The 288,358-nt window shown below is 41.3% G+C and overlaps 4 protein-coding genes across 6 annotated transcripts in view; 2 read left to right on the top strand and 2 right to left on the bottom strand.

Annotated features, from left to right (window-relative positions):
• The window catches only part of ADAM19 (ADAM metallopeptidase domain 19), a 145,517-nt gene extending 87,803 nt beyond the window's left edge, over nucleotides 1-57,714 (top strand). The window contains exons 7-23 of the mRNA XM_043980257.1: nucleotides 492-557; nucleotides 15,328-15,399; nucleotides 20,223-20,389; nucleotides 27,406-27,490; nucleotides 28,411-28,550; nucleotides 34,093-34,270; nucleotides 35,628-35,717; nucleotides 37,011-37,206; nucleotides 37,854-37,962; nucleotides 39,072-39,276; nucleotides 40,665-40,742; nucleotides 40,893-41,001; nucleotides 41,221-41,362; nucleotides 44,440-44,524; nucleotides 44,943-45,167; nucleotides 54,342-54,500; nucleotides 55,218-57,714. Coding sequence (XP_043836192.1) covers nucleotides 492-557; nucleotides 15,328-15,399; nucleotides 20,223-20,389; nucleotides 27,406-27,490; nucleotides 28,411-28,550; nucleotides 34,093-34,270; nucleotides 35,628-35,717; nucleotides 37,011-37,206; nucleotides 37,854-37,962; nucleotides 39,072-39,276; nucleotides 40,665-40,742; nucleotides 40,893-41,001; nucleotides 41,221-41,362; nucleotides 44,440-44,524; nucleotides 44,943-45,167; nucleotides 54,342-54,500; nucleotides 55,218-55,271 — 2,160 coding nt within the window. The 3' untranslated portion in view covers nucleotides 55,272-57,714. The remainder of the gene's footprint in view (nucleotides 1-491; nucleotides 558-15,327; nucleotides 15,400-20,222; nucleotides 20,390-27,405; nucleotides 27,491-28,410; nucleotides 28,551-34,092; nucleotides 34,271-35,627; nucleotides 35,718-37,010; nucleotides 37,207-37,853; nucleotides 37,963-39,071; nucleotides 39,277-40,664; nucleotides 40,743-40,892; nucleotides 41,002-41,220; nucleotides 41,363-44,439; nucleotides 44,525-44,942; nucleotides 45,168-54,341; nucleotides 54,501-55,217) is intronic.
• Nucleotides 57,715-61,914: 4,200 nt separating this feature from the next.
• NIPAL4 (NIPA like domain containing 4) lies at nucleotides 61,915-85,468 on the bottom strand. The gene is made up of 6 exons (XM_043980728.1): nucleotides 85,432-85,468; nucleotides 67,895-68,131; nucleotides 67,196-67,252; nucleotides 64,789-64,879; nucleotides 63,739-63,899; nucleotides 61,915-62,540 (listed from the first exon to the last, which is right to left on the bottom strand). The coding sequence occupies exons 1-6, from the start codon at nucleotides 85,466-85,468 to the stop codon at nucleotides 61,915-61,917; spliced, it is 1,209 nt and encodes a 402-aa protein (XP_043836663.1).
• Nucleotides 85,469-127,848: 42,380 nt separating this feature from the next.
• Nucleotides 127,849-272,940, bottom strand: CYFIP2 (cytoplasmic FMR1 interacting protein 2). 3 transcript variants are annotated; one of them, XM_043982125.1, is made up of 32 exons: nucleotides 272,496-272,680; nucleotides 263,697-264,109; nucleotides 246,388-246,527; nucleotides 244,324-244,413; nucleotides 242,323-242,400; nucleotides 240,623-240,724; nucleotides 235,986-236,167; nucleotides 235,540-235,636; nucleotides 234,292-234,420; nucleotides 230,713-230,817; nucleotides 229,054-229,145; nucleotides 226,820-226,937; nucleotides 224,379-224,498; nucleotides 224,155-224,280; nucleotides 217,388-217,554; nucleotides 217,135-217,282; nucleotides 213,372-213,525; nucleotides 211,524-211,680; nucleotides 209,557-209,653; nucleotides 206,007-206,083; nucleotides 204,588-204,696; nucleotides 200,498-200,617; nucleotides 195,900-196,099; nucleotides 193,396-193,483; nucleotides 171,997-172,140; nucleotides 169,934-170,024; nucleotides 168,214-168,344; nucleotides 140,117-140,189; nucleotides 139,631-139,725; nucleotides 133,722-133,960; nucleotides 132,088-132,235; nucleotides 127,849-131,659 (listed from the first exon to the last, which is right to left on the bottom strand). In XM_043982125.1, the coding sequence occupies exons 3-32, from the start codon at nucleotides 246,502-246,504 to the stop codon at nucleotides 131,492-131,494; spliced, it is 3,762 nt and encodes a 1,253-aa protein (XP_043838060.1). In that variant the 5' UTR covers nucleotides 246,505-246,527; nucleotides 263,697-264,109; nucleotides 272,496-272,680; the 3' UTR covers nucleotides 127,849-131,491. The 3 variants fall into 3 exon arrangements, with proteins under 3 accessions (XP_043838060.1, XP_043838059.1, XP_043838058.1); XM_043982124.1 differs by lacking the exons at nucleotides 263,697-264,109; nucleotides 272,496-272,680 and adding an exon at nucleotides 272,789-272,940; XM_043982123.1 differs by lacking the exon at nucleotides 263,697-264,109 and having other exon boundaries at nucleotides 272,496-272,679.
• Nucleotides 186,184-193,389, top strand: FNDC9 (fibronectin type III domain containing 9). Its single transcript, XM_043982126.1, has 2 exons — nucleotides 186,184-186,433; nucleotides 190,927-193,389. The coding sequence occupies exon 2, from the start codon at nucleotides 190,934-190,936 to the stop codon at nucleotides 191,585-191,587; it is 654 nt and encodes a 217-aa protein (XP_043838061.1). The 5' UTR covers nucleotides 186,184-186,433; nucleotides 190,927-190,933; the 3' UTR covers nucleotides 191,588-193,389.
• Nucleotides 272,941-288,358: the final 15,418 nt, after the last annotated feature.

The following is a 288,358-nucleotide window of genomic DNA, read 5'->3' as shown; positions in this document are numbered from 1 at the left end:
GAACACTGCCTTTCCAGTTAGTCAGTGTTCTGCTGCCCTGTGTAACTTCAGAGAAGACACTTAACCTCTCTGGACTTCCATGCCTTCATTTGTAAAATGAAGGGGGAGACTAGATGATCTCAAAGGCCCCTCCTAGCCCTAAATCTTATAGTATCATGTCTGTGTTAAAATCTCAATGTGTTCCCCACCAGTAATGAAGGGGAAGGAGGAGATGGTGAGATACCCAAGTACAATGAGTCTGAAGGTCTCAGGCTCTATTGCTGAACACTTTATTTTTTTTGTTTGCTTTGGGGTTTTTTTTGTGGGGCAATGAGAGTTAAGTCACTTTTCCAGAGTCACACAGCTAGTAAGTGTCAAGTATCTTTGGCCAGATTTGAACTCAGGTCCTCCTGAATCCAGGGCTGGTGCTTTATCTTTATCCCCTGAGCACTTCCTTTAGAATGATACTGAGTTCTACTAGGGCTAACCCATTTTATGTCCCCTTTTCTTAGGTCAGGAGGGAAGATTTACAGTCTATGAAGTATGTGGAGCTCTACCTGGTAGCAGATTATGCAGAGGTAAGGAAAGGGGCTCTGCTAATTATCATGCCCATTATTGCTAAGCAGAGAGGATTAAGCACGCTTTACTTTTCTTTCTTTCATTGAGCATTTCAAATCTTATTCTCAAAAGAACATGGTGGAAAACATGAGGAAAAGTCTGCTCTATAAATCTGTCTGTAGGTACACATAATAAAATCAATTATCTAGACATTTCAGGCAAAAGAACCTACTTTTATCTGAATTATCATAATAATTTCTTGTTTGATACAACGACACACTCTATGGTCAATTTCACATTGGAGTCAAATTGGATAAGAAGAATGTCTTGAGCCCTCATCTAAAGGAGTTTAATTGCTGAAGAACTCCAGAGACCTCATTACATGGTGGTCTCACCCATATTGATGGAAGTGGGCTCTGAGGTGGGAGTCCTCAGTCTCCTCAATTCTATTGACTTTTTCCATTCCTTTTAAGCCATAAAAGGCCATAGTCTCATCTTAGACCTCCCCATCTCATAAGTGCACCACCTCTGAGACCTGGAACTTTGAAATTACACCATGTGATCTAAGGCAAAGCTTCTTAAACTGTGGGTTGTGACCCCATATGGGGTCGCATAACTGAGTGTGGGGATTGTGAAAAAATTGGCAACAGTAAAAAGTTATGTATACTATTTTATATATTTATATACCTGGGGTTGCATAAAAATTTCTCCAGTAAAAAGGGGTTGTGAATGGAAAAAGTTTTAAGAAGCCCTGGACTAAGGCTCCTACCTTTCCCTTTCTGTTTTTTATGCTCATGAAGCTTATTCTTCAATTTAATTGTAACTTTTGTTCCTTTGAACTGTCCCTACTCTTTCAGTCCACTTCCCCTGCTCTGACTTCAGTTTCCTCCATTCCCAGCCTTGACCCCATGATCTGTTGCTTTTTAAAAATATATATTTTTAATATTCATTTTTTAAAATTGAGTTTCAAATTCTCTCTTTCCTTCTGGCTCCTCCACCACCCACTGAGAAGACAAGCAATATGGTATCAATTATATATGTGAAATCATGCAAAAGGTATTTCCATGTTGGCCATGGTACAAAAAAATAAAAGAAAAAGAAAGTGAGAAAATTATACTTCTATTTGCACTCAAGAGTCTATCAGCTCTCTCTTTGGAAGTAGATAGCGTTTTTCATCACGAATTCTTCAGAATTGTTTTGGATCATTGTATTGCTGAGAATTGCTAAGTCATTCACAGTTGGTCATCATACAATATTGCTGTTACTGTGTACAATGTTCTCCTGATTCTGCTCACTTCACTTTGCATCAGTTCATATAAGTCTTCCAAGGTTTTTCTGAAGCTGTCTTGCTTGCCATTTCTTATAGCAAAATAGTGCTATTTCATCACAATCATGTACCACAATTTATTCAACCTATCTGCTACTTTCATGTTTTACTAGCTACTATCCTAGAACCCATTGCTTTCCTGACTTTCTGCTGTTCTTTATTCCTGGATAACTTTCATCATACCATTTTCCTTCTGCTCCAGCGCTGAATCTCCCTGGAGACAGTCACAAAATTTAGCAGATCTCATGGCATACATACTTGGCCGGGACCCTGCTTCTGCTTACTGGCATTCTTTCCTCTCTATTCTTATCCATTCTCTATCTTATACTCTGTTGTGATTATTCCATATCATTCTCCACCCCCCCCCCATTATTTGTACTTAAAACACATTAACTATAGCCTCCTGCTTCACTCAGAAAGCTGAGACCATCCAAGGAGAGATGTCTTAGTTTCCTTCCAAGAGTCCTCAAGACTTCTCAGCATCATCACCTATTCTTTCACCTTCCCTGTAACCACAGAATATAAGACATCTATATTACTCTAGGACTAATATCTGAACCTGTGCCTTTGATCCTATTCCTTCCTGCCTCCTCCAAGACCTTTCTCTGGAAGGCAGTCAATCCCTCTCTCAAACATATTCAATCTTTCTCTTTACACTGGTTCCTTCTCTAACAATAAACATGGTCCCTGATCTTAAAAAATACTTCCTTTGACTCTTCTATCTACCTGCTGCCTCATTTCTCTCATTCTAGTCACTATTAAACTTCTTTAATAAATTTTCCTTTCCTTTTTACCCACTCTTTTCTCATCCCCTTGTAATCTGACGCATAGGGCTTTTTTCAAAAGTCATTAGTAACCTCCTAATCACGAAATCCAATTATCTTTTTGGGATCAGAATCATGTAGATTTAAAGCTGGATGGGACTATAAAAGTCTCTGAGTCCGATCCCATCATTTTACAGATGAGGAAACTGAGTCACAGAAAAGTTGAGAGACTTGTCCAAGGTCACATAGTACTAAGTGCCTGAAGAGGAATTTAAACCCAGATCTTCATGACTCCAAGCCCTGAACTTTATCTCCATTGCCGTTCTATCTTATTCTACTTGATCTCTCTCTAGCCTTTGACATACCACCCCTTCCTATTGGATCTTCTCTCTTCTGTTTCAGAGAAGCTGTTCCTTCCTGGTTCTTCTTCTATTTCATTAGAGATTTTCTGTTTCTATTGGCTCTTCATCTTCTTCCTGACCCATTAATATAGGGGTTTCTTAACTATTTGTCTTTGGCCTTTTTTCTCTACACTTTCTCTCTTGGCAGTTTAATTCATCCCTATCTGCTACTTCTGTACAAAGGGACCCCAAAGCTATACTCCAGGCCTGATTTCTCCAGATGGGCCTCTCCAAGTGTCCCCAGGACATTTCCACCTAGATGTCACAAGAGCACTTTAGACACAATAGTTTATTATATTTCTCCTCTTTCTAACTTTACTATTGATTTCTGTCTGTGGCTTTACCATTCAGTCATTTGACCATATTTGTTACCTTGGTATTTATTACTTTTGACTTTTTCTTCTCCCTGACCCTCCTATCCAATCAGTTACCAAGTTCTGTTGATGCTGTCTCCATAACCTTCCTTACATCTGTCCCCTCTTCTCTATTTCCATGATATGACTTTGGATTTAATTATCATCCATTTTGGCTACTGTAATGACCCCCTGACAGATTTTACTACCTCCACTCTCATACCTTCTTTCTTCATACTATGTCAGAATAATCTTTCTTGTCTGTAGATGTGATTATGTCGTCCTTTGGTCAAAAATCTTCAGTGGCTCCCAGTTAGCTCTAGCGTGAAGTTCATCCTCCTTAGCATGATAGTCATCCTATTTTTCCAACCTTATTTCATTGTATTGTTATTCATGCATTTTATCTGGCATCCTGAACAATCCTATTTTGCTTCCATGGACAAGCCCTACATGATCATGATTCTCTTTCTCTGTTCATACTTTCTCTATGACAGGACTCAGCTGTTAACTTTAGGAGAAATTGAATGGTGTGCAGCAGTAGTAAGTGCACTGGATTTAAAAAAAAGTTTCCTTTGCTTAGGGCAGTATGGTTAAATGGTTAGAGACTTAAAAAAAAGTTTTCTTTGCTTAGGGCAGTGAAGTGCACTGGATTTTGAGCCAGAGGACCCAGGTCTTAATGCTTTGTGATCTTAAAGTTACTTAACCTCTCTGGGTCTCAGCTTCCTCATTTGTAAAATGAAGAATAATATCAATCATTTATATAGATCTTAAAGGTTTGTGAAGCACTTTACAAATAGTTTCTTATTTTATCCTCATGACAAGCCTGGGAGGTAAATGTAATTATTAACCCTATTTTGCAAGTGAGGAAACTGAGGCAGACAGGTTAAGTGATTTGCCTTAGGTTACATAGCCAGTGAGTGTTTGAGGTTGTATTTGAACTCAGGTCTTTCAGACTGCAAGTCCAGCACTCTATCCAATATGCCACCTAACTACCTAAAAGGAAAGGGTTGGGTTCAATGAGCTCTAAGGTCCCTTCTAGTTTGAAATACTATGACTCGTTTAATCCTAGTCTTCCTTCCCCCTCTTACCTTGATCAATTTCTATGTCTTTTTTTTTATATACACCCAGAGGTACATATACATACACACATACACATATACATATTTCCATATTTTTCCACATCAACACAAATACAAGCTATGGACATATATGTATATATCTCCTTATATGTGTGTATAAATTTACACACATGTTCTATGTCTTTTAAAGACCACCTCAAATGCTATCCATTCCATAAAGTCTTCCCTGATTCCTTTTCTTCCCCACTGTTTCCCATTTCTCATGGGAGAACAACTTTCCTTCTAAATTCTCAAGTGACACTTTGTTTCACAATGCTCAGATGCCCTTATTAGATAATATTGTGCTGCTGTTTTGTCCCCTTACTAGATTCTAAGCTCCACAAAGGCAGAACCTTACATGTATCTCATATCAACTTTGTATTTTCCCTAGTTCCCCAACCACAATGCTTCATATATAGTATGTCTTTAATAAATATTTGTTGCATTGAATTGGATTGAATTATAATGAAGTAGCCCCATAGTACTAGAGACCAAACAAAGAATCCAGCCAGTAAGAAGACTACTGACATCTTTAAGCTCAGTCTTGCCAAGAGTCATGTTTTAGCAGCCCCTCTGTTTTCAATTTATATTGAAATTTGAAACAATTTGATATTGGATTTCTTCTCCCTCCTCCCCCACCTCTCTGTTTTTAAAAAAATGTTTTATTGATGCTGTTTTCTTTTTTATATCGTTGTCATTGCCCCACAGTTCCCCAGTAGAGCCCTCCCTTGTAACAAGTATCTTACCCACTGACCATGTCTGAAATTATATGTCTCGTTCTCTATTTATTGCCCACTGGCCTTTCTGCTGAGACACGTTTCATCATCAGTTGGTCACTGCTTTAGTCAGAGTTTTGAAGTCTTTCAGTATTATATTCTATTACATGATATAAATCATTCTCCTGGATTTACTTACTTTACTCTGAATTAATGCATACGAGACTTCCCAGGTTTTTCTGAATCCCTTATTTTGCAGTAGTATTCCATCGCATCTGTATACCACAATTTTCTCAGCAATTCGCCAGTCAACAGTCACACCTTTCAGGTCTTTGCTATTACAAAAAGTGCTTCTCTAAATATTTTTCTTTATGTGGGAGCTTTCTCCTTAGTTTTTGACCTCCTTGGGATATCTGCCTAGCACAGGGATTACTGGCTCAAAAGATTGGTAGGGGTTTCTCCAACTCCTAATTTTTCCTCTTATAATGCCATTGATTAGAATAAAACAACACTGGGGGTGGGGTGGGAAGGGAGGGAGGAAGAGAACTTGGAACACAAAGTTTTAAAAAATTGATGTCAAAATTTGTGTGTGTGTGTGTGTATGAAAATAACATTCTATTCAGAAAAAAGAAAAAGCAACACTATTATGCATTAAAAGACAAGAACTTCCCAAATACCAGAATATCATAGCCCTGCTTAAAGAGGAAGCTTGTAGATTAGCCTAGGTTTCCATGGACACTGGATTGTATGAATGACTTTTCATTTAACCTAGTAAATGGTTTCTCTGGGAGCAAAAATATCAGTTTGAAGAAATGTGACAGTTCCCCAGTCTTTGGGATTTTCTTTCTTTGCTGCTCTTGTTTAGTTTGTATCATGGGGACCTAGAAGGGGTGAGGGTGAGGGAGCCATTTTGATTTTATCACTAACCCAGGGGTAGGTCAAGAGCAATGGTAAAAGTGGGGCTATTTGGGTTTTGCTCTGGGCTGAGAAATTTATTAGGCACTGATAATACCATCTTGGGTCCTGCCTCCTTCCTTTTAAGGAGCTTAAACTCCTCATAGGGCAGCTTGGTAATACAGTGGATAGAGTGCCAGGCTTGGAGTCAAGAAGACTCATCTCCTGAGTTCAAATCTGGCTTCAGACACTTACTAGCTGTGTGAGCCTAGGAAAGTCACTTAGCCCTGTTTGCCTCAGTTTCCTCATCTGTAAAATGAACTGGAGAAGGAAATGTCAAACCACTCCAGGATCTTTGCCAAGAAAACCCCAAATGGGATCATGAAGAGTCTGACACAACAACACCAACTAGAATCCTCACAATATTCTGGGCCCAGTATCACTTTCTCAGCAGTGTCCAGTCCTTCAGCAGTAGAGAAACTTTCAAGAGTTTTGGGGTGTGCTTCCTCCTCGGCCACATTCCGGGAACACCTCCTTTGGTACCAATTTCTCTGTTGCAAAAATTGTTAGTTATGACTCTGCAATAGTTATGCCAGACATTAAATCAGCATTGGAAATAACAGCCCTAGGCTTTCTGTGACCAACTTCAGACCATGCAGCTCCATATCCCATTTAACTATCCCCAGAGGAGAACCCTCCAATACCAGCAATGACATCACTCTGAGAATCAAGCTGTCAGCATGGAAATGAATCAGTGCAGTAACATTTGATAGGAGGCTACTCGCATTTCTCTGGGCCCTGCTCAACTCCTTCATTCCCTTCTGCAGCTCTGAATGATTCATGGAAAGGGGAGTGTCAAAGGCTAAGCTTTTTTTTTCTTTTTAAACAGATTCGTGAGCTAGGTATCTCCAACCACATTTGATTCTTCTCATCTTCCCCCGGAAGAATTATATTACTGACTAATTAATTACTTAGCTGTGAGGAGTGGAGAAGGACAAGGGAAGGTCTGCCTCATTCATGATTTACAACCTGGTACTGAAATCAAACAGGGTGCTTAAGGTTGTGAGCTGAGTGTGATAAACTGCCTCATGAGAGATATAGATCCTTAGGGGAAATCTGGTGACTCATCCCTTCTCTCTTCCTTTGTCTCCTCAGTGAGGTGACTGAGGGTTTCCCATCCTTCCATTCTTCAAGTGATTCAAGGATGAAAAAGAGAGCGACACACACACACACACACACACACACACACAGAAAGACAGAGAGAGAGACAAGAGACAGACATTGTCAAGGGGGGCTGAGGTTGGAATTGACATAGATGGTCATCAAAGATTATCTGTTTGAAGATTTAGTAAACATCAATCAATAAACATTTAAAATACCTACTCTGTGCCAGATTCTATACTAGGTGCTGGGGAATTCAAAGAAAAATATGAAAGAATTCTTCCTCCCAAGAACTTACCTTCCATCAGGGGAAACTAAATAGATAGAGAAATAGAGGGAGATAGAGATCTACATATAGATATAGGTATATATGTAGATATATGTGTACATACATATGCACACATACATACAAATATGTACATACAGTCATACATGCAGAACAAATGCACAATAAATACAAAATACACACAAGGTATTGTGGCTGTGAAGGTAAGGAACTTGGAAGGTGATGAGGGACCTGTGGAGGTGGAGGTGAGAAGGAAATACATTGCATGGATAGGAGGGTGCCCAGTGCAAAGGCATGGAGCTCCAGCTAAACAAGGGTGGTAGGCAGAGTACAGTGGAAATATTCTGATGTGTCTTCCTCTAACACTGTCCCTGCTATAACTCTAAGTGCCAGGATTGTGAAGTGTAGGGTCAGCAAGATGGATGAGTAGGTACTGAGGATACAAGGACATAAAGAAACTGCCTGTGCCCTGAAGGAACTTGCAGTATTTTATGGATATAGAGATGAGATTATAATGATATCCTTTAGCAGTAAAACTATTTTGGAAGGGACTACTCTGGGACAGAGACCCCTTATACTAAGTTCTGTATTAGAGTTGTTGTTGTTGTTGTTATTCAGTTGTTTGCAGTCATGTTTGACTGTTCATGATCCCATTTAGGATTTTCTTGGCAAAGATCCTGGAGAGATCCCATTTCCTTCTCCAGAGCTCATTTTATAGATTTTATAGGAAACTGAGGCAAACAGGGCAAAGTGACTTGCCTAGGGTCATAGAGCTAGTAAGTATTCAAGGACAGATTTGAAATCAGGTCTTCCTGATTCCAGGCCTGGCACTCTCTCTACTGCACCACCTGGCCACACCATAGTAAGCAGTATTATTGTGAGATTCTGCTGTCATTGGGGAACGGGGGCAGCTAGATAACACAGTGAATAGAGTACCAGACCTAAAATCAAGAAGACTTGAATTCAAATCTGGCCTCAAATACTTAGTAGCTGTGTGACCCTGGCCAAGTCACTTAACCCTGCTTGCCTCAGTTTCCTCATCTGTCAAATGAGTTACAGAAGGAAATGGCAAACCACTCCAGAATCTCTGCCAAAAAACCATGAATGGGGTCATGAAGAGTCATACATAACCGGATGTCATTGGACCTGTAGTTTCATTGATCTGAGGAACTCTTTCTACCAATTCAGGTGGCACCTTCCCTGTGACTCCTACTCTACTTAGAGACTTGTCTGGGTCACTGAGATGTTAAGTGACTTGTCCAGGGTTACACAGCTGCAGAGCAAATAGAGAAGTGTCCTTGAAACCATAATGATCTAGGTATAAATCCCGTCTTGGACATGCATTGGCTCTGTGACCCTGAGCAGATCACTTAAAGTCTCAGTGCCCTAGGCAGTTGTAGAGAAAGCACTTTCTTGAATCAGCAGAGGGATTTTCCTTACCTAGGAGGCCCCCATGCCAATGAAATCACCAGTCTACTCTTTGTCCTTATTTCACAGTTATTGTTTATAGTATTAGTTATATTGTGCACAATGCCTGGCACGTAGTAGGCACTTAATGATTCTTGATTGGTTGATTGATTATTGAAGCCCTGGGATTCTTGTAGATCTTTGAGAGGTAAGCTAAAGTTGGATGCCCCCTTCTGGGTTATCATGTTACTAACCCTTTTGATGCTTTCTGCTAATATTGTTGAGCTCTTGGGATAGATATTTATTGGGGAAATGAAGAAGACAGAATGGGGAGAAGGGAGAATGTGTTTTGGGTTGGAACAATCTGTGCTGTCCCTCTCATGTAGAAATGAAGCTGGATTGTTGTTGCTATTCAGTCATATCCTAAGCACTGCTTACCAGGCTGTTCTCATTGCTTGAGAATATAAAGTTGAGTACGAGAAAATCCTCTCTTTCCCCCCCCCTCCCCCGCTAAGGCATAGAATGACACTAGCTTATTCTTCCCCTGAGATCTCACAATCCTTGTTGCCCATGTGTCTTGTCTGATACTATGTAGAGTCACAAGATTTTAAAGCTGGAAGGGATCAGAGAGCCCCCTTACTGAAAACCTTACCCAACTGAATATGTTGTTTGTACTTTGCCCAATCTGGCTTCAGCTTTTAAAGACCTCTCTTGGAGTTTGCACTCACTTTAGGGAGCTCCCAAGGCAGCTCATTTCATTTTGGGATAGCTCTCATTGTTAGAAAATGACTTCTTTCAAAAAGCTGTCATTATGTCCTCTCGTGCTGAGCAGAACAAGTCCCCCTTCCCTTCCCTTCAAATGCTTCGGTTCCGTTCAATAGGCAATTATTAAGACACCAACTACATTCAAGGCACCATGCTTAGTGTTGAAAACACAGGCAAAAAATGAAATACCATAGCTACCTTCAAGGGGATTACATTCTTCTGCAACCCAGCTGTCATTTTCCCCTCTGCTCCCTTGCCCCTTAGTCTTCTTTTGCCTAAATGTCCCCATTCTCTTAAACCAGATCTAACCAGAATTCCCATACATTCTGAAGACTGTAATGATCATTAAGGGAAGCCAAGAATTTATTAGATGTTCTGCTTTTGGGGGAGAGAGACAGAGAGAGATAGAGAGGGAGGGAGGGGGAGAGAGGGAGAGAGGGAGAGAGAGAGAGAGAGAGAGAGAGAGAGAGAGAGAGAGAGAGAGAGAGAGAGAAGGAGGGAGGGAGGGAAAGAGAGAGAATCAGCCATTGTCTTAATGATTGAAGTCCCCTGTCACTACTATATCACAACTCTGTGCCAAGATGTCCTAATGCATTTCCTCTTTTTGTCCAGGTCATCTGTGTTATATTCCACTGACAATATTGCTTCTATTCCTGCCTATATTGATCTTCACTCAAATGTTCTTTATCACATTTCCCCTTCTAGTGCTTGGATTTCTTCCCATAAGTATATCTTCTTTATTTAAATTTTGTTCTTTTTTATCATAAACTTAATTAGCATGAACATTTCAATATGCAAAAAAACCAGAAAAGAGAAACATATATGCATATATATTTTTACATATATGTGAAACCGTGAACTTTTATTAATAGAGCTTTCAAAGTGCCTATTGAATTTAACTCATTAGTATCCAGCTGCCCTGTTTATGTTCTCTTCTCAATTTTCTTCTGTTCTCTTATTTTTACTTTTTTTTTCTTTCAACAAACATTTATTTTATTTTCCATTTACATGTAAGGGTAGTTTTCAACATTCATTTTCATAAGATTTAGAGTTCTAAATTTTTCTCCCTCTCTCCCTCCCTTTCTTCCCCCCTTCACAAGATCGCAATCAGGTTATGTACAATCCACAAGTGTTCTTTTTATCAGTGCTTTCTATAGGGGTGCATAGTAAGCTTCCTCATTAGTTCCTTGGGATTGTCTTGGATCATTGCACTGCTGAGAGTAGGTATGTCATTCACAATTACTCATTGAACAATACTGCTGTCACTACGCAAAATGTCCTCTCACCTCTGCTCACTTCACTATACATCGATGTTCATTAGTCTTTCAAGGTTTTTGGGGGATCATCCTGTTTGTCATTTCCTGTAGCACAAGTCCATTCCACTACAATCATATAACACAGCTTTTTCCATCATTCCTCAACTGATGGACATTCCCTTGATTCTCAATTCTTAGCCTCCACCAAGAGTTGCTATAAATATTTTTTGTACAATTTCCCCCCCTTTTCTCTTTTTCATGATTACTATTGTTAACTGTTTCCCTTCCATCCTATTCCCTTCCCCATGATATTTATTCTATTATCCATCTTCTTTCATCCCATCACTCTTCAAAAGGGATTTGCTTCTGTCTGTCCCCTCCCCCACTCTACCCTTCCTTCTTTTGCCCCTCTCTCTTTATCCCTTTCCCCTCCAATTTTCCTGCAGGGTTAGAGAGATTACTCCACCCAATTGAGTGTGTACATCATTCCCTCCTTGACCAAATTCTAATGAGATTGAGGTCTTTGAGCCAATTTTGAAGAGTGTTAGGCTCATTTACTGCCCAGATTAAATAGATTACTCCACCCATTTGGGTGTGTCTATTAGTCCCTTCTTGAGGCAGCTCTGATCAGTTTAAGATCTTTGAGCCTTTTCTGATGAGTGTAAAATTCATCTACTGCCCTGCTCCTCTCCCATCTCTTCCCCCACTCCCCATAAGCCTTGTCCTGTTACTTTCATGTAGGATTTCGCTTCTGTCCTTCCCCCTCCACCGATGAATTCCCTTCACCCCTCAATTTAACCCTAAAGATGTTATCATCTAGCTAAGTGACACAGTGGACAAATCATCACCCCTGGACCCAGGGGGATCCCAGCCAAAACCTGGCCTCAGACACAAGACAGTCGCCCCTTTTACGACCCCAGGTATGTCCCCCAGCTCCAAAATATTTTATGGTTCTCTAGGGTCTTGTATTTGAAAGTCAAATTTGCCATTCAGTTCAGGTCTTTTCATCACAAATATCTGAAAGTCTCATTTTTTTCCGATGAAAGATAATGCTGAGTTTTGCTGGGTAGGTGATTCTTGGTTGTAATCCCATTTCCTTTGCCCTTTGGAATATCATATTCCATGCCCTCTGGTCCTTTAATGTAGAAGCTGCTAGATCTTGTGCTATCCTGACTGGGGCTCCACACTACTTGAATTCTTTCTTTTTGGCAGCTTGCAATATTTTCTCCTTGACCTGAGAGCTCTGCAATTTGGCTATAATATTTCTAGGAGTTTTCTTTTTGGGATCTCTTTCTGGAGGTGATCAGTGGATTCTTTCAATTTCTATTTTAGCTTCTTCTTCTAGAATTTCAGGGTAATTTTCCCTGAGAATATCTTGGAAGATGGTGTCTAAGCTCTTTCCTTGATCATGGTTTTCAGGTAGACCAATAATTTTCAAATGATCTCTCCTGGACCTATTTTCCAGGTCAGTAGTTTTTCCCAGAAAATATTTCACATTGCCCTCTATTTTTTTATTCATTTGGATTTGCTTTATTGTGTCTTGGTTTCTCATAAAGTCACTGGCTTCCATTTGTTTAATCCTAATTCTTAGGCAATTATTTTCATCAGAGAGCTTTTGTACCTCCTTTTTCATTTGACTTTTCAAGCTGTTGACTTTTTTCTCATGTCTTTCCTGCATCACCCTCATTTCTCTTTCCATTTTTTCCTCTACCTCTCTAATTTTATCTTCAAAGTCCTTTTTGAGCACCTCTATGGCCTGAGACCAATTTGTATTTTTCTTGGAAGCTTTAGATATAGGGGCCCTGATGTTGACATCTTCCTCTGACGGTGCACCTTGGTCTTCCTTGTTACTGAAGAAACTTTCTATGGTCCTCACCTTTCTCTGTCGGCTCATCTTGCCTTTCTTTTTACTTGACTTTTAGCTCCTTAAAGTGGGGCACTGTTTCCAGGCTGCAGTATCCCAAGCTTAAGAAGTCCCAGGTGGTATGATTTAAGGAGAATAAGGTTCTTCCCTCGACCAGCCTGTTTCCTGGTCCTAGATGACCGCAGACCAACTTGCCAATCAACCAGCTTTGTGTGTTGTGGTTGTTAGCTCCCACGAGCCTGTGCCCCTCCCCGACCTGGGCCACTTCTACTTGAGCCTACCACCTGGTTCTCAATAGGGGTGTAAAATCCAAGTTCTGCCTTAGCACCAGCATAGACCCCTGTAGTCTCTCCCCTGCCCAGGGCTCAGCCCACTCACCAGACTGTGAGCTTAGTTCCAGACGACACTGGTGCTTCAGCTGATTCAGAAGCTCTGGGGGGGTCTCCTTCTCTGGTGAGGACTTCCTGAGACTGGATATGTGTCAGGGTGACTGTGGGGTTGGGCCCGACTCCTGTATCAGCACAGCAACTCCCTCCTTCTGACCTTCCAAGCAGTTCTTGGTTAGAAGATGATTTCGGTACATTCTTCTGTGAGTTTTGCTGCTCCGGGCATTTTCCTATAACCTTATTTGGATGTTTTTTGGAGCGATTGTGTCATGAGTTCGCTCTTCTGTTCTCTTATATGTTTGGGTTTTGTTTTTTTTTTTGCAACTTGGTCTCCTTATGTCACCCAAGATTGAAGTTATGGGACTGATCCCATGAATGATTAGCACCAAAGCTCAAACCTGCTCCATTTTTTTTGATCTGGGCTCCTCTGCCCCATCTAAAGCCCATCCATTGGTCTTCTTGCTTCTGGGGGACTCAGCATATTGGTGCTGAACTTAGTGTGAACAGCTAATTGGCTTAGCCCACTGCAGCTTAGAATCCTTGAACTCAAGAGATCCAGCAGCCTCAGCTTCCTGAGCAGCAGGGACTACAAGCACATTCAACTGTTCCTGGCTCTTATGTATGTTTTTAAAATGCTTCATTAGTGCTCTTTTCATTTTTTTAAGGTATCCATATCACCATCAACCCACTCGATCACCATAACTCTCCCCTTCCAAAATCAAAGCCAGTCTCCTCGAGTAACAAAAAAGTATAATCAAGCGAAACATATCCACACATTGGTCATGTCTGAAAATTTTTGTCTCATTCTAGTCTATCATGTCTTTGTCAAGTGGGGAACATTCCTCATCATCAAGTCTTCTAGAGTTATGAAGGGTCTTGAGTATATCTTTTTTTTTTTTTTTAGTGAGGCAATTGGGGTTAAATGACTTGCCTAGGGTCACACAGCTAGTAAGTATTAAGTGTCTGAGGCCAGATTTAAACTCAGGTACTCCTGAGTCCAGGGCCAGTGCTCTATACACTGCACCACCTAGCTTCCCCTGAGTATATCTTTTTAATATACAATTATACTCCATACATCCTCAGCGCATTATTTACCTATTCCCTCCTTTTAAATTAGGGTATACCAATCTAGAGCCATCTGAGTTTCATCCCATCAGGTGGAAGAGATGTCTAGGATGTCCAATTTCCTGTCTTTGGTTAGGATCTATATGCTATCCTCCTGTTATTTATACTTTGTAAATTTGTATATAGACATCTGAGGTTATGTATCATTACCACTTTTTTCCCTTGAATTTTGTCTCTGTTAAATTTCTGGGTGTCTCTACTGGATTTCATCTTTGTAAACTGCAGTTATTCTCTGTGGTTTGTGCCCTGCTGAAAAAATATATATGTATATGTTCTACTGTAACATGCCTAAAATTGATCATTCAACCTCTGCTTAGAGGCCTTCAAGGAGAGGGGACCTAGCTATTCTACTTGTGGACAGTTCTAATTATTAGGAAACTTTTTCTTCCTTTTTCATCCAAGGCCAAATGGAGTAAGTCTAATCCCTTCTCCATGTGATAGCTTGAAGACAGCTATTGGGTCCCCCTTGAGCCTTCTTAAGGCTAAATATGCCTAATTCCTTTAACTAGTCCTCATAAGATATGGTCTCAAGACCTTTCACCATGCTGGTTTCCTTTCTGTGTACATTCTTCAATTCATCAATGTCATCATTAACCTCCTGGGGTGTTCAGAATTCAACATAGTCCTTCCTGACCTCAAAGTCAATTCTCTACCCATGATGCCATGTTCCCTCTGAAGCTTTCAATATTATTATACATATTTCCTTGAATTCTTATATTTGGGGATGTTTCCTGAGCAACACAGAGGTGATGATCCTAGCCATGGGGAATCTTCAGAAAGGCAAGATTTACTAATGTATCTTTCCCTGCTCTGAGTACCAGTGCAAGGTGTATGAACTTGTCACAGTTTCATAAAATATAGAGCCTATAAGGTGTTAAGTTGTTAACGGATATCAGAGGGAAAAGGGGGACAGACATTCTGAGCCTATTTCTGAGGAATCACCTTTGTTTTTGTTTGTTCCTTTTAGTTCCAGAAGAACCGTGGAGACCAGGTCGCCACCAAACACAAACTCATGGAGATCGCTAATTATGTTGATAAGGTGAGACCAGGTGTGTAGAATGGATTATTAAACAGACAGTGTATGAGAATTGTAGAAAAGGAAGAGGTGATCCCCGGGAGCCATCATGTATTCATTAAGAGCACACTGAGCCTGGGTAATTTCATTTCCTTTGATCTAGTCACCAGACTAGTAAAAAGTCAGAGGAATACTATATACATAATTGAATAGAATTTCAACAAGGCATTTCACAAAATATCGAATGATGTTTTAATGGACAAGATGGAGACGTTCAAAGTTGGAAAATTAAATTGTTGGGTTTAAAACTGATTGACTGATAGACAGAAGTGATGATGAATGACTCAACTTGGAAGGCCGTGGAATACCACAAGACTCCACTATTGAACCTGTTTCGTTGAATATTTTTAACAATGCCATGAATGGAGTCACAAATAGCAGTTTATCAAATCTTCAGGTGACACAAATCAATTACAGTTAGTTAATACTTCAAATAGTAAAATTTCAATTAAAACTATCTTCATGGACTAAAATATGAGTTTAATCACAAACATATGTAATAGATTAAATTTCATGTGGATAAATGTAAAGTCCTAAGCTTAGTTTCCCCAAACTATAGGCCTGTGTCCTTTTTAGTTCTGTATGTTATGCTTGCCTAATCGCTTATTAGGATTTTTGGTTACCACATAAGAGTATTGATTCCTATTGAATTTCAATCCATGCAAACCCCCAGATTTTTTTCACATGAACTCTTAACTACATCTGGATTATTGTGTTCAGTTATGAACATTGCATTTTAAGAAAGCCCTTGACAAGTTAAGAGTATGACTACAGGAGGGGGACCCTGATGGTGTTTTTCTTTCTTTTTTTTTTAGTGAGGCAATTGGGGTTAAGTGACTTGCCCAGGGTCACACAGCTAGCAAGTGTTAAGTGTCTGAGGTAGGATTTGAACTCAGGTACTCCTGACTCCAGGGCTGGTGCTCTATCCACTGTGCAACCTAGCTGCCCCGATGGTGTTTTTCTTTTTCTTTTCTTTTTTTTGCAGGGCAATGGGGGTTAAGTGCCTGGCCCAGGGTCACACAGCTGGTAAGTGTCAAGTGTCTGAGGCCGGATTTGAACTCTGGGTACTCCTGAATCCAGAGCCAGTGCTCTATCCACTGTGCCACCTAGCTGCCCCCGATGGTGTTTTTCTTAACACTAGAATGCAGAACTAGAGGCAAGGGATAGAAGGTAAAGAGAAATAGATTTCAGCTTTATAGGTTAGAAATAGGGACTGAACCAATGATTCCATTGGTATAGGGGACTCCCAGCTGAAAGATACTCCCTCTGCTATTGTAGGTAGGCGGCCTTCCTTCAAATTATAGCCATAGAGATTTGCCTAGAGAAGAGGTATCAAACACATATGGCCTTCACCAGATTAAAATGCAGCTGGGGGTGGGGACAGGTAGTTGGAGCAGTGGATAAAGCACCAGCCCTGGATTCAGGAGGACCTGAGTTCAAATCTAGCCTCAGACACTTGACACTTACTAGCTGTGTGATCCTGGGCAAGTCACTTAACCCTCATTGCCCCACAAAAACAAAAACAAAATGCAATTGGGAAGCACTTAACAAAATAAATAAAAGTACATGTATAGTTCTTCATTTTAGTGTCTAGAATAGAAGAGATGATAATGTTACTATGTGATTTTCTAAGTCGGTCTGTAACTGTCAGGGATTCTTATGTGCAGTTTGGTGGTCCTCATTTCAATTTGAATTTGACACCATTGGCCTAGAGCACTGAAAGAATAAGTGACTTGTCCTGGGCCAGCATGTGTCAGAGATGGGACTTGAACCAAGGTCTTCTTGATTCCAAGATCAGCTGTTATCGACTCCATTACACACTCTCTCCCCTTGATATAAGAAAAAAATTGACAATGAGACATTTAAAAATAGAATCAGTTACCTCAGGTGGTGGTGAGTTTCCTATTACTGGAGGTCTTCAAGTGGAGACCAGATGACTGCTTGTCAGGGATGTTGTAGCAGGAAGTTTGAGCTTCTGAGGTGTTTTCCAACTGGACCTGAAGTCAGAAAGACTCATCTTCCTGAGTTCAAATCTGGTCTCAGACACTTATTAGCTGTGTGACCTTGGGCAAGTCACTTAACTCTGTTTGTTTCTGTTTCCTCATCTGTAAAATGAGCTGGAGAAGGAAATGGAAAACCATTCCTGTATCTTTGCCAAGAAAACCACAAATGGGGTTACAAAATGTTGAACATGACTGAAAATACTGAACAGGAACAGCAAGATTTTGTTAACTTATTATAAATAATCTACATGGCACAGAACAAGTTAACCTAGCCATACATAGTCCCTTCCCAATGGAATTTTACAGTTTTGAGGATTATAGGGTTTTAGTGCTGGAAAGGAACTCAGAAGTCACTGAGATCAATGTCATGCCCAGGGTAGGAATCTCTCTCTTCTGCACCATCGCAGGCAAGTTGCAATCCAGTTTCTGCATGAATACCTCCAGAGATGGCAACTCATTCGTTCCTGAGCTGGTGGTTCCATTTAAGGAGATTTCTCGGCGCAGCTAGGTGGTGCAGTGGATAAAACACCGACCCTGGATTCAGGAGGACCTGAGTTCAAATCCGGCCTTGGACACTTGACACTTACTAGCTGTGTGACCCTGGGCAAGTCACTTAACCCCCATTGCCCCGCAAAAAAACAAAAACAAAAATATTTAAGGAGATTTCTCATTGTTTGGAGGTCCTAGAGTCTATAGAACCAGAAATCTCCCTTTTAATTTCTACCAGTGATCTGATTTCTGGGCCCAAATAGAACTAGTCTACTCCCTCTTGCATGACAGCCCTATAGATATTTGAAGACAGTGTTTTGATCCCTCAAAAGTCTAAACATCTTTATATGGCAGATTTTCCAGTCCTATTTACTCACCTGGTTGACCCCTATGGTTACATTCTGCTTGTCAGTATCCCTCCTGAAAAATGAAACAGCGAGAATTAAACACAAGCCTGGGTTGGGGGGCAAGATGAATGGGACAGAGCACAGCAGGATGATCACCTCCATCACTTAATTTTTTTTTATTTGGAACTTAACCAACACCAAGCATTTACGTAAACAGAATGAAAAGGAGACTTGAATATGAGACTGTGGTTCTCTATTGCAGGCATCTCATTTTTCCTTTCCAGTCTACAATAATTTCAACATGGAACTTTCAAAGCTGTCCTGCTTGTCTATATTTTCTTAACTCCCTCATTTTGAACACTAGAATTCTACTCATGTACCCTAAGATGGCATTGGTCCTTGGGGCCTTTCCTTGAGTTTGCAGTCAGCTAAACACAGTCTTTATCAATGTAGCTGTTATCCTGTCTCATCCCCCTCATTCTGTATTTTCACAACTGATTTTAAAAAAAATTGACCCAAATGCAGGACTTTACTTTCTCCCAATAAAATGCCTTATCCATGAGTGGGACCCAAACCTACTTCCTCTGGCAGGCATTGCGGAAGAAAGGAGACTTGAAAGGAAGAAAGCCATGATTCTATTACTGCCAAGCTCGGACAAGGAATGGCTGGAGGAATCAGTCCCCTGGGCCATTATTCTAGCACCTCTGTCCCACCCTCAGCCTATTCTAGGATAATATTGGGATAATTCCCAAACCCAAACAAGGACAACATCTGGAAAAATAGGAAAACTTGGCTTCCCTGAGACCACTGAAAGAGGCAGATTCTGCTGCTTTTCATTTAATATCCATTGTTCTCTGGCTTCTGCAGGTGGGTAGTTGGGCTGTCTTTTAGAGTTACCAGATTGTTATTATTGTTCAATTATTTTCAGTTGTGTCTGATTCTTTGTGACCCCATCTGGGGTTTTCTTGGCAAAAATACTGGAATGATCTGCTATTTCCTTCTCCAGCTCATTTTACAGATGAAGAAACTAAAGAAAACAGGGTTAAATGACTTGTTAGGGTCACACTAGTAAGTGTGTGTAAGCTTCTGAGGCCAGATTTGAATTTCCCATCATTACTCAGTGAGTAAGAATGAGAGTTAAGGAATAAATAAAAGAGTTGGGATTCCAACTCCAGTTCTCTGACTCTGGTGCTTTTTCCACTCTGCCATCTTGTCTCTATTTAACCTCTCTGATTTTTAGTTCCCACAACTCTCAGACCAACAAGATGGTCTCTTATTCCCAAGATCCTAGTGTTGGTTCTGTCATCAGTTTTTCACCTCTTGGTCTCTTTTTCCCTGTCCCAAAAGATGGGACTCATGCCTGTTTCTTTTTTACCCCAAGGGATGTTGAGAAAACCAATGTGATCACAGATGCTTTGACTAATAAGGAAGGAAAAGATGATGGGAATCCAAAGTGATGTTTAAAAGGTAGTGAAGAGGGGCAGCTAGGTAGCACAGTGGATAGAGCACCGGCCCTGGAGTCAGGAGTACCTGAGTTCAAATCTGGCCTCAGACACTTAACACTTACTAGCTGTGTGACCCTGGGCAAGTCGCTTAACCCCAATTGCCTCACTAAAAAAAAAAAAAAAAAGGTAGTGAAGAGATACAGGGGCAGCTAGGTAGAACAGTGGATAGAACACCAGCCTGGAGTCAGGAAGACTCATCTTCTTGAGTTCAAATCTGGCCTCAGATACTTACTGGCTTTGTGACCTTGGAGAAGTCATTTAACTTGGTTTGCCTCAAAGGTTTCCTCAACTATAAAATGAACCGGAGTAGGAAATGGCAAACCACTACAGTATCTTTGCCAAAAAGATCCCAAATGGGGTCACAGAGAGTTGGACTTGGCTGAAAATGACTGAACAAGAAGAAATACCAATATGTTTCCCTCCCTTTCCCCTTATCCTTTCAGTTCTATCGCTCTCTGAACATCCGCATTGCTCTCGTGGGCTTGGAAGTCTGGACTCATGGAAATTTGTGTGAAGTCTCAGAGAATCCCTATTCCACTCTCTGGTCGTTTCTCAGCTGGCGGCGCAAGCTACTTGTACAGAAGAACCATGACAATGCCCAATTGATCACGTATGTGGCCTCTTTCTGAGCTAAGATACACTGTCCTCCCTGCATGAAGAGTACAGTACCCACCACTGCTGGTGGTGAAATGGAAAGAGCACTAGATTTAAAGACAGAGCTGGATTCTAATCCAAGCTCTACTACCTGCTAACTGTGTGACCGTAGGCAATTCTCTTAACTTGTCTAAGCCTCAATTTCCTCAGTGGGGATAATCATACTATGTTCTGGAAGCATTGTGAGCACTTTGTAAGCCATCATGGACAACCATTTTTAAAAGACTACATGATTCAAATGATGAATGTCTGTGAGACAGAGAATGAGCTGGGTTAGCTTGCTCTGCAGATGTCCACTCACACCATGAGTAAATATTTAACTGCTCGGGTTTTCTGAGATATCCAAGGGGATATCCTGGGTCAAAACTGGGGGGAGGTGGTTCCACAAGGAGCTGGACTAGGGCTTCTATGGGAGCTTATTCCAGGGACTGTACTAGGTTCTGGGGATATAAAGAAGAAACTATAAGGGGGCAGCTAGGTGGCGCAGTGGATAAAGCACTGGCTCTGGATTCAGGAGGACCTGAATTCAAATCAGACACGTAACGCTGTGTGAACTTGGACAAGTCATTTAACCCTCATTGTCCCACAAAAAGAAAAAAAAATTAATTAAAAAAAGAAGAAACTATGGTAGGCCAGTCATTAGGAGTAAAAGTGGCTAGAATGGAGCTGGGTCAGAACAGGTATAGAAAATACAAAGCTTTGGGTTAGGTCAGGCAGCTGGCTGAAGGGAGGTAGGCATTCTTTACAGGAATCATCAGGATTGTGCATGGAGAGCCAAGTCTGCAGCGATTTTGAGCCAGGCAGATGCTTAGTGAATAGGCTGCTTTTGAGGGCAGGAGCTCTGAGAAGGTAGGCAAGGCAGCAGCCAGGATGAGATCAGACTTCAGGGGCCACAGCCAGGAATGTTCCCAGAAATGTGGATTGTGCTGATGGGCTTGCTCTCAAGAACTGCTCAGAAACTCTTCCCTGGACCCCACGGATTTAGGTGCTTTTTCCTGGTCTTCAAGGGGCCTGGCCTGTCTGGTTTTCACGGGGAAGTAGCTTTGTCTCCTTTGTTCTGGGGCCAAAATCTATCTCCAAATCCATCTAGCAAGCCAGTGCTAAGTCCTCAGTACAAATAGAAGAGTCCCGGACAAGTGATGGATGCAGGATCCCTTGATCCCTTAAAATAGAAGGATCCCAACCAAGTGATGGATGCAGGATCTCTTAAAATGGTTGGTTGTTGTACTTTGTGCTCAAAGAGGTTCAAAATTATGTCATTATGTTGGGGTCAAGGTACAGTGTGTCTGACTGAGGTTGATCTGACCAAGAGGAGCTCAGAAGGTTCTGCCACAGGTTGGGCACAAATGGTCCATGTGAACATTTGGAGTGGAGATGTCTCCAAATTTGTGCATCTCACATTTCTTTTGAGCTACTGTAATTTTGCTTTGTTCATAGAGCATAGCACCTACTTTGATGATGCTGGGCAGTCCTGTGTCATTGTCTCCCATGTCTCATAATCGATTCCAGATTTCTTCAGAGAGACCTTGAGAGTGTCCCTATATCACTTCTTCTGACCTCTGTGTGAGCACTTACCTTGCGTGAATTCTTTTGGTATTTGAACAACATGGCCAGCTCATTGGAGTTGCACTCTCTGCAGTAGAGTTTGAATGCTTGGTAGTTCAGCTTGAGAAAGGACCTCAGTGTTCAGTACCTTATCTTGCCACGTGATCTTCAGAACCTTCCTAAGACAATTTGGATGGAAGCCATTCAGTTTCCTGGCACAGCACTGATAGACTGTCCAGGTTTCAGAGGCATACAACAATGAGGTCAGCATAACAGCTCTGTAGACCTCCCGTAAAATAGAAGGGTCCCAAACAAATGATGGGTGCAGGATCCCTTAGTCCCTTCCCCAATTCATAGAATGTAAGCAAGATCCTTAAGGATATTGGTTACTTCATTTTTGTCCTTGCATTCCCATTGTGCGGCACAGTGCCTGGGAGAGAGCAGGTACTTGATAAGTGCTTGTGAATTGGAATTTCTCAAAGCACCCATCACTGTCAGGTTCATCCCCAGGGCTATTGGCAGGATTTCCTGTGGTAGGGTGTTTGCTCTTGGCTGAACCGATTAAGCACATACTGTCAGGCTGTGCGGGGGCGTGGAGCAAGCACTGGATTTGCTGCAGTCAGACGGTTTGAGTTAAACTCCAGGATTTGCTACCTACTACTTGACCAAATTATTTTCTATTTCTGGGTTTCAGGTTCCTCATCTATAAAATGAAGAGCTTGGACTAGATTCAATCTGGTATTTATTCAGCACCTCCAGTGTGCAAGGCCCTATGCTGAAGCCCTTTCCAGCTAGGAATCCTATGATGCCATGTGCCAAGCAGCAATGAAAGAATATTTTAAAAATAGCCCCTACTTGTAAGAAGTGGGAAGATGTGCCCAATTAGGGAGTTAGGCAAACCCTCCTGGGACAGAGGGCACACATTTATCACACAGTTGACTGTGTGGTCAGGAGTTTTCTTTATGCAAAGCTAATTGGCACGTATGAGGTAGGAACCTGCTCCCTTGGGCTTCTTTGTCTCTAATTACTTGGGCTGAATGGCCTGCCCGGTCATTCACCCCATCATGGAAACTTCTGTGCTCATCGTCATGATGATCTCTGGGGACATAGAACCTAATGTCGATAAGAGAGAAGAGCATTAAAGGCAAAAGTACCTGGTGTGGGAGATAAGCCTTGCTGGGAACCTGCATCTGATCTCCATAGATAGACTCCAGGGGCATAGAGTGGGACAATGGGCATGAGCTCACAACAGACTCCCACTTCTCCTACCTATTTTGAATTGAAATTCTATGAATCCAAGATATTTGCCAATTAGGCAGTTCTAATAACAATGAATATATTTTAATATGATGTTCAGCAGGGTGGAATCTACCCCAATGGAGAGGACAACCATCCAAGGGGGTATCACCAGAAATATTTCCTCTGGCTCTTGACAACTCCCTGGAGTAGGCTGACATCATGGGCATGTTATCATTCTGCTATCACTAAACAAGTATTTATTAAGTGCCTACTAGACACTGTGCTAGGCTCTGGGGACACAAGGAAGAAGGATGAAGCAATCCTTATCCTCAAGGACCTTGTATTTGAATGGGGGAGACCACAAACACATATGTCAGTATTCCAGAATCAATATAAAGAGATTAAGTGCAAATAGATGCAAGGTGGTTAAACAGGAAGTGGTTTTAGAGGGAGGGCATTAGGAGTCGGGGATATCAGAAAAGAGGTCGTATAGAAGGTGGCATCTTCTGTGGAGCTTTGTCTTCCTTTTTTTTTTTTTTTTTAGTGAGGCAATTGGGGTTAAGTGACTTGCCCAGGGTCACACAGCTAGCAAGTGTTAAGTGTCTGAGGCCGGATTTGAACTCAAGTACTCCTGAATCCAGGGCCGGTGCTTTATCCACTGCGCCACCTAGCTGCCCCTGGAGCTTTGTCTTGAAGGATGAGAGGGATTGTGTAAAGTGGAATGAGGAAAGAGTACATCTTACACATGAAGAAGAGCCAGTGTGAGGGCATGGAGATGGGAGATGGAATCCCCTCTATGAGAAATAGAGAGGAGGCCAGTTTGGCTGGATCACAGACCTACTCCAATCTTGGTCTACCTGTGAGTCTTCCCAAGCATCTCACCCAGCTTATGAAAATATTAGGAGACTCACAAGTGGTTTCGAATTTAACATGAAGAGGTCTAATACGACATGGCAGAAAAGCCATCAATGAGGACCGGTATGGCTAGAAAAGGACATGGGCTGGCCTTGTAAAATGAGAGAGGGATGAAAGATGAATAATAGCCTGTGTCTGTTGTGCTGGTTGTGTGCTTCTTTGGAAAGGGTGTTAGATTTGGAGTCAGAGGACCTAGGCTTGAAACTTGGCTCTACCCATTACTAATTTGGGCAATAGTAATCACTTGACCTCTCTGTAAAATTGGGGGGGGGGATGGATTATCTGACCTCTTAAGGGCCTTTCTAGCTCTAAAACCATGACCCTTTGACCCTATGTTAAGACCCTATGAAAGGTTAAAAAAAAAGGAGAGGAAGGCCTTTGTCCCATTGGGAAGATCTTCTGTGAATGATCTACAGAAAGGAATTGCATAGGATGAGAAGTCATGAAGAGGTTGCTATCTTCACTATTGGAAAGAACACACAGCAATAAGTTCTCAGATTCATTGGAACATTTTTTTTTCTTTAAAAAAAAAAATTGAGGGGCAGCTAGGTGGCACAGTGGATAGAGCACCGGCCCTGGAGTCAGGAGGACCTGAGTTCAAATCCAGCCTCAGACACTTAACACTGACTAGCTGTGTGACCCTGGGCAAGTCACTTAACCCCAATTGCCTCACTAAAAAGAAAATAAATAAATAAATAAAAAATTGAAATTTAAAAAATTACAGACCAGAGTTTGTCCCATTTTGATTTTTCATCTTCCTTAGTTCTTCCCCACTCGTTTGTCTCTTCTCCCCAGCAGCACAGAACAAAGAAAAGGCGATGCCCAGAGCTAAGGAAAAATAAAAGAGGGAAATTCTGAGTGAGAGTTAGGACAAGAACTCCCGGTAGAAAATTGGAGAAAGTATCTATAAAACAGAGCTTTGGCCATGTTCTGACTACCGGGGCCTCAAGCTTGTTGGGAGTTCCCAGTATGGAGCATCATTTCCAAACTCAGTCACAAAATTGCTCAATAAGCATTTATTAAGCATGATAACTATGTTAAGCATAATAACCATGACTGTGTATCAAGCACTGTGCTAAATGTTGGGGGTACAAAGAAAGGCAAAAACATGGTGCCTGCCATCAAGGATCTCACATTCTCTAGAGAGACAATTAACAAACAACCGTATATACCATGTAAGTCTGGTGTTGTTTGTCCTTTGTTCTAGAAGAGGTCCATGACATGGGGATGATGTTCTGACTTGCACTGAATTGGATTTCAGTGAGGGAAGGCTGTATGAGGTCACCAATCTCACTCTCTCCTCCAGAGCCATCTGGGCGGGTGGCAAGATATATATCAGGAAGACTGGAGATGGCTCCAGATGTTTTAAAACAATTGGGGTTAAGTCACTTGCTCAGGGTCACATATCTAGTAAGTATCGGATTTGAACTCAGGTCCTCTGGACTCCAGGGCCAGCGCTCTATCCACTGCACCACCTAGCTGCCCTACCATGTAAGTATAAGGTAATCTCAGAAGGCAGTGGAGGCTATGGCCCATTCCTTCAGAAAGGATGTAATCCCTGCTTCTAGGGGCTGCAGAGGCTGGTTGTTCACTTCAGTTTGGGGTTTCTGAGGTGCAGCAGACCAATTGGATACTTGCACCAAATCTGGCAGTGGTATGCTGAGCTCCACAGAGAAGAAGGCCACCAGGCTGCCTAAGGAGGATCGAGCTGGCCTTGGTCAGAAAAACTGCAGAACAAAGCTTCTATGACCACTCAGCAGTGAGATTAGGCCTGTGAGTGGTTGCTGTGCTTCTAGCCTGGGTGAGATGAGAAAACCCAGTCTCAAGAGAGGAAAAGAAAGAATGTTAGAACTTGAAGGGACCTTTGGAAGGCAGAATATAGCATCACAGAAACTGAGAATTTAAGGGGCCTCAGTCTTCATCCAACCCAACCCATCCTTCAGATGGAATCCTGCTACAGCATAGCAGGCAAATAGTCATGCAGTCAGAGCTTGAAGACTTTTGTGGCAGCCCATTCCTCTTATGGGTAGCTCTAGTTGTTAAAAGACTTTCCTTACATCCAGATTAAATTTACTGCTGCATCTAATCTCCATGGCTTCTGTCCCTGTCCTTGGAGGACAAACAGAACAAGCCTAGTCCCTTTCCCACATAATGGCCCTTTGAATATTTAGAGATGGCTGTGGTCATCTCCTCCCCCCCTGCCCAGCCCCCACCAGTCCTTTCTTCTCCAAGCTAAATGTGCTCAGTTCCTTCAACTCAAGGCCCTTCACCATCATGCATTGATATTTATTTATTTATTCATTCACTTATTTAAATTTATTTATTCATGTATTTTTTACTTATTCATTCATTCATTCGTTTGTTTGTTTATTTATTTTATGAGGTAATCAGGGTTAAGTGACATGCCCAGGGTCACACAGCTAAGTAAGTGTCAAGTGTCTGAGACTGGAATTGAACTCAGGTCCTCCTGATTCCAGGTCCTGTGCTCTATCCATTGTGCCACCTAGCTGCCCCACCCTTCACCATCATGGATGCCTCCCTCTGGATTCTTTCCAGCTTACCAATGACTTTCTTAAACTGTGGCCTCCAGAACTGAGCATGAGACCTGGCCAGATGTGCCCTTTTCAGGGTAGATTTTATAGTAGAGGCTAGCATCTCCTCATTCCTATATGTGCATAACGCAGCCCAAGATGGCATTCACTTTGCTGGCCGTGAGTGTGACAACACCAGAGCCCCTAGCTACCTCTTTATGCCTGGGATGCTGATGTGGAAGCTTGGAAGCTGAAGGATATGAGTGTGAATCATCTTGGCATCATGACCTATGACCTATGACCTTCCTGTTCCTTATCCCCTCCTCCACCCAGCTGGCTTCATCCTGTTCAAGCAGGAATGGGAAGCAATTTGTAAACCCTGCTCATTTCCTTCCAGTGTAGATTAGTCTATTGGTATATTGTAGGAAGGGGAGGAGAGAGTGAAACTACATCTTTGGCACTTGAAATCATTGATCTTCATCTTTCTCCTCTGTGAGTTTGCCTGGAAGTGGGTTAAAAGAAATGGTATGAGGGGGTGGGGTTGGGTCTTTTGGAAGCAATAGAGATGGTCCAGACACCAGAAGACCTTTATCTGTCTGTGTATCAGATGAGGGTGGGCTTAAGAAAGTTGGCTTTTCAATGAAACCACTGAAAACTGTTAAAGGTCATTGGAGATTAGGCTGTTTCTGTACCTGGCTTACCTTTGAAGTGATGCTTCATTACCCTCTCTCTTCCCTTTCAGGGGAATGTCTTTCCATGGCACTACAATTGGCCTGGCCCCACTGATGGCCATGTGCTCTGTGTACCAATCTGGAGGGGTCAACATGGTGAGTCCCATCCAATAAACCGGGTAGTATAGAAGCTGATTAAATTGTTGCATGAACCAGGAAATCTGCATCACTGCAAATCAGCCTCTATTTTCCCCATTGGATTGAAATAGCTGGCTTCCCCTTTTCCCTCCTCCCCAGACCTCCTACTGGGAACTACTGGTAGCAGTCCCTGCAAGTATTGGCAGGGGGCACCTCATATTTCAGGCTTCCTGTGCAACTCCTCTCTGCAATCTCTCATGAGAAAACAGAGGAAGGAAATAGGAAAGCAATTGTCATGTAAGCTAAAAGCCTGGGCTCTGGTGTGCACTCATCTGAACCATAAATCCAGGTCAATTAATTTGCTGTGAATTCCATCTAGATGTGGCAGTGTTACTCCTGATGTGATAACATTACTCGGTCCTCGGTCCTTTCTAGAAATATGCAGGATTTATTGGACTCTTCTCGTATGTTCTAACCAAGGAGTTAGGAAATATGCAATAGAAGTGATACTACTTCTTTCCTTATGAAGTAAAGGGTTTGGGTAAATACTCTAGAAAATTGCTGCCCTCAACTGAGATATTAGATCTTCATGAGGATGTTTTGGAGGTTCTCTGTTAACCTTTTGGGGTGACGCCAAGGAAAACAACCAAGACCTTCCACATCATGTTCCATGGTAGGTACCCTGGCTAAGGTGTAACACTGGCCATGTGTCTGATCCAGTATAGAATATCACAAGTTCATCCTCTTTAAATTATAAGGAAAAGTGACTCCCAAATCACTCCCACATAGGTCCTCAAAGCATCTATTAAATATTGATGTGTATATATGTGTTATAAAAGGCTGGATCAGTAAAAAATGGCAGAAATCTTTAGAGGAGATCAGGGTTATGGGAGATGGCCTAGAATTGCTCATCTTGACTGAGTTCTCTCCTTGCCCAGGATCACTCAGAGAATGCCATTGGGGTGGCTGCTACCATGGCCCACGAGATGGGCCACAACTTTGGAATGAGCCACGACTCTGCGGACTGCTGCTCGGCAAGTGCTGCAGATGGTGGGTGCATCATGGCTGCCGCCACTGGGTGAGTTATGTAGAAAGCTGAAACAGATCATAAAACATTGAATGTATGAGCCAGAAGGGACACTAGAACATAGCATGTTAGAACAACAGAGTCCTTAGAACTTAGAGAGCTAGAGTTCAAAAGAAACATAGGACAAAGAATATTAGAATTGTAAAGGATCTTAGAACATAGAATGATAATGCTGGGAGAGACACTAGAGCACAGAACATAGAAAGTTAGAACTAAGGGGAACCTTAGAACATAGAATATGGACTGAGCTAAAAGGGACCTTAAAACATAGAATGTTAGAGCCTGAGAGCATAGAATATAGACAGAATGAGAAAATTAGACCTGGAAAGGACCTTAGAACTTAGAACATAGAACGTTAGAGCTTGGGATCTTAAAAATCATCCCTAATTTTATAAATAAGAAAACTGAGGCTAGAGAGTGGAACAATTTGCTTAATGTAATAACACAGCTAGTTAGTAGCAGATCTTAGACTTGGGCCCAGGCCTCTTAACCAAGAAGCCTGTAAGGATGGAGGTTGGGAGCAGAGAGTGGCTAGTGTTTCTTAAAGGCTCCTGTAAGTTCTTTGTTAGAACTTGGGGCAGAGGGATCTCAGAAGTAATTGTGGAGTTCTGTGACTTTTGGCAGGAAGTTGGAATGTGCATAATAACATAATGTAATTATCTGTTACTTTATAGTGTTAAAGCAGTTTCCGCACTTCTAATCTCATTTCCTTGTCCCCTCCCCCCTATTCTCTCCACTTTACATATGAGAGGAATGATGAGGCTGAGGGAGATACAATAGGGTACAAGGTCCCACAGCTCATTATGCAGTAGTCACCACATGACCTCCTTGTACTCTGATTCCAAGTCTGCTGTCCTTTTTACTTTGCCATTCTGTGACCTGGAAGGCAGGCGATCTTGGCTCCCATCTTGGCTCTGCCCCTGCTTCTCCTGGCCTCAAGGTCATCTTTACAAAGGACAGTCTTAGTGTCTGGCCTATGGGAGACAGGTGGAGGTTGTTATAAGATGCCAATGAGAAAATATGTGACAGCACTATGAAAACCATTAAAAAAAAAACTTTACAAAACTGGGTATCAGTGTTATCATCATGACTTCTTACGATGCCTTTGGGTGTTTGCCAACAACAAACAGTGCATGAAGTAGCATCAAGGGATCAGGTTCAGTCAGGAGCACTGCTGTGTCCCTCAGAGAAAGAAGCATTTACAGCCACAGAGTGGGGCTTCAGCTCCCAGAAGGAGCAAGTGTCTGCCTTATTTAATTGAGCCAGCTTTGAAATTCACTTTGAGCAGAGCCTCTTGTGAGCCATGCAATACAAATATTTTTAATGTTTATTAGTATCGTTCATATTTCTTTTTTGCATTACTATCACTAGCCAACAGCACCTCACCCCCAGGAGCTCCCTCTCCCTCAAATAGGCCTTGTAATAAATAAGAGCAGCCAGGCAAAGCCAAGCCGAATATTGGCTGGGTCTGAAAACCATTGTCTCATTCTGCACCTCTGTCCATCACTGCTCGGCCAAGAGGTGGGAGATGTGATTCATCATCTGTCTCCTGGAATCATGACTGATCGCTGGCCTTGATTAGAATTCTGAGGTCTTTCACAGTTGTTTTCCTTGACAAAATTATAGTCACTGTATGAATTGTTTGTCTGGTTCTGCTTCCTTCATGGCAATCCGTCATTAATAGAGCTCATGCTGTATGTTTTGGTAACTCTCCTTCCCTCCCATCCCCTGAAAGACCTACACAGGCACATACTTTCACTGAATCATCCACACCCTCTTGACTAGTTCTTGTTGTGATCAGTGGTACCTATTTATGAGATAACTGGCTAGCTAGAGTTAGGGGCATGGTCTATGCCAGCTGTCTGGCATGACCGTGTGGCCACATTGATACAGTCCTCTGATCCACTTAAAGCATTCTTAAACAGTTTTAAAAAAAATCTTTAGTGGTTTCCAGTTGCCTGCCTCCTTAATACAGTTCAAACTCCTTTGCCTCAAATCTGGGGCAACTCATAATCTGGCCCCTACCTGACAATTCCATCCCCTCTCACTCACATCCCTCCCTTCTCTGTACTCTAATAAGGGTTAAGTGATTTGCCTAGTGTCACACAGCTAGTAAGTATCAAGGGTCTGAGGCCGGATTTGAACTCAGGTCCTCCTGAATCCAGGGCTGGTGTTTTATCCACTGTGCCACCTAGATGCCCCACTGTACTCTACATTCCTAACAAACTGAACTATGTTGTTCCCCAAAACATATGCTGCCCTTTGCCTCCATGCCTTTCCTTATGCTATTCTATACCCTAGCATGTTTTCCTTTTCCATTTATTCTGGTTGAATTCCTGCCCTTCTTTTAAATTAAAGCCCAACTTGAGTGCTATCTTTTCCAGATAGGTAGTGCAGTGGATAGAAAGCCCTGGCCCCAGAGACAGGAAGATCTAAGTTCAAATCCAACCTCAGGCACTTACTAGCTATATGATCCTAGACAATTCACTTAACTTCTGTCTGTCTCAGTTTCCTCAACTGTAAGATGAGGATCATAATAACACTCACCTCCCAGGGTGGTTATGAGAATCAAATGGAATGGTATTTATGAAGTGCTTGTGAAGCAACAGTGCCTGGCATATAGTAGGCACTTAATAAATGCTTGTTCACTATGAGGTACCACTTTACACTAATCAGATTGGCTAATATTATGGAAAAAAGAAAATGACAAATATTGGAGGGTATGTGGAAAAATTGGAGCGCTAATGCACTGTTGGTGGAGTTGTGAACTGATGAATCCATTCTGGAGAGCAATCTGTAACTATGCACAAAGAGGTATAAAACTGTGTATACCATTTGACCCAGCTGTACCACTACTAGATCTGTATCCCAAAGAGATTAAAGAAAAAGGACCTATTTGTACAAGGGTATTTATTTATTTAATTTTTTAAAAGTGAGGCAACTGGGGTTAAGTGACTTGCCCAGGGTCACACAGCTAGTAAGTGTTAAGTGTCTGAGGCCAGATTTGAACTCAGGTACTCCTGACTCCAAGGCCGGTGCTCTATCCACTGTGCCACCTAGCTGCCCCCAAGGGTATTTATTTATACCAGCTCTTTATGTGGTGGCAAAGAATAGGAAATTGAAGGTTTACCCATCAAATGGGGAATGGCTGAACATGTTGTTTTATATGATTGTGATAGAATACTATTTTGCTATAAGAAATGATGAGCAGGATGCTTTCAAAGAAACCAACAACAAACCTTGGAAGACTTATATAACTAATGCAAAGTGAAGTGAGCAGAAGCAGAACATTGTACACAGTAACAGCAACTTTGTATGATGATCAACTGCAAATAACTTAGTTATTCTTATCAGTACAATAATCCAAGACAGTTCCAAAGGATTTATGATGAAAAATTCTGTCCACCTGCAGAGAAATAACTGATGGAGTCTGAATGCAGATTGAGGCATATTTTTTTCACTTTTTAAACTTTCCTTGGTATTTTTTTAGTAACATGGCTAACATGAAAATGTTTCACATGACTTCACATGTATAATTGATATCACATTTCTTTTTAAAAATAAATTTTATTTGTATTTTAAAACTTTGAGTTCCACCAAGAGAACATTGTACACAGAGATAGCAATATTGTTTTTTAAGAACCATGTATGACTTAACTATTCTCAACAATACAATGATTCAAGACAATCCCAAAGGACTATTGATGAAACATACTATCCACCTCCAAAGAAAAAACTGATATTGATGGAACAGACTAAAGCATGCTATTTTTCACTTTCTTTCATTTTTTCTTTTAATCAAGTTTGCTTGTATAAAATGACAAATATGGTAATATTTTACATAATCGTATGTGTATGATCCATATCGGAGGGGAGGGGATGAGGGGGGAGGGGATGGAGGGAAAAAAGGATAAAAGTTGGAACTCAAAACTATAAATAAAAAAGTTTATTATTAAAAAAAAAAAACTTTGAATTCCAAATTCTCTCCCTTCCTCCCTTCCCCCTCCCCTATTGAGAAGGCAAGCAATTCAATATGGGTAATACATATGTAGTTATGTAAAACATTTCCACATTAGTCATGCTGTGATATCATATTTGTTGCTTGGACGGGGGAGGAAGGGAGAGAATTTGGAGCTCCATTTTTTAAAAAGAGTGTTAAAAATACTAAATTTTAAATATAAAAAATGCTTGTTCTCTTCCCCTTTTCCAAGAAGCCTTTCAAGATCCCTATTGTCCAAAATAACTTTTTCCTTCACAACTCACATAAAACCTTTGTCTTAATGTCTCTCTCTAACACACCTGTTTTGTAATGCTGAGTATTAGGGCTCGATGTGTTTATGTCTTTATCTCCTTATTAGACTGTCAGGTCTATGATAGCAAGGACTAAAGCTTATGTAAAAATCATAATAATAATAGCTCAAATTAATGCAGGAGTTTAAAGTGTTTTACACGGTGTCTCATTTGATCTTCTCAAAGACCCTCTTAGATAGGTGCTATTATTACTTCTATTTTATTGATGAAGAAACCCAAGGCTCAGGGAGGTTAAGTAAATGGCTCGGGGTCACAAAGTTCATTAATGTCTGAGGCAGAATTTGAATCCATGTCTTCCTGATCCCAGGTCTAGTAGCCATCCAATGTGCTGTATTTGTCTTTCCTTTAAACTCTCTATCTCCTTCAGCACCAGAATGGAATTTTTCTCATAGTATACGCTTATTAGATATTTATCGAGTGAATGAATAAATTGGTGAATAAACTTTGGAAGCTCTTTCTTTTTGGCTTGTTCATCAGTTCTGAGGGGACAGCAGCCTCCTTAAAATGCTTACAACTCTGCTGAGACACACGAAATCCACATCATCCATGCACAATATTGATATTGCTGTCTCTGATTTTCGAACACCTGCTCTGATGCTGTATGAAGCAAAAATAAGGCTAGGAATGCCTTGTTGTTTAGTCAGATATTCTAGTGTGGACTGGGATCTCAGCAATTTGGAGGTTTCCTCCAGCAGTGTAGGTCATAGCCAATCAATTACCGCCCATCTTGTGCTTATCTTGGCCTTATTCTCCCCTGACTTCAACATGGACTAAAGACCTTCCTCACTTTCTCATGATATGGCAAAGAAAGCAACATAACACAGGGGCTGTCTATAGATTATCCCTCCATCTCCAGTTGTCCTGATGTATATCTCCCCACTGGACCCAGATGACTCTAGAGGAGAGAGTGAGGTTGGTGAGTTGGCACAGCCCTCCCTCATTTAAATCCAATTCAGTGCAAGTCATAACACCATCCTGATATCATGGTCCTCTTCAAGAATGAAGGACAAGCAACAACAACATTCCTAATCATCCTAAGAGAGCTGAAAATCAAACCTAAGCCAGTACAAAAGAATTTAGAGGGTTGGAAATATGGGTGCAGAATTCCGGTAGCCATCATGCTGATGGACTCATCCAAACAGACTTGTGTTGCATCTTCTATACCATTCATCTGCCTCACCTGGGGAGGTTCATTCCAGCTCTCTGTTCCTTCTTCAACCAGGCACCCCTTTCCCAAGGTTTTCAACTGGTGCAACAGGAAGGAGCTGGACAGGTACCTGCAGTCAGGAGGGGGCATGTGTCTTTCCAACATGCCAGATACTAGGACTTTGTACGGTGGCCAGAGGTGTGGAAATGGGTACCTGGAAGATGGAGAAGAATGTGATTGTGGTGAGGAGGAGGTAAGAACTTGGTGCTGGGAGGGAAGGGGGAGGGGATATGGTCATGAGGGGAGAAACAGGGACTGTTGAGACTGTTTAGAATTCAGGGGGAGAAAAAAAGGATACTACATTTGATTATTGATTGATTCCCAAAGGTTTGTGTAGAGATAGACAGGTGTAGTAAAAAAGACCATTGGATTTGGAGTCAGAGAACCAGACAGCCAAGCTCTCTGAATTACCATCTCTATAACCTTGGAAAAGTCACTTCTTACCCCCAGCCCCTTGGCCTCAATTTCCTCATTGGTAAAGTGAGAGAGTTCTAGTGCAATAGAATGTTAGAGTGCTGAATATGGCCTTTCCAGGCCTGAGTTTGAATCTCTGCTCTGTCACTTAGTACTTGTGTGACCTTGGGCAAGTCACTTCACTCCTTCTCCACCTCAGTGTCCTCATCTGTAAAACGGGAGAGGGGGGAGGGTGTTGGATTGAGGGACCGACAAATTCACTTCCTGTGATGAAGTTGGACTGGATGATCTCTAGTATCTATCCAGCTGTAAATACTGTGATCCTAAAGATAGGGAATAGTAGATAAATAAATAATTACCCAAAGATGGGGAATAAGGGCCAAAAGGGGGAGACAGTCCTTTTTTCATATCCGAGTCCAGAGATTCTCTAGGTAAGACCTGCTCTGAACTACTTTTCTACCTGCTCTACCCTGCCTTTTCCCTACTTGAAAATTCCCTAGTCTCCAGCGTAATTGTAATGAGAAAACTCCAAATGTCAACTGGGAGTTTTATCAATGTGCTGTATATGTTTCAGACATAAGCAGTGCACATCTTGGGGCAGCTAGGTGGCACAGGAGATAAAGCACTGGCCTTGGATTCAGGAGGACCTGAATTCAAATGTGGCTGCAGACACTTGATATTTACTAGCTGTGTGACCCTGGGCAAGTCACTTAACCCTCATTGCCTTGCAAAAAAAAAGAAAAAGAAAAAAGTACATATCTGATTAGCAAATTAGCCACACTGAAGCCAGGGGGAAGAAAGGAAGAATTATCTACTATAGGCAACCTGAAGACTCACAGCATTTTAGGGGTGGAAGAGACTAGTTGGTTTGAAGTCAGTTTTAGTTAGAAGGGAAATTTCTGGGATAGGACCCAGGAGACCAATTGAGCTGCCTCTTGTTCTAATGGCCTTGTCCTGGACAATTGTTATGGGCTACATGAGTGGATTTAAAGGGGTCCTGAAAGTTTTGGGGTTTATGAGACGTTCATGGATGGAAGGTGGGGATATTGAAGGAAGGTAAATGCATCCCTTTCCACCCTCACCACTTCTTTCTATCAGCCCAATAAGCATCTCTGGACTCCTCCTCTCTCTCCCAGGAATGCCACAATCCCTGCTGCAATGCTTCTAATTGCACTCTGAAACCAGGGGCAGAGTGTGCGCATGGCTCCTGCTGCTACCAGTGCAAGGTAAGGAAGTGGGGCTACTATGGAGAGGCGCAATGGCTACAGGACCATCTTCCACTGGGGGAGGAAGAAGGTATAGGAATCAGAGCAGCTTTCAGCAGGAAGGGACTGGGTCCATCGCCCTGTCTCTAGGTCAGTCTGAACCCAAACTGTCCCAGGAAACTGTTCTTCCCATTATTTAAGATGCTGAAACATATGGCTTGGGCTTCTTTGGGAGGTTAGTGGAAGGTGTTGTTTATTATCTCAGCAGCAACTGTTTTACCTGTCCTAGTACTGAACAGAGAACCCTGAGAAATGTCCCCCAAAGAAGACAGATGTGTAAGAGGGGACAGAATCCATGCTGGGGCCTGAGACTTCATTAACCTTGATTGCTAACAACCTGTTGGTTGGTAAAGATCCTTATCTCCTCAAATGCATCTCTGCTCTAACTTGTGTGGCTGTTTCATTCATAAAGTCAATTCACAGCCCATAGCTCCCTAATTATTGTCATCAGCACCTGTCACTTTAAGAGCTCAGATTTGGCAGCATAATGTACCTTGTCCACTTCTCTCCAGAGAAGAAAGTATATGCTGCTTGCAGTTGGCTGGAACATTGTAGAAAAGGGCATAGTTTTTCTTTGTTCTTTCCAAGATGGCTACCAATGATATCTCTAGCATGGGCCTAGGGCCTCCTTGGGGATGTGGAGTTGGGGCTGAACAGAAGGTGTCTGGCTCTGACTGATGGTGCAGGAACAGGGAAGGGGAGAGATAGGGGTCTCCTCTGCCTAGTACTCCCAGCCACTGGGATCCCAATAGGGAAGGAGTTGAGTTAATGAGAGAGTATATGTGCAAAGTGTTGTGGGAATACTTTGCTGCCTCAGTGGTGTGTACACTTGTTCTCATGGTGTAGCACACAACTGTTCAGCATCTTTATCCTTTCAAAGCTTCTCCATACAATATCTACGCAATAAACTAGGTTCTCCTCCTAAGTCTTTTGCTATTTAATGGAAATTTATGCCACATTCAGAGGGTCTATGACTTCTTATATTTGGTACTTAACTGACCCACCTCCTGTTCTGGTGCTGTCTTTGATGATGTTTGTTCCTCCATTGCCCCTTAGTCACCTACAATTTTAATACTTCTGAAGTTATTGGTTTCCAAAATCAACAGCCCTGTCACATCACCAGAAGAGTATTGGGGTTAAAAGTGGAAAATAAGAAAATTTTATAGGAATGTAAAGTAGATGCTGATGGTAGGGCTCTTGTGAGGGGAAAGATAATTCACTTATTGATTTATCCCTTCTCTCCTTATGACTCAGCTGCTACCTCCAGGCACTCTGTGCCGTGAGCAATCCCGGCAGTGTGACCTTCCTGAGTTCTGTACTGGAAAGTCACCTCATTGTCCTACTAACTTCTACCAGATGGATGGCACCCCTTGTGAAGGCGGGCAGGCTTACTGTTACAATGGCATGTGCCTTACCTACCAGGAGCAGTGCCAACAACTCTGGGGCCCTGGTAAGCATTTCCCCTGGAGACATATACCTCCCTTCCCAGAAGCCCTTATCTCAATCTGACTCTTTTCTTTAAATGCCAGGGGTAACATAGCATCTTAGTGCTAAGGGAACCTCACAACTCATATGTATGATTCTGTAAAATTTAGGGAATTCCTTTCCTCACAAGAAGCCTATGGGTAGGAGGTACATAGGATTTGGAAGACATACTTATTTGTCAAAGGCAAAAAAACAAAACAAAATAAAACCTGGTGGACAGTGTTGGACCTGAAATCAGGAAGACCTGAATTCAAATTTGACCCCAGACACTATTAGCTGTGTTACCCCAAGCGAGTCACTTAACCTCTGACTTGTCTCAGTTGGGGATAAAAATATCACCTATTTCTCAGCGTTGTTGTGAGGATCAGATGGGATAATATTTGTAAAACACTTTGCAAAATCTTAAAGTGCTAAACCAATGCTAGCTGTTATATTATGCTAATTTATTATTATTATTATTATAATAAGAGTAGGGCAGAGGGGAGGGAACACAACGTCCAGGGGATTCTGGGAATCTCCCAATGCAAACTTACTGATGGGATAGATTTGCCGAAGACCTGTTCTGATCTCTCTAGAAGGAGGTTGTTTGATAAAGGTGTTCTCTCTTCCCAGGAGCTCGCCCTGCCCCTGACCTCTGCTTTGAGAAGGTGAACGTAGCAGGAGACACTTTTGGGAACTGCGGGAAGGACATGAATGGAGAGCACAAGAAGTGTGCCATGAGGTGATGATTGTAAAGGGAGAGGGCTGACACCACACCCAGTTTAGTCCTGACCCCAGGGAAGCCGAAGCCTCTATAAGCTCCAGACATACCAGAGTAGTAGAGAGGCCTGGCCAGCTGCCTGCTTCTCCTGTGGTGCTTGCTTACATTTGCAGGCCTTTCTTTCTAAAGCAGGATGTGAGATTTAAAATTGGATATTAGATCATAAATCTCCCCTACTTAACTTTTCCCTTAATTTATCTCCCAGACTAGTACATGGAAGAAGCTTCTGGTTTTCTAGATAGAGCCTTTATTGTATATAGTCACAAGGTGATGTTGATTAGAAGGATAGGAAAATAGAAATACAATACAAATCGTCTTAAATCTAGGCTTAGTCTATATTCCTTATAAAAACTCACCAAACCGAAAAGGCCACCTTTGGAGAGAGAGAGACCGTCTGTGCCGCGCCGTCAGGAGTCCCGCCAAGCAGGCAAAAGGGCTTACTGCCGTTCTCTCCACCCCAGAAGTCAAAAACCCGGCAGGCAGTCTGACATGCGCAGCAGGCGGACTGTTCATCTCCTCCCCAAAAGGGTGGTCCTTGAAAAACTGGCGTCTTTCAGTTATCCTAACCGACTGTTAAAAACTTTCATATTTTACCACAAGGACCTGGTGACAGAAGGGAGATGGATCACTGCTAATCTCTTCTCATGACTGGAGAAACACACAACTTACAAAGCTGTGCTATATCAGTCGCCCTAGCTCTCCTTCTTCTCATAAAGCGGGAGTTGGCCTTGGCCAATTCTCCTGCCCTTTTCTGCGTGCCCATTGATACCACCATCACCGCAAATGGGAGGCAGATACATTGTCCCAGCACCCATATATATCAGGGTCTGGAGGAAGAGGAAGAAATGCTGCATACATGGCTAGTGATTACAGGAATCAAGACGGTATTGTTTAGGCTTTGCTCTGCATAGTCCCATTCAAGAGAAAGATGCTTTACTCACCAACAGGGGAACCTTTCAGATAAGGCCAGTTTTACTGATCATGGTAAGGGAGGAAGGCTGCTTCATGGCTACTACACGTCTTTATTCTCTTCCCTGAGTTCCACCTCCCTTTTTCTTCATTGGGTTTAGAGATGCAAAGTGTGGGAAGATCCAGTGTCAGAGTTCAGAGGCCAGGCCCCTGGAGTCCAACGCGGTACCTATTGATACCACCATCACCATGAATGGGAAGCAGATCCGTTGTCGGGGCACCCATGTGTACCGAGCTCCAGAGGAAGAGGGAGACATGCTGGATCCAGGGCTGGTGATGACGGGGACAAAGTGTGGCTATAACCATGTAAGTGCCCTGGCTTTACAACAGTAAAGAATGGGCTCCAGGAAGTCTAGGTATATGTCGGGGACAAGCCTCAGCCTGTCAGAGAGGAAGAGCACTGGGGACAAGGTGGACAGTGGAGATCAAATAACCATGTAAATTCACCTAATCCCCAAATTCAAGGCCTCCCATTGGAAATATGGAGAAAGAGGGCTTAGACTTAATCTATTTGAGGGAAAAGCTAAGGACAAATGGATGGCAGGTCTAGCAAGACGGATTTCACCTCAGTATAAGGAAGAACTTTCTAGCGCTCTGAGCTGTCTCCTAGTGGAAGAGGATGACCTTGAGGGCAATGAATTCCATGCTACCCATTACCACAAAGGCCAAGGTTACCATTAAGCAGAGAATAGCCAGTGGCCTGTGAGGTTATTGCAAGGGGTGTAGGGGGGAGTAGAGGGGAGGATGGCTTCTCATTTCTGGTACGGAATATCATTAGATGATGGGAACTCCAATTCTATGGCGCCGAGTGATAAAGCCAGGCTTATTTGGATTATTCTGTTTCCATTCATTTAGAGCTGACCACAGCCACCACCATGGCAGCACGTTTGTATCATACTTTGTACCTCTGAAAGACCTTTCATGCACACTGGCAAAGCAGCCATGACTTAACCTCATTTTGCAGGTGAAGTGTCATAGATGCGCTCATGTGCTCACCAGCACGTCACCACTTGCCATTTGTTTTGGTTTCTCCTGAGCCTGGTCTGTTGCCTTCTCTCTTAGCACTTTTTTATCCTGTGTGGACACCACTGGGGGCTTGTCATTGTATCATTCATAGAGACAGTACCTGTAAGGATTATCACCACAGCTCCCAGCTTTGTAGGACTCAGGGATATACAACCAGAAGATGCCTGCCTCTGCCTTTGCTCTTGAACACTTCCCCCCAGTACACTCACAGCTTAACATTCATTCACACTGAAAGTAGAATAAGCTGTGATGGTCCACACGCAGATGTCTCTTTCCTCTCATTCTCACTCCTTAGTGTTATAAATCCCCTCACCTCATGTACTTAATACCCAGCCCACATTTTCATTCTCCATCACTTGTACTTCTCTCATGCAAAACCACAATACAGAGACACCCTGGGGCAGAAACGTAGCACCAAGCTTGCCAAGCCAGGTTCACCAGCATCATCTTTTATAATCTGAGGGATGACAAATGACTGCTGATAGCCTTGAGGACATTGTGCCTTCTAAGCATGGTGGTCTGCCTTCTCCTGGGGGAATCTTGAAGATTAAAAGATGGAATCTCATCGAGGTGCAGTGGCTTCAGTTTGAGTCTTGACAAAGTAAAGACTTAGAAGCCAAGGTTCCCAATTCCCAGTCTGTGGATGACTCAATTCCTTCTTCCCACAGATTTGCTTCGAGGGACAATGCAGGAACACCTCCTTTTTTGAAACTGAAGGTTGTGGGAAGAAATGCCACGGCCATGGGGTAAGTCTTGGCAGAAGGCCTCATGACTTGTCCTCCATCTGTTTTCAAGGGGGTGGTGGAGGGGGATAGTTCTCTGTGGGATGCCAGGGTTCTCTGAAGAACTGGGCTGCCATATGGCAACCCCTCATGCCTCCTGTCTTCTTACCACAGGTCTGTAACAATAAACAGAATTGTCATTGCTTCCAAGGGTGGGCTCCACCTTTCTGCAACACTGTGGGCCACGGAGGTAGCATCGACAGTGGGCCCATGCCCCCCCAGAGTGAGTGAGATACCCTCTTCTTTGTCATTTCCTGCATTCTAGGGCAGTAAATAGCACAAGTGGGAAGGGAGGAGTAGAAGACCTTGGGGTCAGATTTTTAGAAGTAATGATAATTATTATTCTTATTTTTCTCAGAAGCTTCTTGAGTCTAAATGACCCTTACACTTCCATACAAAAGATTTTTTTTCCAGCTTGGCTTTTTCCTTCTCTTTCTGGCAGGTGTTGGCCCTGTGGTGGCTGGAGTATTGGCTGCCATCTTGTTGTTGGGTATCGTTCTACTAGTGCTGTATTACTGTAAAAGGCACAGACTGGGCCCACTCAAACCTTCAGCTCTCCCTTCCAAGTGGAGGCAACAGTTCAGGTGAGATGAATGTGATGAATGTCTTGACCTTGCTGCTCACCCAACCTTTATCCTAAGTTCTTGGTCATCTAGATCTTGATTGCCACACTCCTGGACAAATATAATACCACCACCCCCCTAAGCTGGTTTCTATGCCTTGAGTCTCTTACCTTCTGATGACAAGTACTTTAGAAGTCTATCATAGCTGGACCTTTTGGGGTCATTTAGCCTTTTGTGGCTTTCAGAGGTTAGAGATGATCCAGTTCTGGATAAAGGGCTAGAGCCGGCAGAAGCCTAGGCCAGGTAGAGCTGTGATTAACAATCCTGGTACCTGGAGGTGGCAGCATAGAGCAAACCCTGTGGAGAACAACATGAAAGGTTCCCTCAGGTCACCTGCACAAAGATGTCTTGGCATCTTTCATTGCCACCCCAAGCCAGTTTCAGGCTATCTTTTATAGCCTGAATCATTAATGCAATCATTAATGATTGCAGATGGCTGTGGTGATGCTATATTTCTCATAAATGGCTGTTAGCCTTCCTTTGGGGTTCTCAAATTTAAAATGAGGAAACCTCATCTCAGAGAGGTAGAGTAGTTCTGCCCCAGGCCCCCTTCTCTTCTTCCTCTATGTTACTGCACTCAGTGATCTCATCAGCTCCTAAGGATTTAATTACCATCTCTATGCTAATGATTCTCAAATCTACCCTTCCTGTCTGTAAGTCTCTGCTTACCTCCAGCCTCGAATCTCCAACTGCCTTTTAGATATCTTGAACTGGATACCCAGTACACATCTTAGTTTTAACATGTCCAAATTGGAACTCATTCTTTTTCCTCTTAAACCCTACCCTGCCCCCATACTTTCTCTATTACTAGAGAGGGCATCACCATCTTCCTAGTCCCTCAGACTTGCAAACCAAGAGTCATCCTAGATTCCGCACAGTCTCTCGATTCTTCGCATCCAATGTGTTGGCAAGAACTGTTGATTTCATCTCTCCGATATGCCCCCTTCTCTCTGCTGACACTGCCATCACTCAAGTTCAGGCCCTCATCACCTCACACCTGGAGTGCTGTAATGGTCTGGTGCTTCTGCCTGCTTCAAGTCTCTCCCCTCTCCAATCTGTCTTCCATTCAGACTCTAAAGTAATTTCCCTAAAGTGTGGGTTCCATCATGTTACTCACTTACTTAAAACTCCATTGGCCCCCAGTTGCCTCCAGGATCAGATACCAATGCTGTTTGGTATTCAAAGTCCTTCATAACCTGGCTTCCTCCTATCTTCCCAAGTCTTACACTTCATTCCCTGACATGTACTCTTTGATCCTGTGGCACTGGCCTCCTGCCTCTTCCATGAACAAGACAGTCCATCTCTCGACTCCAGGCATTTTCTCTGGCAGTCTCCTGTGGCTAGAATACTCTCCCTTCTCAACTCTGCTTACTGACTTCCCTGGCTTCCTTTAAGTCCCAACTAAAATCACATCTTCTACAAGAAACCTTCCCCAACCCTTCTAAATTCTAGTGCCTTCCACTGTTCATTATTTTTTATTTATCCTTTGCATAGCTTGTCTGTATATATTTTTTGGTTGCTGTCTCCCCCTGTTAGATTGTAAGTTTACTGAGGGCAAGGATTATTTCTTGCCTCTTTTTGTACTCCCAGAATTTAGCATAGTGCCTGGCACCTTGTAAGTGCTTAATAAATGTTTATTGAATAATTGATTGATTGATAGTTACAGTTTTAAGCCTTAGCAGAGCTAAGTGTTCAGAACCCTAGCATTTGGCAAGGTAAGTGTTGGAGGGAAGAGGAAGGGGGACATTGGGAAAAGATCTTGGACCTTATGACACAAGCACCCTGAGAAGGGAGGCAGAGACACAAGGACACTGGCCCCTGTGGGCATAGACCTCAGGGCACCATAAAGTTGTTGGTGGAGAGGGGGACCAGCAGGTAAGGGACAAAAATAAGTCTAGTCTGAGAAGAGTTCATCTGGGATGCAGCTGTCAGCTCCTTAGATCTACTTAGCATGGTGGAGGAAACAACTATTTGGTATTTTCTTATTTTAACGAATAATTTTTGCTAATTAGGTACTAAGTTCAGTTGTTTGAACCTGATGAATAAGTACAAGGGGCATCAACACCTTCTAAATTTCAGTGGCCTTGAAGGAAATTAATCATTCAATCAATAAACATTTATTAAGCACCCTACTGTGTGCCAGGTCCTTGTGATGCAAAATAACAAAATGAAACAATCTTTATTCTTCAGGAGAATAAGATGTACAGTGTTTTGTTAAATGTTAAATGTACAATCTGTGGGAAAACATGTAAATATGTCACTATATGCAGAATAAGTACAAAATAAACACAAGGCTATTCAATACAAGATATTTAGAGACAGAAGGCAGTAACAATTATGATGTCCAGGGAAAGAAAGGCTTTGTGTAGATTAAAAGATGGTTCTTAAACTATGCCTTGAAAAGTAAATGAGAGATTCTCTGAGGCTGAGGTGAGAAGGGAGTACATTCCAAGCTTGGGGAGACAGCTAGTGCAGAGGAACAGAGGTGGGCAAAGCCCCATCACCCCATCCCACTTCTGGCTCTGGGGTGAGGACATGAGACTTTCTATTTTGGTATGTGTTGGCCTATTTCATTTTTTAGTACTGCAATCACTTCCCCCCTCTTCATCTTTTCCCTTTAAACCAAAACCAACAACAGTTGATGCAAATTCTTTCCAGTGCAGAGACTTTGACTGACAACTTAAATTAAATTTTGTACCCATGGGCCCAAGTGATTTCCGCTAGATCCATCCTCGAGGGAAGAAAAGTATTGTTGGGAAGGTGGAAGCTCAGAAGCAATTTGTGATGCTTTCTGTCTTCAGATGGCTGGGCCTGTGTATTATTCTTCAATGAGACTATGGAGAGGAGGATGGAGGATGGTGGGGTGGCTGTGAGGAACCACACAGAGGGGAACAGAAACCCCTTTTTTTCATTCAGGGTAGAAGGGAGTATAGGGGAGGGAGAAATACGGACACGTGGATTGCAGCTTGGAACCCAAAGGGACAAGCTTGGCTTTGACAGCACCTGTGCTTACTTGCTTCCATTTTTCTTGTTTCCAGTTGCCCCTTCAAGGTCACTCAGAATGGTGGCACTGGCCATGCCAACCCAACTTTCAAGTTACAGACGCCTCAGGGAAAGAGAAAGGTAAATACTTTGTATACTTGGGAAACCTGTGTCTTCTCCCCATTTCTGCACCTTCCCAGGACCATCTGTATTGCACATATGCATAATTTTCTCTTTGGTTTTCTCCAGAGTTCTTGAGAAGAGAGGGGGAGGGGTTACAAACAGGTCTGTGTACAAATTTTACTGAACTGGTGTGAAAGTTATGTCTCGTTGTGGCATTCTTGGAAAAGACATATTTGGAAAGACAAGAACTTACCCAAGTATCAGAGATCAGAAAATTCTAGAGGTAGAGGGATCTTCCAGAATTCATCTTGCCTATCACCCTATTTCTGGTCATTCATCCCACTGGGGGATATATAGGAGAACAACTAAGATGTAGGTCATTCAGACATGAGGTACAGATGTCTCACTGGTGTATTGTGTTTTACGCCATATGCAGGTTACCAACACACCTGAAGTTCCACGCAAGCCATCACAACCTCCCCCCAGACCGCCTCCAGACTATATGCATGGTGGAGTCCCACCTCCCCCTCTCATGGTACACCTCAACAGGGACGTCAGGAACTCCCCAGGGGCCATGACCCAAGTGGAGAGAAAAGAATCTGTGAGAAGGCCTCCCCCAAGCCGACCAGTGCCTCCAGCTCCTAATTATGTTGCTACCCAGGTAAGGGTTTGCCTAGCTCATAGTGTGAGAGCTGAAAGGGATCTTAGAAACAACCCAGAGCCTTCTAATGGTATGGATGAACAACCTGAGACTTGGAGAGCACAAATGACTTGCCTAAGGTCATAGGGTTAAATGTAGGATACAACATAGGTGTTAAAACAAATAGCATCAGTACAATATAATCCCTGCAGCCCCATCACCACAAAGGACTTAGAACAAAGAAGAATTTAAGAATAGAAGGTTTCATCAGAACATGCTAATGATGCCCCCTAATGAGAGGACTGTCTGCTGAGAAAAGTCAGGCAGGGTTTCTAAGGAAGTGGCTGCTGCTGCCCTAAAGCTAGTCTTTCCATCTTCAGCTGAACCTCCTGGGCTTCATTGTTTGCTTCTTCCCATTTCCCAGAGACACAGCTCCTCAGCTGTATTTCTGTCACCTCATTCACCTAGGGTTTCCTCCTGTTCTTCTTGGTCTAGGCTGTGCAGGTTGGGATTTACAGACAGGTCTGAGCTATCTCTATTCCTAAGGATCCTGGCAGATATGGAGTCAGGGCTCTGGTGAGTTTAGGGGAGTTAGGATCAAGGTTATTGTTTAGCAAACAAAGAGGGTTTGGTGCTGATTTTGAAGGTTTTTTTTTTTCCTTGATGATACTTCTCTTTGTGCGTTTCCTAAAAAGTGAGACAAGAAAGGGAAGTAAGAGAGAAGGAAAAGAAGGGAGAGAAGAAGAAGAGATGGAAAAAGAAGGGAAAGAGGTAACAAAGGGAAGAGGGAAGACAGCATTAAAAAGAAGAAGAAAAGAGGGAAACTGAGAAGAGAAAGGAGAAAGCAGAGAGAGGATGAGATGGGAGAAGAGAAGGGAAAAAGAAAAAAGAAGAGAAATATATAAGTAAGGAGGAAGAAAAAGAAGGAAAAAAGAAACTTGAGAGAGAAATTGTAAGTTTGTTATTCCTAGAAACCCACAAAATGGGTTTTTGAGGAGGAAAGAGCTATGCTTACCCCATATGACCCTCTGGCCCTGAGCACCGGGTCAAGGGGGTGGAAGAGAAAGCCAGAGCAAAAGGAATTCAGATGTCGATGGAGGAGGGGAAGAAACAAACAACCAACTTCAGCAGCCAGCCTCCACCTCCTAGTTGACAAGGCTCCTGGCAGGAAGAAGGAGCAAACAAAACCAGGAAGGGACCACGAATCTGTGTCAAATAAATATCCCTAGTGCCTAAGTACAGAGATCGTTTCCCCTCACATCAGGGGTGTTTACTGAGACAGAGAAGCTGAGCACAGCTGGGTTAGATGGCCTTGGGCAGGCTTCCAGTGAAGATGGTGGAGTGAGAAGTTATGAGGAAGCCAAGCTCCTTACATTCCCTTAGAAAAACAAGAGAAACAGTAAGGGGGGGGGGAGAGGGAGGATAGTTGAAAAAACCCACACATGATAATAAAAATTTACCACAAAAGAAAATGAACGATAAAAACACAATACCACAAAACAGCACAGAGCAACTGAAACAGATTAAAATCTCAGAGGCAAAAGAAACAATGCAAGGTATCCTGACATCCTTCAACATTTAAATAATTTAATGAGAAATTTCCATAATAAGAAAATTGCCCAAACAAATTAAAAAAAAAACTTGCAGAAATTTTTAAATGAAAGGAACTGAAGCTGGAAGGAAAAGATACTTTTAAAAATCAGGAGGATATGATGAAAAAGATATGACTAATCAGAGAATGTAATAGAAAACCACAAAAAGATCCCTATAGAATCAATCAACCTTAGGCTCACAATGGTGGAAAACAGCATATAGAAAGTAGAAAAACAAGCTAAAAAGAGAACTCACACATTGAGAAAACTGAAAAGTATTCAAATACAAGTGACAAATCTAGAGGATAGGTTAAGACATATCAATTTCAGGGGTTGCTGACATCCCAGAAAATTTGAAAAAACAAAACCAGAGAAGAATCTTAAAACTATATTTCAGGAAATAATTCAGGAAAGCTTTCCAGAATTATGAAAACAAGGGACAATAGACAAATGGAAAGAATCTACTGGTTCCCTATTTGGAAAAAACCTTTTGGGTCAACTTTCCTAGACATATTATAAATGTTAAAACACTTAAGGAAAGAATTGTATATGGGCTACAATAAGACAAAAAGGACATACTGAGAGCATTATAGAATGATCAGGCAAATTGGAATGTAATATATACAGAAATTATTATTTTTATTGATGATGATTGACAGGTATGTAGTACTTTAGAAGATAACTTAAGTGGCTTAATGAATATAGCACTAGACCTAGAATCAGGACATTTGTTGTTGTTCAGTCATTCAGTCACATCTGATTCCTTGTGATGCTCTGGTCCATATTGTCCATGGGATTTTCTTGGCAAAGAAACTGGAGCAATTTTCCATGTCTTTCTTCAGTATATTAAGGCAAATAGAGGTTAAATGAGTTTTCCAAGGTCACACAGATAGTAAGTATCTAAGGCCAGATTTGCATTCAGGCCAAGTCTTCCTGACTCCAGGCCCAGTGTTCTGTCCACTGAACCATCTAGCTGTCCTGGAATCAGGAAGACCTGAGTGCAAACATGGCCTCAAATACTTACTAGCTGTATGACCCTGGGAAGCTACTTCAACTCTGTTTGGCTTAATATACTGGAAAAGGAAAAGGGAGAAGTCACTCCAGTATCTTTGTTAAGAAGACCCCATGGACAGTATTGGTGTGATATAGTCATGAAGAATTGGACACAACTGAATAAGAACAACAAATGTAGCACCTTAAAGTTTGCAAAGATTTTCTATAGAGGACTATGTAATTTGAATCTCATAACACACCATGAAGCAGGTATACTAGTATTATACCCATTTGGCAAATGAGGAAACTGAGGATCATAAAGTTTAAAAACTTACTCATACTCATACTGCTAGTGTCAGAAGTGGGATTTGAATCTGGTCTTCTGGACTCCAAGTCTGGCACTCCATGCATTACCTCATATGCGTGGGCTAGAAATCTAGAATTACCTATCCAGCCAAACTTAGTATACTGTTAGAAAGAAAGAGATGGACAAATGGTAAACTTTTGAACTTTGAACAGTTTACAGAACTATATGCATTTCAATGATATTATAAAGGTAGCCTGGTTATTGAGCCATAAAGGCAAGTACTTAAAATAATACTTCTTGCATCGATAAACTATTTCACAAGTAATTGCAAAAACCTTCTGAAAGTTGTACTGATTAAATTAAAATTCAGTAAGTTCAACAAATATAAGAAAAGAGGAAAAAGAGGTGGAAAAGAAATATATATTTTCTCCCTCAAGCATAGGTGGGAAGTAAACAAAAAAATATTATGAGTAAAAAAGAAGATAGTGGCAAGAAAAGCAGAAATTCTATATACTACTTTGATGAATTATAATTTGATAAAGTTAGTCATAAATAATGATTGTGTAATTAAAATATAAAAGCTATTTGGGTTACGGTTTAAAATAATCTATTAAATAATATCAAGTGAATGAGGAAATTGTAAAAAATAATGTATTATATCTTGGATGAAAACCACAAGGTATTGTATATAAATAGCCTGGGGATATAGCCCAAGCAATATCCAGAGGCAAACTTGGTAGTGCTGCATGCCCATATCAATATGTTAGTCAGATGAATCTGCATTTAAGAATCTCAGAAAAGAAGCAAAATATCATCCAAACAAAAAATAGAAAAGGAAATAATCAAAACAAGAAAAGAATCAAACAACTGAGATGACAAAGAAAACCAACAACAAATTGATAAAGAATAGGTGTATCAATTTAAAAAAAGATAATACCTAATTTCAAGTTAGAAATGAGAAGGCAAAAAAAATGAGAAGGCAGATATTATAAGACCAAAATAAATCAAGACAATGAGTAAATTATGCTAATAAATTTGAAGAGGTAAAAGAAATGAGGGGCAGCTAGGTGGTGCAGTGGATAAAGCACTGGCCCTGGATTCAGGAGGTCCTGAGTTCAAATCCAATCTCAGACACTTAACACTTACTAGCTGTGTGACCCTGGGCAAGTCACTTAACCCCAATTGCCTCACAAAAAAAAAAAGAAAAAAGAAATTTACCAATATAAACTACCAAAACTAACCCTGCCAAAGCAGAAAATTTATTCTATTGTAGGAGAAACCAACAAATCATTAAAGAACTAACCCCACAAAAGACACTATTGCCAGATGGACACATCCATGAATTCTACCAAACACTTAGAAATTTCTTCTTTTACCTAGAGATTGTTCACACAGAGAAAAATTGGTTAAAGAGAGAAAGTTGGTCAATTGCCATTTTCTTTAGATGAGGAAAACATGGTTTGCATATCTGGACCAAGCAGAAGTGATGCTGAAAAAGACAATATCACACAGTATCATTGCAATATCACACATTGGTGTCACTGCAAAAAGTATTAAATAAAATAATTTCATTTCTATATTCCCTCAACAAAAATCAAGAAAAACTCATAGAAAAAATGTAATTTACAATAATGATAAACCATGTCAAATATTTGCCTATTAACCTATCAATACCTATATAGAACTATATACAGAAAACTTCAAAATGATTTTGATGGAAATCAAGGAAGGAACAAAACAAAAATGTATCCCTTCCTCATGGTTAAATTGAACAAAAATCGCAAAAAATGTCAATTCTTCCCAAATTAATTTATAGATTTAATGCAATTCTGCATTCATACACACATATACAGGTGAAGGGGACCTCACCCTACAAGGTTTCAAAATTTATTTTAAATGAATAATTATAGAAATGATACCATCCTGGGGGAAATAGAGAAAGATGTTAATGGAACAAAGTAAAGAAACCAGAAATATACCACTAATGTATGCATGTGATTTGTGTTTCATAAACTCATTACTAAAAATCTCTAGAGAACAGAATCTTTATTCAATAAAAAATCATTTGGGGAAATTGGATTAACTGGATAAGCAAAAATGGGGTTAGAGCCATATCTCACCCAAGCTCTTCTTTACATTTTATTTGGTTAAATGACATACATATGAAAGGGAGAAGCAGTGGAGGGCAGCTACCACTGGAATGGTCCCAGGGCTTGGTTTGAGTGAGGTTAGGGAGAGAAGGTAAAAAAAACAATCCATCCCCACCTAACTGACACCTCCACCAGAACTGGAAAGCGTCTGTGAGTTATCATGCTAACATCATAATGTGGATACATTCACTGAACTCAGATCAGAAGAGTATAGACTCATTGATTGTTAGAGGCACAGGGAATCTTTGAGGCCATCAGGCTAGCACCATCTCATTTTATTGATGAGGGAGCTGAGTCCCAGAAAAGTTGTGACTTACAAAAAAATCACATAGATAAGTGACAGAGATCAGTCCTTGTTTTTCTGAACATGTTTCTGGGTTGGTTGATACCTTCTCAACTGGTAAACTTGATATGGACCAACTTGTTGGCCCACCTTGATCAATACTCTCTTTCTACCCCAGTCATAACTGCTCAGGACATTGAGATGTTGATGGTGATGGTGGTGGTGGGGATGGTGATAACCATTAAGTTTTCCTTGTGCTCTTTACCATCCTTGCTTAGACACAAAAAAGCAGAAGCCAGGTCTGATAGAATAAGTCAGACCAACAAAGCTAGAATGACTCTAATTTCACAGCCTCGGTCTTACTTATTTCCCAGTACAAGAATGTGCTGTGTACAGGGTCAGTACAATTCAAAACATTACAACTGAACAAAGATTTAATAAGTACCTTTGTACAGTGTACTAGTCTAAGCATTGGGGTGGAGGGAGGTGAGAAATAGAGTTTAGATAAAACACAAATCCTGCCTTCAAGGAGTTTACTGTCAAATAATAGAAGACATGGCCTAGACTGACATAAATACTAAGAAATCCTACTTATCCCTCCACCGCCCACACACATAAGGAGCACCCTTATTATTCAAGAGATGGAGAATCAAGATTAATATACAGATAGTGCCATCAAGTTGTACCATATGTTTTGCAGCTTCTAGGAGACTTTCCCGATATTCACGGTCTTATCAAACAATCTATCACCACCATTTTCTCTTACCACCAAGACTGGTCTCCATTTATCACCAAATTACTTGTATAATCTAGCAAAAGTACCCATGGAGTCAGCCTGCCCTCTCTGGTGGGAAGATCTCACAGTTGGGAAAGACAAATGAGAGAACTCACTCCTTCCTTGTGCATGACAGTATCTGGCTTGGCTTTCTGTACCATCATTGCCTCTTAGTACAGTTCTCTAAGTTTTACACTCCCTTAGGCTTTTCATATCCATTGTCTCCTTTGAACCTCACAGTGACCCTTTAAAATAGGCAAATAAAGAGATTATGGTCTCCATTTTATGGCTGAGGAAATGAGATCTTCAGGGGTCAAGTGACCTAGTGAGTTTAATAGCAGAGTTTCAGCTTTTACAAGCTTCAATGTCAACAAATACTTAATCAAAAAGCATTTATTAAGTGTTTACTATGGCTGAGTGCCTACTATCTGCAAAACCCATATGATCTTGGTGCTTGGGAAGTTAGGAAGACCTTGGAAGGTCTTAAGTCCAAGCTAAGGACCCGGAAGACCTAGTTCTGTATTCTTAGCACTGAAAGCCTTCAGTGGGTCCCCATTCAGCATTTCTAATCTCCAGACACCCTATATTAAGAGCAACTTTTGATAGGCTGGTTATTGATTTCCATGGAATTCTTTGTGTCCCTGGATACCAAGATCCTCATTGTCTCCCTGCCCCTCGGATCACTGACTCCATCCAGATAGGGAATTCTTTTTCTAGAACTGTTCAGTAAGTTGAATGTAGTTCTTAACACAGCCAAGAGGCTGAGTTGGGGCAGTCTTGGACTGCCTCGTTCTGTTCTTTGTCATGACCAGCACTCCCTTCATGGCAGGAGGAAAGCTGGGAGGCCAAACACTGAGATATGGATGAAGATTCCTCCCTGTTAATGCTTCCCCTGAGACATTCGTTTTGCATGGCAAACAGCTGTTGGAATAGAGTTTTTCCAATGACAGTTTGACATCTGCACACAGCTGTTCACTTCTTCACTTTGGACCCACGTGAAGTCTCCCTTCCTATTTTGATGTTTGTTCAGGGGATTGTTTTGGAAGGAATGGAATAAATTAGACAAAATTCTTCTTATTTGTAAGAGCCACCTACTTACCCATTCTTTCACTACAGTTTAATAATCCATATAAACCACTATAACGATTGGAATGACGCCACCTGCTGGAGACTTACTGTAGAAGAGCTCTGCCCATGAGGTGAAGGTCTTTGAGGGCAAGAACATGCGTCTTTTCTTTGGTGTCCAGGAAGTGACATTTGCTAGTGAGAGGAAGAAGGAAGAGCCTGGCGCTCTGACTGGCACTTTTTCCTGAGGACACTGGTGGAGAAGGGAGCTAGAAATGTGCTCTCCCTTTAATAGATAGGAATCTAGGCCTTTCTCTCTCTCTTTACCAAATTCTTATTCTCCTTAATAAATGCTTAAAAGTTTAACTCTTGCTAAAGCTTATAATTTATTGGTGACCACTCATTAGATATTTTAGACAGACTAGCTAGAATTTTAGCCCTTAACACCACTTTAAGTTTTCTAAGGTCTGATGACTCAGATTGTGGATTTTTCAGGTCCTGAGATTATCCTCAGACTTTTACCATCATCTCTTCAGGGAAAAGAAAGTACAGGAATAAAAAACTTGGTTTTTCTGGTTTAAAAAAAAGTCAAGGGGCATCTAGGTGGTGCAGTGGATAAAGCACCAGTCCTAGATTCAGGAGGACCTGAGTTCAATCTGACCTCAGAAACTTGACACTTACTAGCTGTGTGACCCTGGGCAAGTCACTTAACCCTCATTGCCCCCCCCCCAAAAGGCAAGCTACATGAGGACAGGGAGTATGCCATATTTTTCTAGTCTTCAACTTGGCAGGTGCTCAGAAAACATAGAATGAATGAAAGGTTGGGTAGGGCCTGGCAAGATGGGAAACTACAGAAGTCAGTAGGGCATTTCATTGACTTGTCAGGTGGCCTCCATTTCTTGTACTTGATGGATATCCTTTAGAGATGCCAGTCATTCTATCAGAAATGGAAGAGAAAATTGAAGAAAAAAACTAAGTCAAAATCAAAATTGCATAATTTGAAAGCTTTGGGTTTCTCTCCAAAACTCCCATCCTATACCCCACTACCACCACTCCTTTTCTCTCCCCTTGCTCATGGAGGCCATGTGAGCTGATGGGAAGAACAAAGGATTTGAATCAGGAGTTTTGGGTTCTAGTAATATAATCTCTGCCTCTAAAAAAGTATGAAATTATACATAAATCATTAAGCCTTATTATTCTCCTCATTTGTCAAATGGGGATATCTGTCCTATCTCCTTCATGTAGATTTCCTATTTAGATTTTTGTGAGATCGTATCTGTGAACAGATTTTTAAAAAGTTTTTAAAGTGCTATATAAATGTGTACTGTTATCATCATTAATCAATCATCATTATCATCATTAGCTGGCTGGACACCAATCAGCTCCCCTGACTTTCACATCAAGTCCTATTTCCTGATGAGCTTACCTATTGTATAACCTCAGGCAAGTCACTCTGCCATTCAGGACCTCTGTTTTTTCATTTGTAAAAGGGGTGGTGACAGGAGGGAGGGCTAGGTGCTTTGTAGAGTGCCTTCTAAATTGAAAGTTCTGTGGATTCTTTACCCTCTTCAGTGGAGTCTTACTAGCTCTCTACTTCCCTGAAAAGGAGGGTTGGACTGGATCATCCATAGATCCCATGAACAGAAGGAACCTTCCTTCTCTTCTCTCTCTCTCTCTCTCTCTCTCTCTCTCTCTCTCTCTCTCTCTCTCTCTCTCTCTCTCTCTCTCTCTCTCTCTCTCTCTCTCTTTTTCCCCCTCAGGGCAATGAGCGTTAAGTGACTTGCCCAGGGTCACACAGCTAGTAAGTGTCAAGTGTCTGAGGCTGGATTTGAACTCGGGTCCTCCTAAATCCAGGGCCGGTGCTTTATCCACTGTGCCACCTGGCTGTCCCCCACCCCCAACCTTTATTCTCCATGGCACTTCTTCTCCACCATCCCAGCAGGCTGGTGACCCTGAGGAGACCAGCTTCATTTCTGTTATTGCCCTATCTGTTTGGAGTCAGGCTGAAAGTCTCTTTGCTTTCTCCTTAGGATTTCTCCAGACCTCGTCCACCCCAGAAAGCTCTGCCTGCCAACCCTGTGCCAGGTCGAAAGACACTTCCAAAGAATGGTGGCTCCTCTGCCCTGCTGCCACCTGCGGCTGGAAGCAGCCCTCGGCACCTTCAGCCTCTAGCTGCTCCAACTCCTAAGGTGTGTCTCTGGTCTCCCAAGGATGCCTTTAGAATAGGAACACAAGTTTCCTCTTTCTGCCCCTGGAGTCTGAAAGAGCTGAGTGTAGTTCCCTCTAGGGCAAAAGATCAGACTCTTCCATTGCCTGGGGCTGTCCATGTTTGGAATGTAGCATTTAGGCAGCTTTTGGGGGGTTGGTGTGTTGCTGTGTTGCCTATTCTAGGATGGGGATGGAGGTAATGAAATCAACTGATTAGCCCAGGTTTTGTTTCTGCACAAAAGGCTGATAGATCCATGAACAGATATGGATGTTTGAGCCCCTTGCTAAACTCTTAGGTTGTGGGGATGTGATTTGTTGGTGTCTTGGTTCCTTCTGGGGGCATTTCCTACCACTATGGCTACATAAGATGCCTGGTTAAAAGACCTAGCTTTGAATCCTAACTCTGCCACTTACTAGCACTGTAATTATGGGGCAGGTCAATGTACTTCTTTAAGCCTTAGTGTCCTCATCAATTAAATGGGGATAATACCTATATCACTGGGCTGATATATGAGGATGGCAGTCTGTAAACTAAAGGATTTGAAATGTGAGAGTGATTGTTAATGAAGGGACAAACTGATACTCATTGAGGGAAGTCACTCTGTTAGTCGTCATGTTTAGCAAATATCCAGGTGGTTAATTTTGTTTCTGTTTAGTGCATTGAGCTAATTGTTTCCCTTGTTTTTTTTCCCCCAAAGTTCCCAGATTTCAGAGCCCAGAGGGCTGGAGGAGTAACTAGCTCAAAAATCTAATACCAACACTTTACTTGAGGAGTTCCAACCGGAGTTCCCTTTTTCCAAGAAGACTCTGGATGTCACAAAAGATATAGTGGCCTTGTAATCAGGCAGAAACATATCTAGTCACTTGCCATCTTACTTAACTTACCTCCTCCCCCCACCTTCAACCTCATCACCTCCAATTCTTGGATACTTTGACCCAGACTCAGTGTGATCTAGCTTCCTTTGGAAGCCCAGAGCAATTTATTTCTAACAAAATTTATGTGTTGTTTTGTGCAATATATGATTCGGGGAGGGGGAGAGAGTAGGAGCCTGGGAAAGAAGATGAACATTGGCTTCACCTGACTGTCAACCACTCAGCATATATGCAGAGATTGGGTCACTTACCTTCCAGTGGTCACCTGAGCCCTTGAAGACCAGCATAGAAGGAAGAATTGGCCTAATAAGGGACGTCACATCTATCTCCTTTTTATATGAAGTCTTTTCATATCAAGACTCAGCCTGGAGAACCTATCCTGAAGCTTGTGGAGGGCTTGGACCCATCCACCATGTCTTCCGTGCCCTCTCTAAGAAGCTAGAACAAGTGGTTCAGCTCCAGAGAACCCTGGGACTAAGAGAAAAAACAGGGACAATCCCTTTTGTGATCAAGGTGTGCCAGGTCACAGGAACCATCTTGGTTGGGAGGCTTTATATGGATATTTTTGTCTGTTTGTGATGCATATCCTGTGGAGATCTGAGTGCTTCTCCTTCCCTACTCCCCTTCTCCATTATTCATATGGGTCATATTTGACTCAGATAGGTACTACAGCTAGGTTAACCACTCCATCTACAATAACATAGACAGCAGGGGGGAGCACCATGCTTGTGCCTCCTTTGAGCCATAATGGTGATGCCAAAGGTCATGAATACCAATAGATTGGGCCTCTGATCCTCCTCGGTGCATATCAGGTACATTCCATTCTAGCACTAGCTACCCCGAAGTTCCATTGTTTGTTCCCTCCTCCCCTCTCACTCTGGCCCAGGCCCTCGAATTGTAATGATGTGTGGTGCTTTGGTGAATGCAAGATAGCAAGTCCTGTCTTCCCAGGGATGTGGTGTGTGTAGCTAATCCTCAGGGCTTATTAGTAATTCCCTAAAACTGCAGAGAGGGTCTTGCTTATAAATCTGTGTTTATTGTTGTGTTTTGGGCTTCCTGGTATTAGATCTCAGGATTGCTGACTGGAATAGGATTGGTGAGGGGAAGACATTGATGATGCTCCCCTCCCCCCCCCGACTTAGTTTATTTTTTATTTTGTTTTATGAAATCAGGGGTAAAGGCAGACATGTTGCTTTCCAATGTGAATCTAAGGAATTGCCACGTGACATGGGTTAACTGCCTACCTACCTAGTCAGATATCTTCTACCTAATGTTTAGCCCTCTCCAGCCAAATATTCCAGAAAGGATACATCCCTTGAATCTCCCAGCTTTGAAAAAAAAATTCTCCCTAGAAAAAGACCCAGAAGAGTGTCCAGATCAAAAGTCCATTTGGAATGTTGCTGTAGAATTCTCCCTGCCAGCTGCTCATGGCCCCTTTATAAACGGTCCATCCTAAATGACCCAGTTCCTCATAGATCTGTGGGAGCTATCCCAGAAAAGAATATTTTTGTCTAGGGGAGACAATGAAAAGAAAAATTGCTTCATTAGCCATTTGTACATTGGCAGAGATTCCACTGGTTAAGCCAGCTGTTTTCTCTAGCTCTCTCCAGCCTCTGTCCCAATCCCCAATTATAGGAGATGGACAGCTGAGATGTCTAGCTGATGGGAGAAGGGCAAGTCAACCATTTAATCCTAAAATCATTTCTTCCTGAAACAAAATGGAAAGGAAACCAGTAATTTACTTTTTCGAAGACCTCTTTCTCCTTCCTACTCCCTGTCCCTATAAAAAGGTATTGGGAATTGGAAATGAGTGAATTTTCTCTGGATCTCTGTCCCATGTATTGCTTCTGCCTCTGTTCTATAGAGACAGGTCAAGCTGATAGAAACTCAGGCTTGCAAAGAGTTTTAGTCATTGCTCCTCTACCCTGGTTCCCTACCATGCCTAAGAAGCACTGCTTAGGATATAAGCCCAAGAAAATCCCATGGAATATCAAATTCAGAAACCAACTGGAAAGGTACCCCAGTCCCTATGGAAGATGTAGGCTGAGGCTTTGCAAAAAAAAACAAAAACATCCAAAGTAAACTTTCAGTACATGGGAGTGTGTGTGTGTGTGTGTGTGTGTGTGTGTGTGTGTGAGAGAGAGAGAGAGAGAGAGAGAGAATTTGCTTATTGATATGTGTTGAGGCTATAGGGCATATGTGAAGTTTTCTTTTGATTTGGGAGATTTTACACAGAATTCTGATCCTTTTCTCCTTGATTCACTTATTAATTGTTTACAATTGATGATATTTGTGCATCTATGCAAAATACTTGAATAAGAAATCATTGTGCCTTTTTTTCCTTGTTTATATTTAATTAAAATGAATTATGGTTTGCCATTTGAAATACCTCGTGAATTGTCTTGCAAATCCAGTCTCTACCAAAACAATCCCAGAGCATCCAACTCCGGGGATCTGGACACCAGCAGCTGCTCAGCTGTAAAGAGCTCCCTGTCCCATTTTAAAGGTTACATCCAAGCCACTAAAAGGTCATAAGAATAGGACAAAAATGTTCCAGTTCACAAGGAGGAAAGCCCAGATTTCCATTTCACCAGTAGAGGGGGTTGTTTTTCTATACAGTCTGGGACTAGTTCAGTTGTCTCCCTATATCTTTGATGGGTTGGGAAAAGAAGAAAATACCAATGAAACCCCCTGAACAAAGGCCAGATCTTAACTTGGAAGGGTAAACTACTTAAATGAAAAGAAGTAAAAGGCCAAAGATCACGAACCAGTGGCATTAGCATGGAAAGGTCCAGTGATTTTCCAAGTGTGGTCTAAGGAACCCTAGGGGATTCTTGAGACCTTTTCAGGGAAGGTCAAAGCTATTTCCATAATGACACTAAAACATTTTAATGTCTAAATGTTGATAGAAATAACCCACCCAAGTAAAAGCTTGGTGGGGTCTTGAATAATTTTAAGGAATATAAAGGAATACTGGGGTCAGAATGTTTGAGAACCACTGATTTAGTTCAACACTCTCACTTTACTGGTACAATGAGTCCTAGAAAATGGAAGGGACATATTCAAGGTCATATAGCAAATTGATGACACAGGTGAGATTGGAAACCAGGACTTGAATCCCTAGCAAATGTTTTTTTTTTCTACTCTAACAGGATACCTCTTAATGAAATCTATTTCAGAGTCATCCCCATTTAGTGCAATGGGCCTTAGACTGGGTCTAGTCTTTGTTTTGCTTTGTGGGGCAATGAGGGTTAAGTGACTTGCCCAGGGTCACACAGCTAGTAAGTGTCAAGTGTCTGAGGCTGGATTTGAACTCGGGTCCTCCTGAATCCAGGGCCGGTGCTTTATCCACTGCACCACCTAGCTGCCCCCAACTGGGTCTAGTCTTTTTTTTTCTTTTTATTTTAGTGAGGCAATTGGGGTTAAGTGACTTGCCCAGGGTCACACAGCTAGTAAGTGTTAAGTGTCTGAGGCCAGATTTGAACTCAGGTACTGCTGACTCCAGGGTCGGTGCTCTATCCACTGTGCCACCTAGCTGCCCTGGGTCTAGTCTTAAAGAGGCCACCCTAGAGGGCTGGACTATGGATGGCCCAAGGCTGGTTTAGAATAGGCAAATCAAGGGGAGCTGAGGAATGTACTCCAAATGATATTTTATGGTAGTAATAATAATAACAATAACAATAATAACAACAGTAATAACAACAGCAGCAGATATTTATATAGCACTTTAAGGTTTACAAAACACTTTCCATACATTATCTCATTTAAGCCTCCCAACAACCCTGTGAGGTAGGTGCCATTACTATCTTGATTTTAAACAGATTAAGAAACTGAGGCCCAGAGAGGTAAGGTGACTTTTCCACTTACTTCCAGTAAGTGTCAAAGGCAGTGTTTGGACACAGGTCTAGTTGGTGCCAGGTCCAACATAACCCAGTATACATGCTGCCCCTCAGGATAAAATTGTGATCGAATGAATCTTAATTAAAGAAAGCCTCCTTTCCCTCTAGCAATAAGCAGAAATGGACATGTTGCAATATCAGGGAAAATCTTGAGATACTCAGTGACTGCCTTCCAAGTAGTAGAGGAGCAATTAGTTGAGATCCCCTGCTTCTAAGATTCCTAAGGGCACAGAAATCAGCTCATCAGAGGTATGAAAGCTTTTGTCCTCTGCTCCCACAGGTACACTTTTAATCTCAGAGGGTACGAGGTTCTTCTCAACTACCAAAAGTAAATATGTTGCCTTGATTTAGTCCTTAACAGAAATCCACATTCCTTAGAAACAGCTTTCGGGGCATAGCCATAAACTCTTCCCATATGGACCATCAGATCTCTGAGAAACTGCTTTCATCTGCTTGGGACTTGGGTGTATAAGCACACAGGCCCGGGCAATCAACAATGGTCTTCAGGGACAATGCCCATATCCAAGGCTTCACTTGAGTATGAAGAAAGAATAGTCCTTCTTACTAATTTTCTTGAGCCAGATTCATAACTTACTTCCCCTTTGAGTCTTTGCACCAGTTTCTCTATTCTTGCGGCAGGGACAGAAGAAAGGGGGACAAGCAAGGGAAACTCAGTCAGTCCTCCCTGAGCCTAAGCCATTCATCTGAAGGTCCTTGGCACTGCAGCTCAGCTGGGATCCTGGAGCTGGCAGCTGCTCTGATGAGCTAGTACTCAGTTGGCTTGGGGGGAGTGAAGAATGATGGAACACGAGGCAGCCGCAGCTGTTGGAGCTGGGCACTTATACTTGGGTGGCTGCCTTTGTAGGCAGTTCATTGGCAGGGATTGGCCCTTGTGCAACGTCCAGAGGAAAGGAAGCAGCAGCCAGCATTAGGGAATTGGGTGCACCCTGCCAAGCTCACCGCCTGTGTGCCCACAAGGTCATGCAGATTCAAGGCACACTTTCACTAACCAGGGAGCCAGGTCATTGAGGCAATAGCAAAGGATGGACATGGGAGTACTTCAATACAAAATGCTTGGTTAGGGCCCAGAGTAAACAAAGAGTATAAATCTGCTGGCTTCAGGAGAGTTGGTACTGCTTCCCTCTTAACCCTCAGCTCCCGTGCTTGTCCCCTTCTCTCCCCATCTCCAAAATACCACATCTTGTTTACTTCTTAAGGAGGAATAGGAACTACTACACTTAGCCAGATTCCAAATCAGAAACCAAGGCATTTTAAAGAGCAAAGCAGCACAGAGCAGCTGCCATTCTCCTTCGAAGGCAAGAGGATGAAATTCAAGAGCAAGCAAGCATACCAGCTAATCCAGAATTTGATAGGGACAAGTCTTTTGTTTGAATCTTGAGGTCATTATGTGACCTCTCTGGTGACTGGTACCTCAGCAAGCCAAAAGAGAGACAAGACAGCAGATGTCAACCACTGAGCTATAAAGCCAGGGAATTTAACTTTGCTTTTGGCTTTTCTTTTTTTTTCTTTTTATACACTTTTCTTTTGCTCCAGGCTTTTCCCTGAGTCACAAGGTGACTTTCTCAGAATAGAGTCAAGCAGAGGTCCGTCTCCCTTGAGCTGTTGTTATTTGTCCTTTGTTTCAAATAGGAGCGAAGACATCACAGGTGAAGTCTTGACTAGCCCGTTAATTGGATTTAAGTGAGGCAGAGTTGCACAGTCAGCCTCGCTCTTTCTTCCAGAGTCACTGAAGTCCAGCGGTAGGACAAAAGGCAGGATGGCTGGTGATGGCCCAGGATGCAGTGGATGACCTTGGCATCTTTGATGTCTGACCAAGCTCTGAGTGCTCCACACAGTGCCTACTCTGGCTGCCTTTGTGGCCTTTGGAACGTATTTCTCATCTGCCCCTTCCATGGGGAAAGTCATCACTTGCTTGAGGCAGATATCCCTCTAACTCACTGACAGGTTTGAAGCCTATCAATTACCCTCAACCTGGTTTAGACCTTTGGTGTCTCCCTGTCATCTCCCCTGGGTAACGCTGGACTGAAAGATCTGAAGATGGCCTTGCCAATATTGAACTTTTACACTGCAGTCCATATTATTTCCCTATGAGCTTTGGACTCCCATCCTTCCTCAGATCCAGCATGTCTCTGTCCTAGGGTAACAAATGGTGTAGCTTATGTATCCTTGTGATGTAGGCCAGTACTGAGGACCTCTTGGTTTTACAGCACCCCACAGAATCAGCTGGACTCTAATACATTCAAAGGGTCAAGTTCTCTCCTTCACTTGCCAACATGGACAGCTGCCATGGGCATGGAAGGTAGAAGGTTAAAAAAGGTCTTTCTAAAGGCCTGAGAGACTATGGGGAAAGGAGGGATAGATAGTGCACCAATACAAACCACGCAGTATGGCCATTGAGTCTTTGTGTTTCCAGGAGGTCAGGATGGGACCAGGCCCTATTAAACTGGAAATTACTTTCTCCTGGAAAAATTAATGAGGTATAAAGCCACACTGTTAGGAAAAAAAGGGCATCCTGCCTCTTGACATAATATTTGTATCACTAGATTGTTCCAGGGTTAGATGGGCTAATAGAATGTATCCTCTCATATATCAATTAAAAGCTTTAGGTTTGGATTGTGAAGACTTTGGGTTTCTGCTCAGGCGAGGATGTGGGCAGTTCTATGTTGTCCACAAGGACACTTTTGTCTTCCAGCTTGATGATTGTGGGCTCAGGGGTGGGAGGGGGGACTGGGTTTTTGTGGGTATGGGGAAGGCTTGCCCAGGTAACATCAAGGTCCTTAAAAGCATGGAGCAAGAACACCCCCAGGATAATCGTAATGAAACCTGAGATGGTGCCCAGGATGTCCACAATTGACATGCTGTTCCACTCTTTGAAGAGGATGATAGAGGAAGTGATGACCATAGTGGTGAAGGCCACGTAGTAGATGGGGAACACTAAGGATGTGTTGAAGATATCCAGAGCCCTGTTGAGGAAGTTGACCTGTATGGGAATTGAAGTCGCCAGGATCAACCCAAGGCAATATGTGAGAGGGTGCCGGAGAACTGGCTGTCCCTGGAAGAAGCCCTTAATGGCAATCCCCATGCCTTTGACAGCACACACAGAGAAGGACCCCATCAAAGAGCAGATGATGATATAAATGAGGATGTTCTTCTGCCCATAGCGTGGGGCAATGATGAACATGAGGATAAGAGAGCTCACCACTAGGAGCACAGCAAACACGATGAAGCCTGCAGGAGGGAAGGGAAACAGCTTGAATCTCAGCACTAGATCTTGGGAAAACACACCAAGTGTCTCACTAACCAAGGATGCTTACATTCATTCATTCATTCATTCATTCGTTCATTCATTCATTCATTCATTCATTCATTCATTCATTCATTCATTCATTTGTTGCAGGGCAATGAGGGTTAAGTGACTTGCCCAGGGTCATGCGGCTAGTAAGTGTGAAGTGTCTGAGGCTGGATTTGAGCTTAGGTCCTCCTGAATCCAGGGTTGGTGCTTTATCCACTGTGCTATCTAGCCACTCCCAACCAAAGATGCTTTTAAACGGGTCTTGCAAACGGACTGGGGCATGGTGGGGAGCACTAGGCAATGAAGGCTCAGTCCTTGGAACACATAGATGTTTGGTGAGCCTGCGTTCCACTCTGCTTCTAGGGCTAATTCTCACTCTCTACCCAGGCTGAGACTTACAGCAGCCCTGGCCTTCTCACTGAAATGCAGCCAGGAAAAGAAAGCAGAGGGATCTCACTTTGGCTGGTTATTGTCTTTTGAATGTAAACCCAGTTCTGGCTCAGTAGCCAATCAGAAGTCTGTTTCTTCCCCATGTGGTCAGTGGACCAGATAAGAGTCACAGGATAACTTCACATGCTGTGAAGTAGAAAGCAAGGAGCTTCATTATGAAAGCCCCAAAGTAGACTCCCCAAACAAACATGTAATCCCAGGACTGAGCCCTCATTGGCCAATTCTTCCTCCAACCCCTCTCCACCCCCACACTCACACACAGAAACAGACTTACAGTAACAAGTACCCACCAAGTAAATTTCTTTCACAAGCCTACCTCCAGTGGTCCAGAAATGAGCACACCAAATAAGCAAAACAAAATCAGAACAACTATGCCTTATATCCCTCAGCATTTCCCAGTTTTAGAGCAACTGGTTACCCTCAGAGGCAGGTAGGTAGTGCAGTGGATAGAGCATTAGCTTGGAAGTCAGGAAGACCGGAGTTCAAATTTAGCCTCAGACACTATCTGTGTGACCCTGGACAAGTCACTTAATACTATTTGCCTCATTTTCCTCCCTTGTAAAAGGAGCTGGAGAAGAAAATGACAAACCATTCCAGTCACTCGGTCAAGAAAACCCTATACTAGCTCATGAAGTGTCAGATATAACTGAATGAACAAACAACAACAACAATGGTTACCCTCACCTGTGTCCTTCAGCTTTGAAGCCATTTCATTCATTGACTTGATCTTCTCTTCTTCAGGGGCATGGATCACCATCACCGAACTGCCTGCTATAGAGATCATGCAGCCCAACTTGCCCAACAGGTTTAGTCGCTCTCCCAGAAAGTAAGATGATAACATAGCACTACACAGAGACAGGGGAGAGGAAGGTGTCAGAATGTAGCTTAGGGCATCTATTGCCCGTGAGGAGGCATTGAAATATGGGAAATATGAGGAATAGACCTAGTCTTCCCAAAGGGAAACTCTTTCAAACCAGCAATCCTTTTTTAGAAATCAGAACTTGAACAGTAATTACTGATGCTGGGGATTAGAAAAGCATGCTGGTTCCATTTCTTTTACAATCACTGTTACTTCCACCCATGAAGGTAGGCTTGCAAACAGTGATATTTAGCAAACGTTGACTGAGTGCACTATTTATGTCAGCTGATAGGTTTTAAAATTTACTTGCCAAGACTAAATTAGGAGTAGAGAATCTGGGGCTGGAAACTAATCCAGGAGTTCCTGGGAGTCCCTGGATAGATTTCAGGGGGTCCATGAACTTGGATGAGAAAAAGTTTACATCTTTATTTTCACTAACCTCTAACTGAAATGGATGATTTCCCTCAATTATCTATAAACAATGTTCTGGGAAGGGATCCATAGGCTTCATCAGTGCCAAAGGGATTTAAGACACAAACAAATGTGATCTAGTCTAATATCTTAATTTTACAAGGGGGGAAGCTAAGGCCCAGAGAGGCAAATGACCTTTTCATTGTTGTCCAGACAGGAAGCAGCAGGGATGTGATTTGGACCCGTGTCCCAAGACTCCCAAACCAAGGTTCTTTCGGCTATTCTCTGTTGTAGAGGGTTAAACAGCACCTTTTCAGGGGAAACTGAGGCTAAGGCACATTGTTGGCATGTAAAGTCTATTCAGCCTTACTTAGGGATTCTGGAAAAGTCTCATCCAAATGCATGTAATAATGAGCCACAAGAAGGAAAAGAGCAAACAAACTAGCAAGGTATTTATTAATCACCTGATGAGCACGCTCAGGGCTCCAAGCGGAGTGACAACTGTCGCAGGAGCAAATATGTAGGCCCCAAAGTTAGCAGCCTCACCTAGACCCACTATAAATAAGAAGTGGGGAAAGCAGAAATAATACATTAATGAAGCCACTGAAATCGAAAATGTTTCCTATTACCCCATCTGCTTCAAAAAGGCTCCATTCTGTGTAACTTGTATGGATATAGCTGTTTGCATGTTGTCTATCTTTGTCATCAGAATGGGATCTTCTTGAGGCCGGTGCTGCATTTACACCTTTGTAGCATTTAGCACAGTGCCTGGTACCTTGTGAGCATGTAATACATACTTGTTGATTGAGTAAGATACAGATTGCATCTCAAAGCAAAAGTTCATAGGAAAGCACTGGAAGAAATCTGACTGAGGTCCTGTGTGCTGCCTATATTTAGGAAAGACTCTGCATAAAGGTCATTTCCCTAGGCTTCAAGGAATCCTCTGTCATCACAACACCTTTATCAGGTAAGCTCTAAAGAGGGTGAGAAACCACAGTTGTCCACAGACTTAGAGCTGGAAGAAAACTTAGAGGTCAGCTTGTCCAAGTTCCTCATTTCCCAGAACAAGAAACTTGCTCCTAGAGAAGAGAAGTCATTAAGCCAACATCATACAGGCAGTAAGTGGCAGAACTGGGATTAAAACCCAAGACCTCTAGCTACAAAGCCAGTGAGTGATCTTTGCATATCTCAATCCCCAAGGTCTTTGCTTCTCTAAGAAGACATCTTCCCTTGAGAACTGGTAATAATTGCTCATATTTCTATAGTGCTTTACAATCTACAAAGAACTTTCTTCATAGTCCTATGAGAGAGAGAGAGAGAGAGAGAGAGAGAGAGAGAGAGAGAAAAGAGAAGAGAAGAGAAGAGAAGAGAAGAGAAGAGAAGAGAAGAGAAGAGAAGAGAAGAGAAGAGAAGAGAAGAGAAGAGAAGAGAAGAGGAAAGAGAGAAAAAGGGAGAGAGAGGAAAGATAGGAGAGGAAGAGAGGGAGGGGGAAAGAGAGAGAAAATAGGTATAAGAGGGAGAGGGGGGAGAGAAAGAGGGAAAGAGAGAAGAAAAGAGGGATAGAGAGGAAGACAGAAAAGATAAGAGGGAGAGAGAGGAATGGTAGGAAAGGGGGAGAGGGGGAGAGGAAAAGAGAGATAAGAGGGAGAGAGGGGAAGAGAGAAAAAAAGAGAAGATAAGGAGATAAATAGGGAGAAGGTATGAGGGAGAAAAAGGAATGAATAGAAGAGGGAGAGAGAGGGAGGGAGAAAGAGAGAGAGAGAGAGAGGAAAAAGAGTGAGACAGAGAAGGTGAGAAAGGAGAGATGAAAGTTAGGAAAGGGAGAGAGGAAAGGCAAAGAGAGAGAGAAAGGAGATAGAGAAGATAAGAGGGAGAGGGGGTAAGAGAGAGGAAAGATGGGAGGAGGAGAGCAAGAGCGAGAGCAGTATTATCCCTATTTTACAAATAAGGAAAGGGGCAGCTAGGTGGTGCAGTGGATAAAGCACCGGCCCTGGATTCAGGAGGGCTTGAGTTCAAATCCAGCATCAGACACTTGACACTTACTAGCTGTGTGACCCTGGACAAGTCACTTAACCCTCATTGCCCCACATTAGATTTTAAACATCACAAAATATATCCACATATACATATAAATGTATATTTTGTACACACTGTGAGCTGAGTGCAGGATCCTTTTTAGCCTTTTTTTAAAAAAAACAAAACCCATGCTTAGCATAGTGCCTAGCACATAGTAGACACTTAATAAATGGTGGTTGACCTGATTTGACTTTTCTTGGCTACCTATGTGAAGGATAAGAATTTAGAAACAGAAAGAGGGGGTTGGAAGCAGGGAAAACAAAAGAGATGTGTATTGTTTGGAAGTTTAGGTTTATTTAACTCTGTCCTACGAAGAGATAATGATAAGCCTATTAATAGCATAGAAAGATCTTAAGAAATTCCAGTTTTGCTCTTTTACTGTCACAGTGTTGTGTAGGAAGATGGCCTTTGGAATGACTACAGGTGATTGAATTAGATGACCTTCAAAAGTCTCTTCCAACTCTAGCATTCTGTCTATGTGTTCTGAGGTTCCTTCAAGTTTCTGTGTTTTGTATTCTAATCACCCTTCCAGATCAAACACTCAAACATGAGTAACTCTCCAATCGATGGGGTAGTAGTTTGTTATGGGATAGAAGATTTTTCATGCAATCCAAACTTATCAAAGTTTTGTTGGCAAGAAATTTATCTAGGGAAAATGATAACCAAAAACAGATGCAAAATGATTCCCCAAGGATTCTAGTTTGTTGCATCTAGATGTAACAGGAAGGAAATTGGTCCCTCCACTCTTCCCATCACTGCCTTTCCATGATTAGACATACAAATTACCCTACTTACTGGTGAGAAATCCAGCCCACCACATTTTATCCTTGAGGTAGCCGAAACCTCCATCCACTAGGAAAGGAAAGGAAAAAATAAGGTTAGTACTCAATAGAAGAGGGGGAACATGTAAGGCTTCCAGAATTGATTCTTCAAGAGGAGGTCTGATTAAATAAATATAATTATCATTTTTGTTGTAGAGGGTCTTCTACCCCAACCACCAAAACAGAAATATTAAAAGCTTCTGAAACAAAACTGTAAAAACTGGACTTAATCCAGGAAAGTTACCCTGCCTTGAAAAAAAAAATACTATGAATCTAGACTTGAAATGTCACCTTTACCACACCAAAGTCTTCATTTAAGATAACTTCTCCTGCAGGGAAAATGGGCATTTTCCTGGTGGCATAGGGTTTAACCTGCTCTTTGGGTATTTTCTGGAGAGAAGAAAAGTAAAACAGTAACAAGCTATCTGTCTCACTAACTCGCAGTGTTATGGATGTTACATTGCCATAAGACAAGAAGATTTGACCCTGGAAGCTATGCTCAAGGCCTGGCTGCTGGTTTACTTTGTAGAAGTTTTGTTCAACTGAAATAACTAGCTTCTTGGCAAGACCTGAGGCCCAATTCTTAAGCTGCCTACACAACTGGTTGGAATGAATGTCTTTCCTGATTCAATGTTCCAGCTCCCCATCCTTTCCCCCTAAGCAGTAGTCTTACCAGCTCGAGTGGCACCCTTGTCTACCAGCCGAATGAGGCCCTTCTTCTTAAGGATGACACTGCTGCCAATGAGGAAGCTGGAGAAGATGGCCAGGCCCACGCCAATGAAGAAGCCATAGTTCTTCCTGACCCTCTCTTGCCAATTGCTCAAGGTGACGTTTGAGTTGTCAGGTTCAAAGTCATTGACAATCTGGCACAGGACTTGTTGGGAGGAGCAATACAGGGTGATCAGGGAACCTACATGGATATTTAGAGAGAGAGAGAGAGAGAAAATATTACTTTGAAATTGCCTACATGTCCATGGTCTTTAAGAATGTTGGGAGGGGCAGCTAGGTGGCAGAGTAGATAGAGTACTGGCCCTGGATTCGGGAGCACCTGAGTTCAAATCCGGCCTCAGACACTTGACACTTACTAGCTGTGTGACCCTGGGCAACTCACTTAACCCCAATTGCCTCTCCAAATAGAAGAAGAAGAAGAAGAAGAAGAAGAAGAAGAAGAAGAAGAAGAAGAAGAAGAAGAAGAAGAAGAAGAAGAAGAAGAAGAAGAAGAAGAAGAATATTGGGATTAAGCCCATCAGTATCAGATCTCAAAGTGTACTGCAAAGCAGTAATTGTTTAAACAATTTGGTGCTGGTTAAAAATAAGTTGATGGGGAGGGTGGGGCAGCTAGGTGGCACAGTGGATAAAGCACTGGTCATGGATTCAGGAGTACCTGAGTTCAAATCCAGCCTCAGACACTTGACACTTACTAGCTGTGTGACCCTGGGCAAGTCGCTTAACCCCCATTGCCCCACAAAAACAAAACAAAACAAAACAAAACAAAAAAAATAAGTTGATCGGTAGAACAGATTAGTCACACAATTTACAGAAACAAACACAGTAAGAGCATGGAGTTTGATAAACCCAAAGATCCTAGATCACTGCAAGTAAGGACTCATTTGATAAAAATTGAGAAAACTGGACAGCAATCTCATAGAAATTAGGACTAGGTCCACACTTCACACTATATAGACATATAGATATAGATAAATTCAAAATGGGTCCATCATAAGCAAACTAGATAAGTAAGGAAGAAATTACCTTTCAGGTCTATGGGTAAGGAAGGAGTTCATAATCTAACCAATGATGGAGAAGATCATAGGAGATAAAGTAAACCATTTTGATTATATCTAATGCAGTTAAAATTAAAAGAGAAATGGGTAACTGGTATATAAAATCTCTACAGCTAGTTTCTCTGATAAAGGTCTCTTACTCAAGCTATATAAGTAATTGATTCAAATTTATAAGATCTCTTAGTATTATTCCCCAATGGATAAATGGTGAAAGGATGGAAATCGGTACTTTTCAAAGGAAGAAATGAAAGTTATCAATAGCCAAATGAAAAATGTTCCACAATCGAGATGAGCAGAACCAGAAGAACATTATACACAGTATCATCAACATTATGTGTTGATCAACTATGATAGACTAGATTCTTCTCACCCATCCAACAGTACAAGAAAGTTCCAAAGGATTCATGATGGAAAAGGCTCTCCAAATCCAGAAAAAAAAGAAGGAACTGTGGAATATGGATGCTGAGTGGACCATAGTATTTCTTTTGTTTTTGGTGCTGTTGTTTTTCTTTTTTGAGGTTTTTCCTTTTTGCTCTGATTCTTCTCTTATAACATGACTAATGCAGAAATATGTTTAATGTTATTATATATATGTATGTATATGTGTGTATATATATATATAGGTTATATGTATATAACCTATATCATATATATATATAACATATCAAATTACCTGCTGTCTAGGGGAGGGAGGAGGGAGGGGAGGGAGGGAGAAAAATTGGAAATTGGAAATCTTATCTAAACAAATGTTGAAAACTAAATAAATTAAATAAATAAATAAAGTTCCACAATCACTGGAGAAATTAAATTAAATTTAAATTAAATTTAATTAGAAATTAAAGCAAACCTAAATTTCTATCTCATACACATCAGATTGGCAAAGATGAGCAATGAGAAAATGACAAACATTAGAGGGACCACATAAAAGCAGGCACACTAAGGAACTGTTGGTGGGGAATGGGCCTGTCACTCTGGAAAGTACTTTGGAATTGTGTCAGTCAGTGAGTCAAAAAACATTTCTTAAGTGCCTACTATGTACCAGATACTGAGCTAACACTGGGGATAAAAATAAAGGCAAAAGTAGTCCCTGCTCTTGAGGAGGTCACAAATTAACAGTACTGACAAGATATAAAGAGGAAAAATTGTCAATAATCAGCAGAGAGAAGGCACTGGAAAGGGCTTCCTATAGAAGGTAGGATTTTAAACTTAGAAACCAGGGAAGTCAGGAGGCAGAGATGAGGAAGAAGAGCGTTTCAGGCATGGGGGGGGGGCAACCTGTGAAAATGCTCTGAGTCAGGATTTGGAGTATTGTGTGCAAGGAACAGCAAGGAGACCAGTGTTACTGGATTCCGATCTGGAGAAGTGTGGTGTAAGAAGTCTGGGAAGGTAGGAAGAGACAAGGTTATGAAGGGCTTTAAAAACCAAACAGAGGATTTTATATTTGATTCTGGAGGTAATAGGGAACCACTGGAGTTTACTGAGTATGCATGTACTCAATAAACCATGGTGCTGTGGTAAGAGGAGCTCACTGGAGGAACACTTTAGGAAGATCACTGACAACTAAATGGAGAATGGTTTGGACGTTGGAAATGGTTAATGCGGGAATTTGTTTTGCTGAATTACTTAGGATGCGTTGAAGAATAATTTTTTTCTTTTTCAATTTGTTCAATGAGGGGATTGGGAGAGACAGGTTAATAAATAATACTTGCTAGTTGAAAAACAAAAATGATAAACTATTAAAAAGAATAATGAGATTAGTCTGCTCAGTTATTCACCAGCTTATTGACAAATGTCTGATTTTCAAAAATGAAAACAAAGATTTCAAAACTTTCTTTTTAAAAAAATTTAATCTTTTATTTTTCCCCAAGTACATGTCAAAACAATTTTAAATATCCATTTTTGGGGGTGGGACAATGAGAATTAAATGACTTGCCCAGGGTCACACAGCTAGTAAGTGTCAAGTGTCTGAGGTCAGATTTGAACCCTGAATCCAGGGTTGGTGCTTTATTCACTGCACCACCTAACTGCTGCAAAAGTCAAATTTTCTTTTCAGTTCTGTTGTTTTCATCAGGAATTCCTGAAAATCCTCTCTTTCACTGAATAGCCATTTTCCTCCTGAAGGATTATGCTCAGTTTTTCTGGGTAGGTGATTCTTGGATGTAATCTCAGTTCCTTTGCCTTCTGGAATATCATATTCCAAAGCCTCCTGATCCTTTAATGTAGAAATTGCTAAATCTTGTGTGATCCTGACTGTGGCTCCATGATACTTGAATTGTTTCTTTCAGGCTGCTTGCAATATTTTCTCCTTGACCTGTGAGGTCTGAAGTTTGGTTATAATATTCCTGGGAGTTTTCATTTTGGGATCTCTTTCAGGAGGTGATCATTAGTTTCTTTCATTTTCTATTTTACCCTCTGGTTCTAGAATATATGGCAGTTTTCCTTGAAAATTTCTTGAAAGATAATGCTGAGGCTCTTTTTTGAACATGGCTTTTAGGTAGTCCAATAATTTCTAAATGATCTCTCCTGGATTTATTTTCCAGGTCAATTGTTTTTCCAATGAGATATTTTATATTGTCTTCTATTTTTTCATTCTTTTGTTTTTGTTTTATTGTTTTCTGATTTCTCATAAACTCATTAGCTTCCATTTGCTTAATTCTAATTTTTAAGGAGTTATTTTTCTTCAGTGAGCTTTTGTACTTCCTTTTCCCTTGTTCAATTCTATTTCAAGGACTTTTTCCTTCAGTGAATTTTTGTGTCTCCTTTACCAAGTTGTTGACTGTTTTTTCATGGTTTTTTTTTTTGCATCACTCTCATTTCTCTGCCCAATTTTTCCTCTACCTTTCTTATTTGATTTTCAAAATCCATTTTGAGCTTTTCCATGGTCTGAGACCAATTCATATTTTTCTTGGAGGCTTTGGATGCAGGAATTTTGAATTTGTTATCTTCTTCTGAGGGTGTGTTTGATCTTCCTTGTCACCAGAGTGACTTTCTAGGGTCAGAATTTTTCTGTTGTTTGATTATTTCCTTAGCCTAGTTCTTGACTTTAACTCTTTGTTAAATTATGGCTCTGCTTTCAGGGTGGATGGTGCACTGTCCCCAGAGTCAGGGGTTTCATACAGCTATTTTCAGAGATACTTCTAGGGACCTGTAAGTTTTCAGTTCTTCCAAGGTAGTATGATCTAAGGAGAGGTATGTTTACTACTCTCCTGGCCTGTGCTCTGTACTGTGAGTGACCACAAGCACTCTTTTTTGCCCTGAACCTGTGAGGAGGGTCCCTGATTCACTGCAGCCTCAAACTCTGAGGTGCTAGTGCTCCTCCTTGCCTTCCCACCACCACCACCACCACCCAGGACTGCAACCTGGAACTGAATACAGGCAAAGCAACAGAATCCTGCCTCAGTGCTAACAAAGATCCCTCTGTAATCTCCTTCTTACCAGTTTCTTGACCCCCTTACTCTCTGTGGGCTAAGCACTATGGAATCAGCTGTTACCTTGGCTGATTCAATGGCTCCCAAAGCCTGCTCCTGGTTTGCTAGGACCTAGTCTGTGTTGGTGTGACCTGTGCTGGACTGCGCTCCACTCTCAGGCTGGAACAACAAACCTTCTAAGTTATCTTTGGCTGGAAAATTATTTTACCCTGTCCTTTTGTGGGTTCTGCTGCTCCAGGAATTGTCCAGGAATTAAAAGTATTTGGAGGGATTTTGAGGAGAGCATAGGTGAGTCATTGCCTTTTCTCTGCCATCTTGGCTTCACCCCCTTGATTTCAAAATTTTCAAATAAGGGATCATGATGTTGATCTTCCAAATCTAGAATATATTATTTAAAAGACTTTCTGGGAAGCCTCAGAAAGGGAAAAAATGATCACTAAAAGACAGCATGGGTTCACTAAGGAACATAGTAATAGAAAGATTGGATTGTCCTCCATGACCACTACCTCAAAGGAAAAAGATATAGCTTCTTCTCCTTGACTCGATTGCAAGCCTATAGGACTTTGTACCTCTTATTGGGCAGTAATCACATGGTGCCTTTTATTAATTATAGTTATGTGTAAGAAGCAGGATATAATGGCAAGAGCACTAGACTGATAATAAGGGAGACCCAAATTCTAGTACTGGCCTTAGCCTTAATTAGCTTAAGCAATTAATTTCTGTTTCCTGGGTCTCAGCTTCCTCTTCTGTCAAATGAGAATACTAAGTTAAAAATTTCCAAGTACTCCTCCACCTCTAAAATATTATTATTCCCATAAACTTTTAAAATGGATTGTATTTTCAATGGTCCGATATTAAGCACAACCTCTCTAGAAAACTAAGATTACAGAAGAAGGAAATTCCAAGTCCCAAGATTTTAGGTTGGTCCTTTTGACACATGTGCAAAGTGTACAATGTAAACAAGATGAATTGAATTAACAGCCAATGCAAGGAGTTAAGTTCAACATTATGGATGCCACTGATATTTGGTGGGATGGAACTCATGACTAGAATATGACTATGGAAGGGCATATCTTGTTGCAAAATAACAGATTAGGTCAAAGAGGCAGTGAGGTAGCATTACATATCATAGCAAATATATTTGCGTGAGGAAATACATAGAATGGAGGGGGAAAGCATGTTGGAAATCAGTTCTGTGACAATTAATGGATGGAGGAAGTGCGTGGTGGGAATCTACTATAGCTTAGCTAGCCTGGAGGAAATGGATAACAGATTATAGACTTCACAAGGAGGTATGATATAGTAGCAATTGGAGGTGGGATGAGGGGAAAGACTTCCACCATCTGCTGGAGTTCTGGGGTAATCTCTTTACTGAAAGCAGAGCATGTCATGAATTCTTGACTTCTTTTAATAATGTCAGTTAGTCAGTTAGCACTTAGTAAGCACCTACCATTTACCAGGCACTGTGTTAAGTGCTGGGGATATAAAGAAAGCAAAACAAGAGCCCTGCTCTCAAGGAGCTCATAATCTAATGGGGGAGATGATGTGTAAACAACTATGTACAAACAAACTACATACAGGTTAAATTGGAAATAATGAACAGAGGAAAGGCACTAGCATTATGGTGGATCAGGAAAAGCTTATCAAAAAAGATGGGTTTTTAGTTGGAGTTTGAAAGAAAGCAGGGGGGCCAGGAAGGGGAGATGAGGAGGGAGAGTAGAGTGTGTTCCAGCCATGGGGAACAGTTAGTGAAAATGCCCAAAATTGGGAACTGGAGTGTTATGTGCAAGGAACAGCAAGGAGGCCAGTGTTATTGGACCCCAGAGTATGTTGGAGGATATGTAAGAGTAAGAAGACTGGAAAAATAGGAGGGAGCCAGATTGAGAAGGGCTTTGAATGCCAAACAGAGGATTTTATATTTGATCCTAGAGGTGGATTGCATGATGGTGGTGATGATATATTCAGATAATTTAATTCATTAAAAGGTGCAGGAAACAATGAGGGAAGCAATTTTTTGGGATCTGATTCTGGCCAATAAGATCAGATCAGGGATTTAGAATGGACTTGATCAATAAGGAAGAATGTTGCCACAGTAGAAATAAATGAAGAGGCATCTATTACATTGTGGAATGCTGGACTTGGAGTCAAGAAGAGCTAGGTTCCAATCATATCTCAGATGCTTACTAACTATGTGACATTAGGGCAGTCACTTAACCTCTCTAGGCCTCAGTTTTCTCATCTTTATAATGGGGATGTTAGTTGGCCTCAAAGGCACCTTCCAGCAATATATCTATGAGCCCATGTTCTTTAGTAGTTTGTGATAGATAAGGAGGGAAGAGTAGGGTATCACCTGGATTAGAGGGATGGGGAGAGTTGCTGATGTGAAAGAGTTTATAGAAAAAGTCTCTAGTATCTTATGGCCTAAAATCTTACAGGGGATGTTGGCACAAGAGTAATAGAATGTTATTAATAATGACTTTATGATGACAGAAACACAAATGATTTCTAAGGAAGAAGAAAAAAAGGGAAACTATCTAAAGTGGCCAATGTGGATACACAGGGAATTCACAAATGAACTAAGATTTTTACGGGATATATACATGAAATGAAAGCAAGAGCAGATAACCAAAGGGAAATAAAAAAAGAAAGGCGATGGTCCTGTGAGAAAAGCATTGAGAATGTTGAAGCTCAAAAGGTATTAAAGCCAATGATAAATTCTAGGGATAATAAAAAGGTTTTTTAAAAAGCTATGCTAGGGGCAAAAGGAAGATCCAGGAGGGGACATAACTGTTCTTTAGACAGGATAATTGAATGATGGTGAGTCAATTATATTGTTACTCTTTTTTTTTTTTATTTAGGAAAGCAATTCTGGGACTAGGTAAACTAGGGGAAATGTTGTTCAGTCGTTTATAGTCATGTCCAGCTCTTTGTGACTGCATTTGGAATTTCTTGGTAGAGATACAGGTGTGGTTTGCCATTTCCTTCTGCAGCTCATTTTACAGATGAGGAAACTGAGAGGCAAACGAGGTTAAGTGACTTGCCCTGGGTCACACAGCTATTAAGTGTCTGAGGCCAGATTTGAACTTGGGGAGATGAATCTTTCTGACTCTAAGCCTGGCACTCTATCCACTGTGCCACCTAGCTGCCCTCTGAAAGAGTTTTAGAAACCATTTAATTCAAGCCATACCTAACAAAGATTCCTTCTCACAATACCTCCAATAGTTTCCATCCAATGCCTATCTTAAATCCACAAGTGACCTGCTATACTCTGGCCAGGTCAGAACATATCTGGAATATTCTGTTTATTAAGTATCTAATCAGCTGTCAAGTTCTTCCATTTCTATCATAGTAGTACTTCTCTTTTATGCTCCTTTCTCTTCTCTGACATTGCAACAACCCTGGGGCAGGCCCTCATCACCTATGATGGTCATGGACTATTCTAATAGCCTTCTCTGGTTGCTTTCCTTGTCCCCAAGTTTCACCCCATTCTAATCCATCTTCCATTCAGCTGTCAAATTAATCTTCCTGAAATATAGGTCTGACCATAAAACCCCTGCTATTCAATAAACTCCAGTAGTTCCCTATTACCTCCAGGATCAGATATCAAGTCCTCTCTTGGGGTTTTTGTTGTTGTTGTTGTTTTGTCGTACAACGGGGGTTAAGTGACTTGCCCAGGGTCACACAGCTAGTAAGTGTCAAGTGTCTGAGGCCGGATTCAAACTCAGGTCCTCCTGAATCCAGGACTGGTGCTTTATCCACTGCGCCACCTAGCTGCCCCCTCTCTCTTGGGTTTTTAAAGCCCTTCATAACCTTGCATCTTCCTACAATACTTACACTGTACTCACCCAACTCTCACCCACACCCCTACTCCAAGTATTCTGGGATTCAGTGACACTGACCTCCTTGCTGTTTCTTGTTCTCCCAACTCCCGGCATTTTCATTGATTGCTCTCCATGCCTAGAACTCTCTCCTTCAGCATCTTCACCTCCTGGCTTCCCTGTCTCTCTTCAAGTCACGGTTAAAGCCTTCCCAGGCTTCCATAATCATAGTGCCTTCTCCCTAAGATTTCTCCCAACTTATTCTATATCTTGTTTGCACAGAGATTTGCATGTTGCCACCCCCATTAGACTGTGAGCTCCTTGGAAATGGGATTTTTTTCCTCTTCCCCATTCTTTTATATCCTCAGTGCTTAGCACGGTGTCTGTCACATAGCAAGTCCTTAATAAATGCTAGTTGACTAACTGATGGTCCAGGAACACAAGAAGGTGGAGGTTCATAAATTGAGCTCAAGAGTTCTGAGCTGCAGATGGGCCAAAGCCAACTGTATATCTGTACTAAGTCCAGCACCCATAGTAGTAAGAATCTACTGCCTAAGGAGGCCTGACTTCTGACTGGTCCAGTTCAGAAACAGAGCAAGTTAAGGTGCCAGCGCTGGATTAGATACTTCCAGCTGTGATATGATAGAGAAACCCAGTTTATTTATTTGTTTGTTTGTTTGTCCATCTATCTATCTATCTATTTGTTTGTTTATTAAGTGACTTGCCCAGGGTCACACAGCTAGTTAAGTGTCAAGTGTCTGAGGCTGGATTTGAACTCAGGTACTCCTGAATCCAGGGCTGGTGCTTTATCTACTGCGCCACCTAGCTACCCCACAAGAGACCCAGTTTTTAAAAAAAGTTCTTATGACCATCTCTTAGGAGGGACATTAACAAATGAAGTATATTCAAGAGGGTGACCAGTATGGTAGGGCACTAGAACCCAGACTGTAAACTGATTGGTTGAAGGAAATGAGGATATTTAACCCAGAGTGGGGAATAATAGTGGTCTTCAGATATCTGTCATGTGGAAGAGGGATCTCTGTGTTCTGCAAAGCCCCAGAGTGCATGTCTAAGACAGAGAAGCAGATATCAAATGGATATAAGGAAGAAGTTTCTAATCACTTACTAGCTGTGTGACCCTGGGTAAATCATTTAACCTCTATCTGCCTCAGTTTCCTTATTTTAAAAGTGGGTATAATACTAGCACCTACTTCCCAGGATTGTTATGAAGATAAACGAGATAATATATGTAAGATTATTTGCAAACCTTAAAATTCTATATGAATGTTGGCTTAGTAATAAGAACTAGCACCATCCTAAAGGAGAATGAGTTGCTGTCACTGGAGGCTGTCACATGAGGGTTTGGCCAATTGTTAGAGATACTGTAGAGCTCAGGATATTTCTGCCCAGGAATGGGCTGATCTGGATGGCCTAGAAAGTCCAGTTGAACTCTGAGGTTCCAGGATTCTGTAAATGAGTGAGCTGGCCATTACTCTTCCTGACTTTCCAATGAAGCCAAGCCAGAAAACCAGAGAAGATTTTCCCATAAGGAAGAATTGGTTTGGGGCTCATGGTTGAATTTATGCCTATGAAGTTGTGATGGTGAGATTTTGTTTTGTTTTTGGAGGGAATTTGGTTAAGTGACTTGCCTGGTGTCATACAGCTAGTAGTCTGAGGTTGGATTTGAACTCAGGTCCTCCAGACTCCAGGGCCAGTGCTCTATCTACTGCTGCCCCTAGTGAAATGTTTAGCAGTAGGTCAAAGCCCAGTCTGAGATAGAGAAAAAAAGAGGAATAAATATAATGGGAGCTTGGAGAACAAGACAAGTGGATGGGGGAGAGAAACAGTATTTACTATGGGACACCAATAAACCCTTTTTATGATACCATTCATGTTTGGAGTTGATGAAAGGGGAAGAAATCAGAGCAATGTCATAGTCTAGCAGTATGGTCATCATAAAAGGGGAAGGAAAGGAAATAAGCATTTATATAGCACCTACTACATACCAGCTACTGTGCTAAGCACTTTACAAATAATATCACATTTGATCTTCACAACAATCCTGTTAGGTAAATGCTATTATTATCCTATTTTACATATGATAAAACTGACATGATCAGAGATTAAATGACTTATACAGGGTCACATGGCTAGTATCTGAGGCCACATTTGAACTCAGATCTTCTTGACTCAAGACCCAAAACTCTATCCACTGTGTTACCAGCTGCCTCTATAAACTGTTTCCTCTTATCCTGGTTTCATTCTACTACCACATCCCAGAATTGTGGTTCAGCAAATAGAAGGCTAATCTTAGAATCAGCATGATCTGGGTTCAAATCCTGCCCATGATTAATACTGGCCATATTAGCTTGGGCAAGTAACTTAAGGACTTGGTGCCCAAAACAACTTTCTAGGACTATTGCAAAATACTTCATGATCTTGATTGGTAGAGGTTTTTTCCTTGCAAGGAATCTTCTGAAAAGATGAAATCTCAGGTCTGAATAATCAATAACACCCCCACCCTCATGTTTCAGCTAATTTGTAGACAGCTAGCTCCCATCCTAAATAATCAGATGTCCTCACAGAATTGAAAGTTTCCTAGGCCTTGATTTTAACCTGCAGATTTGGAGGGGACTTTACAAGTTCTACATTCCAACCTCCCACCCTGGCCAGGAATTCCTTTTCTAGGGCATAGGATAGGTGTTGGTCAATGGGTTCAGTGAGGGAAATGAGGATGGATATCCTCAAAGAACTGGAAGATAAGGATGGATGTCAAGAAACAAGAATGGATGGTGAATGAGGATAGATATTGGGACAATAACACAGGCAGAGCAGTAAACTCTATTGAATGACAGGGACAGAGATGAGGATGGAGGTGGAAAGACCAATACTGATGGAACAGATAGGAGATTAAGTTGGATATGGTTGGACATGGATAGGAAAGAGACAAATATGGACATCGGAGAGAGGGATAAATGGAGGGATGAGAGGGAATATAGGGGAGAGATAGAGGTAAGGGAATGAGGATGAATGTTGGGGGATGGATGACAGTGAGAATGGAAGATGGAGGACAGATACAAGCTCTCCGGATATAGATATGGTAGAATGATGATGGATATTAAGGAGCAGGTACAGAATGATGAGGGTAAATAGAGGGATTTGTACAGACAGGGGAAGGAAGATGGATTTCAGGGAACAAACATAAAGAAGATGGACATTTGGGGCACATGAACATACAGGGAGATAAGGACGGATTTAATAATAACAATAACTAACATTCATATCATATTTCAAGGTTTGCAAAGCACTTTACACATATTATTTAATTTGGTTCCCACAACAACCATATGGGGTAATGCTACAGTACACATTTTACAAATGAGGAAACTGAGGCTAAGAAAAGTTGTGACTTCACCAGAATCACAGATAGCAAGTAAATGAGGCAGGATTCAAACTCAGGTCTTTCTGACTCTCAAGTCCAATGCTATAATGCTCTAGAGGAATGATGATAGAGGTCAGTTTGTAGAGTCATGTAATGAGATGGGGATGGATTTCAGAAGACATGGATGGATAGGAATTTTATGGAACAGGAAAAGATAAGAGGATGAGGCTGGGTAGGTGTAGAAGGACAGGGATGGATGGATAGGATAGATGCCAGACAATCATTCATATAGGAACAAGGAAAGACTTCTGGGAAGAAAGAGAACATGCGATCCATGTATTCAGCTTGGCACAGCTGAGGGTGGTGGGTGATGGTTGATGGGAGATGGATTTTTGGTTTGATATAAGAACTTTCTAGCAATTGGAGCTGTATAAACATGGATCAAGGTGCCTTTGGGGGTAGTGGGTTCCCTGTAACTGGAGGTGTTCAAACTGAAGTTAGATTACCACTTGTTGGTAATGCTAAAGAGAGAATTCTTGCACCAATGAGAAGGGGACCTGGATGGTCACTGAGGTCCCTTCCAATTCTGAGATTCTAGGACTCTCAGGGTTAGGCTAGTATTCACTTAGGTCACTCTGAATGCAAGATCTCGATCCATTTTGACTGTATTAAGTTGAAGGTATTCAGGGTAAAAGAGACCTGCCTCAAGCCAATGTCCCATAATGCACAAGGTTCCAAAAGGCAAACTTTTTGGCAATTGGGATATTCCCCTGCCCACGCTCTCCTATTCCCTCTAAAGGCTGCTAAGACTGATTCTGTCTCTGAGGACATTAAGTCTAGATCAAGTTCTTAGAATCCCAAGAAAACTCTAGGAATTTCAAGCCAAATCCCATACCAAATGACATCTTCAGGCCAATTCTTCCAAGGACCCAAACTCCAGTATCAGTCAAGAGCCAGAAGATTACTTGGTAGGAACCCCTTAAGGTGGGGAATGGGAATCATGGCTCCATTGTTTTCCTCCATGTGAAGTTGAGTTGCCATTTTGGTGGCAAGGTAGACATTTATAGAATCATAGAATCACAATTTTTGAGCTGGAATGGACTTAAGAACCTAAAACGCCAGTGGGGAAGAACAGTAGAGCTCATCTAGTCTAATCACCATTTGGCTGAGAAGAAAGGCCCAGAGAGGTGGAAACTGGAAGCAAAAATGACTGGGCTGGAATCATTGCTATTTACCAGCTATTTGGCCTTGGGCAAATCACTGAATCATCTGAGCCTACATTTCTTCATCTATAAAATGAGGTAATAACACTCCCATTACCTAACCTCACAGGGTTGTGGGGACTTATATATAAAAAGATGTACATAAATCCCTTTGAAAACCATAAAATTCTAGATAAATTTCAATTGTTATCATGAATTTGTTGTCCAGACATGTCTGATTGTGACCCCATTTGGGGTTTTCTTGGCAAGGATACTGCAGTGGTTTGTCATTTACTTCTTCAGCTCATTTTACAGATGAGGAAACTGAGGCAAACAGGGTTAAGTGACTTGCCCAGGGTCACACAGCTTCCAGAATCCAGGCCTGGCATTCTATCCACTGTGTCACCTAGCAACATAAATGTGACATCAGAAGACCTGAGTTTGAATCTGGTTCAGCACTTACTTTACATATAACCTCTAAGGCAAATTGTGTCATCTCTCTGTGCTTCAGTTTTCTCTTGTAGAGATATTATTTATAATAATATTTATCTCTAAGGGTTTTTGTATGGATCAAGTGAGCTAACATATGGAAAAGACTTGAAAACCTTAAGTTCAGTCGACAAATGTAAGCTTTCATCATTTTTCATGGTGGATCTAGTACATGAACATAGGCCTTCTAATGCCTAGTCCAGTGTTTTTTTCTAAGATATCATGCTTTTCCTCTTCAGTAGTATTTGAGGTCATCTCGTCCAACCCCTACCTGAAACATTTAGTTTGTTTTGGTCCAAATCTGTGGTTTCATTGGTGCCAAGAAACCCCCTCAAACTTCCTTTACCAAATTTAACTGCTCTTAATGTTGCTTGGAGGCACTGGAAGATTAAGTGACCTGACCAGGGTCACACAGTCAGGAAATATCTCATGTAGTACTTGCATTCAGGTCTTTCTGAGTCCTAGGCTGGCTCCCTTCCCAAACTCTCTGTGTCAGTTCCAGTCTCTGTCTCTCATCAAACCAGCTCTGTGTTGCTTACTCTCACCCCATCCTTCCAAGAGATAGAAATCTGGGGAGTTCCCCGAGTAGAGGAAGTGATCAAGAGCCTAAGGGGGAGAGAGGGCTGAGGGAAGCAAGCCCAGAAACCAAGGTTACCAGACCTGGGATTCATAGCCATCTTAGAACTTTCCCACCTGTGTTACCAATCCATAGGTCTCTTGTGGAATGGGATCTCCTAGCATTAGGAGGTGTCTAAGCCTGATCAGTAATTCTGTTTCTTTAAGAAGCTTTGTAAAGAAGAAATCCTTGGAGCCTGAGTGATCTATTAGAATTTAAGCTCTCTGAGGGTCAAGACTGCCTTGTGTTTGTTTCTAAAACACTCAGCAAAGAGCCTGGCACATTATAAATGTTTTTTCATTCATTTAAGATTATTCATTTGAACTGGTTCTCTCATAAAAACAAAAGACCTGGGAGAGGGCTAAAGACAAAATAAAATGAAATTCCAAGAAGTTTTCGGTTTCCTTCTCTAAAAACTGAGGCTTTGGACTAGATCAGAACTGTTAAACATGTGAGCTACACACTGTCCTCATTAGATTGTAAGCTCCTTGAGAGCAGGGATGGTCTTTTGCCTTTTTTGTATCCCCAGTGCTTAGCACAGTGCCTGGCCCAGAGTAAATAATAAACTTATACTGATTGATTGTCCAAAATGTTCCTGGGAAATACTTTACAAAAAAATAGAAATACAATAAAATATAGATACTATTACCTTTTTCTGCGTGCGTGTGTGTGGGGGAGCAATGAGGGTTAAGTGACTTGCCCAGGGTCACAAAGCTGGTAAGTGTCAAGTGTCTGAGGCCGAATTTGAACTCACGTCCTCCTGAATCCAGGGCCGGTGCTTTATCCACTGAGCCACCTAGCTGCCCCTACATTTTAAAATTAAGTCACTACGTGGCCCATAGGAATCCTTCTCTATGTATTAGTGGCTTCTCTTGGAGTTTGACACCACTCGACTAGATGAGCTCAAAGGCTCCTTCCAAGCTTTGAGATTCTATAATTAGGAAGTACTCTTTTCTGGCCCCAATGAAACCAAAGAAGTATGAAGGAAATCAGCATACCACATTCCTGTGGAGGAATTAAAGCTGGCATCCAAATTCTGGGTTAACGCATATGTCCAGATGACTTTCTAGTTATGATGCAATGGAAAGAGCTATATTTGGAGTTAGAAGACCTCGGTTCTGTCACTTGGGCAGGTCACTTACTTTCTTTGGGTCTCAGTTTCCTCATCTGTAATAATGAGGGGATTGAATTACATGACTACTAAAGTCCCTTTTAAACTGTAAATCTAAGTGTATGCACCCAGAATATTAGCAAAAATGACCAAAGTCAATGTTCGAGGGGTTATGGGAAGTTAGGTGCATTAATACATCATTTCTGGAGCTGTGAAACAGTACAACCATTTTGGAAAGCTATTTGGAATTATGCAAATAAAGTGATTAGAATGCCTATACCCTCTGAGCCACAGAATCTGTTACTGGGCTTATACTTCAAGGACACCATCAAAAAGAAAAAAAAAAAGTCCCCATATACTCCCAAATATTTATAGCAGCACTTTTTGTGATAACTAAGAAATAGAAACAAATTAGATGCCCATCCATTGGGGAATGGCTAACCAAACTGTGTTACATGAATGCAATGGAATATTAGTGCACTGTAAGAAATGATGTGTGTGATGAATACAGAGAAGCATAGTAAGATCTATATGAACTGATGCAGAGTAAAGTAAGCAGTCAAGAAAACCACATACACAGTGACTACAACAATGTAAGTGCAAGGAACAACAGCACATCAAAAAATTCAAAGTAAATGTAACAAAATTCTAAAAATCAAGTGAGCCTTGAATAAAAGGATATGAGAAGAAATCCCCAATATACCCCTTCATGGAGGTTCATGGAAGTGAGAGGTCCACAGGTGTTATACCCTGAACATGTTTTCAGACCTTTTAATATACTAATCAGTTGTGCTGAATGTTTTTTTTCCCTTTCTTAAAAAAAATCTGTCATATGGGATCCCTTCTCAGGGAGCTGTAAGGAAAGGGATATATGCAATAGATACTATGGTGATATGAGAAACAAAATATTAATAAAAACTTTAATTCTAAAAAATCTTATTTTTAAACATCTAAGTGTATGATGAGGACAAAGGGGTATATGATGTAATCTTTAAATATATTATCCTATGATCCTATGAATCACAGAGATACCTTTATAATCCTAGGCAAGGACTGGGCTGGGAATCTGGAAAAATTGATCTTTAAGAGAAAAGACATTTAAAAGGCAACTGCTTTTTCATGTTGAGTAGAAAGGGTTCTTTAAGTACAACAGACGTAGAACTGATCTATGATTCAGGAGACCTGTTCTAGCTCTGCCACCAACAGCACAGTACTGTGGAAGGAACACTGATTCTGGAGTAAGAACTGGATTCAAATCATCTCTCTGATGCAAGTTGAGTCCTGTCTGACCATGGGAAAGTTGCTTACCCTTCTCTAAGCTTCCATTTCCTCATGCTGTGAAATGAAGGGCTTGAACTATGTGACCTCCAAGGCCTAACCATGTCACTCCCAACACATGAAACTCCAGGGATATCCTTGTTACCTTCAGGGTCAGATATAAACTCCTCCCTTTAGGTTTTTTTTTTTTTTTTTTGGTGAGGCAATTGGGATTAAGTGACTTGCCCAGGGTCACACAGCTAGTAAGTGTCAAGTGTCTGAGGCCAGATTTGAACTCAGGTCCTCCTGACTCCATGGGCTGGTGCTCTATCCACTGCACCACCTAGATGCCCCTTCCCTTTAGTTTTTAAAGCCCTTCACAATGATCTGACCCCTCCCTACCTTTCTAGTCTTCCCTCCATGATGCACACTATATGACTCAGTGATACTGGTCTACTTGCTCTTTTTCATAAAGGACAATCCCATCTCCTAACTCCATGTCTTTCATTAGCTGTGCCCTATGCCTGGAATGCTTTGCCTCCTCACCTTTGCCTCTTGGCTTGCCTGGCTTCTATCAATACGAGTATCTAACCTTCTGCAGGAAGCCTCTCTAGCAGAGCCTGTTTCTGTTGCCTTCCTTCCCTCTGAGATGAGCTTCCATTTGCACTGAATACATCTCGTGTGTGCAGAGCTGTTTGCATGTTGTCTCCCTCGTTAGAATGTCAGCTCCTTGAGGGCAGGAACCCTGGTTGGGCCTCTCTTCGCTCCTCCAGCTTCCATAGGAAGGGGTTAATGAAGGCTTATTGACTGACTGATAATCGAAATCCTAGAATCTAGGAGTCGCACCCCGGTGGCCAGACACGACCCCAGCGTTCGTTCTTTCCAAGCTACTTACTGACTGGGTTGCCTGCACTCATAATCTGTAAGGCTCCTTGGTCCAGATTCTAAGAAAGCCTGGCTGGGGGAAATGCGAGTGTGATGCGCGTTAAGGTGGAAAGAGCTTTTAACCCCTCTTTAAATCCCTCCTTCTCCCACAGTCCCCCCCACCCGCAGGACCCTCAGATCCAGCACCCGGAACTCCCCAGCCCTTCGCCCCCTTCCCTGGACCAGATCCCGGGCTCACCGTTCGCACAGCTGCTGTTGCTCCCCAGCGTCTCCATGGGGCAGGTGCGGCTCCGGGCACCCGCTCCGGCTCCGCGTGCGGGGCCGGGGGCGCGGGAGCAGCGACTGCCCCGGCTCTGGCGGCAGTGGAGGCGGCGCGCGGTCCCGGCCCGGCCCGGCCCGGCCCGGCGCGGCTCGCACCCGTGGTTCTAGGCTTGAGAGAAGTAACCAGTGCGTGACTCCTTCTTGGTGAGTGACAGCGCCCGACACGGGCCCAGGGACTGGGTGGGGAGTGGCAGCGAGGCTGGGCGGGGCGGGAAGGGGACTGGGTCCCGACTACAGGGAGGATCCTCTTGGGAAGGGTGGGGATCGAGAGGGAGAGGAATCTTCCTAGGAGGGAGGTCCAGTGGGAATTAACTTCAGGAATCCCATCTAAGCGTTGCACTTTGCTGGCATCGCCAAATGGGACCTTTCATTACTTTGGTATAACTTTGTAAAAAACTTAAATTAATAAGCAAGCGATTCTTCAGAATCAGGAATTGTCCCCGAAAAGTAGGCTAGCTGGAAGTGTGACTCATCTTTTCCTCCCCTGGAGCCGGGATCAGCTTAATCACCTATTCATTCCTTCAACTTCTTTCTGCCTTGGTTCTTTCTGTGTGGCGACTCTTAGCTCACTACTTTGAGGCAAGTGTCTCCTTTCTTTTAAAAGTTCTGCTTTGCCACTGGCAGAACTGGGATGAGGTCGTACAAGTCTACCAATTTACGTTTGGGTAGCCGTCCAGTTAATAAAATTAAAGAAAGCGTCTCAGCCCTAACTGCCAGAGAAACTGGAAAGACTTACTATGTCTTGGGTTGAATCAAGTGAAAATAAGCTTGTTAAGTAGAGGAGGGACGTGGTGATGGCCGCAGAAAGAAGAGATACCTGGGTCCCCAGTCCCGGGTCTGACAGAAGCTATCTGGGTCAAGCCATTGCACTTATCAGAGCGTGTTTCATAAAGTAAAAAGAGGGGATTGTAATATGTGATTTCTTTGGTCCTGTCCAGTTCGGACCATCTCTGATTTTTGTGGTTGGAGCCATCATTTGTGCAAGCAGATTAGGGCAAAAAGAACCTCTAACCAGTTCTTGGAAGGCAGTAGGGCACTTAGAATGGTTGAATTCAATTAGATGAGTCCCTTTTCTTGATAATAACTAACACTGATAAAGTGCTTTCAAGTTTTACTTAGATTTTTACACATTTTATCTTTTTATCCTTTCCACAACCCTTCCCCATCTCTGTTTTACTAATGAGGAAAAGACTCAAAGAGTTTGAGTGACTTGCCCAGGGGCACCCAGCTAGTAAGTATGGGAGGCAGGGTTTAAAAACAAGTTTTTGTGATTCAGTGTAGGAATTCCAGACCAAAGCACTCTATCCACTATACCACACTGTCTCATGATCTTTGATTCTAGCCTTACTTGGATCTTGGGTTTCTGATTTTAGATTTAAATAGCATCCAGGTCCATGAAGTGGAGTCAAAAGAGTCAGGAGGCCTGGATCTGTCCCTAATTTGTTGTGTGATCTTGGGTAAGTCGTTACTTCTGTATGTATAGACCTCAGTTTCCTCAACTGTAAAGTGAGGGGGTTGGTTTAAATTATCTCTAAAGTCCAGCTCGGGCATTCTAGGATTCTATGACTCCAGACACAATTCGCCCCATTGAAGTGGCCAGCTCGTTTTCTCCATTTGACCACAATGCCCTTTTCTCCGTCAACAATGTCCCTGTTAGGATGGCAGAGTAGACCTTAGTATTGTCCTCCCCAATGGAGAACAACAGACCACACTGTTGTTTGTCCAGGCTCTACTCAGCTCAGAGTTGGGATTGTCCCTTTAAAGAGTCAGACCAGCCAACTTTCAAAGTGCTATACCCATATCTTTCCAGAGACTGATTCATTAAACACCAACTCCATTAAGGATATTTTTGGTTATTAGGAATGCCCCAAACATTTGAATCAGAATTGTAGAATTTTCTGACTGGAAGGAGTAATTCAATTTCATTCAAGAAGCATGTATTAAGTGCTCAGACACTTAAAGGGCTTTATTAAAGTAGGCACTAAAGTGCTTTACTAAAGTAGGCACTAAAAGTGCCTACTATGTGCTAGGTACTGATGATACAAAGACAAAAATGCATAGCTTACATACTCCTAAGGGACAAGTGCAAAGAAAAATAAATAGGAATATGTATGTGCATATAAGTATAAACATATATAAAATAAATACAAAGTAATGGGGTGGGGGAGAAAGAGGATCATAGCACTTGGAGGGATCAAGGAAAGACCTTATATAGTAGCTGATGCTTGAACAGAGCTAAGGCTTCAGAGGCAGAGATGAGGAAGAAGATCATCCCAGGCAAGAATGAAGGAGATGGAATGCCTAGTCAATCCACTTCACTATACAGAGGAGGCAGCTCAAATGCAGAGGAGATTAAATGATTTGTTTGTGGGCCAATAGAGTCAGGACTTGAACTCAGGTTTCTAGACTCCCTGTACAGTTCTCTTTCCATTGAATCATGGTGGGACATTTTGGTGCACAGGGAAAAATACTGAATTTGGAGTCAGAGAAGCACATTTATCACCTGTGTGACTTTGGTAAAGTCACTTCCCTGAACTTCCTGGCCTGAATTTTCTTCAACTATAAAATGGGGCAGGGTGAAGGTGGGACTAGATGACTCTCAAATACAGAGAATTCTATAACTGGTGCAGCAAAACTGATATTTCACCTTTTGGATGGTTTCAATCACATCAGACATAGGTCTCTCTTGTAACATTCTAATCTATTGCCCCATTTTTTGCACCTGTTTTTGTTGGAGGTTGGGAAGGAGGGAGCAGCAATGGTGTGCCTCCATTGGTAACATTGCCCTTACTCTCTGTTTTGGTATCATGGGAATTTGACTGGCCTCGTTCTCTGGGTGTGAGGCTCATGCCATCCATTAAAAAGCTCCCATTGTCTTGAGAAATAATGGTTGCAATGGAACTTACAAATACACATTAAGTTATGTGAATGAACTTGGCTTGTCATGTTCAACTACTGGAGTTGACATAAAGTCAACCTTAGTGAGACACGACTGATTCGCTAGCCCATTAGCTTCCCCCTCCAAGAGGTTGCCTTCCACCTAGATCATTTTCCCTCCTGGGTGCCTGGAGAGATCAGAGTGGTTATGGGACCATTTAAGGCTGCTTTGGACCTAGTTAATCCTTTCTACCTTCTCCTCAGCCACCCTAAAGTCTACAGAGACTATAGTTTCCTTTTTTTTCTTTTTCTTCCCCCCAAGGCAATCAGGGTTAAGTGACTTGCCCAGGGTTACACAGCTAGTAAGTGTCAAGTGTCTGAGGTTGGATTTGAACTCAGGTCCTCTTTGCACCAGAGCTGGGGTGAGACTATAGTGTTCAAAAGCCAAATCAGAAAACTTGGTTTGACAAAGGAAATATCTTTTTTAACGCTACCTAAAACATATTTCATTTCCTTGAAATTGAGACCACCTCAGAAAATACAGGATGTATGGTTGGCAAATGAAAAACACTTAGTAAATGTTTGTTAAGTGAATGAATCCATCTCTGTGGACAACATTGGGAATGGACAAGATCATCCCCAGGGGAATTCTGCCTGGGAAAAATCATACTATGCACTTACCTACAAGAACACATATGAAATCAGGTTATTGGAAACACTAAGGACAATCTGGAAGATGGTGGAAGTAAAACTGGAGGAGGGGGCTTTATTTTGATGACAGTGATGGAATTATGGGTTGAACACATGTATAGAATACCTTAGTCCCCTTTCCCACACCCTTGTTAGGAACCACATCATCATTTATTCATTTATTCAACAAGCATTTATTAAGCACCTACTATGTGTCAGGCATTATGTTAGGTACTAATGATACAGACACATGACCAACTCATCTTTTCTTGCTATGTTATAATTTTTTGATTACCTCTTTTCTTCCTGTTTTTCATTTGAATTCTTCATTGGTTATATGTTGTAGCATTCTCACATCTACCATGTGTCTTACCATTGGCCTCATCCTCATATTCATTTTAAATTATTTAAAGATTGTTGTATTCTGTGACTTAATATACCTATAGCAACCCTGGAGAATTGGTATTAAAAAGTTGGACTTTTGCTTTCATGGGAAAATTGAAAGCTTCATTTATAGGAGCTTTGCAGTTTCTCAAAGACAATCTGTTGCATTCTCTTCATTCTTTTCCATTCTGGATTCAATTTGTTTTTCATCTGAACTGTCTAATTCAGACAGACAGACACGTTTTTGTGTATATATAAAAAGTGCTCATAATTATATGTATATGTGTACGCACATATGTATGTATACACACATATGTGCATATATGTATTCATGTGTATTTGTGTATATATACACACCTAACACACTTGTGAACAAGCTTTCTTGGTTATCTATCCAAATGCATATTGTAACCTGGGCACCAAACATTTTTCAGCCATTTAATCTCCCCTATGTGGATGGTCCAGCTAAAGGCCTTTGGATTACAAATCTTGTCCAGGATGTTCTGCAATGTCCTGGGGTTTGAGGAAATTTCCACAGTGTCATCTGCAAGCTGGAGCATCTCATCATTGACAGGAAATTCTTTTTCTACTTAGACTGTGCTCTGGCATTCCTCCATCCCAGTGTCAAACACCTTTGGTGAGAATACATCTCCATTTTTTATGATGTTAAAGACCAGAAGGTAGTTTAACATATCTGTTTCTGTTATATATTTCAAGGAACTTTGAACGACTTTGATGTATGAATTTGATATACTTTCTTGTAAAAAGAGCCTATAAGGTGGCTTTATACCCTACTAAATAAATTTGGGGGGGTAATCAATAAATAATAAGCACAATGGGATCTTTTTTTCTTTAAATTAATTGTGAAATGGTAAAGATGTGGTGAATTGTTGAATATTGTTGGTTGTTCCTTATTAATAATTTTATCAAAGTTGCCCTAGGTTAGTGCATAAACGATTTTTATAAATATTTTATATAGATGGGAGAGGAGGCATATAATGTTGACAGTTGACAATTATTAATGTTCTTTCATTCTCTCATAAAAATATTAATTAGATCCAATTTTTTCCATGCTTTTTATATCTTCTCTTCCTTTAGATATCTTGTATATCTTCCCCAGCTTTGGAACACAAATTATACTTCCCAGTCTAGTACAATACTTCCCATCATGGATTCACAGCAAATTCTATCAAATAAACATTTAAAGAACAATTAATCCCAATACTATATAAACTATTTGAAAAATAGGTGATGATTGAGTCCTGCCAAATTCCTTTTAATACACAGATATGGTGCTGATACCTAAATCAGAAAGAACAACAGTAGAGAAAACTATAGACCAATTTCTTTAATGAATATTGATGCAAAATTTTTAAATAAAATAGTAGCAAGAAAATTACAGCAATATATCACAAAGATCATAAGCTATGACCAGGTGGGATTTATACCACCAGGAATGTGGAACTGGGTTCAACATTAGGAAAACTATCAGCATAATTTTTAAAATTTAATTTGATTTGATTTTAATTTTTTTTCAAATTACATGTAAAGATATTTTGAGTTCCAAAATTTTCCCCCATCCTTCCTTCCCTCCCTCCTCCCAAAGAGAACAAATAATCTGGTATAGGTTATACATTGCAACATGTTAAACATATTTGCACATTAGTCACGATATAAGAGAAGAATCAGAACAAAAGGGAAAAAGCACAAGAAAGAGTAAACAACAACAAAAGCAACAACAAAAGTGGAAATAATATGCTTCAATCTGCATTCAGACTCCATAGTTCTTTTTCTGAATGTGGAGAGCATTTTCCCCCATAAGTCCTTTGGCATTGTCTTGGATCATTGTATTGCTGAAAAGAGTTAAATCTATCACAGTTGATCATTACACAATGTTGTTGATACTGTGTACAATGTTCTTTTGGTTTTGCTCACTTCCCTCAGCATCAATTCACTTGAGTCTTTCCAGGTTTTTCTGAAATCCATCTGCTTATCATTTCTTACAGCACAATAGTATCCCATTATATTCATATAGCACAACTTGTTCAGCCATTCCCCAATTAATGGGCATCCCCTCAATTTCTTTTCTTTTTTTTTTTGCGGGGCAATGGGGGTTAAGTGACTTGCCCAGGGTCACACAGCTAGTAAATGTTAAGTGTCTGAGGCCAGATTTGAACTTAGGTCTTCCTGACTCCAGGACTGGTGCTTTATTCACTGTACCACCTAGCTGCCCCCATCCCCTCAATTTCTAATTCTTTGCCACTACAAAAAGAGCAGCTATAAATATTTATGTACATGTGGGCCCTTTCCCCTTTTTATGATCTCTTTGGGATATAGAACTAGTAGTGGTATTGCTGGATCAAAGGGTATTGCACATTTTTATAGCCTTTTGGACGTGGTTCCAGATTGCTCTCCAGAATGGTTGGATCAGTTTACAGCTCCACCAACAGTGCATTAGTGTTCCAATTTTCCCACATCTTCTCCAACATTTATAATTTTCTTTTTTGTCATATTAGCCAATTGGATAGGTGTCAGGTGGTACCTCAGAGTTGTTTTAATTTGCATCTCTCTCATCAATAGTGATTTAGAGCATTTTTTCAGTGGCAATATATGGCTTTGATTTCTTCATCAGAAAACTGCCCGTTCATATTCTTTGACCATTTCTCAATTGAGGAATGACTTGGATTCTTATAAATTTGATTTAATTCCCTATATATTTTAGAAATGAGGCCTTTATCAGAAGTACTGGCCATAAAAATTGTTTCCCAGCTTTCTGCCTCCCTTCTAATTTTGGATGCATTGCTTCTGTTTGTACAAAAGCTTTTTAATTTAATGTAATCAAAATCATCCATTTTAAAATCCAATCATTTTGCATTTTATAATATTCTCTATCTCTTGTTTGGTCATAAACTGTTCTCCTTTCCAAAGATCTGAAAGGTAGACTATTCCTTTCTCTCCTAATTTACTTATGGTATCACCTCTTATGTCTAAATCATGTATCCATTTTTACCTTATTTTAGTATAAGGTGTAAGATGTTGGTCTATGCCTAATTTCTGCCATACTATCTTCCAGTTTTCCCAGCAGTTTTTGTCAAATACTGAGTTCCTATTCCAGAAGCTGGAGTCTTTGGGTTTATCAAATGCTACATTACTAGTGTCATTTACTATTGTGTTTCCTGTGCCTAGCCTATTCCATTGATCTGCCACTCTATTTCTTAGCCAGTACCAAATAGTTTTGATGACTGCTGATTTATAGTAAAGCTCCAGGTTTGGTACTGCTAACCTACCTTCCTGTGCATTTTTTTTTCATTACTTCCCTTGCTATTCTTGACTTTTTGTTTTTCCAGATGAATTTTGTTATTATTTTTTTCTAGCTCTATAAAATAATTTTTAGGTAGTCTGATTGGTATGACACTGAATAAGTAAATTAATTTATGTAGAATTGTCATTTTTACTATATTAGCTCTGCCTTTCCATGAACAATTGATATCTTTCTAATTATTTAGATCTGATTTGATTTGTGTGGAGTGTTTGGTAATTGTGTTCATAGAGTTCTTGGGTTTGTCTTGGCAAGTAGACTCCCAAGTATTTTATATTATCTACCGTTACTTTAAGTGGAATTTCTCTTTCTATCTCTTGCTGCTGGACTTTGTTGGTCATGGATAGAAATGCTGATGATTTATGTGGATTTATTTTATATCCTGCTACTTTGCTAAAGTTATTAATTGTTACAAGTAATTTTTGAGTTGATTCTCTAGGATTCTTTAAGTATACCATCATATCATCTGCAAAGAGTGATAGTTTTGTTTCCTCCTTGCCTATTCTAATTCCTTTAATTCCTTTTACTTCTCTGATTGCTAAAGCTAACATTTCTAGTACAATATTAAATAATAGGGGTGATAATGGACATCCCTGTTTCACCCCTGATCTTATTGGGAAGGCCTCTAACTTATCTCCATTGCATATAATGCTTGCTGATGGTTTTAGGTAGATACTGCTTATTATTTTAAGGAAAGCTCCACCTATTCCTAAGCTCTCTAGTGTTTTTATTAGGAATGGGTGCTGTATTTTGTCAAAAGCTTTCTCTGCATCTATTGAGATAATCATATGATTTTGGTTAGTTTTCTTATTGATGTGGTTGATTATGTTAATAGTTTTCCTAATGTTGAACCAGCCCTGCATTCCTGGTATAAATCTCACCTGGTCATAGTGTATTATCCTGGTGGTCACTTGCTGTAATCTCCTTGCTAATATCTTATTTAAGATTTTAGCATCAATATTCATTAGGGAAATTGGTCTATACTTTTCTTTCTCTGTTTTTGCTTTGCCTGGTTTTGGTATCACGACCATATTTGTGTCATAAAACGAATTTGGTAGAACTCCTTCTTCACCTATTTTTCCAAATAATTTGTATAATATTGGAATTAATTGTTCTTTAAATGTTTGGTAAAATTCACCCGTAAACCCATCTGGCCCTGGGGATTTTTTCTTAGGGAGTTCATTAATGGCTTGTTCAATTTCTTTTTCTAATATGGGTTTATTTAAGGATTTTATTTCCTCTTCAGTTAACCTGGGCTGTTTGTATTTTTGTAAATATTCATCCATTTCATTTAGATTGTCAAATTTGTTGGCATACAGTTGGGCAAAATAATTCCTAATTATTGATTCAATTTCCACTTCATTGGTGGTAATGTCACCCTTTTCATTTTTGATACTGGTAATTTGGTTTTCTTCTTTCTTTTTTTAAATCAAATTAACCAGTATTTTATCTATTTTATTGTGTTTTTTTTTCATAAAACCAGCTCTTAGTTTTATTGATTAATTCTATAGTTTTCTTGCTTTCAATCTTATTAATTTCTCCTTTAATTTTCAGGATCTTTAGTTTAGTATCTAATTGGGGATTTCTAATTTGTTCTTTCTCTAGCTTTTTAAGTTGCATGCCCAATTCATTAATCTCCTCTTTCTCTTTTTTATTCATGTAAGCATTTAGAGCTATAAGTTTTCCCCTAAGCACTGCTTTGGCTGCATCCCATAGATTTTGGTATGTTGTCTCATTATTGTTATTCTCTTGCATATAGTTATTGATTGTTTCTATGATTTGTTGTTTGACCCATTCATTCTTTAGAATGAAATTATTTAGTTTCCAATTTATTTTCAGTCTACTTTTCCATGGCTCTTTCTTTCTTTTTTCTTTTTTTTTTTTAAGTGAGGCAATTGGGGTTAAGTGACTTGCCCAGGGTCACACAGCTAGTAAGTGTTAAGTGTCTGAGGCTGGATTTGAACTCAGGTACTCCTGACTCCAGGGCTAGTGCTCTATCCACTGCGCCACCTAGCTGCCCCTGGCTCTTTCTTACATGTAATTTTTATTACATCATGATCTGAGAAGGATAGGTGTGATGTGGTACCTCAGAGTAGTTTTAATTTGCATTTTTCTAATCAGTAGTGATTGAGAACATTTTTTCATATGGCTGTAGATAACTTTAATTTCTTCATCTGAAAACTGTCTGTTCATATCCTTTAACCATTTCTCAACTGGAGAATGACTTGTATTCTTATATATTTGATTCAGTTATCTATACATTTTAGATATGAGGCCTTTATCAGAAATGCTGTCTGCAAAAATTGTTTCTGCTTTCCTTCTAATCTTGTTTGCATTGGTTTTGTTTGTGCAAAAGCTTTTTAATTTAATTTAGTCAAAATGATCCACTCTGCATTTCATAATGTTCTCTATATCATCTTTGGTCATAAACTCCTCCCCTCTCCATAGATCTGACAAGTAAACTGTTCCTTCCTTTTCTAATTTGACTATGGTATCACCCTTTATGTCTAGGTGATGTACCTATTTTGACTTTACTTTGGTGTACAATGCAAGATGTTGGTCTATGCCTAGTTTCTGCCATACTATTTTCCAGTTTTCCAAGCAGATTTTGTCAAATAGTGAGTTCTTATCCTGGAGGCTAGAGTCTTTGGGTTTATCAAACAGGAGATTGGTATATTCATTTACTGCTGTATTTTGTGTGCCTCTCTATTTCTTATCCAATACCAAATAGTTTCAATGATTGCTGCTTTATAATAGTTTTAGATCTGGTACAGACAGCTAGGCCACCTTCCTTTGCATTTTTTAAATTAATTCCCTCGATATTCTTGACCTTTTGTTCTTCCATATGAATTTTGTTATTATTTTTCTATCTCTATGAAAAAGTTTTTTGGTAGTTTGGTATGGCACTGAATAAATACATTAATTTAGGTAGAATTGACATTGTCTACCCATGAGCAATTTATATTTTTCCATTTGTTTAGTTCTGATTTTATTTGTGTGAAAAGTGTTTTGTAATTGTGTTTATACGGCTCTTGGGTTTGCCTTGGCAGGTAGACTCCCAAGTATTTTATATTGTCTACACTTATTTTAAATGGAATTTCTCTTTCTATCTCTTGCTGCTGGACTTAGTTGATCATATATAGAAATGCTGATGATTTATGTGGATTTATTTTATATCTTGCAACTTTGCTAAAGCTGTTAATTAATTCAAGTAGTTTTTTAGTTGATTCTTTAAGATTCTCCAAGTATACCATCATATCATCTGCAAAGAGTGATAGTTTTGTTTCCTCCTTGCCTATTCTAATTCCTTCAATTTCTTTTTCTTCTCTTATTGCTAAAGCTAACATTTTGAGTACAATATTGAATAATATTGGTGATAATGGACATCCTTGTTTCACCCCTGATCTTATTGGGAATGCCTCTAACTTATTCCCATTGCATATAATGCTTGCTGATATAGTTGGGCAAAATAACTCCTAATTATCGCTTTAATTTCCTTTTTTGTTGGTGGTAAGTTCACCCTTTTCATTTTTGATGCTGGTAATTTGGTTTTCTTCTTTCTTTTTTAAATCAAATTAACCAAATTTTTATTTATTTTATTGTTTTTTTATAGAACCAGCTCTTAGTTTTATTTATTAATTCTTTTTTATTTTCAATTTTATTAATTTATCCTTTAATTTTCAGAGTTTCTAATTTGGTGTTTAATTAGGGATTTTTAATTTGGTTTTTTGTAGCTTTTTTAGTTGCATGTCCAATTTATTGATCTCCTCTTTCTCTATTGTATTCATGTAGGCATTTAGAGATATAAAATTTCCCCTAAGAACAGCTTTGGCTGCATCCCATAAGTTTTGGTATGTTGTCTCAGTATTGTCATTCTCTTGGATGAAATTATTGATTGTTTCTATGATTTGTTGTTTGACCCAATCATTCTTTAGGATGAGATTATTTAGCTTCTAATTAATTTTGGTCTATCTTTCCATGGCCCTTTATTACACATAATTTTTATTGCATCATGATCTGAAAAGGATGCATTTACTATTTCTGCCTTTCTGCATTTGAGTATGAGGTTTTTATGCCCTAACACATGGTCAATTTTTGTGCACCTACTATGTACCACTGAGAAAAAGGTACATTCTTTTCTATCCCTGTTCAGTTTTCTCCAGAGGTCTATCATATTTAATTTTTCTAAAGTTCTATTCATCTCCTTAACTTCTTTCTTATTAATTTTGTGGTTAGATTTATCTAGTTCTGAGAGGGGGAGGTTGAGATCTCCCACTATATATATATATATATATATATATATATATATATATATATATATATATATATATATAGTTTTGCTATTTATTTCTATAACTCACTTAACTTCTTCTCTAAGAATTTGTATGCTATATCACTTGGTGCATACATGTTTAGTATTGATATTACTTCATTGTCTATGGTACCTTTTAGCAAAATGTAGCTTCCTTATCTCTTTGTTTTGTTGTTGTTTTTTTTTTTTTTTTGCAGGACAATGGGGGTTAAGCGACTTGCCCAGGGTCACACAGCCAGTAAGTGTCAAGTGTCTGAGGTGGGATTTGAACTCAGGTCCTCCTGAATCCAGGGCTGGTGCTTTATCCACTGCACCACCTAGCTGCCCCCCTTATCTCTTTTAATTAGGTCAATTTTTGCTTTTGCTTTGTCTGAGATGAGGATTACTACCCTTGTTTTCTTTTTTACTTCAGCTGAAACATAATATATTCTGCTCCAGCCTTTTACCTTTATTTTGTGTGTATCTCTCTGCTTCAAATGTCTTTCTTGTAAACAGTATATTATAGGATTCTGGGTTTTAATCCACTCTATCTGCTTCTGTTTTATAGGAGAATTCATCCCATTCACATTCACAGTTATGATTACTAACTGTGTATTTCCTTGCATCCTATTTTTCCCCTTGTTTGTACTTTTTCTTTCCTTCTCACCCCTCCCCTCCCTGCCCCCCCCATCCCTTCCCACTAGTGTTTTGTTTCTGGGCACCACCTCCCTTGATCTACCCTCCCTTCTATCAGTCCCACCTCCCTTTTGCCCTTTCTCCTTTCAATTCCTAGTTTTGTCCTCCTTTCTATCTGTACCCCACCTTTTTCTTTCCCCTTTATTTCCCTATGGGGTAAGATAAAATTCTATACCCAATTGAGTGTGTATATTATTCCCTCTTTGAGCCAAATCATGAGAATAAGATAAAAAAATGCTTACCCCTTCCTTCTTTGCTTCTCTTGTAATAGGTCTTTTGTGACTCTTTATGTGATGTGATTTACCCCATTGTGCCTTCTGCTTTCCCTTTCCTTTTTCTCTAGTATAATCCTTTTTGTTACCCCTTAAGGTTTTTTAAAAATATCATCACATCAGAATCAACTTATATCCACACTTTCTTTCGGTGTGTATTCTTCCTATCTGTCTTAATAAAGATAGAGTTCTCAAGAGTTGCAAGTATCTTCTTCCTATGTAGGGATTAAAACATTTTAACCTTATTGAGTAACATGGTTTTCCCCCCTTTTTTACCTTTTCATGTGTCTCTTGAGTCCTGTATTTGTAGATTGAATTTTCTGTTCAGTTTTGGCTTTTTCATTAGGAAAGTGTTAAAGTCCCCTATTTCATTAAATGCCCATCTTTTCCCCTGAAAGATTATGATTAATTTGGCTGGGTGGTACATTCTTGATTATAATCCCAGCTCCTTTGCCCTCTGGAATATTGTATTCCAAGCCCTCTGATCCTTTAATATTGAAGCTGTCAGGTCCTGTGTGATTCTGATTGCTGTTCCTTGATATTTAAATCATTGCTTCTTTATTTTTATTTTATTTATTTATTAAATAATTTTTTGGGGTGAGGCAGTTGGGGTTTAGTGACTTGCCCAGGGTCACACAGCTAGTATGTGTCAAGTGTCTGAGGCTGGATTTGAACTCAGGTTTCTTGACTACAGGGCACTGCCTAGCTGCCCCTAAATTTTTTTCTTTTTGGCTACTTGCAGTATTTTCTCCTTTACTTGATAGTTCTGAAATTTAGCTATGATATTCTTTGGAGTTTTCCTTTGGGGGGTTCTTTCAGGAGGTGATCAGTGGATTCTTTCAATGAATACTTTTTCCTCTGGTTGAAAGACATTGGAGCAGTTCTCCTTGATAACGTCATGAAATATGCTGTCTAGGCTCTTTTTTTTGGTCATGGTCCTCAGGTAGTCCAATTATTTGTAGGTTGTCCCTCCTGGATCTATTTTCCAGGTTTGTTGTCTTTCTTAAGGGGTATTTTACATTTTCTTCTACTTTTATTTTCTTTTGATTCTGCTTTACTTCTCTCTGATGTCTTACAGAGTCATTAGCTTCCATCTGCCCAATTCTGATTCTTAAGGAATTATTTTCCCCAGTCATCTTTCGCAACAACTTTTCCATTTGGCCAACTGCATTTTTTATTGAGTTGTTTTCCTCAGTAAATTTTTGTCCTTCTTTTTCCAAGCTATTGACTGTCTCTTGCATAACTCTTTTGTTTCCCCAATTTTTCTTCTACCTCTCTTATTTCGTTTACAAAATCCTTTTTGAGCTCTTCCTAGAGGGCTTTTTGATCTCAAGACCAATTCTTCTTCCTCTTAAAGTCTTCACATATAGTCATTTTATCATTGTTGTCTTCCTCTGAGTTTTTGTTTTGATCCTCCTGTCACCATAATAATTGTCAATGGTGAGGGTTCTTTTCTATTTCTTCTTCATATTTTAGCCTTTTTTTGTGCCTTTTAAGGTTGAGTTCTGCTCCTAGGGAATAGTGTGCATTGTTCCAAGCTTCTTTTGCTGGGGGCCAGGGGCCCAGTCACTGGCTTTCTGCTCTGAGGCATCATTAGCTTGCGGCTTGTTCACTGCACTGGAGTGGCCCAGCTTATTGGGCCTGTTGGGGAGCAGATACCCCAGCTAACAGAATGCCTTTGGAGTTGGAGCTGGAGGCCTTATGACTGGCCCGCTATGCCAATAGCTTGTTGAGCTTTGACCTCAGGTTCTCAGCTCCTAATCTGTGCTATGGCCTTTTGCTGGCTTGCCCAGACACCTTCTGTGCTGAGCAGTGCTCCCCTTTTACCCAGATGAAACAGACCTTTCCTGAAGATCTTCTAGGTTATTTTAAATCAGAAGATTGTTTCACTCTGGGGCTTTTTTTGCAGGTTTTGCAGTTCCAGAATCTGTCGAGAAGCTTAATTTAACTTTGTGTTCTGAGGGAAATTTGGGAGAGCTCGGGCAGCTTCCTGGTTTCATTCTGCCATCTTCAACTATCAGCATAATTCACTATCAGTAATAAAAACCAACAGAAACCATATGATTCTTTAAATTGATGCAGAAAAAACCTTTGACAGAATACTACACCCACTCCTACTAAAAAACACTAGGGAACATAGGAATTAATGTATTAATTTAATCCTTAAAATTATAAATAATATTTATCTAAAACCATCCCCAACCATTATCTGTAATGGAAATAATTAAAAGCCTTCCCATTACAATCAGGGGTGAAGCAAGGATGTTTCTATTGTTACCACTGTTATTCAATATTGTGCTGGAAATGTTAACCATAGTAATAAGAGAAGAAAAAGAAATCAAAGAAATTAGAATAGGCAATCAGGAATTAAAACTATCACTCTTTGCAGGTGAGTATACTCAGAGAATCCTAGAGAAACAATGAAAAAACTAGTTGAAATAATGAACAAAGTTATTAGCAAATTAGCAAAGTTTCAAGATACAGAACAAACTCACATAAATCACCAGCATTTCTATATATTACCAACAAAGTTCAACAGCAAGAAAAAGAGAAATTCCATTTAAAAATAACTGTAGGGGGCAGCTAGGTGGTGCAGTGGTTAAAGCATTGGCCCTGGATTCAGGAGGACCTAAGTTCAAATCCAGCCTCAGACACTTGACACTTATTAGCTGTGCGACCCTGGGCAAGTCACTTAACCCTCATTGCCTTGCAAAAAGAACCAAAAACAAAAATAACTGTAGACAATATAAAATACTTTAGAGTCTACCTGCCAGACAAACACAGAAACTATATGAACATAATTACAAAAAATAATTTTTACACAAATAAAGTCATATCTAAACAATTGAAAAAATATTAATTGCTCATGGGTAGGCCAAGCCAATATAATAAAAGTGACAATTCTCCCTAAATCAATCTGTTTATTCAGTGCCATACCAAATAAACTACCAAAATTAGTTTGTAGAGCTAGAAAAAATAATAACAAAATTCATATGGAAGAACAAAAGTTTGGGAGGAGGAGCCAAGATGGTAGAGAGAAGCCAGGAAGTTAGTTGCCTGAGTTCCCCTGAGTTTCCCTCAGAAACAACATTAAATCAAGCCTCTAAATGGATTCTGGAGCTACAGAACCTAAAAAAAGAGAGACACAATCTTCCAACTTGAGATAATTTAGAAGATTTCAGGAAAGGTCTGTCTCACTTGGGCAAAAGGGGAGTGCAATGCAGCTTAGTACAGTGTGGAGGGGGTCTGGGAAAGTCAACAGGAGGCTCTTGGCCACAGCACAAATCAGCATCTGAGGCCCCTTGGTCCTTGCTCAGCAGGCTGGTGGCACAACAGGCCAATTGTGAGACCCACGAGCCCTGGTTGAGAGGGCAAACTGCCAGCTAGAGAACCACCCACAGGACAGGCACAACGAGGCCAAGCCATCTCAGCACAGGGAGCAAGCCCAGAGTTGTGAGGAATCTGCAAGCCACAGTGGCTTCAGAGCAGAAAGCCAGTGACCAGGCCCCTATCCCCCAGCACAAGAAGCTTGTAACAGGGTCCCTGTGCCCCAGGAGCAGACCTGAAATTTATTTATTTATTTTTTTGGTCTCCAAACATTTATTTTATTTTCCATTTACATGTAAGGGTAGTTTTCAACATTCATTTTCATAAGATTTAGAGTTCCAAATTTTTCTCCCTCCCTCCCACCCTTTCCTCCCCCCTCCACAAGATCGCAATCAGGTTATATACGTACAATCCACAAGTGTTCTTTTTATCAGTTCTTTCTATAGGGGTGCATAGTAAGCTTCCTCATTAGTTCCTTGGGATTGTCTTGGATCATTGCACTGCTGAGAGAAGTTAAGTCATTCACAATTACTCATTGAACAATACTGCTGTCATTACGCACCCTGAACTTTAAAAGTAAAAAATAGGCTACAATATTAGTAAGAAACAGAAAAGGACCCTTACCATTGAGATCCTCTATGGCAACACAGAAGACCAAAACTCAAACTCAGATGAGGACAATACTGTCAAAATGCCTATATGCGAAGTCTCAAAGGAGAAGATGGATTAGTCTTAAGACCAAAAAGCCTTCTTGGAAGAGCTCAAAAAGGATTTTAAAAATCAAATAAGAGAGGTAGAAGAAAAATGGGAAAAGAAATGAGAGTCAAGAAAATTGTGAAAAAAGAGCCAATAGCTCTAGGAAAAGGAAGGACAAAAATTGACTGAAGAAAACAATTCCCTAAAAATACAATTGGCCAAGTTGGGGTGGGGGGGAGGAATTGGCTAAATAGAAAAGGAGATGCAAAAGCTTATTGAAGAAAATAATGCTTTTAAAAGGAGAATAGGGGAGATGGAAGCTAATGACTCCATGAGACACCAGGAATCAGTCAAATAGAATCAAAAGAAAGAACAAAAGGTCAAGAATATAAAGGGAATCAATAAAAAAAGTGAAGGAAGGTGGTCTAGCCTTACCAGACCTCAAACTGTATTATAAAGTGGTAAGATCTAAGCTTTGGGGACAAAAACTCACAATCTGACAAAAACTACTGGGATAACTGTGGCAGAAACTAGGTAATACACCAATATCTCACAGATAAGGTAAAAATGGGCACATGATTTACACATAAAGGCTAATACCGTAAGCAAATTAGGAGAGCATGGAATAGTTTACTGTCAGATCTATGCATAAAGGAAGAATTTTGGAACAAATAAGATATAGATAGCATTGCAAAATATAAAATTAATTCTGATTATATAAAATTAGAAAGTTATTGTATAAACAAAACCAATGCAAGCAAAATTAGAAGAAGAGCAGAAAACTGAGGGGGAGGGGACTATAGCTAGTATCTCTGATAAAGGTATCATTTCTCAAATATTCAGTTAAATTTATAAGAATACAAATCATTCCCCAATTGATCAATGGTCAAAGAGTATGAACAAATAGCTTTCAGACAAAAGAAATCAGAGCTATCTATAGTATTGAAAAAATGCTCTAAATCACTATTGATTAGAGAAATGCAAATCAAAACAACTCTGAGGTATCACCTCACACCTATCAGATTGCCTAATGTGACAAAAAAGGAAAACAATAAATGTTGGAGGGGAAATGGGAAAACTGACACACTAATGCACTGTTGGTGGAGCTGTTAACTAATCCAACCATTCCAGAGAGTAATTTCAAACAATGCCCAAAGGGCTATAAAACTGTATGTACCCTTTGATCTAGCAACACTAATGCTAGGCCTGTATCTTAAAGAGATTTTTAAAAAGAGAAAAGGACCTACTTGTACAAAAATATTTTCAGAGGCTCTTTTTATGGTGACTAAGAATTGGAATTCAAGGGGATGCCCATCAATTGGGGAATGGCTGAACAAGTTTGTGATATATGCTTATAATGGAATATTGTTGTGCCATAAGAAATGACAGGCAGGATGATTTCAGAAAAACCTGGAAAGGCTTACATGAAGTGATAAAAAAAGTGAAATGAGGACAACTAGGAGAACATTGTACATAGGAACAACAATATTGTATGATGAAGAACTGTGAATGCTAAGTCAATACTATTCTCAGCAATACAATGATCCAAGACTATCCCAAAGGACTCTTGATGAAAACTGCTATCCACCTCCAGAGAAAGAACTGATGTTGTTTATCCTTTGTTCTTGAAGACGACCATGACATCAGGGTGATGTCATGACTTTTAGTAAATTGGATTTAAGTAAGGGAGGGCTGTGCAAGGTCACCAACCTCACTTTCTCCTCCAGAGCCATCTGGGTCCAGTGGCAAAATACATATCAATACCACTTGAGATGTCCCTGGATGCTTTTTTAAGGCAACTGAGGTTAAGTGACTTGCCCAAGGTCACAAAGCTAGTAAGTGCCTGAGGTGAAATTTGAACTCAGGTCCTCCTGACTCCAGAGCTAGTGCTCTATCCACTGCTCCACCTAGCTGCCCTAATATTGTTTGAATACAGACTGAAGCACACAGTTCTTCCTTCCTTCCTTCCTTCCTTCCTTCCTTCCTTCCTTCCTTCCTCCCTTCCTCCCTCCCTCCTACCTTCCTTCCTTCTTTCATCTTTTTGCATAAAATGACTAATATGGAAATATTTTGCATGATTTCAAATGTAAAACCTACATAAAATTACTTATCATCTCAGGGAAGGGAAGGAGGGATAGAATTTGGAACTCAACCCCCACATACTAAAATTATTTTACATGTAGCTGGAGAAAAATAAAATGTTATTTTAAAAAAACCCCAAACTTCTATGGATGGTAATGTCTGTATTCTAAGAGAAATTCCTTCATCTTCCCCTGGATGGAATGTTGCTAGAAGATGATAAGCCATGAAAGGGGAATATTTTATGAATATGCCTGTACCTGAATCCACAATCCTTCTGTGCCTTCTGGGGAACCTTGGAGAGGCAAAAAGACCCATGGATGGGTGGTTTCTAGTCAATCAACAGGCATTTATTTATACACTTATTATGTACTAGGCATAAACTAGGTTCTAGGACTAGAAAGATAAAAGTAAGAAGCAGCAGCCCTTGACTTCTGGGTTTCATCTGCTTAGTCTTCCCTGTTCAGATGATCAGGCCAAATGCCTTTGTGGTTACAGATCCTTTCTGTAACCTCTGGTGGTTACATTCTATGAGAGGAGATCATATGCATATTTATAAGAATATGTAAAAATACTTGTAAAGCAAATACAAGGTAACTTGGTTTTGGGGGTGGGGTGGGAAGGCAGTAGCCACTGGTCCAACTGGAAAAGGCCTCAAACCAAAGGTAGCATGTGAGCTGAATCTTAAAGGAAGGTATGGATTCTAAGATGGGAAGCTGAGCGGTGTACTGGATAGAATGACTGGACTGAAATCAGGAAGGCTCATCTTCCTGAATTCAAATCTAGCCTCAGACATTTACTAGCTATGTGACTCTGGGCAAGTCACTTAACTCTGTGTGCCTCAGTTTCCTCATCTGTAAAATGAGCTAGAGAAGGAAATGGCAAAGCTCTCCAGTGACCAAATGGGGGTCACTGAGAGTCAGACAGGATTGAACAATGATGAGAGATTCTAAGAGTGAGAAGTTCAGATGAAGTGCATTCAAGACTTGGGGGCAGCTTCAGTAAAGGAACTGGGATGAGAGATGGAGTATTGTGTAAGGAACCACAAGTATGAGGCTCAAAGTATAAATGGAGGGGATGTGTTAAAGATAGCTTGAGAAGGGCTTTAAATGCTATATAGATGGATGTATATTTGATACTAAAGATAACAGGGAGTCACTGGAGCTTTTTGAATTGAGGATGGGTGAAGCAGTTAGGCTTTTGCTTGCAGAAAATCACTTTGGGGGGGGTGCAGCTAGGTTGCACAGTGGATAAAGCACCAACCCTGGATTCAAGAGGTCCTGAGTTCAAATCTGGCCTCAGACACTTGACACGTATTAGCTGTGTGACCCTGGACAAGTCACTTAACCCTCATTGCCCTACCAAAAAAAAATCACTTTGAGGATAGATTGGAATGAGACAAGAGTTAAGGATGTGAGGCCAAACAGAATGCTATTCTAGTGGTCCCAGCAAAGGGTCATGAATGAGAAGGGCAACTGTGGGAGAGGAGAGAAGGGGATACATATGAGAGATAATGTGAGGGTAGAAATGACAAGGCTTGCCAGGACATGGGATATGTTGTCGCATGGGGGTGAGAGAGAGAGAGAGAGTGAGGGATAGAGGATGATACTGAGGCTAGGTCTTTGTGACTGTGAGGATAGCAGTGTTCTCAATAGTAACAAGTAACATCAGACCAGGGGTTATGTTTTGGATGTGTTAAATTTGAGATGCCTGTGGGGCATCCAGTTTGAAATGTCCAATAGGTAATTAGTGATTGGGGATTGAAGTTCAGGAGAGAGACTAGAGCTGAATATATTGATCCAGGAATCATCTCTGCTTAGAGATGATAATTGTACCCCTAGGAGCTGGCAAGATCAGTAAATGAGAAAGTATAGAGAGAAAAGAGGGGCATCTAGGTGCTGCAGTGGATAGAGTGCCAGGCCTGGAGTTAGGAAGACTCATCTTCCTGAATTCAAAGGGAACTTCAAACTCTTACTGGCTGTGTGACCTTGGACAAGTCACTTAATCGTAATTGCCTTAAACATCCAGGACCATCTCCAGTCATCCTGATGTATATCTTGCCACTGGACCCAGATAGCTCTGGAGGAGAAAGTGAGGTTGGTGACCTTGCACAGCCCTCCCTCACTTACATCCAATTGAGTGAAAGTCATGATATCACCCCATGTCATGGTCTTTTTCAAGAATGAGGGGCAAACAACAACAGCTGAATGATGGAATCAAATGCTATTTGGAATATATTTGGAAATTCTCTGGTTAAAGTTAAATCCTGCTATGGAAGGAATAATCCTTTCTGAAGTGAAGAGCCACTTTCTAACTGAAGAGTTTTCATGCTACTTTGCTTAAATCATAGCCTGTCCTTGTTCTTTTATAACAAATCCATATGGGGAAGAAAGCATCAGGAGACAGATGCACTGGAGCATCATCAGCTGGGAGAGACACAAGAATTAGACTGGCGAGAGCTTGAAGGAAACAGGACATCAGCCTGAAGAGTCCTATCCTTTCACTTCTGACAGTTTTTTTCTTGCTCACATTCAGAGGATGACATTACACATTTGATTCCAGTAATTATTCTTCCCAACTCCAAGAAGATACCTGGGGAGGAGCAGTAGGTTAAACTTGGGTCTCTGCTAATTTCAGGACTTCTTTTCTATCTTCTGTCCTTAGCTTTGGTCCTGGGGACTGCTATTACTCCCAAGAAGCTTCCCAACCTGTTACCTTCCAGAGCTCTTTGATTCCAATTCTGTAGCGAGAGACAGGCTAGATTCCCAAGACGGTGAGCAGTGGCTTCCCTGTAAATGCCGATGCACAGGAAATACTGGTTTGCAAGCCCTAGAACAGGTGAGGTGCCCTCAAGGAATCCAGAGCGTGGGTTAAGATTTCTTCATCCCACAAGTCAAGTAGGGCAGGGTATAAAAATACTTGGTCCTGAGTCAGGTCCTCTCCCCTTCCTCTTCTAGCCCAGCCCATGGAATAGCATTCTTGATTGATAGGGAGTCCAGGAGAGATAAGATGGGGCCCAGGCTGGCTTTGGGCCAGGAAATTGGGCCACTTTAGAGGTTTGAGACTGTTTTAGGGAGATAAAAATTGTCCCCTGCTAAACACCAGCAGTTGTTCCCAACTGTGATGCTACAGCAGGCAGGAAAGGAGGATGCTTATGTATATGACCCCCTTGGTTTTATATCTCAGAAAAACTGACCTTCGAGGAGGATCTCTGTGCTTTTCTTTCATATTCTCCCTTGTATAATGTAAGCAATTCGGGAATAGAAAATGTCTTGCTTTCATATTTGTGTCTCTAGCACCCTGCTCATCATTGGGAAATCTAAGGCAGCTAAGGGCACAATGGATGGAGCACTGGCCCTGAATTCAAATCAGGCCTCAGACACTTATAAACTATGTAACCCTGGACACATCACTTAACCTCTGTTTGCCTCAGTTTCCTCAACTGTAAAATAGGAATAATAATAATAATAATAATAATAATAATAATAATACCTACCTCCTAGGATTGTTGTAAGGATCAAATGAGATAATATTTGTAAAGGTGCTTAGCACAGTGCCTGGTGCTAGTAAGTGCTTAATAAATATCTATTGATTATTGACTCAGTACTTGGCACTGGTGCTTCATAAATGTTTGCTGATTGACTGATTCATTCATTCATACCTGTAATCCCTAAATCCAACCTTGGTAAGGGGGAAAGGAAGAGAATAAGCATTTACATAGTGCCTACTACTTAGCAGGCACTATAGTAAGCACTTTATAAATATCTCACTTAATCTTCAAAACAACCCCTTTTACAGTGAAGGAAATTGAAGAAGACTTTAAGTGATTTGTCCAGAGACACAGCCAGTAAGAGTCTGAGACAGGATTTGAATTCAGGTCTTCCTAGCTCCAAAACTGAACTCTATCCAATGTGCCTGTCTCTAAGGGGGTACCAGAGAACCTCAAAGTATGGGGTCAGACAAGTTATGGCATGGGGAAAGAAACTGATAGGCCTATGGTCAAAAGCAGGCTCTTTCTCTTCTCTCTCTCTCTCTCTCTCTCTCTCTCTCTCTCTCTCTCTCTCTCTCTCTCTCTCTTTCTCTCTCTCTCTCTCTCTCTCTCTCTCTCTCTCTCTCTCTCTCTCTCTCTCTCTCTCTCTCTCTCTCTCTCTCTCTCTCTCCTCTCTCCCTCCTACCTAGTAGATCTTCTGTAGGTCTTTTGCACAGAAGCCCAGAAAAGTTTCACCTCCCCCATGAGGTACTTCCTATCAACTGTGGCCCTCACTCATCTCTGTCTCTTTTTTACTTTGTACAGCATCTATTATCTCTTCCATCAAATCTGGAATTTATTCTGTCTTATATCAGACAGTAATCATTTATTTCACTTAGTCTTATTTCTATAAAAAGAATATAAATTTCTCAAGCAGAAGAGCTGTATCCCCTTCTTTTTCTTCTCTCTTTCTCTTTTTTAAACTTTTACAAAGAGATGTTTACTTCAAGGTACTTCAACAAAAGTACAAGTATTTAAAACCTCAGGGCACACACTTTCCTATACCACCTTGGCCTCTGAAGAGAATAGGCTCACTCTTTTCCTTCCTCCATCCAAAGTTTATATCCAGACTTGCCATGACTGATGGATGAGTTCTTGTCTCAGTTGCTGCTGGGCTGGATCTTGAAGGTCACTCCTTTCTTTTCTGGGTCTTGGTACAGAGGCTAGCTCATTGTTTAGGCTAAGAATTGTTTGATGGCTTAGAATTAGTCTAAATAGCAAGTGCTTTTTGCTCTTGCCAGAAAGTTGGAGGGTATTCCCCTCCCAAACTGAAATTTTTGTGATGCTAAATTGGGCCATCTTTTATCTCAATTCCTAACTAGATCTTAGTCACTGAATGAGTGTTGCCTCAGATAAACTGGGAAAGGCCTTAATTTAGAAGGACCAAGGTCATTCATTGTGTCCCAGGACATCTCCAGTCCTCTTGACTTTTGTCTTGCCAGTGGACTTTGATCTCTCTAAAGGAGAGAGTGAGGCTGACATTTTGCACAGCTATACCTCACTTAAATGCAATGTGCAAGTCAAGACATTATCCTCATGATGTCATTGTCCCTCTTCTAGAATTATTCTGACTCCCAGATACTTGGACCTCTGGTGGCTCCCAGACGACTAGACTCCCTGACTCCCAGATTCCCAGATTCCCTGACTCCTGAAGGGTAGCTCTCCTGATCTTTTGAAATGTACAAGGTGAGAGTTTTCAAGTTAATCCCCTTCACCTAAAAGGAAAGAACAATTCTGAGGCCAGTGAAGGACTGGGGCTTTTTTTCACCAGCCTGTGTTTCAGCGTCAGAGTCCAGTGGCTCTTCCCTTATTGCGTAGTCTCTCACGGGACAGTCAGTAGAGTTAAAGCAAGAGCAGAGATCCACCAATATAGGGACAGTTCTACCTTCTCCATTTTTTCAGTGCCCTGCCCCCTAAACCCTAGTGCTGAATAAATACTTGTTGATTAAAGGGGGTAGGATATAATATAGAGGGAAGAAGCAAAGCATAATGGGAAGAATACTAAACTTGGAATCAGAAGATAGGGGGTTCAAGTACTGGCCCTAGCTATGAGGCCTGGGTCTAATCACTCAAGCTCTCTGGTCTTTGGTTTTCTCATTCACAGGACTAGGGTGTTAGACCAAATTAGTGGTGGCTATCCTATAAGCTATAGACTGTTGGGGGAGGGGAAGAGTATCATAGAGTTATTGCATGGGACTCTTGAATTCATATGTGTACCAAGCATTGTTATATTGATCTTTGTCCCTGATGCATATACACACACATATATGTATATAGTATCACTTTCAAATATATATATATATACTGTGCTATTGTGATCTATACAATAAATACTACTTTAAATGAATTAGTCAATTAATCTAAAAATATTGTACAATTTGTCTTTCATAAAAGACTTACTCCAATACCTCATTGTAGGGTAGAAGTGAGTCTGGGTTTTCAAAGATCATGTCATTGAAAAAAAAAATCAATCAATCAGGAAGTATTTATTAAATACATACTATGTGCCAGGGCCAAAGAAGGAAACACTCTTATTCACAAACAAATCAAAAGGACTTCCAGTATCCTACTAGTGAGGACCGGCCTAGCTAAGTATAGGAGGCTCATTATCAGTGGATTGGCCATTTGGTAATGAATTCTCTGGTCATGATTTTGGCAACCCATGAAATAAATGGAAATATTGACTAGTTCTGAGTCCTTTGCAGTCCCATTCTGTGTCTACAGTAATAGTGGCAGGGAGTTGGGAAAGAGGCTGCTTATAATTGCAGTTTTAAGAATATCTTTAAATATTAACTTAGCATCCCTCATTGAGAGATCCTTGCTCCAAGCCACTTATATGACATAGTCCTAGAAGAAAAGAATTATATCAACATCAACAATATAACTATAAATGAAACTAGAAGTTAAGAAGTTCCATCTTATCACAGGTTTTCCTTGGAGAGGTAAAGGAAGGAGTTGGTTTAATTGTTTTTATTGTGTTCCCAAAGGCAACAACAACAACAACAGAAAATGTTATTTTATGAGATATTTGGCCATCTTGTTTGTGGTGTTTATGATGAGTGTAAGCAACAATACTTAGATATTGTTAGGGAAGGATACTGAAAAATATGTTGGAAAATTTAGATCAGGATAAAGAAATGAAAGATACCAAAGACTTGTACCTAGAAGCTTCATAACTACATATTATAAATAATTTCTTTAAGAAGTGATGTGGAAAGTAATGGTCATGGCAACTACTAAGTAATATCACAAAAAATTAAGTTGATTTCATCTTATTAGATAGGAAATTATTGGTTTCTAACCTCAGAATTCAACTGAAACTACTTCCTCTAAAATTACCAAGGATCTCTTTGCTGCCAAATCTACTGACTTTTTCTCAATCCTTATCTTTCTTGACCTCTCTGCAATCTTTGACACTATTAATCACCTTCTTCTCCTGCATACACCATTCTCTCTATATTTTTGTGAAACTGACAGCTCTTAGCATTTCACTGGGTGTCACTTTTTACTTGAATGTTCTCTCCTTCTCCCTATCTCTTGGATTTCCTGACTTCTTTCAAGACTCAGCTCACATTACACCTCCTAATAGGAGACTTCTCTGGTCTACTCCATTGCTAATGTCTTCCCACCTTCTTTCTACTCAGTATATAACTTATGTGTACATAGTTTCTTTTCCATGTTATCTCCCCCATTAGAATGTGAGCTCCTTGAAGGTAGGTATCTTTTTCTTTCTTTTTTTTTTTTTGCCTTGCTTTGTATAGCACAGTGCCTAGCATACAGTAAGAGATTAATAAGTGTTTTTTTGACCAACCGATGGGTTATTGACATAGGTGTTATTTACAAATCATCTGTGTATATATAGTCAGACCATGGACTTAAAGCAAAGCTCAGAATCAACGCTAAATTAGAACAAAAGATAAAGGTGAAAAGATATGGCATGCAATTAAAACAACTCCAACCCTACATATTTAAGCAAAGTATTGACCTTGAAAATGGGACGTTAATAAAGAGACACAAATAAGAGTTATCACAATTTCCTATGGACATTTATAATTCATGTAAAAGAATCACCAGTACAAAGAGGCCCCCAAAGCCAAAAAACCTCTTCAGCCAGAAACCTCTTAATCTTTTTGCCAAGCAGAGAGATGCAGCAGCCAAGGCAACATTGGTTTAGCATATAAACTGCATTTGCAAAATCTTACAGAATAGGATGATGAAAGATTATGAATAAAATCACCTTATTAAAAATACTGAGAAATGGGAAGTGGAAAAAATGAGTTTGCAAAAAGTTTGGCATGAGACTCAGTGAAGCCTTATGACCCCAAGAAACATTTAAGGAAGAAACTGGGAAGATTTGGGTGTGACATTCTTGATGAAGATTTAAGGAAGGGACAGGCAGACTTCCACAAACAATATTCTACAATATACCCCATCTTTACCATCACACATTTGACTAGATGGTGCAGAAATCGCATTGAATTTACTTTTTGTGTAGTATTTTTGAAAATTTGATTTGATAGAGAAAAATTCTGTTGTTATGGGGGTGTTCTCAGTAGTGTCCAACTCTTTGTGATTGCTTTTGGAGATTTTCTTGGCAAAAATAGTGGAGAGATTTGCCATTTCCTTCTCCAGCTCATTTTACAGATGAGGAAACTGAGGCAAACAGGATTAAGTGATTTGCCCAGTATTACTTAGCTAGTAAGCATCTGAGACTGAATTTAAACTCAGGTCTTCCTGATTCCAGGCCTGGAACTCTATCCACTGAGCTACCCAACTGCCCATGGTTAAATGGTTCAGCATCAGAAACTGATATGATTTTATCATATGCCTTTACATTTTATATATGCCCTTAGCACAGTTCTTTGTACATAATAAGCCCTTAGTAAATGCTTCATTCATTCATTACTGTTTAATCATGTGATTAATAAAAATTTCCTTATTTTGTAATACATTAGTTACCTTTGAACAGGTTAGCAATTTTATTGATATGTCTTATCACTTTTATTTCTGAATATATACCTCCCCTTTCCCCAGCAAGCCATCCCTTGTTACAAAAAAAATTATATCTATTATTAATGTAAAATAAGGCATGATTTTCAGTTAAGGTGGTGACATGAAAGGTCTCAGAACAGCTGAGTTCCAAAAACATACCAGTAGGTCTAATGTTAAAGAAAACTGAATAGAAAACGTTCCTTCTTGCAATCTAGGACTGAACAAGAAATTGCCACAAGCATAGATCCATAAACAAATCCTCCCATTTGCCATATCTGAGAACATATGGCTCATCACTCTGCACTGTCAAATGGTGGAAAGCATGATGCATTATTAGTGTTCTGGAGTCAGAATTGGTCATTAATGTATAGGTCATAGTACTGAAATATTTCAGTTAGTTTCTTTTACAAGTTGTAGTCATTCTGTAAACTGTTTTACTTGTTCTGCTCTCTCTACTTTGTGTCGGCAAGTCCTCACATGTTTCTCTGAATCTATTCTTTTCATCATTCCTTGCAGTGCAATATACCATTATATTCACATGCCATAATTTGTTCAGCCATTATCCAAATGATGGGCACCAACTTTGTTTCCAGTTCCTTCTAACAAGAAGGGAAACAGTAACCTCATGTAGTGATTTCTCTGATAAAGCTCCCTTAAATATCCTAAATTCCCAGTTCCTCAGTCTTCTCAGTTCCTATTACGTTCCACCTCATCTATTCACAGAAATGGTTATACCTTCAATCTTGTCATCATCAACACATGTTCTGCTTCCATTTCTTTTATCATTTCATCTTTCCTGCTGTCTTACAAACCCTAATCCTATTGTTCATCTTCACTATCACCTCTAAATCTGTCATTCCTCAATTCTTTTCTAACCCATTGCTCTTACACACTGGCTATACTCTTTTTCCTTTCCCATGTCAATCTCTTAGTGGATTAGTTCACTTAGTTCACTTCTACACTATTTTCTACCCTTGTCCCTTGTCTTCTTATGCTATTGACAATCATTACTTGTCAAGCCCCAAACTTGGGTTACTCCCAACATCCATTGCCTTTATTTTGGGGGGGATAATGAGGTTTAAGTGACTTGCCCAGGGTCACACAGCTAGTAAATGTCAAGTGTCTGAGGCTGGATTTGAACTCAGGTCTTCCTGAATCCAATGCCAGTGCTTTATCCATTGTGCCACCTAGCTGTCCCCAATTGTCTTTATTCTTATTTATATGCTGCTTAACGGAGCTAGAGAAAATCATTAAATGGTGCTGACTAGGTCCATGCAACATTTATGTTATATAATTTCCACTGGGTTCTATCTACAACAAGGTGATCATTTTACAACTCCCTACTAGATGTACTATCTCACACACTACAGCTAGTATTTTAAAACTCTTCATCCCTCCTCAAGTCTTCCATGATATTCTTTCCCCTACCCTATTAGCTAAAAAATTACCAAATATTTTCATCAAAAAAGTGAGGACAAGACCTGCCTCTTTTTCTCTTCTCATCTCACATCACTCAGATGTCTGCCCCCACTATCTGTTCCTTCATTGTTACCCTTTCCCTTCCACCCTTGCTGTCCTCTCATCCAATTTTTTCCCAAAATATGGTTCCCTATAACATGTACATTCTCTAATTTTCAATTTCCCCCTACCTACTACCTGCTTCTTTGCTACCTATAAGTATACCTAGGTTTCTTTGATCCTTAAAAAACCCTTACTTGATCCTACCATTTTTTTAAATTTTTTTTTTTAGTGAGGCAATTGGGGTTAAGTGACTTGCCCAGGGTCACACAGCTAGTAAGTGTCAAGTGTCTGAGGCCGGATTTGAACTCAGGTACTCCTGAATCCAGGGCCGGTGCTTTAACCACTGCGCCATCTAGCTGCCCCAATCCTACCATTTTTACTAGCTATCATCTCTCCTCTTTTTTCATGGCTAAAATCCTTGAGAAAGCCATCCATAATTGGTGCTTCCATTTCTTCTCCTCTTATTTTCTTCTAAACCCTTTGGTAGAAAATGTAGATGTGATACCTAAATGATCATAGGACCATGGAACCAGATATGAAAGGAACTTTATAGACCAATTAGTCTAATCTTCTCATTTTACAAATGAGGAAAATGAGGTACAAAGAGGTTAAGTGAGTTGTCCAAGGTTGTAAAGTGGCAAACTCAGAATTCAAACTTCGGTCCTGTGACTCCATGTTCAGTGTTCTTTATACTATATGCATCGAATACAACCAGTTCAGTCAATAAACATTTATTAAAGGGAGCAGCTAGGTGGCACAGTGGATAAAAGCACTGGTCCTGGATTCAGGAGGACCTGACACTTTACACATACTAGCTGTGTGACCCTGGGCAAGTCACTTAACCCTCATTGCCCCTCAAGAAAGCAAACAAACAAATAAACAAACAAAAAAACATTTATTAAGCACCTAAAATGTACCAGGCACTGTGCTAAACTCTGGGGATACAAAAGGAGTCAAAATATAGTCCCTGTCTTCAAAGAGCTCACAGTCTACTGAAGGAAATGACAAGCAAACAAATATGCACAAACAAGCTACAGGTATAGAAAAAATAGGAAATAATTAAAAGAGGGAAGATAGAATAGAATTAAGAAATGTTGGGGTGTTCTTGTAGAAGATAGGACTTTAATTGGGACTTAAAGAAAACCAGGAAAATCAGTAGACAGGGATGAGGAGGGAGAACATTCCAGGCATGAGAGACAGAGAAAATGCCTGGACCCAAGAGAAGGAGTGTCTTGTTTGAGGAACAGCAAGGAAGCCAGTGTCACTGTGGCAGGGAATAAGGTATAAGAAGATTGGAAAGGTTGGGTAGAGGTTGTATGAAGAACTTTGAACACCAAACAGCTGGCTTTATGTTTGATTCTGCCCTGAGCTTTAAGAAAAGCATTTCAGTGGCTGAATTGAGGATGGATTGGAGGGGGAGAGACCTGCAATAGGCAGACCCACCAACAGGCTATTGCTGAAGTACTAAGGACCTACCCCAGCATGGAGGCAGTGTCTGAAGGACACAGAGATGTTGGGAAGGTGAAATCAACGGGCCTTGGCAATAGATTAGATATGAGGTGTGAGAAGTAGTGAGAAATTGAGGGTTGTTTTTAGATTGTGAGCCTGAGGGGCTGGGAAGATGGTTATGCCTTCTAAAGTAACAGGGATGGTGGAAAGGAAGGAGGATTTAGGGGGAAAGATAAAAAAGATAATGAGTTCAGTTTAGGGCATGTTGAGTTTAAGATGTTTACTAGACATCCACTGCAAGATGTTTGAAGAAGCATACCTATAATCCCAGTCAGGAACCGAAACTCAAATCACAGTTCTCCAGACTTCCAAAGGGTTACTAGTATATTACTTTTCTGAATCATTATGTTTGGGTGGATCAATTTGTTAGGAGAACTGTAGGTCCTCACACCTATCAAATTGACTAACATGACAGAAAAGGAAAATTATAAAAATAGGTACAGTAATGCATTGTTGGTGGAGCTGTGAAATAGTCCAAACATTCTGGAAAACAATTTGGAATTATGCCCAAAAGGCTATAAAATTGTGCATACCCTTTGACCCAACAATACCACTATTGGGTCTGTATCATAAAGAGATCAAAGTAAAAGGATAAAGACCTATATATAAAAATATTTATAGCAGCTCTTTTTTGGTGGCAAAGAATTAGAAATTGAGGGGCTGCTCATTAATTGGGGAATGGCTAAATAAGTTGTGGGTGATGGAATACTCTTGTTCTATAAGAAATGAAGAAGGGGATGGTTTAAAAAAAACCTGGAAGATTTATATGAACTAATGTGAAGTGAGAAGAATGAGAACATTGTAGACAATAATAACAATATTGTAAGGATGAGCAATTGTGAAAAACTTAGCCATTCTGATCACTACAATTATCTCTGATAATTCCAAAGGACTCATAATGAAAAATGCTATCTATCTCAAGAGAGAGAGAGAACTGATTGAAGTATATTTTTTCTTTGTTTTTCTTGTTTTTCCCCAACATGGCTAATATGGAAGAATGTTTTATGTGACTTCACATGTATGGTGGGTATTATATTGCTTGCCTTCCCAATGGTTGGGGGAGGCACTGGAGTTCAATATATAGGTCATGAGTGTCAGATACACTGTCAGATATGACTGCCCTGCTGATTGTTCTTACTTAACTGATTTTCTTTGAGAAGGGTAGGTTTGGGATGCCTGTCTGTTGGGGAGAGATACTGGGAAATGTTTGTGGTGTTCAAAAAAAGGATCAATAAAATTTTTAAAAGGAGTTATTGGTACCACCTGTCCTCTGCATGCCCTCCCCAGGAATAACATGATATTAAAAAAAAAACCCGGGGGCAGCTAGATGATGCAGTTGATAAAGCACAGGCCCTGGATTCAGGAGTGCCTGAGTTCAAATCCTACCTCAGACACTTGACACTTACTAGCTGTGTGAGCCTAGGCAAGTCACTTAACCCCCACACACAAATCCTTCAGTGGCTCCTATCTCCTATTAATTCTGTTACTTGATTCTCTACACTCTCCAAAATCTGCTTCCAGAATCCTGTATTTGGAGTCCAGGGCTGAGCCACTTTATTACGTGTATGACCTTGGGTAACTCACTTAACCTCTCTGAGTTTTGGTTTCCTCAACTGTAAAATGATGGAATTGGACTGGATGACTTTCCAGCATTAAGTCTATGATTCTGTGATGCCAAAGATCCTGTTCTATAAACTGCTGCCCTTTAACTCTGGCTAGCTATTTCACAAATATTTGCTATAAGTCAATAGGGAGTCAAAGCAAGGGGATGTGAATGGTTTGGTGCAAATCTATCTCTATCAGTGGAAAAAGATCTCTGAAGCCATGGTCTTCTGGGCATTCCCTTTTACTTTCCAGCTCTGCTTCTATGATATCATGTACAAAATGTAGTATATTTTTAATGCTGAGGCAACACTGATTTTTCTGGAGTCAGCCTCCTAAACCTCCTGCTATCCTTCTATAGGCTGCACTCCCAGGTCTGGGTCATGGACAGGAGAACAGGGACTAAAAGGGACAGGGAAAAGAGGATGCTGCATGGGAAGAGCCAACATCCCTGTGAAGGGCTTTTAAAATTGCCCTGATTCATGTCATTTTTTTCCCACCAGAGGTTTCAGTCTGAAGCCTCTGGAAGGGAGAAAGGCAGATTTTGCCTCATTAGCAATGAGTGTGGTTTTGGGGAACTGATTGAATTAAGCCAGTCACATCAAATGTCATAATTTTCCATAAAAAGAATGCCCCTTCTTTTCTTAGATTTACCAAATATTTGGAAAATTCCAGGGAATCTGGCAGTAGAAAGGACAAGACAGGTCATGGCTAAAGTTCATGTGGTTTGTGGGCAAGTTGTGAGAAAGCAATGTATTTGGAGTAAGAGGACCTGGGTTCAAATCCTATCTCTCTTCATTATCTGTGTGACCTGAAGCAAATTCTCTCTCTCTCTCTCTCTCTCTCTCTCTCTCTCTCTCTCTCTCTCTCTCTGTATCTGTCTCTCTGTCTCTCTCTCTGTCTTTCTCTCTTTCTCTGTTTTTCTAAAGAAGGAATTTTACTTGATGATTTAAATAAAGCCTTTTCCATAATAAACAAACAAACAAACAAATAAATAAATAAATAATAAAGCTCTACATCCTTTCCCATCTTCAGCCCCTCCTTCCTAGCACTGCAGCCCTAGGCTTCCCTTCCTCCTGGATGCTGTTCTTCAGGTTTCCCTAACTCTGGCCTCCTTGAGATCTAGATCAAGGCTTCCCATACTCTAGGCTTTGCCTCTATCATGTTTAAAATCTAAATGTGGGTCCTAATCTGCCCCTTCCCCCAGTTTTGGGGGAGAGACAGGCTAAAATCACTGATAAATTCAGCAAGAGTTTAGACTTTTAAGGATTTATTAAAGAGTAAAGACAACCCATGGGATCCTATAACACCAGAAAAGTCAATCTACTTTCTATCTGCTTTCCTCTCTTTCTCTGTCCACCTTTTCTCTGTCTCCCATCAAGCTGAAGTCCTGAACGACAAGAGGGACCCTCCTTTTTCTCTGTCTCCTGCCGCACTGGTTCCTCAACAAAAAGAGGAAGATCCAGCAAGCCAGCCTCACCTTCCTACTTCCTGTCTCCCTCGACAAAAGGGGACTTCCTTCAAGCTGATTGGCTGAGAGTGGTCTCTTGCTGATATCAGTAGTACACCACCTCTGAGAACAACATCCCACTCAGCCAGTCAGGTGTGGTCTCGATTTTGATGGTCTTCAGGTGGGGCCCCTAGGCATCTGCCAAATCCCATTATTTTATCACATCCCCCCCCTGTCCTTAGTTAAGAAACAATTGTTTCCTTAATGAAGCAATGACATTATTTTATCACACCTCACCAGAGTCTCCCTGGAACGGAAGAGCAGCCTTGAGGAAGAAGAAAAGGAGGAAGAAGAAGAAGATGAAGAACAGGAAAAGGAAGAAGAGGAGGAGTTGGAGAGGATCTCTAGGAAGGCTAGAACCTCCACTTTCCTCAATATCTACTCTACAGGAGTCCCTCACAGGATTTCTTCTATTGGTCTGAATTTCTGCTGCTAGAGCCTTCGAACAATGATCTATTCTGTGAAGGTTGGGGTCCTGAGTAGGGCCCAATATTATGGGACTCTAAGGTTAAGTGCCTCACCATCTTTGCCTTGATATTCTCTCTGCTCCTGCTTGTCCTGATCATCACTGATGACCAAGAGTCATCCTGTAGCTGATTAGGAGAGTCCCCTCTCCCATTGGCTGACCTAGACTCGAGAGGATGGACTGTGGTTAGGGAAGTTGTCTCTCTTTACAAAAGTGAGCTGACAGACCAGCTCATTCTCTCTGGGGCTTCCTCTCAGATGGCCTGGAGAGGAGAGGAGCAGATCTGCATGGGGTGTGCGTGAGAGGTGGTGGTGAGAAGTTGTGAAGTTACCATCACTTTCTTCCAAGAACTGCAAATGGCTGGCTGCACTGCAAATGACTCTCAGCAAGGGGCCAGTGGTTATACCCACAATCTCCATGGGGCCATGCCCCTCAGATAAGATGCCACCAAATGAGACTCATTGTAATCTTGAATTGACTGGGAGGAACTCATCAAATTTATCAGGAACTTGACCTGAGTTGGGGCAACTAGGTGACACAGTGGATAAAGCACCAGCCCTGGATTCAGGAGGACCTGAGTTCAAATCTGGATTCAGACATTTGAGACTTACTAGCTGTGTGACCCTGGGCAAGTCACTTAACTCTCATTGCCCCACAAAAAAAAATTATCAGGAACTCACTCATATAACCTCCTTACATGTGCAGGGATTATCTCTACTGTTAGATGTTGTTGACTATTATTAAGTCATGTCTGACTTTTTGTGATTCCATCTGGGGTTTTCTTGGCAAAGCTACTGGAATGGTTTGCCAATTCCTTCTTCAACTCATTTTACAGATGAGAAAACTGAGGCAAATAGGGTTACACGGTTATTAAATGTCTGAGGCTGAATTTGAACTCAGTTCTTCCTGACTCCAGTCCTGGCACTCTGTCCACTGCACCATCTAGCTGCCTCCCCACTCTTAGATAGGCCGCAACTTACAGAGAGGGGGAATCCTGTGTTTCTCCTTTTGTTATCACCAATGCCTAGCAGTTTCCCAAACCATCTTGGGTATCAGCTTCCTGTGAACCATGTTTGTTTTGTACTTTCCAGATATTTTGGGGGAAGAGCAGTCTTTACAATGGATCACAGTTTTGCACATTGAGTTAGGGCCCTCACTTGTAGCCTGGAGCTCTACTACATGAATTGCCTCCCCAGGGCACATGAAGATACCAGGGTTTTTAGCATTTTCCATACTAAATATCCTAGGGTGTGGTTTTTTAAAAAGATAATAAACATTTTTACTTAAAGTTTTGAGTTCCAAATTTTATTCCTCAGGGCAGATAGGTGGCACAGTGGATAGAGCACCAGCCCTGGATTCAGGATCTGAGTTCAAAACTGGATTCAGCCACTTGACACTTACTAGCTTTGTGACCCTGGGCAAGTCACTTAACCCCCATTGCCCCGCCTCCCCCCCAAAAAAAAACAACCACCAAATTTTTATTCCTCCTTGACACAGTAAGCAATCGGGTTTAGGTTATACATGTGCTATTATGTAAAACATTACCATATTAGTCATTTTGTATAAGAAAAACTCAAAAGAAAAAAATGAAAGTGAAAAATAGCATGTTTCAGTCTATGTTCAATCAATATCAATTCTTTCCTTGGCGGTGGATAGGATGCTTCATCATCCTTTGGGATTGTCTTGGATCATTGTATTGTTGAGAATAGTTAAGTCATTCACAGTTCTTCATTTAACAATATTGCTGTCACTATGCACAATGTTCTCCTGGTTCTTCTCACTTCACTATACACCAGTTCATAGAAGTCTTTCCAGGCTGTTCTGAAATAATCCTACTTGTCATTTCTTATAGCACAATAATATTCCATCATCATCATATACCACAGCTTGTTTAGCCATTCCCCAATTGGTGGGCATTCCTTTGATTTCCAATTCTTAGCCAACACAAAAAGAGCTGTTATACATATTTTTAAAAAATAAATTGGTCTTTTTCTCCTTTTGGAGATGTTTTGGGGATATAAACCTAGCAGTGATGTTGCTGGATCAAAGGGTATGCACAGTTCTATAGCCCTTTGGGTATAGTTCCAAATTGCTCTCCAGAATGGTTGGATCTTTTCACAACTTCACCAACAGTGGATTAGCATCCCAGTTTTCCCACATCCTTTCCAACATACAATATTTTCCTTTTTTATTACATTTGCCTCTCTGATAGGTGTGAGGTGATACCTCAGAATTGTTTTAATGTGCATATCTCTGATCAGTGGTGATCTAGACCATTTTCATAGGATTATAGATAGATGTGATTTCTTTATCTGAAAACTGCCTTTCATATCTTTTGATCATTTATTATTTGGGGAATTACTTATATTTTTTTATAAATTTTACTTAGTTCTTTATGTATTTGAGAAATGAGGCCTTTATCAGAGATACTTGTTTCAAAAATTCTTTGCCAGTTTTCTGCTTCACTTATAATCTTGGTTACATTAGTTTTGTTTGTGTGAAAACTTTTTAATTTTATGTAATCAAAATTATCTATTTCATATTTTGTATTGCTCTCTATATCTTCTTCAGTCCTAAATTCCTCTGTCTATGAATCTGAAAGATAAACTATTCCATGCTCTCTCTCTTTTTTGTTTTCCATGTTCTCTTAATTTGCTCTTTATATGTAAATCATGTACCCATTTTGACCTTATTTTAGTATACAGTATGAGATGATGGTCTATAGCTAGTTTCTGCCATACTGGTTTCCAGTTTTCCCAGTAGTTTTTGTCAAATAATAAGTTTTTGTTCCAAAACCTTTGACCTTTGGGTTTATCATATACTAGATTATTATAGTCATTTACTATAGTGTGATTCATACATATTATATTCCACTGATCCAGCCTCTCTATTTCTTAACCAATATAAAATTGTTTTGATAATTACTGCTTTATAATACAGTTTGAAATCTGGTACTGCTAGACCACCTTCTTTTGTATTTTTTTTTTATTGATTCCCCAGATATCATTGAGCTTTTGTTCTTCCAGATGAATTTTGTTATTTTTTCTAGATCTAGAAAATATTTTTGATAGTTTGATTGGTATAGCACCAAATAAATTAACTTAGATAAGATTGCCATTTTTATTATATTGGCTCAGCCCACCTATGAGCAATTAATATTTTTCCAATTGTATAGATCTGACTTTATTTATGTGAAAAGTGTTTTATAGTTCTGGTCATATATTTCTTGGGTTTGCCTTGGCACATAGACTCCCAAGTATTTTATGTTATCCATAGTTCTTTTAAATAGAATTTCTCTATCTGTTGTTGCTGGACTTTGTTGTTAATATGTAGAAATGCTGATTTATGTGGATTTATTTTGTATCCTGCAACTTTGCTAAAGTTGTTAATAATTTCAAGTAGTTTTTGGTTGATTTTCTAAGTATAACATCATATCATCTGCAGAGTGATAGTTTTGTTTCCTCATTACCTATTCTAATTCCTTTAATGTCTTTTTCTTCTCTTGTTGCTATAGCTAATATTTCTAGTACTATATTAAATAATAGAAGTGATCATGGGCATCCTTGCTTCACCCCTGATTGTATTGGGAAGGCTTCTAGCTTATGCCCATTACAGATCTAGCTCGCTGATAGTTTTAGATAAATATTACTTATCATTTTAAGGTTAGCTCCATTTGTTCCTATGCTCTCTAGTATTTTTACTAGGAATGGGTGCTGTATGTTGTCAAAGGCCTTTTCTGCATCTATTGAGATAATGCTGTTGGTTTTGTTATTGATATGGTCAATTATGCTGATAGTTTTCCTAATATTGAATCAGCCCTGCGTTCTTGTTATAAATCCCATCTGGTCATAGTGTATGATTCTCATGATGTATTGCTGTAATCTTTTTGCTAGTATTTTTTTTTTTAGAATTTTTGCATCAATATTCATTAAGGAGATTGGTCTATAATTTTCTTTCTCTGTTTTGGATCTTGTGAGATTTAGAGTGCTACCAACCTATTGAGAAAGATATTGCAGGGAAGCTCTGCCATGAGGAGAAAGCATGTGACTTGGAAACCACATGACTTTAGCATCTGGAAGTTACTGCCTATTAGTTGTGTCAATCAAAGTTACCAGCCAATTAGCTTGGAGCTGTGTGTTTGTGGATGGTCCTGTTTCCTGTTTCACAAGAGGTTCTGGGAGAAGCCACTGAGGTGAGGCTTTTCAGTTGCTGACTTGGGCTTTGGCAGGGGAGATGTGGGGGTCTCTTAGATAGGTAGATGAAGTTTGCTTTTTACCTCTCTCTCTCCTCACTAACTTCTGATGCACTTTAATAAATACTTAAAAGTCTAAACTCTTGCTAAAGCTTCTAATTTAAGGCAACCACTCATTAGATTTTAGATATCATAGGTAGAATTTTAGGCCCTTAAAATCTTGCTGGTTTGGGTATCAGCACCATATTTGTCTCAGAAAAGGAATTTCATAGGATTCTTTCTTCATTTCTTTTCTCAAATAATTTATATAGTACTGGGATTATTTGTTCTTTAAATGTTTGGTAGAATTTACTTGTGAATCCATCTGGTCCTGGGGATTTTTTTCTTATGAATTTCATTCATGGCTTGTTCAATTTCTTTTTCTAAAATTGTGTTAAGTATTTTATTTCTTCTTCTGTTAATCTGGTAATTTATATTTGAGTAGATAGCCATCCATTTCATTTAGAACGTCAAATTTATTGGCATATAATTGAGCAAAATAGTTCCTAATAATTGTCTTAATTGCCTCTCATTGGTAGTGAGTTCATCCCTTTAAATTTTTTTTTTTTTTAGTGAGGCAATTGGGGTTAAGTGACTTGCCCAGGGTCATGCAGTTAGTAAGTGTCTGAGGTGGATTTGAACTCAGGTCCTCCTGAATTCAGGGCTGATCCTCTATCCACTGCACCATCTAGCTGCCCCTCACCCCTTTCATTTTTGATACTAGTAATTTGGTTTTTCTTCTTTCATTTTTTGAACAAACTAATAAATGGTTTATCTGTTTTATTGTTTTTTTCATAAAACCAGCCTCTAGTTTTATTTATTAATTCAATGGTTTTTTTTTTCAATTTTATCAATGTCTCCTTTGATTTTCAGGATTTCCAATTTGGTGTTTAGTTGGGGATTTTTAATTTGTTAATTTTCTAGTATTTTTAGTTGCATGCCCAATTCATTGATCTGCTTTTTCTCTATTTTATTAATGTAAGAAGTTAGGCATATAAATTTTCCCCAAAGTACCACTTTGGCTGCATCCCATAAATTTCCATCTGTTCTCATCATTGTTATTTTCTTTGATGAAGTCATTGTTTGTTTCTATGATTTGTTCTTTGACCCATTTCTTTCTTATGATCAGATTATTTAATTTCCAATTGATTATTAATCTCTCTTTCAATTATCCATTATTGGATGTAATTTTTATTGCATTATGATCTGAAAAGGATGTGCTTACTTTTTCTGCTTTTCTGCATCTTGTTGTGAGGTTGTTATACCCCAATACACGGTCCCATGTAGTGCTGAGAAAAAAGTATATTCCTTTCTATTGCTATCATATCTAACTTTTCTAGAGTTTTATTTACTTCCTTAACTTCTTCCTTGTTTATTTTTTTGTTTAGATTTATCCAGTTCTGAGAGGGAAAGATTAAGGTCCCTCACTAGTATAGTTTTATTATCTACTTCCTCCTGTAACTCATTCAACTTCTTCAAAAATTTAGATGCTATACCATTTGGTGAATATATGTTAAGTATGGATATGACTTTGTTGTCCATGGTACCTTTCAGCAAGATATAGTTTCCTTCTTTATCTCTTTTAACTAGATCTATTTTTGCTTTTGCTTTGTCTGAAATCATGATTGCTATCCCTACTTCCTTTGCTTTAGCTGAATCATAATAGATTCTCTTCCAGCCTTAGGTTGTGTTTTAACAATGCACCAATTATTGATTTGTTTAGGCTGTGCCCTAAGAATTTAGCACTGTTTCATAAAGTATCTAGTTTGGGCAGTGCAGGAATTTTGTTTTGACAACACTTCTTCAGGTCCTGCTCCTTCACCTCCAATCTCCCCTACAACACTCCATGCAGTTTACTTTATATTTTCTTATGTCTCTTGTGGAATTAGACTGTAAGCTCTTTGAAGGCAGTGTGTGTGTGTGTGTGTGTGTGTGTGTATTTTGTCTCTGTATCCCCTACACTTAGTCTAGGCATTTGAGAAGAGCTCTTGAACAGAACTGATATTTAAACTTGATTATCTGCTCTGTTCTGTTTAAGATCAGTCCTAATAATTCCAATAACAAAGAGTGGGAGTGATGTAGTCACAGAAATGTCACTTTTAATGGTGGCACGAAGAGGGAAAAATAGACTTTGATATCATTCTCTTCAGTAAGAGCTGAGTCATAGAATTTTTACAGGGAGAGTTGGTCTCCATTTGCAAGAAAGTATTTGTTTTCCTGTACCAGGTCTGTCCATTGTCCTATCAATTAATATCATGGGACTGAGATGAGGTTAAGGGCAGAGATTATCATCATCTTTTGTCCTAAGAGCCTGGCTGAGGGCCAGGAAGGTCCACAGGAGCCACTGGCTTAGCATTAACCAACTGGTAACACCAACTATCAGATTGTCAATCAACAATCATTAGTTAAACACCTATTATGTGCCAAGTCCTGTGCCAGGTTCTAGGATTACAAAGAAAAAAACAAATAGTCTCTGCCCTCAAGTTGTTTATATAGGGGGTCCCAAAACTCTTAGTTTTAGATTTTTGGGACACACTTTTGGGAAGACTCACAAGAAACCCCTCTTGTAAAACAGCCTTTCCAAAATCCTCTAACATTGTCTCCAAATTGTCTTCTATAAACAGTGATGAGCTGGTAAATGTTTAACAACTGGCTTTCTGGGTGGGTGGGTGGAAAAGCATGAGCCACACAAATTTAAGTTTAACATGTATCATTAACATTTTCTCTATCACTTTCTTAAATCTAGAAAAATAAAAAAAAACAAAACAAACCTGGTTTTGGAGCATTTTGCTGATTTGCAAGGTGTAAATGCTCAAGATGAACATTTAACAATTCACCCTCAGTTTGAGTGGCCTTCAGCACACCTCTCTGTATGTAGGTCTTATTTGTATGCATAGTTGCTTGCATGTTGTCTCCCCTATCAGTCTGTGACCCTCTTGAGAAGAAGAACTGTTTTTTGCTTTTCTTTCTATCCCCAGCTAAAGTCCTGTCCTGTGGAAGAGGGATATGGCTTATTCTGCATGGCCCTAGAAGGCAGAATTAGTAACTATGGGTAGCAGTTGTAAAGAAAGAAATTTAGGCTTGATGTCTGGGAAAACTTCCTTATAATTTGTTGTTCAGTCATGTCTGACTCTTTGTGACCCCAACTGGAGTTTTCTTGGGGAAATATAGTGGAGTGGTTTGCCATTTCCTGCTCCAGCTCATTTTACAGTTGAAGAAACTAAGACAAACAGGGTAATGTGACTTGCCCAGGGTCACACAGGCAATTAGTATGCCAGGTTATATTTGAACTCAGGTCTTCTTGACTTCAGGCTCAGCACTCTGTCCACTACTCCACCTAGTTGCTCCTTTCTTACTGTTGGTTAGAGCTATCTAAAAGTGAAAGAAGCTGCCTTGGGCTGGTGTGGTGAGGGAGGGTTAGTAGGGATTGGGGGGGGGGGGGGAGGCTGTCCTTGCAGAGCCTGGAGGATCACTTCTTGAGTATATTGTGTAGAAGATTGTTATTCAGCTACGGGATTGGACCCAACATTCCATGATGTGATTGATTCATCACTTCCTTTGAAGCTGCTGATCTAGAACCCTTGCAAGATGAGGCATGAAATGTTGAGCTGGAGTGGCCTTCCCAAATCGTCTAATCAAACTTGCTCATGTCATAGATGAGAAAGCCCAGGTCCAGAGAGGGGAAGTTACTAGATTGACCAAAATCAAGACTAAAATAAAGGCTGTAACTCACACATCACTAAGAATGTCCCCCCCCCACCATGTGATCTACCAAAATACCCCTCTGCCTCCCTCCCCTTCCAAGCCCCATTCAGTTTGGTGAATTGTTTAGGTGATGATAGAACCCAAATATTAAGGAATACTAGGATTGGTCATAGCCCCTTACTGGCAACTGATTTCTGCGTTAAAAATATTGAACAAGCTGTCCAAAGTTGGCTTGCAACCCTAAAACAGACTTGCCCAAGATCACAGTGACTTGCCTAAGGTCACACAGCTAGTTAATGGGAGAAGCAGGACTAGAATTCAAGTCTCATGACTCCTATGTACACATTTCTATTTTGCCATACTCCCTCTTTCAACTAGAGACTGGAAACTCCCAGTGACAGCAGGCCCTGGGTTCTTTTGGGCTCTATATAGATCTGTGCTGAGCAGACACTGAATCTACACTAACCACAGAGAGAAAGCAGGATATGCCAGGAGCTCAGGCTGTATAGCTTCCCCTGGGCTTCATCATCTTCCCTCTCGACCATTAACAATTTTCTAAGCTATTCCTTTCAATAAAAATCAATTCTCAGGGACCTCCTGTAGCTTGAAAATGACAAAATTTGGAGAGGAGACTGTGGTGCTGGTTTTACCAGTTCAGAAGCAGTTTTAATGGAGATGGAAACATCTATCAACTCAACACAAATACCCCGCCCAAAGTACAAACCAAAATATCTTCTTCGGCTGCATAGCAAATATGATGTAAGAATTTAACACCATGATTTTGTCACTAGAGTAAATATAACTCACCATAAATAAATGTAAATTCATTGTACAAAAAAACCCCAAAGACTCAATACAAATATGGTACATTTGACAATTTCTGCAAACAGATTTTTTTTAAACTCTTAAAAACCAAGTTTTTTTCTGGTTCTTGGACACACATCAATTAAGCTGGGCCAATAATATGAGGGAGGGAGCAGGGAAAGAGGTCATGGAGATATTGGACTTTTATGTTTAGTGTCCATAAAGAAGTGTTACTAGAAAATAGAATGAAAAAAGAAAATACCACAAATTCACAAATTTCCAAAGGCTTAATATTGGACTTTTTTCTTTTTCTTTTCTTTTCTTTTTTTGCTGCAGGAGTTAAGAATGTTAACTTTGAGAAGGAATTTGAAGTGGTGGATTTTTGAGGTGGTGTCATCCTCCTACATCACCTAGGACAAGCCTGTGAAGATGAACCCTTCCCAGGTAAATCCATACCTTATAAAGTAAATCAACCTCAAACCTGAGATAGGGTTATCTATTTCCCTGGGGGTTGGGGGTATTAGATCACAATCTTATTAGTCTACTCTCAGATATCTACAGCCATATTGAGTGGGTTGAACTCTCACTGATCAACATTGGCTCTTTCCAGTGTCTAAAGTCCAAATTGCAGAAGGGGCTGATATTTGGAGTGGATTCTTTTGGCAATAGCTAGGTGTTTGCTAGTGTTATAGAGTGCTTCAATTTATACCTGGGATAATACCTAGGATTATAAGATGACCTAGGTTTCTACTTTGAGCTGCCAGGACTACATTTTGATTGAAAACCACTGTCCAAGATGGTCAAATGGCAAAGTGGCCTAAGCCAGATTCTGCCCTTCTAATGACAGGGCTCACACAGAGAATGTGGCTTTCCCAGAGGGTTACACTCAGCCATAGGGTTGGCATAAGACTGCCTGAACAGCAATCCACCTCAATTGGAAACCCTAGATTGAACGTAGAAAATCAAGTATTAAGGACGAACTCATCAGCTCAATAGCAGTTGGAGAGATCCTGATAGGTCAATAGCTATTCTTCCCAGGAAGAATTTGACCAACCAAACAGTACCCTTTGATTTAACAGACCTAGAATTTGTGGCTCTTCTAAACTTCATTAGTAATAAGTAGTGAGGATCTGGGATGCTGTAGCATCTGATTGCTTAATGAATCGGACCCTTCTGCCATCTTGGGAAGCACCTCTAGCTGAATGTGGAAAAGGAAGGAATATGTCTCCCCATGACAGAATTCCAATCCTTTACCTGTTGATAATCAGCCCCTTGGATAACTCATAGCATCACAGATCTGAATGGATCTCAGAAGCCATCCAGTCCAACCCCCTCATTTTATAGATGAGAAAAGGGAGGCCCACAGAGGTTAAGTGACTTGCCCAGGGTCACGTAGGTAGTGGGTGGCAGGGCCAGTATTTGAACATCGGTCCTCCAATTCCAAATCCAGTGTTATTTCTATTGCACCACACTGCCTCTCATATTCCTTTCCTGCCCACAGCTCTCTTCCAACTATTTAGGGATGCTGCCCTGGCATGCACAGAAGGTTCCCGGAGCCCAGGTGGAGAGTAGTGCCTCTTGGGTGTTCTCTCATAGGGGGCTACTGTGTCTACCTCCTGGTCTTCCCTTTCCTTACATGGGGCATAGATGTACTCAATTAGCTTCAAGTCTCTCTTCCTCCTGCTTTTGCTTGCAGCAAAATTGGCCCAGCTGATTGGCATGAACCCTCTTTCAGAGTTTCCCCCTTGAATTCCATCTCTTGTGGGGCACAGACTGCCCAAAGAGGCACTTTAAATGTTATCAGCTGCCCATGCCCAAAGCACCCTGTGAAGAGGGAGGAAAAGAGCCCCCACCATGAGACATTTATCTCAATGCACTCCTGATATTTCCATTAGAAAAGGTATTTCTGTACCCTTTGTGAACATCATTTATCATCCTATAGGAAAGTGGAATTGTTGAACTGTTTAAATAGGGAGATGGGAGTAAGTGGAAGCATTTGTGAGAGAGATTCCATGCCCCTAAACTGAAGTTAACGAGTGCTCATTTACCACTTCCCTCTCTACTCCACTTCTCCTCAGACTATATCTGACCTCAACAGACTATATCTGACCATAAGTGAAATGCTTCCTCCCTGATATTTACTGAGATTTCATGAGATCATAGATTTAGAGCTGGAAAGGACCTTAGAGACCATCTACTATGATCTCCTCATTTTACAGATGAAGAAACTAATGACCAAAGAGATTAAATTATTTACTGGAGGTCATATAGGCATATTAGGCATTAGTAGTGGGATTTGAACTCAGGACATCTGACTATGGAATCATTGCTCTTTTGACTATACCACACTACCTCCTTTGGTCAGATCTCCAGAAAGATACAGGAATGGATTGCTTGTGAGCATCTGCAGCTCATTTTCCTATCTTGGCAACAAACTATGGAGAAGACCAGAAAGGCCCCTAGGCTAAAAGCTTTTTTTTTTTTTATTTAGGCATGTGAAGGTCATGTATGCTTGAGGAGTGCTGTGTCCTATGGGTATCCTACTGTTCTTCCTAACCCTGATACAATTCCATGTGCTGTAGGCATGAATGAAATTATAAATTCCCTCCTGGAGGGCAGTAGTTGTCTGGGCATGGGGGGGTGGGTGGGAAGGGGATTACTAATTTTCTTTTGGGAGTCAGAAAAAAGCAAGAGCAAGCACCATCTCCAGCAGGAAACCACCACCAAGAAACCTCGCGTACTGCATGTGGGTGGGCACTGCCCAATAGCCCTTGGAGGACAGCTGTTCAGTCCTTGAGTGTTCTTGGGGCTGAAGTCCCTGGAGTCCAATGTGGTCCGGAGGAGCAGGAGGAGACAGGTACCAGAGGAAGGTGGGTGAGGAGAGGATTGTGGGAGATGCTGAAGAGGAGGAACCTCACCAAGACCTGTGCCTCAAGGCAGGCAGGCAGGCAGGCAGGCAGGCAGGTACCACTCGCCCTTGGTTCCAAGCTCTGCTGGGTGTTGCTTTTCCAGAGGACCATGGGAACCAGAAGCTTCCACCCTCCCCCTTGAAGCCTGCAGATATCAGCACGAGGTCATGGTTGGCTATGTTTACAGAGGGGCACAAGATGGAAGGCCTTATGGAATAGCCAAAATCGTGCGATGGGGAGAGTTGGAGGCTGTGGGGATGTCAAAGGGTCAAACAATGAATCCTTAGTATCAACACAGAAGAAAACGAGGAAGAAAAAGCACGCGCTGCCTTTTTTGTGTGTCTTTTTTTTTTCTTTTTTAAGCTATGGGAGAAACCAACCACAGAGATGTCATGGAAGAGCATGCACAGGCCCAGCTCTTGGCTTGGGTCAAGGTGTGCTTGGGGTATCTGGTTTGGTTCGATGTCCAGCCTGCAGGTCTCCAGTTTCCTGAGCCAGCCCTGACACGGTCTGGAGGTGGTCCCTCCCCTCCACCTCCTGATGGGCTCTGATTAGAGAACCTCTACACTTAGCAAGTGGTAGCCAAGGACTGGTGGATGGGGGGCTGGAAGCATCGCACGTGCTCTACGGTGGTACTGTCCGTCTCTACTGACTTCATATACTTGTTCAAGATAGCAAAGACCTCATTGTTTAGGATCTGGTATTTGCGGATTCTGTCGGCCATCTTCTTCAAGGGCTGCAGCAAAGATGTGAGTGGGGGCGGCAAGTACAAGGAAAGACAGAGAAAGAGAAGAGAGGTGAGGGAAGACACCAGCGCCAAAGGACACAGAGCTAGAAAGTGTCCGGGTTCCTAGTCCTATAGTCTAGTCTTTGCAAAACCCAACCAGAAAAGAGATCATTGGGCGGGGGGTGGTTGTATCCCTTCCCTGCCCTGTGAGATGACCTGACTTGCCCCACTGTCTTAGGAGCTCCAAGCTCACAGCTTCACACAGACAACTCCTCACCTGTGTCTTTATGTTTCCCTGCGTTTGTCAGAAGATCCAAATTCCTTTTATTTTATTTTGTTTCATGCTAATTTCATTTTTTGCCTTTTCTGCTCTCTCTCAGTAGAGCTCCACCTTCTCCCTCATACCCCCACTCACCCACCCAGTGGCTTCTACTTACCACGTTCTTTATGATCTCATCCTTCCCATCCTGCCTCTGCACTTTCAGCAGGTGATAACAGAAGTCAAATAGGTCAAACCGTCGCTGCTGTCCAAGGAGGACAATGACTGAGCAGCCAGCCCAGTTCAAGCCATCTCCAAAGCACTGCCTGGGAGGGAAGAAAGCAGGGGCCTGGAATGAGGGAGAAGCTTGGGAAACAGGAGCCTCCTAAGTTCCTGGGCCCAGAGCATGGCTGGTAAACTGGTCCCACAGATGGCAGAGGGTCTCACCCATTTTTTTTGGTGGGGCAACGATGGTTAAGTGACTTGCCCAAGGTCACACAGCTAATAAGTGTCAAGTGTCTGAGGTCAGATTTGAATTCAGGTCCTCCTGAATCCAGGACCGATGCTTTATTCACTGTGCCAACTAGCTGCCCCAGGTCTCACCCATTCTTGATCATCCTTTATCCTTATATTCCCAACCTGTACACAGGTTTGAGTGAGCATAGTTTATCCATGGGATTTGGAGGTAAGATGAGAGGCAGCATGATAGAATGGATAATGTACTGGATCTGAGTCAGAAAGGCCTGAGTTCAAATCCCACCTCAGACACTTTCTAGCTGTGTGACCCTTGGCAAGTCACTTGACCTTTCTGTGGCTCGGTTTCTTCATCTGTAAAATGAAGGGGCTGGACTCAAAGACTTCTAAGGTGCCTTTCAGTTCTATATCAATGATCCTATGAGATAGCAGGCAGCAAGTTATTGTTACTACTATCATTAGTAATAATAATTTTAATGATAGCTAACATTTCTTTGGCTCTTACTATGTGGTATGCACTAAAAGCTTTAAAATTATCATCTCTTTTAAGCCTCACAATAACCCTGGGAAGTTTGTAGATGAGGCAACTGAGGCAAAATAAGTTAAGTGACTTGCCCAGGATCACACAGCTAGTAAGTGTCTGATGTGGGATTTGAACTCAGGTCTTCCTAACTCCAGGCTCAACTGAAAAACTTGGAAATCCTACTTAGGAAGCTAGAATAGCTGCTTATTAGCTCTCAGATCAAACCTAGACTTTTGATCCTGGCTTTCAAATCTGGCTCCACACAACTTAGCCCACCTTACCTACAAATGCTAGTTGACTGACTGACTGATATACATGTCACTATTTAAATCCTTTACTCCAACCAAGCTAGTCTCCTCTTTCCCTTTGTTTCTTCCAAATTCCACATTGTTGCTGTCCTTATTTCTTTCTTTTGGAATGCCTTTCCTCATCTTCTCTTCCTGTCCAAATCTTATTCATCCTTTGAGGCTTACTTCAAGTTCTTTCTCCCCAAATAACCTCTTCTAATGATACTACCCAACAGTGGACTTTCCCCTTTTTGATTTTTTTTTGTATTTGCTGTTTATATTGAACAATAAATACCTTAATGTTACATTATCTTGTTTCGCCTACTTTGTACCACTTAGGACTTGCTTCAGTTTCTGTGTGTACATCTTTATCTTTCCAATAGACTGTAAGCTCCTACAGGTCAGAGACACTAATTTTCCTGGCCTTGTATTTTCCCCATCATGATCACTAAGAGTGAATCACTGAATACAGAGGAGGGAAGCTTTAGAGGTGGGTGGCTTCTGCCTCACGCCTCCCCAGTCACTCACTCAGCTGTAAATTCGTTGGTCCCCACTGGGATACAGTATACAAACTGCATGGCGCTCCAGAGACGATGGAACTCCACACACTCATCCACGTGCATGACACCATTGGTGGGGGGTGGGCCTCGCCAGATGGGATCCTGGAGGTAGCTCCGGATCCGGGTCAGGATGACCTCAAACATGGACAGTCCACAACACAGTCGCTCCTTGGTCAGCAGATCTCCCTCCCGGGCAATTGCAATTTGCTGTGAAGGAAAGTGTGTGAGCTTGAGGGTAGTTCTCTATTTCTCTTCCCATTCTCCTTTGAGGTTTTGTTTCCCCCTCCCCTTCTCCCCCTAGTCCCCAGACCAGTAGAACCTAGAGTTTATTCAAAATAACTGAGGGCTTGGTTGGGAGCAGAATGCCTCTGGATATTTCAGTGCCCCAAGATTTCATTCAATAATTCATGCTTTTCTTGGTGTGGATATTACCTCCACTTCTACAGAATGGGACCCTTCCATGTCAGAGTCCTAACACATAGTCTTCATGGGTTATATTACCCAGTAGGCCAACTTTCTAGTGACCTTGGAAGGTTCTTTAGATGACAGTCACATAATCTGTCACCAGGCTCTATCTGAAGTCCCCTAAACCCTTCTCCCAATTTATTTTGTATATATTATATGTAAATGCATTTATGTATATGTTGCTTCCCCCACCAGAACCTAAGCTCCCTGAGGGCAGGGACTACTTGATTTGTGTATTTATTTTTCCAGTGGTTGGCACATAGTGGGGACTTGATCAATGCTAGCTGATTGATGCCTTTCCAGTTTGGTAGGATTTGCCAGAGGTCATGCTCTGCTGCCACAGCTCCAAGACTCCAGGGTCACTTTCATGCCAATCACAAGCATCAGAGGAGGACTCTGGTGCAAAAGAATACTAATCTTATAAAAAATCAGCACAATATTTGAGGGAAAACCTACCCTGGCTCTCTGCTCCTGTACTTCTGCTCCCTGACTGAAATGGTACCTTTGGACTGCACTACTAGAAAAAAATACCACCCCTCCCCCCCTAGTCCCTGGGAGAATTTGGAACCCCTGCCTTGAGTTGAGCTGTTTCAATTGGTTAGTGAGAGCAAACTCAACTAGCCTGCCATATTTAGCCAGCCCATCTTCCCATCTCATCCAGGCATCCACCATGGCCATCTTGCTATCATCTCTTTGCCCCTCCTGCTTTTAGCCTTTTGTTCTGGGCTCAGTAATCAACACAGCGCCACTGACATGAAATGGGTGTTTCAATGGACTGCCCTGTGGATCAGGTCACCATTCTTTTGTCCTCAAACATTAGAACCTAAAATTTAGGGTCCAGGTCATAAAATGCCACTTCTTGAGACAGTCTGGATGAATGCCTTCCCAGAAATGCCTCATTCTACTGTATCCTTATGAACCTGGACATTTAAAGGTGGTGTCCTTATAAAGTTAAGGCTCCCCTCACCCCTGCCCAGGAAATAGTCAACTCAACTGTAATCAATGAACAATGATTTGTAAAGTTGGGGCTTATATCTCATTAGAAAAGCCTGTTGAGGTGAAGCTAGGGAATGCTATGACCAATGTAAGCAAGAGAGCTGCCTGCAAGAGGCAAGGAAAGGGAGTGTTGGACATGAAGACATTCTTGGTATTTCTCCAGCTCTGTCCTGGGGGGAAAGGATGCCCTAATTCTAAATGATCAGTTCTAGTTTTTTAGACAGAAATATTCCCAGAGTTGAGATTAATTACGTTCACTTGGTTCAAATCTCCCTAAGAGTATCCAACCCTCTTGGCTTTAATTCTGTGCTCCCCAAGTAACCTTTTGATCTCTGTCTCCTAAGCAGACTTTCACTATGAAAGGAAGCCTTGAATGATGACTGGCCTCTTCAGGCCGGGAAGGTAGGAAAGGTACGGGATTGTCATCCTATGTTGGTGGGGGGAGGTGCCACTACTATGTACCAGATACGGGGTTAGGAGCTGGAGATGCAAGGGGAAAAGGAAAAACAGTCCCTAACCTCAAGGAGTTTACATCCTACTGTGTGAGATGCAGAATGGTTAAATAGAATAGCCACACGGTGTTCACACAGCGAGCTAAAGACAAAGTGACTTCTGATCACTTTTCTTACTACACTACATTACAGTAGAAACCTGACTTCCACTGGTCTCTCAGATGGATTCCAATTCTCAATAATAAAAGGTGGACTTCTATCCTGTGTTAAGCTGCAGGAGGGGTGGAGGGGTATTCTTGATGTGTTCAAGGCATCCTGCATACTTCCGGTCCAGTGTTTCTGGAAAATATGGCAACTGAAGAAGACAAGTCGGGGGCCCCTTAACACCTTTAGTACATAGCACAACCCCTTAGACGCTGTCCTAGCTATTGCTGAGTCCTCTGATGAACTCTTACTGGCCCCCAAACTGTTTTGTTAACTTTCCTGTAGTTGTTTGGATGACTAAATTTGGGACTGATTTTTGAAGGCAGAAGGTCTTACAAAACTGCTAACTCTTTTCCAACTTGGACAGAACCTAAAGGGAATTTAACTGGGTAAATATTGAATGTTTGACTAGGGAATTCTAACAGGCCCAAGGGCAATTTATTAAAGAGAACCATGAAGCGATTCATAACTTTCTAAACGCAAGCAGACGCCAGACATTAAGAGTTGGAGACCAGATTCTTGAGGGAGAGTGCTAACACAGAAGACAAGTTTGCATACTGCTGGATTAAGGGATTACTCCCTAAAAGGAAATCTTCTTGGACTATCTGATTTTACCCACTGGGGAACTAGCTCCAAAATGTGCTCATTAACATGGAATCTAAACTGCTGTGCCAGGATCCTCTCCAAAGGTCCCTTCCAGCTCAAATAACCACCATAATAATAGACACTCAAGAGTGCTTTAGAGTTTGCAGCACACTTTACATAAACAGGGGGTCCCTAATGTCTGGATGCAGTTTAAAGACTTTAGTGCAGTTTTAAGCTATTCAACTAAAACTTCACTAAGACTTTGGGGACACCCTGTATATTAAATGTGGCTCCAACCTATCTTTCCAACTTTATAATACATTGTTGTTGTTCATTCATTTTTAGTTGTGTCTGATTCTTTGTGACCCATTTGGGGTTTTCTTGGCAAAGATAGTGGAGTAGTTTGCCAGTTCCTTCTCCAGCCCCCCCTTTTTTTTGGTGGAGCAATGAGGGTTAAGTGACTTGCCCAGGGTAACACAGCTAGTAAATGTCAAGTGTCTGAGGCCGGATTTTAACTCGGGTCCTCCTGAATCCAGGGATGGTGCTTTATCCACTGTGCCACCTAGCTACCCTTGCCAGCTCATTTTACAGATGAGGAAACCAAGTCAAATAGGTTAAGTGACTTGCCCAGGGTCACACAGCTGGTAAGTGTCTGAGGTTGGATTTGAATTCAGGAAGATGAGTCTTTTTGATTCCAGGCTTGGCACCACCTAGGTGCCCTTACATTACTTCCTTTTATACAAGCTAAGGTCCAGGCAGGCTGGCCTTTTCACACCCAATGCTCCATCTTTGTCTCCCTCCTGCCTGGAATACACTCCTTCCTTACCTCTCTGCCTCTTAGAATTTGGTTTCTTCCCACCTCCTACATGAAGCCTTTTCTGATCCCCTTCTGCCCATTTAAACTGTCTTGTATTTATTTTGTATTTACTTCTCTGAGTACATGCTATCTTTCCTGATAAAGTGTAAGATGCCCGAGGGCAGACACTTGCATTTTTAAAATTCCCATTGTGTACCTAAGTGCCTGGCATATAGTAGGTTCTTAATAAATGCTCATTGAATTGAATTGAAGGGACCTTAGAACCTTAGAAGATCAGAGCTGGAAGGAGAATAAGAAATCATCTAATCCAGCCCCGTTATTTTACTGGGAATGAAAGAAGGGATATGATTTGATTAAAGTCACACATCAAGTGAGTGGCAGAAGGACCTGAATGCAAGTCTCCCTGTCTTGGCCCAGCCCCATAGCCCCTGCCATTCCATCAAAGGGCCCCTCTAAAAGGCTTTCATCCTGATCCTATACACCAGACGATTTTGGCTGATCAAAGGACCTAACGACTTCCAACCTCTCTTTCTTCCCCCTTCATTTGAGCCCTCCTTGTGGGGATGACACGGAAGTAACAAGATGTCTAGAAGAAGCCCACAAGTATCTGTAGTGGGGACTCCAAGGGGATGTGGAGAACTGGGAGCTTCCAGGTCATGTCTGCCCTCCCCACCCTCCTCTGCTGAAGAAAAGAGCAGGGAGGAGTTGCAGGTGATGGTATTAGCACTTCTGTCAAGGCCAGCAGTTAGCCAGGCTACTGAAGACAGTCAGACAGAGAGAACAGAGCTTGCATACCAGCTGCCCTACATGTGGCAGTGAGTGGAGAGAGTATGCGGGGAGAAGCAGGGGCCCTGCAAGCTTATGGACCTGGATGGGCAGTATGGACCCCACAGTCTGACTCTGGGAATATCCCTGGTGTTACATGTGCTTTCCTGATTAGATGTACCAGGGACTAGAGAGTTAACCCTATGTCCTACCAATCTCTCCATTCTTTGCCACCCCCACCCCCCTAGCACCTGCCCATAATATCTTGGGTACTTAATAAAGATTTGTTTAATTGAACTGAATTGCCCCTCCCCTAAGGGTTGGGGTGTTTGTATGCCTGAAATGCTGTGTGGTATTTCTGGGCATGTTCTCCTGAGTTTTGGAGTAAGAATGCCTACATCTGAATGACTGTCAGATATGTAAGACATATCGGGGATAGATGCCACATTCCCAAGAACCATTGGTTTAGAGCTGAAAGGGGCTTTAGGGTCTATCAAATCCAACCCCCCTCATTTTATACATGAAGAAGTTAAGTGACTGGCCCAGGGTTACATAATTAGTGTTTGAGGCTAAATTTGAACTCAGGTCTTCTTGACTGCAAGTCTACTCACTGTGCCACCTAGTTGCCCTGATTTCTCTGACCCATTTCCCTACTCTAAGATCATGATGCCAGGACCCTGGAGTCTGCTAGGAAGGATTGTGTAGTAGATAGAGCCCTGGACTTTGGCACTGGGAATATCTGGGTTTGTATCCTACCGCATACACTTATTGGCTATGTGCCCCAAAGATAATATTTACACTACCTACCTAAGAGGGTTGTTGTGAAGAATAACTCTAAAGCCCTATAGAAGCATAAGTTGTTAGACGAATACTTCCTTAGTAATATTTTGCTGGCCTGTAGTACCTAAGGAAGTTCTTGAAGGACCCTGGACTTCCACATATTACCTGACATTCTGGGTCAGGCATTACAAAACTCCCTTACACCAGATCTAATCCATTGGGTTGTCAAATTAATCTTCCTAGTGGACAACTCAGATCACACTCGTCTTCTCAAGGTACTTCTGTGGCTCTCCATAACTCACCAAAGACTAAACAATCTAGCATAGTATTTAAGGTTCCTGACCATCTGGTTTGAATTCACCTTTGTAGGCTTATCTCAAACGACTCTCCTCCCTCTATTTCCATTTTGGTACTATTGGAGGAGGAGTGACAAGAGCTTGGCATAAAATGGGTGGCCCAGTTCAAGAGCAATATCCTAGAGGACCATCACTGAACCCCTTTCTCTTCCTGTTATAAAGTACCTAAGGCCTGACCTCTTCCCTTCTAGTGACTGAGACCTGGTGGTTTTCTTTGCCCTGAATTATATTTTCCCTGCAATTATTCTTTTGTGTCCTGGTACTTGGGTGTTCCAAGTTAGGCCTCATGCCTCCCCTGGTGTGAAATATAATGTGCCATTATAAATGACAGGCCTTTGTACATTACTGATCTTTCTGATTTTGTGTGTGAAATTTCTTTAAATCCTAAGGTTGTTGGAATATCTGTGGATGCCGCTAGAGATGTTGAGGGAGGCTTCCCTTCTATCTGGGCTCTTACCTGAGGGGTCCCCAGCCGCTCTATGAGAGGAACGAGGTGAAGAGGGGCATACTTTGCTTCCAGTCGCTTCATCCGGACTTCTAAGCGTTCCCCTTCTGTTTAGGCAAACAGTGGACAGGAAAAGCAAATAGTGAACCTAGAGACAACATCCTGAGTAGTGTCTGGGGGAGACATTTAGATGGGTTTGGAAGTCAGATTTAAACTCTGATTATTAATCAGTGAGTCCCACTTGTGTGTAAAAGACATGAAAATCTTGAGCTATATGCTTAGTTGGACCGAAATGATAAAATTCTCTGCTTTTTCATTATTGCACCCATTCATCCCTTGCTGGGAGCCAATAACTCTTGAATAACAGTCTCCAGTCTCCTCATTTGAGGAAAACTGCCAAGAAAGGGAAGTCCCTTTGAGAATTATTTATTAGAATCAGCTAGACTTAAGACTAGTCCCTTAGCTCAGTCTATCCAATATTCCTCAGGATTTTCTTACCTTTGATGTAGACTCGAGGCAAAATATTCTGGAATGGAGCAGCATGGAGCAAATCACAGACTTCCTCCTGAGACTGTGGGGCGGAGAGAGAAAGAGAGAGAAAGAGGGAGGGGGAGAGAGTCAGTCATTTTATTTTATTTTATTTTTGTGGGGCAATGAGGGTTAAGTGACTTGCCCAGGGTTACACAGCTGGTAAGTGTTAAGTGTCTGAGGTCGGATTTGAACTCAGGTCCTCCTGAATCCAGGGTCAGTGCTTTATCCACTGCACCACCTAGCTGCCCCTGAGTCAGCCATTTTAATCTAAGAATTCTAATGTCCTTGGTGTTCCATGTGGTTGAGCATATGTGACCCCTGCTTTGAGGAATCTGAATGCAAGACTCCAAGGACCAACTGTGATGCTCAGCCATTGCCCTTGTTATCTGTTTATCAGAGCTTTTTTTCTGCAACATGAAAGCAGCTCTCTAAAGCAAGTCACTCTGGACTTGGCATCAAGGTCACATGAACCTCTTTTTTTGTTTGTTTGTTTTTTGTTTTTTTGCAGGGCAATGAGGGTTAAGTGACTTGCCTAGGGTCACACAGCTAGTGAAGTGTCAAACGTCTGAGGCTGGATTTGAACTCAGGTCCTCCTGAATCCAAGGCCAGTGTTTTATCCACTGCGCCACCTAGCTGCCCCCACATGGACCTCTTTGACTATCTGGTGAAATCTTTGCAACCCCTTCTCGGAATAGTGTTTTGAAATGCATAAAACAAAGTATATAGGATTACAAAGGAAATCAATTTTGTAGAAATTTAGGGAGTTACAAAAGTCTTAGTGAAGGTTTAAGCTTTAATAACTTAAGTAGACTTCTGGAATGCCCTCTATAATTCTAAAAATGTTTAAAAAAATTTTTTTTTCACAGATCCCAGGTCAAGAACCCCAGCTCTAGTCAATCCATAATCATTTATTAAGCATCTAGAACATGGCAGGCACTGTTCTAGATGCTAGGGATAAGGGAAACAATCCCCACTTACAAGAAGCTTACACTGAAGAGAAATATAGATCTGGCTAATGGCTTCTGGGGCAACACAACTGGACTTTGGTCCCTTCTGGGAAAAAAGGAATTGTCTGAGAAGTCAATGAGACTGACCACAGTTTTTGGATGTGTTAACTAGTAGAGTTCTAGCCCAGCTATCTGAGCAAGTCAGACAGGGTATGCCATGACATGCAGGATTGACCTTTGGTAAAATTTCAAAGTACACAAAGTTGTTTTTCCTTTTCTTTCAAGATATCCTACAGAAAACTGTAGTCTACTTAAGCTGTATAATCCCACCTATTTTAGGAATATTAATGTGGTGGTTGTGTATAAGATTAATTAGATGGAGGAAAGGCTGGAAGCAGGAAAAACAATGAGGAAGTTATTGCCAAATTCCAGGAGAGATGATGAGGACCTGAACAAGTATAGTGGCAGTGTGAGTGAAAAGAAGGAAATGAATGGGAGAAATGTCATGAAGGCAGAATTGACAAGTGGATATAAGAAGTAGAGGAAGAGACGGAGGAGTCAAGGATGACTCTACTTGTGTCTGGAAGGAGGGGAGTGGCCTCCACAGGAACAGAAGAAATTAGAGGAGGGGTTGGTTTATCAGGGGAAATAATTAGTTTTACTTAGAACTTGTTTATTTTTAAATGCCAAAGTGGCATCCAGGTAGAACTATCCAGGAGGCAATTGATGATGACCGTCTGTAGCTCAGGAGAGATTACAGCTGCATATACAGATTTAAGACCCACCTGTATAGAGATGATAATTGAATTTATGGTCATAGACAAGAAAGAAATTGAAAAAAGAAAAGAAGGTCTAGGATAGAGTAACCATTTTATATATACTATAAACATCTCAACCTTAACAAGTCCCAAATAGAACTCATCTCCCTCTTCTCCACCTCCCCTTTCTTGGATTTCTCTATTACTTTTGAGGGCACCACCATACTCCCAGTCACCTAGATTGGCAACCTTAGCTTCATTGCTCACCAATCTGCTGCCAAATCTCATTATTTCTCCACAAGGCATCTCCCTATGTGTTCTTATCACCTCTTTCCTGGAATGTTGCAATAGCCTTTTAATTGGTTGCCTTCATCAAGTATCTGCCCACTCTAATGCATTCTCTTCTCAGCTGCCAAAGTGATTTACCTAAATTATGGGTTTGACCATGTCAGATCCCATACTCATCCACGACAGTGCCCCTCCTTACCCCCACCCCACTCCCTAACTCAAAAAACTTCTTCTTTTTTTTGGGGGGGGGGGAGGTGGGGCAATGAGGGTTAAGTGACTTGCCTAGGGTCACACAGCTAATATAGCTAATATGTGTCAAGTGTCTGAGGCCTGATTTGACCTCAGGTCCTCCTGAATCCAGGGCTGGTGCTTTATCCACTGCTCCACCTAGCTGCCCACTCATTAAACTTCTTTGGCATTTAAACCTACCTTTCCAGCCGAATTCCACACTTCTGCCTTTTATACAAACTACAGTCTAGTCAAAATGGCCTTATTCCCCTGCCCATATATGGCATTCTTTTCCCCATCTCTGCCATTTAACTGACTATCCCCCACACTTCTGTCTCTTAGAATGTAAGCTCCTGGAGATCCTGGATTATTTTTTTCTTTACATGTATATCTTCCCTGACTAGAACAGTGCCTCACACATAGTAGGTGCTTTATAAATACTTGTTGATTGCTGATTAGGATCCATAGCTTTCTTTAAAAATCAGTTCAAATCTTATCTTCTTTAGTTCTTTCCCTGTTCTTCCAGCTGCAAGTGCCCTTCTAAGATTACCTTTCATCTACTCTGTATATATCTGGGTACTTATTTACATACATTTTGTCTCCTCCATTTAGATGTAAATTCCCTGGGGGGCAGGAACTATTTTTGTTGTTGTTTTCTCTTTTTATTCACTGTAAGCACTTAATAAATTCTTATTGATGGATGGATAGATTGATTAGTTGAGAATTAAGAGGGGGGTAAGGGGAATGAGGCAATGTGCTAAATAGTCTTTTCCAGGAGATTGACTATGAAAAGGAGAAGATATGTAGGACAATGGATTAAACAGATGATCAGGCTGAGTGAATGTGATGTTTTTTTTTCTTAGTACAGGGGTAAAATAAATAAATAAATAAATGAATGAATGAATAAATAAATAAACAAATAAACAAACAAACAAACAAACAAATAAATAAATAAATAAAGTACAGGGGAGGGGCAGCTAGGTGGCACAGTGGATAAAGCACCAGCCCTGGATTCAGAAAGACCTGAGTTCAAATCCAGCCTCCGACACTTGACACTTGCTAGCTGTGTGACCCTGGGCAAGTCACTTAACTCCCATTGCCCCACACACAAAAAAAAAAGTACAGGGGAGACCTGGACATAAATTAAGGAGAATGTGTAAATGAGAGAAACAGAGGGAATGATAGAAAAGACAATCTCCCAGAAGAGATAGAAGTCAATAGATTTAAGGGCACAAGGAAAAGGCTTGATCTGGGCATGAACAAGAGTCATCCCTTTCACAGGGAGGGGAGAACACAATCGAGCAATCAGTCAACAAGCATTTATTGGGCTAGGTACTGTGCTAAGTGTTGGGGAGACAAAGAAATGCAAAAACAGTCTCTGTCCTCAAGGAGCTCATATTCTAATGAGGAAGACAACATGCAAACGGCTCCGCACATACAAGATGTGTACAGTGTATATGGGAAGTAATCTCATAGGAGAGACATTAGTAGTAGAGAAGACTGAGAAAGACCTATTGGAAAAAGGAAGCCAGAGAAACCAGGAGATGGAGAGGAGGAGGAGGAGGAAGAGTAGTCCAGGCATGAGGGGCAGCCAGTGAAAAGAGGTGAAGTATCATATTACAGGAATGGCAAGAAGGTTAAGTACATGTAAGGGAATAAAGTACAAGAAGACTGGAAAGGTTGGAAGAGACCAGGTTGTGAAGGGCTTTGAAAGCTAAACAGAAGAGTTTACTCTGTGTGTGTGTGTGTGTGTGTGTGTGTGTGTGAGAGAGAGAGAGAGAGAGAGAGAGAGAGAGAGAGAGAGAGAGAGAGAGAGAGAGAGAGAGGTGGGGGGGTCATTTTGGCAGCTGGGTGAAGGATCACTGGAGTGGAGAGAAGAGATGAAATTTTTTGGGGGGGGTTATTGGGGTAGAGGAGAAAAGAGGGAGTTCAAGGCACAAGACTGACTTTCCTCAGTAGAGTGGAAGGTGACGTGCTCTGCTGAGGTAGAGAGAGTGAAAATTGGCTTAGGGGGACTAAGAAGAGAATGTTTGGAATAGCCAATGAATGGGGGCAATATGATAAGAGAGTGAATCACACAAACTGCTTGTGCAACTAGGGAATCTCAAATCCTACAAAACTAAATCAGAACTCAGCTTTTTTCTCTGGACCCATCCTGCTTTTGAACTTCCTTATTACTGTCTAGGGTACTATTTCACCCTTCTAGTAACCTAGATTCTTTTTTGTTTGTTTGTTTGTTTTTGGTGAGGCAATTGGGGTTAAGTGACTTGCCCAAGGTCACACAGTTAGTAAGTGTTAAGTGTCTGAGGCTGGATTTGAACTCAGGTCCTCCTGAATCCAGGGCCAGTGCTCTATCCATTGCGCCACCTAGCTGTCCCGTAACCTAGATTCTTAATTAGTGTCCTGCTCAAATCCCCATTATCTCTCATTTTTTTGTTTGTTTAATCCTATCAGTTGTGTCTGTGGGGTCATTCTTCATGACCCCATTTGAGATTTTTGTGACAAAGACACTGGGGTGGTTTGCCATTTCCTTCTCCAATTCATTCTACAGATGAGGAAACTGAAGCAAACTGGGTCAAGTGACTTGCCCAGGGTCACAGAGACAGTGAGTGTCTGAGGCTGGATTTGAATTCAGGAAGATGAGTCTTCCTGACTCTAGGCCCAGCCCTCTACTCACCATGCCATCTAGCTGCCCCAACTATCTCTCCTTACATAGACCTAATTAGTTGCCAAATCTTGTTGATTCTATCTCCACAACATCTCTTGAATATGTAACCTTCTCTGTACCCATATACTCAGTGCCCTAGTTCAGGCCCTTATCACCTTTTATCTAGATTACTATAATTCATCTCCTAATTGGACTCCCTGCTTCAAACTTCTCCCTTCTCCAACTCATCCTCCACCCAGCTGCCTCAGTCTGCTCAAGTCCAGGATTTTTTTTACCTCTAGGACCAAACATAAGCACTTCTGTTTGAAATTTCAATCTGTGGGGCAGCTAGATGGTGCAGTGGATAGAGCACCGGCCCTGGAGTCAGGAGTACCTGAGTTCAAATCTGGCCTCAGACACTTAACACTTACTAGCTGTGTGACCCTGGGCAAGTCACTTAACCCCAATTGCCTCACTAAAAAAAAAAAAAATTTCAATCTGTTCATCATTTGGTCTTTTCCTAATTTTCCTGTCTTCTTACATATTAGTCCCCTCCTAGAGCTTCTATTCCTCCATACTGTTTTACATGCTATCCCATATACATTCACTATCACTATCACTTTATAGTCTGTCTGTGTGTTGGCACTGGCTGTCCTCCATACCTTGAAAGTATTCCCTCTTCACCTCTGCCTCTGGACACCTCTGGTTTCTTTAGAAGCGTGGTTCAAATGGCAGGTTCTATGTGAAGCTTTTCTTTAGCTGCTAGTGCCTTCTCTCCCCAAACTACTTTGTGTTCATTTTCTATTTATTATGTTGACACTTCTGTATGTTTATGTTATCTTTGGGATTAGAATGTAAGCTCCTTGGGCAGCTAGGTGGCGCAGTGGATAGAGCACTGGCCCTGGAGTCAGGAGTACCTGAGTTCAAATCCGACCTCAGAAACTTAACACTTACTAGCTGTGTGACCCTGGGCAAGTCACTTAACCCCAATCGCCTCACTGAAAAAAAAAACAAATTAAAAAAAAAGAATGTAAGCTCCTTGAGGACAAGGGCTATTGCATCTTTAGCTTTATATCCCCAATATATAGTACAATGCTTGGCATGTAGTAAGCACTTAAAAAATGTTCATTTGTTGATTGGTTGTATCATTCAAAAGTCTCCTTATCATCTGCCATGGTATCTGTAATTTGTGAGAAAATAATTATTAATAATGAATTTCTAGGAGAAACCCAGTCGTGTTAATGTTAGCTGCTTTCTCCCCCTCACCTGAAACCAGCCTGGGATAAGCCCTCATCTTAACAAAAGGAATACAGATCGATCCTTCTGATTAGCTAGGGGAAGAAGCAGACCTGGATGGTTGGAATTTGATCTCTAGACCACCCCCCAAGTCATGTCAATCAATGGAGCTGAAAGATGCTAACCAATTAGTTTAGATCATTGTGTGATGACCCATCCCTACTAAAAAGAGGTTAAATCCCTGGGCACACCAGGGATCACCCTCTCTTGTCTCTTGTCTCCTCTTCCTGGGACTCTTTTACTCTTTGTGCTGGGTATGTAATTGTTTAGGCCTATAAGCCTGTGACTAGTGGGAAGTCAAGGAAACACGTGATCAATACTTTATTAATATGTGATATTAATTAATAATAAATGTTTACTGCCAAACTGGTGCAATAGCCATTAACTTAAAAGTAGCAATATTTTAGAAAACCCAGCCTAGTCTCACAGTAAGTTATATAATACAAATTCTACCATTAGGGATGTATTTAGGTGTCTCCTAAATATCCTGTTAAACTTCAAATGTGCCTCAATTTCTGATATAATGTGTCCTTACAGTCACCTAGGCAGATAGGTGATGTAGTGGATAGAGCACTGGGCCTGGAGTCAAGAAAATCTGGGTTCAAATATGGCTTCAGATACTTACTAGTTAGACAAGCTCTATTTACCTTAGTTTGCTCATCTCTAAAATGGGCATAATAATAGCATTTACCTCCCAGGGTTGTTGGGAGGATCAAATGAGAAAATAATTGTAAAGCACTTAGCACAGGGTCTGGCATATAGTAAGTATATGCCTCTTAACAAGAAGAGCCTGGGCTTTTCTCTCAAAATTAAGGTGATTCTTTTTTTTTGTTGTTTGCTTGGTTTTTGGTTTTTTTAGTGAGGCAGTTGGGGGTTAAGTGACTTGCCCAGGGTCACACAGCTAATAAGTGTTAAGTGTCTGAGGCTGGATTTGAACTCAGGTCCTCCTGAATCCAGAGCCAGTGCTCTATCCACTGCACCACCTAGCTGCCCCCAATTAAAGTGATTCTTAACATTTTAATGCTATCTTCCTCCAGTTCACAGTCCCATTCCATTGTTATATCCTTTGGTTGAACATAGAATCTGAGTTGGGTGGAATCTTAAAGTTTCTTTTTTTTTCTTTTTCTTTTTTTTTTTTTTTTTGCGGGGCAGTGACGGTTAAGTGACTTGCCCAGTGTCACACAGCTAGTAAGTGTCCAGTGTCTGAGGCCGGATTTGAACTCAGATCCTCCTGAATCCAGGGCCAATGCTCTATCCACTGTGCCACCTAGCTGCCCGGAATCTTAGAGTTTCAAGTCCGACCACCTAACAAAATCACAGAGTATCAGAACTGGACTTAACTTTGGAGGTTGTCTAGTTCAACAGGCACCTGAACAGGAATCTCTTCTTCTATAGCAGAGAGCAATTAGAATGGTAATCATTTTACTTGAACATTTTCAGAGATAAGGAACTTCCTCCCTCATTAAGAAGTAGCCCATTTCCATGTTTTACATGGGTCTGGTTGGCAGGAAGCTCTTATGTTGAGCTGAAATTTGCCATCCCAAAATTTTAAGAAGAGAGATCATGTGGAATAGTGGATGATGGACAGCTGTCCTGGGAGTCAGGAAAACCAGAATATAAATCCTTCCTTTGATATGCATTGATTGTGTAATCCTTGACAATGCCACTTAATAGCATAATGCTCCAGTCCAGAGGTGTCAAACTCAAATAGAAACAGGGGTCTGTTTCCGTATGGAAGAATTCCTTTGGGCCACAAACTGATTTAATTTTTAAATGTAATATCATTTATGTTTTATAGTATTTTTACTTATTTTGTTAAATGTCTCCCAATTACATTTTAATCTGGTTCTGCCAAAGTCAGGAGTATCATGGGTCAGTGTGACCTGCAGGCTTCCATTGTCTAATGTTGAATTATTGTTGTTGTTGAGTTATGTCCAACTCTTTGTTACCCTATTTGGGACTTTCTTCGGCAAAGATACTGGAGTGGCTTGCTGTTTCCCTCTCTGACTCGTTTTGCAAATGAGGAACTAAGGCAAACAAGATCAGGGTCTTAGAGCTAGCTACTAAGTGTCTGGATCTGGACACTTGAAGATGAGTCTTCCTGATTCCAAGCCCAGTGTTCTATCCACCTGAGTCACCTGGCTGCCCTTTGATGATGCTGCTTTAGGCAATTCTGAAAGACCATAAATTGAAGGAAAAATAGTGGCCTGCACCAGTAGAAGGGGTTTCATCCTGTGGAAGTTCCCTGTGCCAATAAAATCATGGTCTGCTCTCTTTCCCTATGATGTCTACCACCTAGTTTTAGTTCTGCATTCTAAGCCAAGCAGAAATGTCATAGTATTATAAGATTTAGAGGTCCTTTAACCCCAAATCTGGAACTTTTCCGGCTACATTATGTAAATAGCTTCTTATGTCTAATGACTTTTATCTATGCCCCTTAATCCTTTTTGTTAGGATTTCCAAAGTCCTCTACTATCTAATCCTAACAATGATTGGATACTGGACTGGCTTCTCATTTCCTTCTGTCAAATGCTATTGAAGGTGTGGAAAGAGATGAGAAATGTGGATTTCCTAATAGATGTGCCTCAACATCCTCTCTAAAGATCTGGGTATTGTTTGCCCATACACCTATTACAAACTGGATGGGTTAGTCACAGTGTACTACTATGCAAAAAGATATTTGTTTGTTTAGAGTTCATTAGTTTGGGACTTTTGTAAGTGATGTAAAATTAGGGAGGAAGACAGTAGAGTTATCCTTATTTCCCTGCACTACACAAAAGGTTCTGTACAGGGATTAACAAAATTCCATTTTAAGTGCCAAACTCTAATTGTTCTCTTCCCCCTCTTGTGTTTCTCTGGTCATCATCCCTTTAAAAAGCTGGACCTTGAAAGCTTCTCATAGATTTTTCTTCCGTAGACCAATGTCTGGGCCTCAAAGGAACTAAAACACAGCATTTCCTTATGACTTCTGGCTTTGCAGACTTAGTGGGGCTCTTTCTTAGTATAATCCCTGATTTTCAAAGGTTTAGATGAAACATTTTGTAAAATAAGAACCTTGGGAAGGAACCTGCCCTGGCCCCCAGATAAAGAACATTATTGTACAATAACAATATTGTAGTGGAAAGAGCAGAGGGTTTGGAGTTGGGGGACCTATGTTTGAATTCCAGCTGTATTCTAGCCCATATGATCCTGGGAAAGTTACTTCATCAAGAAACCATGAGCATAAGGATTTGAGAGAAACATGGGGAGCTCTCTATGAACTAAGAATGAAGAAATCAGAACCAGGAGAACAGTATACACAACAACAATAATATGCATGAAAACAAATCTAAAACACATGAGAATTCTTATTATCACCATATCTAATTATGCCTAATTTTAGTTTTATATAATTCATGAAGCATATATCCCTTCTCTCAGTAGAGAATATGTATGGATTTTTTCATGTTGTCAGTCTGATGTGTTGGTTCTGCTGGGTGAGAATGCTAGATTGGGAAGCAGCAGTGGCATAAAAAAATTAATAAAATATTTAAAGAAGAAAGAGTTAACATCTCTGAGCCTGTTTTCTTTTCTTTCTTTCTCTTTCTTTTTTTTTTTTAGTGAGGCAATTGGGGTTAAGTGACTTTCCCAGGGTCACACAGCTAGTAAGTGTTAAGTGTCTGAGACCGGATTTGAACTCAGGTACTCCTGACTCCAGGGCCGGTGCTCTTTCCACTGCGCCACCTAGCTGCCCCTCTGAGCCTGTTTTCTAACCTATAAATGGACTAGATTATTTTTTTAAATTTTCTTTTTTTTATAATAACCATTTTTATTTAAAGTTTTGAGGTCCAAATTCTTTCCCTCCTTCCCTCCCTCCCCTCCCTCCTCCCTAAGGCAGTAAGCAATCAGATATAGGTTATACACGTTCGATCATGTAAAACATTACCCTGACTAGATCATTTCTAAGGTCTTCTAGCTCTAATGGTGTCAAATTCCATACCCAGCTTGTCCTTTGGGTTTGTTGCTTGTTGCCAATCTCCTCCCCCAATGAAATCATGCTTGTTCTGTAAGTCTGTTCTTGATACTTATTATGAGCAACTCATTTCCCTTTCCTCATCCAAGATTCTAGAGGAAATATTCAGAGCACTCCAACTATGATTATCCCTTGTCTTCCTCTCCCCTGTCCTCTTAATATATCTTCTTTCTCTCTATCAAAATTCTATTGTTCTTTCAAGATGCAATTCAAACCCCACCTACTCCATGAAGTCTTCCTGAATGCCCCAGCCCACAGAAATCTCTTCTCTCCTCCGACTCCAAACATATTTTTCTTCTTATTTTTGGCACCTGATGCAAGGGGCCAGAGGCATTACTGACCAGGGACAGAGAGCTGGCCTTAGAATTGGGAAGATGTGAGGTCACAGCCTACTTCTGTTGCATATTGGTTCTATTACCCTGGGGAAATCACATCACCTCCGTGCCCCAGGGAACTCTATAACACTGTAAGTTACACAGAAGGTACCAGCCTGCATTGCTAGAGAATGTTCCTCCCTAGAAACTCCCTATATTGATGAAATCACAGGTTTGATCCACAAAATATTCCTATGTTATTTCTCAGTTATGTATGTTCTGTCTTTATGAGGAGACTTCCTTCAATACCTCTTACCTCTCAAAAGTACCTAAAGCTCTTAGCATAGGACTCAGGTGGGCTCAACAAATACTTGAATTACTATTCATGTTGATGACTAGATTGTACCACTGAACCACAGTATTCATACACATAGTGGAGTGTCATGAGCTCAATAAGGGTCAGTGTTAACTAGAGCCAGGGCATCTTGTCACCCTATGTTGTTTCATTCAGTTACTTAATAAAATTAGCAGGTCCCCTTGACACAATAGATAGAATGCCTGGAGTCAGGAAGAACTGAGTTCAAGTCTGGTTTCAGACACTAGCTGTGTGACTCTGAGTAAGTCACTTAATCTTGTTTGCCTCAGTTTTCTTTTCTTTTCTTTTTTTTTAGTTTTCTTTTCTACAAAATGAGCTGGGGAAGGAAATGGCAAACCACTCTATTATCCCAAATGGGGTCATGAAGAGATGGACACGACTGAAATGACTGAACAACAACAAGCCCCAAATTGTTTGAGGGGTGAGTCATCAAATCTCAACCCAACCCAGTGTACCCAAGAGAGGAGTGTATGATAAGCCTGGGACATGCTGAAAACACATGCTGAAACCTGAGATGCTCCAGATATTATGCAAATGTGTTATTTGAGGTGGTGGGAAGAGCTTTCTCAGGGCAAGCAGCCTTCCAGATTGGCAATTCCTAGAGACTAAGAAAGAGGATCCCCATGACAGATTGGCTACATCTTGTTAGCTCAAGTGAAAAAGAGGAGAGGCCACATTTTCATCATTTTTGTTCTGTCTGGCATATTCTTCAGCAGAGGTAATCATCGCCTTTCCACTGGGGTTTCTGCTGGAGACCTAGTTGTAAATGTTAAATCCATGCATTTAACCATGCAGATTTCCTCCTGAAAAGAGGGCAAGTTAGCTTAAAGTATTTTTAGCATTTAATTGTAGTGGGCTCATTTGAGACCCCCATTTATTGAAATGCTAAGCATCTGTATGATAAAAACTTATGTTTACCCCCTCGTGCATGCCATGCACAGATAAGCATTCAACTGCTTTTAGATTTGGGGTTCTTCTTATTCTGTATAATCCTTCCTTCTGTGAATAATTCCATATTTACAGCTTCCACCACAAGCTCTGCAGCCCATGACTCTCATCTATATAGAGGAAGAATTCTTAACCTGGAGTCTCTGAACTTTTTTTTTTAAAAAAAGAAATAGTTTATTAAGTATATTTGAATGTAGCTGGTTTACTTTATCATTTTAGAAGTTCATCACTGTGGAGTTGTCCACCAGACGATGAACTTTTTGGCCACAACAACTCAGCTGATCAAAAAGAATTTCTTTAGCACCTACTATGTGATTATAAGCACCTATTGTTCATCCTTCATTTCTAAGAGGACCAATGACATTACAGAGTGATGTCTTGACTTGCACATGAATTGGATTAAGGGGAGGCAGGTCTGTACAAAGTCACTGGCCTTACTCTCTCTTCCACCATCATCGAAGTCCAGTGGCAAGACAGAAGTCAGCATGACTAGTGATGGCCCAAGATGCAATGGATGACCTTCATGTCTTTAATGTCTGACCAAGCTCTAAGCACTCTGCAGCACCTGCTTCTGCCTCCTTCGTGATCGTTGGAAGAAATTGTTCTCATCTGCCCATTCCTCTGGGGGAAGTCTTCATACACTTAGGTAGACATCCCCTTTAACACCCTGATGGCTTTGAGGCCTGCCTCTTGGTTATCCTCAACCTAGCTCCAGACACTTACTAGCTGTGTGAATCTGGGCAGTTCACTTAAACCTGTTTGCCTCAGTTTCTTCATCTGTGACTGCTGTGAGTGCTACAGCTTTATAAGCACTTACACTGTGCTAGGCTGTAGGATGCTGGCTTCTTGAGGTCCAGGACTATGTATTACCCTTTCTTTGTATCCCCAACACTTAGCCAGGGCACAACACACACACTTAATAAATGCTTATTGACTGACTTATTATGATACAAAGACGAAAATAAAACAATATCTACCTATTTTGAGACCACTAAAACAGTTTAATGCGAAAAAAAACAATATCTACCTCCAGGGATCTTATATTCTATCGGGGGGACAACATATGTGCATATAGGTATTAAAATGTTTACAAAATAAGGGGCAGCTAGGTGATGCAGTGGATAGAGCACCAGCCCTGGAGTCAGGAGGACCTGAGTTCAAATCTGGTCTCAGACACTTAACACTTACTAGCTGTGTGACCCTAGGCAAGTCACTTAACCCCAATTGCCTCACCAAAAAAAAAAAAATTGAAAATGTTTACAAAATAAATTCAAGGTAATTTGTGCATGAAATCTAGCTTCATGTGGTACTTTGAAGGAAATTAGGGTTTTTAAGAGGTGGAGGTTAGGAGGGAGTGCATTCTTGGTCAGGGGGTGGAGGTGGGGACAATCTGTGCAAAAATATGAAGACAAGTGATGGAGTAATATGTATAAAGAAGAGCAAGAAGGCCGGTTTGGTTGGACCATTCACTCCTTCTCCAATATATGCCTCATCATCATAATATGCTGGGCCCAGAGCCAGGAAAACCTGAGTTCAAGTCCAACCTTAAACACTCACTAACTGTGTGATTCTGGGAAAGCCACTTGAACTGTTTGACTCAGTTTCCTCATCTGTAAAATTAGGGTACCGAGGTGACTCAGTGGATAGAGTGCCAGGCCTGGAGTCAGGAAGACTCATTTTTCTGAGTTTAAATCTGGCCTCAGACACTTACTAGCTGTGTAACCCTGGGCAAGCCACTTAACCTTGTTTGACTCAGTTTCCTCATCTGTAAAATGACCTGGAGAAGGAAATGACAAACCACTTCAGTATTTTCACTAAGAAAACCCCAAATGGGGTCATGAAGAATTGGACATGATTGAAACAAATGAACAACAAAAAGGGGATGATGATACCACCTACCTCCTAGGGTTATTGGGAGGATCAAATGAGAATATTTGTAAAGTACTTATCCTGGCACATAGCAGGCACTCTATGTTAACTGCTGCTAGCCGCTACGATCACATTAATTTTTCTAAAATATTAATGTAATCATGTATTTTTCTTTTAAAAATGGCTCATCGTTGTATACAGAATGAAGCATCCTGAACTGTCCAGGTTGTCTACAATCCCCCCTACTCAGATTCCTCTTCTATTCCTCCCTGAGAGGAACTTTCTACTCTATCCATGCTAATCTCTTGAGGGGAACATAAATATCGTTTCGTGATCATTTTTGGATCCAAGATTTTGCTCATCCTTTTCCCTCTTCCCCCTCCTTTCTGCCTACTCAGATTCCACCCGGAATAAAGTCTCACCACCTCAACAAGGCCTTTCTTAAGCATCCCAACTCCCAGATAACTTTCTTCTCTAAGTAGAACTGTCTTTATTGCTCTCTTGTCACTCATTATGTTGCCTTGAATTGCTATTTGTTTTGTGTGTGGTGTGTTTGTCTTGTCTTCAAACAAACCATATCACCCATCCCGAGGTGCATCCTCCTGATGATCCTGGTTGCACTTTCTAGTCCTGGTTGCACTTTCTAGTCCTGGTTGCACTTGTGCTTACACCCCTAACTCACTGGTCATGGTCTGGGAGTTGAAAAACTTCTTACTCTCTATTGCCACTTCTAGACTCTTCTTTTGCCACAGTCATTCAGGAACATCCTCCTTTGAGATCTACATTATTCATATTTATTCAGATCCTGGTGTCTGTTGACCCTCTCCACCCATCCCTGACTAGGACAATCTTCCTTTCTCAATTAGTTTAATGTATGTATATATGGAATATATGGGGTGCTCAGGAGGACTAGCACCTCTGGTATGAGAGCTTGCTAAGCTCTTTTCAGGGCTGCTCATCCACCTTTGGTGTCCACCTGATTTACCCAGCTCTCATCTGTGGCTCTAAGAAGCTGTAGCATGTGCAGCCACCACACCCCAGTAAAACTGTCTTAGCAGTTGACCTAAATAATGTTGAAGGCAACTGACAGGCCTCAAACCTGTTGGTGAGTTAGGAGGATATCTGTCCCAAGCATTCTCTGGCAGAATGGGCAGATGAAAATAATTTGTTCCAATGGCCATAAAGACAATCAAAGCAGGCACTGTGGAGCACTTAGAGCTAGGTAAGGCATAGAAGATGCCATGGTCTTCTATTGCATCCTGGGCGGTCACCAGTCATCCTGACTTTTATTTGCCACTGGATTTTGATGACTTGAAATAGTCAGAGTGAGAGAGTAAGGCTGGTGATTTTGTGCAACTATGTCTCACTTAAATCTAATTCATGTACAAGTCAAGACATCACCCCTGATGTCTTTGGTCCTCTTTGAAAACAAAGTATAAACAATAGTTTAGTGTCTGGCTCCCAGTCTAGCCTTTCTCTCTACCCTAACTGCTGCTCAACATACATACTGATACTCTCTCAGTAAGGAATATCCCAGTTCTTGATTCTCATGACCTACTCCTCCACTCCACCTCGGTTATCTAGAAATAAATAATCATACCCTTGATCTTGCCATCACCTACAAGTGCTCCATTTCTATGTTCAAGAATTCTGCAATTCCTTTATCTGATCATAATCTTTTATCACTCCACTGTCTTATAGCTCCTAAGGCTCTTCAGCTTCAGTGACCTCTGACCTCTCTGTCTTTCAGTTCATTGCCAGTCTATCAGCTGACCACACACTTTTCTTTTCCCTATATCAGTACTTCAGTGAATCAGTTCAACTCCCAATATCTTCGACTTCTTCATCCTATCCACTATTATCACTTACCAAACTTCAGCGTTGAATTACTGCTACAATCTAATGCCTTCCCTCCTTTCATATTCTGCTCCATGGAGCTGTAGAAAATCATGAAACCATTCTGACTGGCTCCACTGCAAATTTACATTACATAATCTAAACTGGGCCTTCACTACTATTCTACTCACCACAGCTTCGATTCCAAATCCTTTTTTCCTCAAGCCTACCATTGTACTCCTCCCCCTACCCTCTCAGCTAAAAACCTTGCCTAAGACTTCACCAAAAAAGTGAGGCCATTTGCCTCCCTACCATAACAACAGAATAACTACAGATGACTGAATTTCAAGAAATATTTATTATATTAATAAGAGAATGGATTGAAAGCTAGACTTTGTTGTGTTTTGTTTGTTTGTTTGAGATTGGGTCTTTCTTTTTTGCTTAGGCTGAAAAATGAATTAGCCACTCATGGGCCTGATTGCTCCATTTCTGACTTATGTTAGTTTGCCCCTCCTTAGATGGCCTGGTGGTCTTCTGCTCCCAAGAACTCAGTCTACTGGTGCCGGACTTAGAGATAACAAAGGATAGAGATGTGATCTCCTTTCCTCTCCCCCTGAACTAAACTTGAACTATGAGTGGTCTTCTGAGCTCTAGAGAAATTATTTTTTTTAATCCAGTCACAAATTGGCAGCTAGTGTTAGCTCTAATAAATCTAAGTTGCTGAGTAACTTAGATCTGAGTGGGACAAAAGTCGCTCTCCATGGAGCAAAGACATAACATGAAGACTCTGCTATAGGGAAAAAAGTTCTAAGACTCAAGTTGCAAATACTAGTTGAAAAACCAGGAAAAGTTGAATGAGAGCAAACTGCTACTTGAGGAGGGCACCTTGTCCCAAAAGGCTACCTGCCAATAAGCCAAAGAGAAATGTGCATTTGGATGGAAAAGTTCTTTACTTTAGGATGGTTTGGAACTCACACTAGGACATGAAATTGTTTCTAGGATCTTGGGTCATGTAGATTCCTTCTTTCTTCATGGCAATGTTTCACAATGCCAGGAGGACATAGACACCTGGGTTGGTGAATCTTTTCTCTCCCAAAATGTCTCACAAGGCTATCTGTCACACGGGATAGGGGGAAGGGCCTTGGCCCTGGAATCAGGAGACACGGACTCAAATCTCAACTCCATGACTTACTAGTTGTATGATCCTGAGCAGTCACTTACCAATGCAGATCAGCAATTTGGGTGTAGTAGTTTGGTGAGGAGTAACCAGATGTGGTCACTTGGTTGTTACAGACTTAGGTGACTGAGACACTGAGAGGATGGGGCAGTTAGGTGGCGCAGTGGATGGAGCACCCGCCCTGGAGTCAGGAGGACCTGAGTTCAAATCCGGCCTCAGACACTTGACACTTACTAGCTGTGTGACCCTGGGCAAGTCACTTAACCCCAATTGCCTCACTAAAAACAAACAAACAAACAAACAAACAAAAAAACAGACACTGAGAGGCTAAGGGACTGGTCCACAGTCACATGGCTAGGATGGGTCAGGGAAGGACTTGACTCCAGGGGTTTCTGGATTCCAAGGAAACCCCTCCATCTATCTCCATCACCAATTCCATGCTGCTTCTCAATATTGTATATATGGATTGCTATTATTACTCCCTAGGGCCTAGTTGGTTTGCTGCTTGACTAATCCCTATTAAAGTATTATCTCACTTGCTCTCCCAGAGGAAAAGCCTTCCTGGTCCAAATGAATGAATCCCCATAAATAACAGGCACTTTGACAGGTCAGAATCTACCCATTCTGACTATGAGTGAGTCTGCTTCTGTGTCAAGTTCAACTTAACTTGTAGAGGTTCTACGTCTGCCATGGGGGTCACTAGGGATGAGGCACTTTCTACTAAGCCATCTGGGCTTGAAGCCATCTCCCTGGAAGAAGGAGAGGTACCCTTGCATGTCTTTTAAAAGTAAAAAAAAAAACAACCTTCCTTAAGGAAAGGGGCTCACATTCCCCAAAGATAAGAACAGTTTTCAGATGAAGTAATCAAAACTATCTACAACCATATTAAAAAATGCTCTACAGGCAGATTTCAGAGAACTTGGAAGGACTTGCATGAACTGGTGATGAGTGAGATGAGCAGAACCAGAAGATCATTATACACAGTATCAACAACATTGTGTGTTGATCAACTGTGATAGACTTGATTCTTCTCAGCATTGCAATGATCCAAGATAGTTCCAAGGGACTCATGATGGAAAATGCTCTCCAAATCCAGAAAAAAAAAGATCTGTTGAATCTGGATGCCATACTATTTCTATTGTTTTGTTGTTGTTTTTCTTTTCTGAGGTTTTTCCTTTTTGCTCTGATTCTTCTCTCATTACATGACTAATGCAGAAATATGTTTAATGTGATTATACATATATAACCTATATCAGATTACTTGCTGTCTTGGGGAAGGGGGGAGGGAGGGAGAAAAATTTGAAAAAAGAAATCTTATAAAAACAAAACAAAAAACAAAAAAATGCTCTAACTCACTATTGATTGGAGAGATGCAAATCAAAACAATTCTGGGGTACTACCTCATACCTATTAGAATAGCTAATAGGACAGAAGAAGAAATTGACAAATAATGTAGGGGATGTAGAAAAATGAGGCATTAATGCACTATTGGTGGAGTTGTAAACTGATTGAACCATTCTATAGAATAATTTGAACCTATGCCCAATGGCCTATAAAATCATGCATAGTCTTTGATCCAGCAATACCACTACTAGTTCTATATCCAAAAAGAGATAAAAAACAAAAAGGAAAAGGACCTATAGGTACCAAAATACTTATAGTAGCTCTTTCTGGTAGCAAATAATTTGAAATTGAAGGGGTGGCCATCAATTGGGGAATGGCTGAACAAATTGTGGCACGTGATTACTATTGTGCTGTAAGAAATGATGGGCAGGATGCTCTCAGAAAAATCTGAAAAGACTTACATGAATTGATGCAAAGTGAAATGTTCTATGTACAAAGTAACAGCAATATTATAAGATGAGCAGCTGTGAATTATTTCACTATTCTCAGCAATACAATGATTCAAAACAACTCTAAAGGACTTAGTATGGAAAATGCTATCCAATCCCCAGAGAAAGAACTGATGGTATCTCAATACAGATTGAAGCATATTTTTAAACTTTCTTTATTGTTTTGAATTTTTTGTCTATGTTTTCTTTCACAACATGACTAATATGGAAATGTTTTGCATGACTATAGATGTATAACGTATTGAATTGCTTGCCTTCTCAATGTGGGGTGGAGTGGGGAGGAAGGGAGAGAATTTGTAACTCAAAGTTTTTAAAATGAATGTTAAAAATTGTTTTTACATGTAATTGGGAAAAAATAAATTACTAAATAGTTTAAGTGAAAAAAGGAAAGAGGCTTAGAGACAGAAAAGCTAAGGACAGAAAGATCACACTGCAGCCCACTGAGTCAGGGTGACATATGTTAGCCCTTATGACCTAATTTTGGAAAGAAGTCTCTATGATATTTTTCTAATTAGGGCTTGAAAACATGCAGGATTTTTTCCCCCTTTTCATACTCTTGTAGTAAATCAAATGGATGGTTGGAATTATAATAGATGCCGAGTTGTAAGTTGGCAGATTGCCTTACAAATTAAAGCCACCCCCCAAAAAAAAAGCAAACCAACAAACCCCAAACCTAAGTCATTAATAGCTCTGGAGCATATATTATGGGGAACAAATCTTCCAAAGAGCAATAAATATCTGGACAAAGAAAACATAATGTCCTTACTTTCCTATTCCTCTCCTCCCTCTGCTTGTAAATTTCCTCCTGCTCCTACTTAGTTACCATTTTCCCCCAAAATAACCTGTTGAGGTTTTTTAATTGGACCTAATTGGTACCTCTATGAAAAAAAAAAAACAATCCAACAACCCAAAAACAAACACTTAAAGGGACTCCTGTTTATTAGTCACACACTTAAATAATGCTAAATGAATGAAAATGGTCAGAAAGTACTTATGTGAATAGAAAGGATTGTATATCAATGCTTAGCTTTCTCATTGACCACAATACTCATGATTCCGTATGAAAATGGATATTTAGGGGATTAAGAAAGACTAAGGGAAATGTCTCTCTGAAAACAGGATAAATTATAAAGGTTGAATGGTAGGTTAATGTTCTAGGTGACCAAAAGCACATTTTGCTGTCAGAGAAAAAAATCTGACTTCTACAATCAAAGGTGCCCCTAATAGACCTGAAACCCTCCTATTCTGTAACCCTAATTGCACAATCTATAATCAAATGTAAAGAATTAATTGTTATTTGAGGTTTTTATGCCTTGGCCCGCACTGGTCTGGGGCTCCGCAAACCGCACCATGCTCCACCCACTGGTTGTAGCCGCTGCCAGGGCTCTAGCACCTCATGTCATCACCACTTGACGACGCCTACATGGGCCTGGCAAAATTAAAATGATTGGAAGCCTAGTGAGGGCAGTCACATGACTGTCAGAGAGGCCATCCCATTGGCTGGGACTGTGTGGGGTGTTTCTAGGTTTGGGGGAGGAGAATTAGGCATTCTAGGTGGAAGCTGGAAAGTGACAGGTGTTCTGCTGCGTATTTTCAGCTGATTCCTGGACAGTGGTATTTTTTTTTCAGGTATTATAATTTCCCTTTCCCCATTTTATTTCCTTTCCCTTGATCCTACTGATCCTGTTTGTGTTTTTTTAAGTTCATTCTTGTTAAAATAAATCTTGTTCTGTTTTGAGGGAGGCTGCCGGTCTCTTCCTTGCCCCAATATTGGAGCGAGCCGCTTAGCTAGCACTCCCCAATTAAAAATTGGTCCCCACACATTGAATAATCAATATAGGGAGTGCCAATGCTTTACCCAGCTTACTAATAAGATGTAAACCTCACTATCTTCTCCAGAATGTAATAAGGCCAGGTTTGAGTTTGCATTTTTCCAAAGGCCAGAGTAAAGAATGGGTACAATGTGGGCCTTCAGGGGGGCAAATGCCTTTTCAGATAGAAAAAAATAATAAATTGAATTTAAGAATGATCTTCCCAGGGCAGCTAGGTGTGGATAGGACAAGCCCTACTTGTTAAGAAGTTTTCCCAACATTAGACATAAATTTACTCCTTTGCAACTTTTACACAATGATCCTGGTTCTGTCCTCTGAGGTCAACAAAATAGACTAATCCCTTTTCAGCATATCCACAGTGGATAGAGCACCGGCCCTGGATTCAGGAGGACATGAGTTCAAATCCAGCCTCAGACACTTAATACTAGCTATGTGACCTGGGGCAAGTCACTTAACCCCAATTGCCTCACCAAAAAAGAGAGAGAGAATGATCTTCCCAGCAGTAGTGGAATCTGCCCTCTCATCCTCTCATAGAACTTAGTACTCCTAATATAAAAGAAGAATCACAGAATTGTAGAGTTAGAAAGCTCCATTCAATCCACAGCTAAAAGGAAGACATAGTAGAACACACCCAACAAATGGTCACTGAGTTGCTCTCTCCTTAAAAACCTTCAGTAGAAGGGATGGGGAATCCCACCATTTCATGGTGCAGTAAAAAAGGAGCTTGAAGTGGGATTCACAGGGCCTGAGTTTGAATATTGGCTCTGCCACTTACTGCCCCCAGTGACAATGGAGGGCAAATCTCTTAACTTCTCAAGTCTTAAGTTTTACAGAATCGCAGGATTTGAGAGATGGAAGGGACATCAGCAGTCACCTGGTGGAACTCATACTTGAAAGGATTCCCTCCTATCACATACCTGGCCAGTGGTTGTCTAGCCTCTGCTTGAAGACTTCCCAAGAGTCCAATGGCTTTCTTGCCGTTCCTCACACAAGACACTCCATCTCCTGACCATGCATTTTCACTGGATGGCCCCTACCCCTGGCATGTTCCCCCTCTCATTTCTGCCTCCTAGCTCCCCTGACTTTCATGGAGTCTTAGCTAAAAATCCCACCTTTTGAAAAAAGCCTTTCCTAGTTCCCCTTAAGGCTAATAATGCCTTTTCTTCTGACAGTATCTCGAATTTTTCCTGTGTAAATATCTAGTTTGTATATAGTTGTTTACACATTTTCTCTATTAGATTGTAAGCTCCTTGGGGCACATATGGTTTTTGCTTGTGTTTTTTGGCCCCTTCCACTTAATAGGGTCCCTGGAACATAGTAGGTATTTAAGAAATACTTGTTGCCTTCTGGAAAGCCCTACTTGTTAAGAAGTTTTCCCAACATTAGACATAAATTTACTCCTTTGCAACTTTTACACAATGTTCCTGGTTCTGTCCTCTGAGGTCAACAAAATAGACTAATCCCTTTTCAGCATAACAATCTTTTAAATTTTTGAACAGGGCTATTGTGTCCCTACTAAGTCTTCTCTTTTCCATTGCTAAACACATCCTTCAAGAGAAAATGAGTTAGGGACTTCTGGGTCATGTGATCAACAAGCTGGGGGACCGGTCATTTTCTCTGATTCCCTTGGACCTCTCAAAACTTCTCCAAAACAGAAATTATGCATCAAAGATAAAGCAATGTCAGCTGTCTCTATGGTCTAGGACAGGGCTTCTTAAACTTTTTCCACTCACAACCCCTTTTTGTCCAAGATATTTTTACTTTACCCAAAGGTATGTATATAGGTATATAAAATAGGGATACATAACCTTTTACTGTTGCCAAATTTTCCATGACCCTCACATTGAGTTACTCGACCCCATATCCCACAGTTTAAGAAGCTTTGATCTAGGATACCCAGGACCCAAAAGAAGTTAAAAAAAAAATTTCAAGATAAAATGAGTTAGTCTAGAATACTTCTACATTTCTTCCAGGTCAAGGGCTATGATCTATAACCTGAAGGAGCCCATTTTATTTGGGGCCAATCTAACTCTTAGGGAAATTTCCCCTGAGTCTTCTTTCCTCCAGGTTGTTTGATCTTCCTTTAATAATCTGCCTCACTTAAATCCAATTCACTCGAAACTCAGTCATTGGTCCCCTGATGTCATTGGTCCTCTTTGAGAACAAAGGACTAACAATAATAACAAGACATGGATTCAAGGCCCTTTGCCAGTCTAGTTGCCTGCCTCTGGTTCCTCTCCAACTTTACCATGTCCTTCCTAAATGAAGTCATCCAGAACTGAACACAATGCTCCAGAAGCCATCTGACCAGGGCAGAATAAGCAGGGGGGGGGGGCGGGGAATTATTGTCAACTAGATGCTTAATAACTATTTGACGCTTGAATGAAAGTACATGACATTTTGTAAAGGAAATCATCATTATACATCAGCATATTAATCTAATAGCATTATCTAAAGTCATTTTACTTCTGATCTTTAAGACAAAAAATTTTTACGAGTTAAGTACATGTCAGCATTTGTCGGTTAAAAAAATTATATTTTTTGGAATTGATATTGTAAATAGTTAGAATTATCTGCCAAAAGTTTTGGCATGGTTCCATCCCCACAGAGAAGAATAAATGGTAATAACATAGAATCATGGGTTATTAGAACTAAAAGAGACCTTAAAAATCCTCTAGTTTAATTCCTCATGTTACAGAGGAGTAAATGGAGGTCTATCAAGGTCACATAGTTAGGAAGTCTTTTGACTCCCAATCCAGTACTCTGGTATAGGGATAGACCTGTCCCATAGTGTCACTGGTAGAGGGAACACCTGGGTGAGAGAATGTTTTGCTAGGGCAGATCAGCACCCCATCTGCATTTGATAGTTTCTCAGAATTCCATGGGGCTCTGAGAATGTAAGCCTGGGGTCAGTATGTGTCAATGTCTGAGATTTAAATCCAGGTCTTTTTAGCTCTGAAAACAGCTCTCTAAATCCACCTCTCCCATGATGCCTATAATACTCCTAATATGATTCTATATAACAAGGTTGCCTTTCATTATGTTACCAGTTCCCAAATGTTTTGACCACAGCACCCCATCTTTAAAAGCATTTCAGGAATAGGAAAGTCCATGAAATCTGAATTCCTTACCTGTAGTCAGGCTTCCTGATTAGCTACTATTTTGCAAAAGTCATAAAATGAGTTCTCTGAATGATGCAGAAGGACAGGTTTTAAGGACTGATTCTGTCAGAGACAACAGTGAATTTTCCTGCATTGAGTCTGCCCGAAAGTGTGATCTCTCATACATATTTGTGTTTCTGTCTTGTATCTGATATCTCTGGGATTTGGATAAACCAAGGAGTTTCTTTGTCTCAGTGTTCTCCTGTGTTTAAAGAATGGTGATTATAGGTATCTGAACCAGAAACATAACTATAAGAAATTAGAAGGAAGAAAGCTACAACACCAAGAAAAGTTTTGTTGCAAAAATCTTAGGCTAAGAACAGAATGGATTTCTCAGAAGTAACCAAGAAATCCTGGACCAAGAAAAAAAAATCTAGAATCTGGTTGGGCAACTAGAGAGAAGTTTAAGAACAGAGTGGGATGTGGTGGCCTGAAGAGAGAGGCACGCAAACCAAGGACAGTGTGATCAGAAGACTCAAATGCTAGAATTTCAGTGCTGGAAGGGTGTTCTTTTATCATTCAGTCTGATGGATGAACATACTTTATGATATCCTGGGCAAATGACCTTCCAATCTCTTTGTGAAGATCTATGGTGACAGAAACAACTATCTCCAATGCTAGTCTCTGCATCTACCTGGGATTACCTAAATTGAAAAGTTTACACTTAAATCACCTTTACCGATTAGGCTGGTTATTGTTATAGTTGTTGTTGCTGTTAATTGGCCCAAGTGGTTATTAATTACTGGGCATGTTGGGGATGGGGGTAGAAGATTTCTATAGGAAACTATGTGGCACAGTAGATAGAGTGCCAGGCCAAGGAGACTCATCTTCCTGAGTTCAGATCTGGCCTCAGGCACTTACTAGCTATGTGACCCTGGGCAAGTCACTTAACCCTATTTGCCTTGGTTTCCTCATCTACAAAATGAGCTGGAGAAGGCAATGGCAAACTACTCCAGTATCTTTGCCAAGAAAACCCCAAGTGAGGTCATGAAGAATTGGACACAACTGAGCAACTAAAACAACAAGAAGAAGAAGCTTTCTGGGGGTGAGTAGAAGCATCGAGCATAGCTACAAGAATTCTGGGTATGGAGTCAGCAGAGAACAGCACCTAGGATTATCAACAGATCCAAGACTCAAATCCCAGTTTTGCTACTTACTATGTGCCCTTGAACCAATCATTTTCCCTCTCTAGGTTGCGGTTTTATCTACTGTAAAAGGAGAGGGTTGGATTAGATCATCTGGACGGTCCCTTCCAGCTCCAGTGTGATCATGGAAAGCCGGCTGGAAGCTGACCCCTTCTGGCCTGTGCCGGTATAACCAACATGGCATTGACTCAAACATCGCCCCTGGTTTTGAGGGAGCTGGAAAACTTTAGATTGCCAATAGTCTTAACTGATTTGCTTCTTAATGACTATTCCCTCTGGCACTCCTTGAATAGGGGGCATTGTAGACGATGCTAACCAGCACCTGGTCTAAAAAAAAAGACCTCCAGAGAGTTGATTGATAAATGCTGTTGATTGACTGGAACAATTAGAAGCACAAAGCTATTAAAGCTGGAAGGACCCCCAAAGGTCATCTGGTCCATCCTTCATTTAATTTAATTTAATTTTTCTTAGAAACAAAAGATTTTATGAATGCCTTTAGTTTTTCCATCAGTCATCTCCAAAGATATTTCCTGTTCCCCATGAGCCTTCCCTTGTAAGAGAAAAATAATTAAGCAAAACCAGGGGTATATACTAAAGCCAGCTCTTACTGGAAAACTGTTAACTTTTCAGGGTGAGCAGTTACATCTCAGAAATCAGCCAATGCTCTAAATCAGGGCTGGATTTATTGTTTTGTTCATTGTCGAGGCTTAAGAAGGTGGTGGAGAAAATGTTAATAATCCAGGTTAAATTTTAAAATGTTTGTGACTCACACATTCCCCCCCACCCTGAAAAATGTTAAACAATGACCAACATACCACTGACTGAAAAACCATCAGACACTGACCACATCTGATAGCATAACTCAGCATTTTGCAGATGGGTAAATTGAGGTAAATGGAGTAGTAGCTATTCCAGAGCTATGATATTATGATCATGAGTTAATCTGCCTTCCTGAATTACTATACTCCAGTAACCTCATTGGCTCCCAACTTCATACCCAGTTTTTGTCTCAGAGAAGTTCCTACTTACCTGCTTCAGCAACTGACAATTTTCTGAGTGTGTTCACAGCAGAAAGAGAAGTAAACAGCCCTAGATAATACTTGCCCTTGTTTTCAATTCTCTTCTCCAAAGACTTAAAACTGCAGTAGCCATCAAAATAATCAAGGAGAGAGGAAGCTGAGGCTCTTGCCCCGGTTCCGTCATAATTACCTGAGTGACCTTAGAAAACTCTCTCTAGTCCTTGGTTTTTTCCTCAGCAAAATGAAAGGGCCAGGCTTAGGCAATCACAGATTTCTTACCCTTTAACATCCTCTGATTCCTTGTGTGTGTCCTTTGTGAGACACATGATGATTAAGCAGATTGAGGTGAGTCAGTCTGAGTGAAAAGATTTTCCCTTCCTGATCAATACCCATTCATTTCTACTTTGCTGAAAATTGGCCCTCCCTTGGGGCAGTAAGTGGAAACTTGATAGATGATTTCTGAATCAAGGCTCCTAATTAAAGGTCAGCAAAAGGGGATAAAATGAGATACAGAAATAGAAGCTTCAGTGCATTTCCCCATCGGGGGCTTTTATCTTTCCAAGGCCTTGGGCTGTCTTTCCAACCTTCCCCACCAGCTGCTTCGGAGGAGGGGTCACCATGGTAACAGAAGGCCACTCAATGGTGCTTAAAACCTGGCACCACTAAAAGGAACAATGAGCCGTCTCAAGTGTCCATTAAAGGAGGAGGAAGCCGGCACTATCTCCCTAGAGAGGAGTTGGAAGAGCAAAGCCATTCTCCTTTCACAGAAATTAAAAAAAAAAATTTTAGGGCAGGCAGAGACTTTTGAGACCCTCTAATTCAACTCCTTCATTTGACAGATGAAGAAACTAAGGTCCATGGGGGCAGCTAGGTGGTGCAGTGGATAGAGCACCGGGCCTGGAGTCAGAAGGACCTGGGTTCAAATCTGGCCTCAGACACTTGACACTTAGTAGCTGTGTGACCCTGGGAAAGTCACTTAACCCCAATTGCCTCACCAAAAAACAAAAGGAAGAAAGAAAAAAAGAAACTAAGATCCAGAGAAGTCATGTAACTTCTCCACGGTCACAGAGGTAACTAGTAGTAAAGTTAGAACTGGAGTCCAGGGGCAGCAAGGTGTCATAATAGAATAGAACACCAGCTCTGGAGTCAGGAGGACCTGAGTTCAAATCCGGCCTCAGACACTTGACACTTAGTAGCTGTGTGACATGGGGCAAGTCACTTAACCCCCATTGCCTCCCCCACCCCCCCAAAAAAAAACCTGGAACTCAGATCTCCTGACTTAGAGTCTGGTGTACTCACTCATCCATCACTTCTCACTTCCTCCATTCAGTTACCAAGTCTTACTGATTCTACCTCCCTGACATCTCTTGCACACGTCCCTTTCATTCCACTCATGTGGCTACCCTTTTAGTAGGTGGACACCTGCAATGACTTTCTGATTGATCTCCCTGACTCCATTCTTCTCCCTTTTCAATTTGTCCTCCATGTGGAGGCCAAATGGATATTCCTAAAGCACAGGTCTGACCGCATCCCAGGCCTGCTGTGGCTTCTAGATCAAATGCAAACTCTTCCAGCATGGGAAGCCCTTCACAACCTGGCCGTTGACTACTTTTTAGACCTATTACCCTTTGTTTCCTTTTACACACTCTGTAAACAGTCAAACTGACCCTATTGTTATTCCTCCCATAGGACCATTGGTTTTCCACTTCCATACCTTGCACACACTGTTCCCCATGTCTGGAAGACACTCCTTCTTCATTTCTGATTCACAGAATCATTAGCTCTGAGTGTGTGTATGTGTGAGCATGTCCCATGAGAGAGTGTAAGCACCCTGAGGGGAAGGACGTTTTCATTTTGGTTTTTGTATCCCCTGAACCTGACATGGTGTGTGGCACACAGTAGGTACTTAATAAATGCTCGTTGATTGATTTCTGCTAAGAATCCCCCGCCTCCTTGGTCAGGAGACACTCTGAAACACCCTAGGTTAACTCAAGGACGTTACAAATTGCCTCCATGGACTTTCCCCTACTTTCTTTCTTTTTGTGAGGCATTTGGGGTTAAGTGACTTGCCCAGGGTCACACAGCTAGTAAGTGTTAAGTATCTGAGGTCAGATTTGAACTCAAATCCTCCTGCATCCAGGGCTGGTGCTCTATCCACTGCGCCACCTAGCTGCCCTTCCCCTACTTTATTTCTAAGCACAAAGCAACAAAGACCAAAGTGGGGAATTAGGGGAAACAGATAAAAATGGATCCAAACTTTGGGGGTGGTACCCTTTTTTAACAAAAAGCACGGGGAGATGAGCTAAGATAAAATTCAAATGTGTGAACTGACATGAGGAATGAAGCCTCAGGCCTTACCAGAGCTTGCTCTATGAGGAGGCAGAAGAGAATGGCATTGCCCACTTCCCTCAGGCTCTGGAACACGTCAGTCTTGAGTTCTGCGTACTCAATGATGTCCTTCAGCTGGTGATGGAAAAACTCCAAGATCCCTAGGGAGACAGAGGAGACAGATCATCAGAGAGCTCCCAGCTGGCTTCTTTGGCCTGAAACCCTGAGTGAGCTTCAGAGATGTAAAGAAATGAAATCTGGGTGCCCAAGATACATCCTTGATGACCTGTCCTAACCTCTACTGAGGCGGGTAAAATTGCTTGGCTCCTAATCCACAATTCACAATCCACAAGAAGAAAACCCAAGCGAAAATTGGGTTTCTCACTGCAGGGAAATCTTTCATTCCAACCTCCTATATAATCTCCTCCTGCCTGTGCGCAGTAGGCCCAGCCATGGTCCCTGCCCCACTCCTTCTCCTGGACACTGGATATCAGGATGGAAGGAGGTAGTTATTTGCCTGCACAGTAGTGGAGTGATAAAAGCCTCTGTGTCCTAGCTGGCTTTCTGGGAGTGTGAAGGTAAAGGTCTGATGGATTGGTGAGTAATAACAATAACAACAAGAACTAAGTGTTCACTATGTACCAGGCACTGTGCTAAGTGCTTTACAATTATTATCTCATTTGATTCTCACAATTCTAGGAGGTAGATCCATTTTATAGATGAGGAAACTGAGGCAAATAGAGGGTCAAGTGACTTGCCAAGGGTCACACAGCTAGTAAGTATTTGAGGTAGAATTTGAACTCAGGTCTTCCTGACTCCAGATCCAGTGCTCTATCTACCTAGCTGCCCCTAATGCCCCTAATTATTATTATTATTATTATTATTATTATTATTATTCATCCTATTGCATTTTTCTAAACACTTCTATATTCACTATTTTGTTTTCTCTTCACCAGGGAAGGCAGATTGTCATAGTGGATGGAGAACCAGTTCAAAGTCAGAAAAACCTGGGTTCAAGTCCTGCTTCTGATACATACTGCCTGTGTGACTCTGGACAAGTATCTCCCAGTGCTCTAAGCAACCCCTGGGGACTCTAAGTGACAGAGGATGTGTCTACCTGAATTGGTAGGAGTTTCCTTATCTGGGGGTCCTTTACCAATGAAATGACAAGTCCAGCCCCCTGCTTATCTTGATCTTCCTAGTTACCCTGGAACACAGGCAAGGCACTTACAATTGCACCTCCCTAACCTTGGTGCCAATAACAGAGGAAGAAACTGAGGTTCAGAGAGGTAAGAGACTTACTCCAGGACTTCTAACTGGTTATTCAATCAATAAGCATCTATTAAATGCTTACATTGTACCAGTTACTCTGCTAAGTGCTAGAGATAAGAAAGGCAAAAAGAATAACTTACCTCAAGAAGCTCAGTCAAATGAGGGAGACAACATTTAAGCAACTAGGTATAAACATGATATATACAGAGTAGATGGAAATCAAGACCTACGGTTTGGACCCAAGTCTCTTGAATTCTAGTCCAATGTTCACCATGATGCTGATGCCTAGCATGCTAAAAGAAAGCTAGCCAAAGACATCTACTTGAGCTGTAATGGAGCTTCTTCCAGAAGAATGTAAGCTCCGTGAGGGTAAGAACAATTTTGTTTTTGCCTTTGTATTACTTCTTGGTGCACCTTTTGGCTTGTAGTAGCTATGAAGCAAATGCCTGTTAAATTGAATGCCTTCCCCAACACTAACCTGGGGAGCCATATTCATGGCGAGGCAATCTGCATATCTTGGGCATCACCTCTATCAGCGTCTTCACATACTGGAGGATGGTTCCTTGCAGCTGACAAAGGAAAATGAAAAAGAGAAAGTATGGGAAGACAAGAAAATGTCAGACTTGAGATCCATTCATACCAAGGTTCTTTCTCTGACATTATATCCAGAGAGGTGAGGGTTGTGCAACTTTGATATCAACCTCAAAGATTTGAGTATGGGCTAGGTATTTTTCCCTGTAAGTACATGAAACTAGAGACAGACTCCTTTGCCTGACATTTAAGGCTTTCCACAATCTTGTGTCACCATACCTTTGCAGCCTCACCTCACCTTCTATTAATCCCCTTCTTGCACTCTATGTTCCAATTAAACTGCACTAAATTCTTATACCTCATGACTCACATGGAAGAGGATTAGTCATGTTCTCCTTGACCCTGTAAGGGCAGAACTAGGAGCAATGGATGGAAATCAAAAAGGCAGATTTAAGGCTTGACGTTGGGAAAGGCTTCTTAACAATTAGAGCCATCCAGAAATGCAATGGGATGCCTCGCTGGGAGGTAGTGGGTTGTCCTCACTCAAAGTTTTCAGGCAAAGGCTACTGGGTATGTTGTTATGTTGCTCAGATTTGGGTTGGACTAAATGGCCTTTGAAGTCCCTTCCAACACTGATCATACTTCTGTGACCCCATACCTTTGCTTGTACTGTTCCCTATTCCTGGGGTGGTCTCCCTGTCCCTCAGCTTGTTGAATTGCTCACTATCTTTTACAGCTCAATTGAAATGCTGTTTGCCCATGAAGTCTTCTATGATTCTCTACCTGCTCTTTCCCCTGACCCCGGGTGGCAATGACCTTCCTCCTCGTACTCCACATAGCACCATTTTCTAACCCTTTGATGCACTTATTGGCTACTTTTGTTATCTTTGTTGCTATCTTGTACTTCTGCTTTGTTACTTGAGTGCAAGGAATATGTCTGATCTAAGCTTTGACTATCTACTAGAACTTAGCACAATTCTCTGTGGATAATATGCACTTAATAAATGCAGGGTTTTTTTTTTTGTATTTTGCTGTACTGTACATGGCACAGTACATGGTATATGATGGAACATATGCAGTATCCATGAATTTATCTTGATGCTTTCTGAAGCTATTTTTATTTCCTTATCCAGAATGCACCTTGTTGGTATATTCCCCAATCATTACACAAATGTTTATAGTGATGCCAAAGACCATTTAACTGCTCTCAGGACTTTAAGCCCAAGAACATGGGGGGTTTCCCCTCTCTCCTTCCTCAAAGAGGAAGCTGAACCAAGTTTCTTCACCATGGCCACCTTTTCTACCCTAATACTGGTGGCTGCTGCTAAACCCTTTAAATCAGAACCCCCTCCTGGGGATAAGCCAGAGATGTGTTGGAGACAGCTTGATGAGAGCTGATTCATAAATTTTCAATACAGGAACTTATACTTTGAAATTGGCAAAGGCTATAAATCAGAGGTTGATTTATTGTTTTGGCCACTGTCTTGACTTGAGAAAGTGTTAAATAATACAGATTAAACTTATAAGTGAATGTTGAGGGTATATTTTTCCCCAGAGTGATGGTTGTTAGTTACCAGTATATTCCTGGAGTGAGCTGTCTGATTTGAGGAGAACCTAGTAAATCTAGCCAGCCCTAAATCCCAATGGTTGATTTTCCACCACTTGCAATCAAATCTACAGTACCATTCCTTCTGGAAAGGATGTATCAATTAACTGTGCTACTGTTCTTTTCATCATCCTTGTGACATCCCAGACCTAAACATCCTTGCCTGGCCACCATCCCTTTATATGTGTTTTCTCAGTCTATTAGAATATAAGCTTTTAATGGACAAAGACTGTTCCACTATTGAATTTATATCCCCAGCACTTAGTACAAAGTAAAAGCTTCTTAAATACTTTTTTTGTTCATTCATTGAAATAGACTCTCAAAGTTAGTAAAACTAAACTAAAAGTGGACACGGTTCAAGCCTTCTGAAGGCAAAACTAGGTTTTGCTCAGGCCTGAACTTACCAAGCTCTTGACAATCTTCAGGAGCTCTTCCATCACCACGGCAATGCCCTGATAACCCAGGAGCCTGCAGATTGTCTTGAAATGAGGTGGCCCCACAAAATTCCTATAGGAGCTGTAGATGTGACTGTAGGCGATGTTGAGGGGCTGGGAAAACAGAAATGGGCATAATATGAATGGAGCACTGAATGATGGGGTGATTTTTTTCTTTCCCTGAAGAATTATGTTTTAAAATTCATCTGCGTATGTGACTAACCCTTATTTTTAGAAGAGTGAAAATGAAATATATCTCCTGTCTCTTAGAAAAGAGGTGCTATACCAGAAATGGAGGATAAGGCATTTGTTTTCACACATGGCCAAAGTGTTGGTTTGTCTTACTTGGTTGTACTTATTTGGTACAAGAAAGGATCCTGGGGGCGGGAGGGGAGGTAGTTAACAGGAAGGGATTCATGAAAAAAAGAAAAGAGCATCAATAAAATCTTTTTAAAACATAAACATCTGTTTATTTCAAGTCTACATAAACATTTTCTAGGCAGATTTTATAAGTTGGCTAGTTAAACATGCTGATTCCCAGGTTTGAGTTCACTTTAGAGGATAAGGGTACTTAGATAATGTGCTTGTGCCTGGTAGTAATGTTCAATAAAACATTTACAGCAACTCAGCCTGACCCCTCAAAAGACACAGGCACAGGCACAGATCTTCATGTTGTCTTCAATAGCCTACTGGCACCATGAGGAGCCTCTTCCTATTCCTTGGCCTCTCAAATCTGTGGTATAAGAATGGCCTGTTTACACCTAGGTTTCTAGGGCTAGTTGTTTCCCTACAGAATAATGGAAAGTGTTTTGGTTTTAAATACCCTTTGGAAAAAATAAAAAAATAAATACCCTTTGGGATTTGCTTTCAATAGAGCTACCACTGATGACAAGTCAAGACCAATTATGAGCTGAGTTGTGGGGTAGAAACTATTCTCTCTCATTATGAGCATTTCTCTTACTAGAACTTGGTTGGGAATACTTGGATATTTGAACAATGGACTAGAAACCACATTTTGTCCCTACTTTTGTTACTATTATAGTTAGGGGAACTTGACATAATAGGAAGAGTATTCTCCTGGGAGTTGGGAGACGTGAGTTCTAAACCTGGCTCTGCAATTTACAGGCTATGTAATCTTGGCCTCTCAGGAGTGGAGTTCAATTATCTGTAAGTCCCTTCGAGCTCTAACATATATTCTAAAACTGATCCCAGCTCAAACACTGCATGTTCTAAGGTTCTCCTAGTTCTAACATTGTATGTTCTAAAGCCTAACCCAGCTCTACCATTGCATGTTCTAAGGTTCTTCTAGCTCTAGGATTCTGATTCTATGAATAAATCTTATAGTCACAAATGCAATTAATTTCCTTTGCTTTTAATTTCACATTAGGTTTGAAAACCTAAAACCAAATAAATAAATAAATAGCTAAATACAGGAAAGAGGCACTTCAAAATCTGCATCCTTGCTAGTCCTCCTAACTCCTAGTGTTTTATCCTCCAAGGCTCCATTTCATTTACCCTGTCTGCATCTTATATGCACTTAATTATGTGCATGTTATCTCCCCTGACCAGAATGCAAACTCCCAGTGGGCAGAGACTGTTTCTGCTTTCTCTCTGCATCCTCAGAACTCAGCAGCACTCAGTGACTGACATAAAGCAAAAGCTGGATGATTGATGAAGTTTTCTTTTCTTTTTAAGATGGGATTGTATTTATTTTTTTAAAAAAATAATTAAAATCTTATTTCATTACTAAAAAAATAGAGATCTGCAATATGAGACCTTAAAAGAAATCCCTTATACAACTAAAAACTCTTGGTTTCTGTCCTGGTACCTAGTAATGCAATCAAAATATTAGAATATCTTGCTCTAAATAACTCTAACTGATTATGAGGCAAAATATCAAAGACCTAATATCCCTTATTTCCTGACAAGCAAGTGCCTTTTCCTTCTTCTGCTTTTTCTTTCCCTTCTTCTCTAAGAAAGAATTTTGGAAAGATTCACACAAGTACCTACATCATTATGAGACCTTATGAAACCAAGTTGCAAAATCATGTTGGCCAATCTTCTCTTTTACAGGTGATTTGGTACTTATACAAAACCAAATCATCTGATCAAATGATTTTATTCAACCCCCAAACCAGTCAATTTTGTGGAAGAGAAATGATGAAAACAACCAAATCTGGAATGGCATAGATGATGTAGCCAGCTAACTTAAAATGTTTTTCTTTTTTTTTTTTTCAGGGCAATGAGAGTTAAGTGACTTGCCCAGGATCCCACAGCCAGTAAGAGTCAAGTGTCTGAGGCCGGATTTGAACTCAGGCCCTCCTGAATCCAGGGTTGGTGCTTTATCTACTGCGCCACCTAGCTACCCCCAAATTTTTCATTTTTAAAAAACTGTAGTGGGGGCAGCTAGGTGGCGCAGTGGATAAAGCACCAGCCCTGGAGTCAGGAGGATCTGACTTCAAATCTGGCCTCAGACACTTGACGCTTACTGGCTGTGGGACCCTGGGCAAGTCACTTAACCCCAATTGCCTCACCAAAAAAACCAAAAGCCAAAAAACCAAAAAAACCCCCAAAACTGTAGTGTTATATAAAAGGACTTACTAAATTCAATTTAGCTTTTCCCCACCCCTTGGTACTTTTCTTTTGGTCTGGAACTGAGTTCATTGGTGTGGGGAACTCATCATAGAGAAGAGCCCTCTATCAGAACAGATCAGCTGTTTCCTATGGAACTGCCCAGGGTCTCCAGTTTTTTAGGTTGCACATCCCTTGCAGTAAACAATTTTTAAATTATATACCCCCATATGTATAGCTACTTATTTATAAATTATGTGCATGTACTACTGTACTAATAATCATATACATTATAAAATTTACCCCCAAAATGGATGTTTTAAAAGATGAGATGAATAAGAAATAATATTTGATCCTGGAGTCAATAAGGAACAATTAGAGTTTAGTGAGTAGGAGAGTGATAGACTTGTGCTTTAGGAAAATCTCTTTGGCAGGAGCATGGAGGATAGAACTGAGAAGGGAGAGAAGATGGAGGGAGGTGATTGCAATAATCCAGGTGAGAGGTCTTGAGGTCCTGAACTAGGGTGGTTGCTATGGAGATGGAGAAAAGGAGGTGAGCTGTGGTGTGGAGGTATAATTGACAGATGGATTTGCTTGGTGAAGGAGAGGGAGGAGTGAGAGAGGATGCTGTAGTTTTGAACCTGGGTGACTGGAAGGAGGTTGGTGCCTTCATTAGTAATTGGAAGATGACTGGGTTGGTGGCATGGGGAAGGTAATGTAATGTTATGCAAAGTAAAACACAGCCGATCCAAGAGTGCTTATCTTAAACAGATCATTCTGTCCCACCCAAAATAAAAAGGGAAGAGGTGCATTGGGGCTCTTACTCACCAGTTAGAGCATTGGAGAGTAAAATCTCCCCTTTGAGGGACACCTACCATAGCCAGGCGGTGATCTGGGAGGCAGACACTAGCTATTCTAGGGGGAGGGGAAGAATTTTCCAAGTAGCATCTACACAATTGCCATTGGTTCTCTTGGTAGCAGTTAGATAATTGCTTTGAAAACCAGAAAGGACTCAAAAGGGGGGAGGTTGAGAGTGTCTAGAGGAGAGGATAGAGTAGGGGTGCTTGTTTTAGAGACAAGCCTTGACTGGCTATGAGCAGGAAGATGGTATGCAACCTGGGTTGGCCAGTAAATGTTTAACAACCAGCTTTTCCAATGTATGGAGGGTACATTTTAAAGTTTAATCTACATCATTGGTTTGCAGAGTTGTAATTGCATTCATGTAAAAAATTTGATAATCAGCTTTCCAGCCAGTAAGAGCTGGCTTCAGCACTCTATAGCATGTAACCTATATTCTCAGTTTAATCCCCTTCCGCCCATTATAGAGACTAGGACACTGTTGGTTAAGAGGGAGGGAGGGAATGAGCATTTATTAAGTGCTGACTGTGTGTCAGGCACTGTACTAAATGCTTTTTACAATTATTATCTGACTTGATTCTCAGAACAACTCAGTGAAGTGGAAGCTATTATTATCCCTGTTTTTCTACAGTTGGGAAAACTGAGGCAGTCAGAAGTTTAAGTAACTTGCTCAGTTAGGTCACACATCTAGGAAGTGTCTGAGGCTGGATTTGAATTCAGACTTTCTTGATTCCAGGGCCAACACTCTATTCACTGTGCCACCTAGTTTCTCGGCAGCTAGGCTGAAAAACTTGTCCATGCTCACATAGGTAGAATGTGTCTGAGGAAGGACTTGGATCCAGGTTTTCTTGACCTCAAAGCTAGCCATTTCTCCACTATGCTACTCTATCTCCATCAGAAAAGAACTAATACATTTTAACTTAATCAACAAAAACTGTTATCTGATGCTCTGTTAGTCAGAACTCTCTGCAACCCAGCACTTCCACAATATAGTGTTAATGGCATTCACAATTATGCTTCAGGGGGCAGCTAGGTGGCGCAGTGGATAAAGCACCAAACCTGGATTCCAGAGCACTTGAGTTCAAATCAGGCCTCAGTCACTTGACTGACACTTATTAGCTGTGTGACCCTGGGCAAGCCACTTAACCCCCCCCCCCCCCGTTGCCTCACACACACAAAAAACAAACAAAACAAAAGAAAACAAAACAAAAAAACCCAACATAATTATGCTTCAAAGTCCTTATGCATCCTCAAAGAAAGATTCTGCTCTATTCAGTTTAGTTTTACCACTATGGAGTCTTACTGCATCCTAATCAGCTTAAAATTTGAAATTCCTGTATTGCATATTTGGGATATGCAAAAAATCAGAATCAAATGGAATTGTCCCATTCCTTCATCATTCTGGACAACAGAATACATCCATTATACAAAAGCTTCACCTACTTTGAGGTCCTAAAGTTGTGTTATATGTAGTTGCAACATTTATGCAGCAAAAGACTACACAGATGATTTCTTTTCTTTAATGAGGCAATTGGGGTTAAGTGACTTGCCCAGGGTCACACAGATAGTAAGTGTTAAGTGTCTGAGGCCGGATTTGAACTCAGGAACTCCTGACTCCAGGGTCGGTGCTCTATCCACTGCGCCACCTAGCTGCCCCCCAGATGATTTCTTAATATTACTTGAGTGTGATGAAATTCTCAAATAAATAGAGGGTGACTGGAGACATTATCACATGTAGTCACAAAATAGTCTAATGGCCATTTTGGTGGGGGATAGGACTGGTGTTTAGAGCCATGTGCCTATTATAGACCTGAAAGTATGATAATTGCTCAAGTTAGTATCATGCACATGCCAGGAATTTTTAAGAAAATGTTCAGTTCAGTGATATACATAGCTGGGCTAGTATCATAATGAAGTTTTTCTGTGCAGAGAAAACGTACTTGTTAACAATGTAGTATGCATGCATTATGATTTGGGGGGGTATTATTATTATATATGATTTTTTGGTATCAGATCTTTGATTTCATTGGTATAGGCAGTGGTCCTCAAAGTGTGGTCTGGGGATCCCTAGAGGTCCCTGGAACACTTTCAAAAGGGGACCCATGAAGTCAAAACTATTTTCATAAGAATATGAAGTCATTTTGATATCAAATATGGTAAATACGGATAGCTGTGACCCACATAAACGAAAGCTTTCTGGTGGGTCCTCCATAATTTTTACGAGCACAAAGGGGTCATGATACCAAAAAGTTTGAGAGCTGCTGCTATAGGGAACTCTTGGGGAGAAAACTGTCCCCCTAAGGCAGCTCAGTACCTGTTCTTAGAGAACTGCTGGTGGCTCTGAGAAATTCAGCAACTTGCCAAAGGGTCACAGAGCTAGCAGCGTTAGAGGTGGGTCTGGGACCCAAGTCTTTCTGATCTGAGGCTTGTTCTCCAAACTTTGTGTCATGTTGCCTCGTGGGCAGGGATCCAATGCGCCAGCAGCTGCAAAGACTGATTTTTCTATTGCTTCTGGTTGCTTTTAGGAAAAGGGATTTTTCTTCAAGTGAGTGCCCCTTCAGCTAATGGTCTTTGACAAGAGCCACTAATGGTTTGGCTTTGTTGCCTAGGCCCACAGGAGCACATAGTGATGCTGATCTTGTAATGGCCAGCATTTGGAAATGCTGCCCTTGATAAAAGCACAAAGTTTATGGTCCATTAGGCTCTTTTCTCGGTGCCATTTAGCTATTTCTTCTAACCCACAGAAATGCGAGAGTGTACCCAGGTCTTCCTATACAGGTCCTTCTTCAGGAAATGCTATTGAGAGGAAATTTGGGACAACGATCCCTTTTTTGCATTGCGACCACTGAAGGGAAGTCAGCAGTTAGTCAGCTCTTTCTCCATCTTTTGGCTTTTTCTTGTGGTATGGACCTGAAACCTACTCTAGAAGCAGAGACAATCAGGGCTAAAAGTGGTCTTAGGGATAATTTAGTCTAATTTGATTATTTTACACGTGTCAGGACTGAGACAAACAATGCCTAAGGACTCAACTCATCCATTTACACAGCATTTCAAGGTTTACAAACCCTACAAAGGAATGTGTCTTGAGGACAGGAACTTATCTTTGTACTCCCAGTCCTGGCACAGCATTACTGGGCACCTAGTAGGCTTAATAAATGCTTATTGAATGAAAAGGTGTACAGCTTGCTACAGTATTCTCCTGCAATTGCCTGATGGCTTATGCCACTTCCTTCCATTTTACCATTTCCCTAGGAGATGGGCAGGAAGGATACTTCCAGGATCCAGCTGAGGAGCCACTTTAGAATGAACAAAAACCTGGCAGAGTCCCAGAAGTAAGGATTAAACTCCACTGCCTTGTCCCCCCAAAGTCTTATTTTCTTAGTGCTTATTTTCTGAGACCTCCTACTGTCGATGGCAGCACTTGTTTTGTTTTGTTTGTGGGGCAACGGGGGTTAAGTGACTTGCCCAGGGTCACAAAGCTAGTAAGTGTCAAGTGTCTGAGGCCGGATTTGAACTCAGGTACTCCTGAATCCAGGGCTGGTGCTTTATCCACTGCGCCACCTAGCTGCCCCAGATGGCAGCACTTCTTAGCAGATGTGAATCAAATATGTAAAGAGGGATGGCAATTCATCAGCTACCTGACAGGTTTGATAGATCATAGATTTAGAACTGGAAGGGACTTTGAAATATCTTTCTTCTTTTCCTAGTCAGGAGTGAGAAATGAATTCACTGTAGAGTTGCTTCATCACCACAGGACAGAAACCTCTAAAAAAAAAAAACCCCAGGCACATACCATGCAATTGGAACACCCTGTTTTGGCCATTTTGATAGGACTAAGCTCCTTGAAGGCAGGGACCATATCTTTCTTTGGATCTTTCATGGATCCTAAAACATAACAAATACTAAACTTTGCCAAATTGAATGAAACTGAGTCCTCTTTATGTCCTTCAGAAGCCTATGCTTCAAGGTATGACCCAAGCCTTTCAAGAATAGGATTGAACTGAAGAGAATTCCAAAGTCAGCATTAGGCAAACCAACCCCCTTTCAAAGAATCACAAATATTCAACCATCACCCTCCATCATTCCTCAGGACACGCCAACACATGCAAGTAGAGAAACACGCACATGCCAAAAGAGACGTGCACAAACAATCCTTAAGGGCACCCAGTCTAACCTGCTGACTCAATAGGAGGCTGGACCTTACTGCCCCATAGGGGAATGGGTGGAGAGGCAGAAGGCTGGACATATTCTGATGATGTGAAGAAAAACAGGGACACAATGGTGATGCTAGATACTGGAAACCTACCACAAATGTTCCTAGTGGGCATACTACCAATTAACTAAATCTAAATTGATCCTGCTAATTAAGTTCACTAAAAAAAAAAAAAGCAGAGTCAATTAGCAGGATTGGTTCATTAACAGGCTTGAACATCCTTTCTGGGCTGACTCAATTAACAGGGCTGAACATTCCCCTCTCTTGAATTCAATATGTACCTAGTCTTTTTAGGAAAGCTCACTTAAAACAGGCTTCATTTAAAGTCAAACTGCATGAAATAAAAGTCACTTTCCTCTCTGGATTTCATTTCCCCCATCTGTTGGACTAGACAAGCCCCAGGGTGTCTTCCAGTACTAAAATTATATGATTCTTCGTGTCTAAAATAACAAGCAACCCTAATTTAAGATTTAAGATTTAAGACCACATATTAACCAGGTTAAGAAATGCCAACTGCATTTTCTTAAGGCAAAGAAGTATCTAAAGAATAGGGAAAAATGAATGTTTGAAGTGGCACAAACCAAAATCCAAATTTTAAGTGACATCCAATTAGCATCCAAATTTATGAATCAGGATATTTGCATTTCTTGAGACTGTCTACTGACCATAAGATAATCCATATTTTCATTTTTTGTGTTTTTTTTTGTTTTGTTTTGGCTTTTTTTTTTTTGCAGGGCAGTGGGGGTTAAGTGACTTGACCAGGGTCACACAACTAGTAAGTGTCAAGTGTCTGAGGCCAGATTTGAACTCAGGTCCTCACCAAGGAGTTTCATATTTCCACCTTGACTTTTATGGAAATCAAATAATAGTGTCTATGTTTGCAAGTCTCTTTCAGTTCTGACATTCTACATTCTAGGACTCCTTCCAGTTGTAACTTTCTACTAGTTCTAAATCCTTTCCTAGGTTCAACAGTCCATATTCTCTCTCTCTCTCTCTCTCTCTCTCTCTCTCTCTCTCTCTCTCTCTCTCTCTCTCTCTCTCTCTCTCTCAGGGCAATGAGGGTTAAGTGACTTGCCCAGGGTCACACAGCTAGTAAGTGTCAAGTGTCTGAGGCCAGATTGGAACTCAGGTCCTCCTGAATCCAGGGCTGGTGCTTTCTCCACTGTGCCACTTAGCTGCCCCAACAGTTCAGATTCTAAGGTCATTTCCAGTTCTGAAATTTTATGTTCTCAGCTTTCTTCTAGCTCTCTAACATTCTGTATTCCAAGGTTGCTTCTAACTTGGACATTCTATGGTATAAGATTCCTTTTAGTTTTAACATTGTTTCAAGGTTCCTTCCAATGTGTGTGTGTGTGGAGCGGGAACAGACTCAAAGCACTTACTTCCTTTCTAAACTGTTTTGAAACACTTTACACCCCTGAATTCTGGAGTCATAATTGCTGTCCTTCTGTAAACACTGAATACTTTCTTCTTCAGATTTAAAGATGCTTCTAATTTCCTCTCTTTCTCTGCAAGTCTTACAGTTTCTCTCCTCCTTGTAGGTATTTGCATGTAATCAGCTGGCCACACTTTGACAACTGAACCAGTTCTTCAATTCAGGTGGCATATGTGGATCTTAACATTCTAAATAATGTTGAAAAGCCAAAATCTTTGAAAGTGAACGACTAAATTAGTAGTAGCCATGCTTGGGGTAGAAGAGAGAACTGGAGGGCCTGGTAAAGTATCCGTATCCCAGGATGTCAGCACTGGAAGGAACCTCAGAACACAGAATATAGAATGTCAGATAAGGAAGGGCTCTTAAAGATTGCCCTGGTTCACTTCCCCCCATTTTAGAGAAGACAAAATTGAGGCAGAGGGAGAAGTAGCCAGAATCTTGTATTTTTATTACTAATTTGAATTTATTCTAAGACTCAGTTCTCTTAAGTACTAGATGGTGAAATGAGCTGATGGGAACTATCTTGTCTTTTTGGGAGTGGTGTGGCTGAAAGACTATGTGGAGTAAATAGAAAGAGAGCTGATGTGAAGACTTGGGTCAAGTCCTGCTTCTGACACATAAAGGTTTTGTGACCCTGGGTAAGTCAATTTTCTTGAGACTGCAGATTGTAGGTGCTGACCTGCATTAATAGATAGAATTTAATCACCCAAAAGTTCCATGGGGGGGAGGGGCGGGACAATGAGAGTTAAGTGACTTGCCCAGGGTCACACAACTAGTAAGTGTCAAGTGTCTGGGGGTGAATTTGAACTCAGGTCCTCCTGAATCCAGGACTGGTGCTTTATCTGCTGCACTACCTAGCTGCCCTCAGAAGTTTCTTATACAATTGAAATCACACAGCCAGTCCTTATCCCTACTGCTAAGTACTAAGCACATTTTGGTGTTGGTGATCATAGTTATTTACTGTTCAGTCATTTCTGTCATGTCCCAACTCTTTGTGGCCCCATTTGGGGTTTTCTTGGCAAAGATACTTGAGTGGTTTGCTATTTCCTTCTCCAGCTCATTTTACAGATGAGGAAACTGAGGCAAATGGGGTTAAGTGACTTGCCCAGTGTCACACAGGTAGTAAGTATCTGAGGCTGGATTTGAATTCAGGAAGATGAGTCTTCCTGACTCCAGGCCTGGCACTATTCACAGCTGCCTAGTGATCATAATAAAGTTGTTGCTAAATTGCCTACATTAAAAGATACCCCTTTTTGCATGAACACCCTGATGCTTTTGGGATGGAGTAGTATGAAAAGTGGTGCCAAATATGTTGTACTGTATAGCTTTTTTTCTTAACCTTACAATTTTAAAAGGCAATGAAGGTTTTGGAAGAAATTTACAATTCATGTTTTTTTTATAATTTGAGTACAGATGCTCCTAAGAGGAAATCTTAATTTTTTTTGTATATCTATGTCTATTATGTATATAATTTGGTGCTTAAGAGGTGGTGAGTGCAGTGTAGTAGAAAGAGTCCCAGACTTTGCATCATGAAGACCTGGGTTTAAATCCTACCTCTGATGCTAATTCACTATGCGACGCTGGGCAAAGCACTTAACCCCTCTGAGCCTCAGTTTCCCCTCCTATAAAATTGGAATAAAATGAAAAACCTGGAATACTTACCTCACAGATTTCTGTGAGACCTAAATGAATTAATGTATATGAAGTGCTTTGAAAATTTTAAGTGACATATCAGTTGTTTGAAAAAAAAAATCTGGCTAATTGGGAACTTTCTGTGGAACCTATATTTTGGGGGTAGGGAGTTGGGACCAGTGATTTCAATGGTGTAAGGAACTCCTGGTGTTGGAAACCCTTTCCGCAGATACTTATTACCAACTTAAAGCAGTTGTGTGGACATTGAGAGGTTAAGCGTGACCTCACTACCATTACATAGCAATTATAAGCAGGATTTCAACCCAGGTCTTCCTGACTCCAAGGCTGGCCTACAATGTCCTATGCCAAATTGCTTCTCTGTCAGCACCTGAATACTGTACTTTGGTAAAAATTATGCTTTGGTACCCTTCCCATTGCTATACCATGAAACTGTCCTGTTGTTGATTGAAGAAAGCAGGGACTTATACATGGGAGAAACCCATCATGCCTAACAAGACTATCAGGCATAAACCCTTGGCTGGCTGGTGTGGGGACCAATTTTTAACTGGGGAGTGCTAGCTAAGCAGCTCGCTCCAATATTGGGGCAAGGAAGGAGACTGGCAGCCTCCCTCAAAACAGAAGAAGATTTATTTTAACAAAAATGAACTTAAAAAACCCAACAAAACAGGACCAGTAGAATCAAGGGAAAGGAAATAAAATGGGGAAAGGGAAATTATAATACCTGAAAAAAAAATACCACCGTCCAGGAATCAGCTGAAAATATGCAGCAGAATGCCTGTCGCTTTCCAGCTTCCACCTAGAATGCCCAATTCTCCTCCCCCAAACCTAGAAACACTCCACACAGCCCCAGCCAATGGGATGGCCACTCTGACAGTTACATGACTGCCCTCACTAGGTTTCCAATCATTATAATTTTGCCAGGCCCATGTAGGCGTGGGCCCTGGCAATGGCTACCACCAGTGGGTGGAGCACCGTGCGGTTTGTGGAGCCCCAGACCAGTACGTGCTGAGGCATAAAAACCTCAAATAACAATTAATTCTTTACACTGGTGAGTAGCTCTGTTATTTCCCTGGGTGGCGCCATAGTGTACAGAGCCTCAGATACTTCCTAGTTGTGTGACCCTGGGCAAGTCACTTAACCCTGTTTGCCTCAGTTTCCTCATCTGTAAAATGAGTTGGAGAAGGAAATGGCAAAAGAAACCCACAAAATGGGGTCACAAAGAGTCAAATATGACTGAACAATAAAACCTCTTATACTATTTTACTCCCTGATCTTACAGTAGCCACTCCATAGCTCCTTCCCTGTCATATCCAGGTGGGGTTGATTCTAATGCAGTGACTTTCTCTGGCCATTGTTAATTGTGTAAATGGCAAGGAAGCATCAGAGCTTAATGTAGTGAAAGGACCACTCTGAGGATTTTTCAGCTGACAGAGGAACAAGGCATTGTAGCATAAAGTAGATTCCTCCAGACAACTCCCTGTTATTCCAGGCAAAGATGGCCGCTCTTGGTTTAGAAATACATCAAAGTCAACCTGGCAATGTAGTAAAAGTATTAGCCTATAAATCTGAAGACCTAGCTGAGTGACCCTGGATAAGTCATTTTTACCTCTCTGGGTTGCAGTTTCCTTATCAGTAACACAAAAGGTTACTAGTTAATCTCTTAAAGCTCCTTCTAGATATGATGGTCTATCATTCCCCAGAACTGAATAATTAAAGTCCAGGTGAAAAAATGCTGATGGAGAACATCTGAAGTTAGGAATTCCCGTCTCCAGAGAATAAGATGATGAGATCCAGCTGAGCACTTTTTGGCTTTATTATTAGCATTGGCTTTTTTCCTTCTTCCTCTGCTCATAAATAATCCTGTTAATAGAAACAGACTAGATGCCACCTGTATTTTTCCTTCTGTGGTAAGAACAATGTTATACTCTGTGGAGAGACGATTTTGGAGGATGCCATTAGTTTTGGGGAGGAGGTATTCTGAAGTTCATGATTCCTCTTAACTTTGGATTTCCCTCTTAATTAAAATAAAATTCCACTTGCAGACTATGGGATAAACTCTATTAGTCATGACATATTAGAGTCATCAAAATTATCATTCAGAGAAACCCTTTTGCCAGGGTAAAGGCCTCTGACTCCCTCTAGCTAGTGTAACAGAACTTCCCAGTTATCTCTGACAACCATTTCAATAGTATCCCTGGGCCAGAGATTCTATCTGGGACTTAATTTACCCATCTGTAACATGAGGAGGTTTGACTAGCCAACCCCTTAGGACCACTCTGGCTCTGACCTTTTAGTAAGTGATCATTTCCCAGATTTGGAAATCTAAAGAGACAAGGATTTTTTAAAACTGTCAAGGAACAGCGGGAGTTATCTCCAATGTATCCTTGTCCTTGGTTTCTGGAATTGATTTGTTTGGGCAACAGATGACAGATACTAGGAAAGAGAATGGTCGACACATTTAATAATAGTTCATGTGTCTATAAGTCTCTATGGTTTACAAAACACTTTCCACACAATAGCCCTAAGTGGTAAGTTGTGCAAGGAACACTACCCTCCCCTTTAGAAATGGGAAAACTGAGACCCAGATGGGGTGAATGACTTGCCCATGTTCACTAACAAGTAAGTGTTAGAGCTGAGGGTCTCCCCATAGCTGGGTCTTCTGACTTTAAGTATAGTGCTTTTAAAAAACCACACCATATATAATATAGCTACATCCCTATTTTATCTGAGTAAACCTTCTTTCTGTATTTCCCAAATGGTTTTTGGTGGCTTATGTTAGACATATGGAGGATAAGGATGGGATATCACAGCCAGAACATGCTGCTGGGGAAAAGGAAACATGAAATCTTTGAAAGAATCCCAGAATCATTAAACTCAAGGACTTTGGGAATCAAATAGCCTAACACTCTCATTTTACAAGTGAGGAAACTGAGACCCTGTCTGAATGATTAAACTGCTAAGCCAAGACCAAGATCCCATAACTAATGCATATTTAACAGAGTGAAAAGTAAGGAACAGAAGAGATATTAGAGAGGTGAAGAGTTGGGTGAGGGAGAATATAAGGTGGTAGGTGCAATTCAGATGAGTAGGGGTAAGAAGGGAGAAGGTAGTAGGTACAATTAGGATGAATAGGGGGTAAGAAGGGAGAAAGTGCTAAATGCAACTAGGATGAGTGGAGATAAGAAGGGAAAGTAATTTTTGCCACAAAATATTAAAATACTTCTTAAATCTCCAATCATGGTTGAAATGAGCAAAGAAAAACATGAAGAAATAGGAGCATTAAAGAAGACATAAAACCAAGGCAAGCATAAAAAATTAGATTTTTCCCGAGTTTTTTTTTAACTCATTGTACAAACTGAAAGGAGAAATGTCCCCTTCTCAGGGCTGCAGGTTTTCAGGAGACAGACCACTCACTGGCTCCCTGAAAACGATGTGCGTAGAGGTCCCATTGGTTGCCATGGTGAGGGATGCTGACTCTGAAGAAATGTATAATACAAAGCTTGGAGGGGGGTAGGGGTGGCAATGGGCTTTCTCAGTCAGCAGCAAAAGAGACATCAGGGAGGTCTCTAACTGTGAAGGAAGAGAAGGAAAAGCATCATTAATTCTGCTTTCTATCTGCTCTATCACGGAGAGCTGGGCTCTGGCTGAATAGTTCTCCTGGGAAGAGAACTTGTAAGGTAAGATACACAGCCTTTCTTTCTCATGCTCTATCTGGAGAAACCCTAGCCATTACTCTGAGCCAAGGAGGGAACCAGGGAGCAAATCAACAAAATCAAGGATTTAAGAACAAAAGTAGAGAGGAAGACAAAAAAGACTTAGGTAGGAACGCAATGGAATGAGGGGGAGGGAGAATGGGAGAGTGAGACTGAATTAAAGGAAGCAGGCTTTTGTCCAGAGAGACAGGGAATAAATAAATGTATATTTATATCAAATATGTAGATATAATTTATGTAAATTGTATATTACTTATTTATTAGGAAACTGGAAGAGGCTTTATTAGGAAACTCAGTCTATCAAGTGAGCCAATATAGCACAGCCCTGGGCCAGAATGAAGAGAAAAGAGGCTCTTTTTTACTCAAGATCATGGGGTAATTGTCACAAAAATTTCCTTTCCCAATCCTCAGCGGGTCCACCTGTGTATCTAAAATACTCAACAGCACAGATTTGAGGCGGGGCTGTTTAAAGGAAAGAACACAGGATTGGCATTCAGGAGCCCTGGGTTCATTTCCCAAGTCTTCCACTATGGAACTATGCATACATTTTAAATCACCCCACTGCTTCCTCATCTTATAAAACAGTCATCCTTAAAGTCCCTTCCACTGGACATTCTATGTAAATGAACTGGGTCTTCCACCCCTAATCAAATTGGGATGGAGAGAATACATGTGACTGTGTGGGAGGGGATAAGAGAAGGGAAGGAATGAACGAGATTCCCAAGATGCAGTCCTCTAACAGCCTTTCAGAGAGAGGTTCTGAAAGCACTTAATGAATTCCTTTAGAACCCATTGTTCAGGGAAGGGATACTCAGTCAAATGGAAGTGATATTTCCAAGCTTGAGTTCTGTGAGCCCAGATAAAAAGCAAGACCTGGAAAATCATTTCAGAGCCATATATTTTCCTATAGTTCAGATCCTTTAGAGATATAGGGAAGGTAATAAAGAGATGGTGATGGGGAAAATAGCAAAATAACAGCCCCTTGGTAAACTCAAGTTTGTATTGTATTGTCAAATTTTTACTGTCTTGTAGTGATAAGCTACAGGGCATGTGTGTGAGGGGAGGTGAAGAGGGAGAAAAAGAGGTGAGAGTTGCACGCAGATCTGCATGTATGGAGTATGGCTGCTTTCTCGTGTTACAGCAAGCACTTGAAGGAGGAGTTCAGGAAGCACCAGTGCCATAGTACAGACAAAAGGCACTAAACCTCTCTGGGACTCAGTTTCCTCATTTGTAAAATGAGGTGTTGGAGAATATGGCTTCTAAGGTTCCTTCCAGCTTTAAGTCTACAATTCAGCAGAAGAGAAGCAATAATGGCTTCCCTTCAGGTGTAGTTAGGCTAACTGCTCCCCCTTCAAGGGAGCCTCTTTGGGGTTTTACTTGACTTGATGAACTCTCCTGGTAGCCAGGTGCCAAAAGCAATGTGCTTTCCCCCACCAGCCCTGAGTTTCACCAGGGTATCCAGGCAGAGCACAGTAGTTCTGTCTTCAGATGTACCCCACTGTGAAGGTCTGGCTGCCTTGAGTTGTAAGGTAAGGCTGGTTTTTGCTGGGTGCATCACACTGTGAGACAGGAGCTGGATCTCACAAAGCTCTCCTCAGTGTTATCAGGCATGACGCATTTTAAAGCTTAATGACTAGACAAAGGGGAGCTATCACAGAGGAAAGAAGCTGCATAAATTGAATTTGAATTGGTATCTGGGAGCTCCAGTGACTAAGCCTGAAGCTTCCTGTGGTTCTGCCTATTGCCCCCTCCTCATCCTTTTAAAAATGTTCCTTTTTTTAGACATTCGAGAGAAGGGAAAAGGGGAGAACTATCGCTACTCAAAGATCTTAGCCAGGGTGAAACACCCTCCTATTTAGCCTGGAGAGCTAAATGAGGTAGCCCAATGCCCATGGGGACCACTGGATCTCATAGTGCAGGAAAAGCAGATGATTAAAAGGAGAAGGGTGCAGAGAGGGGAAAGGAAGGAAATGAAGGAAAAGAGGAAGGGAGGAGGGAGACAGAAAGATATGAAATGGAGAGGGAGAGATAGAGAAAAGCAAAAGGCAAATGTGGTGAATGCAGGGAATAGGGTGGGTGTGGGTTGGGGGTGGGTGTGGGTTGGGGGTGGGCTGTTGACCCAGGTGCCACTTGGGGGATGTCAGTACTCAGAATTATCCTTCCCTCATTTGTGCCAAAGAGCCTAAGTCTCACCCATGCTAATATTGGCCACATCTTCCTTAGTCAGGTCCTCCCAGAGTTCTAAAACCCTGGGCTGCTCTGCTCTTCGGGTTTGGACCAGGAGATCATTTAGGCTAAGCTAACTGAGGTTGTTTCAATGCTTCCATCCCTACAGCTGTACATTTTTCTGTTCACTCTTCTCTTTCCCCTCCCTCAGCTCTCACATTCAATCAGTTAGTAAAGTCTCATCGATGTGGTATCTCTGTGACGTCTCAACCCCTCCTCTCTATTCCCACAGATACTGTATAAGCACAGGCCCTTATTACCACTCTCTTTTACCATTGCAGTAGCCTCTCAACCAATATTGTTGCTTCAGCTCTTTCTCACTCCCCAAAGACATTCCATGTACCCTGCCAGACTAATCTTTCTTGTGGCACAGAAATGATCTTTTCATTTTCTTGCTCAAAATTCCTTCACGACTCCTCATTATACACCCAGCAAAGCTCATCCTCTTGAGTCTGGCTTTTTAGACCTTCCACAATCTGGTCCCATATTATATTTCCAACCTTATCTTACATTATTCTTCTCCAGGTAATGTGTGCTTCACCCAGAATGAACTATTCACTTTCTCCTCTTTTTGGCCTGAATTTACCTGCTTTCATGCCTTTGCTCATACTATTCGCTATACCTCCAATGCACTTCTCTGTCCATCCCCACAGCTGAATTCTTACCCATCCTTTAAAATCTAACTTTAAATAACACCTCCACATTAAATCAAGATTCCTTGATTTCTTTTTTTTTCTTTGGTGGGGCAATGGGGGGTTAAGTGACTTGCCCAGGATCACACAGATAGTGTCAAGTGTCTGAGGCCAGATTTGAACTCACGTCCTCCTGAATCCAAGGCCAGTGATTTATCCACTGAGCCACCTAGCTGTCCCCCAAGATTCCTTGATTTCTACCACCAGCCCTAGAAAGGGGTAATGCCTCCCTTCCAAACCTCACACAGATCTTGGCTTATGTTTACTTCAAAAATTCAAAAGACCTATTCTTTCATGAGGGTAAAGAAGGAGTATTCTCTTATACAATATTAATAGCAGCCATGATTCAGGAGACATTCTTTAACTTGGTAGAGCTATCATGGCCAAAAAGAAATTCATCATCTGGTGGTCAACAAGATGCATGTCTCCAAGCTCCAGCACCTAGGACAGCTCCAGCACTTAATAAATGTTGACTGATTGATTGACTTAGCAATGCTCATCTTGAAAAGACAATCCTGAAGTCCATCCCTAGACACCTAGTCAAACCCTGGCCACTTGATAGGATATGCTGGGGTTTGTGCTCCCTTGCCAGAGCCTTCAAAAGTTTAGGTTCATCCCCATGCTAGGATGAGATGAGGTGGGTACCTTCCACTTCCTTGGCATTGTTTGCCTTGTCCATCCCCCAGGCCTGGAAGGCATGCTCCTTCATATATGTTCCTGGAATCTCTGGGTTCCTTCCAGGCTCAGGTCAAGTTGCATTTCCTACCTGAAAAACCTTTCTGGATCTCTTAGATGTTAGTACTTTCTCCTTCTTCTTTAATTTAATGGATAAATTATTATGTCTATACTTATCTATAAGATAGAGAGGCAGTACAATATAATGGTTAAAGAGCTGTCCTTGAAGTTAGAAAGATCTGGGTTCAAGTCTCATCTCTGATACATTCTGGTCATGTAACTTAGGATGAATTGTCGAACTTCTCAGCACTCTACGCAACTCTCTTAGACTAGAAGTTGCAGAGGGCTTGTCCTGTACTGATAGAGAGCATTTCCTCACCTGAGATTTCTCTGTAGCAATGAAATATGGGTCCAGTCCCTATCCCCATATCTATTTGTCAAGATGTTGTTCCTCCCCTACCCTATTCCCTCTCCTTAGGAGAATGTGAGCCCATTGAGGGCAGTGACCATTTTAGGGTTTCTTGGTATCCCCAATATTCTTAGCAGAATTTGTTGTAAGGTCTTCATAATGTTCATTGGATTTGACTATTATTTGTTTCCTCTTTGTTTCACCATATTGTAAGCAATATGAGGGCAGGAATTGAGTCTTATCTAAACTCTATGTCTCCCCCAGCCCAGAGAAGAGTGTTGCGCATATAACAGGCTCTTGCTTAATGTTTGAATTGTCCTGAAAATCTTCATGAAAAGTCTGTCCTGGCCAAGCCAGGCCATGCTTGCTACCCCTCTTCAGGTTCCTTTCCTTGGGATGGAGATAGATTTACCAAAGTGAGGAGAATTGACCTTTTCTTGTGCTTTGGGTTTCAGAGACGTGATGAACATCGAAGTTAAAAATGTTTCTTATACCCAAGCAACTATCTCTTGGTCCACGCTGGAGCCCTGTCTGGAGAACGATTACCATGTCATGTATAGGCCCAATTGGAACAGTATCTTCTCAGGCTACCTGCGCCACCCCTTTCACCATGAAGAACGAGTGCCCCGAACCCTCAGCTCCCTGGTCCTTCGCCAACTTGCTCCGTCCACTCTCTACTTTCTGTGCATCACCTGCAGGAATTCCTACCCCTCCAGCAACCACTGTACCATGTTCCACACCCTGGATAAAAGCTCCAAGCCTACTAATGGCTCCCAGCTGGATCCTGGAGTATCCCTCTGGGTGGTCACAGCTCTTCTACTTGCCTGCTTCATTGCCATATTAGCCTTCTTCTGTCTCCAGTTCTGGTGTCTGAGGTGCCATGAGCCACGGTGGGCATACCACTCAGGCCAGCAGGAGGAAGTAGATGAGTTGGTGAGGTGGGCTGAGGGTGCTCCGGGCCTTGGGCGGAGGGAGGAAGACCTGCAGGAGTTCCCCATGACAGCACTACTGACCAAGAGTTCTAGTCCTGTGCCTGAGAGTTCCCCCAGCTCTCCCCTTGCCCACTTCTTCCACAAGGGGACTCATGATCAAGCTGTTCTATTTCCTCATTGTTGACTATGAATCATGGATGAGCAGTTAAGAAGAGATGTGCCAGCAAAACATAGGCAACTTCATGACATGTGCTTAATATTGGTTGGTTTGATTTTTTCCTCCTTTGTAAAAAAATGTTTTCTCTTCTCTCCTGTGCCAGGGGAAGGCACGGCTTAAAGTTTGGGTAAATGCCCAGGGATATAAATATGTTGGAAGTGCCACCCAACCCATTATCAGTGCTACATGAAGCCACTGTGGTCTCTAGCTATATTCAGCTCATGTCAAGTGCCAAACAGACAAATCTCACCCAACATTCTTGAAGGGTAGAGGACAGAGTGGAGTGTAGAGCTGTAGAACCTTTGAGGCAGAAGGTAATTTATAGATTAGCTAATCCACCCCCCCTTCTCATTTTACATTGGAAGAAATGAAACTTTAGGGAGATTGCATGAATTTAGGCAGTGTGTATAGTGGAAAGAGGACTGGTTTTAGGTTGAAAAGCTCTGAATCTGAGTTCCAGCTGAACACTTACTATATGGCTATAGACAAGTCAATCAATCCCAGTGATCTTCATCTCTTCATTTGTAAAATGAGGATAGTAACATTTGTACTACAGAGGAAATATTGCATCCCAGACAGAGAGCCAGCCTGGGAGTCAGGAAGACCTGAGTTCAAGTCCCACCCTGGACTCACACTGGTTATGTGACCCTGGACAAATCATTGAAACTCTTAATGTTCCAGATTTTTTTTTTGAAACTAAAAGTTGCAGAACAGTTGTTGATATATATTGATGGAAATTCTTCATGAGGAGCACCCTATACCAACAAAATCATAGATTCAGTCAAGAAAAAACAAAGAGAAATCTGTGTACTCTCTACTTCACAAGGATGCTGAGAAGAAAGCACTTAATAAGTTTTTAAGAATGAGACAAACATTGGGAGTCATTGTCATTCAAGATCACACAATCTCTTTCTACTGTGGGTTATTTTCATGGACCCTGAGTCACAAGCCAGATGCTTGAGAAGGATCTTGATGTTAATAGTAGCAGGTTTTTCTTCAACTGGAAGGAAAATTATTTTTGAATTTGGCTGGGATTTGTTATAATTATAATCTCCTTAATAATTGAAATATTCAGCACTTTTGTTTCTTCTGTTACAAAGCCCCCTGGCAAGAAATTGCCTCCCCTGCTGAGCTCTGAGTATGGTTGAAGAGGCTGGTCCAAAAAGAGCAAGATGGCCTTAGGCTAGACAGCAACCAGGATCTTGCATGTGAATATAAATAGCAGCAAGGGAAAAAGGAGATTCATCTTTAAGCTCAGGCTACTGCAGTGTGACGGGCTTGCTAGTCCTTAAGGCTGAAGCCAGGGAGCAAAAAAGATATTTTTCAAATCCCCTATTTCTGCTCCCCCCGCCAACCATCCGTGCCTTCCCTCCACTGCCATGCCATCACCAAGCAGAAATATATGAAAATATCACAGGATCATATGAGGACTGTGTGATTAGCATACCAAGAAGGAAGCAAGGTAGGGGAATCAAGCTTAGAGAAAGTCACTGTACACCCTCTTCCCATCCGCAAGCCCTCCCTGATAGTCAGTATGTGATCAGTATATAACAAAATACCATGGCTTTACATTGCCATGCACAATCCAGATTTTCAGCCCGAATAAGCTGATTTTACAAAAGGCTACAGTATCCTTGTTTCTTTCTGAAGTCCTCTCCCTAAGCCTTCTGCCTCGTTTAGCTCCCAGCTTGGAAGACACTTCCCTTCATGTGATCTGCTGATGTGAGTTCTCCTACTGACAATTTTACAAGGAATGTGTTGCTGTGATCACTGACCTTGGACCCATAGAGGTAGTATGGCTGAACGTTGGCAGGTTTGTCCCTCTGGGGTTCCTGGGTGAAGGGAATGGCTGTTCGGACGAAGCTGACAGGGGAGAAGAAAGGGACCGAGAGTTAGATATGTTCTGAATGCCCAACACAGCGGTATACACTGTAACAAAGCCTTTTCTGAATTGAATGGAGAGAATAGGCTTCAACTTTTATCAGTCCAGGAATATCCTCAAAGGCTGTGATGATAATATTCTATCACATTCCATCATATTCAAACAATAATCATTTGCTAGCCATCTGGTATGGATGTTATAGGTTCCCTTGTCCACTTTTCCACTTTTTGAAGACTGATGGGGTTATATGGCCATAAAAAAAACTGAGATGGGTTTGTAGAGGGGGCTATCTGCTCTCAGAGAGCTGTACATTTATCAAGGTCAAGTAATTTGAGAGGAGGTTGGGGTCCAAGAAGCCTCATGTCTGCGTCCAAAAGGCAGAGTACTTACTCTGTTAAAATCAGCAAAAAAAAATACCACCCTAAAATAGTAACAGTCATAATCATCAAGCACCTACTTTTTAAGGTTCTCCTGCTCTTTAGACATTTTCTCATTAAGGTATTATTATCTCCCTTCACAGATGGGAAAACTGCAGCCTGAAATAAGTGACTGCTTCACCTACACATAGTCAGTAATTCAGTGGGAGAGACAGGGGCCTGGGTCTCCAGCCCTTTATCACCATTTCCTTATACTGCACCTGTATATGTATATATATACATATATCGTCATTCATTTGTAAAATGTACACATATGTGACTATGTATATAGAGGTAAGTAATTAGATGAGAGACAGGACTTATGATTTCCTATGTATAGAGAGCTCTTCGGTAAGGGAGGGCCCCTACCAGGGCAGGTTGGTACTTTCTCCTCAACTTAAAGTCTTAGATGCCTAGAGCAGCAGTATCAAATTCAAACAGAAATGGGGACATTAACTTTGCATAAGGATCCCTGCCCTCACAATGACATTGAAAACCACATATTCACATTTTATTTATTGTTTAGTCATGTGTCTGACTCTTTGTGACCCCATTTGGGGTTTTCTTGGCAAAGATACTAGGGTGGTTGGCATTTCCTTCTCCAGTTCATTTTACAGATGAGGAAACTGAGGCAAACAGGGTTAAAAGACTTGCCCAGGGTCACACAGCTAGTAAGTGTCTGAGGCCAGATTGGAACTCAGGTCTTTCTGACTCCAGCCCTGTCATTCTATCCATTGGGTCACCTAGCTACCCCATATTAACATTATCTGTGTTTTACTGTATTTTTGCTTATTTTGTTAAATATTTCACAATTGCATTTTCATCTGATTCAGGCCCCACTAGAGAGTGTTTCAGGCTGTAATCCAGCTGCATGTTTGACACTTCTGGCCTAGAGAACCAAGACCTTTGCCCACAGTAACACAGTCAGTATATGTTGGAGACAGGACCTGAACCCAGGTCTTCCAGGCTTCAAGACTGGCTTTCTAGCTATTGCATAATACTGCCTCTCTTCCATCATTTTATATAAGGAAATGAAGAGCCAGAGAGGGGAGATGATATGTATCATCAAATAACTATTAAGTGGCAGAGAAAATAGATTCCAATTCAAGTTGTCTGGCTCTGATTCCAGTGCCCATTCTAATATACCAGGTTGTCCCTCCATCTACTGGCTACCTAAATTTGTTGTTCCAGGATCCAGGGAGGATAGAATCTCAAAGGAATTAAAAACCCACTCTGACACATGTGTTCTGTTGTGTCGGTGTGTATATTTATAAAAAGGTGTGCCTGTGTGCATCTTATGCATGATATTTGGAGATTTCTATGAATATATACATTTTTGTATACAAGTTCACTGAGTATCATGGTTATTTGTGTCCATGATTTGTCCTCCCAACTAGAATGTAAGCTCTTAGAGGGCAAAGGGTCATGTCTTGTACCCCAATGTGTGCAGAACACTTAGCTAGAATTTAACTACACCACTCACTTGTGTGGCATGACTTGGTCAAGTCCACTAACCACTCAAAGCCTTAGTTTTACCATACCTATAATATACAGGTAATAATAATACTGCTTCTCACATGCCCTACGATACCAGGCAGGCACAGTGCCATATACATGGTAGGAATCTTCATCGACTGATGGCAGTTGTGCATGGGCATAATAGGTTATGTATATTATAGCCATGTATTTGGATAGCTCCCCTATGTGTTATCTTCCCAATTAGAATGTGAGCTTCTGGAGAGCAAGACCTCTGTTTGTTATTCTATCTGTACCCCTCATACTGTCCTTGGCACTTAGTAAGCACTCAATAAATGCTTTTTTCATTCATTCGTTCATATGCATTCTGTTTGATATTCAAGGCTTTGTTTTAGCCCATATTATCTCCTTTCATGCACTCTATATGCATCAGTCAGATTGGGCACACCCACTCTAGAAGCAAAACCCCACCACTTCTCTCCATACTCTGCAGAAACCCTCTTACCGGTTAGTGGATCCATTGTAGCAGTAGTTAGGGAGGAAGTCAAAGTTCAGCTCCCAGAACACATGGAGGGTGATGCGGCCATAAGGGGCAGAAACATTGTGATTGGCTTCCCGGAACATGGCATCAAAGCTGTCCAGGGTCATGTGCTTACATAGCAGTCGGTGTGTTAGGCGGTTGATCTCCAAAAGCCATTCTAGCTCCTGACCCAGAGAAAGAAGACAAAGTTGGTTGTCTGAGCCTTGACTGACCTCCAGGATTTTGATGATGGGGCAATGAAATAATGGTATTTGAAAATTCTTTGAAAAGTATAAAATGACAAGGCAATGTAAGGGAATAAGGAACTTGATTAGACATAAGGGAAGCTGATAGACTAGGAACTTAAAAACATAAACAGAACTACCTACCAGTGGTGTAGGTCTCATCATGTAATCCCTTTCCTCAATAAGGGAGCCTCCTGTGGCTCCCTTCTACCCCCTGGATCAAATATAAAGTCCTTTGTTTGGCATGTCAAGCTCTTCACAAGCTGGACCCTTCCAGTTTCCTTACACTTTAGCCCTTTCCGTGTAATCTGCAATCTAGCTATATGAGCCTCCTTGCTGGTCTTTACACACAGCATCTCATCTCTCTCTCTCTCTCTCTCTCTCTCTCTCTCTCTCTCTCTCTCTCTCTCTCTCTCTCTCTCTCTCTCTCTCCCTCTCTCTCCCTCTCTCTCCCCCTTTTGCATCTCCCTTTCTCTCCCCCTCTCTCTGTCTCAGTCTCTCTCCCTCTGTCTGTCCCCAACTCTGTCTCTCCCATTTTCTCTCCCACTTCTGCCTCTTAGAATTTCTGTATTTCTTCAAAACTCATCTCAAACTTTCCCTTCTACAAGAAGTTTTTCCTAGTTCTCCCCACTATGAGAACCTTCTTCTCTAAGGTTACTGCCCTTCCATTCTATATCTTGTATATATCTAATTATATTATATTATATATATATACACACACACACATATATATAAAATATATATCCCTCCATTAGAAAGTAAATTCCTTGAATGTAGCGATTATTTTTGCCTCTCTTTGTACCTTCATAGCTTATCACATGGGGCAGCTAGATGGCACAGTGATTAAAGCACCGGCCCTGAATTCAGGAGTACCTGAGTTCAAATCCGGCCTCAGACACTTGACACTTACTAGCTGTGTGACCCTAGGCAAGTCACTTAACCCCCACTGCCTGCAAAAAAACCAAAAACAAAACCAAAAAAAACCCCAAACATAGCTTATCACAGTGTCTAGCATAGAGTAGGTGCTTAATAAATGTTTGTTGATTGATTAGTTAATAGTCCTTGACATATATTATCTCCATTAATTCTATGAATAACTTTATGATGTAGTTAGGTGATTCAGTGGATAGAGCGCTGGGCCTGGAGTCAGAAAGACATGAGTTCGAATTCAGACCCTTACTACCTGTGAGACCCTGGGCAAATCACTTAACTTCTGTTTCCCTCCATTTTCTCAACTGTAAGATAGGGATAATAATAGTACCTACCTCCCAGGGTTGTTGTGAAGATAAAATGAAATAATATTTGTAATGCACTTAACACAATTTCTGGCCAATCAAATAAATGCTTGTTCTCTTTCTTGACATGCACTATCTCTTTTAGTTCTATGAATAACTCTGTGAGGTAGGTCGTATAGTTCAGTTGTTTCAGTCACATCTGACTCTTTATGACCCCATTTGGGGTTTTCTTGGCAGAGATAATGGAGTGGCTTGTCATTTCCTTCTCCAGCTCATTTTACAGATGAGGAAACTGAGGCAAATAGGGTTAAGTGACTTTTCCAGGGTCACATACCTAGTAAATGTCTGAAATCAGATTTGAGTTCAAGAAGAAGAGTCTTCTTGACTTCAATCCCAGCACTCTAACCACCATACCACCTAGCTGCCCCATGAGGTAGGTAGTACAAGGAATTGGTCTAGATTTGATATTTCAACAGTGGAGAGAAATCTCACTGTAGAAACTCCCTCCACCAATGAAGATCTTCTTTGATCCTCAGAACAACCCTGGGAAGTAGGTGCTATTTTTAGCCTCACTTGACAGATGAGGAAACTGAGACAAACAGAGGTCAAGCAACTTGCTCAGAATCACACAGATAGTAAATGTCTAGGGTCACATTTGAACTCAGGTCTTCCAAACTCCAGGTCCGGCCTCTATCCACTGTGCCACTTAGCTGCCTCTCTTTATATATGATGCCAGAAGTTAAACTAGGAACAATGGATGGAAGTTGAAGAGAGGAAGATGTAGGTTCAATGTAAGAGAAAACTTCCTAAAAATTAGAGCTATCCCAAAGTAAAAAGTGCTTCCTTGGGAAGTAATGAGCTCCCTCTCCTAAGAGTTCTTGAAGGGAAGTCTGGATGAGTACTCATTGAATGTTATAGAGGAAATTGTTGACCAGGTACCATTGGACTACATGACTTCAGATGTTTCTTTTAGCTACAGGATTCTGGAAGGCAAAACTGACTCACAAACTCATTAAGAGCCTCCTGTGTTCAGAGCACTGTTCCCTATCCTGAGAAAGACTGTTTCTCCTCTCGTGAAGTTTATAATCTAGTAGGAAGATATGAAATATACCTATATAACTATAATACAAAATAAAACATGAAAAGTACGTGAGATGCACAAACCAGGGGCTCTTTAAAGCCTCAGAGGAGAAGCGTCAGTACTGACTCTCACATTCTATTATTCCCAGCACTCATTAAGTATCAGGTTTCTAAAGCAGAAAGCAATGAAGCAATTACCTTTGTTGGATTGTGGCCATGCAGCACCAAAAGCTTCTCTCTCCTAATCAACATGAGCTAAGGCCACCCTGACCCAGCAGACAGAGCACTAACTTGGGATTACTGTACTGGGTTTTTAGAAAAAGATGCTCTCTCTTGGGGCCATCTTTCTTTGTGTGATCAGAACTAACACCTTTGAAATTTACCAGCAAAGAGCACATTTTGCATTGTGAGGAAAGAGGAGAGACCATTCTGCTTTCAGAGTTGGTCAAAATGAACTCCTATGGAACACAAGTTAACATTACACTTTTCTGATGTGGTCTGAGTCCACCAGAATGTGCCAATCAACTGCTTTCATGGTGAAAAGCTGTCAAAAATTCACCACAAAGAGAAAAGCTTCTATTTTCCTCTCAAGTCCTATTGAAACAAAATGCTTCCCACAGCTCCCACTTTATGTTTGCCACCTAAGTATGTTTTAAATTCTGGGACATTCAAAGACACATCGAATTTCAGAGTTGGAAATGACCTCAGACATAGAATGTTGAGGTATCAAAGTAGAATGGAAATTTTACTCACTTTGGATGACTTGAGTTCAAAACCCATTGCTGCCATTTACTGCCTGGGTGAATCAGTTACTTAGCCTCCCTGGACCTCAGTTTTCTCATATATAAAATAAGTAGGTGGGACCAAAGGGCCTCTAAGGTCTCTCTCAGCTCCAGATCCATGATTCTTCATCAGAGTTGGAAGGGACCTTAGAATATAGAATGCAAGAACTGAAAGAAACTTTAGAACATAAAATATAATTTGTTGTTGTTTTGTTGTTCAGTTGTTCAGTTGTGTCTGACTCCTCATGACTCCCTAGACTCTATCCATGGGGGTTTTTTGGCAAAAAACAGTGGAGTGGTTTGCCATTTCTTTCTCCAGTGGATTACCATTTGGGTCAACTTTTGTCAGGCAAACAGATATTAAGTGACTTGCCCAGAGTCACACAGTTAGGAAGTGTTGAGAGCTGGATTTAAACTCAGGTCTGCCTGACTTCAGGCCCAGTGCTCTATGCACTGAGCCACCAGATGCCTCAAAATAGAATTATGTAGCTGGAGATGAACTTAAGAGATTCATTTAAAGCAATCCTCTCATTTTGGAGACTAACACTTAGAGGAGAGAAGACCTGTACAATTCCCCTCAATATTTGTGTCAGAACAGAGAGGAAATATCAGACTTCCTATGTTCCACCCTAGTGCTCTTTCATCTATGTCACCCTCAGGGAAACTTTGAGAAGAGAGGGGTCCAAGATAGGGAGGTCATGTTTGTCTTTCATCCTCCAACATCCCAGTGATACCTGTTCATGCATTTTATTCTTAGCATCTTGGGGAATAAATAACTGTGCCTGTGAGTCAGGAGCAGAACTCTAGGAGACTCCTGGAGAATGTCAAAGAGTTGGCAGAATGACGACCTCTGCTTTTGTTTCCAATTAGAGATTATAGGATCATGGATTTAGAACTGAAAGGGATTTTAGAGGCCACTGAGTCTAACCCCCTCTTTCATAAGATGAGGAAACTGAGGAATGGGGAGATTATATGACTTGTCCAATATCACACAGCTAGTCATTGTCGGAGGCAGAATTTGAACTTTGGTCTTCTCTTCCTGACTTCAAGGCCAATACTCTACTATACCATGCTTCCTCACAATTTTGCTCTTTTGAGGATGGAAAAAAATAATGTATGCATTTCTCTTCATAGGAAAGCCACTAGCCACTTCCTTCCTTGGTCTTCTAGCTCCATGCCCCAAAACACAAGGGCCAGTTGTGGTTCTGGACCCTCAGAGTTCCCAGTCCCCATTCTCTTACCACTATAGAGGTCAGGTCCTCACTCTCAAAGCGGCTGATGGCTTGGTCTAAGGATTTGTACATTGCGGCAGAGATGCGCTGGGTGATAAGTCTGTTTAGGTCAATTGACCTACCAAGCAGCTGTGGAGAAGGAAAGAAGTTATTTAATATTCATACATGAAATGGAGAAAATACTAACAGCAGCCTACATTCCTGAACAGGAATTTTGCAAGCAAATCAAATCTGGGTAAATGTACGCATATTTCAAACCTGTCAGAGCAGTTTACCATCTAAAGCAGTGGTTCTCCAATACTTGGGGCAGGGATTCTGGGCATACTATACTCAGGTGTCTTTTTTCAACTCATATCCTAAATTTGGCATCTCTGTTTCTCCTTTACTTGCTATATTCTTTTTTTCCCTGCAGGGCAATGAGGGTTATGTGACTTGCCCAGGGTCACACAGCTAGTAGGTGTCAAGTGTCTGAGGTTGGATTTTAACTCAGGTCCTCCTGAATCCAGAGCTACCTAGCCGTCCTGCACCCCTGCATCCCAATAAGTCATCTCAGAGTCACTGCAAAGTAGCAGGTACCTGAAGCATGACCTATTCTACACAGCTACTGCTATCATATCACAGAGGTACATTTTAATGCCAGTGGCATAAAGGGTTTATTTCAGGAATGCAAAATATAGTGGAGGAGGAAATTTCCCCAGTGCATAGACATAGATATTATTGCATGTGCCCTACATAATAATAAACACTTTACTGGAAAACTCTTGTATGCATCAATAGCATTCACTGTACGTCATAACCATCATCATCTTTATTACCGTTACTTAAAATTTCTACCCTTCTCTCCCCACAGGGGAAAAAATGTTCTACTGATAGCAGTGGACCTTTAGCGAGTAAGTTGTAACTGCTTTCTCTTAGGGCCATCTTGTAGATCACTGTGGCTGTTTCCAGAACCAAATTCGATATATCAGCTTTTGGGAAAATGCAACCACATTCAATTCAACAAGTTCAACAAGCATTTATTAAGCACTTCCCAGGTGTCAAGCTTGGAGTCAGGGAGACCTGGGTTCAGTTCTCACCTCTGATACTTGCTGTCACCCTGGGCAAGTCACTTACCCTCCCTGTACTTTAAGAGACTCTTTAAGACATATACTGAGGGGTTGCGATCTACCTAAGTTGAGACATTTCCCATACCAGAAATTCTCTATATTAATAAATTCACAGATAGCTCCAACCTCTCTTTCTGGCCTTATTATACATTATTCTCCTTCACATAATCTTTGGTACAACCAGACTGGCTTTTTTGTTGTTCCTCAGACCTGAAACTCCATCTCCCGCCTCCATGTCTTAGCACTGGCTGTCCCTACATCCTGGAATGCACTTTTACCTCCTCTGCTTCTAAAAAACCCCAATTTCCTTCAGAGTCCAGCTCAAACATTTCTTCCTACCTAAGGCTTATTCTTATTCTCTGAGCTGCTACTGCACCCCTCCCCACCATTAGTATGTACACATCCATTTATTTTTGTATATATTCTTTGGGGGGGGGTAGGGCAATGAGAGTTAAGTGACTTGCCCAGGGTCATAAAGCTAGTAAGTGTCAAATGTCTGAGGCCTAATTCGAATTCAGGTCCTCCTGAATCCAGGACCAGTACTTTCTCCACTGCACTACCTAGCTGCCCCATTATTCTTGATAAACTCAGAGCTGTTTAGGTTCTCTCCTCCACTAGACTGTAAGCTCCTTGAGGGCAGTCCTGTTTATACTCAACATCTAGCAGTGTATAGTACACAGCAGGCACTTAATAAGTGTTTGTTGATTGATTAACTGGTGTGTATGCAAAGTACTGTGTTTAAGCACAGGGAGTACACAAAGATGAAAAGAATGCCAAAGCTTTTTATCAGGGTCTTTTGGACCCTGCAGTCTGCCAAAATGACAAAATGTTAATGATTACAAATACTTCTTTTCATGTCCTAAGGGGTCAGTATTCATGGGATCAAAGATGTGGAGCTGAAAGAAATCTTAGAGATCAAGTCCAAGTTCCTCACTTTACACATGAGGAAACTTAGACTGGGAAAAAAGGCAAAATGACTTCTCCAAACTTATACACCAAGTAGAACCAGTATTCAAACCGAGGTGTTCTGACTTCAAATCAAGGGCTCTTTCTATTACTATGTCATGGTGGTGGTCAGTTACAGTAAGGGTGTGCTGGAGCCAGCTCTAACTGGCTTGTCTCCCATCTTTCAATTTTCAGCATGAGCATTTAAACTTCAGAAATCAGCAAATGCTACAAGTCTGGGCTTCATTTATTGTTTTGTTGATTGTTAATGCAAATTAAACTTAAAAGTGTGTGTGTGTGTGTGTGTGTGCACGCGCATACATTCCCTTCCCTGCCTGCAAAGAGTCTGGTTGTTAAACATTTCCCAACATATCCCTGTATTGCTCTATAAACCTTGCTTGAGCTGAATAGGAGTGCCAGTAGAACGGTCAGGGAATGAAGCCATCACCACACTGGAGGTGTCACCATCACAATGGGCCTTTATATAGCACTTGAAGGTTTGAAAAGTGCTTTGCATTCATTATCTCATTTGAGCCCCATGACATCCACCACTTCCTTTTGATCTTTGGGACCTTTGGTACTCAGCCTTTGTGGTGACATTACTTCTTCCCTCTCCCTGAAAAAATCACTGGGCAAGGCAGGGCTCTGCACAGAGTGTATAATTAGCACAGAGAGCCAAAAGCTCCAGGATTGTTTAGCTGACAGCTTGTCACACAGTGGGGTCCGCCAAAGTAGGATATGAAGATTCCATAGTCTCTCTGGATTCTGACTGCCCTAGTCATATTCAAATGTTTCGCTGGGGAACTTTTCATGCTTAGCTCTCAGAACTATTTCCTGGACATTAAGAATCAAATGTGAGAATGGGGAATATCAATTTTTGCCTTCAGATTATCTGGGTGTCCTTCACTTCAGAGACTCCCCCCATCCCTCTGAACTTTAATTAAGGATGAAATCTCTCATTTACAAATGGTAGACATGGATAAGAAGAGAGGTGCTTAAAATTTATGTAGGTGATGAATAAAATGTTGATAATTTAATCAATCAACGAGTATGAATTAATTACTATGGGCCAGACACTGTAAAGAGCTAGTGATATAAAGCCAAAAATGATATAGTTCTTTCTATCAAGTATCTTATAGTTTAGCCAGGGGAGCAGTTGGTTATCTTTATGGATATTTATGAAATAGATATGAGATAGAGAGCAGTTGATTTTGGGGGGAGGGCACTAGCAGCTGGGAGATCAGGAAAGGCTTTGTGAAGAAAAGGTGGCATTTTAGTGGAGCCTTGAGGGAAATGAAAGATTCTAAGAGATAAAGGTAAGGACAGAGTGCATTGTGGGTAGAGGATGCATATAGAAATGCCCACAGTGGAGAGCAGCTTAGGGATAGGTGGCGATAGGAGAAGAAAACCAAAACATTTATATAAAGCCTACTATGTGCTAGCCCTTTTACAAATATCAAGTGCTTTCAGAAATACTATTGCATTTGATCCTCACAATAACCCTGGGAGGTTGTTGTTGTTTTGTTGTTCGATCATTTTAGTCATGCACAATTCTTCACGACTACATCTGGAGTTTTCTTGGCAAAGATATGGAGTGGTTTGCCATTTCCTTCTCCATCTTATTTTACAGATAAGGAACATTTCACAGTTGAGGAAACTGAGGCAAACAGAAGTTAAAATGACTTGCCCAAGGTCACACAGTTAGTAAGTGTCTGAGGCTGGATTTGAACTCAGGTCTTACTGATTCCCTGACAAGTGCTCTAACCACTAGGCAACCAGCTGCCCCTGGTAAGAGGGGAGATCTGTAGCAGCCATAGCTATCCAAGGTGGACTCAGGGGAAGAAGAATAATCACTCAGGATGATATTCATAGGTATATGAAATATTATGGATGTTTTACATCCTTCAATTCTCTAAGGCTGGAAGATGTGGGGGCTGATTTGGCTTCTTTGCCCTCCCTTGACAGACCACATGGTTGCTTTGGACCATCAACCTATCTCTAAAGGAGTTTTAGGGGTTCATTGGTTAATGGTTTCTTTCCCACCTTACCTGAACGTGTCTCTGTTTCAGTAGCGTTTCATAGCGGTTAGATGGTGGGTATGGAATAATGACTCCATAATTCTTGCATTCTGCTCTAAAACGTTTATCCAATAGTACACTGGATGGAGAAAAAAATAAACAAGACCAATGAACATAACCATCCTCAGACTTGTCAGTTTACATCCGTTCAAAACAGAAGATCTATGTTATCAAAGAGTTCTCCTGAATGCTTTTCAGTGTTCATGTCTACCCTAGATGGCAGAAAGCTGGGGAAGTCAAGGGGTCTGCTTCTTAGACATGTCAGTTCTTCTCTTTTCATCATAAACAACTTAATATAATATGTGTACTACATTCCTGAACAGGAATTTTGCAAGCAAATCAAATCTGGGTAAATGTACACATATTTCAAACCTGTCAAAGCAGTTTACCATCTAAAGCAGTGGTTCTCCAAGGAGGTATGCAAGTGTGGCATGAAATTTTGGATGTTATACTATTGCAGCTAATTTTCTTTAATATAAATTTACCCAATATGTGTAGTATAATACTTAAAAAATAAACTTGCCTATTTTATGTAGTAGCCTCAACATGCATCAGACCTAAAAGAAAGAACTCTACGAAAAGTGGCAACTATGCATGTTTGAGTGTCCTAATTCTTCTGTGATGTTGCCAATTCAAATGTCCAGGACTCTTCACAGTAAAGAATACTGTGCCATAAGCAAAAATGTCATGAACTGAAGTAATGTTGCAAGGAATCTTCTTAAAATAAGAAAACTCATTTTATGGCACAGTCATTTCCCAATTTATCTGCTTTGCAAATTCAGATTTTCTCATATTAAGTTTTCTTAAAGTGGGCCATAACTATGCTTGGGGCCCTTTCCAATAATCATACTGATTCTGATAGGCAGTGACAGATTGGAGTCTGACTCAGATGTTCTCATAATAGCTTTGGAACTAATTAGAATGACCTTCTGCATCCTGATTTAGGTTCTAATGGTGGGATCATAGATAGCACTTCTCTTTTTTTTCCTTTTTCTTAGAGAAGCAGGAGACTGAATCCTTGGCAATGGGGAATATCAATTTTTATCTCTGGCTTATCTAGGTATTCTTCACCTCAGAGATTCCCCCAAACCCACTAAACTTAAAAGTCTGATTAAGGATGAACTCTCCCATTTATACATGATCAACATGGGTAAGAAGAGGGTTATTTTGAATTTACGTAGGGGATGAATAAAATGTTGATAGTTTGATCAATCAATAAGTATTAATTACTACATGCCAGACACTGTGCAAAGAGCTGGAGAAGCAAAAATAAAAATGATATGGTCCTTTCCATCAAGGAATTTATAGTTTAGCCAGGGGAGATGACTTGTCTCAGTGAAGTTTTTAGAGGTAACATCATGTACCACTCCATCCAGGGGATTTTCATACCTGCCAGCCATTGCTTTGTAGTAGGCAAAGATCTGATCTGCTAATTTATACACAAATTGATCGAAACATAGATTGACCTGATGAAAAAAAGCAGAAAGTGTTATTGGCATCTCTTTATCACTATTTCTTGTATTTATTAAATGGAAGAGAAACAACATGTGTGCTCTTCAATGCTAATTTGGCCTATAGTTAGAGCTAGGGTGGCGGAAGGAAACAGTTCTGGGCTCTGAGTGAGGAGACTTGGATTCATATTTCACCTCTGATACATACTGATTGTGGGATCCTGGACAAGTCACTTGAATGTTTTTGAGCCTCAGTTTCCTCATCTGTAAAATGGGAATGGTAACTAATATTTGCACTATTTGCCTTATTAGTGTTATCATGAGGAAAGCATTTTGTAAATATTAAAGTGCTGTGGAAGCATGATGAATTAGCACTATTATTGTTTTATATGTGAAAGCCCAGGCCCTTCTTCTCTATGCACCTCCAGTTCATCCTTAGAGAATGACAAAGTTGCTTAGTCACCAAACCATTGAACTCTTAACAGAAGCAAGAGCACAAAAGGTGATCTGTTATCAATCAACAAAACATATATTAAGGGACTGTTGCGTGCCATGGACTCAGGATACAAGGACAAAAATGAAAAATTCTTTGTTCTTAAGAAGCTTGTGTTTGGTGAGAGAAACAAAAGGATCCAGGGCAGGGGGCAACATCTCTTTCACAAATTCATCTTCATATCCTGTAATGAATGGCATGTGACTCTCCCTCAACCCTAATCTCTTCCATTTGTTGCCACACCAGTATGTTTCCATTTCCAATCTTGCTTGGGACATGCTTCCAATCCCCAGCACAGAAATGTTGGGGTGATTTTTTCTATCCCTCTGGCTTCTGAACTTTTTTTTTCCTTCCTGTATGTTTTAATCAATTTTCCACATTCCTTCAAAAAATCATAGGATCTCCAAATTGGAAAGAACTTTAGATGTTATCTTGTCTAAGTTGTACCTGAAAGAAAATATTCTCTCTATGACATTTCCTGACAAGTGGTCCTCCATCTTCCACTTGAAAACCTCTGGGGATGGGGATCTTGCTATCTCATGAGGCATTCCATTTCATATCAGGACATAGCTGATCATTAGGAAGTTTTTCCTTATACGTAGACAAAATTGATCTCTTGCAACTTTCCTTTGCTCTCTGGGACAAAGTAAAATGTATCTAAACCTTTTTCTCCCATGACTATTCTTCAAAGACTTGAAGAAAATGATCATGTCCTACCTACATCTTCTTTTCTCCAGTTTAAATATTCTCAGTGACTTCAACTAATCCTCATATGGTATAGTAAGCCTCTATGGCACATAGTTTATATATTGATGGCTTAGGATGAGTGTAAAAGTAATTGTTTTCTATTCTGGCCAGAAATGGTGAGGGTCTTCCCTGGCCAGATAGATATCTATGGGATGGTAAATTGAGCTGTCTTTTGTTTCAATTCTTACCTAGCCCTTATTCAGTGAATTGTTGTGTCCTCAAACAAACTGAGACCTGGGGAAGACCTTAATTTTAAAAGGCCAAGATCACCCACTGCATCCTGGGCCATCATCAGTTGTCTTGACCTTTTTCTTGCCATTGGACTTCATGACTCTGAAGAAGAAAGTGAGGCTGACTTTGCACAGCTCTGCCTCACTCAAATTCAATTCATGCTCAAGTCAAGACATCATGCTCATGATGTCATTGGTCCTCTTTGAGAATGAAGGATGAACAATGACAACCTATGGTATGGTCTATAGTCTCTTCCCCAGCCTTAATGCCTCACTCTGGGCATACTTAAGCATGTCAATATCTTTCCTGGAATCTGGTATCCAGTACAGAACATAAAGCTAAAACACTCTATCTTCTAACACACATTAGAAAACCTTTGTTACACTGACTCTTAGTCTATCAGTGGTGAACTTGTCATGTTCCAGCATGAGCAAAGGTTCACATCAGACACAGAAGGTCAGCCATCCAACAAAGGCAGGAGCTATAAATGGCCCAGGGCTGAGGACATAAAAGATATGTGGATAAGGAAAGGATAGGGGGTGAAAATAATTATAAAAGAAATGGGTTATATTTAACTGTTCTATCCTGAATTCTTTTCTCACCAAATTCTCAGATCCTGAAGACTCAGTTCTTTGTCCAAACTTCTTAAATTTCTGACAGAGCTTTTGTATTTCTACAATTACATATAAAACAGAATAAGCTGAACAGTAGAGGCATCTGCCTCCCCATTTCACTTAAATGTTTTTTTGTTCTGTTGGTTTGATTTTGCTTCCTTTTGTGGTAGTTTTCTGAAGAATAAAGTACCTAAAAATCAGAAATGGTATCCAAGCACTTAATGAATCATCTGCTATGGACAAAGACCCATGCTAGGCACTAGAGATGAAATAAGACAGTCCTTGCCCTCAGGAAGCTTATGATGACCAAGATTCAGTAAATTCAGTTTTACTTTGATGCCATGTTCCTCAAAGCCTTGTCATACCCAGTATCTGTGGCACCCAACTTGGCTTGGCATTCCTAATGGTTGTGTGCATTCCACACCAGGGCACTGAGTTTGGGAAGAGGTTGGCATTCTTGTTCATTTCGCCCCTGAAATATCCAGGTTTTTGCTTCACAACACACTGCAGGAGTAGCCCCCAGTGCCTCCCCAATCATGACACCTTGATTGTGCCTCCTCTTGATCATTCAATCCTCATGACAGCTCTTCAGGTGAGCTAGGCCAGGATAGGGATGATCATTCCTGATTTATATGTAGTAAAACTGATTCATAGAAAGTACCTCAAATGACTGACCAAAGGTTGGTTGGTTTGTTCAGGGTCAAGGCAACGAGAGCTGTTTTTGTTATTATTGTTTGGACAGGTGATTTCACCCATGTACTGAACTCCCACTATGGAAACTTCTTCCATGGATTGCTGATCAGCCACTTCTATGTAACTGAGATTTAGATAGTTGCCTGGGCCATTGAAAAGGTAAGTGGTTTATCCCTGTCTCACAGTCACTATGCATCAGAGGTAGAGCCTGAACCCAACAACAAGTGGCTCCCTCTCTACTCCATCATACTGCCTTCCTCATCCGAGAATACCTAGATATAAATGTCCCATTGTTAAACTAATCCTGCCTGACCAACTGCCATCCTGTTATAGGTATTAAAGGAGATGCTTTATTAATTTAAATTTCTTTCTTTTTTATTATTAAAAACTTGACAGACATGAGCATATATGAGCATTTCCTCATACAAAGAAGCAAAAAAGAGGATTGTGTAGGATACTGTGACTCTCTATCATGTAAAGCTTGGAATTTAAAAAAAAGTAGATATTAAATTTAGCTTCGAAGTTCAAACACTGCCTTGCTTATCTCTGTCTTCTTCTGCACTTCCTTCTGATCTCCTCTCTGTATTTTCTACAATGGTTCATGCTGGCATATCTTTAAAGGTGGCTCCCTCTATATTCTAGACTAGATCTCCTTTGGCAGTTATGGAGCAGGGCAGAGGCAGAAATTTGAGGGGATGCTTGGCCCTTACCTCAGCTTCAATCTCATCATACAGGAACTGCTTTTTGAACTTTGTCAAGGCATAATATGCGCTGTCATTGTAGAGATCCAAAGGATATAACACATACCTTAGGGAAACAAAACAAAGGCTGTTTGTTATTAGCTCTGAAAATGATCTCTAACACAATTCAAGATTTTTAGACTCCCATGGGAAACACAAAGAATGAGCAGAATTTAGGAATTAATTAAACCCTGATGTGCTATATTGTACTTGGACCCAAGGTTTGTTGTTGTTCAGTTGTTTCAGCCATGTGTGACTCTTCATGACTCCATTTGGGGCTTTCTTGGCAAATATACTGGAGTGATTTGCCATTTCCTTCTCCAGCTCATTTTACAGATCAGGAAACTGAGGCAAACAAGGTTAAGTGACTTGCTCAGGGTCACACAGCTACTAAGTATCTGAGTCTGGATTTGAATTCAGGGAGATGAGTCTTCCTGACTTTAAGCCCAGCACTCTATCCACTGTGCCACCTAGCAGCTGGACCCAAGGTGTTCTTCAGTCATTTCAGTTGTGTCTGGCTTCATGACCAAATCTGGGGTTTTCTTGGCAGAAATACTGGAGTGATTTGCCATTTCCTTCCCCATCTCATTTTACGAATGAGGAAACCAAGACAAACAGGGTTAAGTGACTTGCTCAGGGTCATGCAGCTAGTAAGTGTCTGAGGCTAGATTTGAACTCAAGGTAGCTGTTTAGAATTATGAAAGAATGGTGCTTACTCTTTTATTGTTTTATAGCACCCCCTAGGAGGCAGTGTGGTAAAATGGATAGAGAGCTAACCATGTAGGGAGGAAGACGTCAGTTTGAGTTCCACCTCCAATACACATACTAGCTACTTGAACATGGCCAAGTAACTAAACCTCTTAGTGCCCCAGACATTTAAGACTAAAAATTGCAGGTGAGTTTCAATCTGCAGCAGAGAAGAGAGTTTCTACACAATAAGTTCCTTATACAAATGAAATTACACACACACACACACACACACACACACACAATAGTGCCAGAGGTCTTGGGTGAATTATTGCTTTTTTTATCTCAAGAATCCACAGAGGCAGATAAGTACTTTAGATTTATGGATACAGAAAACAAAAGGTTGGATCAGTTAGGACAATAAACCCAAGGCTCTAATTAAATTATTCTGAAAAAAAAATCAGGCGGCAGATAGGAATGTTGACAAACATACAGAACAAATGTTCCCTAGAGATCATTTCTTCTCAAGACTGTTGATGGTCACTGCCATCAGACCCAAACATTAGGGGTGTGGGTAAGAGTGTAAATTGGGCAGCTAGGTGACATGGTGCATAGAGCACTGGGCCTGGAGTCATTAAGACTTGAGTTCCTATCTGGCTTCAGACACCTACTAACTGTGTGACCCTGGGGAGGTCACTTAACCCTGACTGTCTAAGTTTCCTCATCTGAAAAAAAAAATGAGCTGGAGAAGAAAATGGTAAACCACTCTATTATCCTTTTTTGTGTGTGTATGTATGAGGCAACTGGGGTTAAGTGACTTGCCCAGGGTCACAGATCTAGTAAGTGTCATCTGAGGCCGTATTTGAACTCAGGTCCTCCTGACTCCAGGGCTGGTGCACTACCTACAGCACCACCTAGCTTCCCCCACTCCACTATTCTTGCCAAGAAAATCGTAAATGGGTCATGAAGAGTTGGACACAACTGAAAAGACTGAAAAGCAACAACGACAACAATGAATATAAACAGGTAGATGTTTTCAATCTATTTACAATCTATTTATTAATGCCTAATTAATTACAAATTAATTAATTACAAATAGACTAATGCCTGGCCTGAATTTCTTTTGGGGAGGCACACTGCTTCTTCTTCAGTGGGATTATGGCAAACACTTGGCCCTGGGAGGACCAGATTCCTCAGTAGTCATTTCCCTTGAAAGCCTCCCCATTAGCCCCAGTCCTGCCTCTTCTTACTCCATCATGGAAGGTTCTTTGGTTTCCAGGATATGGTCTGTTAAAATCCAGGGCATGGACATCTCGATAGGGAACTGGATCCGACGGCCCATTGTTAATTCCAGGAAGAATTCTCGGAACCAAAGCTGGGAGAGGTCACAACACTGCTGCAGGGCTTCTACAGGCACAAGTAAGAGAAGCTAGAATTAGTCATCACATAGGAGGACGTCAATGTGCCTGCAGCACAGAGGACCAGAAGCTGGTATGTTCCTTTGGGAATTGGTGCAGATGGCCTAAAGGGAGATCATGCACTGATCTCACAGGTCTATTGCCAGGCTCAAATGAAGTCATGCAAATTATAAACTGCTATGAAAGTGTCGTTTCATCAACATTATCAATTGTGTTGTTGGGTTGATACCTTTGCATATCATGGTAGCCATCAGTTTGCTGAAGATGTAAAGAACAAAAACACTGATGGAAATATTGGAGAATAAATATTACATGGTAGAAAAATCTTATCCAACTCTACTTGTTAATCCCTAAAATGATCTCTCTGCTTACATCAGATGGGCCTCTTTGATGCCTCCAATCCATGCTGATTCCTTGATGTCTCTCTCAACTGAAAAGTTTCTTCTCTGCTCTCTAATAAAAATTCTATTCTTGGGGCAGCTAAGTGGCACAGTGATTAGAGCACTGGGCCTGGAGCAAGGAGGACCTGGGCTAAAATCTGGCTTTAGACGCTTCCTAGCTGTGCAAACCTGGGCAAGTCACTTAACCCCGATTGCCTCAAAAAAAATAAATCTATTCTTGTTTCCAGACCCAGTTCGAGTCCCACCTCTTCCATGAAGCCTGCCCTGAATAGTCCAGCCTAAACTGATTTCCTTTCTCTTTTACCTACAACACTTATAATCTGTAAACACATCTTGTTATTTAATTCTATTTGTTAGAATACAAGCTCCTTGTAGGTAGGGATTGTTTCATTCTTTGTATTTGTTTTCCTCATACCTAGCATGGTGCCTGGAAAATAACAGGTACTTAATATGTTTGATTAGCTGATCGATTTGTCCTACTCTCTAATTCTTTGATGCGTATTAATCTAGTGTTTCTAGTAAACTTCATATGGGAGGACATATATTATAATTCTTTTGTATTCCCCATAGTGCCTAGGCTAGTGTTGGATATATAGTAGGAATGTATGTATGCATACATGTATGTATGTATGTTTGAGTAAATACTACCAGACTGATTGAATGATCAGTGTATCTGTAGAATCACAGTCAACACTAACATATTTGGAAAATAAAATTTTGTGTTAACTTCAGAGGGCAATGAAGCCATGACTGAGCCTTGGAGCAGTCCTCATTGCTTGGACCATTCAGAATTTCTTTAAAGCTACTCATGGCATCATGTTATCCATGTTTCTGGGATCCCACTCTTCCTTCATTTCCTTCTGTCCAAACTAAACAAAACCCAGCCTACAGGGAAGAAAAGGAAGATGACAAAACTGGTAGAACTGCCCTAGGATCCTTCCCCACTGTAAGCTAAGTTTTACTAATTAATGGATCTTAAGTAGCTAACTTGACAGATGTGGTGATAAGAAGAAAGTTATGTTAGGCTTATTCCCTGAGGAAATGGAAGCTTATGTCCATCCCTCCCTCAAGGTTATGAGCCAAACCAGCCACAAACATCTGCTGAAAGAAATTTTGCTAAATCAGGAAGAAAAAAAGCCAGCTAGACCCCAGTCTCCCTAACCTCCCAAATCACACCATAAATGTGTTCCATAGGGAATTGAGCAATTATGGGAACAAAAGAGCTTCTCTCACCCTCTCCCCAACCTTTTCTGATTTAGAATTTGGAATCAAGGCTTACCACTGATGTTGAGCAGATGAGTAAAGAAGAAGGACTGTTTATGGAACTCCTCAATGGCAAGAACAATTGGTCCATCCAGGCTACTCCTCAAGGTCTTCTTGGAGCCACTTTTGTCTGCAATGAGGGACTCCAGCATGGTCCTCACCATGTATAGCTTGAAAGGACAAAAAGATATCAGAAAGCTAGGGGATAGGTACTTTTATCCTAAGGGAAAATTACACTAGTAATAGCCAGTGGCTCTGCAACATAAGATGGCATCTGAATCATCAGCAAAAGATCTGACCTCATTCAGGATACTTTTACCATCAAGCATTTTCTACTCAATTTTAATTCTTTGAGACAAATAGTCATCTATATGGAGTGTGGAAGCATGTCAAAAAAATCCTTTTTAGTTCAACTGAAAATATGGAGAAATACTATTTCTCCAGCCTAGAACCCCTTGTAGAATTTTCCCTTTAAGAAAGTATGGAACAAAACCACTGAGGCTTTAGAGTAAAGGTGATGAACAAATTGAGAACAAAAAAAAACCACACTTTTTTCCAATTTAAAATAGTTGTCTTTTCATTCTGAAGGAATTAGGGTACTGATCACAGGGAGGTTCCCTTTGGTCACTCTAGAACATTTAAGAGAGTGGTCAAAGAATGAACTGACTATTTACTGAGTGACTATTCTATTGGATACAGCAGAGTATTAACCCTAAACTGTATTTTAACATATCACGGCCTTTTCCTCATTCAGGATTCCTATGAATGTCACTTCAAATTGTCTTGAGGTATAGAGAGATGTCCAAGGGTGTGGGAGGGCAATGTGAGTTTGGACATTTCTCTCTAAGCTAGAAATGCTTGAATTTAGAATAATGTTAATAAAAATGGGTTTTGCCAGATGCACACAGCACAGTATTTGTATTCATGTCTTTTCTCCAACAATATATCTGGAGATAGTAATTCTTGACCTGGAGCCAACTAGGTGGCTCAGTGGATAGAGTGCTGGGCCTAGAATCTGGAAGACCAGAATTCAAATATAGCCTCAGATACACAGTAGCAGTTTGACTCTGGGCAAGTCACTTAACCTCTGTTTGCCTTAATCCACTGGAGAAGAAGATGGCCAATTACTCCAGTATCTTTGCCAAGAAAACCCCACGGATACTACTGGTGTGATATGGTCCATAAGGCCATACAGAGTCAGACACAACTGAACAACAATCACACAATCCTTGCCCTATTGTAGGGAGCTGACTGTAACTACCTACTGATCGCATGCTTTCAAATGAAGCCAATATACTCTTTCTTTCTTTTTTACTGTGAGGTTATGGAACCTGAGCCAAGGAATATGTAGACAAGGAATATTTACTTGCTAAAGGCTATTTTATTGATGCATACAGGAACTAATACGCCATATCTTCCTGAAGCCACCCATGGGAAGGACCCAGCACTCCCTAAGTCCAAGATGCCCAGCAGCTTGGATTTACTGGAACTCATACCAACAGTGAGGTTGCCTAAACAGCTTTGGCGACTCAAGCCTCTTTGCTGTGATGGTCCCCAAAGCAATTTGCTGCTGTAAGCCTTGGATTCATCTGAGCACCAGGAGATAAGATAGCCCAATAAAAAACAGACATTGCAGCTATTGAAATTGCTACTGCCTGTGGAGGTAATTACAGGGATACAGAAAATAGGCCAAGACTGAGAGTAACTCAAACACCTCATCTCAACAGCAATCTGCCCCACAGTGCTGGGTTTCCCAGGATTTCCCTAAGTACCTACACACCTCTGCTTGCTAGAATATATGGTTAACTGCCAATTCTCTAACCATGCCACATAATGACAGTAACTCTTTAATAAAAGGTTTTTGAGTCAAGATTCTCTTTGGCAATATAGTGAAGCCTCATGGGCCACTTCTTGGAATATTTTTAAAAATTCATAATTGAAGGAAATGCTAGAGATTAGTGAAAATGAGATGAAATGTTTTTCATAGTCCCTTTGAAATCTACCCACTAATTCTGTGGGGTCTGCAGACACCAGGTTAAGAACCCCTGCTATAATATAAATGACTATAAATAGCAGAGACTTGAAAATGTTTATCTAAGAAATGCTCTGTGATTTATGGATGTCTGAGAAGAGATAGAGGACAGTATGGGATTGGGTAACATCGAAGTTAAGTGTTCATGGATCTCTCCTATTCCCTACTACTCACAACTTTTCCTTAATAAATAATAATAGCTAATATTTATATAGTGCTTACTATGTGCCAAGTACTATACCATGTGCTTTCTAAATATTATCTCATTTGATCTGCAGAACAACCCTGGAAAGTAGGTGCTATTATTATCCCCATTTTACAGATAAGGAAACTGAGGCAAACAGAGGTTAAGTGACTTGCCCAAGTCACTTCTCTTTTATTTCCCCTCTCCATCTAACTCTAGATATCACCTTCATCTTTTTTCCAGCATCTTTTCTTATTCTATTTTCCCTCTGCTTTTATCTTCCTCTCCTGCTCATTGCTCAGGCTTGTCAGCGGTACTCAGGTACTTAGCCTAATACCCCAAGGCATTCAGAGCTGAGAAGGTCATTGACCCCTGGTATGAAACATAAGTACTTGGGGGTGGCCATGGTATAGATGACTAATCACTGGGCTTGGGGTCAGGAGACCAGAGTTTGATCCTTGCCTCTGCCATATACTACCTATTTCTCAGAAATTCTATAAAATGAAGGGGATGTGTCAGATGACCTCTGGTGTCCCTTCTAGTTCTAAAATCCCATTATATTAAGTGAAATACGTCCTTCTTACCTAGGGGGACAACCAGAAAGAAAAGTGTCTCAATGAATTCTTTTCCCTGTGACCCTTTTTGAAAACAGTCTTTCTCCAATTCCCAAGAGTTCTTTAGAATCTGTCCTCCCCACCCATCTGCTATGGGAAATTATACCCATTTGTTTATGAGAGTGGGTTCTCACAAAAATCCTATTTCTTTGTTTTTTCCCTTTTATTTACCTGACTTCCCATTACAATTAAATATTTTGCTATTAGGGGAGAGGGTAAGGAGAAAAGGCTCTTCCAAGCAATAAATTATGTTGCATAGAAAGCAGAAAATACGCAGGTGTAAATTAATTTGAGAGATATGAAGACAAGGAGAAATTATACAGCCACAATGATACTCAAGTTTTGAGAAGAGGTAGGGAGACTAGCTATTGACTTGATTTGTGATACTGGCCAACTTGTTTCTTCTCTCTGAGCCTCAGTTTCCTCATCTGTATAATGACGATGAATTAGATAACCCTGAAAGTCCTGTGATGCTGAGATAATTCTACAAAGCTCTATGGAGTTCCTTGGACTGACCAAAGCTACCATTACAATTGATACTATTATGGCTGAATAGAAAGAAATGATAACAAGGGTGGATAGAATGATACACACTACACTTAGATGTTGTTTTGTACTTTTCAAAGAGTTTTGATGTACATTACCTCATTTTTACCACACAAGAACCCTGTAGGGTGGGTGAGGAAGGTAACATCATCTTTGTGTCACAGATGAGGAGAGAGAAGCATGGAAAAGGTAGGTAACTTGCCCTGAGTCACACAGTGAATTTGCATCATATCTGAAACTAGAATTTGTGTCTCCTAAAGCACAATCAAGTACTCTTCCCACAATTCTAGCACAAAGTAGTATGATGAGAACAGAGTATCCATTTTCTCTTTGGTCCCTTATTAGTTTGGGCATACAATCTCCAAGCCAAGCTATCTGAGGGGCCATGCCTGGTACTTCTTACTTGAGTACTGGAGGGTCCAACAGCTCGCCGGGGAACCTTGATGTCAAAACCACCTTTAGGGTCCTTCTCTCCTCTCAGGCAAGGGTCATTAGGTGGTTCTCGACCTCCCTCCCAGTCGCAGATTGTTTTCCGAATAGCCTGTAGGACACTGGAGCAGGAGGGGACAGGGTTATACTTAAGCCTTGAACCATTAGGAATCTTATGGGAATGGGCGAAGCCAGGTCTTTGTGACAATGTGGATGCACTCGCTAACCTGATGAGGACATTCTTCTTCTTCCTCACGGCCTGCCTTAGGGGTTCTCTCAGGGTCACCTGGGCAAAATCTTGCAGGGCAGCATAGATGGTGTTCCTGATGGCCTGGTTAAAGACACTCTCCATCCTGCCCATGAGCACCTGTAGACCTTTGATCATAGCAATCACCTGGGCCAATAACAAATGTGAGAGTCAATCACACCTAGCTTTCCTATGTATAGCACATTCATTTGCCTCTGACTGGAATCATCAGGTAATAGACATAAAGCTAGAAGGGACATCAAAGGCCCTCAAGTTCAATTATCTCATTTCACAGATGAAGAATTGAGGGATTGATAGGGCAGCTAGGTGGCACAGTGGATAGATCACTGGCCCTGGATTCAGGAGGACTTGAGTTCAAATCTGACCTCAGACACTTAACACTTACTAGCTGTGTGACTATGGGCAAGTGACTTAACCCCAATTGCCTCACCAAATTTTTTTTTAAATAATGAAGGGGCAGCTGGGTGGCACAGTGGATAGAGCACCGGCCCTGGATTCAGGAGGACCTGAGTTCAAATCTGACCTCAGACACTTAACACTTACTAGCTGTGTGACTATGGGCAAGTGACTTAACCCCAATTGCCCCCCCCACAAAAAAAATAATGAAGAATTGAGGGATTGGGAAGTTGAATGACTTGTCCAATGTCATACATATAGTAAAAATTGGTTTTCAAACCCACATCCTTTGACTCCAAGTCCATGGCGCCATGTTGCTTTTTTTGTCCAGTCTTCTAATTTCATTTGTGTAGTGAAATCATAGTGAGGAAACTCTCTCTACTGATGTAAAATCAGAAACTTTTATGCAACTCAGAGTTTTGGAGATTTGCCTACAACTTTAAGAGGTAATGTGACTTGACCACAGTCACATAGCTAGTATTTGTCAGATGTAGGACTTGAACCCAGGTTTTCCTGGCTTACAGGCTGGCCTTCCATCCATTGCACCATTCTATAGTGACAAAAAAATGAGTGCTATCCTTCCTTGATTCTGAGCAGCAAGCTTTGGGTCAAAGCAAAACACAGCAGACCAGGATTCAGCCCCAAATTGCACTCATTCTTTGTGTTTCCCATGGGAGTCCCCAAATCCTTCCGAATTGTAACAGGAGTCATCTTCAGAGCTAACAGCCTTTGTTTGTTTCCCTTGGGGCTGTGCTGTATCCCTTGGGTCTCTGCAATGAAACTGCCTCCCCATGTTAATTTTTCCAAAGCATTTTCTAACCATGATGTGCTTGAGGTCAGTAGGACAGGGATTATTACAATTCCATTTCTACTTATTAATTTTTTTTTGTTTTAAGGAGAACGGAAGGGAATGAGAGAAAGAAGGCCAAGTGCATGACCAAGGCCACACAGTGAGTTGGTAAAGCTGGGATGAGAATGTAATAGTCCTGACTCCTGACTCTTTGTTTTGTCTGCTGGATGACAAAAATAATTCCCACTTACACAGCAATTTACTGCTTATAAAGCCTCTTCCTTACCATGACCACTGAGGTATCTCTTCTCCCAACAGAGAGATAGGAGACAATGGAGGAGGAATATGGTAAGTGCAATCAGATGAGGTCTTTGTGTCCATTGGTCTTCCTTAAATGCTTTTCTTTGTTACATGAAGGGTTCAGTGTTGGGGCAGGGTGGGGAGAGATTAAGGGGAAATGGCTGCAAAACAAGATGCTACAGGGCAGCTAAGTGGTGTAGTGGATAAAGCACCAGCCCTGAATTCAGGAGGACCTGAGTTCAAATCTGACCTCAGACACTTGACATTTACTAGCTGTGTGACCCTGGGCAAGTCACTTAACCCCAATTGCCTCACACACACACAAAGATATTTTACACTTACTAGCTGTGTGACCTTGAGCAAGTCACTTAACCCCAATTGTCTCACCAAAAAAAAACAAAAACAAGATGCTACCCCCTTCTTCATTATAGAGAGATGAGGGAGTCCCAGATCAGAATAGTGTATACATCAGTAAACCAAAAGGGGTTTTCCTCAGTTGTTTTTGTCATGTGGGAAGGTTCAAGGGGGAGGGGGAGGGAAATGACTAACTTGAAGATAAAAATCATTAATTAAACATTTTTAAAGGCATCGGTATGACTGAAAAAAACACACAACATAAGACCTCTAATTATAGACCCATAATGAGGGGAAGTGGGTAGAGAGGGTCCCAGCCATGTCATTCCATCTCAACTCATGCAGTTCATCAAAATTGGGAAAGGGTTCACAGAACTAGAAGGCCTAAACTGAGCCTTGAAGGAAAGGTAGACCTTAGACAAGAGAAGTAAAGAGGGAAGGGCATGTCAGGAAGCTGGAGAAGCAAAAATAGGGAGGTGGGAATATACGTAGTAGTTTTGGGAAGAGTTAGGAACCAACCTGGGTAAAGTGGGTGGTTTGTATAGTGGAGATAAGTTGATACAATTGACTAGGACCTTAAGTCTCTTCATGCTTCAATTTCCCCATCTGTACATGGTGTTGTACTAGATGACATTTTGGGGGGCAGGGCAATGGGGGTTAAGTGACTTGCCCAGGGTCACACCGTTAGTAAATGTCAAATGTCTGAGGACAGATTTGAACTCAGGTCCTCCTGAATCCAGGGCTGGTGCTTTATCCACTGTGCCACCTAGCTACCCCTTAGATGACTTTTGTTTTTTGTTTTTTTTCGGTAAGGCAATTGGGGTTAAGTGACTTGCCCAGGGTTACACAGCTAGTAAGTGTTAAGTGTCTGAGGCCGGATTTGAACTCAGGTCCTCCTGAATCCAGGGCCGGTGCTTTATCCACTGTGCCACCTAGCTGCCCCTTAGATGACTTTTTTATTTCTAACATTTTGGAAATTCTCTCTGTGTCTCTGTTTCTCTTTCTTGATGCCTTAGTTAATTCTCAGACTATAAGTTACATACAATTTCTCAAGAGTCCCTACATAGAAGGACTGTGCCTAGACTGATGAAATCACAGATGTGGCACATATATCCCTGAGTCCCTAAGCCTCTCAAAAGTACACACTCTTCTGTTTTGGTCAGGACCTATGATTTCATTTGGGTAAAGAACTCCTGATAAGGTGGGTCAGAGGATCATCAATTTAGACTTGAAAGGGATGTTAGAAATCACCTAGTCCAAATCCAACTATGTGGCACAGTGCACAGAGTGCCAACCGTAGAGTCTGGAATACCTAAGTTCAAATCTGGACTCAGGCACTTACTAAGCTGTATGACCTTGAGCCAGTCACTTGACCCTATTTGCCTCAGTTTTCTCATCTGTAAAATGAGCTGGAGTAGGAAATGGCAAACCATTCCAGTATCTTTGCCAAGAAAACCCCAAATGGGGTCATGAACAGTGGGACATGACTGAACAACAGTGCAAACTCCTCCTTTTATAGGTAAAGAATTGGGGCCCAGAGAAATTGTGACTTGCCTAAGGTCCCTCTCACAGATAGAGTGAATGTCCATGCCAAGATTTAAACCCATATCCTCCAGCATTCTGTCCACTGTATCAATCTGCTATCCTACAGATTATAGTTTTAGAGAGGTGCCTGGAGTTCTGAGAACTCACGTGACTTGTCCAAGGTCAAACTGCCAATAAGTTCCAGGGGCAGACTTGAACTGTTAAACCATAATCAGGAGTCAGCTCTCTATTCCCTATCTCATGGAAGCAAACCAGCCTGGTGGGATCTACAAGTATGTTTCCCTGCAAGAGGTGTTGTGGTCCAGTGTCAAATACCTTGGGTTTGAAACCCAGCTTAATTATTTATTGCCTGCAGGACCTTGGACAAGTCACTGAACATTTTTGGGCTTCAGTTTCCTCATCTGCAAAATGCTGGGCAATCTCTAAAGTCTGTGGCACTAAGAGCTGATCCCAGTGGTAAGCAATGTCTTGAACTTAATGATGATCCCTCAATTAGAAAGAGCTGCATTAAATTTCTAAATCTCCAAGCAAACATTAGACCAGAGGCTACCCCAAAGTTTAAACAAAAACCCAGATGAACCAGTTCAACTACAGCTGAGCCTATTCAGCTGAGTACAGAGTCGGTATTCATAAAGACTTGTTGGCCGATTGATTAATTCTGATGGAAAGAGAAGAGAGCAGTGATTCTACAATTATCTCCTCCATCTCTCTGCCCACCACTCCACAGGGACTCCTATAGCTGCCTCTATGAATGCAAAGGAAGGCTGCATTTAGGAGCCTCCTGGCAGTCCTTTTGGACCCCGGCATCAACTCAACTGTGGGTTCTCTCACAGAACCAAGGGATAGTGTTTCTTTTAGGGGGACAATGGGGAGAATGTTTTTCTCATCTCTGTCTCTGTCTCTGTATCCCTCTTTCTCTGTCTCTCTCTCTCTGTCTCTGTCTCTCTCTGTCTCTGTCTCTCTCTGTCTCTGTCTCTCTCTTTCCCAAATGACTCTAATTGATCTCTGCCTTTGTCTCTCCCTGCCTATCTGTTTTTCCCCAACCCCTTCTCTTTTCCCAAATAACTCTACCCATAATAAATATAACCTTCCCTTTACAAAAATATAGTAAAGCAAAAGGAGTCAATACATTGGCCATGTCTGAAAAGGCATGCCTCATTTCACTCCTGTAGACTACCATCTCTCTGATACAAGGCAGGAGGCCATACTTCATCATCAATCAGTCTGGTGCTGCTTTTCCTGACACTGAAGGAGCTTGTCTAGGCTCTTCCCTTTTCTCTCTTCTAATGAGTGCATGCTGTCTCTTCTGCTGGCATCAGACAACTCAGAACTAAAATCTATTTCTCTATAAAAAAAAAATCTGGGGGCAGCTAGGTGGCGCAGTAGATAAAGCACTGGCCCTGTATTCAGGAGTACCTGAGTTCAAATCCGGCCTCAGACACTTGACACTTACCAGCTGTGTGACCCTGGGCAAGTCACTTAACCCCCATTGCCCTGCCAAAAAAAAAAATCCAAACTTTCTGTGCTCAGCTGCTTGTGTCAGCAGGCATTCCCTTGGAGAAATAATGTTGTTGTTCAGTCATTTCTGATTCTTTGTGATCCCATTCGGGGTTTTCTTGGTAAGGATGCTGGAGTGGTTTGCTATTTCCTTATCCAGTTCAAATTACAGATGAGAAAACTGAGGCAAATAAGGTTATGATTTGCTCGGGGTCACACAGCTAGGTAAGTGTCTGAGGCCTGATTTCAACTCAGGAAGATGAGTCTTCCTAACTTTAGACCCAGAGCTCTATCCACTGAGCCACCTAACTGGCCTTGTTTTACAGACGAGGAAACTGAGTCTCCAAGAGGCTAAATGACTTGCCCAGGGGCATATGAATAGAAGCAGAGCTAGGATTTAGAAACAGGTCCCCTGCCTTGAGATGCAGCATTCTTTCCACTGCACCATCTTCTAAGGTGTGAAGAGTTGGGGTAGATAGATATTTCCCCCACACTGAGGAAAACATGGATTTTTGAAGTAACCAAATAAGCTTTGAGCTAGAATAGAAATGGAATGTCAAAATATTCTCCAAACTCAATAAGAAATGAGCTGATAATGAATAAATTTTAGTTTCTGGTGGCAAATGTCACAATCCCTGATGACTGGTGCTTCCCAGGGGCCATGGTTAAAAAAAGACAGTGAGGTGATACAGTGGAGATAGAACACTGAACCTGGAGTCAGGAAAACCCAAATTCTAATCCTGCTTTTACTCACTGTGTGACCCTAGGCAAGTCACTTGACTTCTGTCTACCACACTTTCCACATCTATAAAATTGGGGGTAATAATAGCACCCACCTCTCAAGGTGGTTATGAGATTAAACTGGGACAATAATCACAAAGCATTTTGTAAACCTTAAAGTGTTATGTAAATGCTATATAGCTAGGAAGGTGAGAACTAGACTGGGCTGGGCTAATGGCAAAGAGAAAGGCATTTTTCCACCCCAGTGACAACTTTTAGATTCAAGTGGATGTAGGAACCAGCATGAACAATAGGCTCCTGTTGTCAGGCCTCTTTCCTTTTAAGGCTGTGACTAGAAATGCTTTTAGGCTGTCTGGCTGGGAAATGAAAGCTTCCAGAAGGCAGGGCCCACTTGGGAGAATGATTGTATATCATGATTAATTTTTTAAAATCTTTCCTCCACTTGTTACCTGCTGGCTGAAATGTCACTGCTTTGCTTTAGGTTTTGATGGCTGTGAAATTAATTGCATTTCCCTTTGGGACAGTTAACAGAGAATTGATTTCCCAAGTTCTAGGGAGACAGATTTGGACTTGAAATTAGGAAAAACTCTCCCAAAGTAGAATGGCTTGGCCTAGGAGATCTTAAAATGCCATCTGGGGACTGCCTGTCAGGAAAATTGTAGGGAGAATTCCTGCTTATGTATAGGTTGTATAATTGAGCTCTGAGGTCACCCCCATCTCCATGATCGGATGATGTCAAAGCATAGTCGTTCTCAGTCGTTTATGCCTCAGGGTTAATGAGTTTCAGATCCCTGCCTGGGAACAAAAGTCTTTCCCAGGAAGGACCATGAAAGGTTAATAGGGATCCTAGAAGCCTGCGGGGAGGAGGGAGAGAGGTGTACCAAATGGCAAAAGGTAGGAAAGGAAGGTTAAGGAGAAATATTTGTAGATTACCACTACGTCCCAATAGGAGATAAAACCAGACAGGTAGGTAGGGGCCATTCAGTGATGACAATAGGGTGCCACTAACATAGAAATTGGGCTTAGGGCCTTGGCCTGAATGCACCATCCTAAACATTCCTGTCAACAAAGATCAGCAGGGAGTAGAGACGGGAGACACTCACCTCCACAAAGGCAAACTTTTCCTCGCTAGTGTAGTTATAGCGTGTGGCTCTCTCATACTCTTCTGCTGTGCCTGGGCAGTCTTTGTTGCAGAACTTGTCGGTGGGATGCACCAGCTTCCAGGAGTACTGGGGAGGGTGAGACCAAAGATAAATGCCAGACTATTTTTTAAAGGCAGGATGGGAGGGAGACGGGTTTGCCTGGGGTTGGAGTTAAGGTCACTTACCACCTCCATGACATGAGCACTCCACTTGGAGAGCAGCTGGAGCCCCCGCAAAGCCAAATCAAAGAGTTCCCTGTACTCTTCATCTGATTTCTGGCTGTCTAATCCAGAGCCAGTCACCACCTGGAGAATAGCACCCAACAAGGTGGTCAGACCAATCTGCAAAGTCATTCCTCCAGCCCCAGCCCCTGGTTCTGCTCTGGCTTCTAGCTCTGGTCTTTTTCCTAAGGAAACAGGCCTTTTCATTCATTTCTACTTGCCTCACGGGTAAACAGGGAGAGCAAGTAGACCAATGATTTCTTTGGTGTAGGGAGCACTCAGGTGAGGAAACTTCCTCTACCAATGCAGATAGACATCTTCTCTGCAATTTATAATCTTAGAGAGTCACCTAAAGCAAAGAGAGGTTAAGTGACTTTGCAGGATCACCCAGTATGTGTCAAAAGCAGAATTTGAACTCAGGTCTTCCTGACTCCAAGGTCACTTCTCTATCCACTAGGTTACACTGGTTCTTAGCTTGGACAGTGCTTCTGCTGAATGTTACTAACCCATTATAGAATCATAGAACAATAGAATAATAGACCCAAAATTCAAAGGGACCATCTAGCCCAGCTATCCCCTCCTACATACAACCAAATTTTACTTTCTTGACTTATCTCATCATACCTTCATCTGTATTGCCCTTTGATTCTCTAGTCTATCAAGATCTCACCCATCTTTCAAGAACCAACTCAACCTCTTTGTTAAACCTTCTATAACTGCACAGCCCAAAGTAATTTTTTCCCTCCCTGGATCTTCATCACCACTGGTTATCTCCCCTCATCTGACACTTATAAAATACTGCTTTGCATTAGTTTTTTTTTTAATGTGCCTTATGTCCCCAGACAAAATTATATACAAGTTCTTTTTGGGCAGAAGCTATGTATTTTATTTTTTATCTGCTCCACCTCCCCAAAGTACCTCGAAAGTGTCACATAGCAAGGGCTCAATCACTATTTGACGAATTGCTGACTGAAAACTGGACCTAGTCAAAACATGGCATTATGGTGCCAAGATATTCTGAATACTCTCAATGATAGCTGAAGATCCTAATCAATTATTTCTGTAATCTTGTCTGTGGTTAGTTAGAACACAGTGCAAAATAACCATTATAGCATTATCGCGGGTGTGAGCCATGTTTGCTTTGTTCTGCTTCATGGAGATGATAAGTACCATGACATACTGTTGGAGTACTAGACTTGGGGTCAATAAGTCCTGAGTTAAAATTCTGTCTCAGACAATATATGACCCTGGGCAAGTCAAGTAACCTAACTGTGCCTCAGTTTCTTCATCTGTAAGATGAGATGGGTAGACTCAATGACTTCGAAGGTCCCTTCTATCTCTAAATCTAGAATCTTATAACCCATAGCCTGTATGCCCCATGTCCAAGGCAGCCACCTTGAAAATGCAAGCCATATGTCTCACCCTTCTTTGCAGATGGGGAGGGGGCAACCGGAGGCAGTGATGGGTATAGGACATTGCACCTGCTGATAGACTCCAGTAATATGTAGGCTAGTTTTACTTACTGATGCTTTTTATCTTTTTCTCTTTTTTTTTTGGTTACAATTCATGGCTCAGCTGAGTAGTGGAATACTCAGAAGTAAAGATGATACAAAAACAAAAGCTATCAATAATTTTAAAATGCAAGTCATTGGACACAATATGATGAGAGGATAATGTAACTCATCATTACTAAAGGAAAAACAGCTACAAACATGTGACCTATTGACAGCTTGTGTTTTATAGTCCCAACATACATGGTCCAAAATAGATTCCAAAAGTCCTGATGAAACTCTCTTATCTTGGCCAAATATTAAAAACTTGAGGAAAACTAGTGGTATCTCCTTTACTAGTCCAAAGAATAGGAGAGAATTCAAGAGTGTGCTGGAATCATCTTGAATTGGCCCCTGAGAGTTGATTGTGAAATTTTTATTTCAAGCATTTATGCCTCAGAAATATGCAGATGCTATAAATCAAGGTTTGATTCATCATTTTGTTGATTTCTGAACTTAAGAAGGTGATGGAGAAAATGTTAATAATACAGATTAAATGTAAAAGTGTATCATAGTACCTTATTTTTTTCTTGGAGAGCCACTTGTTAAACATTTACCAGCACACCTCTGAGAGTAATCCTCAGACTCTGACCTCCATCTCATTTAGTCATATGTACAAGCTTTCAGAACTTTTTATCCTTTTCTCCTCTTTCTCTCCTGTATTCTGTCATTTTTCTTTCTCTCTCTGTCTCTGTCATTTTCTTTTTCTGTCTCCATCTCTGTTTCTTTCTCTCTATCTCCCAGTCTCTCTTTCTCCTCCCCTTTCCCTCTCAGGGGGCAGGGAACCTCTGCTGCCTTTTGGTCCCTTTCTTGCCTTCCCACACCCAATCCCAGCAGCCCTGGGCCAGGGCTCACCTCACTGTTGCTATAGCGAGCGAGCTCGGAGATGAAGCGGATGTGGTCATCCCGGATCTGGACCATCTGCTCACAGATGTTGTACTGGGGGCTGATGCTGCTCTGTGTGCATGTCCACCTGGACAGAAAAGCATGGGGTCTGAGTAGGCACCCAGCATCACACTCACTGGGGCGCGGGGCAGAGTCCTTCTGTTCAGAAGTCGCTCCTTTTGTAGCCATCATTCTGTCACTAAAGCCCTCTTGGGGCTTTGGAACAAGCAAGGATCCACAAACATGATACATCTCAATCAGCATGGCTAGGGGAACCTGCCAAGCCAAATACCTGAAGGACCCACAGTGGAGTGATGCTTCCCCTTCTCTCAGGTCATGTGGAATCCCTAGAGAACTCGTTTCTACATACACAGGACCATCTTCTGCTGACCGCCACAACCCTCTTTCAGGCAGCCCCTCTCCACTGTGTACTTACCTGACAGGTAGGAGGCGTGAGAGAATAGCCAACCCTCTCCTCAGCTACTCTCCAGGACTGCAAATAACTCAGCTTCTGGTGACTGTGGAAAGGCTGTGCAATGTGCCAACACCATTGTCCCACTATCCTGGGGATGATGCATCTTTGGGATGGGGGGAAGGGCTGGGGATAGGTGGGTTAGAGTGGAGAAACTCCACACTCTGTCCTTCACAAGCCTCACTGTGGTGGAGGAATCGCACCTGACAAGATATCACACTGGGCTAGTGCCACTGACCTGGTGCTATTTTTTTCCCTTCTTCACCAAATGACTCTCCGTTGGTCCAGACAACCTCCAGAATTGGAAATGAAACTCCTGTCTCTCTTTATGAACACAGGAGGTGAGAAGTGATCCTGAATCTTAAGCTTAGGACTAGAAGAGAGCTTAGAAGCCATCTGGCTTGGCCTCTTTGTTTGACACGATGTGTCAGGGTGTGGAGTAGAACAAAGAGCCCTGGATTTGCAGACAGAGGACCTGGGATTGAATCTGGTCTCTACTAGGATTAGGGTTAGTAATTTAACCTCTCTGGGCCCCTGTTTTCTTCCTCTGCGAAGTGAGGGTATTTACCAGATGATGGCTGATGTCCTTTTCAGCCCTAAATCTGCAATCCTACCACATGGAGGCCCAGAAAGAAGGGCTTTGTTTGCCCAATGTCACAAAGTCAGGTTTTACCACAGCTGGGACAAGAACCTGTGTATCCTAATACTGGCCCACTTCTCCTCAGCAACATGAATATAACTACAGCCTCTGCCTGCATCCTTAATTTCTTATCTCTGAGAACTCATGTACACTTGGGAAAACTGAGTTTGAAGTTCTCAACTTGGTGCCCATCTCAAAAAACCTCTGCACACAATGTGATAATACAGTGGGCAGCACTGGTAAGGGGGAGACAAAAGGCATCAGCAGCAGCATCATTATTGTCAGTTATTTATATATCGTGAGGTGTGCTTTGCAAGTACTATCTCTCTACAGTGACTCATCTTCTGGTCTTACTTTGACTGGTACAGGCCAGTGCAGTCTTAACATTCTTTGTGTGCCTAGCACTTATCACAGTGCCTGGCATATAAGTAAACAGAATACATGCTTGCTTGTTGATTGACTGATTGACTTATCTCTACCACAGGTATAAGACCTAAAGCAAGCTGACTTCAAGGATGCCATATCAGATTTCCTGGGTTGGCCAAACTCCCAGATTAAGCACTGCTAACTGTGCCACATGGTACAAAACGGGGTGATTTTGTGAGATGGGCTAAGAAGAGACAGTCAGACCCACATCTATGGCTAGAGGCAACTCACTTGTGGTGCCCACATAGTTTCAGGAGCAAGAAATATTCTAAATGCAATAACCTGCTTTCCTCTCTAAGTCTTGAGTGGAAAGGGGCCTTCTTTGCTTCCTGGGGTACCCAAAGATGTGGGGAATGGTGCTTCTTAGCTTCACAGAGAGTGCTGTGATTATGCTCTGAGCATGTTTGTACCCTGAGAGCAAAGAGTGGGTAAAAAAGTGTTCAGAGCACTCCACCATGCACACCTGCACACTCACTCCTTCCCACTCACGGGCCATGTGGCCAGGAAGCTCAACCTCGAAGGCCAGGTGCCAGGTGCTGTGGCTGACATCCAGACCCCCAAATGCTCCTCAAGCCAGGGGAGGGAGGAGGCTCCGAAGCTGCTCCCTTGGCCTCCCTGCCAGGTGGGATCACACAGGAGCCAAGAGACATTACGGCACGCACTCACTTGGATTTGTTCTCCTCATAGTGAGCACTGGTCTTAATGTATCTGGCCAGTTCTATCTGCATATCGCCGAATAAGGGGACCACTTGCAGCTGCTGCAAAGGAGACAAAATACAACATGACAAATAAGAGACTGAATGGGAGGATTGCAGAGGGATTTTCTATGATGGCAAAGGAGAAGAGAAGTAAGCAAGAAGCCATGGGGTGGTTTGCTCTTGAAGAGGGACTCCTTATTCCCTCCTATTGGTGGTTAGCTTCATGAAGGCAGGAACTATTTCACTTTCACTTTTTAATCTAAATACAGTGTAGTGTCTTAAATCTCAAGTGCACATAGTAGGCACTTAATGTTTGTTGAATTAAATTGCTGGTAGAACATAGATATAGGCTATGGATGTGAGCCCAGAACTGATGTCTAGGGATCCTTCTCTTAGGCATCATAATCCCCATTTTACAGATAAGTAAATGAAACCCAGGCAGATTGAGTGACCTGCCCAAAGTCATACAGCTAGTTAATGGGCAAGCCAGTTTTAGAAATCCAAGTCTGACTTCTAGGCCAATGCTATTTCCTCTATACCATGGTACGTCCCTCAAATCATCAGAAAGAACTAGGAGGATTTCTATTATCCTCAAGAACAAGTTGTTATTATTTCATTTCACTAATAGAAAGAAGTGAGAAACAGGAGGAAATGCAAATGGGATGAAATTATAAAGCCATAGAATGTTTTCAGGAGAACATACAGGAATTTTAAAATAAAAAAAAAAGATGTTGAGACTCAAAATTCAAATCAATAAAGCATTAGCAGAAATGCCTGAAGGGGAGTTCTCTTCCCTTAAGGATCTTTAAAAATGAGAGTCTAGTTTGACCACGAGGCAATTCTGCCTGGAGATATGGGACTGGATCATCCAATGTATCGATGTCCTTTTAGCACTTTCTTATCCCGTGATCCTAATTCAATGTGAAATCTCGATTTGGTTCTTCCCATGGTATAATGTAAAAAGCCCTAAACTTGGAGCCAGAAAGTCTGGATTCAAGTCTCATCTCTTCCAAGGACAAGTTATGTGACCTTGGGCCAATCATCTCACTACTTCCCTTATCTCCCAGAACTGTTTGGTCCAAGGGAAAAAAAATACACAGGAAATATTTATAAATTGTTAAGTATGATAAAAACACAAGTTGTCAGTGCTTAGTATGTTTTCTGTATGCAGTAGGTGTTTACTATATGGCTGAATGATTGTAAGAATATACGGGGAACCTTGGTAAAGCAGAAGACAAGAGTAGGAGATGCCTCCTTCAATGACTTTTTTAGATGACAGAGAGGACATGTGGTGATTCAGAAACAGAACATCAACCATCACCTTTTGCATCAAAGAGAATCATGGACTATGGCTTGAAAGTTTCTACCTCATATCTTCCAGTATCCCTAAAAGCCCGAACCCAAGTTCTATCCTGTTGTGTTTCTCCTGCTCTCCCTCTGTGCAGATAGTGGTGCTCTCATTTATCTCTTGGTTCTCTTGAACACTTCTGTTTTGGGATAAGTAGCACTTCAGGCACTCACAAGCAAACCCCCTTGCCTCCCCACTGAGTGGCATTCCCTGAAGTAGAGAGCCTATATTTCAGTTTCCCCACAGCTATCTGATCTGATCTGAATAGCAGACACTGACCTTAAAGAATTTATCTATTTTGCTGAGGTTGATTCTCTTCTTGGCATCCAGTTTGTAAATGTTACTGACATTTCCATCCATCAAGTAGAGACCAAAGCCCATGACCTAGAAGGAGTGGGGGGAAAGCATGAGAGGCTGGGCCCAAGGTATCCCATGGTCAGATCCCTTTGAAAGCCATTATCTCAGAATAATACATTTTAAAAAGCATAATATTCATTTCAACTTCAAATAAGGAAAGGAAGCAAAAGGTTGTACTCTAATTTCACTTTTTAAAACAGCTTCAATTTCTCTCCAAAGAAACACCAAATGTATACAATACTGTTTGAGAATCAGGGCATCTAGGTGGCACAATGGATAAAGCACCAGCCCTGGATTCAGGAGGACCTGAGTTCAAATCTGGTCTCAAACACTTGACACTTACCAGCTGTGTGACCCTGGGCAAGTCACTTAACCCTCATTGGCCCACAAAAAAGAGAGAGAGAGAGAGAGAGAGAGAGAGAGAGAGAGAGAGAGAGAGAGAGAGAATGAATCTGTTGAAAGAACTAGGAATATTTAGCCTGAAGAAAAGTCCTAGGAGAGAATGTAATTGTTGTCTTCCAATATAAGGTGTCCCATAAGTCTTGGTGCAAAAACTGTACCAAGATTTTTTGGATACTCTACACTTGATGATCTGTCATTTGCAAGTGGAATTAACCTCATCTTAGAGAGAAGAACCAGAACCGATGAATGATTGGAAGTTTGATGAAGATAGACTACTCAACATAATGTAAAACTTCCTAACAGGGATAATCAACCATGGAATGGGTAGCTTCACAAGGTAGTGAATTTCTTTTTATGAAATTTTTCAAGTGAAGTATGGATGACTATGTGCTGCAGAAGCTGCAGAGAAGATTTGTACTCGGGTAGGGGGTGAAATAGATTACCTCTCAGGTTCAGGAGATCATAGATTCAGAAACAAAAGAAGGGTACTTTCTCTTCAAACTCTGCTATACTGTAAGTTGTTCCAATGGGCCATTCCCAACATTGTTAGATTTCAAAGAAGTCCTTTTTACGACTCTCACAGGGCACCCTTGGTCAGAAATCATTTTTCTAATGATCCCTCAGATACTAGATTAGATTTCTTTCCTATCCCATCTCATAAGGCTCTTCATAAGACTTACAAACCCCCATAGGGTGTAGAAAGAAAAAAACACCCCCCAAAAGCAAAACTTTCCTGTGGTAGCTAAGAGTACATGAGTTCCCACTGGAAATCAGCAGAAAAAGTTTATCTCAATACAAGCTTTAAATGAGCACCGTTCTGTTCAGTTTATTGGTAAAGTATCTCCACCTGGTGGTGGCAGAATATAATACACTGACATGGAGACAATGGGACAGATTTTTTTTTTATCATTGTACTACTACTACTACTAATAGTAGTAGTAATAATAATAATAATAAATAATAGCTGAAATTTACATAGTGCTTACTATGTTTCAGGTACTATTTTAAGCACTTTACAAATATTATCTCATTTGATCCTCACAAAAACCCTAGGAAGTAGGTGCTGTTTATCATCCCCATTTTGCAGATGAGAAAACTGAGGCAAACACGTTAAGTGACTTTCCCAGGGTTCCAGCTTGTAAGTGTCTGCATCCAGATTTGAAGTCTGGTCTTCCTGACTCCAGGCCCAGAAGTCTGTCCACTGTGCTATTTAACTGCCTTTATATGATTGATTTTAAGTGGGGAAGATGACAAAGATGACTTTAAAAAGAAGAGTTAAAGGAAATGGTGGTGGGGGAGAGGTATTGGCAAAGAAACAAGTAATAATTTGAAAGCAAAGTATATGACTTCTTGAGCATCCGAGTTAAGAATTCTGTCTGGCTATTTGAAACAGTAGGGCCTTGGGAATACTCTAAGAGGAGCATAGTCCTGGTGTTGCAGGTATGAGATGAGTGTCCCAGGTAGGCCACTCCTATTGAAGTTCAAATAGGTTTGGAGAAGTGACCCATAAAGCCAAACTTGTAAGTGGAAAACTTGATGGAGAAAACTAAGATAGATGAAATGAGCAGGGTCTCTTCTAAGGAGACCTCAAAGGAAATGAGGAAGCGGGACATCATGGGAGAATGTCAGTGTGGCTAGCATTCCTGAAGAGAGAGATTTCCTTGGGAAGAAGAGGAAGGACAGAGGCAAATAGAGTGGGAATTTATGTTGAAAACTGAGGTGAAATGAAATTTTGGAAAAGAAACATGTCAAAATGAAAATGAGAGGGCTTGTTTGGTTTGGGGAGCAGTGGTGGGACTTGGCCAAGACCTGTAATTTTTATTTCTAAGGAGTCCTGGTTAGGAAACTCCATCAGCCAATGCAAGTGGAAACCTTCTTGGCAACTTTATTTTAGAGAAACTCCTGGGCAGCTAGGTGGCACAGTGGATAGAGCACCAGCCCTGGATTCAGGAAGACCTGAGTTCAAATCCGGCTGCAGACACTTAACACTTACTAGCTGTGTGACCCTGGGCAAGTCACTTAACCCCAATTGCCTCAACAAAAAGAAAGAAAGAAAGAAAGAAAGAAAGAAAGAAAGAAAGAAAGAAAGAAAGAAAGAAAGGAAGGAAGGAAGGAAGGAAGGAAGGAAGGAAGGAAGGAAGGAAGGAAGGAAGGAAGGAAGGAAGAAAGAAAGAAAGAAAGAAAGAAAGAAAGAAAGAAAGAAAGAAAGAAAGAAAGAAAGAAAGAAAGAAAGAAAGAAAGAAAGAAAGAAAGAAAGAAAGAAAGAAAAGAAAAGAAACTCCTGGGCATTGAGAGGTTAAAGACATGGCAGAGGTCACACAGCCAGGATGTGTTAGAAGTAGGACATGACCCTAAGTCTTCATGATCCAGCCTTCTATTCAGCAGGCCATGCTGCCTTGAAAAAGAAGGAATAATCGAGTCAAACTGGAAATGAGAGTAAGATACAATAAATATGAAGTATTCAGAAAAACATGGGAAGATGTGTATAAAAAGATGAAAGGCAAAGAAAGTAGAACCAGAAGAACAATATACATAACATCTACCATGATTAAAATGAAAATAAGATTAAAAGACAGGAGAATCTAGATTACCATAGTTAACCTAAGTCCCAGAGAGAGCAGAATCACAAAGACAGCAAATTTAGATTATATGCAAAGATTAATCTTGGTTTCAAACAATTGATAATGAAATATAAATTCCCTTTGGGTGTGTATGCTGTTAAGTTATAGTATCTATATTTGTGTGCTTTTTTGTTAACTCTTTTTCTTTAGGATGCTATGGGAAGGGCAGGTTATTGAGAAATGACAATGGTATAAAAAAGCATTTAATAAAGCATTTTGTGTGTGTGTGTGTGTGTGTGTGTGTGTGTGTGTGTGTGTGTGGCAATTGGGGTTAAGTGACTTGCCCAGGGTCACACAGCTAGTAAGTGTTAAGTGTCTGAGGCCAGATTTGAACTCAGGTACTCCTGACTCCAGGGCCAGTGCTCTATCCACTGTGTCACCTAGCTGCCCCTAATAAAGCATTTTTAAAAAAGGAAGGCCAAGGCTAGGAAGGGGAAAACATGAAACAAGATAAGTGATGAAACAATAAACCTTTTACCTTAAGGAGCATATGCTTCTCACTGGGGGTTAGGTACATCTTATTCTCATAATAATCCACACAGATGTTGACAATGTCAGCCAGCAGCTCCTCATAGCCTGGGATCACCTCCAATTGCTGATGGAGACACTGAAGAAAGCACCCACAGTGTTACACACACACACACACACACACACACACACACACACACACACACACTTTGCTGCTTCCCACCCAGGACTTTCTGTCTCCATGTGCAGACTGATCTGCCTCTGGAATGAGTCTCTGTAATGTGACAGTGGAAAGCACCCATTTGGAGGTGAGAAAGATGAGAATCCAGGGAGTTATGGGCATGCTCCCCCATGATGATGACACAAATGCTGCCTAGCAGGATGTTTATCAGCTCTTTGAGGTTACTAGCACCATCCTTTTAAATGTCCAAAGGACGAATGGAGCTTGGAAGGAATCTCCATAAACTGGCACTACCAGAGGTATCCAATGGAAGCATCTGGATGAGTCAATGAAAGAACTAATTATTTGGGAAAGAAATTATTTCTCTTCCCAACTTCATGTAATATTATCCAACCAACTGAAGGCAATATGGACAATTCAAACCCAGTCCTGGTGAAAGGGAGTTGAACGCGACTGCTTTCCACAGAGAAAAAGCTATTCTCAGTCTTGCACATGGGGCCCACTGTTCTGTCTGATGAGGTGTCATTAAAGTCAGCTTGGGTTGAGTGAAAGTGGCAGTGTTCTAGAAGGCCCTTTGAATCCTGCCTCAGGCTTTACTAGCTATGTTACACTGCCTCTGTTTTCTCATCTATTAAATGGGAATAATAATAGCACCCACTTCACAGGATTGGATGAGATAATGAACGTACAACATTTTACAGCCTTTAAAATGCCATATGGAAGGTCTAAATTAGCTGTCATGCACCTGAAGCTAGAGACTGGTTAGAGGAGGATACCAAAGGCTGACTCTTGGTAGAAAAGGAAGGCTGAAATCATAGTGGGATGGGTTTTCCCATTGCTTCTTTGGTTTCTTTGGTAGCTTAAGGCTATTATAGATAATTAGACAGAGGAAGAGATGGTGTCTGTGACACAGAGACTAGGCTGGCCAGTGACTACAAAACATCCCATTCATCACACGCCTTCCCTTTGGCACTCAGAGTTAGCATTCCTGACACAGTAGGGAGGGAGGAGAGTGGAGGGGAAAAGGGAGAGAGAAGTGGAGGAAGAAGGGAGGGGTGGGGAACCCGTGGCTGGCACCTGTGTGATCCTGTTATGGTTTGCCAGGAACATGGAGAGGTTCTGAGACTCCTGAATGGATTGGGGATCAGCCATCTTCCTCAGGAACTGGGCTGCTCTGAAATACAGAAAATCCCCTCAGGAGCCTGATCTGATCTGATCTGTGGATCAGAGCTGATCCTGAAGCTTTGTGTTTGTGTTGAAACCAAAAGTCTCAGGTTCCCTCAAGCAGAAGAAACTTACTGTGGGTTCTATTTTTATGCATAAAGTGAGCCCAGCTGTGCCATCTCCTGCCCCATCTCCCCCAAACTTCAGGTTGGTTCTAAAGACAAACCTCTGAGAGGCTGGGCCCCTGTCCCGAGTGCCACCCAAAGCTCAGGCTGAGGGGCCATTACAAGGCTTCAGTTCCATCCCTCCCCCCAGCTGGAAGGAAGGAGGGTGAGGCTTTGGGAAGGGGCTCCTCTGACCTCTTATAGGCAGAGTGGTCATTCTTGACACTGCACTTCATGTTCTTTAGCTCATCGAGGACGGCAAACATGTTGATGAACTTGCCCAGGGTCAGGAGGTAGGCCTCAGACACAAAGTCCTTCCTCCGCTCTGTGTGGCACAGTCTCTTCACCTCGCTGCAGAACCGCTCAATGGCTTTGCGCTGGAAGGCAATGCAAGAAGGGCTAGAGTGGATTGAAGACCAGCCACCCTCAACTGATGGGTGACTCCCAAGCCCCAACCTGATTTCTGAAGTGGGGTGGAGTCTGTGCGCCCCTATGTTACTTGAGTCACGAGACTTATTCACTGAAGAAGACTTAGTCATTGATAATTGGATAATTGATCCATTGATAACTGATGTCAATATTGACATCACTGTTTTCCAGTCCTCTTCAGCACTAACCCTCTATTCCAATCAGGTTATTCCCTTCCCTGTCTCCTGTACATCCCAAGCCTATTCTGTTTCCATAGGCAGATTTTGTTCATGGGGAGAAGAATGTTTTAGAAAATAGATTATTGGATAGGATCACAGGCTCATAGATGTAGATCTGGCAAGGACCTTGGAGGCCGCCTAGCCCAATTCATCATTTTACACATGAGGAAATTGAGGCTCAGAGAAGTTAAGTGACTTGCCCAAGGTCAAACAAGTTGGCATTAAGAGGCAGAGCCAGAATGCAAATCGAGGTCATCTGACTCCAAACCCATCCCTCTTTCCACTCTTTGTTTGTTATGTTTGTCAGTTTCACTTCCTCTAACCTATAAACTCTGTAAGGGCACAGACCATGCTATGTGACTTCCCTTGTATGTTACATGCATATCTCTTCCGGTACCTGAGGTGCTCAGTGGATTCAGTAATTAGTTGTTTAAACCAAGATCTTTAGATTGGTGTAATGGAGAAAGTAGAGACATAAGAGTAACAGATTGATATAATGGCTTAAAGCTTGCAAGGTGTTTTGCATATATGAACTCATTTGAGCCTCACAATAACCCAATGAGGTCAATGGTATTATTCATAATATTAATGGTATCACTAATGATAAGTAATAATGAAATTGAGGCTCAATGTAATTAAATGACTTGTTCATAGTTGTAAAGTTAATAAGTGTTAAAGGAGAGATCTGAATCCAGGTTTTCCTGACTCCAAGTCCAATGCCTACCTGTGTCTCTAAGGTATGTGAAATGACTCTCACTTTGGTCTAACTGATCTGAGTTGAAAGGCAGGCTTCGAAGTGCCTAGACTAAGAAAGCAGTCTGGAAAATAACTGCATTTTATTACACACATATATAAAATAAAATTATATAAATACACATGCACATATATGTGTAGGTGTGTATGTTATATGTGTGACACACATATAAAATAAAACATATACATATAAAATCCTCGCACACACATGCATGCATGTATATGTATGTAGTAAGAAAATAAAATGATACATACACAATGTTACATTGTGAACATATAAAAAGTCATTGCATACCCCACATGTATACATGTATATATGTATATAATAAAATTATATATGTACACATAAACACATACATATATATGTATATGTGGGCATATATATTTCAATATAGTTAATATGGAAATATAATTTAATGACCAAACCATAGCATTTCTAATGGTGTTTTGTGTGAGGGGTGGGATTTTTTGCTTTGTTTTTTTTAAAAAGTTTACCTTCTTCTATGGAAGCACCCTGTAATCTTTTCTCCTTGATGAGCTTGAATGAGATAATGTGTTGTAGTGGGGAAAACACTGGCCTGGGAGTCAGAAAATTTGGGCTCCATCCCCAGTACTGTCACAGACTAGCCAAGGCAGTCAGGGTGAGTCACTTTCCATCTTTGAGCCTGTTTCCTTATCAGTAAAATGAGAGGTTTAGAGTAGGTCAGGATGTCTCCAGTCTATTCTAGGTTTAACATGCAATGAAGTTTTGACTTCAGATGAGATAGTTAATCTCTCTGAGATTCTGTGGACTCATCTGTAAAGTAGCAATAATATTTGTATGACATACTTCTCAGGTATCTAGGTGGCCCAGTGGATATAAACCTGGAAACAGAAAGACCTGAGTTTAAATCCTATCTCAGACACTCCCTAACTGTATGACACCCTCCTCCCCCAGGAACGTTACTTATCCCCTCTGTGCCTCAGTTTTCTCATTTGGAAAATGGGAATAATAATAATAATGGCCTCTATCTCCCAGGGTTCTTGTGAGGATCAAAGGAGTTCAGATATATATCTTGTAAATGAGAGCTAGTATTACTATTAGTTCACTCTAGTAATGGCTTCAGCTTTGTGATGGACCATTTTTTTCTATGACATCATACAAGTCACTTCCTCTTTCCTAACCGGAGTTTCATCATCTCTCAGAGGAGTTGAGCTAGGCAATCTCTCAGCCTCTTTAAGCTCTAAAGTTTTTAAAAATGTAAAATTATAAATGTTAATAGCTGTCAATGAAAAGCTATGGGCATGGCAATAAGGTCAATATGACCATTACATCTGACAAGAGTATGCTAATTGGCTGCCCTATGAATCAACTCACCATCCCAGGAACTCCCCATAAGAAGATGACCCTCTCTAGAAAGTAAGCTCCTTGAGAGGAGAGACATCTCACTTTTATGTGTATATTTCTAGTGTTTGGGCCAGCTAGGTGGCTCAGTGGTTAGGATGTCAGGTCTGAAGTCAAGAAGACTATCTTCAAGAGTTCAAATCTGGTCTCAGATACTAGCTATGAGACCCTGGCAAAGTCACCTAATCCTATTTGCCTCAGTTTCCTCATCTGTAAAATGAACTGAAGAAGGAAATGGCAAACCACTCTAGTATCTCTACCAAGAAAACCCTAAATGGGGCCACAAAGAGTCAGACATGACTGAAATGACTAAACAACTGTTTAATTGACTATTTAACACAGTGCCTGTCAGTATGGCATATAGTAAGCATTAAATAAATGCTGCATTCCTTCATTCAAAGGTAGCTGGTGATTCAGTAGACAGAGTGCTGGGTACGGAGTCAGGAAGTCCTGAGTTCAAATCCAACTTCAAACACTAGCTATATTACCCTAGGCAAATTAGTAAACATCTTTTTGCCTCCGTTTCCTTAATTGTAAAAAGGGGAGAGAGGCTAATAATTGTACCTACCTCGAAAGTTTGTATGAAGATCAAATCAGATAATATTTGGGGTTTTTTAAGTGCTTAGAATAATGCCCGGCACACAGTAGGTACTATATGAATGCTTATTCCCTTCCCTCATTCATTCATTTATTCATTCATTTAGTCAATGCATTCAACTAAGCAAACTTTAAAAAAAATTAGGAGCAAAATGTTACCCTAACCACCTAGCCTTTAACAAGTAACAAGGCATAGCCAAATGAATGAACAAACAATAAGCAATGCCCCACCCAAGTAGTACCCCCCCAACACCCAATGCTTTTGTTCTGTGTCCCCTTGCAGGTCTGCTTGTAGTTTTGACAACCTTTCTCCTGTCTTCCTCTCTTACTTCCTCTTTTCTTCTTCCTTTTTCATACTATTGCAGCCTGGGTGTTAAGGTCTGCTTCTGCTGATTTCTCTCCTGTAAGCTGTGTATTCTTTGAGAAAGAGACTGTGTAGGTCTTTGATTCCCCTTTGACCTGTTTCTTGGGTCAGATGTCAAGTTCATTTTCTCTTCCCCTTTTGTAAAAGGGGAGGGTGAGACCTTGACAAGATAGCAGTCATTGAGGAACAGTAATAAAAAGGATTGTAAAAGCACTGTCACCATTTCTCAGCCTCAATGCAGCCAAGTGACCCTGGGCTGTGTGGGGGTAGCTGTGTGAATATTGTTACAACTTCTTCTGCATGAGTGAATATGATAATAACACACATTTCAATCATATTTTAAGTTTTGCAAAGTGTTATAGGATTACAGATTTAGAACTGGAAGGGACCTTAGAGCCCAACTAATTATATATTTGTGTGTGTGTGTGTGTATATATATGTATATATATATATATATACACATATATATATAGTTCCCTTTATGTATTTTCCTATATATATAATCCTACATATGTGTATACATTCCTAGATATAAACACGCATATATTCCTATACATGTATATACATACATGTATTCCTATGCATGTATATATACATATATAGGCCTATGCATATATATACATATGTGTATAGATCATCCTACAAATGAAGAAATTGAAGCCTAGAAAAAAAATTAAGTGAATTGCCTGAGGTCATACAGACAGTAAATAGTAGAGTCAAGATTTGAACCCAGATCCCTGACTTAAAATTCAGTTCTCTTTCCACTGTACCAAGCTGCTCTCCTCACAATGACCCCATGTGGTAAGTCACAAAAACATTTTACAGATGAGGAAATTGACCCTTAGAGAGGTCAAGTGATTTACACAGTCATAGAGCTAGGAAGCATTTGAGGTGGGATTCAAACCCAGGTGTCTTGAGTCCAAGTGGGTCCAGCCCTCTACCCATGATGCCACCCTACATGTAAAGAGTGGGCATGTCCAAGGCAGTTAGGGTATGTGAGATGGCAGGAGCCTACAAACTCTTGTCTTTAGAATAAGAAGAAGGGATCTTTCAAAGATACCTGTTTCACCTCCAGCCATGCTCTCACCTGAAAGTACATGAACTTCATCAGTTTGGTGACCTCTGGCTCCAGCACCTCCACAGTCTTCTCATAGATCTCCACTCGATTTGGCTGCTCATTACATTTTACCTGTGGGGAGATAAGAGACCATGGAGTGATGGATGCTATAAGAAATAATTATTAATAATTGATATCTTGGGGGACCCAGTGATTTCCCCTTCTTTCTTAGTCTTTTCTGTACCCTCCCCCCAACTCCAACGGCAAGTTCTCCTTGAAAGTAAGATTCATCTGGATCAAGGGAATCTTGGGTGGAGACAGATCCCTTTGTCTAGATAGCTGAAGGACGTTACTGATGGAACTTGGCCTTCACAACCACACCTAGATGGAAACTTTCTTTCTGATCTGCTTGGGTGGGGGCTATATTTTTTTCTCTGATATCATCTTTTTGTTGTTGTTAAGTAATAAATTTTTTATTTATGGTTTTGATTTCCAATTTTTATCCCTACTTCTCTCTCTCCCCTCCCCCTCCCTGAGGCAGTAAGCAATCAGATATGGGTTATATATGTACGATTATGTAAAACGTTACTGTATTAGTCATTTTGTACAAGAAAACTTGAATAAAAGAAAAAAAATGAAAGAAAGTGAAAAACAGCATGCTTCAGTCTGTGTTCCATCAATATCAGCTCTTTCTTTGGAGGTGAATAGTATGTTTCATCAATAGTACTTGGGGGGGCAGCTAGGTGGTACAGTGGATAAAGCATTGGCCCTGGATTCAGGAGAACCTGAGTTCAAATCTGGCCTTAGACACTTGACACTTACTAGCTATATGACCCTCATTGCCACCCCCCCCAAATAGTCCTTGGGATTATCCCACGTCATTGTATTGTTGAGAATAGTTGTCATTCACAATTCTTCATCAAACAACATTGCTGTCTCTGTGCACAGTGTCTCCTGGTTCTTCTCCCTTCACTATATATCGGTTCATACAAGTCTTTTCCAGGCCTTTAAGAATTGTCCTTCTTTTCATTTTTTATAGCACAATAATATTCCATCACTATCATATACCACAGCTTGTTCAGCCATTCCCCAATTGACAGGCATTCCTTTGATGTCCAATTCTTAGCCAACACAAAATATTTTGTACAAATATGTCTTTTTCTCTTTTGCTCTCCAGAATGGCTGGATCTTTTCACAACTCCACCAACAGTGGATTAGTGTCCCAGCTTTCCCACAACACCTCCAACATCCAATATTATCCATTTTTGTTTTATTTGCCACGCTGATATCATCTTGACTAAGAGTTGAGTGACCTGAGTCATGTATCCCCAGACTTCATTTTAATCTAACACACCTCCAAAACATGTCAACAAGTTAGATTTGATTGCTATGTGATGGACCTCCTACTGTTAGAAGGGTATATAAACTGGGAAATATTTAAGAACCAGCTCTTGGGGCAGGTGATTATGTATGTACAATACACTTTTACATTTGAGCTTTATTATTCCATCATTTTCTCAAGAAACAATCAATAAAACAATAAATTAAGCCCAAAGTTGCATTTGTCAGTTCTATGACCTTCTCTATAAACCTCTATGAACTCCTTTCCTGGGTGAGGAAGAGAGTCTGTGCTTATATATAACTATTTCTTGGTGTAGCCCATTGGGTGGCAGCGTCCACCGAAGGGCGAGGAGAGAGAGAAAAGGACCAGATTCCAGGAAGCTTCTTACCTGGGGAATGGCCCGTGAACAGCTTCTCCATGTGTAAAGCATGACTGCATATTCATGTCCTTCCTCCAACATTTCATTCTGAAACAGAGAGATAAGCATCTATGTTCTTGGGACTTTGGACTGCTTCCCCAGACTCTAAAAGAAGCTCTCAAAACCTTGTCCAAAACCCCAACTGCTCCCACAATGAGTTCTAATTTCCAGACAAATGATCCAACTGAAATTAAGCACAAATATGAAGACTACAAGGAGTGAATCATCCCTCTTCCTGGCAATCTCTATATCCTGGCTTCACCACTCAGGCCATCATCTCTACCTCCTCCCTCCTTGGACTCCACCCCAAGAATCTCTGTAGGTTCTGACAGGCAATCTTTCACTTTCTTTTGCTTGGATCCAGACCTCCATCCCACTTCCTGGCCTTTTCAAAGTCATGCCTTCCCACACTCAAACAAATTCACATCCCTTTTTATATGTTATCTTTCCTCCAGTAGAATATAAGCTTTCTGAGGTCAGGGACTATTTTGCTTATTTATATTTGGATTCAGGCTAGACAATTGAAAAGAATCTGAAAATTGTCTAACCCAACTTCCTTATTTTATACATGAATTAACTGAGGCTTAGGAAAATTAAGTGACTTGCCCAAAGTCATACAGAAGAAGCACTACTGAGATTCACATCCAGATCTTTTGTCTTATAGTTCCCAGACATGCCCACAAGAGACAACATGGTATAGCCAATAGAAGACCAGTCTTAGAGTCAGGAAGAGAAAAATTCAGGTCCTGCCTCTGATACATACTATATGTGTGACCATGGGCAAATGAGGACTTCTTAGGGTTTCAGATAAATAAGTTACAGACCAGTTGACCATCTTCATTGAAGGAGGGAGTGTGCACATTGGGACTTCCCTACACTGATGAAGTCACAGGTCAGGACCAAAAAATTCCCTCCAAGGCATCTGTCTCCATGACACTCTACTAAAGCCCTCCCCCAATGCCTCATCAGGGCTTGAAGTTGACCTGGCATCTCAGAGGCTACATCCATAGGGCATAAGCTACAGCAGAAGCCATTAAGCTACATAAGAGTCAAAAGCTGAAAAACAGCTCACTTGCTGGTCATCTGAGAACCTGCCTGGCTAAGGGAACTGAAGGTTCATCACCAAGCAATGATTTATTCAGGACATACAGTAACTCATGAAGACTAAGATGCAGAATGGCTGTTGTCTGCTATCTGTGGCTGTGATGGAAAAGCCCCACAACAATGAAATTATGGATTTTAAAAACTATTGAAATCTTCCCCAATCCTTTTCCAGAGGTGGAAGACTGTGGGTGAGGAATGCCAAATATCATGGCAGTCTTTTTTGCTATGTTGGTTAGCTTTTCTCAACTTTTTCCCCCTTTTTTGTTCTTACCTCTCAGGGATGTATCTCAAGAGGGGTGGGAGGAGGGTCATATTAAGAAATACAGGTGATGTGGAACAAAATATAGCAATAAAATTTATTTTAAAAACAAGCAAAATTATATAAGCTTTGACTATGTGCAAAACTTTATACTTGGTATTGAATAAACTGCTCACCATAGAAATACAGCCTTTGCCCCCAGAATAGCTTGTTGAGGAGACAAGACTTATTTGGGGAAAGAAAAAGATTAGAAAATGTGACAGTAAGTACTAAATAAAAGGGAAAGATTAGTGCCAACTGGGCAGTTGGAAAAGTCTTCTCAGAGTAGGTAGGGTTTGAGGGAAGCCTTTAAGGATGGGGAAGATTTAGTGAGGAAGAGGGGAGAGAAAGCAACAGAAACAATAGCAAGGAATGGGGGTCAATGAGCATGATATTTACAGGATAGATAGGAGCAAGGTATGGAAGAAGGTGAATTGAGAAGACTGATTGGAGCTGAGGAATGAGTGTTGCACACTTACCTCTGTCAGAGGGCATGCCGTACTCTCACTTTAAAGATAAACATGTTTGCATATGTGTGTGTGCATGCAGACATGTTTGCAGAGACTCACCATGCTGGAGTGCACTGTGGCCTGCTCAATGTACCTCGCGATGCCTGTCACAAAGGCATTCCGATCCTCGAAATTTGTGTCAAAATTGGCCTGTGGGAATCCAAAGGTTGGAATTCATTGCCAGATGGGAAGAGAACAGTTCCAAGGGCATAAAATATCTTCTGTTGAATGGGGTTGGGTAACTGGGGATATTGTTGCTTCCACAAATCAGAAAGAATCTGATACACCCAGCCGAAACAGAACAGGTCATCGTGGCATGACCTTTACAAAGCAGGCCAAGGGAACTGCTGGGATGCTAGGTCTCCAGCTCTTGGAGAGATGGCATTCTTCTCAACGAGAAAAGTACCCCACCAAAACCAAAGACAGGAGCAAAAAAATGCCTGGGTTTCCAAAGGGGAGAGCTTTCCTCCATGACCTTCCCATTTCCACCAATCAAGGGATTGATCAATCAATCAGCCAATAAGCATTTATTAATCACCTACGTGCCAGGAAATGTGCTAGGTGCAAGAGATATGAAGACAGAAGTGAAAAAGTCTTGGTGCTCAAAGAACTTATATTTTATTGGGTCAGGCTAGGTATACTAGTTAAACCTGTATAATAACAATCATAATAGCATTTCTAGAGGTCTTTATATGTTTTCCCATTTAATCTTCACAATGACCTTGAGAAGTAGGTGCTATTATAATTCCCATTTTTACAGATGAGGAAACTGAGGCTAAGAGAGCTTAAGTGAGTTGCCTGAGTTCACACAGCTAGTAAAGGCTGAGGCAGGGTTAGTACTCTACTGAGGTAGCTTAACTTCCAATAATTGTTATCTCAATAGGTGGTTAATTTCATGCCCAGTATAACTGAACAGGATGTTGGACAAAAACAGTTCTCTAAAGTCCTTCCAATGTCCTGCCATGGCATGAAGATTTCTCTTGGTGACTCTGTATTTTGCGTATATTCTATATGTACTTATATGTGTACATGGTGTCTCTACTCCTAGAATGTAAGCTTTTTGAGGACAAGGACTGTTTGTCTTTGTATGCCCAACACTTAATAGAGTGCCTGACAGAGAGTAAGTAAACCCTTAATAGATGCTTATTGATTGATCGATTCTGAAGTATTGAAATATTTGAAGTAAATATAATACTGATAATTCACTAGCCCCTGTAATAATTTATCAGCCCATCAGGAGGTACACAGGTAGACAGATGAATGAAACAACATGGTGGAAAGCTTAACTCGCCAGAGTGACTGGGCCACTGCCTATTTGCAAGGCTAATTGGATCTGCATCAGGAGGTCCCCCCAGCTGCATTGGGTAAGTCAATCAATATTTATTATAAACATTCTCTTTGCACTTAAGTTAAAACAAATAACTGTGACCCAGGTTCCCCAAGCCATTATCTGCTTTAGGGAGCCAAAAGCCTTTCACATACATGAAGGAAATGTAATTATCCAGTTGGGCTCCAGGGGTTTTTAAATTGCAATATTTAATTCATGAGGTCAGGGCTGCTAAAACTGAGGATAGTTCAGCCACTGGAGCAGTTAGTGAGTTATTTGGGGTCACAGCAGATTGGGGAGGGGAGAAGGCCCCCCCCCCCACACACACACACACTTCAGTCTATTCCTCCCAGAAGAGCCAAGTCTAAGAGTAAGAGAGGTAGACAGCTGCCTTGGGCACCATATGCAGGGTGGTATAGCAAGGGACACTTTCGAATGCAACTTTTTTATAAACACACATATTTTTCACGTCAGAAAATTCTACTCTCCACAATCCACAAGGATTTATTTTGTACTATGGCAAGTTGATACATTGTGCAAAGCCTCTGACAGTAACCTGCACAGAGGCACAATTTCTACATTTTGATTGGGAAGAATAAGGGTCTGCCCTGACCTCACCCTCCATAGCTACTTTCCTAACCTCCACTTGGACTGGACTTCCTAACTCATCACTTTGTATCTCCCTGATGCTGGCCTGGGTCTCCACATTTCCCTTCAATCTCCCATCTACTTCTGAAACAATCTTGTCAAGGAATGCTTAAGCCTCACTGCCCTGGGGCTGGCCTGAAGGAACTTACTTGGTACATGATGGAAGATGGTGGAGGCTCGATGCATGGCTGCTGGTCGGGGAGGGGCAGCTCCTCCAGCAGGTCCACATTGGACAGGGCATCTTCTAGGGTGACATGCGTCGTCATGGTTGTGGTGTCTCAGTTCTGTTCTGGTTGCAGGACAGAATGTTTGGAAACTTCAGATGTTGTCAGAAATTCCTCCCCATCCCCACCCCCAGCCAATACATTTGCTAAACTGAGGAAGGGGAAATTGCTTTGCAATCAATTCCTGTAATTAGTGGTTCTTCAATAGGAACTCCTATGGGAATGGTTCCTGCTAAGTGACCAAGAGAAGTGACTTTACAACAGATGAGCAATGGGAACAGGGACCAGCACACACACTTCCTTTCTGAATACATAGCCTAGGTAAGAGGTTCTTAGCTTTTTTTGGGTCATGGACCCTTTTGGCAGTCTGATGAGATCTATGGAGCCCTCCTCAGAATAATGGCTTAAAATGCATAAAGATGCATATATATACATACACACACATATAGGGTTGTAAAGAAAAATCTATCACCTAGAAATCGTTGTCAAAACATTAAAAAAAATTATGGACCCCAGGTTAAAAATCTCTGTTTTAGGACATAGAACATAGAACTTTAGAATTAGGAGTTTAGGGATCCTCCATTAAAATCACAGGATCCCATAACTTAGAAGAGACCTTAGAGATAATCTCATTCAATCCCCTTCATGTTACAGACAACAATAATGACTCCCATTTGCCCAGTACTTAAAGGATTAGAAAATGCTTTTGTGACAACAGTTCTGTAAGGCAGCTAAAATGGGTACCTCCCTAACTATTTTACAGATGAAGAAACTAAGGCTCAGCAGTTCTCCGTGTTAAGATTTAAACTCTGGTCTTCTGGCTACAAAGCTATTGGCATGTGTTTTTTGGTCCATTATATGGATAGAGAAACTGAGGCATAGAGAGGTAAAGTCATTCCTCCAAGGTCACACATCCCCTATTTGACCTAGGAGGAAGCTGAGAATCAGAGAAGTTAAATGGGTTACTCATGACAACACAGCTAGGAAGCTTTGGAGTCACATATACAAATCCAGACCTTCTGACATCATGTGCAACCGTCTTGCAAATATGACATACTTCCTGAGGCTGTATGGACATTAAGTTTGGTCTAAAAGAAATGAAATCCTGAAAAGCTTGGGAAGACTTGTATGAACTGGTCTGGAGTAGAGAGAGCAGAACCAAAAGCATGGTTTATATAGTAACCACATTTTAAAAACAATTGTATAAACTTAAGGAAGTCTGATCAACCTAACGACCAATGAGGATTCCAGAAGCTACATTATAAAACATAATGCTCACCTCCAGAAAAAGAGCTGATGGACTCAGCACAAATGTGACATATTTTTTGGACATGGTCAATGCAGGTATTTGTTTTGATTGACTATATTTGTTATGAGTTTTGCTTTTCTACCTTTAAGAGAAAGAAAGAAAGAAAGAAAGAAAGAAAGAAAGAAAGAAAGAAAGAAAGAAAGAAAGAAAGAAAGAAAGAAAGAAAGAAAGAAAGAAAGAAAGAAAGAAAGAAAGAAAGAAAGAAAGAAAGAAACTATATATATATATATACATATATATATATATATATATATATATAAACAAATGAGATCCTGAGATCCTGACAAATAAACCATTTTTTTCCAGAGAAGAGAAAAATGTTTCTGGACATAGGTATTTGGGGAACCACACCAATCACATGAGACCCAATTGGGAAATTCTGTGTCCTGGGAAAGATCTTGTTGGCAGGGTACAGGGTTTAGATGATCTGAAATGAGGTGGAAAAGAATTCTTCAGAAAAGGATTTTCATTCCTGCATGTCAATGTGTTTGATGTTGGAGAAAGGCAATGAAGCAAATGATTATAAATGCTGATTCACTCATAAGCTGCAACTAAATTTCTGCACTATGGAATTGGGGAACCATGATCCCTGCTATCTCTCATGAGCTGGGAGACTTAGAGACCATTTAGTCTGGGGATTCTTAAGCTTTTTTGTGTGTGTATTGGACTCCTCTGACAGTCTGTTTTAAAATGCATAAATTAACATACATAGGATTACCAAAAAACCCCAATTATATTGAAAAATGGTTATCAACAATTTTTTAAGTTCGAATGCCCAAGGTTAAGGACCCGTAGTCAAGTTCAACCCTCTTATTTTACAGATGAGCAAACTGGGGACCTGGGAGATTGTAACTTGTTCAAGAACATGCACCTAGTAAATACCAGACCTGGGATTGGAACCTGAATCCTCTGTCTTCCTTTTTTTTTTTTCAGGGCAATGAGGGTTAAGTGACTTGCCCAGGGTCACACAGCTAGTAAGTGTTAAGTGTCTGAGGCCGATTTGAACTCAGGTCCTCCTGAATCCAGGGCCAGTGCTTTATTCACTGCGCCACCTAGCTGCCCCTCCTCTGTCTTCCTTTTTAACTAAGGAACCACTATGTCAAAGGCTGGTGAAAAATCCAGTCATGCATTCAATATAGGCCTCATTCCCTTCCCTTTTATTATCGTGTTTTTATCTCTCTTTTCATGCCTGTATTGGTTCTAATAAATAGTGGAAGGCAGAAAGAGAAAAAGAAAAACAAACAAACAAACAGAGAAAAAGGAAGGAAGGAGGGATGGAAGAAAAAAGAGGAAGAGAAGTGAAGAAAGGAAAAAAGAGAGAAAGAAAGAGAAGGGAATAAAAAGAGAGGAAAGAAAGAGAAGGGAATAAAGAGAGAAAATAAAGAGAAGGGAATAAAAAGAGAGGAAAGAAAGACAGACAGAAAGAAAGAAAGAAAGAAAGAAAGAAAGAAAGAAAGAAAGAAAGAAAGAAAGAAAGAAAGAAAGAAAGAAAGAGGGGGCAGCTAGGTGGCACAGTGGATAAAGCACTGGCCCTGGATTCAGGAGGACCTGAGTTCAAATCTGGCCTCAGATACTTGACACTTACTAGCTGTGTGACCCTGGGCAAGTCACTTAACCCCCATTGCCCCACAAGAGAGAGAGAGAGAGAGAGAGAGAGAGAGAGAGAGAGAGAGAGAGAGGAAGGAAGGGGAGAGAGGAAAAATCAAAAAGGAAGGAAGAAAGAGGGAGGAAGGAACAAAGGAAGGAATGAGGGAAAGAAAGAAAAAAAAAGAAAAGACTAGGGAAGGGAAAGGGAGGGGAAGGGAGGAGAGGGGAGGGGAGGAGAGGGGAGGGGAGGGGAAGACCAAAACCCAGTCACCCAGATGAGAGCAGAATCCAGCAGGCTAAGACTGAGCAAAAGCAGGTGCAAGGTACATTGATACCCTGGCATTCCTGATCTCATATCCTTTTGGGACTCACCATATGAAGGGCCAATAGCCTCTGGACCTGATGAAGAAAAGAATCTTCCTAAACCCGTGTGCAGATGACTGAACTATTTCACCCCTAAGTGCCCTTGTGAGTACACCTTCCTGTTATGAACTGTGGTAACAGTTAAAAGCCACAGTCCAACAAGGGCATATCATCTTCAGCGGCAACTTCTCTTTTCCTGTCCTCGTGTTCCCAGCCACTGGGTAACTGGACGTCCAGGAAGGTGAGAGGCATCATGGTGAAGCTAAGAGCTCACTGGCCTGGAAGTCCAGGGACCAGGAGTGGTCCAGGGACCACTGATCATTGTTGTGCTGGTATTTCCCTTTTTCCTCATTTGTGAAACAAAGTTGAACTACTTCTAAGGTCCCTTCCAATGCAGGACTTCTCTGCTTCTTCTAGATACTTAGTTTCTTCTCCAAGCCTTTCAATTTAAAAAACAAAACAAAAGCCCAAACAAAAAACCAGAATGGCCTTTGAGGAAAGGAATGGAAAGAACAGTGAATGGATTTGGTATCAAAGAAGCTGGTTTTGATTCCTAAGGTCAACCTGACTTTTAGCCTACTTAACTGTGTGATGTGGAGCAAGTTTCTTAACCTCGCTGGCCTCAAAACTTTTAATCTGTAAAACAGGGAGTGGGGGTGGGGTGGAGTGGTTGTGGTTGAACTATCTAGGATCCTGTGTGTTGAGAGCCAATAAATAAATAAATGAGTGAATGAATAAACTTACAAAACAAATAAATCAAAAGTATTTATAATACATATATATATATGTATTGTTGTTCAGTCTTATCTCTTTGTGACTCTTTGTGACCCCATTTGGGGTTTTCTTGCAAAGATACTGGAGTGGTTTATCATTTCCTTCTCCAGCTCATTTTACAGATGAGGAAACTGAAGCAAAGAGGGTTAAGTGACTTCCCCAGGGTCACACAGCTAGTAAGTGTCTGAGGTGAGATCTGAACGCTGGGAGATGAGTCTTCCTGATTCCAGGCCTGGTGCTCTCTCTACTTTGCCACCTAGATGCCCCAATATATGTATACATGCATATACAAAGGATTCTTACGCTCTTTACAAAAAGCTGCTCCTTTGAATCATTTCTGAATAATTTACATCTACTAACCACCTGGGGGAGACCAGAGAAATTTAGCTTCTATGTTAGAAATGTCTGCAGTCTGAAGATCAACTAGAAAGGAGAAAAAAACCTTGAAAATTCCATTAAATTCTGTAGATGTTCATTAAACACTCCCTCTGCTCAAAGGTATTGTGGAAATTTAAAAAAAGTAAAAAATGACAGGCACTGGTCTCAAGAAGCTTACATTCTATTAGAGATGGACCTAACCCGTATGCCAGTAAGTATGATGTTAGGCAGATTGTCACATGAGATGGAGAGACCCAAAGTACTGTGGGAAAATCTGAGGAGGGAGAGAATAGTTTTAGCTGTAGAGATCAAGGGAAAGCTCCATTAGAAGTGATGGCAATTTAGTTGAGCCTTCAAAAAGGAAAGAAGGAATTAGCAGAAATGAGGAGGGAACAATCGCAGGTTCTTGAAATAGCCCGAGAGAGTGCTCCAAGGCAAGAGCCAGTGGAACAAAACTGGGGGAATGGGCCGTAGGTCACCTGAGATGGGTAAGATGGAATTTTGAATGCCAGGCTGGAGTTTCAACTGTCCCAAATAAACTTTCCACATCAATTTTCGACTATTGCCTATACAGCTTTGCTTATTTTTCTTGCTTAGGCTTCCAAGCTATTATAATATGGAAGCTTCCTACTGAAGATGATTCGTGTTCTTTCCCATTTGTACATGGAATAAGCCCAGCAAAACTGCAGTCTCCCCATGTGTGGGAGGACACAGATTTGTCTTAATAGGCAAGTCAGATGCTGTGGGCTGGTACAGCTTGGGGAACCTAAATATCCTTGGTTACACAGATGACAGGACTGGTGATACATTTCAGCACCAACCCAGGCAGTCACCTCTGGCCCTGGCCTTGGCAGGAGAAAGGACAGTGGCTCAATCAACAAGGACGCTGTGGGAACTTGGCTGTGGTACTGAAGAAATTCTGGCCTGGGGAGTCCCAGCCTTGCTAACAAACACATTAGCAAGGGTTTTGCATTAGAATCCCCTATTTTGTGTACTGAAAGGAAGAAAGGGAGGGGGGGAAGGAGGTTGGTCTTGTCCCTGGGATAGGAAACTACAGTGCTTAAGGACTCTGATATAAATGATTTTTAAAAAAATCTTTTAACCTCTGAAGATCAGGAAAAGAGAAATTATAAAAATAAGAATGAGAACAGTTTGGGTCAGTGGGGAGAAAGGGTCAGCGCTGGAGTCAGGAATTCAAGTGTTGCCTCGAGCCTGGAATGTTAGCTGTGTGACTTTGGATAGGGCACTTAACCTCTTAGTGCCCCAGGCACTCTTAAAGAATAAATTACAGGGGCAGCTAGGTGGTGCAGTGGATAAAGCACTGGCCTGAGTTCAAATGCAACCTCAGACACTTGACACTTACTAGCCGTGTGACCCTGGGCATGTCACTTAACCTTCAATGCCCCACCAAAAAAAAAAAAGAAAAGGAAAGGAAAGGAAAGGAAAGGAAAGGAAAGGAAAGGAAAGGAAAGGAAAGGAAAGGAAAGGAAAGGAAAGGAAAGGAAAGGAAAGGAAAGGAAAGGAAAGGAAAGGAAAGGAAAGGAAAGGAAAGGAAAGGAAAGGAAAGGAAAGGAAAGGAAAGGAAAGGAAAGGAAAGGAAAGGAAAGGAAAGGAAAGGAAAGGAAAGGAAAGGAAAGGAAAGGAAAGGAGGAAAGAAAAGAAAAAAGAAAGAAAGAATAAATTACAAACCAGCAGGCAATCTGCAATAGTGCAGGGAATATCCACACTAGAAATTCCATACACAGATATAATTGCAAGTTCCTGTCTCCACATCCTCCCCCATGTCCCCAAAACAAATAATAGTGTAAAAATATGACTTTCCAAAGAAATTATACTCCCATTAGTCACATGTACAATAGCCTTGTCAGGTAGGAAGGATGGGTATTTCTATCTCTAACTGATACATGGAAGAAAGGAGCCACAAGAGGTAAAGTGAATTGTCCAGGGTTATGTTGCTATAAGGAGAAGAATCAGAAAAATAATTGGTCTTTTAAAAAAATTCTTTTAAAATTATAAACTTGACAAACATCAACATTTCCAGAAAAGACAGAAAAAGGATGTTTACATATGAAACTATAAATCTATTATGTACATATTTTTATAAATATATATTATATTTAATAGGGTAGTATAAACATTGCCCTTCTTTTGTATGTCCCCCTTTGAACTTCATTTTGTTCTTTTCTGTATATTTTTATAATGCTTTATTGATACTTTCTTTTCTTCTTCTTCTTCTTTTTTTGTGAGGCAATTGGGGTTAAGTGACTTGCCCAGAGTCACACAGCTAGTAAGTGTCAAGTGTCTGAGGCCAGATTTGAACTCAGATCCTCCTGAATCCAGGGCCGGTGTTCTATCCACTGTGCCACCTGGCTTCCCCTCTTTTCTTCTTTTTAAAATCACTTTCAACTCCTCCTGTTTCCCCCAAACTCTTTTTGCCCCCAGATAAAAGCCCTCCCTTATAATAAGTAAGTATAATCGGGCAGCTAGGTGGCCCTGAATTCAGGAGGACCTGAGTTCAAATCCAGCCTCAGACACGTGACACTTACTAGCTGTGTGAGCCTGGGCAAGTCACTTAACCCTCATTGCCCTGCCCAAAAAACAAAACAAAAACAACAATAACAACAAAAACCGAGTATACTCAAACAAAACAAATTCCCACTTTGGTATGTCTAAAAATACATGTCTTTTTCTGTACCTATGGTCCACTCATTCCCTTTCAATAGGTGAGAAACATGCCTGTTTCAGAATCAGTCTTCTGGAGTTGTGACCTAATTACTTTATTGATCTAATTCTTAAATCTTTCAAAGTTTCCTTTCTTTATGATACTGTAGTTATTATATAAATTGTTCTCCCAGCTTTGCTCATTTCCCTCTGCATCAGTTCATACAAGTCTTCACAGCTTTCTCTGAATCTGTGTATTTTGCCATTTCTTCCAGTGCAATAATATTTCATTAAATTCACATTCCAGAGAACACAAATTTTCTGATTACTCCTTTTTCTCTTCCCTGGACCGCACCGGCTTTAGTAATTCCTTTAAAGGTGCCAAACTGGGTTTCTTCAATTCATTGATTTATTAGCCAGAATCTGAACTTCTTGGTACAATAATCTTTCTGAAATGCAGCTATGATCGTGTCACTCAAAGCTTTTAATGGCTCATCACTGTTCACCAAATTAAGTCTTAGCTCCTTAAACATTCAAGGCCCTCCACATTCTGGCTCGAATTTGCCTTTCCAAACTTATCTCCCCTTATTCCCTTACATGTATCTTAAACTCTAGCCAGACTGAATCACTGACCTGTGATTCCCTTTCCTCTCATCCCTGTGCTTTTGCTCATAATTTCCTTGACCTAGAATATCCTCCCAAACCCAACTCCAACTCCTTTGGTCAAATAATGATAATTGCTCATACATATATACACATATACTTACACACATTTATATGCGTGTGTATACACACACACACACACACACATATATATACATATACATAAATGTATATGAGTGTGTTTGTGCCAAGCACTATGCTAAGCACTTTACAATTATTATTTCATTTGATCCTCACAATGATCTTCAGAGATAGGTGCTATAATAGTCCCCATTTTACAGAGAAAGAAACTGAGGCAAACAGGGATTAAGTAATTTGCCCAGAATCACACAGCTAGTAGGTATCTGATGCCTGATTTGAATTCAGGTCTGTCTCTGGGGCAGCTAGGTAGTGCTGTGGATAGAGTATCTGAAATCAGGAAGACTCATCTTCTTATGTTCAAATCCAGCTTCAAACACTTGGTAGCTTGTGTGACCCTGGGCAAGTGACTTTACTCCTCTTTGCCTCAGTTCTTCATGTGTAAAATGGGAGTAGCAGAGGAGGAAATGGCAAACCATTCCATTTTCTTTGTCAATGTGGTCACATAGAGTCAGACATGACTAAACAACAAGAACAACTTTTTGGCTCTAGGTCCAGCAATTTATCCACTGCACCACCTAGCTTCCAGTCAAGACCCAGATTGAATGTCATTTGCCATATAAAACCTGTCTTGATTCCTACTGCCAAATGTGAACTCTCCCTCCTCTGAACACTCATAGTCCTCGGTTTGTATTTATCTAATGACATCTTGCTCTCTTATTCTGCCTCGTGTTCTAGTTATTTATGTATTTGTCTTTTCTACGAAATATTAAATGAAATGCAGAGGAGTGCCAACATTTTGTTACTCCTTTACAAAGTGTGAAGAAATCCTTCCATCGAACTTGACAGAAATGGAAATTAGCTAGATACCAATGGCTAAAGGATCAGCCATTGCCCAGTGGCTCTTTAAAAATCGAGATACACTTCCTTGGGATTCAGTGGAGGCAGGAGACAGCTGTGACAAGTAGGACCTCTGGCAGTTGAGAAATGAGCCACCCATAGAAGAACCCAGCTCTTGAAAGGCAATCACTCCTTGCCCATTGGAAGGAGAGGGATTCTCTCACCTTCCTCCTCCCCATCAGCCGTGGCATCTTCTAGTGGTACTACTTGCCCATGGGGAGACCTTACCCTGAAGGGAGAAGGCCTGGGAAGAGCTTCATAATAACATGCCCAGCAAAGATAATATATCCAGGGAGAGAGGAGAGAAAGGATTTCTGAGAGAGGGGGTCCCATGTTTATGTACTTGCAAAGAGCTGTATGCAATGCACATGTGTACATGCATCTCATTTTATACTCACATTTGATGCCCTTTGAGGTAGGTGCTATAATAATCCCCACTTTACAGATGAGAAAACTGTGGCTTGAAAGAGCTCAAATTACTTGTCCAGGGTCACATGCTTAGGAAGTGTCTGAGGTTGGATTTGAACTCAGTTCTTCCTGACTCCAAGGCTGATGCTCTTACCTACTGGGTCACCTAGCTGTCTCTACTGTTCTTATAATGGCACCTCAGTAAATGTCTTTGTTTTGTGCTAGTTGTGTCTTCTGTCTGTTAAAAGTAAAAATACCAGAGGCAGCTTTTAGGAATGTAGACCCACACACCCTGGGGATAGTCACTTCCCAGGGATCCAACCTTCGAGGACATATTAGAGGGAAGTAGCCCTGGAGAGGATGCTACAGGTGCCCAAACTGTTAAGGGTATAAAGGGCCGTAAGGCTTACCCGGTCTAATCATCTTTTTTGTAGATCAAAAAAAACGAAGTCCAGGCAAGTGAAGTGACTTTAAACCATTGTAGCCAAGCAATGGCAGAGATAGGATAAGAAGCTGAAAGTCCTGATTTTGTGGAATGTTTATACACTATTTTTGATTAAATGGCTAATCCCACTGTACTCATTCCTTGCAAAATTATCTAGAATCCATAGTAAATAGACAGTTATGGGGGCAGCTAGATGGCACAGTGGATAGAGCACCGACCCTGGAGTCGGGAAGACCTGAGTTCAAATCCAGCCTCAGACACTTAACACTTACTGGCTGTGTGACCCTGGGCAAGTCACTTAACCCCAATTGCCTCACCAAAAAAAAAAATAAAAAAAAATAAAAAAAATGGACAGTTATATGGTGTAACTAGAAGGTTACATGGAGTAAAGAACATTGGACTTAGGGTCAAAAGAATCAAGTTCAAGCCCTTCTCTCCATTCAGTCACCACCCTAGTTCAGGTGCTCACCACCTCTTGCCTGGGCTATTAGTCTTCTAATTGGTTTCCATGCATCTAGTCCCACGGCTCTCCAATATAGCCTCCACACAGCCGACAGATTGATATTTCCAAAGCACACATCTCACCATGTCATGCCAGAAAAACTCCAGAAGCTTCTTCTTGCTTCTAGGCAAGAATGCAAACTCCTTTCTTTGGCTTTTACAGAACATGACAGTCTGGATCTAGCCTCCCTTTGCAGGCTTATTTCTCCTGATTCTCCTTGATTCCATCTAGTCAGACTGGATCACTTGCTGTTCCCCACACACATAACAATCCATTCCCCCACCTCCATGACTACATAGGTTGTCTGTCATGCCCTCCCTGGTATGCCCTCCCTCCTTCACCACTATCACATCCCAGAATCCTCCTACAAGAAACCAACTTGATCCCTATTTCCTATTCCCCAAGATGCTAGAGACATTTCCTCGGAAATTACTTTGTGTCTACCTTGTATATATTTTGTATTTAACTCTCATTTATTCACTATACCTTTTCCCCTTAACCCTCACCAGATCTCCATTGGATGTAAGTTTCTTGAGTGCAGGAACTGTTTCTTTTTTTTTTTCTTAAGGTACCTAGATGGCAAAGTGCACTAGACCTAGAACCAGGAAATTATTGTTCAGTTGTTTCAGTTGTGTCCAACTCTTTGTGACTCCTTCTTAGGGTTTCTTGGCAAAGATACTGAAGTGGTTTGCCATTTCCTTCTCTAGTTCATTTTACAGAGAAGGAAACTGAGGCAAACAGGGTGAAATGACTTGCACAGGGTCATACGGCTAGGAAGTGTCTTAGGTCAGTTTTGAACTCAGGTCTTGCTGACTTCAGGCCACAGTGCTCTATCTACCGGGCCACATGGCTGCCTAGCCTTAGATACTTACTAGCTTTGTGACAATGCACTTAACCTCTGTCTGCCTCAGTTTTTTTTCACCTATAAAAATGGGAATAATAATAGCACCTACCTCACAAGTTTGTTGTGATGACCAAGGAGATAAGATTTATAAAGTGTTCAGTGTAGTTACTGGCACATAGGTGCTTAACAAATGCTTGTTCCCTTCCCTGTGTATCCCCAGCATCTGGTACATAGTAGTGTTCTATAGATGGTTTAAAAGATGGTTTTGATAGATGGTTTAATAGATGGTTGAATAAAGTTCCAGCTCTGATATTCACTAGCTGTGTAACCTAAGACAAGTTATATAAGCCCTATGACTCAGTTTCCCCATTTGTAAAATGGCAGAGGTATATTTACATGTATGTCCTGCCTCCCTTGCAGGCTTGTAGTGAGGAAAAAACCTCATAAAGCATTAAGCACTTTAGAAAAGCAAGTTATTATGGTGATGATAAACCTCTTCAATCTCCAATTTCTCCCAAAGAAAAAGCACAGCTCCACTATCAGCAAACTCAGAGTTCACTTTCCATCAAGGTACAGCCTCAGATATCTTTTGATTCAAATACTAAGGATGGAAAGAAACTGAGCTGTCAATGAAGGCAAGATATGCCCACATTGTTTCTCTGAGCAATTTCCTGCCTTACAAGGTTTGAACCAAAGGGAGGTACCAGAGGAAGGGGCCCAGATGCCCCTTCTCTACAACAGTTTTTTCTGTTTGTTTTGACCACAGATAGTCCATGGGGCTTCCCCAACCTAGCCAGAAAAACTGCTGTGATGAGAAAACTCTAGGCTAGAAGAGAGAAAGGTACTTTGAACTAATCAATTATAGAATGTCCCAGATGATGAGGTTCTGTAATAAAAAAATGTAGCATGTCAGAGCTGGAAAGGAACTGGAGCATGGAATGTTTGTTTTTTTCAGGGCAATGAGGGTTAAGTGACTTGCCCAGGGTCACACAGCTAGTAAGTGTCAAGTGTCTGAGGTTGGATTTGAACTCAGGTCCTCCTAAATCCAGGGCTGGTGCTTTATCCACTGTGCCACCTAGTTGCCCCTAGAACATGGAATGTTAAAAGTTAGAAGGGTACCTAGAACCTAGAAGCTAAAAGCTAGAAATTACCTTAGGACAAAAATCTTCTAGGACCCCTAGAAGTTTCCAAGATCCTTTCAGAGGGTCAATGAAATCACAACTATTTTCATAATTATAACTAAAATGTTTAAATTTCTAATGGAACAAATATTGATTGGTATAACCCTCATAAACAAAATACCTATGGAGTATCCTCAGTAATTTTTAATAAAGAGGTCCTGAGAAGTTTGAGAGATACTGCCTTAGAACCAGGAATGTACAATGTCAGAGCTAGAAGAAACCTTAGAACACAGAACATTAAAAAAAGAAGGAACATAGACTCTAAGTGCTAGAAGGCATCTTTCAATGTAGCATTCTACATTCCAAATTGGAAAGGACCTTAGAACACAGAATGCCTGAGGGGGAAAGTATCTGAAAAGTCATCTTGTCCAACCCATTCATTTTATAGATGTGGCCCAGAATGATAAAGTAATTTGGTCAAGGTCACACAGCTAGTGGCAGAACCAAATCTTCTCCCTTCCCAGCCAGCGTGGAAAATTTTGCCATGAAAATCCAATGTGAACCAATCTATCAGGACAGGATGGACTGTGGAGCAGGATGTCTGATTTATATATAATCTTTGGTTGTTTTTGATGAATTGTGGGATTTGATATGTTAATTGTTTAACTTAGGTAACACAGTTCTCACTTAGGTTCTATGAACTTTTCTTATAAAAGGATTTCAGGCTGATCGAAGCAAACTTGCCTGATCAGGTTTTTTTTTTATTCCTACATCAAGTCCTGAGATCACATCTCTAATTTCAATCCAAGTATTTATTGTCCACTAAGAAGTGCTCAGGAAAGCAGCATCACATAGTGAGTAGAGGGCTAGCCTTGGAGTGCTTGAGACTTGGGCCCGGGTCCTGCCTCTGACACTCACTGTGTGACTGGGGTTGAGTCAGAAACTCTTAGTGTCCTCAAAGCAACTCAGAAATACTAAGTTACTGATGAGTTGCTGATTTGTCCTGAAGAAGGGCATTTCTGCACAGGGAATGCCAGTGAAATCACCAGATGCAGATTTAAGATGAAACACTAAACACTGAGGACTCTTGATTTGTAGTTTCATTGGCATAGAGAACTCTCAGTAGAAATCAGCATCTTCTCTGTAGTTTTAGTCTTAGACTTAGTACTGAGGGGTTAAACATAAAAGGTAAGAGCACTGACAACTAATATCTGTTAGAGGCAAGATTTGAGTTCAAGTCTTCCTGCCTCCAAAGCTGACTCTTTATCCATTATGCCACACTGCGTCTCTTTTAGCCTCTTTGTTCAGTCACTTCAGTCGTGACTCCTCATGACCCCATTTGGGTTTTCTTGGCAAAGATACTGGAGTGGTTTGCCATTTCCCTTTTCTAGCCCATTTGACAGATGAGGAAATGATGCAAAGAGGGTTAAGTGACTTGCCCAGGGTCACACAGCTAATAAGTGTCTGAGGCTAGATTTGAACTGGTGGAATAGTGGGAAATAAAGTTGGACAGCTAAGGTTTTGGTCACATTTATTCTTCAAAGGGGACAAGCAAACCTGGGCACAAGCCTGCATTATTTTTCTTAAATAGATAAGAATCTTTTTGTACTGACTTCCCTTTAGCCACATGAACTGATCGGGAGGGAATATGGGAGAGGAGGGAGTGTTGTGAGAAGCAGTCCCTCTCAAAACTTTGAAATTCCCTCTCAGCCATACTATCAAGGTTTCTTACTAAGAACAGGTCTTTTCCACTGCCAAACGCTGGCTGATTCCCTTGATTCTCCTTTGCCTGAAAGGGACTGAAGGTGAGGGCACAGCTACTCAAATGATCACTGTTATTCCCTCTCTCCCACCAGGCAGATCAGAAGACTCCACCCTTTCTTTCCACCCTTCCTCTCGCCCCTCCCTCCTACCACCAGCATTCCCGGTTAGAGCAGAACACTGAACATGCTGTCATCTGAGTCTCAATGGGGAAGCTAGCCCCAGTCAGCACTCATATTAGGACAGACAATTGAGTAGTACTGCAAGTGGCTCCCCATTCTGTTAACCAACTTGCTTGACTGCTTCCTGTGTTGCTGTCAAGGGCGGAGGGGCCTTGCTGTTGATGACAGATTTGGGCAATGTGTGTGTGTGTGTGTGTGTGTGTGTGTGTGTGTGTGTGTGTGTGTGTGTGTGTGTGTGTGTGAGAGAGAGAGAGAGAGAGAGAGAGAGAGAGAGAGAGAGAGAGAGAGAGAGGGAGAGAGAGAGAGAGAGAGAGAGAGAGAGAGAGGTGTCACACTAGTAGAATTCCTCAGCCTTCAACCTTCAGAGCCTGTGTCCACGTTTGCTACTGGCACCTTAGACAGTCCCCCCAAAAAACAAACGTGAAAATGAGAGAGTTGAACTAGATCTCTCAGATCCCTTTCTTCTCTAAAGTTTCTGCTGCTGTGATTCTAAATGCTTGTTGGGTCAACCAATAACCAAAGTACAGGTTTGCTGGTTAAAAGAAAGGATATCGTAAGGAGCTATTAGAGTTGCCAATTTGCCTCAGTCTCAATAAGAATCTGGACATCTAGCTCTTTTCTGTGAACTGATCAGATATTAAAATCCATAACCTACTCTGATCATTCTATGGCTAGCAGAAACCCTAAGGGTAAGCTTCACATTCTGTCACAGGCCTGGCTTTTTCTTCTGCAGGTGCAATGCCCTTGAAAGCTTTAGTCATATGCTTTGGACTTTAAATGCCCTGCCAAGATTAGTCTTAAGGACATACTTTTTTGGGTAGCATATTAGGAAATTGTTTACTAAACACACATTTCTTAAATTTAATTCAAGGGTCAACAACCTTTTAAGAGACAGAACAAAGGTTCCTTTTTTTTTTTTTTTGCGGGGCAATTGGGGTTAAGTGACTTGCCTAGGGTCACACAGCTAGTAAGTGTTAAGTGTCTGAGGCCGGATTTGAACTCAGGTACTCCTGATTCCAGGGATGGTGCTCTATCCACTGCGCCATCTAGCTGCCCCCCCAGGTTCCATTTTTTTAAAAAACATTATTTATTTATTTTTATCATTCTTGATTTTTTAAATTTTGAGTTCTGAATTTTCTCCCTCCTGCCTGCTCCTCCCTCACCCACTAAGAAGACAAGAAATGTGATATCAATTATACATGTGAAATTAGGCCAAACATGTTTCTATATTAGCCATGTTGCCAAAAAAACCACAAGAAAAATATAGAAAGTGAAAAAATTTATGCTTCAATCTGCACTCAGATTCCACCAGTTCTCTCTCTGGAGGTAGATAGCATTTTTCATCATAAGTCCTTTGGAATTGTTTTGGATCATTATATTGATCAGAGTAGCTAAGTCTTTCACAGCTGATCATCTTTACAATGTGGCTGTTACTGTGTACAATGTTTTCCTGGTTCTGCTTGCTTCACTTTGTATTAGTTCATATAAGACTTCCCATATACATTTTCTGAAACCATCCTGCTCATCATTTCTTCTTATAGCACAATAGTATTCTATCATAATCGTATGCCACAACCTGTTCAACCATTCCCCAATTGATGTGCATCCCCTCAATTTACAATTCTTTGCCACCACAAAAAGAGCTGCTATAAATATCTGTGTACATGTAGGTCTTTTTCCTTTTTCTTGGATCTCTTTGGGATAAAGACCTAGTAGTGGCATTGCTGGGTCAAAGGGTATGCACAGTTTTACAGCCCTTGGGCATAGTTCCAAATTTTCCTCCACAATGGTTGAACCAGTTCACAACTCCACAAATGATGCATTAGTGTCCCAATTTTTCACATTCCCTCCAGCTTTTTTCATTTTCCTTTTCTGTTATGTAGCAAATCTGATAGGTATGAAATGGTACCTCAGAGTTGTTTTAATTTTAATTTCTCTAATCAATAGTGATTCAGTCCATTTTTTCATTTGATTATAGATAGCTTTGATTTCTTCTGAAAACTGCTTTTTCATACCCTTTGACCTTTTATCAATTGGTGGATAACTCATATTTTTATACATCTTACTTAGTTCCCCATATATTTGAGAAATGAAGCCTTTATCAGAAAAACTGGCTGTAAAAATCCCCCTGGCCAGTTTCTTGTTTTCTTTTGGCTGCATTGGTTTTGGTTCCAGTTTTTTTCTTTAATGAAACAGAAAATACCTCCTAGTTGGAGGTAAATACCTTCCTGCCTCAAGTCTCTCCCCACTCCTGTTCATCCTCCACACAGCTATCAAATTGATATTCGTGAAACACAGTTCTGACCATATTACCCTCCAATTGGAAAATCTTCAATGATTTCCTATTAAATCTATAATAAAGGCTCTTAACATGGGGGTCCACAGATACCCCAAAGGTCTTTGGATAGATTTCAAGATCTGTGGACTTGAATGGGGGAAAAGAACTTGATTTTCACTCATATATAACTGAAAGTTATCATTTCCTTCCATTCTGATTTTTTAAAAATATTCTGGGAAGGGATCACTGGCTTCACCAAATTACCAAATAGATCCATGGTACACAAAAAGTTATGAATCTCTGCTATAAAATAAGATTCAAAATCCTCCAGACTGGCATTTAAAGCTCCCCACAATTTGGCTCCCACCTACTTTTCTAGTCTTATTTAATGTTATTCTCTTTCATATACTCTTCATTCCAGTCAAATTGTCTGGCTGGCTGCACCTCCTGCCTATGCCTTTGCACAAATTATCTACCGTGTCTGAAATGCACGCTCTCTTTACCACTACCTCATAGAATCACTAGTTTCCTTAAAGTTCAGTTCAAGGGCCACATACTAAAAAGGTCATTCCTGATGACTCCAGTTATCAGTACTCTCTGCTAATTATTATTATTATTATTATATCATTATTTTATGCTAATTGTATAATGTTTATGTTATATTATGTTATTATGTTACAAATTTTTACCTAGCCTTAAGCAATGAATGGACAGTACTTCAGACAACCTGAGACCTGGGAAAGACCTTAGCTTAAAAAGGCCAAGGTCTCCCACTACATCCAGGGCCATCTCCAGTTGTCCTGATGTATGTCTTGCTACTGGACCCAGATGGCTCTGGAGGAGAGAATGAGGCTGGTGACTTTGCACAGCCTCGCCTCACTTAAATCCAATTCAGTGAAAGTCATGACATCACCTTCCTGATGTCATTGGTCCTCTTCCAGAATGAAGGACAAACAAACAACAACAGTTATTTCTATTACCTTGTATGTACTCTGTGTACAGGTTTTTTCATCCCAGTAGAACATAAGCTCCTTGAAGGTAGGGATCATTTCCTTTCTGTCTTTGTATGGTTTTCTCAGTACCTTGCATAATGTCTTGTACAGTCCTTTATGCAAAGTAGTTACTTAAATGTTTGCTGGATAGAAATGAATTCTGGGGAGAGTGCTCTCTCTACACAAAGCAGGCAGCAGGCAGCAATAAAAGGATGTTTGCAATGCTGTCCACTAATTTAAGAGGAGGAAGGGGAGCAAGAAAAAGTCAGCTTTCAACTCTCATAGCTGAGAATGGTTTTCATAGGCTGCACAGAGGTGGAAGTGAGGGAGCCAGGTTGGGACTCGATATTGACAAATGTGCTGGAAATGGCTGGTCTGTGCACACGGCCCTGTGGTACATGCTGTGGGGGATAAAAAGAAATAGAAATGTGGTCTCTATTTGAGGCACTGACATTCTCATGCTAAGACAATAGGATTTAAATTCACTTTGAAAGAACATTTGTGGGATGTTTCCCTCAAAGACAGACACAGACCTTACTTGAATGCAGAGACTGTCTTATTTATCTTTACATTCCCACAGTGCATTGCACTTGGTAAATACTTGTTTGAAGGAATGCATGCATGCATGAATGAATGAATGAATGGTAGTAGAATGACTTTAAACTCTGTGCAGACCAGACAGTAGCTATTATGTTTGTCTTTCTCCTCTGCTTTTCTCTAAGTCCCCTATAAGTCGAAAATGTCTGATTTGACAGGGACCAGAAGAAGATGCTACACTGCCCACAGGATGTTATTTGAACCCTCCACCCTGACCCTGGATTTTGTTTCGAGTCAGGTATTGTTTCACTCACACCTAGCCCTAATGCTAGGCTCTCTAAGGTTACCTAGTGACAGTATGAATGATCAGATCTGCCCAGTACTGTACATCTTAAATCAGTTGGTTCTCTCAGGCTTCTCTACAGAGAGTTATGTTTACTTTCCAATTCCCTTGAACCCCAACTTAATTGGTGTAATCTTTTCAGAGCATTACATAACAAGAATCCAAACCACCCCCACTGGAAACCAATCCCCTGGCAAGGGTGGATCCTCAAATCACCCCTTGCAATGATACGCTCCCACTCCATGCTCTTAGCTGTTTCTGACACCTGGGAATCAGGGACTGGACAATGTTCCACACAGGCCCATCACAGCCCTCTAAGTAATGGCTGAAGACAAGGAGTCAATCTTTTACATCTTCACATTTGGATAGGCATCCCACACTCACACAATGAATGCTGAAATGTCTTTCTATACCCAAGACTTTTCCAAAAGCCATTTCAGAATTTCTGAATCACAAAGTCCTTTTCAGCCCCTCGGTCACTCGGCGGTACAGGCCACAATCCTCCTTTTTAGATCAATGTACAGTATGCAATTAATAAATAGTCTCTTGAGGAATGGAAGGGCATCTGTCCAAATGGTTCTAACATTCAGGAATATGGTCATCATCTTTTCTATTTTCATAGCATTTCTCTCCTAAGACTCTGCTTTACAGACATTATCTCATCCTCAGCATTTCACAGAAGAAGCAGGTAGCAAGTAAGACCAATTCCATTTTGGAAATGGAAGAACTGAGAACAGAGGGGTTCTGGGGCTGGCCTAAGGTCACATAGCAAGTCAATGATATAACTAGTCATGGGGAAACCCCGAGACCCCATACCACTGCTCTATTCATCAGTTCTAAACAGACACAAGCCTAGATTACTTTTCTGCCTAGCACTTTTGTAAGTAGCAAAATGTTCCCTGAATCTCTCTTGTTGATTGCATAACATTGAGCATACAGGGGGGGAAATTCCTTCCTGACCTTATGTTCTATGCTTTGAAATGTGAGAATTGTCTCAGCCTTTGCTTACATGGCTTTCTCCAGCTCTGGAATGTTTTCCTCCCCTCCTCTCTGTCTATTTAAATCCAAATCCATCTTCTGAGGTCTAGCTAAACTCTTACCTCTTCCATAAAGCCATCCCTGATTCATGTTCCCTTTGCTACCTCTTCCCATCCAGGCCACAGAGAAAACTGAACTTCCTTAGGTATTGAGGCTAGCTTCTGCAGGAATACCCACAATGCTCCTATACAACCCAAGCCAGAAATGAGCTCAAAAAAAGATTTTGTTATTCACAAATTCTAGGTCACTAAAAACCATGGCCAATGCTACTATGTCATTAGGCCACGTGGGTGGCACCAAAGAACCCACTTAGCCCATAGCTGCCACTGAAAAAAAGGGGGGAAAAGTTTTCCAGCAAAGCTATCCTTGGGAGGAAGAAGTCCAGGACAAATCAAACTGTAAGCACCCCTCTGTGGCCAGGTGAAATTGAGATAAAATGAACATGAAGAATAGTCTCGAAGGAAAAAGTAGTCACAAAGAGACAATATTCATGGGATGGGGAAGGGGAGAGGAAGTGTTGGGGAACAGTACTGGAAAGGAAAATAACTACAACTGGATATATAGTCAGACAACCTGAGTTCGAAGCCTGGTTCTCTTCTGTTTTCTAAGTGGTCTGAGAGAAGTCACTTCACTTCACCTCACCTTACCTCACCTCACTGGGTTTCACTTTATTTATTTACAAAAAGAAGAAATGTACTAGATTATCTAAATATGTTAGGTCTTTATAACAGTTGATCTTTAAGATTCTTTCTAACCTTAAGTCCCACGATTCAACCTTGTGTTGGTTGATAGTGGATAGTGAGGGTTTGAACAGACAGATGATTGGCTGCACTGCATGAATGATTGTGGCCCCATACCATGTAGGAGCTGAAAGGGATCTTAGAGGTCATCTACTCCAGTCCTCCATTTTACAGTATGGGAAACTGAGATCCAAAGATATAAGACAGCGGGGTCAGGATCCCACAACAAATTGATGACAAAGTCAGCACTTGCACCCATATCTCTTGACTCTTCCCCAACCCAGGCTAGAGGATATCCTATTCTACCATTTAAAACCAGCTGGGAAGAAAATAAATCTATATCCTTTGGTAATATCTCCCTAAGTCACTAACTAAAGGCACAGGCCCTGCAATTCAAAGTGCTCCTAAGAATGAGGGGGACTCTTAATAGCTCACATTTACACAACACCCTAAGACTGATGTTTTTTCCCCATTAGAATCTCTCTATTTCGGGGCAGCTAGGTGGCGCAATGGATAGAGCACCGGCCCTGGAGTCAGGAGAACCTGAGTTCAAATCCGGCCTCAGACACTTAACACTTATTAGCTGTGTGACCCTAGGCAAGTCACTTAACCCCAATTGCCTCACTAAAAAAAAAAAAAGAAAGAAAATAAGCTCCTTGAGGACAATTGTGAGACTTTTAAGTCTGGATCCTCGATCCTTTGTGCTGCACTGGGCACACAGTTAGAACTTAATAAATGCTTTAAAAAAAATCTCTCTGTTTCCATTTCTTCAGCAATGGGTCTAGATCATTTCTCTGGCTACTTCCAGTATACAGGGAATAAGCCTTGGAAATCAGGAATACCTGGGAGTCGAGACACTTACTATCTGTGTCATACTGGGTAAGTCAGTTAAACTTTATGCCTCAATTTCCTCATCTGCAAAATGAAGATAATAGCACCTACCTTCTACAGTTGTGAGGATCAAATAAGAATACAAAAAAATAAAAAGTTGGACTAGATGAGCTTTGCAAACCCTCAAGTACTGTATAAATCCTAGTTGTTGTTACCTTCAAGCCATTATCTAGCCTCTGCTCGAAGACTTTTAATGAGAGGAAAACCCCATCTCCTGAGGCTGCCCCTATTATTTTTGGACAGCTCTAATTGTTAGGACATTTTTGTACTTAGGTCAAACCTAAATCGGCCTCTTTCCAATTTCTCTCCATAGTTCCTAGTTCTGTCCTCTGGCCAAACAGAGCAAATGATAGCCCTTCAAAGTCTTGAACACAGGGAGATGTCATAGTGGAAAGAGTCCTGGATCTGGAGTAAGAAAGACCTGAGTTCAAATCCAGCCTCATATACGTATTATCTGTGTGACCCTGGACAAGTCACCTAATTTCTGTCTGCCTCAGTTTCCTCATTTATTAAAAAAGGAGGGGCTAATAATAATAACAGCTACCTCCCAGGGTTTTGGGGGGATCAAATGAGATAATATTTGTAAAGTACTTTGTATAGCTTTGTTATGGGAATTTTTAATTTCCTTTTATTATTTGGGACTCAGGGCCATTCCTCCTACAAATTTGGGTTAGCAAAAAGTCTGTTTTGATATTAACCTCACCTAAACAAAAGTTGTCCCATGGGATGTAAAAATTTACTTAAGAGCCTTAAACATTCCTTAGTTAAGCCAGAAGAATCTCAACACTCCCTGACTCCTTGGAAACATATAAGTAAATCCTCCTCAATCAGTCTATTGGTGAATCCTCTACATGGAGGTTAGTCTGTAACCTGACTTTGTTTACCTACGGAGTTTGTTTGACAAGGTTTGTTTCTTTGGGGAAGGTATGAGATTATGACTTTGCTCAACTTTTAGAACATTGAAGGAAGTATAGGATTACGGATCTCTCTTCTCTTTGCCTTTTATGGCCCGAGAGGAACGTACAAGATTGCAATATGTAAAAGAATTCTTTCTCTGTCATTCTGATGTAATTTTGTCCATAAGAAGCCTTGTTAGAATCCTAATGATTGTTGTTTTCTCTGAGGCCTGAACTTATATGCTTGAGGATAATAATAAAACCTAGGTTTTTACCTCCATCATTTCTGCATTGTGGTAAATATATATTTAGCAGCAATAACCTACCATTTGAACCCAGAGAGGGGATGTTTTCCCCATAACAGCTTATATATATATATATATATGTATATATATATATATGTGTGTGTGTGTGTGTGTGTGTGTGTGTGTGTGCGCGCGTGTGTATAAACTATTATTATTAAAGCCTTTTTTCTCCAGGCTAAATAAACAACCTTAATTCCTAAAAGATACTCATAAGGTGTGATGTTGAGACCCTTCACTATCCCAATAACCTCTGGATCTCCAGAGGATCCCTCATCTTCATCTCCTCTGGATATCCTCTAGTTTATCACTGTCATTATCAAAATGTTCTTCCTAGAATTGAACCTGATACTAGAGATATTGTCTGATCCAGTAGCTTGTATAGCCACCTTGCCTCTTTTAATATATCAATGAGGTGGACTGATACCTGGTGTTATTACCAAAAATAAATAAAAGGCTAAATCACACCAAAAACAGAGATATCCTCATGGTACTACCATCGAGATGAAAATCACCAGTTTGAAGACCACCTAATGAAGTCCTCTGCAGCCAACAGTGGTCCCCAGAACACTCTTTGAGATGGTGCCAAATCTTCAAAGCTGGAGGTTGATAAATGTCAATTTGTGCCCTGTGCTAATTTTAGAAGAGCTGTTCCCAATGTTAATGAGTAGCCTGCTTTATTCCTTAACTAATTTTGCTTGCTGGTCAGTGTCAGCAATACAGGCAGAGCATTTTATGGGAAATGGAGCCTTCCCAATGAATGAACACAGTGGGGATATGAATTATTAAGAAAGCACCCTGTGTATCTTATCTGCTCCCTCTTTTCTTCCACCTTCCCACTTCTAGGTCTTGTATTTTCCCTTGTTCTCATTCTCTCTCTCTCTCTCTCTCTCTCTCTCTCTCTCTCTCTCTCTCTGACAGTCTCTGGTCTTAAATGACCCCCCCCAAAAAAAAAACAACCCTCGGTTTTATTTGATTTGTATTCAATCTTGACAATCAAGTAAGCTTAATCTATTTCTTAGAACAAGTTTTTGCTCTTCTGCTTTCCAGCAGGCTTGGGTGCCTGTGAAGCCAGTCAGAACTGGCTAGGAAATATAATAAAGGAGCTTAGAGAGGGGGAGCTTAGAGAAGGGGAGAGCTAATGCCACCAGGCAGGAGGCTCAGTGTTCAGAGCTGGCCGATGGCACCCAGCTTTGTAAACAGTAACACTGCCCTGTTTCTTTCTGCTTGAAAGCTAGACTCTGTGCAGGGACAGCAGCAAGTGAAAATATGTAATTCTTCAGGGGGGGATCAAATCCAGCCCATAACTTCACATAATTAGGTGCTAGGCGCTTAGCAAATTCACACACACACACACACACACACACACACACACACACACACACACACTGCCTCTCCTCCCAGTGGAATATAAACTCCTCAAAGGCCTGTTTCATTCTTGTCTTAGTGCTTAGTATAGTACCTTGTACACAGTAAGGATTCAATAAAAGTTTGTTGAGAAACCCACCTGTGTGGGTAGGTGATTTTCGTGTACTGGAAACACCACCCTATCCCTTTACATCCCACCAAACCAAGCCAATACTTAATTTTTTTAAAACCAAAGGAGTTTAATTTCTCTTGCTTAAAATATTAGAAGATCATCAAATTTAGAATCAAATGGGAATTTAGATCACTTTAGTCCACACCTCCCCCCCTCATTTTCCTGAGGCTCAGGTCATATTGCTTAAGGTCACACAGCTTGTAAATGACAGGGACAAATACCCCTAGGAGAAGTAATGGGCAATTTTTTGCACACATCTGTCATGCATGCACATGCATTTGAGTGAAGGAGTTTAGCACAGACCTTCCTGAGTAGAATTCAGAGGTGAGAATAGTGACTGAACACAAGGTTAGTAGATGCTGGCAGGTGGTGGAGGTAACTAGGGGTAAAGAAAACAAACTGCCAACCGCACCATTTGGCCTAAGGCTGACACTCTGCTACTTCCCTACAAGTGATATTTCTAATTCTTTTTAACCTTCCAAACTTTTAATGTCCTTGAATAACTTCCTAAGAACAAGCTCAGATTCACAGACCTGAAGGGGCACACAGTTAGGAAATGGGCAAGGGAAAATGACACCAAGTATTCCCCAGATTGGGTCCTCACTTGGGTCAGGGTGAGTCTTGTCTGTAGCTACCCACCACAGAAAATCACACATCAGGGACTAAACAATGCTGATAGATATGGTGTAGAACCTAAGGTAGGGAGGAAAAAGCCTTTTTAACCCCCCTGGGTCTTGGTGGCACAACATAGGCCAAACCAGGTTAGAGGGGAAACCTCTAGAGCTGATCATTCCTCAGCATTCCCCAGGCATTTGTAGGGACACTGACCATGGAATACTCATCCTATTTCTCAGCTGTGGAAAAGACGTGGCCTTGAAGTTAATTGACCTGTCCACATGCACAGTCCACCCCTGTGATCTGTTCACCTCATCTGCTTGGTTCTCCCAGTCCACTCATTTTCTGGTCCCTTAGTTATATACATATGAAGCTCTCCCTGAAAACTCACCCACATAATATGCCCCTACATAGTGGCTCCACACAATTCAACTTCATACATATATACATAGACACTGGGTGTCCATGACCATAGTGGGTGTTTAAATATGATATGGTATGAGACCTGCCTTCAAGGATTTCACAGACCAATAGAAGGAATCAGCCCTCAGTAAGGACAGCTGTTAAACACATATTACATGATACTTGCTTTGTAGGGGTACTAAATAAAATACTCCTTGAGTCCCAAGGAGGAAAGTCTTTAGAGATAGGAGCAAAATTGAAGACATCACGGGGGTGGGGCGGAAGATAGAGTTGGGCTTTAAAGCATGCATAAGAATTCAACATGGAACAGGGACATTGCAAACATGGGGAACAGCCCAGAGCCAGGGTGCTGAAGCATGAGCTTAGTTTGGTCTCTGGGAGTAGAGCACAGAATTCTCCCAGGGGAGAAATATGAGATAAGAAAAGAAAGAGAGGATGGTTCGAGGTTGGGGAAGGTCTTGAATGCCCCGCAGAAGATCTTGAACTTTATCAGCAGGTAGAAAGAGCTAGTTTTCTAGGCTTATTCTCCTACCCACCCCTAAGGCCATTGACTGGGAGGAGCCAATGAAGGCCTGAGACCTTATGTTGACAACAGTCTTCCTGTCTTAAGTCCCAGAGCTGTGACATTCTCTGGTTATTTCGTTCTCTCCGGAACCTTTCCTGATATCCCCAGGCTCCCAGCTCAGGCTCCCACGTTTTCCTCAAACCCAGTAATTCATCATAAATCTAAGGGCCACCAATGGAGCGGGCAGAGGGGGAGGGGGAAGGGTGGGGGCTGGGTGGGGGGCGGCCCTGGGCAGAAGCAGCAGCGGTGGTGGCGGCTGCGATGGCAGCAGAGGCGGCGGCTCCGACTCTGCAGTAAACAAGGCGCGGGGATGCTGCCCTGCCGCTGCCGCTGCAGGTGTCTCTAGGCATTGTGGGAGCGCCGCTTCCTCTCTCCCCTGCGTTCCCCCGGCCCTAGGGCCCGCACCTGCTGCAGCCAGACCCCGCCATGCTTCTGCCCCGGCTCCTCCAGGAGCCAGAGGTGGCTGGCAGGGCCCCAGACTGTTCCCTCCGTCCTCCGCCACCTCTCAGCAGAAGGGCCGCGTGCGCCCTGGCCCTTCTGGGCTCGCCTGGGGCCCAGATGTGGCCACCCGGCTGAAGGGGAGGGAGGGGCTGCAGCCGGCGCTGGCCCCGACAGACATCTGGGGGAGAGGGAGGGAGAATCGCGGGGCCAGGACCCGCAGGGCCCTGACATCCAGTCCCTCAGGGCTCCGTGCGCCCCGGCGGGCGCTGTGCCCTGGGGATGATGGCAAACGGGAAAGGGACTGTTGAGGTGGTCTCGCCCCTCTCTAGCTCCAGCTGCCAATCCCCATCCCCGTCCCCATCCCCGTCCCCATCCCCATCCTTATTGATCCTTGCCCCTGTTTTCGCTCTGAAGCCACGCATCCCCCCGGACAGCGCAGCCCCCGGCACCGCTTACCTGGTGTCCGGGGCTGGCGAGGTAGCCACTGGATCTGCGGCAGGTCCAGGGGAGGGGCCCACGGGTGCTGCCGGGGCCCGGGCCGGGGCCGGGGCTGGGGCCGGGGCTCAGGATGCTCTGGCTCCGGCTCCGCTCCGCCGGCTGCTCGGGGCCCCGCCTTCGCCCCCGCCCCCCTTCGCCTCCCCCTTCTCCTCCTCCTGCCTCAGCCGCTGCTGCCTCCGTATGTGTCACACAAAGAGCAGGAAATGGCCCCAGCAATAGTGTTCTTCCCCAAGTAGCGGCGATCCCCTCACCTGGAGCCGGGCGGAAGGGCGGGACGACTCTAAATCGTTTTCCCACCATCAAGCCAGTTCTCTGCCCCCGTACCCAGGCTGGGCCCCGGGGCCTGACAGAGCCGGAGGCGGAGACTCGGATGGGAATTGTGCACTGAAATCTCTCACAGTGAGGGGACCGCGCCGCGCTGGAGGGAAGGGAGGGGAAGGAGCTGGCTGAGAATAGCATCTGAGGAGTCTCGAGTCCTCATCCCTCAAGGGCCCATTTCAGCTGAACCCAGGACCAGGCGCTCCATATTTTGAGCAGAACTGTGCCTACCCAGGGTATCAAACACATCAGGTCCCTCTTAGAGAATTGGCAGCTCTTAGGAAGTTGTTGTGTACCCCCCCACCTTCCCTTCATGCAGATTTACGGGTGTATATACACAGAAGGACTCTTTACTTTAGTGGTTCTGATCCTGGCATTCAAAGCCTTCCACAATCCAGCTCTAATCTATTTTTCTAGCCTGATCTCGTACTATCTTGCCTCTTTACTGACTAATCTCCATCTTCCTTGTTTTCTTCCTACCTTTTCCCATCTTACATCATCCCCCTCCCAGGTCACCCCCAAGGCCTTAAATGGACCTGGTGCAGTAGGAAGAGCTTTGGAGTCAGAAGCCCCGGGTTCAAGTCCCATTTCAGATGTTTACTACTTGACTGTCACCTACTTTTCCTGGACCTCAGTTTCCTTATCTATAAAATTACTAGATGGCTTCTGAGGTTCCTTATGGCTCTGCTCCTATGATCCCTCCATATCTCCCTGTGATGAAGTCCCTTCTTTCTAGGCTTAAGTCATGTACTATCTTATCCATAAAGCCTTCCTTGGTCATTCAACCAGTCCTAGTTGAATTCGTTCAATCATTTAACCATAAACTGGGATCTAACCCATATCTCTTCAGCTCCACAAGGGAAGTAGGACAGACTGTCAAATACTTTGTTAAAATGTAGGTATACTGTGTGTTTCCAATGCTGAATATAGGCCCTTGCCTTGCATATAGATGCTTAATAAAGGTTCATTGAATTGGGGGCAATAATGGTAGTACCTGGTTTGAGACTCGTTCCTTCTTCACTCTGCAATTGGTCAACCCTGGGGTATAAATCACAGGATTATAGACTTACAGCTGGGAGGGAACTGGGAGACCATGTAGTCCAACCCCCTGGTCTTACAGTGATGGAAACGCAGCCCCTAGAAGTTAAATGACTTGTCTAAGACCATACAGATAGTAGAGGCAGGATTTGAATCCAGGTCATCCGACTCCAAATCCAGTACTCTATCCATTGCACTATACTTCCATATTTTATCTGTTCTGATCCCTAAACAAACTCCTCCTGGGGGAGGAGGGAAGAAGGAGAAATGATAGAAAGTGCTCAGGAGCCAGGAGCTCTAATTGACCCTTCCAGCCTTATCTCACACTAATCTCCTCCCTTGGCCTCTTTGGCCTTCAGTTTTCTCATCTCTAAAAGGAAAAGTTATTTCTAAAAAGAAAAGATTCTTTCTAAGGATCTCCAGCTCTCATGTTCTGAGAGTATGAATACTTCAGCACTCTCAAAGGCATCATGAGACAAGGGACTCTCTTTCCTAAATAAAATAAATTTCTAGGGCAGCTAGGTGGTGCAGTGAATAAAGCACCGACCCTGGATTCAGGAGCACCTGAGTTCAAATCTGGCCTTAGACACTTGACACTTACTAGCTGTGTGACCCTGGGCAAGTCACTTAACCCCCATTGCCCTGAAAAAAAAATTTCATTGATATCTTTTTGTTTTCACATCATCTATATTTTCCAATATATCACTGCTTTCTTCTACCTCTAAGAGGACCATCCCCTAATACAAAGAATAAAAAGGGGGGGAAAATTTTGCCCAATACATTAGGAAAGCCCTGACATTATATATTCAGTTCTAAAACTATAGTTCCCCCCCAAGGTGTGTGTGTAAATTATTTAAATATTTCTTGATAAAGCTGAGTAGATCCCATAAATAGCCATTCAAAGTATAATATACCATTTTCTAAATGGTACATTTCTTCTCAGTCTATATGAAATCAGCTCCCAAAAAGCTTCCCATGCCAATGGGAACTACACATTATTTTTGTTGTTGTTGTTGTTTTTGTTTTTTGCAGGGCAATGAGGGTTAAGTGACTTGCCCAGGGTCACACAGCTAGGAAGTGTCAAGTATCTGAGGCTGGATTTGAACTCAGGTACTTCTGAATCTAGGGCCAGTGCTTTATCCACTGCTCCATCTAGCTGCCCAGAACTACACATTATTAAAGAAAAATTAACTTGAGGGACTGAGTATGTGTCGTTATAGCAGTTCTATAACGAACTGTACACTTTTATAGACTTTCCACTTTGCCCATCATCTTTTGTGACCCAAGGGCTGTCTGTCGCCACCTACTGGCCAGGTTCTCTGTTGACCCTGAGTGGGACCAGAAGGAGGTTAAGGCTTTGCGCAAAATGGAGGTGAATGTGGGAGTGCTTTTATTTGTAGTAGAATGTATGAGTCTATGTGCACATTCCAAAACCATGTCAGTGGTTCTTAGACTTTCCCTGACTCAATTCAGGGGTGCTCTTAAGTAATTTCCAGTTACTGTATTTTATAATTGTCAATAGATTGGTGAGTGGCTTTCAAACTTTTTGATCCACATGACATTTTATCAAGTCAGCATTACTATCTGTTGACATTTGTAACCACAAAACTTCAGCCTCTCCAGGGACTCAGGTAGTTACTATAAATAGCACCCAGTTTCTTGAGGTTTATAGGGTCATGGATTTAATGCTAGAAGGAACTTTAGAGGACATTTAGACCAACTCCCTCATTTTACTCATTAAAAGGTAAGTGTTTTATTACTATCTCCATCATTTCTGGAAATACTAACCCTGGTATCCAGTACAGCAAACAAGTCTGTTGAGGCATATGACATTCCACCATTGAAGGAGTTCCCCACCCCACTTCCAAGGAGGGAGATAGGCTTTATTGTCATTTTTGGTATCATCACTGGTCTTTCAGTTTCAGAATCTGGCTCCTTCTAGTGATCTCATTTGCTTTATTGTAATCATTTTATTAATTTTTATTGGTTATTGTTCTTTTGGTTCCACTTAATTCACTCTGTATCTCTTCAAACACATTTTCCCCCCTTTTTATTCTTTGTATTAGGGGATGGTTCTCTGAGAGGTAGAAGAAAGGAGTTTCTCTTATTGTACAATCATATTCCTTCTCATTTTTGTATCATAATAAGTTTTTTGGTCATTTTCCCAATTAACAGGCAGATCCTTTGCTTCCAATTCTGCTACCACAAATACTCTTGCCATGTTTATTTTCATATGTGTTGGGCTTTTGTTTCTACCTTCAAACCTTCATTTTATGAATAAGGAAACTAAAATGCAGAAAGATCATAGCATCAGGAGTCTGAAACCGGAAAAGGATCATAGGATTATCTACTTAGAGTTGGAAGGTACCTGAGAAACCATCTAGTCGACTTTACAGATAAGGAAACTGAGGCTCATGGAGCTTAAACAACTTGCCTGAGGTCACAGAGTATATAGCAGAGCTGGAATTCAAACCTAGTTTGCTTTGGATGAATTTTGAGCAAAAAAAAAGTTACTTGAAGAGTGCCACCCCTTTAAACTTATTCTGGTTGAGCAGCTCACATAGATACCAGCTTTTAAAATGAGCCTTCTAGATACCTGAAGGTCCCCTGTGGATCACTGATACTCTAGGGGTCACTGCCTTACAGTGGCTTAAAAACCAGCATTTATTCTTTGAGGTCCTAGTTCTTCTCCTTAATGAAAACAAAATCCATCCCCTTAAAAGACAACAGAGGGGCAGCTAGGTGGCGCAGTGGATAGAGCACTGGCCCTGGATTCAGGAGGACCTGAGTTCAAATCTGACCTCAGACACTTAACACTTACTAGCTGTGTGACCCTGGGCAAGTCACTTAATCCCAATTGCCTCACCAAAAAAAAAAAAAAGAATAAAGGATGAACAACAACTACCAAAGAATAGACTAATGAGCAACCAAAGCAGTAGCAAATTAATGGAAAGAGACAACAAAAGAATCTGTGGGAAATGTTCCCTCCTGCCTCTCCTCCTCAAAACTTCCAGCCAGAAAGTGTTATAGAGGAAGAAAGAATCACATGGACAATCTAGAGAGAGAAGTTCAAATACCACCTCTGCCACTTGCTAATAATGAGCTCAAAGACAAGTTCTTTAATTTCCCTAGGCCTCATTTATAAAAAAAGAAAGAATTGGATTAGATGATCTGAGGATGACACAATTTAGTCCTGTAATGTAATTTCTACCTCAATAATTCTGAAGTGTACAGAGTGAAGTTGAGAAATTGAGCTATTTTTCATGTATTGGAAAAGCCACGGAAGGTCACCAATGTAAGTAAAGCTCATAGATTTAGAGCTGCAAGGGACCTTAGAGACCGAGTCCCGAACCCTCACTTTACAGTTTAGGAAACTGAGGCCCAGAGAAGTTAACTGGTTTTTGATTATACAAGTAGTGAGTGGCAGAGGTACTAGGTCATCTGAATCTAGAACCAGATCTTTTTCCATTGCACCATGATGACAAGAGATCCCCAACCACCTTGGAGGCCCACAATCCTGGATGGGGTTTTCAGAAAGGTAAACCTCACTGATAAGAATCATTTCAATGACTTTGGTATGTACTGGATTTTTAGGGCTAGAAGGGAAAGACCTGGTCTTTAGGCTTTGAGTTGTCACTAATTAGTAATATGATGTTGACAAGTCCTTTACCACTTCTGAGCCTTAGTTTCCCAAACTGCAAAAAGAGAATAGGATATTCTACCTCTTCCCTTTCCCCTCACAGATTCCCTGGCTTCCCTCAAAGAACCAGAACAGGGGTCACCTCTTAGGGGGAAGTCCTTTTATTCTCCCCTCAGGTATTAGTATGCTCTTTCTCTCTCTCTCTCTCTCTCTCTCTCTCTCTCTCTCTCTCTCTCTCTCTCTCTCTCTCTCTCTCTCTCTCCCCCCCCCTCTCTCTCCCCGAAATTTTTTTGTATATATTTATATATATATTTGTATTTATCCCTCTCCCCTCCCAGTAGAATACACTCTACTTGAGGGCAGGAACTGTTTTGTCTTTGTTTTTTGTATTCTCACATCTAGTACAGTGCCTAATATATGGCTGGGGCTTAATAAGTGCTTGTTGAATTGAAATGAGAATAATTCCCACCCTTACTACCTTATAGGGTTGGTAAGGAGTAAGTGCTAGAAAGATATGTGCATTACTGCACCAATATCAAGGATTATTAATTTTGTAGTGGGAGACATTTATGCAAGCTTTGGCCCAGAATTCAAGGCCACCCACTGGAGCATTTCTTGATACAGGGTTATTATTTATAGCCTGGCTATCCCTTAGGTAGGCTTAGAAAGAACTTGCAGAAATGCTGGTCCTCAGAGAGTTTCCATTATCACCATGCCTCTAGAATTTGCAGTCCTTTAGGTTGGATGATACATCACTGTTTCTAGGATTCCAGTTTTAAATGCTATTTTAGAAGGATTTTTTTATGCAATGTGAGAAAGATGTGGAGGTGGTTGTAGAGGATGGTTTTGAATAAGAAAGCGATGATTTTTCTTTCTTGGCCTTTCTTCTTTCCCTCTCCTTCTCCAAACTTCCAACCTTGCTTTTCCAAATATCAACATTGGGATTTTTAGAAGCTATATTTAAATGTGCTCAAAAACGATAACCCTAAAAACCTGAATTTCCTTTGAAATTGGTTTATTACTATTGTTACAGTATAGTGGAAACCTAGCCAGAAGACCTGGGTTCGAATCCTGTCTCCTCAGTGGCCTGGCCGCATGATTATGGACAAATCTCCCTTCATTTATTTGAGCCAGAATGACTTCATCTCTAAAATGGAGATGAGAAACAGCATAGGACATACTCTGGCTGTGAGACCCTGAGCAAGTCACTTAATTTTCCAATGCTCCAGGGAACTAAGTTGCCAAAAAAAAAAAAAATCAGATCTGCTTTTGTAGAGGTAATTTTTTTCACTCCCTACACAAAAATTACAAGTCTGGACTCTCTTCCTTCCCTTCTTCATCCCCCAAAATGGAGAAAATTATAGCTATGGTATTATTGTGCTATATTTCCCTGACAGCTATGCATTTTGTAAACCTCAAAATGCTATGTAAATGTAACCATGCTTTGTGCCAAGCTTGGGACAGTTTTCCTGATCACTACCCTAAGTGGAGTGATATCTGACTCCTGATTGGTTGACATTGGGGGAAAGAGTTTGAGAGAGCCAGTTGAGAAAAGCAAGTGAGAACTTTTCGATGGTAGATTGGAGGTTCTCTGCTCACACTCTGTTCCCACCCCACCCCTCCCACATCGGTCACAGGCATGTGGAAAAGTTGTCCCCTACTATGCCCCCTGACTTTTAGTGCCTGGAATTCTCAAGAGCGCTAAGAGGGGACTGCCCCTAGAAAGATCATTTTCTCTCCTCAAGAGCTGAGATCTAACACACTCCCAAAGAGTTCATTTACTTTTTTGTATTCTTTTGTCCGCTATAATTTGTATGAGCTCCCCAATATTTGTTTACTACTTACTTTGATGAAGAGGTTTCACTTGCTTTTTGTGATGAGCTTCTGTATAACTGGTGCTTGTTAGGAGTGAGCTAAGCCAGCAATACTAAACAAGCCATTACCTTCCTCTTGAGAATGATCAGGGAGACTCTTTTATTCTAACCCTATGATACCCCTGGACTACAGTTCTTTGATGTGAAGTAGACAGAATTCTAGCTTGGTATGCCTCTTGGAGATAGGAGAGTGAAGAAGAGATTGCCAGTCACAATGGTACTAGATTTGGTCTGCCCTGCCACTACCTCCCTCTCCCCGCCCCAGACTGCTGGCTGTGTAGGCTTGGCCTTCTTACCCTTCACAAATGTGGAAACTGGGTAAGCAAGACCTCAGACAAGATAACTATCCATATCTCACACCAGTTAGTCATATCTTTATATCAGCTACCAATTTTATCTATTTATCTATTCATATTTTATAATAATAGCCATATATTAATATATTATGATCACATTTGTCATTATATGTACAAATAACATATAATATAACATATGTACATACATATTATTGTTGTGAAGAAAGTACATGGTAAATCCAAAAGTGCCATAGGAATGTGAGATATTATTTTTACTCTCCAAGAATTATACATTCCTCTGTTCAAATATTGGTTCAGTGTCTTCAAAATAGATGGGAAAAAAGCTGATCTGGATATGCACAAGATCTTAATTACAAATGGCTCCCTTTCTTTTGCAATCTATTTTTGAGATTATGCAGATGTAACTAAGATAATCTTAGGGAATGGGCCGCGATTTCATTTGTGTTGAGGAGTTCCAGTTGAGGGAACTCCCTCTGTCAATGGAGCCTGGCACCTTCTCATTTTGTAGTTATTTCCTGAAGAGGAAATGAAGGTTTTGTGTCCCTAGAAGGTTGCTGGGGGCACTAAGGGTTAAGTGACTTTCCCATTTGTCCAAGGTTGCACTCGAATCCAGGTCTTACTGGCTTCCAGGCCATCTCTCTATCTACTGTGACATGCCTCCTCGTTATACAAATATTAATACACAATAAAATGTCCCCTCAGGGACACTGTAGTATTGTGGAAGGAGGCTCGTGGACCTGAATTTTAGTTCTAGATTTGCCACTAACCATACCTTTACTATGTCTTTTCATGCCTCAGTTTCTTTAACTGTAAAATGAAGGACTCAGAGCAGGGGTTCTTAACCTGGGATCCAGGGGATCTGTGAACTTGGATGAGAAAAAACACAATCTTTATTTATTTTCACTAATTTCTAACTGAAATTTGGCATTTCCTTCTATTCAGCTGTCACATTGATTTTCCTAATGCTCAGGTCTGGTCATGTTACCTTTCTATTATTATTATTCAAAACAAAACAACAGAACAAAACAAAACAAACCCCTGGGGCTCTCTATTGCCTTGAGGACCTAATATCAAGTTTTCTGTTTCACTTTTAAAGCCCTTCCTGGGGCAGCTAGGTGGCGCAGTAGATAAAGCACCGATCCTGCATTCAGGAGAACCTGAGTTCAAATCCAGCCTCAGACACTTGACACTAGCTGTGTGACCCTGGGCAAGTCACTTAACCCTCATTGCACCACCCCAAAATTCTTGAAGCCCTTCCTGAACCTGGACCCTTACCTTTCCTCTACCTCCCTCCTTCTCACCCCTCCACAAACTCTGTGATTCTTTGACACTGGCCTCCTAAATGTTACTGAAAAACTTTTCTTCCTTCCTTCCTTCCTTCCTTCCTTCCTTCCTTCCTTCCTTCCTTCCTTCCTTCCTTCCTTCCTTCCTTCCTTCCTTCCTTCCTTCCTTCCTTCCTGCCCTCCTTCTTTTCCTCCATCTCTCTCTCTCTCTCTCTCTCTCTCTCTCTCTCTCTCTCTCTCTCTCTCTCTCTCGCTCGCTCCCTCTGTGTGTGTGTCTCTCTGTCTGTCTGTCTGTCTGTCTCTCCCCAAATATTATCTCATTTGATCCTTACCACAGTTGAGGAAACTAAGGCCAACAGAGATGAAGTAACTGGAGCCTTTCCCCCCTCACTTCTACCCCTCCTGGTTCCTTTCCTTCTTTCAAATCTCAGCTAAAGTCCCACCTTCTGTAAGAAGCAACCGAGCTTCACACTTAGCTAACACCTTTTCCATTAAACAGTTTCAGTCCCTCTCCCAGGTGTCAGGGATCTCTTCCACTCTGGTTTTCCTAGTTGGATGTATTATTTGTCTGTATCTTCCCTCCCCCCAGTAAAATGTAAAACCCTGGAGGACAGAGATTGTTTGATGGTCGTCTTTGCATCTTCAATGCCTAGATGAACTTAATAAATATTTGTTTAATTGAATTAGGGTTTCCCTTTGCCTGTAAATTCATAGACATGTTATCTGCTGCCAGTGATTCTTTTTCCATTCCAATGGTATGAAAGTTATTCAGCAGAATTGTAACTGGTAATTTTGGTACCTGGGGAAGCTGCAAAAACAAAACAAAACAAAACAAAACAAACAAACAAAAAACAAACAAAACAAAACAAAACAAAAAAACCCAAGCAAACCCATGCCTTCAAAATGCTTTGCAATTCCCAAAGTGAAAATATAAGAAAAATTAAGACTAATTAAATTGAGCAAGAAATGAGACGTTGGGATTCCAGTCCCCAGGAGAAACCCTAGGACATTGACTCCTATGGAGAAACCTACCAGGACATTGATTCTCCCACTCCTGTGATGGGGCAAAGCTCCAAGACATTCTTCAGGGCAAAGAGGAAGAGGTCCTGGAACATTGGCTGGCACTGGGGGAGAACCTGGGAAACCATGAAGTTGCTGCTGGAGAGATGGGAGAGGGGAGCAGAGTACAATATTCTGGGGAGGAGGTCCCCTGGGCTGTAGCAGCCTAGGGGAAGCAACCTGGTAGCTTCCTATTTTGACTTACTATTCTTGCTAACAAGGTGCTAAGCTCATTTGCTTCCACACTGATGAACAGAGCAAAAACTGTCAACATGTAAGTATAACATTTTAAAATGGAACAATCTTTCTTTAAAAATTAAGATTTTGTGTCCTGTGAATTTCAGTGCACTGGCATAAATTCCCCACTGCCTTGTCCTAGTTAGAGATCTTCTGAACACAAGACAGATTTGGCATGGTAGAAAGAGCAGAAGGTCTAGAATGGGATTAGAACCTTCCTTGACTCAATGTCCAGTGCTCTGTCCATTATACCACACAAAATTATTAAGAACAAGACCACAGCTGCCTTCAGTGTAAAATAAAATAAATGAGAAAAAATCTGGGGAAAGTAAAGGCAAGAACGGAGTTCATGCTTTATATGTGTCAATCAGAAGGGGAGATTCTTCTGGGGTATGGGTTGGACCAGATATCCACAGAGAGTTTTCCAACTCTGAAATTCTGAGATTCTATGGAATGAACATACCGAGGTTTGAATGTTTGGCTTTACTGCTATGGGCTGTTACCCTGGGTTGGCGAATTAACTTCTTTGATCTGCCTTCTCTCCATCCTCAACCCCCATTACTACTGCAAAAATAATTATTTGCTTATTTCACACAGTGAAAAAAAAAAGGTTACCTTTTAGCCTTTGTTGGAGACTAAATTGTTCAGCATTAGGGTTGAAGTTGTTCAAGTCATGACCAACTCTTCATGACTTTATTTGGGGTTTTCTTGGCAAAGATAGTGGAGTGATTTAGGGGCAGCTAGGTGGTACAGTAGATGGAGCACTGGCCCTGAAGTTGAGAGGACTTGAGTTCAAATCTCACCTCAGATATTTACTAGTTGTGTGACTCTGGGCAAGTCACTTAACCCCAATTGCCTTAAAAATCTGGAGCCATCTCCAGTCATCTTAATAATATGTCTTGCCACTTGACCCAGATGGCTCTGAAGGAGAGAGTGAGGCTGGTGACTTTTTACAGCCCTCCTTCACTTAAAACCAATCCAAGTGCAAGTCATGACATCTTTCATGGTCCTCTTTGAGAACAAAGGACAAACAACAACAACAACTGGAGTGGTTTGACATTTCTTTCTCCAGCCCATTTTACAAGGTCAAGTGATTTGCCCAGGGTCACACAGGTGGTAAGTGTCTGAAGTCAAATTGGAACTCAGGTCTTGCTTCTTATTAAGGTTGAAACCAAGGCATACTGTATCCCTTAAAAACATTAAGCTTTGATGGTGTTTTGTCAAGAAGATCATTGTTTTTGTTTGTCCTTTGTTATCAAAGAGGATTTTGGCATTGAGGTGATGTCATGACTTGCAGTGAATTGGATTTAAATGAGGCAGGGTCTGTGCAAAGTCACCAATCTCACTCTCTCCTCCAGAACCATCTGGGTCCAGTGGCAAGATATATATCAGGATTTCTGGAGATGGCAATTGGGGTTAAGTGACTTTCCCAGAGCCATACAGCTAGTAAGTGAGATTTGAATTTAGGTCCTCCCAACTTCAGGGCCAGCGCTGTATCCACTGTGCCACCTAGCTGCCAAGAGGGTGTGTAGGAGTGACAGCCCCCACAGCCTGAAGGCCAGGTATGTTGCATTTCATCTCTCCTCCAGTATTTTTCAGTAGTCTGAAGGGACTTGGGGGAGGATGACTATCTCTGTCATTGGCATCCCCACCATGTTCCTTCAATTTTAGGAGTCCCATGCAACCTAGCTCTATTTAACCACATAACAGAGTAACTTTTACAAAGAAAGAGTTATTTCAAAGGTATAGTCAAACATCCAAACACTCCCCCTACTCCAAACCAGGCTGGGCATAACCCCTCTTTATAGCACCTCTGTCTCAGGGGAGGGGAGAGGAATTATGTTCACAGCTTAACTCAGTTCCTACATAGCATTAATCCCACCAGGTTCCAAGTCTAAAGTCCCCCTGGGCTCGAGTCCTAGTACCCTGGCTTCTTATAGCTTCCCAGCTGGGTTGGCAGCAACATCGAGCCTGGAATCCTGGCTCCAAGGTCATCAGGGCTTGAGTTCTCAGATGTTGGAATTCTACCTCTTGATCCCAGAGCGAAGCTCCAAACCTAATTCTCAGGGCCACCAGAATTAAAAGGGAGAAGAGGAAGGTGGTGCAATGCATAGTGACCATGCTTGGGGGTGGGGTACAATTTTTATCCCCAGGACACTGCCAGGAAAAGAGAGAGAGAGAGAGAGACAGAGAGAGAGAGACAGAGAGAGAGAGACAGACAGAGAGAGAGAGAGACAGAGACAGAGACAGAGACAGAGAGAGACAGAGAGAGACAGAGACAGAGAGAGAGACAGAGACATTGACAGAGAGAGACAAAGAGAGAGACAGAGACAGGGAGGCAGAAAGACAGAGAGACAGGGAGGAAGAAAGAGAGACAGAGACAGAAACACAGAGAGACAGATAGAGATAGAGACAGACAGAGACAGAGACATTGAGACAGATAGAGACAGAGAGACAGAGACAGATAGAGATAGCAAGACAGAAAGACAGAGAGACAGGGAGGAAGAGAGAGAGACAGAGATAGAGACAGACAAGAACAGAGAGAGGGCATGGAGGCAGAGAGAGAGAGAGAGAGAGAGAGAGAGAGAGAGAGAGAGAGAGAGAGAGAGAGAGAGAGAGAGAGCCCGCAGATTGGTATTTTTAACAGACACTACCTGTTCCAGCCCCTAAGTTAATGGAAAGAAGTCTGCTCCTGCCACTGTGGTAGGATAACTCATGATGTCCTCTACCAGAAGCACATCTTTGCTATCCCACACACAGGTGCCCCCATCTTAGGTCATTTTGTGCAGCAAAGCCCTGTTACAGGTGAATTAGGGGCTCCTGATCGCTGCCTTATTAGAGCACTTTACAAAATGATAAAATGAGTGAGCAATAGGCCTTAGACTATATTTAGTCTTTGACACATCTAAGGTATGCTCTCCATTCTTGCCTTTACTTTCCCTGGATTTTTGCTCATAAATTTTATTTTACCCTGAAGGTAGCTGTGGTCTTGTTCTTAATAATTTTGTGTGGTATAATGGACAGGGCACTGGACATTGAGTCAGGAAAGCCTGAGTTCTAATCCCATTCTAGACCTTCTCCTCTTTCTACCATGCCAAATCTGTCTTGTGTTCAGAAGATCTCTAACTAGGACAAGGCACTGGGGACTTTATGCCAATGCACTGAAATTCACAGGACACCACATTTTAATTTTTAAAGAAAGATTGTTCCATTTTAAAATGTTATACTTACATGTTGACAGCTTTTGCTCTATTCATCAGTGTTGAAGCAAATGAGCTTAGCACCTGGTTAGTAAGAACAGTGAGTCAAAATAGGAAACTACCAGGCTGCTTCACCTAGTTAGTTTGCACATATATGAAGTTGGTTAATGTACCTTTTCAGGGCATATTACAGTAGCTGAAATGTGGTAAGCAACTGTTGGTTTTAATAATAACCACAATGACACCTAGCATTTACACAGGGTACCCCCAAAATCTTATGCATGGTGCTTTAAGGTTTGCAAAGCACTTTTATATACATTATCCCATGTGATGCTTATAACAACCCTGTGAGGTAAATGCTAAATATTATTGTTTCTGTTTTACAAATAAGGAAACTAAGGCTGAAAGAGACTATAAGACTTGCCTAGGATCCTATAGCTAGTAAGTACCTGAGGCAGAATTTGAAATCAGTGCTTCCCCTCTCCCTGTCCAGCACTCTATTCATTGCACCACCTAGTAACCTCAATATCAAGCACAAGCAATTTAAGTGTCCTTCCCAGCTACCTAAAAGAAATATGGTTTGAATGACAATGTAAAAAACACGAGCATGGGTTGGGATTCAGAAGAGTAGAGAAGTCACTTGTGCAACTTTATTTTAAAATTTGAAGATATTTTGAAGTGGGAATCTGTTCCCTTTGTGGTTGTTCAGTCGTTACGTAGCTAGTAAGTGTCTGAGGGTGCATTTGAACTCAGGTCTTCCTGACTTGAGGCCCATTACTGAACCCACTGCGCCACCTAGCTACCCCAGAATATGTTCCTTACTCACTTCAATTTTAAGGTTTGAAAGGTAGTGGAACAAGAGCAGGACCTAGAACCTACAGACTCAAATTCTGTGGTTCTGACCAGGCTGCTTCCTGCTTACGTTCCTTCACTGATTTTTTTTTTCAAATATGATTATGGTTGTTACTTATTACTCTGTGCTATATTAACCTAGAGCCCTAGGAAGAAGCCCTTGGGCCCCAAAGTTCATTGAGGACATGTATAAATGGACGCATTGTGTGTTCTTCCTCTGAGGAGTGTGTATTTCAGTGTTAGGAGACTCAGCCACTTTGTAATAGGGCCTATGGCCCTCTGGCTGAGAGCCACCGAGGACTAAAACCAGATGTCAGTCTTTGCCTTTGGTGCCTTAAGAAAGGTATAGTGTCCTGATCTTGAGAGGTGATCCCAAGGCCAATGTATTTTGTCCTGTGCAGACCACAGTTGGCCTATGGTGTTCAGTCCTTGGAACTACATGTTGAGACAGTCACTGATTTAGCTACAGAGCATCCCATGAAGGGGAATGAATGAGAGCGATGATCGTCTGAGGGAGCTTGGGATGCCTAGCCTGGGGAGAAAAAAACAACAACATTTAAGCAAGGCTTCCTAATCTTGTTTGCGACATGGACTCCTTTGACCACCCAGTGAAGCCTATGGACCCCTTCTCAGAATGAAATGCAATGCATAGGATTGCAAATGATATTAAAATAGAGTTGTCACATTTTTTTTAAAGTTTCCAGACTCTAGGTTAAGAATACCTGATTTAGGAGCAGCTAGGTGGTACAGTGGATAGAGCACTGGCCCTGGAATCAGGAGGACCTGAGTTCAAATTTGACCTCAGACACTTGACACTTACTAGCTGTGTGACCCTGGGCAAGTCACTTAACCCCAAAAGAAGAAGGCCTGATTTAGAGGGTATGACAGCTGTACTCATCTTCAAAATGTTATCATAAGAAGGGGGATTACCCTTTTTTAAAATGGTTCCAAAGGGTAGAACTAGGAACTATGACCCAGAGGTTGCAAAGAGGCAGATTTAGACTTCACCTCAGGAAATACCGAAATCAAAGCTGTCCAAAAGTGAGATGAGCAGGTTCAGATTCCCCTTCATTAGCTGTTTTCAAACTGTGCTTGGCACAGGCTGTTTTTGCCTTTCTTTGTATTCCTGGTGTTTAGCATCATCCCTGGAACATGGTAAGTACTTAATGAATGTTTGTTGACTGATTGAGACCCCTTATTGAGAATGTTGTGGAGTGAATTGTTATTCATGTCTAGGTTGGACTAGATGAGTTCTGAGGTCATTTCCAATTCTGAGAGTCTGTGAACATTAGTAAATCCTCCCATAAGCAGCACAGTAGGTCCAGTGGGTAGAATTTGGGCAAGTCATTTAACTTCTATCTACCTCAGTTTCCTTGTCTATAAAATGGGGATAATAATAGTACCAAACTTCCAGGGTTGTTGTAAGAATAAAATGAGATAATATTTGTAAAGAGCTTTGCAAACCTTAAAGTAGCCTAAGATGATGATGGTGGTGGTGATGATGATAATTTATTCCTCACTCCAAGATTTCTTCTGGAGCATTCATTCACCAATAACCGAGATGAGAAACATATGACTCAATTCCAGGCATTTATACAGGGATTCTCTTTCTCCTCGTCTCTACCTCCTGGTTTCTTTGTCTTCTCAAATCCTAGATATAATCCCACCTTCTGCAGGAAAACTTTCTGGGTCCTACCTAATTCTAGTCCCCTTTCTTTGTTGACTATCTCCAATTTATCCAGTCCATAGCTTGTTTGTACACAGTTGTTTGCATGTTGTCTTTCCCATTAGACTGTGGAGTCCTTGAGAGCTGGGACTGGCTTTTACCTTTCTTTGTATTTATCCCCTGAACTTAGCACAGCGCCTGGTACATAGTAGACACTTAAGTGTTTATTGACTGATCTACTAGAGAAGCAGTGTGGTGCAGTAACAATGTTGGAATTGAAGACAGCAGGGAGCTACCTCCCTCCTGCCTCCAAGTGCTTTTAGTTGTGTGACTGTGG

This window comes from Dromiciops gliroides, chromosome 2, assembly GCF_019393635.1.
Source record: "Dromiciops gliroides isolate mDroGli1 chromosome 2, mDroGli1.pri, whole genome shotgun sequence".
NCBI lineage: Eukaryota > Metazoa > Chordata > Mammalia > Microbiotheria > Microbiotheriidae > Dromiciops > Dromiciops gliroides.
The sequence above is the reverse complement of the archived record's forward strand: the minus strand, read 5'-3'. Positions and strand labels throughout refer to the sequence as shown.

What these genes read in the sequence shown, in the direction of transcription:
- FNDC9 (XM_043982126.1), top strand. Translation starts at nt 190,934, where the DNA reads ATGAACATCGAAGTTAAAAATGTTTCTTATACCCAAGCAACTATCTCT.
- CYFIP2 (XM_043982124.1), bottom strand. Translation starts at nt 246,504, where the DNA reads ATGACGACGCATGTCACCCTAGAAGATGCCCTGTCCAATGTGGACCTG. An exon ending in CATCTTCCATCATGTACCAA is followed by an intron (nt 244,414 to 246,387) that starts GTAAGTTCCTTC and finishes GGATTCCCACAG; the next exon opens with GCCAATTTTGACACAAATTT. An exon ending in GCCTCGAGTCTACATCAAAG is followed by an intron (nt 139,726 to 140,116) that starts GTAAGAAAATCC and finishes TTGCCTAAACAG; the next exon opens with AAGGGGAACGCTTAGAAGTC.
- NIPAL4 (XM_043980728.1), bottom strand. Translation starts at nt 85,468, where the DNA reads ATGGAGACGCTGGGGAGCAACAGCAGCTGTGCGAACG. An exon ending in CAAGGGTGCCACTCGAGCTG is followed by an intron (nt 67,253 to 67,894) that starts GTAAGACTACTG and finishes TTCCTTTCCTAG; the next exon opens with TGGATGGAGGTTTCGGCTAC. An exon ending in TTCAAAGCTGAAGGACACAG is followed by an intron (nt 62,541 to 63,738) that starts GTGAGGGTAACC and finishes TCCCTCCTGCAG; the next exon opens with GCTTCATCGTGTTTGCTGTG.